The 288358-nt window shown below is 40.1% G+C and overlaps 4 protein-coding genes and 2 non-coding genes across 20 annotated transcripts; 3 read left to right on the top strand and 3 right to left on the bottom strand.

Moving 5' to 3' along the window:
• The first annotated feature begins 41425 nt into the window (after nucleotides 1-41425).
• On the top strand, nucleotides 41426-55717 carry XKRX (XK related X-linked). 6 transcript variants are annotated; one of them, XM_044936593.1, is made up of 5 exons: nucleotides 41426-43004; nucleotides 47511-47779; nucleotides 53883-54305; nucleotides 54437-54612; nucleotides 55437-55717. In XM_044936593.1, the coding sequence occupies exons 1-4, from the start codon at nucleotides 42670-42672 to the stop codon at nucleotides 54577-54579; spliced, it is 1170 nt and encodes a 389-aa protein (XP_044792528.1). In that variant the 5' UTR covers nucleotides 41426-42669; the 3' UTR covers nucleotides 54580-54612; nucleotides 55437-55717. The 6 variants fall into 6 exon arrangements, 5 of the variants coding, with proteins under 5 accessions (XP_044792528.1, XP_044792529.1, XP_044792526.1 ...); XM_044936594.1 differs by lacking the exon at nucleotides 54437-54612 and having other exon boundaries at nucleotides 41428-43004; XM_044936591.1 differs by having other exon boundaries at nucleotides 41429-43004; nucleotides 53883-54612.
• Nucleotides 55718-88621: 32904 nt separating this feature from the next.
• TRNAE-UUC lies at nucleotides 88622-88694 on the bottom strand. The gene has a single exon. It is a non-coding gene; the product is annotated as a tRNA-Glu (tRNA).
• Nucleotides 88695-105626: 16932 nt separating this feature from the next.
• Nucleotides 105627-105698, bottom strand: TRNAW-CCA. Its single transcript has one exon. It is a non-coding gene; the product is annotated as a tRNA-Trp (tRNA).
• Nucleotides 105699-110201: 4503 nt separating this feature from the next.
• Nucleotides 110202-146175, top strand: NOX1 (NADPH oxidase 1). Its single transcript, XM_006059222.4, has 14 exons — nucleotides 110202-110274; nucleotides 110493-110647; nucleotides 114059-114154; nucleotides 121902-122012; nucleotides 122479-122563; nucleotides 122897-123042; nucleotides 123140-123321; nucleotides 123410-123542; nucleotides 138816-138908; nucleotides 139947-140182; nucleotides 140400-140562; nucleotides 140991-141137; nucleotides 141326-141450; nucleotides 145397-146175. Exons 1-14 carry the CDS (start codon nucleotides 110232-110234, stop codon nucleotides 145521-145523), a joined length of 1842 nt encoding a protein of 613 aa, XP_006059284.3. The 5' UTR covers nucleotides 110202-110231; the 3' UTR covers nucleotides 145524-146175.
• Nucleotides 146176-148645: 2470 nt separating this feature from the next.
• CSTF2 (cleavage stimulation factor subunit 2) lies at nucleotides 148646-180411 on the bottom strand. Of its 7 annotated transcripts, XM_006059216.4 has the most exons (16): nucleotides 180210-180406; nucleotides 178985-179063; nucleotides 178269-178438; nucleotides 177450-177586; nucleotides 176565-176684; nucleotides 176334-176471; nucleotides 172141-172264; nucleotides 166214-166279; nucleotides 163745-163807; nucleotides 160868-160927; nucleotides 160095-160236; nucleotides 159140-159315; nucleotides 158577-158854; nucleotides 151824-151934; nucleotides 150978-151102; nucleotides 148646-148856 (listed from the first exon to the last, which is right to left on the bottom strand). In XM_006059216.4, the coding sequence occupies exons 1-15, from the start codon at nucleotides 180265-180267 to the stop codon at nucleotides 150980-150982; spliced, it is 1845 nt and encodes a 614-aa protein (XP_006059278.3). In that variant the 5' UTR covers nucleotides 180268-180406; the 3' UTR covers nucleotides 148646-148856; nucleotides 150978-150979. The 7 variants fall into 7 exon arrangements, with proteins under 7 accessions (XP_006059278.3, XP_044793311.2, XP_044793312.2 ...); XM_044937376.2 differs by lacking the exon at nucleotides 160868-160927 and having other exon boundaries at nucleotides 180210-180405; XM_044937377.2 differs by lacking the exon at nucleotides 166214-166279 and having other exon boundaries at nucleotides 180210-180403.
• Nucleotides 180412-180533: 122 nt separating this feature from the next.
• Nucleotides 180534-277046, top strand: SYTL4 (synaptotagmin like 4). 4 transcript variants are annotated; one of them, XM_044937373.2, is made up of 18 exons: nucleotides 180534-181009; nucleotides 182433-182539; nucleotides 242170-242341; nucleotides 242583-242798; nucleotides 242936-243045; nucleotides 243283-243385; nucleotides 253043-253144; nucleotides 253619-253694; nucleotides 254348-254438; nucleotides 254551-254654; nucleotides 258976-259068; nucleotides 260698-260876; nucleotides 261170-261272; nucleotides 261793-261954; nucleotides 269812-269920; nucleotides 271787-271886; nucleotides 272904-273112; nucleotides 275373-277046. In XM_044937373.2, the coding sequence occupies exons 3-18, from the start codon at nucleotides 242232-242234 to the stop codon at nucleotides 275519-275521; spliced, it is 2016 nt and encodes a 671-aa protein (XP_044793308.1). In that variant the 5' UTR covers nucleotides 180534-181009; nucleotides 182433-182539; nucleotides 242170-242231; the 3' UTR covers nucleotides 275522-277046. The 4 variants fall into 4 exon arrangements, with proteins under 4 accessions (XP_044793308.1, XP_006059274.1, XP_044793309.1 ...); XM_006059212.4 differs by lacking the exons at nucleotides 180534-181009; nucleotides 182433-182539 and adding an exon at nucleotides 211255-211408; XM_044937374.2 differs by lacking the exons at nucleotides 180534-181009; nucleotides 182433-182539 and adding an exon at nucleotides 211921-211942.
• Nucleotides 277047-288358: the final 11312 nt, after the last annotated feature.

Raw genomic sequence — 288358 nt, 5'->3', positions numbered from 1 at the left:
ATTTCTCAGGAGTCAGGTAAGGTGCTCTGGTATTCCCATCTCTTTAAGAATTGTCCACAGTTTGTTGTGATCCACACAGTCAAAGGCTTTGGCATAGTCAGTAAAACTGAAGTAGATGTTTTTCTGGAACTCTCTTGCTTTTTCAATGATCCAACAGATGTTGGAAATTTGATCTCTGGTTGCTCTCCCTTTTCTATAACGAGCTTGAACATCTGGAAGTTCACGGTTCACATATTGTTGAAGCCTGGCTTGGAGAATTTTGAGCATTACATTACTAGCATGTGAAATGAGTACAATTGTGCAATAGTTTGAGCATTCTTGGCATTGCCTTTTTTGGGGATTGGAATGTAAACTGACCTTTTCTAGTCCTGTGGCCACTGCTGCGTTTTCCAAATTTTCTGGTCTATTGAGTGCATCGCTTTCACAGCATCATCTTTTAGGATTTGAAATAGCCCAACTGGAATTCCATCACCTCCACTAGCTTTGTACGTCATGATGCTTCCTAAGGCCCACTTGACTTCTCATTCCAGGATGTCTGGCTCTAGGTGAGTGATCATACCATCATGATTATCTGGGTCATGAATATCTTTTTTGTACAGTTCTTCTGTGTATTCTTGCCATCTCTTCTTAATATCTTCTGCTTCTGTTAGGTCCATACCATTTCTGTCCCTTATTGTGCCCATCTTTGCATGAAATTTCCCCTTGGTATCTCTAATTTTCTTGAAGAGATCTCTAGTCTTTCCCATTCTGTTGTTTTCCTCTATTTCTTTGCATTGATCACTGAGGAAGGCTTTCTTATCTCTCCCTGCCATTCTTTGGAAATATGCATTCAAATTGATACATCTTTCCTTTTCTCCTTTGCCTTTCGCTTCTCTCCTTTTCACAGCTATTTGTAAGGCCTCCTCAGACAACCATTTTGCCTTTTTACATTTCTTTTTCTTGGGGATGGTCTTGATCCCTGCCTCCTGAACAATGTCATGAACCTCTGTCCATAGTTCTTCAGGCACTCTGTCAGATTCAATCCCTTGAATCTATTTCTCACTTCCACTGTATAATCATAAGGGATTTGATTTCGGTCATACCTGAATGGTCTAATGGTTTTCCCTGCTTTTTTCAATGTAAGTCTGAATTTGGCAATAAGGAGTTCATGATCTGAGCCACAGTCAGCTCCTGGTCTTGTTTTTGCTGATTGTATAAAACTTCTCCATCTTTGGCTACAAAGAATATAATCAACCTGATTTTGGTGTTGACCATCTGGTGATGTCCATGTGTAGAGTCTTCTCTTGTGTTGTTGTTTCTCACTTTAGGTCTGTTAAATATTTGCTTTATCTATTTAGATGCTCTTATGTTAGGTGCCTAAATATTTATAAATGTTATATCCCCTTCATGGGTTGACCCTTTTATCATGATGTAATGACTTTTTCTCTTTTTACAGTCTTTATCTTAAAGTCTATATTGTCTGATATAAGTATAGTTATTCTAGTTTTCTTTTGGTTTTCATTTGCATGGAATATATTTCCCCATCTTTCATTTTCAGTATGTTGCATGCAGCATATATATGGGTCTTTTATTTGTATATGTACATTCAAACCATTTTGTGTCTTTTGACTGGAGAATTTAGTGCATGTACATTTAAAGTAATTTTGGTAGGTGTGTACTTATTGCAAATTTGTTCATTGTTTTCCCTGGCTGATTGTAGTTCCTCTTCTCTTGCTCTCTTCCTTTGTGATTTGATGATTTTCTGTCACCCTTTCTCTATATGTTTTGTGTTTAAGTTTCTGCTTTGTGGTTACCATGAGGTCTACATATAATAACTTATAACTGTCTTTTTTAATTTATTTTTAATTGAAGGATAATTGCTTTACAGTATTGTGTTGGTTTCTTCCAAATATCAACATGAATCAGCTTTAGGTCTACATATGTCCCCTTTCTCTTAAATCTCCCTCCCCCTCCCCATTCCACCCCTCTGGGTTGTTACAGAGCCTTGGTTTGAGTTCCCTGAGTCCTATAGCAAACTGTCTATTTTAATATGATCACAACTTAAGTATGAATTTATTCCAGAACTCTATATTTTTACTTCCCTCCCCATGTTCTTGATGTCACAATTTCCATCTTTTTATCTTGTGTATCCATTGACAAATTATTATGGCTATAGTTACTTTTACTACTTTTGTCTTTTAACCTTCATACTAGCTTTATAAGTGATTAATCCAGCCCCTTTACAATATTAGATTTTATGAATTTTACTATATATTTACCCTTACCAATGAAATTTTTGTTTCATATGTTTTCCTGTTACTAATTGGTGCCCTTTTGTTTTGGCTTAAAGAAGTCTCTTAAACATTTTTTTATCAGGCTGATCTAGTGCTGATGAGCTCCTTTACCTTTTGCTTGTCTAGAAAATTTTGAATCTCTCCTTCAATTCTAATCTAAAGTTTGCTGTGTAGAGCATTCCTTGTTGGAATTCACTCATCTTTCCTTCCCACCCCTAGTCTTGGTGACCACTAATTTACTTTCTATTGATTGCCTATTCTGTACATTTAATGTAAATGGAATCATATAATATGTAATCTTTTGTGAAAGGCTTCTTACACTTAGCATAATATTTGGAAGACTCATCCATGTTGTAGCATGTATTAGTATTTCATTTCTTTTTATTGCTAAATAATATTCAATTGCATTGGATATGCGACATTTGTTTATCCATTTGTCAGCTGATGCAGATTTTGGGTTGTTTTTATTTTTTTGGCTCTTAGGAATACTGATGTGATGACATGATGTTCAAAATTTTGTATGGGCCTATCTTTTATTTCTCTTAATCATACACCTAGGCATGGAATTGCTGAGTCATATGGGAAACAAATTGTTAAGGAACTGCCAGATTATTTCTCAAAGCAGTTACACCATTTACAATTCCACCATCAGTGTATGAAAGTTCCAGCATTGCCACTCTTTGATAGTATTTTTATTATCTATCCTTCTGATTATAGCCATCCTGTGGTGTGTGATGAGGTATCTCATTGTGGTTTTGATTTACATTTCTCTGATGTCTGATGATGTTGGGCATCTTTTTATGTACTTATAGGCCATTTGTATATCTTCTTTGGAGAAGTATCTATTCAAATCTTCCATCAATTTTAAAAGTTTGTTTGCTTGTCTTTTTATTGTTCAGTGGTAAGAGTTATTTATACATTTTTGATTCAAGAACTTTATTGGTATGTGACTTGCAAAATTTTCTCCCATCATATGAGTCATGTTTTTACTTGCTTAATGGTGTCCTTTGCAGCAAAATTTTAAAAAGTAGATGAAGTCCATTTATCTGTTATTCCTTTTGTTATTTGTGCTTTGGGTATCTTATCTAAGAAACCACTGCTTAATCCAAGTTCATGAAGATTTATGCCTATTTTCTTAGAAGAGTTGTATAATTCCATCCCTTATACTTAGGTTAAAACATTTAAAATTAATTTTCATGAATGGTATGAGCAAGTGGTACAATTCATTCGTTTGCAGGTGGATATCCAGTTGTCCATAAAATTCTGGGCAATTTTAACACATGTATAGATTTTTAAAATTAATTAATTAATTTTAATTGGAGGCTAATTACTTTATAATATTGTAGTCGTTTTTGCCATACATTGACATGAATCAGCCATGGATGTACATGTGTTCCCCATCCTAAATCTCCCTCCCACCTCCCTCCCTAACCCATCCCTCAGGGTCATCCCAGTGCACCAGCCCTGAGCACCCTGTCTCATGCATCGAACCTGGACTGGTGATCTATTTCACATGTGGTAATATACATGTTTCAATGCTATTTTCTCAAATCATCCCACCCTTGCCTTCTCGCACAGAGTCCAAAAGTCTGTTTTTACATCTGTGTCTCTTTTGCTGTCTCGCATATAGGGTCATCATTACCACCTTTATAAATTCCATCAGATCAGATCAGATCAGATCAGTCGATCAGTCATGTCCGACTCTTTGTGACCCCATGAATCGCAGCACGCCAGGCCTCCCTGTCCACCACCAACTCCCGGAGTTCACTGAGACTCACGTCCATCGAGTCAGTGATGCCATCCAGCCATCTCATCCTCTGTCGTCCCCTTCTCCTCTTGCCCCAAGTATGCATTAATATACTGTATTGGTGTTTTTCTTTCTGACTTAATTCACTCTGTATAATAGGCTCCAGTTTCATCCACCTCATTAGAACTAATTCAAATGCATTCTTTTTAATAGCTGAGTAATATTCCATTGTGTATATGTACCACAGCTTTCTTATCCATTCATCCGCTGATGGGCATCTAGGTTGCTTCCATGTCCAAGCTATTGTAAACTGTGCTGCGATGAACATTAGGATACACGTGTCTCTTCAGTTCTGGTTTCCTCGGTGTGTATGCCCAGCAGTGGGATTGCTGGGTCATATGGCAGTTCTATTCCCAGTTTTTTAAGGAATCTCCATACTGTTCCCCATAGTGACTATACTAGTTTGCATTCCCACCAACAGTGTAAGACGGTTCCCTTTTCTCTACACCCTCTCCAGCATTTATTGTTTGTAGACTTTTTGATAGCAACCATTCTGACTGGCATGAGATGGTACCTCATTGTGGTTTCAATTTGCATTTTTCTGATAACAAGTGATGTTGAGTATCTTTTCATGTGTTTGTTAGTCATCTGTATGTCTTCTTTGGAGAAATGTCTGTTTAGTTCTTTGGCCCATTTTTTGATTGGGTCATTTATTTTTCTGGAATTGAGCTGCAGGAGCTGCTTGTATATTTTTGAGATTAATTCTTTGTCCATTGCTTCATTTGCTGTTATTTTCTCCCATTCTGAAGGCTGTCTTTTCACCTTGCTTATAGTGTCCTTCATTGTGCAAAAGCTTTTAATTTTAATTAGGTCCCATTTGTTTATTTTTGCTTTTATTTCCATTACTCTGGGAGGTGGGTCATAGAGGATCCTGCTATGATTTACATCAGAGAGTGTTTTGCCTATGTTTTCCTCTAGGAGTTTTATAGTTTCTGGTCTTACATTTAGATCTTTAATCCATTTCGAATTTATTTTTGTGTATGGTGTTAGAAAATGTTGTAGTGTCATTCTTTTACAAGTGGTTGACCAGTTTTCCCAGCACCACTTGTTAAAGAGATTGTCTTTTCTCCACTGTTTATTTTTGCCTCCTTTGTCAAAAATAAGGTGTCCATAGGTGCATGGATTTATCTCTGGGCTTTCTATTTTGTTCCATTGATCTTTTTTGTGCCAGTACCATACTGTCTTAATGACTGTATCTTTGTAGTATAGTCTGAAGTCAGGCAGGTTGAGTCCTCCAGTTCCATTCTTCTTTCTCAAGATTGCTTTGGCTATTCAAGGATTTTTTTTTTATTTCCATACAAATTGTCAAATTATTTGTTTTAGTTCTGTAAAATATACCATTGGTAGCTTGATAGGGATTGCATTTAATCTATAGATTACTTTGGGTAGTATATTAATATTATATTAACATTTCGCTATATTGATTCTTCCTATCCATGAACATGGTATATTTCTCCATCTATTTGTGTCATCTTTGTTGTTTTTTTTTTAAATCAGTGTTTTATAGTTTTCTATACATAGGTCTTTTATTTGTTTAGGTATATTTATTCCTAAGTATTTTATTCTTTTTGTTGCAATGGTGAATGGGATTGTTTCTTTAATTTCTCTTTCTGCTTTCTCATTGTTAGTATATAAAAATGCAAGGGATTTCTGTGTGTTAATTTTATATCCTGCAACTTTACTATATTCATTGATTAGCTCTAGTAATTTTCTGGTGGTGTCTTTAGGTTGTGTGTTTACTCTTTCATAGTGTGTGTCTTTCTCAGTGTGTGTGTGTGTTTGTTTGTCTCTCTCAGTGTGCATGGCTAACTCTCAGTGTGCGTGTGTCCCTTTCAGTGTGTGTGTCTCTGTGTGTGTGTTTCTCTCTGTGACTCTCACAGTGTCTCTGTTTGTGTGTCTCCCAGTGTGTCTCTCTCTCCATGTGTGTGCTTCTGTCTCATTGTGTGTCTGCCTCTGTGTAGTGGGTCTCTTTTGTAGTGTCTGTGTGTGTTGCTCAATGTGTGTGTCTCTCCCTCTAAGTTGTGTGTGTGTCTCTCAGTGTTTGTATGTCTCTCTCAGTGTGTGAATGTTTGTCTCGCTCTCTGTGTTTGTTTCCCTCCCTCAGTGTGTGTGTGTGTGTGTGTGTGTGTGTGTGTCTAGCTCTCAGGAGTGTGTGTCTCTTCCTGGAGGAGGGTGTCTCTCTCAGTTTGTGTGTCCCTCTCAGTTTGCATGTCTCTGTGTGTCTCTCTGTGTACTTTTGTCTCTCTGTCAGTTTGTGTCTCTCTCTCAGTGTTTGTGTGTCTCTCTCTGTGTGTGAGTGTGTGTCTCGCTCTCCTTGTTTACGTTTCTCTCCCTCAGTGTGTGTGTGTATATCTCACGCTTAGGTTTGTGTGTCTCTTCCTTGATGAGGGTGTCTCTCTCAGTGTGTGTGTCCCTCTCAGTTTGCATGTTTCTGTGTGTCTATGTCTGTGTCTCTCCATGTACTTTTGTCTGTCTCTCAGTGTCTGTCTCTCTCGCAGTTTTGTGTGTCTCTCTCAGTGTGTGAGTGTGTGTCTCACTCTCCTTGTTTAAATTTGTCTGCCTCAGTGTGTGTGTGTGTGTGTGTGTGTGTGTGTGTGTGTATATATATATATATATCTCCCGCTCTCAGGAGTGTGTGTCTCTTCCTGGATGAGGGTGAATCTCTCAGTGTGTGTGTGCCTCTAGTCTGCCTGTCTCTGTGTGTGTCTCTCATATGTGTGTCTCTCAGTGTGTTTCTGTGGCTCAGTATGTGTGTCTGTCTCAGTGTGTGTGTCTCTCATTGTGAGTGTGTCTGGTTCTTGGCATGTGTGTGTGTGTCTCTCTCTCTGTGTTTTTATGTCTCTCAGTGTGTGTCTCTCTCAGTGTGTGTGTCCCTCTCAGTTTGCATGTCTCTGTGTGTGTCTCTCAGTGTGTTTTTGTCTCTCTCTCAGTGTGTGTGTCTCTCAGTGTGTGTGTTTCTATGTATGTTGTGTGTTCACTCTTTCACAGTGTGTGTCTTTCTCATGTGTGTGTCTTTCTCAGTGTTTGTGTGTGTTCTTCTGTCTCAGTGTGCATGGCTAACTCTCAGTGTGTGTGTGTCCCTTTCAGTGTGTGTGTCTCTGTGTGTGTGTTTCTCTCTGTGACACTCACAGTGTCTCTGTTTGTGTGTCTCCCAGTGTGTCTCTCTCTCCATGTGTGTGCTTCTGTCTCATTGTGTTTCTGCCTCAGTCTTGTGGGTCTCTTCTTAGTGTCTGTGTGTTGCTAAATGTGTGTGTCTCTCCCTCTAAGTTGTGTGTGTGTCTCTCAGTGTTTGTGTGTCTCTCTCAGTGTGTGAGTGTGTTCTTGCTCTCCTTGTTTATGTTTCTCTCCCTCAGTGTGTGTGTATGTGTGTGTATGTGTGTGTGTGTGTGTGTCTAGCTGTCAGGAGTGTGTGTCTCTTCCTGGAGGAGGGTGTCTCCCTCAGTGTGTGTGTGCCTCTAGTCTGCCTGTCTCTGTGTATCTCTGTGTGTGTCTCTCAATATGTGTGTCTCTCAGTATGTTTTTTTTTCGTCTCTGAGTGTGTGAGTCTCTCTCAGTCTGTGTGTCTTTCTCATTGTGAGTGTGTCTGCTTCTTAGCATGTATGTGTGTGTCTCTCTGTATGTGTTTGTCTCTCAGTGTGTGTGTCTCTCAGTGTGTGTGTCTCTCAGTGTGTGTCCCTCTCAGTTTGCATATCTCTGTGTGTCTCTCTGTGTGTCTCTCAGTGTGTTTTGTCTCTCTCTCAGTGTGTGTGTCTCTCAGTGTGTGTGTTTCTCTGTATGTTGTGTGTTCACTCTTTCACAGTGTGTGTCTTTCTCATGTGTGTTTCTTTCACACACACAGTGTTTGTGTGTGTTTTTCTGTCTCAGTGTGCATGGCTAACTCTCAGTGTGTGTGTGTCCCTTGCGGTGTGTGTGTCTCTGTGTGTGTGTTTATCTCTGTGACTCTCACAGTGTCTCTGTTTGTGTGTCTCCCAGTGTGTCTCTCTCTCCATTTGTGTTTCTGTCTCATTGTGTGTCTCCCTAAGTGTTGTGCTTCTCTTCTTATTGTGTATGTGTAGCTCAATGTGTGTTTCTCTCCCTCTAAGTTGTGTGTGTGTGTCTCTCTCTCCATGTTTATGTGTCTCTCTCAGGGTGTGAATGTGTGTCTCACTCTCCTTGTTTAGGCTTCTCTCCTTCAGTGTGTGTGTGTGTGTGTGTGTGTGTCTGTCTGTCTGTCTGTCTAGCTCTCAGGAGTGTGTGTCTCTTCCTGGATGAGGGTGTCTGTCTCAGTGTGTGTGTCCATTTCAGTTTGAATGTGTCTGTGTTTCTCTGTGTGTGTCTCTCAATATGTGTGTCTCTCACTGTGTATTTCTCTCTCTGTGTGTGTGTGTCTCTTTCATTGTGTCACTGTCATTATGAGTGTATCTTGTTCTTAGTGTGTGTATGTGTCTGTCTCTGTATGTGTATGTCTCTCAGTATGTGTGTCTCTCAGTGTGAGTGTTCCTTTAATTTTGCATGTCTCTGTGTATCTCTGTGTGGGTCTCTCTGTGTTTCTGTCTCTCTCTCTCTGTGTCTCTCATTGTGTGTGTGAATCTCATTGTGTGTGTTTCTCTGTATGTTGTGTGTTCACCCTTTCACAGTATGAGTCTTTCTCTTGTGTGTGTCTTTCTCAGTGTGTGTGTGTGTGTGTTTCTCTCAGTGTGCGTGGCTCACTCAGTGTCTGTGTCCCTTTCAGTGTGTGTCTCTGTGTGTGTGTTTCTCTCTGTGACTCTCACAGTGTCTCTGTTTGTCTGTCTCCCAGTGTGTCTCTTTCTCCATGTGTGTGTGTGTCCATCTCATTGTGTTTCTGCCTCAGTGTTGTGTGTCTCTTCTTAGTGTCTGTGTGTCGATAAATGTGTGTGTCTGTCCCTCTAAGTTGTGTGTGGGTCTCTCTCAGTGTTTGTGTGTCTCTCTCAGTGTTTGAGTGTGTGTCTTGCTCTCCTTGTTTATGTTTCTCTCCCTCAGTGTGTGTGTGTGTGTGTGTGTGTGTGTGTGTCTAGCTCTCAGGAGTGTGTGTCTCTTCCAGGAGGAGGGTGTCTCTTTCAGTGTGTGTGTCTCTCTAAATTTGCATGTCTCTGTGTGTGTCTCTCCGTGTACTTTTGTCTCTCTCTCAGTGTGTGTCTCTGTCTCTGTGCTTCTGTGTCTCTCAGTTTGTGAGTGTGTGTCTCGCTCTCCTTTTTTACGTTTCTCTGCCTCAGTGTGTGTGTGTGTATATCTCACTCTGAGGACTGTGTGTCTCTTCCTGGATGAGGGTGTCTCTCTCAGTATGTGTGTCCCTCTCAGTTTGCATGTCTCTGTGTGTCTCTCCATGTACTTTTCTCCCTCAGTGTGTGTCTGTCTCTTTGTGCTTGTGTGTCTCTCTCAGTGTGTGAGTGTGTGCCTCGCTCACCTTGTTTACGTTTCTCTCCCCCAGTGTGTGTGTGTGTGTGTGTGTGTCTAGCTCTCAGGAGTGTGTGTCTCTTCCTGGAGGAGGGTGTCTCTCTCAGTGTGTGTGTCCCTCTCAGTTTGCATGTTTCTGTGTGTGTCTCTCCATGTACTTTTGCCTCTCTCTCAGTGTGTGTCTTTCTCTCTGTGCTTGTGTGTCTCTCTCAGTCTGTGAGTGTGTGTCTCACTCTCCTTGTTTAAGTTTCTCTCCCTCACTGTGTGTGTGCCTCCAGTCTGCCTGTCTCTGTATCTCTGTATGTGTCTCTCAATATGTGTGTCTCTCAATGCGTTATTCTCTCTCTCTCTCAGTGTGTGTCTCAGTGTGTCACTGTCATTGTGAGTGTATCTCATTCTTAGTGTGTGTATGTGTCTGTCTCTGTATGTGTGTGTCTCTCAGTATGTGTGTCCCTCTCAGTTTGCATGTCTCTGTGTGTCTCTGTGTGTGTCTCTTAGTGCTTCTGTCTCTCTCAGTGTGTGTGTTTCTCTGTATGTTGTGTGTTCACTCTTTCACAGTGTGTGTCTTTCTCATGTGTGTTTCTTTCTCAGTGTTTGTGTGTGTTTTTCTGTCTCTCTCAGTGTTCATGGCTACCTCTCAGTGTGTGTGTCCCTTGCAGTGTGTGTGTCTCTGTGTGTGTGTTTCTCTCTGTGACTCTCACAGTGTCTCTGTTTGTGTGTCTCCCAGTGTGTCTCTCTCTCCATTTGTGTTTCTGTCTCATTGTGTGTCTCCCTGAGTGTTGCGTCTCTCTTAGTGTGTGTGTGTAGCTCAGTGTGTGTTTCTCTCCTATAAGTTGTGAGTGTGTGTCTGCTCTCTCCGTGTTTGTTTGTCTCTCTCTGGGTGTGAGTGTGTGTCTCACTCTCCTTGTTTAAGTTTCTCTGCCTCAGTGTGTGTGTGTGTGTGTGTGTGTGTGTTTATCTCGCTCTCAGGAGTGTGTGTCTCTTCCTGGATGAGGGTGTCTCCCTCAATGTGTTTGTGCCTCTAGTCTGCCTGTCTCTGTGTATCTCTGTGTGTGTCTTTCAATATGTGTGTCTCTCAGTGTGTTTTTTTGTCTCTAAGTGTGTGTGTTTGTCTCAGTCTGTGTGTCTCTCTCATTGTGAGTGTGTCTGCTTCTTAGCATGTGTGTGTGTCTCTCTCTCTGTCTGCGTTTGTCTCCCAATGTGTGCGTCTCTCAGTGTGTGTGTCTCACTATGTGTGTCCCTCTCAGTTTGCATGTCTCTGTGTGTCTCTGTGTGTGTCTCTCAGTGTGTTTTTGTCTCTCTCTCAGTGTGTGTGTCTCTCATTCTATGTGGTTCTCTGTATGTTGTGTGTACAACCTTTCACAGTATGAGTCTTTCTCTTGTGTGTGTCTTTCTCAGTGTGTGTGTGTGTTTGTCTCTCTCAGTGTGCATGGCTAACTCAGTGTGTGTCCCTTTCAATGTGTGTGTCTCTGTGTGTGTGTTTCTCTCTGTGACTCTCACAGTGTCTCTGTTTGTGTGTCTCCCAGTGTGTCTCTCTCTCCAAGTGTGTGTCTGTCTCATTGTGTTTCTGACTCAGTGTTGTGTGTCTCTTTTTAGTGTCTGTGTGTTGCTAAATGTGTGTGCCTCTCCCTCTAAGTTGTGTGTATTTCTCTCTCTCAGTGTTTGTGTCTCTCTCTCAGTGTGTGAGTGTGTTATTGCTCTCCTTGTTTATGTTTCTCTCCCTCAGTGTGTGTGTGTGTGTGTGTGTGTGTGTGAGTGTGTCTAGCTCTCAGGAGTGTGTGTCTCTTCCTGGAGGAGGGTGTCTCTCTTAAGTATGTGTGTCCCTCTATGTTTGCATGCCTCTGGGTGTGTCTCTCCATGTACTTTTGTCTCTCAGTGTGTGTCTGTTTCTTTGTGCTTGTGTGTCTCTCTCAGTGTGTGAGTTTGTGCCTCGCTCACCTTGTTTACGTTTCTCTCCCTCAGTGTGTGTGTTTGTGTCTAGCTCTCAGGAGTGTGTGTCTCTTCCTGGATGAGGGTGTCTCTCTCAGTGTGTGTGTCCCTCTAGTCTGCCTGTCCCTGTGTGTGTCTCTCAGTGTGTTGTTGTGTCTCAGTATGTGTGTCTGTCTCAGTGTGTGTGTCTCTCTCATTGTGAGTGTGTCTGGTTCTTGGCGTGTGTGTGTGTGTGTCTCTCTCTCTTTGTATGTGTATGTCTCTCAGTGTGTGTGTCTCTCAGTTTGTGTGTCCCTGTCAGTTTCTCTGTGTGTCTCTGTGTGTGTCTCTCAATATGTGTGTCTCTCAGTGTGTTTTTTTCTCTCTCTCAGTGTGTTTGTCTCTGTCAGGTTGTATGTCTCTCTCATTGTGAGTGTGTCTGGTTCTTCGCGTGTGTGTGTGTGTGTCTCTCTCTGTATGTGTATGTCTCTCAGTGTGTGTATCTCTCAGTATATGTGTCCCTCTCAGTTTGCATGTCTCTGTGTGTCTCTGTGTGTGTCTCTCAGTGTGTTTTTGTCTCTCTCAGTGTGTGTGTCTCTCAGTGTGTGTGTTTCTCTGTATGTTTTCTATGTAGAGGATCATGTCATCTGCAAACAGTGAGAGTTTTACTTCTTCTTTTCCAATCTGGATTCCTTTTATTTCTTTTTCTCCTCTGCTGTGGCTAAAACGTCCAAAACTATGTTGAATAGTAGTGGTGAGAGTGGGCACCCTTGTCTTGTTCCTGACTTTAGGGGAAGTGCTTTCAATTTTTCACCATTGAGGATAATGTTTGCACCACATGTATAGATTTTTATAACCACCACCATAATAAAAATATAGAACTGTTTCTTAACCAGATATATTCATCATTGTACCCTTTTATAGTCACAGTCATCTTTCTTTCTCTAAGTCTTGGCAACCAGTTGTCTTTTCTTCATCTCTATAATTTTATCATTGAGAAAGGTATATAAATGGAATCATATACTACATAACCTTTTGCGATTGGATTTTTCACTCAACACAATTCCTTTTAGATCCATCCAACTTACTGTTTGTAGTATCAATAGTTTGTTTGTTTGTGTCTGTGTGCATGTGTGTTTGTCTTCCTTCAGAATTTCTACATAGACAATCATGTCATCTATAAATGGGTGGTTGTATTTCTTCCTTTCCAGTCTTTTTTCCATTTTTTTTTAATTTTTCTTGCTTTATTGTGTGATTAGAATGTCTAGTACTATGTTGAATAGCAGTGGTTAGAGGAAGACATTTTTTACCTTGTGTCTGAAAGCATTCAGTCTTTCAGTCTTAAGGAAGATGTTAGCTCTGATTTTTCATGGATGTTCTTCACTAGGTTAATGAAGTTATCTTGTATTCCTTAATTGCTGAGAGCTTTTATCATGAACAGATGTTTAATTTAGTCAAACACTTTTTATATATCATTTGAAATGACAATATGTTTTTTGTTTTAAAGTCTGTTGATAGTTGGATTACATTGATTTTCAAATATTGAGCCAGCCTTGTATCTGGGGAATATACCTCACTTAGTCGCAGTGCATAATTATTTTTATATATTGGGGCTTCCCTGGTGGCTCAGATGGTAAAGAATCTATCTGCAATGCAAGAGAACTGGGTTTGATCCCTGGGTTGGAAAGATCCTCTGGATGAGGAAATGGCAACACACTCCAGTATTCTTGCCTGGGAAATTCCATGGACAGAGGAACCTGGAGGGCTATAGTCCATGGGGTCGCAAAGAGTCGAACATGACTGAGTGACTAATCATGATGCATAATTATTTTCATATGTTGCTGAATTCTATTTGCTCATATTTTGTTGAGGATTTTTGAGTCTTTGTTCATCAGTGGTAATGCACTGTAGTTTTCTTCTTTTTCTGCTGGATTTACCTGATTTTTATCTCAAGATAATATTGCCCTCATTAGGTGACTTGGAATTTCTTCCTCTTTTCTGAAAGAGATTGTGTAGTATTAATGTTATTTCTTTAAGTGGTTTGATAGAGTTCTCTAGTAAAACCATTTGGGCTTGGAGATCTCGCTTTCAGCAGTTTTTGAACTATGAGTTTAATTTTCTTAATAGTTATAGAACTAGTGAAATTATTTCATGTTGAATGAGTTGTGATAATTTGTGCTTTTCAAGGAATTGGTCCATTTCATGTAAGTTGTCAGATATAGCTGTATAAAGTTGTTCATGGTATTCCCTTATCCTGTTGATGTATACAAGTTCTGTGGCAGTATTTCCTCTTTTTTTCCTTATGTTGATAAATTGCATCTTCTTTTCCTGGCTAATCTTTCTAAAGGTTTATCAAATTTGTTGATCCCCCCCCCCAAAGAACCAGCTTTTTTCCCATTGATTTTCTGTAGTTTTTCTGTTGTCAATTTTATTGATTTCTATTCTTATCATTATGATGTCCTTCCTTCTTTGCTTTGAGCTTATTTTACTGTTGTTTTTATAATTTCAAAGTAGAATAGGAACTTAGATTATTTTTTGAGAGTTTTCCTGTTTTCTAATGTAAGGATTTAGTGCTATAAATTTCTCTCTTGGCACTGCTTTTGCCTGCATTCTGCAAATTTTTATATATTGTATTTTCATTTTTATTCAGTTCAATGTATTTTTTAATTTTCCCTTGGGATTTTCTTTTGACTCATTATATGTTTATATGTGAGTTGCTTAATTTCCAAATGTTCGGAGATTTTCCTGTTGTTTTTCTGTTACTGATTTCTAGTTTGGTTTCACAGTGGTCAGAGAACATACTTTTATATTTTTGGTTCTTTTAAATTTGTTCAGATTTATTTTATGGTCTAAGAAATGGTCTGTCATGGTCAATATTCCATGGGCTTTTGAGAAGACTGTCTGTTCTGCTATTGGGTTAAATGTTTTACAAATGTTGATTGATATTGTTGTTCAATTCTTCTATATCCTTGCTGATTTTCTAATAGTTCTATCAGTTGTTGAGAGAAAGATATTGAAGTTTCTAAGTGGAATTGTGTATTTATTTGTCTTTTCATTTAAATTTGTTTTTGCTCTATAAAATACTTTGCATCTCCATTGTTTAATATATACACACTTAGATTTGCTATGTCTTCTTGCAGAATTAAACTTTTTATCATTATGTAATTTCCTTCTCTGTCTCTGATAATTTTCTTTGTTCCAGAGTCTATTTTATCTTTTCACACTATTTGCATGGTATATCTTTTTACATCCTTTTCTTTTCAACCTAGCTATGTCATTGTATTTGAAGTGGATTTCTTGTAGACAACATAGTTGGGTCATGTATTTTTTTTTAAACCACTGTGCTGAACTCATTTTTTTAGTGGGTTTACTTAGGTCATTTACATTCAGTGTAATTGTTGCTATGTTAAGGCTTATATTTGTTGCTGTTTTATATTTGTTTGTTTGTTCCCTTTGCCTTTTGTTCTTCTCAATTTTTTTTACCTTGCTTTGTGTTACTTGAACTTTTTTTAAAGAATTTCATTTTGATTTGTCTATATAGGTTTTGAGTATTTTAATAGATTTTTTTAGTAGTTATTCTCATTATTACATTTATATGTGAGTAACTTATCACAGTCTACTAATATCCATATTTTATCCTTTGGGAAGTTTTCAGCCATCATTTCTTCAAATATTGAATACTTTCTTAGTTCCATAGTCTTTTTTCCTTATTTTCTTAGACTTCACTGTTATAAATTCTGTCCTTTTTTCATTTACTCACAGCCCCCCTGAGGCTCTGTTCATTTCTTTCCAGTTATTGCTGGGAGGGGGTGGAAGTTTAGCTCCCTGCTAGATCCTCCCCAGCACCAGGGGTAAGAATGGAGAATGGGGATGTTGACTCTCACTACCTCACTGCTGCCAGGTGGGGATGGTTCCACTAACATTATTCCAGTGGGGAAATGGGGTGCCAGTTATCACTATCCTGCATTGCCTTGTTCCACTTCTTTGTTACCAGGAAGGTGGGGTGGAATTTCTGCCCTCTGTTTGATCCCACTGATATTACCCCTGTGGGGGAGACAGAGGGCCAAGTCTCCTTGTCTAATTGCTGCCATGTGGGGCCAGACATGGGTGGCTCTATTTGGTACTGCTCACACCACAGGGAAGGAACATTTTTTCCTTTCATGTTTGGTTAGAATAGGTTGGGTATTATCAAAAAGATTTTCTGTTCTACTAGGCCACCATTCCCTTGATTATTTAACTAAAGGGAACAATATTTTCTTGGGACTTTTCTTGGTCTGGGCCTTTTGACAATTTCAGGTTGTAGGCTTCTCCAGTGCCCTATCTGTAATATATGAGAAGCAAAAAGAAATCCCAGGCAACTTACCACTGTAGAGTTCCTCACATCCTATAGTCTCCAGGCAGTCTACTTTCTTCTTTCCACTTTTCAGAGTCTTCTTATGCTTAATTGTTATTTTTGTCCAGGGTTTGTTTTTGTTGTAAGAAGGAAGACTAATGAGAAATGGGCCATTAATTTTGAAAAAATATTTAATTCTTTCCTTTTTTTATTTATGTGTATTCTTGAGTTGACTTTAATTCATTTTTGTCAGTCAGAATAATTCATATATTATCATTTGAAATATATTTGAATATATCAGAACAAATAAATGAATTTAATGTTACAGCTTTCTTATGCATACCACTTTAGCTGCTTATCATGGGTTTTGGTGCATGTTGATCTCCTTGCTCATCATTTCTAAACAGTTTTTAATTTCTGTTTTGATTCTCTATTTAACCCAAGGGTTATTTGAAGAGTGTTTTAAAAATGCCAAGTGGATAGATGAGAGCAAAGCTGTCCTTTGTGCTTGCATATTTCTACGTAAGGTCAGCAGTTCCTCAGAGAGCCTTTTTCTGAGATGCTCTCATAGAAAAATGAAATTAAAAATTTGAACTCAGCTATTCTTTTCCTATTCTTCATTCTTTAAGTGTTTATCATGGACTTACATTCAGCAAGTCTCAAGATGCTTGGTCTTGACAGGGAGAAAAAAATAAAGTTAAGACATAGTTCCTGCCTTCAAGAAGTATACTATCTAGTTGGGGCAATAGTATGCCTACCCCAAGCTGGTTAAATAGCAATACCTGACATTAGGGACTAAATAACTGGCAATGAGGGTCCAAGAAAAGGGAAATCACTGTACACTAAAGTAGCTGGGGGAAGACCTTTTGGAGAAGGGAGAAGTGTTTGAGTTACAACTTAAAGGTAAGTAGGTAAGATTTAAATATACAAGAAGGACAGGGAAGAATGTTTTAAGGCTGAGAGATTGACATATCAAAGACCACCTTTGATAGAAATGGGAAGGTTGGTTGGCTATGTTGAGTTTTGGGTGATTATAGAACATCTGATGGAGAAATACCCTGGAAGTGATGGAGAAATATGCTGGAAGTTATTGATCTTTGCATGTGTGCATGCTCAGTTGCTTCAGTAGTGTCCAACTCTTTGCAGTTCTATGGACGGTAGCCCACCAGGCTCCTCTGTTCATGGGATTCTGGAGTGGGTTGCCATTCCCTCCTCCAGAGGATCTTCCTGACCCAGGGATCAAACTTGTGTCTCTTACATCTCCTGCATTGGCAGGCAGATTCTTTACTGCCAGCACTACCTGGGATTAGTTGGTGAGAAGCTAGTTGAGTTTAGCTTTGTCTAAAACAGGCAAGCCACTCCAAGATTCTTGCCTGGAGAATTCCATGGACAGAGGAACTTGGTGGGCTACGGTCCATGGGGTCACAGAGTCAGACATGGCTGAGTGACTAACACTAAAACAGTAGTCTGTTCTTTTTTGGCTTGGTCAGAAGAATAGAATTCTGTTCTGGATAGTAGTTTGGTTGAGTACATGTGTCATGAATTGTGCACCAAATATCTTTTGCCTATCCTTCCTGGTCCACCCTCTTCCCTCTTAGACCCTTCTCTGTGCCCCAGGAAGCTAATCTATATGGATTACATCAGTGTGTTCCCTTTCTTCCTTGGCCTCTGGTAGGGTTTGGGCAGTGGAGATCCCTGGTGGCACAGGAAAGGGAGAAAAGAAACTGCGGTCAGAGTGTTCCTGGCTTCTTCCAATAGGATTGCCTCTGGCTGGCTGCTATTCCTTAACTAAAAATAAAGGTCATAGTGCCTGCAAGGGGACCCTCTATACACCACAGTCTCTTTTTTCTGGTATGTGCCTCCTCCCATCATCCTTTTGGGTGTAGGGGTGGTAACAGCCCCAAGTTACTGCACTATCATATATCCTTTGTTTTCCTATACTCTGCTTACACTTTTGTGGATAGTACTTTTGTTAAACTTTCCACTAATTATGCTAATTTGAGTGTACCATCTGTTTCCTGCTGGCACCCTGACTGAAACAGATGAAGTCTCAATTTTCAAAGACTTAGAATATAATAAAGTAAGCCTAACATAAAGTATGACTAAATATGATTCAATCTGTCTCTCTCTGATTAATCTGGGCTCTTGCAGTGCTTCCACATAATCATTCTGAAGCACAGTCTTCAGAGTATCATAATGTGTAGGCGTGCCACTTCATAGAATATTAACAATAGCTGGCATTTATAAATTACTCTCTCCATACACAGCACTACACATGTTTTATATGCATTATTTTACTTAACCTTCACAAAAAGCCTATGAAGTCGGTAAGTGTTTTCATCTTTTTATAGGTGAGGAGACGTAAGGCTCGGAGAGACTAAATAGCTTACCAGAGATTTCACAGCTAAGAAAGCAGAGCTGGGATTTAAACGCAGATCTGTCTGATTCACAGCTCATGTTCTAAACACAAAGTGTGATCCTAGATCAGCAGCATGCAGGAGCTTGTTAGGAATGCAGAATCTCAGGCATCATCTCATACTTCCTGAGTCAGAATTTGTATTGTAACAGATATCCAAGGGATTCACATGCACATGAAGGTTTGAATACAGTACTTTAAACCATGTAACTTTACAATCTATTATTGAATACTGTTGAAAATTCTGTTTGGTGCTGAGGAAAAAGAATATTTGTTTTTTAAAAAAGTAACTTTGAGGTGATAGATATGTTAATTAGCTTGATTGTAGTAATCATTTCACAATGTTTCAGTTCAGTTGCTCAGTCATGTCCAACTCTTTGAGACCCCATTCACCGCAGCACGCCAGGCATCCCTGTCCATCATCAACTCCCGGAGTTTACACAAACTCATGTCCATTGAGTTGGTAATGCCATCCAACCATCTCATCCTCTATTGTCCCCTTCTCCTCCTGCCTTCGATCTTTCCCAGAATCAGGATCTTTTCAAATGAGTCAGTGCTTCACATCAGGTGGCCAAAGTATTGGAGTTTCATTTTCAGCATCAGTCCTTCCAATGAATATTCAGGACTGATTTCCTTTAGGATGGACTTGTTGGATCTCCTTGCAGTCCAAGGGACTCTCAAGAGTCTTCTCCAACACCACAGTTCAAAAGCATCAATTCTTCGGCCCTCAGCTTTCTTTATAGTCCAACTCTCACATCCATACATGACTACTGGAAAAACTATAGCCTTGACTAGATGGACCTTTGTTGGCAAAGTAATGTCTCTGCTTTTTAATATGCTGTCTAGGTTGCTCATAAATTTCTTCCAAGGAGCAAGCATCTTTTAATTTTATGGCTGTAGTCACCATCTGCAGTGATTTTGGAGCCCAAAAAAATAAAGTCTGTCACTGTTTCCACTGTTTCCCTATATGTTTGCTATGAAGTGATGGGACCGGATGCCATGATCTTCATTTTCTGAATGTTGAGCTTTAAGCCAACTTTTTCACTCTCCTCTTTCACTTTCATCAAGAGGCTTTTGAGTTCCTCTTCACTTTCTGCCATAAGGGTGGTGTCATCTGCATATCTGAGGTTATTGATATTTCTCCCAGCAATCTTGATTCCAGCTGTGCTTCCTCCAGCCCAGCATTTCTCATGATGTACTCTGCATATAAGTTAAATAAGCAGGGTGACAATATACGGCCTTGACGTACTCCTTTTCCTATTTGGAACCAGTCTGTTGTTCCATGTCCAGTTCTAACTGTTGCTTCCTGACCTGCATACAGGTTTCTCAAGAGGCAGGTCAGGTGGTCTGGTATTCCTATCTCTTTCAGAATTTTCCACAGTTTATGGTGATCCACACAGTCAAAGGCTTTGGCATAGTCAATAAAGCAGAAATACATGTTTTTCTGGAACTGTCTTGCTTGTTCAATGATCCAACAGATGTTGGCAATTTGATCTCTGGTTTCTCTGCCTTTTCTAAAACACCTGGAATTGCACAGTTCATGTATTGCTGAAGCCTGTCTTGGAGAATTTTGAGCATTACTTTACTAGTGTGTGAGATGAGGGCAATTGTGCAGTAGTTTGAACATTCTTTGGCACTGCCTTTTTTTGGGATTGGAATGAAAACTGACTTTTCCAGTCCTGTGGCCACTGCTGCGTTTTCCAAATTTGCTGGCCTATTGGATGCAGCACTTTCACAGCATCATCTTTTAGGGTTTGAAATAGCTCAACTGGAATTCCATCACCTCCACTAGCTTTGTTTGGAGTGATGCTTCCTAAGGCCCACTTGACTTCACATTCCATGATGTCTGGCTCTAGGTGAGTGATCACACCATCTTGATCATCTGGGTCATGAAAATCTTTTTTGTATAGTTCTTCTATGTATTCTTGCCACCTCTTCTTAATATCTTCTGCTTCTGTTAGGTCCATAATATTTCTGTCCTTTATTGTGCCCATCTTTGCCTGAAATGTTCCCTTGGTATCTCTAATTTTCTTGACGAGATTTCTAGTCTTTCCTATTCTATTGTTTTCCTCCATTTCTTTGCTCTGGTCACTGAGGAAGGCTTTCTTATCTCTCCTTGCTATTCTTTGGAACTCTGTATTCTAATGGGTATATCTTTCCTTTTCTCCTTTGCTTTTTGCTTCTCTTCTTTTCTCAGCTATTTGTAAGGCCTCCTCAAACAGCCATTTTGCTTTTTTGCATTTCTTTTTCTTGGGGATGGTCTTGATCCCTGTCTCCTGTACAATGTCACAAATCTCCGTCCATAGTTCTTCAGGCACTCTGTCTATCAGAGCTAATCCCTTGAATCTGTTTCTCACTTCTACTGTATAATCATAAGGGATTTGATTTAGATCATACCTGAATGGTCTAGTGGTTTTCTCTACTTTCTTCAATTTAAGTCTGAATTTGGCAATAAGGAGTTCATGGTCTGAGCCACAGTCAGCTCCCGGTCTTGTTTTTGCTGACTGTATAGAGCTTCTCCATCTTTGGCTGCAAATAATATAACCAATCTGATTTCGGTGTTGACCGTCTGGTGATGTCCACGTGTAGAGTCTTCTCTTGTGTTGTTGGAAGAGGGTGTTTGCTATGACCAGTGTGTTCTCTTGGCAAAACTCTATTAGCCTTTGCCCTGCTTCATTCTGTACTCCAAAGCCAAATTTGCCTGTTACTCCAGGTGTTTCTTGACTTCCTGCTTTTGCATTCCAGCCCCCTATAATGAAAAGGGCATCTTTTTTGGGTGTTAGTTCTAGACAGTCTAGTATAGAACCGTTCAATTTCAGCTTCTTTAGCATTACTGGTCGGGGCATAGACTTGGAGTATTGAATGATTTGCTTTGGAAACGAACATGAGAGATCAAACGAACAGCAGAGATCATTCTGTTATTTTTGAGATTGCATCTAGGTACTGCATTTTGGACTCTTTTGTTCACTATGATGGCTACTCCATTTCTTCTAAGGGATTCTTGCCCAGAGTAGTAGATATCATGGCCATCTGAGTTAAACTCACCCATTCCAGTCCATTTTAGTTCGCTGATTCCCAAAATATTGACGTTCACTCTTGCCATCTCCTGTTTGACCACTTCCAATTGGACCTAAGATTCCAGGTTCCTATGCAATATTGCTCTTTACAGCATCAGACCTTGCTTCTATCACCTGGCACATCCACAACTGGGTGTTGTTTTTGCTTTGGCTCCATCTCTTCATTCTTTGTGGAGTTATTTCTCCACTGATCTCCAGTGGACACCTACCGACCTGGGGAGTTCATCTTTCCTGTCCTATCTTTTTGCCTTTTCATACTGTTCATGGGGTTCTCAAGGCAAGAATACTGAAGTGGTTTTCCATTCCCTTCTCCAGTGGACCACATTTTGTCAGAACTCCCCACCATGACCCATCCATCTTGGGTGGCCCTACATGGCATGGCTCATAGTTTCATTGAGTGAGATGAATTTATACATGTATCAAATGTATACATGTATCAAAACATCATGTTGTACACCTTAAATCTTTACAATTTTATTTTGTCAATCATACTTCAATAAAGCAGGAAGGGAAGAATATTTACCATTCTTTACTCTTTAACATTGGCATCATGTGGTCTTGTAAATGGAATCTGCAAAGCCAGATCTGTCATGTTTTGAGATGAGTACCTTGAGAAACCATTGGGAGTTTGACCTGGTGAAAAGTGCCAGGAAGTATCCAGAGCTGCTGCTGTTGTGGAAAAGAGAACTTGATGTTTGATCCTTGCCAGACGTTTATGATTTACTTCAAACATGTTTAATATACACATTTGTATGCACCTTTATAACACCTTTAGCTGCGGAACTTAATCTGTATACACTTGCCTAGCCCTTTGAAAAAAACTGGTCTGCTCAGAAAGTGTAATTTACTGCCCTTAGACTCTCCTTTCTACAGTGTTCTTATCTCACCCTCATCCCTTAGTCTACCCCCATACACCCTTTCTCTCACCTCTTCCTTGTTCTTGTCCATATCTGCTTTAGGAAAGCATATCAGATGATAGACCTATGGAATGTGCTTCATCTCGGTAGTTGTCATGGGAATTAAAACTTAAAACCACAATGAGATCCTACCACACATCCACCAGAGAGGTTAAAATGAAAAACGATCTACAGTACCATGCACTGATAAAAACGTGGGTCAGTTAGAACTTTCTTCCACCATTGGTGGTAGTGTAAATTGGTGTAACTACTTTGGAAGAGTATTTGCCACTGTCTACTAAAGCTGAACTTATGCCTACCCTATGACCAAGTAATTCCACTCATGGATTTCTTTAATCATACATTTTATTATTAATTTATTGCTTGCTTACTTGATTGAAATATAGTTGATTTACAATGTTGTGTTAGTTTCAGGTGTGTACCACTCATGCACTTTCATTTTTTATTTTTTAAACTGTTATTTTATATTGGAGTATAGCCGGTTAACAATGTTGTGCTAATTTCAGGTGGACAGCAAAGGTACTTAGCCACCCATATACATGTATCCATTCTCCCCCAAACTCCCCTCCCATCCAGGTTGCCACATGAAATACTCATGGAGTTTTAATCAAGAGAAACTCTTCCACGTGTGAACAAGGAAACATGCATGTACAGATGTCCACTGAAGTATTTGGTTTGTGATAATAAAAAATGAAAAACAACCTAAATGACTATGAACAGAATGAATACATAAATTATAGTATGGTGTATTCATCTGACGAAATTCCATAAAACAGTTGAAATGAATTATAACTACATATAGCAACACATAACTGAGTAAAATGTATCAAAACCATACTATTGAGAAAAAAACTTGCATAAAATTCTGTATAATTACATTTATGTAAAATATATGGACACAAAACAATATCCTATAATGTTTAAGGTACATGAATGGATAGTGAAATGAAGAAAAGTCCTCAATAAATATTTACACACACACACACACGGAGCCAGTTAGTGGCAGAGCTAGGAAGAGAAACTGGTATTTCTTATTTTTATTTTTTTATTAAGACTTTATTTTGTCCTTAGTTTTATTGAAGTATAGTTGATTTACAAAGTTGTGCTAATTTCTGCTATATAGCAAAGTGACTCAGTTATAAACATTCGTTTTCATATTATTTTCCATTCTGGTTTATCACAGGATATTGAATATAGTTCTCTGTGCTATACAGTAGAACTTTGTTCTTTATCCACCCTCTAGTTTGCATCTACTAATCCCAAACTCCCAATCCATACCTCCCCAACACCCCCCAATCTTGGCAACCACAAGGATTTTATTTTTTTAGAGTAGTTTAATGTTCATAGCAAAACTGAGAGGAAGGTACAGAGATTTTTCCATACTCCTTATTCTTTTCTGACCTAAGTAATGAAGTCTTCAAACCCTGAAGGATCTTCACAATCATTAATGTAGCTCCCTGTCTCAAGTAACTATACCTTGTGTAGCTCTGAATACATTATGGGAGTCTGGTGAGTTTGGGGGATCCACAGGTTAATTGTCTGTTTTACATGAAGTCAGAGATCAAGGTTGCTATAAACGGTTTTTCCTGCATCCTCACCCTTTGTGTACTGGCCAGGAATGCTGAGTTTGACATGCTTAAGGGTATCAGTAAACAGGGTAACATGAAACACTAGCAAGCAGGTGACTGTTTCAACCTAAAGTCGAACTCCTCCAGCATTTCTCTGTCATGTTTGACTAGCTCTGGAATTAGCTGCTGGACACAAAGCCTAGGCCAGAGAACAGGAAAACTATAAGTGGTCTCCAGTGTAATTAAAATGGAATCAAAATTCTAAGTCCTAAATAACACAAGTTTTAATGTTAAGGGCCTACAGGGTATTTAGGAAGAGACAGAATTCCTGAAAATGAAAGGCAGTACATAGTCTCTTCTCTCCCTGACCTACTATGGTTTACTTTTTCTCAGTTACTTAGTAATGGTTTAAATTCCCCAGCTGCTAAGACCTTGAAAATCTACCAGAGAAGTATATGAGCCAGAATGAAAGAGAGTTGTAGAAAATCAGGGAGAAAAGAAAAGAAGAGATTCCCTTCAATGGGTTGTTTCCTTTCTTTGATTTTGGAATTGATGATCTGCCTTGCCTATTTGATCTAGCAATGACCTTAAGAGAGGTTTAGGGTTCTAGTCCCTGCATCAGCACTTACTAGCTCTGTGATCTTGAGCAAATCAATTAACTTCTTTGAACTTTACATGCCTCATCCATAAAATGGTGATAATAATAGTATTTACTTTATATGGTTGATGAGTCTATAAAATGCTTAACACAGTGCTAGACACATGGTAAAAGCTCAATATATTAATGATGATAGTTCTTGTTACAGCATCATGGAAGCAAAGGAAGAGAGCATTTTGAGTAGAAAAGGGAAATCTGCTCTACATAATGTCAAGTACAGCCAAGAGGTGAAGGAGGATGAGAATTGAGAAAAGGCAAGGGTTTTGAGACTTGATTAGAAATGCTGAGTGATACTTACATTTGAGACTTATCATCTGAGCTCCTTATTTTTACTGGAAATGGGAATCAGAGTTTAAAAATAAAACTCATTTCTTGTGGTCAGGATACATATTTATTTTAGCTTCAGAGCAAGCAATGTTTATAGGGAGTGTATGTAACAGGTAGCTGTGACTTGACAATCATAGCAGCCTCCTGCCATGCTGTCCATTAGAACTTTTTGTGATGTGGAAGCGTTCACCATCTATGCTGACTAAGACACGTGTGGCTGTTGAACACTTGAAATATGACCAGTGTGACTGAGAAACAGAATTTGTAATTTTATTTAATCTTAGTTCACTTCAGTTGCTCAGTCATGTCCGACTCTTTGCAACCCCATGGACTGCAGCATGCCAGGCTTCCCTGTCCATCACCAACTCACAGAGCTTGCTCAAACTGATGTCCATTGAGTCGGTGATGTCTTCCAACCGTCTCATCCTTTGTTGTCCCCTTCTCCTCCTGCCTTCAATCTTTCCCAGCATCAGGATCTTTTCTTTTTTTTAATATAAATTTATTTATTTTAATTGGAGGCTAATTACTTTACAATATTGTACTGGTTTTGCCATATATCAACATGAATCTGCCATGGGTGTACACGTGTTCCCCCATCCTGAACCCCCCTCCCACCTCCCTCCCCGTACCATCCCTCTGGGTCATCCCAGTGCAACAGCCCCAAGCATCCTGTACCCTGCATCGAAGCTGGACTGGCGATTTGTTTCATATATGATATTATACATGTTTCAATGCCATTCTCCCAAATCATCCCACCCTCTCTCTCTCCCACAGAGTCCAAAAGGATCTTTTCAAATGAGTCAGTTCTTCACATCAGGTGGCCAAAGTATTGGAGTTTCAGCTTCAGCATCAGTCCTTCCAATGAATATTCAAGACTGATTTCCTTTAGGATTGACTGGTTGGATCTCCTTGCAGTCCAAGGGACTCTCAAGAGTCTTCTCCAACACCACAGTTCAAATGCATCAATTCTTTGGAGTTCAGCTTTCTTTAGGGTCCAAGTCTCACGTCCATACATGACTACTGGAAAAACCATAGCTTTGACTAAATGGACCTTTGTTGGCAAGGTAACATCTCTGCTTTTTAATATGATGTCTAGTTTGGTCATAGATTTTCTTCCAAGGAGTAAGCATCTTTTAATTTCATGGCTGCTGTCACCATCTGCAGTGATGTTGGAGCCCCTAAAATAAAGTCAGCCACTGTTTCCACTGTTTCCCCATCTATTTGCCATGAAATGATGGGACTGGATGCCATGATTTTAGTTTTTTGGATCTTGAGTTTTAAGCCAGCATTTTCACTCTCCTCTTTCACTTTCATCAAAAGGCTCTTTAGTTCTTTTTCACTTTCTGCCATAAGGGTGGTGTCATCTGCATATCTGAGGTTATTGATATTTCTCCCAGCAATCTTGATTCCAGCTTGTGCTTCTTCCAGCCCAGTGTTTCTCATGATGTACTCTGCATATAAGTTAAATAAGCAGGGTGACAATATACAGCCTTGACATACTCCTTTTCCTATTTGGAACTAGTCTGTTGTTCCATGTCCAATTCTAACTGTTGCTTCTTGACCTGAATACAGATTTCTCAGGAGGCAGGTCAGGTGGTCTGGTATTCCCATATCTTTAAGAATTTTCCACAGTTTGTGGTAATCTACACAGTCAAAGGCTTTGGTGTAATCAATAAGGCAGAAATAGATGTTTTTCTGCCGTCTATGGGGTCACACAGAGTCGGACACGACTGAAGCGACTTAGCAGCAACAGCAGCAGCAGATGTTTTTCTGGAATTCTCTTGCTTTTTCTATGATCCAGCTGATGTTGGCAATTTGATCTCTGGTTTCTCTGCCTTTTCTAAATCCAGCTTGAAAATCTGGAAGTTCTTGGTTCATGTACTGTTGAAGCCTGGCTTGGAGAATTTTGAGGATTACTTTGCTAGAGTGTGAGATGAGTGCAATTGTGCTGTAGTTTGAACATTCTTTGCATTGCCTTTCTTTGGGATTGGAATAAAAATGGAACTTTTCCAGTCCTGTGCCCACTCCTGAGTTTTCCAAATTTGCTGGCACATTGAGTGCAGCACTTTAACAGCATCATCTTTTAGGATTTGAAATAGCTGTAAAGAGCAATATTGCATAGGAACCTGGAATGTCAGGTCCATGAATCAAGGCAAATTGGAAGTGGTCAAACAAGAGATGGCAAGAGTGAATGTCGACATTCTAGGAATCAGCGAACTGAAATGGACTGGAATGGGTGAATTTAACTCAGATGACCATTATATCTACTACTTCGGGCAGGAATCCCTCAGAAGAAATGGAGTAGCCATCATGGTCAACAAAAGAGTCCGAAATGCAGTACTTGGATGCACTCTCAAAAACGACAGAATGATCTCTGTTTGTTTCCAAGGCAAACCATTCAATATCACAGTAATCCAAGTCTATGCCCCAACCAGTAACACTGAAGAAGCTGAAGTTGAACAGTTCTATGAAGACCTACAAGACCTTTTAGAACTAACACCCAAAAAAGATGTCCTTTTCATTATAGGGGACTGGAATGCAAAAGTAGGAAGTCAAGAAACACCTGGAGTAACAGGCAAATTTGGCCTTGGAATACGGAATGAAGAAGGGCAAAGACTAATAGAGTTTTGCCAAGAAAATGCACTGGTCATAACAAACACCCTCTTCCAACAACACAAGAGAAGACGCTATACATGGGCATTACCAGATGGTCAACACCAAAATCAGATTGATTATATTCTTTGCAGCCAAAGATGGAGAACCTCTATACAGTCAGCAAAAACAAGACCAGGAGCTGACTGTGGCTCAGACCATGAACTCCTTATTGCCAGATTCAGACTTAAATTGAAGAAAGTAGGGAAAACCACTAGACCATTCAGGTATGACCTAAATCAAATCCCTTATGATTATACAGTGGAAGTGAGAAATAGATTTAAGGGCCTAGATCTGATAGATAGAGTGCCTGATAAACTATGGACGGAGGTTTGTGACATTGTAGAGGAGACAGGGATCAAGACCATCCCCATAGAAAAGAAATGCAAAAAACCAAAATGGCTGTCTGGGGAGGCCTTACAAATAGCTGTGAAAAGAAGAGAAGCAAAAAGCAAAGGAGAAAAGGAAGGATATAAACATCTGAATGCAGAGTTCCAAAGAATAGCAAGGAGAGATAAGAAAGCCTTCTTCAGCGATCAATGCAAAGAACAACAGAATGGGAAAGACTAGGGATCTCTTCAAGAAAATCAGGGATACCAAAGGAACATTTCATGCAAAGATGAGCTCAATAAAGGACAGAAATGGTATGGACCTAACAGAAGCAGAAGATATTAAGAAGAGATGGCAAGAATACACAGAAGAACTGTACAAAAAAGATCTTCACGACCTAGATAATCACGATGGTGTGATCACTCACCTAGAGCCAGACATCCTGGAATGTGAAGTCAAGTGGGCCTTAGAAAGGATCACTACGAACAAAGCTAGTGGAGGTGATGGAATTCCAGTTGAGCTGTTTCAAATCCTGAAAGATGATGCTGTGAAAGTGCTTCACTCAATATGCCAGCAAATTTGGAAAACTCAGCAGTGGCCACAGGACTGGAAAAGGTCAGTTTTCATTCCAATCCCTAAAAAGGCAATGCCAAAGAATGCTCAAACTACCGCACAATTGCACTCATCTCACATGCTAGTAAAGTAATCCTCAAAATTCTCCAAGCCAGGCTTCAGCAATATGTGAACCGTGAACTTCCTGATGTTCAAGCTGGTTTTAGAAAAGGCAGAGGAACCAGAGACCAAATTGCCAACATCCACTGGATCATGGAAAAAGCAAGAGAGTTCCAGAAAAACATCTATTTCTGCTTTATTGACTATGCCAAAGCCTTTGACTGTGGATCACAATAAACTGTGGAAAATTCTGAAAGAAATGGGAATACCAGACCACCTGATCTGCCTCTTGAGAAATTTGTATGCAGGTCAGGAAGCAACAGTTAGAACTGGACATGAAACAACAGACTGGTTCCAAATAGGAAAAGGAGTTTGTCAAGGCTGTATATTGTCACCCTGTTTATTTAACTTATATGCAGAGTACATCATGAGAAACGCTGGGCTGGAAGAAACACAAGCTGGAATCAAGATTGCCAGAAGAAATATCAATAACCTCAGATATGCAGATGACACCACCCTTATGGCAGAAAGTGAAGAGGAACTCAAAAGCCTCTTGGTGAAAGTGAAAGTGGAGAGTGAAAAAGTTGGCTTAAAACTCAACATTTAGAAAACGAAGATCATGGCATCCGGTCCCACCACTTCATGGGAAATAGATGGTGAAACAGTGGAAACAGTGTCAGACTTTATTTTTCTGGGCTCCAAAATCACTGCAGATGGTGACTGCAGCCATGAAATTAAAAGACGCTTACTCCTTGGAAGGAAAGTTATGACCAACCTAGATGGCATATTCAAAAGCAGAGACATTACTTTGTCAACAAAGGTCTGTCTAGTCAAGGCTATGGTTTTTCCTGTGGTCATGTATGGATGTGAGAGTTGGACTGTGAAGAAGGCTGAGCGCAGAAGAATTGATGCTTTTGAACTGTGGTGTTGGAGAAGACTCTTGAGAGTCCCTTGGACTGCAAGGAGATCCAACCAGTCCATTCTGAAGGAGATCAGCCCTGGGTGTACTTTGGAAGGAATGATGCTAAGGCTGAAACTCCAGTACTTTGGCCACCTCATGCGAAGAGTTGACTCATTGGAAAAGACTCTGATGCTGGGAGGGATTGGGGGCAGGAGGAGAAGGGGACGACAGAGGATGAGATGGCTGGATGGCATCACTGACTCGATGGACGTGAGTCTGAGTGAACTCCGGGAGTTGGTGAGGGACAGGGAGGCCTGGCGTGCTGCGATTCATGGGGTCACAAAGAGTCGGACACGACTGAGCGACTCATCTGATCTGATCTGATCTGAACTGGAATTCCATCACCTCTACTAGCTTTGTTCGTCGTGATGCTTCCTAAGGCCCACTTGACTTCATATTCCTTGATGTCTGGCTCTAGGTGAGTGATCACACAATCATGGTTATCTGGGTCATGAAGATCTTTTTTTGTATAGTTCTTCTGTGTATTCTTGCCACCTTTTCTTAATATCTTCTGCTTCTGTTGGGTCCATAATATTTCTGTCCTTTATTGTGCCCATCTTTGCATGGAATGTTCCCTTGGTATCTCTAATTTTCTTGAGGAGATCTCTAGTCTTTCCCATTCTATTATTTTCCTCTATTTCTTTGCATTAATCACTGAGGAAGTCTTTCTTGTCTCTCCTTGTAATTCTTTAGAACTCTGAACTCAAATGGGTGTATCTTTCCTTTTCTCCTTTGCTTTTAGCTTCTTTTCTTTTCTCAGCTATTTGTAAGGCCTCCTCAGATAACCATTTTGCCTTTTTGCATTTCCTTTTCTTGGGGATGGTTTTGATGTATGGCAAGATGGCAGAGTAGAAGGACATGCATTCATCTTCTGGAGGACTCTGAAGGACTCTGAAGGACTCTGAAGATATCCTTCTACCTCCTCAGAGTAGAAGGACATGCAAGAACTCCAAAATACAACTTGCTGCTGAACATCCATCGACAGGAAAATGTTGAATCTCACCAAAAAAAGATACCCCATATCCAAGGGCAAAGGAAAAGCCCCAGCAAAATGGTAGGAGGAGTGAAATCGCATTTAGAATCAAACCCATACCTGCCAGAGATGCTTGGAGGGCTCAGACAAAACCTTGTGCACACCAGGACCCAGAGGCCCCACAGAGACTGAGCCAGACCTGTATTTGAGTCTCCTGTGGAGGTATGGGTCAGCTAATCTTAATTAGCTTACATTTAAATAGCAACATGTGGGTAGTGGCACTCATCAGTCTAATTGGGGAAGCAAGGCAGATACTCTTGAAATCAGTTAAATACCAAAAGGATTGGGATCAGACAGTAGAGACTTGATGGTTCAGAAAAAGAGTGATAACATTCTGGGCTGGAGAGTTTAAGGATTTTAAGTCTTGTAGCAGAGGTGAAACTTGGGCTTCACCTTAAAGGATGTAGTGTTTGGATAGGAGGAAAGAAGGCAGGTGGTCATTCCAGATCGGTAGGAGGGTGTGGGCAAAGGTTTAGAGTTAGAAATGCCTCCCTCCATGAGAAGTTTGAGGATAGTGGCCTTTCTAGAATAGAGTGTTCCTATTAGGAGTTAGGTGGGTTGAGGCCAGGTCATGAACAGCCTTGAATGCTAGAACAAAGTGTTTAGGCTTTGTCTACCTAGGCCAATGTTTTGCAAAGCTTGCTAAAAGCACAGATTCCCAGGCCCCACCCAAACCTACTAAATCAAACTTTCTGGGTTGCAGCTTAGGAAATCAGTATTATAAGTAAGCTCCGCAGGTGTGTATGATCCACATTCAAGTTTGAGATCTATCAGGCAGAAAGACAGAGAAGGCAATGGCACCCCACTCCAGTACTCTTGCCTGGAAAATCCCATGGATGGAGGAGCCTGGTAGGCTGCAGTCCATGGGGTCGCTAGGAGTCAGACACGACTGAGCGACTTCACTTTCACTTTTCACTTTCATGCATTGGAGAAGGAAATGGCACCCCACTCCAGTGTTCTTGCCTGGAGAATCCCAGGGACGGGGGAGCCTGGTGGGCTGCCATCTCTGGGGTCGCACAGAGTCGGACACGACTGAAGCGACTTAGCAGTAGCAGCAGCAGTAGACAGAAAGAAGCCCTAGGAAGCTTTTGATCAAAAGCGTGACATGATAGAGGAATCATAGGAAGCTTGATAAGGAGAGAAAGTGTTGGATACAGAAACTAGCTAAGGTAACCAGATGTGAACTTCAGAAATCCTGATCTTCTTTCTGGCTGATATCCTTGGAATTTTCAATCAATTTCTAATATTTCCCTGCAGGTCATATTTGAATTTTCCACACAATTTGTTTTCTGTTTTTAAATGACTGGGGCCCAAACACCACAGCCTGATTGCCTAGGTTCAGATACCAGCCATACTATCTAAGCTGTTTTAGCCCAGACAAGCCACTTAACTTTTCTTTGCTTCAATGTCCTTATCTGTCAGCTGGAGATGATTATAGCCCCATCCGATAAGGGCATTGTGAGTGTTAAATGAGATCATAAGTAAGATGGCTTACAACAGTAGAGTCCCCTTCGTGCGAACATTCAAACTTTGAACTTACAAAAATGCAAACATGCATACATTGTCATGTATGTGCATCCTCTACACGCAGTTGTGCTTTTGTGTCCTTTAGTGTACAATACTGTTGCTGTGCAACACGAGGAGCTTACTAAAGACCTGATGGAACTCGAAGCCCAGAGAAAGGGCAAAGAGAGACAAGAGGAAGAAGTAACTGGAGAACTAAAGAGTTTCATGACACAGGGAATGGCAGGGGGATTTTCTTTCTTTTTGTTTTAACCATTTATCATTTATTTATTATTATTATTTTACTTTACAATATTGTATTGGTTTTGCCATGCATCAGCATGCATCCGCTATGGGTGTACACGTGTTCCCCATCCTGAACCCCCCTCCCACCTCCCTCCCCGTACCATCCCTCTGGGTCATCCCAGTGCACCAGCCCCAAACATCCTGTATCGTGCATCGAACCTGGACTGGTGATTCGTTTCTTATATGATATTATACATGTTTCAATGCCATTCTCCCTAATCATCCCACCCTCTCCCTTGACTGGATGTTCTTTATTTAAGGAGGCACTGTTAGTTTTGAGGCATGGGACCTGAACGGAGAATGGTACAGGAAGGTTGCAGCAGCTGTTCAGAATGCAGTCCAGTGCTACCATGTCATCTATGATGCGAAAAAACAGATCTACTATCCAGATATCACTGGACCATTTTGTCAAAGAGGGTAGATAGAAGTGAATCCAGCAAGGAATGAGAACCTGTGCCATCAACATCGGGCATGGATGAAACTTCATTTTGCCCTCCATCTCCTATTGCTGACCATCCTTCAGCTCTACCATCTCCTACCTGCCCTTCCCCCTTCAGTCAGTAATCCTTCTTGCCTGTTCACTTGATGTCAGCCCCTGAATGCCAGCTGTTGTACTGTACTACTGTACTTCTCAAGGTACTGTACTATTAGATTAAAAATGTTTATATTTTGTGTTTGTTTTTGTGTATTATTTGTGTGAAAATTATTATAAACCTGTTACATACAGTACACCACTATATAGCTAACTGTGTTGGACTTATGAACAAATTGGACTTAGGAATGTGCTCTTGGAACTCATTTGTATGTAGGGGACTTATTGTACCTAGCACATACTAAGCACTCAGTTGATGGTATTAAATATTATTGAAACTAAAGAGCTCTTTAATTTATTCCAATTTCCATAACAAAAGTAATCTTCACCACCAACAAAGTCTTAAATTTGCCCATTCAGAATATTAAACCCGAGCCTCAGACTTTTTGATTAATGAGTTGTATTTTAAAGTATCAGTTCAGTCGCTCAGTCATGTCTGACTCTTTGCGACCTCCCTGTCCGTCACCAACTCCCGGAGATTACACAAACTCATATCCATTGAGTCGGTAATGCCATCCAGCCATCTCATCCTCTGTCGTCCCCTTCTCCTCCTGCCCTCAATCTTTCCCACCATCAGGGTCTTTTCAAATGACTCGGCTCTTCGCATCAGGTAGCCAAAGTATTGGATTTTCGGCTTCAACATCAGTCCTTCCAATGAACACCCAAGACTGATCTCTATTAGGATGGACTGGTTGGATCTCCTTGCAGTCCAAGGGACTCTCAAGAGTCTTCTCCAACACCACAGTTCAAAAGCATCAGTTCATCTGTGCTCAGCTTTCTTTATAGTTCAACTCTCACATCCATACATGACCACAGGAAAAACCATAGCCTTGACTAGACAGACCTTTGTTGGCAAAGTAATGTCTCTATTTTTTAATATGTTGTCTAGGTTGCTCATAACTTTCCTTCCAAGGAGTAAGCGTCTTTTAATTTCATGGCTGCAGTCACCATCTGCAGTGATTTTGGAGCCCAGAAAAATAAAGTCAGCCACTGTTTCCACTGTTTCCCCATCTATTTGCCATGAAGTGATGGGACCGGATGCCATGATCTTAGTTTTCTGAATGTTGAGCTTTAAGCCAACTTTTTCACTCTCCTCTTTCACTTTCATCAAGAGGCCTTTTAGTTCCTCTTCACTTTCTGCCATAAGGGTGGTGTCATCTGCATATCTGAGGTTGTTGATATTTCTCGCAGCAATCTTGATTCCATCTTGTGCTTCTTCCAGCCCAGCATTTCTCATGATGTACTCTGCATATAAGTTAAATAAGCAGGGTGACAATATACAGCCTTGATATACTCCTTTTCCTATTTGGAACCATTCTGTTGTTCCATGTCCAGTTCTAACTGTTGCTTCCTGACCTGCATACAGGTTTCTCAAGAGGCAGGTCAGGTGGTCTGGTATTCCCATCTCTTTCAGAATTTTCCAGTTTAATGTGATCCACACAATCAAAGGCTTTGGCATAGTCAGTAAAGCATAAATAGATGTTTTTCCTGAACTCTCTTGCTTTTTTGATGATCAGCAGATGTTGGCAGTTTGATCTCTGGTTCCTCTGCCTTTTCTAAAACCAGCTTGAATATCTGGAAGTTCACAGTTCACATATTGCTGAAGCCTGGCTTGGAGAATTTTGAGGATTACTTTGCTAGAGTGTGAGATGAGTGCAATTGTGCTGTAGTTTGAGCATCCTTTGGCATTGCCTTTTTAGGGATTGGAATGAAAACTGACCTTTTCCAGTCCTGTGGCCACTGCTGAGTTTTCCAAATTTGCTGGCATATTGAGTGTAGCACTTTCACAGCATCATCTTTCAGGATTTGGAATAGCTCAACTGGAATTCCATCACCTCCACTAGCTTTGTTCGTCGTGATGCTTCTAAGGCCCACTTGACTTCACATTCCAGGATGTCTGGCTCTAGGTGAGTGATCACACCATCGTGATTATCTTGGTCGTGAAGATCTTTTTTGTACAGTTCTTCTGTGTATTCTTGCCACCTCTTTTCAATATCTCCTGCTTCTGTTAGGTCCATACCATTTCTGTCCTTTTTTGAGCCCATCTTTGCCTGAAATGTTCCCTTGGTGTCTCTAATTTTCTTGAAAAGATCTCTCGTCTTTCCCATTCTATTGTTTTCCTCTATTTCTTTGCATTGATCGCTGAGGAAAGCTTTCTTATCTCTCCTTGCTAATCTTTGGAACTCTGCATTCAAATGGGTATATCTTTCCTTTTCTCCTTTGCTTTTCGCTTCTCTTCTTTTCACAGCTATTTGTAAGGCCTCCTCAGACAGCCATTTTGCTTTTTTTTGCCTTTCTTTTTCTTGGGGATGGTCTTGATCCCTGTCTCCTATACAATGTCACAAACCTCCATCCATAGTTCATCAGGCACTCTTTTAAAGCATAACTCTTCACTTAATTTAACATGATTATCTTTCATAAAATAAGTCTAAATAGAGGGGAAATTGTTCTTCCCATTGAATGTGTTAATCTATGGTTATTTCTTGGCTATGAATTATGTATCTTTTAATACTTTGTACTTTTTATATTGCTACTACCTTTCAGTGAACACTGTTTGGGGACTGATAATACAAAGATAGTTTCTTGTCTGGTGTCAGTGAGCTCACAATGTACTGTGGGTACAGAGCCCACTTTTTCAAGGAATGAGAAAATCTCTTTAGATGCCTACTTGGTAGTTTGTGAACTTTTGTTTTCTGCTTCACTTTTCTTCCAGGCCTCACCTGAATAGACGCTTCTCCTAGTCTCTCCAGTTTCAGTTGATAGTCAGCTGCTTGAAGCAACTCTCAGGATGCGCCTTCAGATCTTGAAGGCAGAGAGGGAAGAAAATAGCTGGACACCCATCATAGCCACCTATACATTTCTGAGACAGGGTAAGCCAGGAAATTGCCTTAGACTCTTCTTTCAGAAGCAAAGTCACTCCTAATTTTGTTCACTTGTGCTATGTTTAGTTTCCTCAGTCATGTCTAACTCTTTGCAACTCCATGAACTATAGCCCGTCAGGCTCCTCTGTCCAGGGGGATTCTCCAGGCAAGAATACTGAAGTGGGTTGCCATGCTTTCCTCCAGGGGATCTTCCCAACCCAGGAGTCTAACCCAAGTTTCCCGCATTACAGGTGTATTCTTTACTGTCTGAGCCACCAGGAAGGCCCAAGAATACTGAAGTGAGTAGCCTATTCCTTCTCCACAGGATCTTCCTGACCCAGGAATTGAATGCAATGCAGGGTCTCCTGCATTGCAGGAGGATTCTTTAACAGCTGAGCTACTAGGGAAACCCTTTTGTTCACTTAGGTTCTGTTAGGTAGTTGAAAAAGATGGTTCTGTGACATGATTGGTTAAGGTTCTTTTTTGATTTTAACAGATGAATATCTATTTTCCCTACTGCATGGATGCGTGCATGCTCAGTTGTGTCTGACTCTTTGTGACTCTGTGGACTCTAGTCTGCCTGGATCCTCTGTCCATGGGATTTCCCAGCCAAGAATACTGGAGTGGGTAATGAATAGCTCCCAGAATCACAAGTTGGACTGGAGAACCTGACCCAGGACTACACAGTCAACATCACGGCTGTTATCATGACTACCATCATGCTATTACCATTAGTGGGTTAGCTCAGGTCCTCACAGATGCAAAACCCCAGCTGGGATTAGACAAGCGGAGCCTTATTGGGGAAAATATCTGTGAGAGAATGTAGGGAGGGAGCCAGAAGAAGCTGGGAGAGCTGTTAAACTACAATGTAAATCTGACCTTTATGGATGAGAGAAGGAAAGAAGAAGGTTAAATAGGAAGAGTCATAGACTGAAGTTTAGTGCTAATGAAGTTGGACCAGGCTGATGGGGAGTCCTGTTACCAAAGTCACAGGCCACATAGTCCTATGTCTCCCGGAAATGGGCCTGACTCCTTCTGTGCTTAGTCATTGGCTGGGAACAGTGGGGCTTCAGAGCAAAGCAGCAAATATTGGGGTGAATATAAAGCACATTAACTGGAGCAAAGGTCAATGACACTTCCCACATTGGAAGAACCAAGAGGCACACTGTCATGACTGTCTGAATTGGAGATTGTCCACTTCTTTGGGCCACTGGCTCCCAGTTCCTTGCATTAAGGAAGCCTAAGTTATAGGCCTGTGCCCCAACTATAAGGGGGCCCTACTTATTAGCAAGAGTCTTATGTCCTCACCCCCAAAATAAAGGGATTCTGCTGTACAGATATGCCTGCAAAAAAGGGTCTATTATACTGTGTGAATTCCTTGAGAGCTGAGATCTTTCTCTTACTGCTATTACAAATAAATGTTTATTGAAATAAGTGGCTGCAACCAACTGGTGTTCAAATGATCTTACACATATACACACACTCAATTTACCCATCAATCAGTCAGTTCAGTCGCTCAGTCGTGTCTGACTCTTTGCGACCCCATGAATCGCAGCACACCAGGCCTCCCTGTCTATCACCAACTCCCAGACTTTACTCAAACTCATGTCCATCGAGTCGGTGATACCATCCAGCCATTTCATCCTCTGTCGTCCCCTTCTCCTCCTGCCCCCAATCCCTCCCAGCATCAGAGTCTTTTCCAGTGAGTCAACTCTTCACATAAGGTGGCCAAAGTATTGGAGTTTCAGCTTTAGCATCAGTCCTTCCAATGAACACCCAGGACTGATCTCCTTTAGGATGGACTGGTTGGATCTCCTTGCAGTCCAAGGGACTCTCAAGAGTCTTCTCCAACACCACAGTTTAAAAGCATCGATTCTTTGGCGCTCAGCTTTCTTTATAGTCCAACTCTCACATCCATACATGACCACTGGAAACACCATAGCCTTGACTAGAGGGACCTTTGTTGGCAAAGTAATGTCTCTGCTTTTTAACATGCTATCTAGGTTGGTCATAACTTTCCTTCCAAGGAGTAAGCGTCTTTTAATTTCATGGCTGCAGTCACCATCTGCAGTGATTTTGGAGCCCCTCAAAATAGTCTGACACTGTTTCCACTGTTTCCCCATCTGTTTCCCATGAAGTGATGGGACCAGATGCCATGATCTTCGTTTTCTGAATGTTGAGCTTTAAGCCAACTTTTTCACTCTCCTCTCTCACTTTCATCAAGAGGCTTTTTAGTTCCTCTTCACTTTCTGCCATAAGGGTGGTGTCATCTACATGTCTGAGGTTATTGATATTTCTCCCAGCAATCTTGATTCCAGCTTGTGCTTCTTGCAGCCCAGCGTTTCTCATGATGTACTCTGTGTATAAGTTAAATAAGCAGGGTGACAATATATAGCCTTGACATACTCCTTTTCCTATTTGGAACCAGTCTTTTGTTCCATGTCCAGTTCAGGGAAATGCAAATCAAAATCCACTAGGGGACTTCCCTGGTGGTGCATGGGATAGAAATCTGCCAGACAATGCAGGGGACATAGGTTCGATCCCTGGTCTGGGAAGATTCCACATGCCGTGGAGCAACTAACCTGTCACCACAACCACTGAGCCCACACTCCAGTGCCTGTGAGCCATAACTATTGAGCCTGTATGCTGCAACTACTGAAGCCTGCACACTTACAGCCTACACGCCACAGCTACTGAGCATGTGTGCTGCCTAGAGTCTACGCTACACGGCAAGAGAAGCCGCCACAATGAGAAGCCCTCGCACCACAATGAAGAGTAGCCCCTACTTGCTGCAACTAGAGAAAATGCATACAAAAGCAGCGAAGACACAGCATGGCCAAATAAATAATTTTTTAAAAATAAAACCACTAGGATGTCTATAATGAAAAAAAGATAAGTGTGTTGAGGATGTAGAGAAACACAGTGCTGATGGAAATGTAAAATGGTGCAGCCACTTTGGAAAATGGATGATGAACAAGTAGCCTGGAATAGGATAATCAAAAGTCTTTGTCCTCAAGGAACTCAGGGCAAAAAGAGAAGGCCCAGAGGATACCTGACTGATTTTGCACTACATGTCTTTTAAGGATTCTGACAGTCCAAACTGAGCATTCTATAGACAGAAGCCATTCTTCCATCCTAACTACTACTTCTCCAGGCCTTGCCCATCACCTCCCACTAGGTAGTGTTGTGAGACTGGACTATCAGCCACTTCCTACCCATCTCTCTCTTTTCTCTCTTCCCTCATGAATGCCAGCTACCTCTTATGAGTCAGCTCTGGCTGCAGTGGCTTTGCAAGCTCAAACCTATCCTTGAACCTTATGTCATTCAGAGGGGTTTTGAAAACTAATAAATATGCCAAGAGCTTTTCAATGGCTTTTAGACCCATTCTCTGTTCCTTCTGAGTCAGAGGTAGGGGGAGTGAGGAGTCAAATCTTGAGTCCTCCTTTCCTGCCCTACCAAACCCCTGAACACAGCCTAGCTAGCTCTCAGGGGGAAGCCTAGAGGTATCACTTCAGATTGTCAGTCCTTAGGAGATCAATGCTGTTAATGGGGAAGGGGTTCCCAGGGCCACAGTAGTCTTACAAATATCAACATTTCCAGCGTCTCTAGTCTTAAGAAGATAAAGGGCTGGAGTCTAGAGATTGCCTAAAAGAGGAAAGAGGTAGACAGAAACAGGGAAAATTCTCAGTTTCTCCCAGCAGGGCTAAAGGAACAAGGAAATAAGAGACCAGAGGATTTAGTGACCTAAAGCACCAGAGAATCCTAGGGCTGAAAATAGAGACACTGGTGAGTGAGGGGGATCAGAGAGCAGGAGATTTACAGGTCTATACCAACCTTAGGGGAATCAAAGAAATGTAACAGTAGCATCTCTGCCTTTAAGGAACTTAGAGTAATTTAGTGGTGAAATAAAAAATTATATACTTGAAACAATTTGTAATTTTGTGCTAAACTGTGGGATTGACCCCAAAAAAATGGAACTCTGCGAAGTGCTGACATCCTTTGTGAACTGAATGGCTGATTGAGGCATTAGGTGTTCCCACAGGACTTTATGCTCTAGCTACAGTGGCTACAAATTTTAGGGATGAGTGTGCTTGCATCTTGCATGTTTTACTGGAGGAAGCATGGGGAGGAAGCTTCACCATCATCACCACTTGTTAATCACTATCATCAACAAGAACCACAATAAATATTAATTGAGCATCCCTCCCTGAGTCTACACTTCTGTTTAGGAGGCAGGGCAAACACAAAAAGAGTCCAAGGACTAGCACAAGAGAGTATATGCCAGTATCACCAAGACAGAGGGGAAAATGAGAGATGGGGAGGTGAGGAAAGGCTTCCTGGAGGAGGGAGTGCTTGAATTGCCCCTTGAAAGAAGGTTAGGGTTTGGACTGATGAAGAAAAGAGTGAAGGGGGTTGTAAATGGCCTCAACAAGGCACTGAGACATCAAGGCAAGTATGATTAAGTGAGAAAACCTGTTGGACTGGAGCAAAGGGTGTGGCAGGGTAACGTGGGTGATGAAGCTGGAGAGGAAAATTGTGTGATGATGATTATAGAGAGCCTTAAATGTCAGACAGAAAAAAGTAAGAAGGCAGTGAAGATTTGCATATTTGGGGAGTGACAAGGGCTCAGGGCTTCCCTGATGGCTCCTACAATGCAGGCGACCAGGATTCTGTCTCTGGGTTGGGAAGATCCCCTGGAGAAGGGAATGGACAGAGAAGGGAATACCCACTCCAGTATTCTTGCTGGGAGAATTCCATGGACAGAAGAGCCTGGTGGGCTACAGTCCATGGGGTCACAAAGAGTCAGACACAACTGAGTGACTAACACTTTGAAGGGCACAGGGAAGGAGGAAAGGATAAAAAGAAAAACATGGGGATTCTACGTTCTTCCTAGCTTCAGTCTCCCATGTTAGGGTGATCAACTCAGCAAACAGAAGAGTTTGTCACCCTACTTGTGATTCATCTTGGGAAAGGTTTCCAAAGAAGCCCCCAGGAAGCTTCATACCACATACTTACTGTTGGCAAAGAATTTGGTGCCTTTTGGAAAGCCCCAGCTCCTCAACCCTATGTGTGACGTGTTCTCTGATACCGTTGACCCACCTTGTGAAACAGAAAGGAGGCAGGATCAGTCTGCTAACCCAACTGCCACATGTGTCTCAAAAGGCAACAACCTTGTAGAAGCTCATCTGTGCCTGGATCAGCCCTGGAGGGAGGCAGCAATCACAGGAATGTTGAGAAAGCGCCACCACAGCCAGACCAGCCTTTCTCCAGGCCATCCTGTTGGTGGCTGTGACTTGGCCATTCCTCATCTAGATTCTTTTTACTGACTTCCTGCAGCAAAAGGAGATTGGCAAGGCTCTGCTACATTTGTATTATTACCAAGAGGCAGATGTTTTCTCTTTTTCTCTGGGGTTTAGAATTATGCAAATGAAGGCACAAAACCAAAATTCAGCTAGGTGGGGGAGGATTACTGTTAAGAATCTAGGCAATTCTCAGAGCTCTTTAAGACACCCCTCTCAGTTTTTCTTAACAGCTCACTTGGCTCCTCTCCAGTCAATTTAGAATTTGGCACCTCTTCAGAACCTTCCAACCAAAGACCTGAAAGTTCGTTCTAAAGTTCCTACCTTGGCCTCATTTTTCAAGTGGAGAAATCAAGGCATATAATATGGGTCGGTGGGCTGACCTTGAGTCTCGACACCCCCTCTATCTTTTTCTTTCTCCCTTCGGCTATATACAGTCTCTCTTGGAAAGGAAACTCTACGGCCGGATTGCCTCCCAGGTCTGTCCTCCACCCAACAGTAACAAAATCTGGAGGGCAATAGGACCTAGGAAGATTCAACCCTGAGGCCGAGAGAGACACACCTGCTTAACCGCGTGGGTTGAGCGAGTGTGGGAGCGAGCTAGTTAGGGAGGGAGGGGTAGAAGTGGGCGTCTGCTGCTCTGGGGCAAGAGGAAAGCTGTAGCCCCCTCCAGGGTTCGGGGGTCATGATAAGAAATCCTTCTAAAGGTTGGCCCAAGCCCCCTTTTGTTGCTCCTCTACGCACCGAGCATCTTTCATCTGCCCGCCCTGGAAGTCGCAGACTGGTTTTGTTTGGTCCCAGCTGTCTCTCGCATTCCGCTCACCCCCGCCCTCTGTGTGCCTTTTAAGTTCCTGAAGTCACCGATCTTTCACAGCTGGAACTGCGGGCCGGCAGGACCCCGGCAGCAGACGGCGCCCAAGAGTTTGGTGACGTTTGTCCGGCTGGGTTGGCACCCCGCACGTTGTGTTTTTCGCTAGCAAAGTTTCTCGGTGGAAAAGAAGCCCCTCCAGTTTTCTCTGGATCCTGTAGCGGACGCGCACGCCACTTTGCTCCCCGGTGACTGAGCTTGGGGACGGGGCTGTGGCTCTGCTCCTGCCTCTGGTCGGGCTGCCTTGGGCGCGGAGCTTGGGGAATCCGAGAAGCCGACGTGAGAACCTTTGACTAAGCGTGGGTCTGGAGAGAGCGCCCGCGAGCAGGCGAGCTAACAGCCGCAGCTTAGCAATAGCTAGGTACCTGGTCACTGAACTGAATCCCGAAGGGACATTCAGGCTGCAACCCCCACTTCTGACCTGGATCAGTTCTCGGCCGATTTGAGAGAGCACACTGGTTAGCGCTCCTCGAGAGCAGCTGCTGAGTGTGGGTGCCCCAGGAAATCGGCCTGCCCCGCTGCCTAGAGGGCTTCGAAAGGCGGAACCGCCACCGAAACAGCAGTTCCCATGGCTCCTTAGACGACTGGAATTGGACCCCTGACTGGGCGCTAAGATGTTTGCTTTTGCCTTGTCCAAATTCCACAGCACGTGTGTTGACGATTGGAATCCCGGCCTAATCAAGAGTCAAGTTCAAAGTGGTGCTCCTGGATCCTTCATCTCAAACTCCAACAAGTCTAATTTGAGACTAGAAGAGAGGGATCTCCTGCTCTAACTAGTAGATCTCCGTTCTGGAATTGGACTTGACAGCTTTCCTCACCAATACTTGGACTGCAGCTGTTGCACGTTCTTTGGGGGGTGGGGGAGGGGCGGTAGTTCTCTGAAAACCAGACCACAACAGTTGGAACCTCAACAATGGACCAAGTTTTTGAAATTCCCGAAGAGTCAAACGTGGACCCGATATCCTCTCTTGAGGAAGATGTCATCCGTGGGGCCAACCCCCGATTTACCTTTCCATTTGGCATCCTCTTCTCCACCTTTTTGTACTGTGGGGAGGCAGCATCTGCCTTGTATATGGTTAGAATGTACCGGAAGAATAGTGAAACCTACTGGATGACGTACACCTTTTCTTTCTTTATGTTTTCATCCATCATGGTCCAGTTGACCCTCATTTTTGTCCACAGAGACCTGGCCAAAGACAAGCCACTATCATTGTTTATGCATCTAATCCTCATGGGACCTGTTATCAGGTGAGCAACTTTTCCATCTTTTCCCTCCTCCTCTACCCCCACTCATTGTGCAGAGAAGGATGAATTTAATATTTTTTAAGACTGCTACTGTGCCTCTAATTGAATCGATTCTTCTATTCCCTCCCACTCTTGACTTCCCTGCCTGCCACCCACAAAGTCTTATCTGCAGTCTTAAGTGCCATCGCAATGAACATGTAGCATGTACCTGTGTTTCAAAACCATGTTTGGTACCATTAATAAGACTTCATCTGACAATGTTTGCTATCTGAATTTGAGACCAATTGATGTGATCACCTTGTGAACACCGGCCATAGCTTTGGAGTATGTTATTTTGACCCCGCCTTTTAGACGCTCTTTACATTGGGTGGAAGTTCCTTACCCTCTCCGTCCCATCTCACATTCAGTTTCTTTACCTTGAGCTGCTTGGGCTGCTGTGACTGCTATTTTCAAATTTTCTGGAGTTATTTGACATCTGGGAAATATTTTAAGCCATTTGTGCTCATCTGGTACCCCAACCCTTTGTAGTTTGTTTTCCCTGGCAGTTTATTGGTCCCCTGTTTATCCCTTTGTATCTTTCTGCAATAAAGGTACAGGGTTAGAAGGGGCAAAGGAAGAAAGTCTATCTGGATGCTGTAGCACAATATAATAATATTGAGTCTTTCCATTCTGATTGCTTTGAAAGGATAAGAATGTGCCTTATCCTAAGGGGGACAGGCATCTGCATCAGAAGTCTCATCTGGATGCTACGGGATTTTCAAGATAGAGAGATGTTGCAAAATTTATGAGGTCAGTAGGAAAGAATGGACCAAGTTTATCTTGATTGCAAGAGAGGCAGAAATCTGCAGTCAGCTGAGGAATATGGATCATAGTGTTGATGTTGTAATTGCGATTGGGGAGATGTTTCATCATCAGAGACATAAACAGTCTGAAACTGGCTAAGGATGGAACTCTTTAAAGAAAAAATTTTATCAACATATTTAAACGGGGAGGAATTGATTATGCTCCATCAGTGAAAATTTGAGACATCAGTAGAAACAGTGGCCTGAAATTCAGGAGACCTGGAATCTAGTGGGCCCCCTCACCCCCTCTGTCATTGACTAGTTATGTAGCCTTGGTGAAATCCCTGAGGATGCCTTGAGCCTCAGTTCCTTCATCTGTAAAATAAATGGCTTGGGCTAGATCATGGGTCTCAAACTCAAACACTTAACAGGGGTCAGGCAAGTATCATAAATGAGCAAGGGAAGACAAGAGAAAAACAGTAGCTTCATGTGTGATGATAAATAAAAATGAAGTTTCATTTTTAAAGAAATGATGGAGAGTAGTGAGTGCTATGGCAATCTGGAGTCCACAAGATAAGCCTAAAGGAGGCAACTGCTCCACAGCTCCAGTTCGTTGTTTCCTTGTGGGAATTCAGACCCAGTATCGCCAAGGCCCCAACTTTTCAGGAGAAGCACTCAAGACAGGATTTTGTGGGAAATAGAATGACTTAATATTTTGACAAGTGATTTTGGTAATTAAATAAAAACACTGTCTGAACCAAACAAGACACAGCTGTTCTTCAGATGTGACTCAGCTGGCCTATACAAGCTCTGGACTAGGTAATCTAAAGGTCCTTTCCAGGTCTAAATCTTTGAAGTTAAGCTGTGAAAGAAAGACCTCATCTTGAACTTTGAATCAAGATGTCATTTAGAGATGTCATTAGAGGAGCAAGGAAACCATTCTTCTCTCGCTTTTTAAATGCAATCTATTGAATTAAAAGTTCAAGTGCTCTTTTAAAAAAAATTATATCGATTGGAGGATAATTACTTTACAATATTTTGATGGTCTCTGCCATACATCAACATGAATCAGCCATAGGCATACATGTGTCCCCTCCCTCCTGAAGATGCAAATTTCAGTAAGTATTTCCCCAGCTCCCCATTTTGACTTCTCTCTTTGCTTTGCGGCCTCCCAAGCCATCTTTAATTTGGATCATCCATAGTTTTGAGTACTCTGTTTCATTTTTATCATTTAACTTTGACTAGATATGATTGGAAAGCATTTATAACCTCAGTCAGCTAACCCTACAGCCAGGAAAAATAATTAAAAGCTCATAGATCATATGCTTGATAATGCTTATTTTCAAGGCAAATTACATTTTTAGGTAGGTAGGAACTTGATTAGTGCTATTAGGCACATGAAGGTGTTTGGAGGGCCTGGCTTTCTTACATGTAATGCAAAGATACCTCTGGAAGTGAAAATGTATTCTCATGTTGTGCCATTTATAAGCAAGGCAAACATGCTTACATAAACCAGTAAATAGCCTTAAGAATAGAAGCAGGAACAGGATTCTTCATGCAACCGCCCCCCCCCCCAATATTTTATTCAGCAACAACATTGATGGGCTTGGATTAAAATCTAAAATCTTTTGTTGGAAGTGAACATATGCATTTTTCCTGAATCAGAGGAGAAAGTTGCTTTTTTTTTTTCTTCTCTGTTTTTTCCTTCTATCTTTTTCTCTCCTGGATTTCAGTTTTCCTTACAGTGCAGATGTTTCAAGCTACATGCTTCAAGCTGGCACACATGCACCAATGTCAAAGGCATCCTGTGGATAAATGATACAAATGAACTTATTTACAAAGCAGAAACAGAATCATAGGCTTAGAAAACAAATTTATGGTTACCAAAGGGGAAAGGTGAAGGGGAGAGATAAACTGGGAGTTTGGGATTGACATACACACTACTATTTTTTAAATAGGTAACTGGGATTTGGCTGATGGTCCAGTGGCTAAGACTCTGTGCTCCCAATGCAGGAGGCCTAGTTTGGATCCCCAGTTGGGGAACTAGCTCCTACATACCACAAATAAGACCTGGTGAAGCCTAATAACTAAATAAATATTTTTTAAAAAATAGATAACCAACAAAGACTTACTGTATAGCACAGGGAACTCTGTTCAATATTTCATAATAATCTAAATAAGAAAATTTGAAAAAGGATACATGTATATGTAGAACTGAATCACTTTGCTGTACACCTGAAACTAACATAACATTTTAAATCAACTATAGTCCAATATAAAATAAACATTTTTAAGAAAAGAGAGATCCTGTGGAGAATGGCAGCCGGCCAGTGCTCTTTCCCATTAGGTCTAGAGAGCATATAAATCTCTGAACTTGTCTTTGGTCTCTTTATCTGTTAAATTTCATTGCCATTATCATCTTCTCCTTCCATCACTTCTCACTCTGTATTCTTTGCTTCCTTCTTATTCTTTTACTTACTCAGCAAATATTTATCAAATGTCCAATATGTGATAAGGGCAGTGGGTGAGATAAATATAGCCCTTAGCCTGTCAGGAATGGAGAAGGCAATGGCACCCTACTCCTGTACTCTTGCCTGGAAAATCCCATGGATGGCGGAGCCTGGTAGGCTGCAGTCCATGGGGTCGCTAACAGTCAGACATGACTGAGCGACTTCACTTTCACTTTTCACTTTCATGTATTGGAGAAGGAAATGGCAACCCACTCCAGTGTTCTTGCCTGGAGAATCCCAGGGATGGGGGAGCCTGGTGGGCTGCCGTCTATGGGGTCGCACAGAGTCGGACACGACTGAAGCGACTTAGCAGCAGCAGAAGCAGCAGTCAGGAAAGACAGCTTAAATTTCGACACAGCTGTTCCAACTTATCATAAGAAATAGTCCACAGTTTCCATTCATTTCTCTGTGTGTAGTGGTGGCGGTGGGGGGAGGGGGTAGGGGATTCCAAATCAAAGAAAATTTTCCTCTTTTGTAGAGAAAGAATGAAGTTTAAAAGGCTGTTGTTCCCTAACAGGTCAAGAGACCCCCAGAACAAGCTTTAAAGAGGTCTTTTGAGGTTCCCTAGGTATATAGTACATTGGGTTCTGAGTTGCCAAGTCTTTTTAATTACCTTTGTTGCTAAATGGCTTTCCTGTGTATATTTTAAATTATTTAAATTTTTTATTGGAGTATAGTTGATTTATAAGCATCCCTGTGTATTTGAGAGGTTTTTCCCCAGATCTCCTCCAAGACTTTTTGGCTGAGACAGTTACACCTGTGGGCTTTGTCTTGAAAAAGCAGAGCTCAAAAGACCTGATTATGAAGCTGAAAGGTTTGAATAAGCAACATTTTTCCTCAGGAACTTAAGGTGTTATGCAAACCAGAGCCTTTTGGAACCTTCATCATTTTCTTTCAACACATTATTAATGTTTTTGTATTCAAGTCATTTTTCTGTCATAGGCTTATTATTAAGGAGACAAAGCAATATCTAAGTCCTCAAATACTTCTGAATTGGTATTCTTAGGTTGGTCGATGACCAAATGAACACAAAAGATTTAGATTCAAGTGATTTGTAGAAGGCATGACCAGCTGTTTGACTCATGAAAATTGAGAAGAACAGGAGTGAAAGAATGGCAAAAAGTAGCACAACCTTCCTGAGTTATTTATCCCCTCTCACCACCAATTTCTTTCTAGGACAGCTTTAGTTAAATTCCCATGATGCTTTACTTCTGCAGATGTTTGGAGGCCATGATTAAGTACCTCACACTGTGGAAGAAAGAGGGGCAGGAGGAGCCCTATGTCAGCCTCACCCGAAAGAAGATGCTAATAAATGGCGAGGAGGTGCTGATAGAATGGGAGGTGGGCCACTCCATCCGGACCCTGGCTATGCACCGCAATGCCTACAAACGTATGTCACAGATTCAAGCCTTCCTGGGCTCAGTGCCCCAGCTGACCTATCAGCTCTATGTGACTCTGATCTCTGCAGAGGTCACCCTGGGTAGAGGTGAGTGGGGTCAGGCGAGGGGTGGGTTCCACTGAAATCAGGGTCTTAGAAATCTAGACCTGAACTGTCCAATATACTGGCCACCAGCTTCCTGTGACTATTTAAAATTTAAAAAATGTATTTCCTCAGTCATACGAGCCACATTTCAAGTACTCAGCAGCTATGTATACCTCGTGATTACTGTATTGGTATTATAGAACTTTCTGTTGGACAGCACCGATAGTCAACTTGCAGAGCCAGATATCTCAGGCCTGCCAGATTTCTTAAACCTGGGTAAGGTATTTAGACTAAAAACATCATAGATAAACCGTCTCTGGGCCCAGAAGTGAGTAATACCAGCAGCCAGTAGGACATGTTTCCTACCCACAGTGTTTACATTGCATTGAGGGTGTTTGGTTGGTTGGTATAGGGATGGCTGCCTTTTAATAAGAGTTTCCCTAGTATTCTGATCATGAGAAAACATAATCACTGGGCGAAAGCTCCTTTTACAACTTACATTCCATACTCAGACCTAAGTCAGTTAATACAGGAATCTGCATTTTTTGAAAGTACCCTGATTGATTCTGATCAGCCACTTTTGGGAATCACTGATTGAATCACTCCTTCCTTCCATCTCCAGTGGGGAGAAAGAAAAAGGGTATGGATTGAATACTGGTGAGGGTCAGTCCTGGCCCCAGTTCTGACCTTCTCTGTGTTCTTTAGAAGAAGTTACCAAAGAGGTCACTGTCTTAATCTCCCATTTGTTAAAGAGGGATCCTGGGATGAGTAAGCCTCTAGCAGAGGATGAAGTGTGAGTCAGTGTTTCAAAAGTTGAGATAAAGTACTGTTAATGACTTTTAACAGCCTAAGATTAGCTTCATCTACTTGGGCCTGAGCTGGTACAGCTGTGGGTATAGCTTTGGACCATTTCCTTATTATCATGTATTGACCCTGCTTCACAAAGCCCCATGTTTCAAATAAATGTAGGGAGGAAATATGTCCTCTTTTTTCTCTGCTAAGAATTGTTCATGAAGTTCTGCTGGTCTTGAAGCTTTTTGCATACCTAGAATTGACAGTAGTTGGGGAGAAAAATCTCTGGAAATGATTCCTCCTGAGAATTTTGAGGGTAATTAAATCACTTAATTAAAATATTATGCATTATAAAAGTAATACATGCACAGAACGAAGGGCCTGCAGGTAATTGTATATGCACAGACTATTTCTACGAAGATATGCAAGAAACGATTTACCTCTAGGGAGTGAAAATGAGCAGTCAGCTGGCTTTTAGCTTTTACTTTATACCCTTTTATATGTTTTGAATTCCTTTTCACCATGATCATGTATTACTATTTTTTGTCGTTATTTTTTTTTAATTATAACAATCAGGCATGATTATGGTAAAGATTCAAAACTGTACATAATATATGTAAAATAGGAGAGGTAATCTCATTTCCCAAAGGTAATCTGTTTACCATTTAATGTATATCCTTCCAGACTTCTTTTCACTGTGTAAATATAAACATACATACAATATATGTACGTGTGTGTAGCTACCCTTGTGGCTCAGATGGTAAAGAATCTACCTGCAATGAAGGAAACGTGGGTTCAATCCCTGGGTCAGAAAGATCTCCTGGAGAAGGAAATGGCAACCCACTCCAGTATTCTTGCCTGGGAAATCTCATGAACAGGAGGAGCCTGGCAGGCTACAGTCCATGGGGTCAAAAAGAGTCAGACATGCCTGAGCACATGACCCATATGTTTGCCCAAAAAGGGCTGTATTAAACATTCTTTTCAGCAACATGTTTTTTCAAAAGTATACCATGTTTCTTCAATAGTTAATTATATATACATATATAATAATTATAGATACATATATGATAATATTGATAAATATACTATATATTTCTTTTATATGAATTGGACCATTCTTTCTTACTTCCCTAATCTTCTGTTGGTAGGATTAAAGTTAATTTATAATTTTTCCATGCGAAGTTTTTCTCTGATTACAGACTATACTCCTTTGAACATCTTTATTTAAAGTGTCTGTGTACTGGAATGAGACTCTGTAGAATAACTTCTTAGCAGTAGAATTGCTGGGAGAAAAGATATGTATGTATGTTTAGAATTTCATCAGTACTGTCAAAAGGTTGCATGAATTTGTATTCCCAAGTGTATGAATGTGCCTGTTTCTTCATATCTTAAGCTAAACACTTGTATAATTATAAGATAATTATTTTAATTGCTTTATGAGTGAAGCTGAACATCATTTCATGTTTGGACGTTCTGTTCTTATCTCTATATAGTACTCACTTTTTCTAGTGTGATGTTTGTGTTTTCCTTATTCATTTGGATGAACTATTCACTTATTCTGCCTATTAATCCTTTCCCAGCTGTGGATAAGTGTGTATGTATACATTTGTATAATGTTCTGTATGTGTGCACATACACACATTTTAAATGTGCATATATATATGTCATACATGTAAGAGATGTGCAGCACACTATATGTAAGGGGCAATATACTTGTAGTATTTTCTGGCATTTTGAAGTATTCAATTTTTATGTATTCAAATTCTGTATTGCTTTTAGGTCTTGTGCCTTTCTTACAAAGGCCTTTCACAGCTCATATCTGATAGAGCAGTTTAGCCTGATCTTCCAAACAGAATGAATTTTCAGTTTGTCAATTCCCCCACCAGAACACAAAGCAAAACAATAACAATGAAAAACAAAGCATTCTATTGAGAATGTGATTGAGATTGCACTCCATTATTTAGGTTATTTTGGAGGGAGTTTACATGTTTTGCAGGATCAGTTAATTTCATGTTAGAAGATAATTGAACTCTCCATTTCATTTAATATTTAGAAATGACTTTATTGAGGTATAAATGACAAAAACCTCTACCTATTTAATGTGTACAACTTGATGAGTTTGGAGATAAATATACCTCCATGAAACATCACTACACTCTATGCCATAAATATGTAAGAACTCTAGCAAGAAAATTACAGTCAATCCTGGGTATCTGCAGGGGCTTGTTTCAGGGACCCCCCCCCCCACGGATACCAAAATCTGCAAATGCTCAAATCTCTTATATAAAATGGTGTAATATTTGCATATGACCTGTGTACTTCCTCCCATATACTTTACAGCATCTCTAGGTTACTTATAATACCTAATACAATGTAAATGCTATGTAAATAGTTATGGATATGATGTAAATGCTATGTAAATAGTTGCCAGTACATGGCAAATTTAAGTTCTGCTTTTTGGAACTTACTGGAATTTTTTCCCGAGTATTTTCCATCCATGTTTGGTTGAATCTGTGGATGCAGAGAGCCAACTATATACAATTTGACTGAGGTACACTTCATTAAATATTTTTAAATATACTTCAGTAAAATTGTATCATTTTCTTGTTATAGGTCTTACACATTTTTGTGAGGCCTATGTCTAGGTGTTCTATCAGTTTTTAAATCACCTAATTTCCTAAGTGTCAGGGTAGTGCCTATGTAAATTAAATGCATCTCCTGCACTTTAGGAAATAGAGAATGGTGATGATGATGATAGGGGCTAGCAGATAGAGTTTACTATGTTCCAGGGATTTCTCTACTGTGATCATTTCATTTAAATCTTCACAACAATGCTATAAGATACTTGGTATTATCCACATCTTACAAAATGAGAAAACAGAGGCACTGAGAAGTTTAACAAATTCCCCAAGGTCCCATAACTAATGGATGGCAAAAAGGATTGGCATCTAGGACATCCACCTTTAGAACCTATATTTCTAAGTATGAAGTGACAGTATTAGTCACTCAGTCGTGTTTGACTGTTTGCAACCCCATGGACTGTAGCCCTCCAGGTTCCTCTGTGCATGTGATTCTCCAGGCAAGAATACTGGAGAGGGTTGACATGTCCTCCTCCAGGGGAAATTCCCAACCCAGGGATCAAACCTGGGTCTCCTGCATTGCAGGCAGATTCTTTACCACCTGAGCCACCAGGGAAGCCCAACTATATCACTATACAAAGGTTGTATGGGAAGCTTTCTGCAAGGCCTTATTTTCAATTCTTTGGTGATTTCTCCTATTAAAAACTTTCTGATGATACCCTCTCTCTTAAGGTTTTGTAAACTACTTTTTGGTTTCACTTTTCCTCATTTTCACCCACCCTCCTATCTTCTCCTTGCTACCCCTCTTTTTTTACCATTTGCTCTGGGAGGCCATCTGGATCAGCATAGATGAGCAAATTCACTAGCAGCATTATGACCTCTTACAGAATGTGTGTATTTGTAGGGAGACAGATGGAAGGTGTTTTTACATTAATTGGAAGCATCAAGCTTTCTGCCTTTTATTACACTACTATCAACAAACGAGTTCTAAGTTAAGGCAAAGCATCACCACACTTGGCCAGCATTACATCTGCCCTGAAGTTCCAAACTCCATAAGGAGCATCGACTCTTGAGGATGGCACTGAGTGTGGTTTATACAGCTAAGAGTTTAATGAATAATCATTTTGTACTCCTTAAACTAATACAATGTTATATGTCAATTATATCCCAATACAGCTAGAAAAATTATAAATAATAAAAATAAAGCTAAGAGTAGGCACTTTAGTCTCCCATTCCAGTACTTGAGACTGCAACCCTATACTTAGGGCTGGAAAAGATCTTGGAAACAAAGCTGTGCTTCTTTTTGGCTTTCCATGTGGAGGTCTTTACTTCTCTTGCAGATTAAATTGACATTTCAATGGCTGTAATTCCCTGAATCCAGTGTTTTTATGAGAACAGAAAGCTCCAGTGTTTCTTTTGAATGAGTACACTTGGGCCTCTCATTCTCCTTGACAGCTCTAGATCTTTCTTAGTGACTGGTATCCTCTGATATAAAGGAAGGAAGAAAAAGAAAGGGTCACTGGAGTTGAGACTCAGGAGAGCAAGTTAAGGAGCATACTGATCCTTCAGTGATATGGATGTTATGGGCTAGGAAATTTTTTTTTAAACCACTCTGCCAGAAATTTGGGGATTCCTAAAGTTTACCATACCACTGATGTGATAAACTGGCATTGCTGGTGATTAATACAAGCAACTCTAGAATATCTCAGTGACCTAGGAGACCGAGGCAAGTAGATATTCAGTGATTTGCACAAGCTTCTGCACTGCCGAACCAAGGACTTCTAATTGTAGGTATTTTACTCTGCCTCTCTAAATTCAGAATTCTTCGTTAATTCCACAAACATTTGTCGAGCACCTACTATACTCCAGGCAGTGTGCTAGGTTCTGGTGACACAGCAGTGAACAAAATAGACATGGCCCTTTCTGCCCTCTTGGAATTTCCGGGATGTATTTTATATTCTAGAAACACACACAAACAAGATTACTTCCTTGAAGAAGATATTCCTCAAAGCAGGGAATTCTATAACCAAAGGCATTCTCTCTGAGTCTTCTAAGACAGGATTTTTTTCAGATAGAGTTCTCTCTGCCTCCAGCATTGTTTTCTCAGGTTTCTTCAGGTAGATGCTGCTTATCCCTTTATATGTACTCTTTTTGTGTTAGTGACCTCTCAGTGCTAGTTCTGAAAGTGTTAGTTATGTCCAACTCTTCTATGACCCCATGGGCTGTAGCCCTCCAGGATCCTCTGTCCATGGAATTCTCCAGGCAAGAATACTGGAGTGGGTTGCCATTTCCTTCTCCAGGGGATCTTCCCAGCCCAGGGATCGAACCCACATCTCCTGTGTCTCCTGCATGGCAGGCAGATTCTTTATGATCTGAGTCACCGGGGAAGCCTTCAATGCTTGTCCTGAGACTCACTTTTTAAAAACATTAATTTTGTATGTTTATATGATTATTAAAGTATTACAGTACATGTTCATTTGTAATTTCATGGGAAATTTAGAAACTAGAGAAATGTAGAAAACCAAAAACTACTACAGTCCCTATCACACAAAAATAATTAGTTTATTTCCATTTTTTTCTGTGAATGCTCCTGGTTTACACAGCTGTGTTCATTCATAGGTTTTCTCTTAAGCCCTCAAGTCTTGCCTATCGTCTCTCTGGATCTCTGGGTCAGAGTACAAAGTTCATCAACATTGACTGCCTATTTTTTCTGTTTCTTTTCTTCTTTCTTACAGCGGTGCTCATAGTCTTTTCCCTGATATCTGTCACCTATGGGGCTACCCTCTGCAACATGTTGGCTATCCAGATCAAGTATGATGAATACAAGATTCGCCTTGGGCCACTAGAAGTCCTGTGCATCACCATTTGGCGGACATTGGAGATCACCTCCCGCCTCGTGATTCTCGTGCTCTTTTCAGCCACCTTGAAGTTGAAAGCTGTGCCCTTCTTACTGCTGAACTTCCTGATCATCCTCTTTGAGCCTTGGGTGAAGTTCTGGAGGAGTGGTGCCCAGATGCCCAATAACATTGAGAAAAATTTCAGCCGAGTGGGCACCCTGGTGGTGTTGATTTCCATTACTGTCCTCTACGCTGGCATCAACTTCTCTTGCTGGTCAGCTTTGCAGTTGAAGTTAGCAGATAGGGACCTTGTTGAGAAAGGTCAGAACTGGGGACACATGGGCCTGCACTATAGTGTGAGATTGATAGAGAATGTGATCATGGTCTTGGTTTTTAAGTTCTTTGGAGTGAAAGTGTTACTGAATTACTGTCATTCCTTGATTGCCTTGCAGCTCATTATTGCTTATCTGATTTCCATTGGCTTCATGCTCCTGTTCTTCCAGTACCTGCATCCGTTGCGCTCACTCTTCACCCACAATGTGGTGGACTACCTCCACTGTGTATGCTCCCATCGACACCCTCGGGGTACAGTTGAGAACTCAGAGCCATCTGCTGATGCTGAAGCAAGGCAACGCATTGTCTGATTCTATCTTTCAGATATTTGGGGATGGGTTGGGGGATGCCAAGACCAACTGTAGAATTGAAGGAGATGATGAGGCTCTTGAGTGAATATCCACCAGGATATTTTTTTGAGTTTTCTGGTAAGCCTATCAGAAGAAAGAGCAGCCCCCAAATAGATTTTATTTCCTTAAGAATGACTGCTATGTTTGTCTTTTATATTTTGTCCTACCTCCTTTCTGAGACAATGGGCTGCTTTTGTGGGTGCCTGATGTCCTCTGCCAGCATTCAGAAGTTGTTTTGTGGAATTTACCCGGCATTTAAATGTTCTTTTGATGAATTTGTGGGGGAGAAAGTGGTCTCCCCGTCCTATTCCTCCGCCATCTTAGCTCCTCCTCAGATTGACTGCTATGTTTGAACACCAAGGTAAACTACTACATATCTGGGAGGGTCAGAGATGTCATTCATATTCCATCCACCCTGGTCAGCTGTCTGGCTGCCCTGTGAGATAACTTACATCCATGCACCTAAGGCTTTCTGTGACCTTTAAGCTCTGCTCATTCCCTTGAGCATTACTGAGCTTTCTGTGGACTGAACTGAATGACTCAGAATCCCACCAGAATATATCCTGACTGAATGGAGGATGTGACTGCTTACCAGCTATGGGTACTGCCCAGGAAACAGTTTGACTAATGTGGAACCTGTAACTGTGAACGGGGCTGGAGTCTTTCAATTCCAATGAGAAACAGTGATTAAGAGGTAAACCCTCACTATTGAAAGAGCTGTTAGAACTTTACTAGTGATCATTCATCAGGGATCTTTTTTCTTTTCCAGAAGCCCTTCCAAGACACACTGTGAGGAGGGAGTTCAGAGTAGGATTCATTCAAGGCATAAAGCAGCATGACTCTTTATCTCAGGGACCTGCATGAGCCTCCAGTGTGCTGAGTGGAGTGGTTGAGTCAAAGCTCTTACTTCTTGCCTCTTTATCAACGATTCCCTCCAACCTGGCTTTGTTGTGCTCTTGACCAACACTGATGTAGATCTCAGAGAAGCTGAACTGTAATTGAAAATGTTTCTAATGTGTGGAAGAAATGAAAATTGCTTTGTGTCTCCTACTTTCCTCAGTATTTTGTTGATTCATTTTTTTCAGAGAACAAGAGAGGTAATAATACCTAGGACATCACCTTTATGTTGTTTGGGGTTGGGAAAGTGGCTAACACCCCTAGGTGGAGTGAAGGCAGAGGAGGAAAACCAGATCACGTTAAATCATCATCAGTACTGCTTTCTGCCCACAAAATTTTATTTTCTAATAAGGAGCATATGCTTATCAACCATCTGCTCATTCCTACACCCCCAGTGGAGGAATGCAGATCTCCCTTCCTTATGTATCTTAATGTTTATATCTCATATGAGTTGGATTGGGAAGATCCACTGGAGAAGGGATAGGCTACCCTCTCCAGTTTTCTTGGGTTTCACTGGTGGCTCAGCTGGTAAAGAATCCTCCTGCTATGCAAGAGACCTAGGTTCATTCCCTGGGTTAGTAAGATCCCCTGGAGAAGGGAACAGCTACCCACTCCAGTATTCTGGCCTGGAGAATTCCATGGACTGTATAATCCATGGGGTCACAAAGAGTTGGACATGACTGAGTAACTTTCATTCATATGAGTTGGGTATTTTGATGAGAAAGTCAGCTGGATGCCTCTAAAGTCACCAAGGATATGAAGCTTCCATGGCCACTGACAATTGGGACTGAGTATCCTAGCATTTACCTAACTAATGGTTGCCCCTCACAGACCAAGAAAGTAAGATTAACTCCTAATAGCATGAATCAGTTGTGCCCACCACAATGCTGTGAGGAATTGTGAACAATCTAATCTAAGACTCCTCATTCTCATCAAGTCTTACTCTTGGCATCTTGGTAAGAATTTATCTTTTGCCATTTCTCCTCCTCTTATCTAATGTTGGAAGAACTCCCTCTGCTAAGCAGCAGGGTGTGAGCCAAAATTGTCCTATTTCCTGACATGTCTTGTGTGGTTTTGCCATCTTCAACCACTGTTTGGGGCTGAAAGGATTGGATACTTATTTTGGGGAAGAGTAAAGTGACTTGCTTTTGAGAAGTGGAGATTTCCTCTTTCAACATAACTCTCTATTCCTCATCCTCATCTTTCATGATGGAAATGTAGGTGGTTGTCATAAAAAGCACACACCACTGTCCTCTGATTGTTATTCAAGGTAAATTTGAAAGAAATAACCTACCAAATCTCCAGAAGAACACACTGCCTCTTTGGAATTCAAGCAATAATTTCTCTCTAGTGGTTAATGTGCCTTCCATTATTTAAGAGCAAGAGGAGTGTGGAGCTATAATTTAGTCCAGAAAAGCCATGTGAATCAGCTACTTAAGGATCAAGTGCTATGAGAACATAGAAACACACAGTTGACCCAGGCAAACCAATTGGAGCTGAAGTGGAGATACAGAGGGCAGAAAAATGTGGCTCACGCCAGACTAGACTTATTTTCCTGCATGTATCCTTTCCATCCTCAGTGACTTAATATGCCAGGAATGCAGAGTTTAGGGTGAAGATTGTGGAGCAAGTTCCACTTGAAAAACCAGCTGCTATGTTTTCCACAGAGAAGAGACACCAGTGATACATTACGCAAATGAACCTTCAGAACCTCCTATAGGTGGTGGCCTTTCTGTCCCATAGCAATCTTATAGATGCACAGGAGATGCATTGTGGAATATAAGAATAGAGCAAAGGAGTGTGCTCCTTTCCATCTGCAAATACTTCTTTGATTACTCTCTTTTTACCTTCTGAAATCTTAAAGCAACACAGGGTACTTTTAAATTTTATTTTTAATTGAAGGATAATTGCTTTATAATATTGGGCTCTGTAACAACATAGAGGGGTAGGAAGGGGTGGGAGGTGGGAGGTGGGAGGGAGGTTCAACACAGGGTACTTTTGTAGGGGCAAGTCTGAGTGGGAGAGGAAGCAGAGATGGGGCCAGCAAATGGACCTTGGAAAAGGAGTACAGAATTACAAAGTGCAGGGGGGAATGCTAGGCCATTGTAGCAACAACTATTCTTATGTCATTGAAAATTCAGTAGGCTAAGTATGGACAAATGAACATATTAAGGAAATGTATTATTAATAAATAATAGTTGTCAATTTTAAAGACTATGGGCATAGAACCATGAGGCACTGTAGGAGAATTAAATGCTAGCTAATATTTATGAGCACTTACTATTATGTCTGGCATGGTGCTTTATATGCATTATTTCATTCAATCCTCAAAACAACTCTTTTGAGGGTAAGTACTGTGATTCTGCATTTTACAGATGAAGATTCTAAGGCATAGAAAAGTGAAGTGACCTGCCTGAGGTCACAGATAGTGTCAGAACCAGGATTCAGTCTTGGGCACTCAGGCCCCAGACCTTATACTCTTGATCATGATGTAAACTTGGCTAAGTCCTCTTAGGTCCTTTGTGAAATTATTTTAATGTGTTAGTGGTTTCAAGAATAGTTTGTGGGCTGTGGCTGGGTTTATATCAAGCATGCTTTTTCACAAATACTTATCAAGGGGTACCACTCAATTCACTCTAGAGAAGGGTCAAGTCCTGAAAAGCCTACGAGGAAAACCGAGGATGTGTTCACATGCACCTGTAGGCTGGAGACTGAGAGGGTTGGGAAGTGGGATTGGACGGGGAGGGGAAGGATGGTGAAGAGAATCATTTCCTTTCTAGTTTCAGGATTTTGACTCCTTATGTTCTTAGACACACACCTTCCAGATCCTGGTTGTGGAAGTAAAACTGGAGGGAGCAATTCCAGTCAGGATTGTATGACCACTTCCTCCAGAAATAACCAATCGGAGCAGGGGAGTGCTGAAGCCCATTCTCTTATACTTTTCTCTGGCCGACACTGCCCTTACTGCTATTGAGAAGCTGACCCACAGAACATGCTAGAGGATGGGGACACTACAGAATAACAGCCCTCCAGGAGCTGTCATAGCTCAGAGTCTATGTCAACCTTGAGTGCTCTTTCAGCTAGCCCTCCTCATGCCTGCACCTTACAAGGCCATAGTCTTTAGCTTTACAGAACTGATTACTAATTCCTGGGACAGGGTGAGCTGGATGGCTGTAGGATTGGGTACTCCCCCAAACAGTCCATATAAATCCATGAGGCTCTGTCTCTGACAAATCTTTTAGCACAAAATCAGTTGACTCTGGACCCTCCAAAATATTTCCCAAGAGTGGAGATCCTCCTTCTCTGAAGTTTTTGCTTTTGGGCTTTATTACTGTTGGGAGGCAGGGATATTGAGTTATATCCTTTGAACTGAGAAGGAACTTTAAGACCGAAAAATGAAGCAGGCAACTCCATAAAGTGCAATTATGAAGTTTATTGTGGGCATAGGCAGGATCTGGTGGACAATGACCCAGGGATATTCAGAGCTGCACTCTGTGCCCCCGAAAGGGGTATGGAGGAGTTGAAAAGGGATCAAAGCTAAAAACAGAATCTGGCTACCAAGGGAGACACACATTTGCACCTATGGGAACCAGGGTTCTTTCCTCTCCCATCCAAGGAGTCTCATTATCATTAATCATCCAGATCAGCAAAAAGTATTCTTCCAGTTTTCATATCAGATGAAGGCAAAGCTAAAAGTTAATAGGGAACTCAACTGGCTTGGGTGCATTCCTAGTGAGTAGGCTAAAGTTAAGTCATGCAGAGAAGGAAGGGAGTAGGACTCTGGCCCTAAGAGCTGACAAAATGGGGTCAGTTTGATTCAGACACACAATTACTGTCTTCAGAGGACGCATATGCCCACAATTTTATGCCTTTCCTCCTGAAAGACTGGCACCATCAGTCATACACTTCAGGCCTTAGAAACTCTGCAGTGCACAGTAAAAGTATGTTATGGGCCTTGGCAACAAAACACATGCCATGTGAATCTGGGAAATAGCAAGGCCAGTCTGTGTAAGATATGAAAGCTACCTGCAAAAACCCATTTCCATATATGGAAATAACATCTGAATAGCACTTTATAATATTCAAGACACACTTACACATATTAGCTCTCTTACCAATGTGTCATTGTTAGGACAAGCCCTCTGAGTTGTGCACGTGGGTTTGCATTGTTCTAATGGGAGGAATCAGTTACGAGGATGGGATTAAAGTATAGATATTACTATATATAAAATAGATGAGCAACAAGGTCCTACTGTATAGCACAGGAAACTTTACTCAATATCTTATAATAACCTATATTGGAAAAGAATTTGAAAAAGAATATATCTATATATGTGTGTCCATGTGTGTAACTGAATCACGCTGTAAATGTGACCCTAACACAACATTGTAAATCAACTATACTTCAATTAAAAAAAAGAAGCCTAGCAAGGAGAATGTAACAAAGATAAATTCAGCCATGAGTATATTAAGTAAATACAATAACTAATTTTCAGTTCTGTTCATCAACTTTTAAATTCTTATTTTGTGCCTGCAGAGTCTATGTAGATATCTCAAAGAGCTACATAGATGCTGAAAGACAAGTGAATCCGAAATATTGAGTATAAGTGATGTTGGAGATAAATAGGCACCTTCATATTACTGGTATGAGAGTGAAGTATTGGCACAAATTTTCAGAAGGTCACTTGTCAGTATTTGTCAAAATTACATGGCATACTTTTTGTCTCAGAATTTTAACCTCTAGAAAATTTTCCCCATGGAAACATAGCCACAATTGTGCAGAGAAAGATGTATAAGGATATTCATTGAGGCACTGTTTGTCTCCATGAAAAATTATTAACTTAAATTTCCATCTATAAGGAAAAGATTAACTTCTTGCAACTCCATAATTGAAATATTATCCCGTCATTAAGAAGAATCGTGTAGGTATATACAGCATGTGCTGAGTGAAAAGACAGGTAAAAAAAGCAAGTTGGAGAACAAAATGTATAGGATAAGGTTATGAAGAATTACTCAAACTTGGAAACAAGGGTGTGATAGGAAGAATGATGCCCACCCCTTCCTGCTCTGCCATAAAGATCTCCATGTCCTAATCCTCAGAACTTGTGAATATGCCATCTTATATGGCCAGGGAGAATTGCTAATCAGTTGGCCTTGAAATAGGACCTTATCCTGGATTATCTGGGTATGCTAGAGAACATGATGTGAAGATGGAGGCAGAGATAGTTGAAGATTTTATAATGTTGGGTTTAAGATGGAGAAAGAGAGGACTTCCTTAGTGGTCCAGTGGTTAAGACCCTATGCTTCCACTGCAAGGGTGCTAAGTCATGTCTGACTCTTTATGACCCCATGGACTGTAGCCCGCCAGGCTCCTCTGTCTATGGTATTCTCCAGGCAGGAATACTGGAGTGAGTTGCTATTTCTTCCTCTAGGAAATCTTCCTGGCCCAGGGATCAAACCCGAGTCTCTCCTGTCTTCTGCATTGGCAGGTGTGTTCTTTACTACTAGTGCCACCTGGCCAATGTGAGGGCCACGGATTCAATCCCTGGTTGGGGAACTAAGACCCCATGGTGGTGCAGCCAAGAAAATATTAATTAATTAAAAAAGAAAATATGTTGACAACAATTTACAAAAAGATGGAGGAAGGGGCTACAAACTGAGAAATGAAGCTCTAGGATGAAAACAAGGAAATAGATTGTCCCATAAGGCCTCCAGAAGGAGCCAGGCCCTGCTGACACTTTGATTTTGGTCCATGAAGCTGGTTTTGAATTTCTGACTGTCATAACTGTAGGAAAATATTTTTTTTAAAAACCTACTTAGTTTTTGGTAATTTATTAAAGCAGCATAGGAAATTAATACAAAGGGAAGAGATGATTACTTGATGCTTTAATGTCACATTGAAAGCATTTTCCAACACACCTATTTAGGTGTCATCTGACTCTCTAGATCTAGAGAAGTATAATTTAGCACAACTGATGAGGATTTAGTCATTCTACAATTCTGTAAAACTGATGCAATGATGTTTTCTGTCCACCTAAAGAAGACATCACGATTTTGGTTCTTATTGCCCTTTTGGGCATTAATCAACTTTGATTCTAGCTTAGCAATGTTATTTTAGCAATCCTTTGTTTTTTAACTGACTGTATATAAATACCAGTTCTCACATCCTCTTTTGAGTTAACTTTACCATCCTGCTGGTTTCCTCCTTCATGAGTTAAAATTAAACTTTGACACATGCTCACACTCTTTGTATAAAACTTTTCCTGAACATTTTGAGACTCATACTTCAACAATGATCCCATTTTTTGTAAAAAAAAAAAAACAAAAAAAAAAACAAAACAAAAAAACAAAAAACTAAAACAACAATATGGTGGTGGGAGGAGCTGGAAGAAAATGTTCCACACTCTTTACGGCAGTTCTCTGGATGGGAAAGTGGGGAAGATGATTGGGGATTTCTTTTGTGTTGTTTGCAATATTTGACTTTTGTATACTTTTATGTGGTGTTTGTAGTCTGAAAAATATATTACTTTAAAAAGTAAATATATGCTAAAAATGATTCACACAGTGTTTGTCCCCAACAAGTTTAATATCTGGTTGGAGAGGGAGAGATGTAATGCATACAACTCACTAGAAATATAAGGCCAAGTATGATAGATGCCTGTGAAGGAAGTGGGCTCCTATCTGTTTAGTGCTTGTTAGATACCAAGCTTCGTGTTGGATCATTTACATAATTTTATTTCATCACAACAGTCCTCTGAGGTAGATGCTATCTATCTCCATTTTTTCAGATGAAGAAACTGAAGTTGAGAGGGATTTGCCTAAGGTCACACAACTATTGTGCTGAGAGAAAGAGGCAGAATTTGAATCCTGGTCTTTTTTATTCCAAAGCTCACACCTCTCCCATTCTAATACACTGGCTCCCCATAGATGTTTGGTCCGATGGTCTAGACTGGGTAGGACTGAAGTCACTTGATACTTTATACTCAGCTTTGGCTCTTTAAAGGGGGCAGATGCATTTACAGAAGGGAATGAAGAAAGCTTATCTCTAATATTTACCCAAACTAGCCTATGGCTTAGCCTGCTCTATATAATTTCCTGTCCTCCATGTGCTCATATTCTTGGCTTTGGATATCAGTCCCTTCTTTTTCTCTGGACCCATTTGACTCTGCTTCTCTGGTTTACCCATCTCTGCCTGCCTCACTTGACCCTTCAATTTGCTCTTTCCCCATGGCTTGGCTCACTGCAATTAGGACAAAGAACAATTTCAATACCCAAAAGAATTTCCTGGGCTTCCCTGGTGGCACAGTGGATAGGAATCCACCTGCCAATGCAGGGGACACGGGTTTGATCCATGGTCCAGGAAGATTCCACACACTGCAGAGCAACTAAGCCCATGTGCCCCAACTACTGAGCCTATGCACCCTAGAGCCTGTGCTCCCCAACAAGAGAAGCCACTGCACTGAGTCTGTGCAGCACAATGAAGAACAGGCCCTGCTCGCCGCAACTAGAGAAGGCCTGCACACAGCAACAGACCCAGTGCAACCAAAAATCAATTAATAAAAGAACTTCCTTATACTACTCCTTTATAGTCACACCCTCCCCACACACCTAAACCCCGGCAACCACTGACCTGTGCTCTTTCCCTATACTTTTGTCTTTTTGAGAATGTCATACATATGGAATCACACAACCTCTTGCATTGAGAGTTTCTGAGCAGAGGAGTGATGTAGTTAGGGCTATTTCAGGAAGATCACTTTGGAGTTGTGTGAAGGATGAATTGCAAGAGAGTAAAACTGCATATCGAGAGACCAGCTTCAAGAATTTAAGTTGGAGATGACCATATGTGGTACATATTCATTAAAGGGCTTATTGTAATTAATCAAAGAGGTGTAAGGGAAAAAAGAAACTAGATCATGGTTACATATTTTTGTTTCCATATACTATAGTGTCCACTGATTACTCCAAGGGTATAATGGTACACATAGAGACAGAAAACAAAACAAACAAAAATAGGACACAAGAAGACACATACAGAATAGTTCAAATTTTATTTTTTAAAAAAGACAAGTGTATGTAGATAGTAAAATGTCTGGAAGGTGTATAAATATATACCAAGATCTTACTGTGTTTATTTCTGCATGATGGAATTACAAATGATAGTTTTCTTCTATATAATAAGAAGAAACTATTATATAAGAAACTTTTACATTATATAAGAAACTATTATATAAGAAACTTCTATATAAACTATTCTAACTATTCTATATAATAGTTTACATTTACAAAGCCATATTTCCTCTCCTCTAGCTCTCACACCCCAACCCTGATGCCTGGAGAATAGGATATATGCAGTTCTTTGTTCCTTTTTACCACTTGATATAATTCTAGGCACACATTAGACACAATAAAATTTATCATCATCATTTTATCAGTTATATTTCTTTTTTCTTTTTTTTAATTTTATTTTTTAACTTTACAATATTGTATTGGTTTTGCCATATATCAACATGAATCTGCCACAGGTATACACGTGTTCCCCATCCTGACCCCTCCTCCCTCCTCAGTTATATTTCTAAGTCATTAAGGAAACAGTTCAGGTACTGTAATGAAGTGACTTGACCAGAATTACACAACTAAGGGTAAATCAGAATGGGATGTAGGGCTCATACCCCTAATCTATATTTCTTTAAAAAATCCTTTTTATTATAAAAGTGTTCAAACATACATAAAAGAGGGAATATAATATACTCTTATGTACCACTACCCAGCTTCAACAGTTATCATTTTGCCATTCTTATTTCATCAGCTTCCAATCATTGTTTATCTTCATCTGACTGGAGGATTTTAAAGGAAATTTTACAATAATTACTTTGGTGTGCAATTTATAATTGTTAAAGGCATTAAGAGATACACATAAGCACTATGCCATCGTCACATCCAATGAAATTAACAATAATTCCTTAATTTCAGTCTGTATTCAAATTTTCTCAAATGCTTTCAAGATGTCATTGTACTGTTGGTTTGTTCAAATCCGGATCCAAACAAAATTTGTGCATTGCACTTGGGTAATGGGTCTCAAGTCTCTTTTATCCTGTAATAGTCCATACTGCCTTTTTTAAGTCACTAATTTGTTGAAGAAACTGGCTCATTTTTTTCTGTAGACTATCATGCACTCTGGATTTGGGCAATTGCTTTCTTACGATATTGTTTAACTTGCTGTCCTGTCACCTATATTTCCTATGAACCGTTAGGTCTAGAGATTATTGATTAAATTCAGCATCAATATTTTGGCAAGGACACCTGATAGATGGTGCCAGGTGCTTCCTACTGCAGCACCTTGAGGTTCATCATGTCTGCATATCTCCTTTTGATTGATGCTAAATCGATCAGTGAGTTTAGATGATGCCAGCTTATCTCCCCTATTGTAAAATTTCCATCAACCTTTTATCTAATAATCATCGCCTAGACTATTATGGAATTGTAAAATGGTGATTTTCTAATGCTAACATTTTTTTCTGCATTTATTAGCTGGAATTCCATAAATAACAATTGTCTCTCATCAGCTATGTACTTACTCTGAGACATCATTTATACAAGGAAAGGCAGGATAAATGATTCATTCGTTTTCTCTTTATTGGTTTTTTGAGTAATAAGTTGTTGCCTTAGCAATCTCCAATGGTGTTCAACAAAGTTTTTTTTTTTTGTTTTTAGCATCATTATGAATTTATGTATTTTTATATGTTTGATGTGCTTCAATCCAATGCAGTCGTTGTTCTTTGTGTAATAAACTTTTTATTTTAGAGTAGTATTAGATTTACAGAAAAGTTGAAAAGATAATACAGAGAGTTCTCATGTATCCCTCATATAATTTCCCCTATTCTTTTTTCCCTTTAAAAGAAAAATTTAGCTTTTATTTTGTTTTAACAGTATACCAGTTCCTACATTTGCATTCGTGAACCAGTTTCTTTTTTTTCTTAATTGAAGTATGATTGCTATACAATGTTGTGTTAGTTTCTGCTGTACAACAAAATGAATCATATGCTTATCACTTATAATAAGTGATTTCATACATATGAATCATATATATATATATATATATATATCCTTTCCTGTTCTTAATATCTTACATTACTATGGTACATCTGTCACAGCTATGAAACCATTATTGATACACTTATTAACTAAACTCCATCGTTTAATCAGATTTTCCTAGTTCTCCCCTAGAGCCCCTTTTCTCCCACGATCCCACCCAGGATACAATAGGACATTTAACTGTCATGTCTCTTTAAGCCTCCTTTGGTCTGTGACAGTTTCCCAGACTATCCTTATTTTTTGATGACCAAGGCAGTTCTGAGAAGTAGTGTTCATGTAATTTGTAGAATTTATATATATTTTTCTTATGATTAAACTGGAGTTACATGTTCTTGGGAGGAAGATCACAGAGATAAAGCTTGTCATCATCATATCAAGGATACATGCTAACAATATGACATAACTAATGATGTTAAACTTGATCACCTGGCTGAGGTAGTGTTTGCCAGGTTCCTCCGCTGTAATATTTCCCCCCATACTCTAGCTTTTGGAAGCAAGTAATAAGGAAGCAGCAGATTTGACAGGTCAAAATACACATTCACAATTCTTGGAGCGTAAGGTCTATATCATCGTTTCCTCTGGCACAGCAACTTGCACCAGGAGTACAGGCTGTTATCGCCACAGCTGCTGCCAATCTGGAGTGAGAAATGGCAAGCACACAATTTAAAATTCTGCTGTCCTGGGGCTTCCCTGGTGGCTCAGTGATATAGAAACCACCTGCCAATGCAGGAGACACAGGTTTGTTCCCTGATCTGGGAGGATCCCACATGCCGCAGAGCAACTAATCCTGTACACCACAACTGTTGAGCCGGTGCTCTAGAACCTGGGAACTGCAGCTACTGAAGCCCCCACGCCCTAGAGCCCATGCTCCGCAACAAGAGAAGCCACGTGCACTGCAACTAGAGAGCAGCCCCCGCTCTCTGCAACTAGAGAAAAGCCTGAGCAGCACCGAAGACCCAGCACTGCCAAAAATAAATAAATACAATTTTTAAAAAATTCCACTGTCCTCTCGTGATGTAGCATCATTTTCATTAAGCTTTCCCATGGTTGGTATGAGGTGTTTTTTTTTTTTTTTTTTTTTTTTTTTTTTTACTAGATTCCAGAGATTCCAGAAAGTTCGTTCTGAAAGTTTAATAGCTTATTAGTTGCTTTTGTGGATGGACCAAACCCTGGAATTACCTACTCCACCATTTTTGGTGCCCTCCATTGTTTAAAAAACTTTTGTAAGGATGGCAATTCCACTTCCAAGCTCTTAATATGCTTGAGCTAAATGGAAACTTATTATATAACACAGGGAGCTCAAACCTTGTGCTCTGTGACAACCTAGAGGGTTGGGATGGGATGGGGGGTGTGGGAGGGAGGTACAAGAGGGAGGGGACATACATATATCTATGGCTGATTCATGTTGATATATGGCAGAAATGAACACAATATTGTAAAGCAATTATCTTCCAATTAAAAATAAATTAAAAAGCAGATATCCATTCATTACTTTTAATGCACAAATTGTCTCATCATTGGCCAGTGGAATCTCCTTAAAAATGGCTTATTTTTCTTTTGACAGAATCCCAGTAATCTTTGATAGTTTCCTTGCTTTTTGCTACAAGATGTCTCAGGCTCATCTTATACATTTACTGACTCAGACCTGGACATTTGTTGCTACTGAGTTGTCATTCCTTCTAGGCTTGTCACTGGATAGAGTTAAGGAAAATATTTTGAAAACATAAAAAAATATGAGTTTATAATATTTCTAATTAAAATTTAATAGTATAGAGTTTTACCTAATTTCTTTATTTTGTACTTATATCTTTTTTTCTCTTACCCCAATAATCTTGGTTTCTAAATACATCATACTTACTTGCTTTCTTGTAAAAAAGCCGATAGTAATTTAAAAATAACATGCCAATATGAGATTAAAAATAAAACTACTGAAAGCAGTTTAAGATTTCTTTATGGGATTCTTTTTTGGGACATACTGCAAGGCTTGTGGGATCTTGGTTCCCAGACCAAGGATCAAACACATGTCCCCTGCACTGGGAGCCAAATTCCCATCTTTGTGGATCATTTTATTCTTAGACCATATATTTCTAGGGATACACAGCCAAAATACTGTTTTTTAAAGTCATTTGACATGATTCTTTCCTTTGTGTGATTATGCTATCAACTTAATATACAGTGAGGTTCAATTGTTTCAGTTTGTTTTCAGTTTTTAAGGTTTGCTTTTTTATTTTACTTCAGATTTAATTTTACTTTTAGTAAGACTTCCAACATCAAAACTAGATAACAAGGTACATTCAGAGAAGTTTAGCTTCCATTCCTATCACTGCACTCTTCTTTCCTTCTCCCAGTTTTTTAAAGAGCTTGGTTTATACTATTGATATTTCTTTTTGAAAAATATAAGCAAATATGATTTCTACCCTTTTTGTACAGAAAAATGGCAAACTATAGAAACTTCTCTTACTTTTTTACCACTTAGTATATCCTGGAGATCATTCTATGTCAATACATGAAAATTCTCTTTATCCCTTTTTGTAACTGTTGTTTAGTTGCTAAGTCATGGCTGACTCTTTGGAACCCCATGGACTGCAGCACGCCAGGCTTCTCTGTCCTTCACTATCTCCTGGAATTTGCTCAAAATCATGTCCATTGAGTCAGTGATGCCATCCAACCATCTCATCCTCTGTTACACCCTTTTCCTCTTGCCTTTAGTCTTTCCCAGAATCAGGGTCTTTTCAGATGAGCTGAATTTTTGTATCAGGTAGCCAAAGTAACTGTATATTATTCCATTTCATGGATGTACTGGGTTTCTTTCAGTCTTTTGCTATTACAGATAATATCACAATGAATACATTGGACATATGCCATTTTTGCTTTTTTTCCTCAGTATGTCTTTGGAATAGTTTCTGGAAAATGTGATTGATTTATGTATGCACATCTAATTTTACTAGATTGAGATAAATTTCTCTCCATAGGGGCTATGCCATTTTCTATTCCCATCACCAATGTGTGAAAGGTCAAACCTCTTTGTATCTCTCCATATAGCCAGTGCAGATCAAATTGGTAACTCTGCCCTTCATGGCACAGGAGAGACTTCACCTTCATCACCATTCATCCCACAGATACATACCAGAGCTTGCATCCCATTATTTTCTCTATTACGTAGCCTGTGCTAAAAACAAATGGGTTGCCTGACAGTAATGAGGACCAAAGTAATGAGGCAAGCTTTGTCTTGTTATGAGCCATGTCACAAGCTGCCTGAGGTTGAAGTACATTCCAAAACACATTAAACAGCCCTGACAGCCTGATTGCAAACGAGTCTACATTGTCTGCTGCCTATACCAACCATGTGATTTTGCCTATGGCCCTGTGACTGAAGAGCATAGACCAGTAAGCACAAGGCCAAATGGTACATTAGATGTGCATCTTTAAACTTCTCTAAAATACTTGTTTTCTGTTTGCTATTGTCAACTTTGAAATAACCCCACTGGAGGCATCCAAAAGACAAATGCATCATTGTTATTGTGGTTGATATTTCTTCCATCTGTGGCACTTGTCTTCACTTCCATTCACTGCTTCTCCACATGTCTCCCTGGACTCCTGCCATCTTATTGCAGGTCAGCAGGCATAAGAATTGAAATATTGACTTTTCATAAGTGTGAAGAAAGTGTTTTCTAAGCTGTAACAGGCTGAGGCTCCACCCCTGCCAACTTTGACAGCACTGTGAAGTAGAAAATGTTCACTTCCAATGTTCCAAGTTTCCTTTATCTAGACCTCCGCTTATTCTTGTGCTCCCAGCCCTTCCTCAAGGTGCCTTCTCTCTGACCTCAAATACTCAGAACCCTGGTGGTCTCTGCACCCATCAATAGCCTCTTGTGACCATATGTCATCACATTCCTCTCCTGGAGAATTTGATCTTTGATTGTGAAAAGAAAGACTGTGTCTTTTGGCTAAAAGGATTTCAGGCACCAAGGAGGGTGGCAATGGCAGAATGAAGGGAGTATACAAACTTGAGAGTGAGACCTTTTCCTGAAATCATGTCATGCAAACATTGTCTATTTAGCCTCTGCAGGGACTCTGACTTAGCAAGCTGAGAGAGGTACTGAAAGCACTTTCCAATATAATGGCAAATTTTCACAGTATTCTATCAGTTCTTTCTCTCCATGATACATGCTGGGTACTGCTGCTCATTAAAGTTCTCCACAGCAGAACCGATGTTTCAGTGGTAGTCAAAAAGGTGTGACCCAAAGGGTTCTGTAAAGACTCCGGGGCCAAACAGATGTTTTCCATTAGACTTTTACACTTCTGGAAATTTTCACTTGTATGTGAAAATATGTATTTTAAATTGTAAAAGCAAAGCATGGTTCTACTTGAGGCTGGCAGATTGAACATATGAATTTGGTTTTGCTCCTTCACCAAGATCCATTTAAATGACAGTGAAAGCAAACCTCCAAGACTTGCAAAATAGTAACAAAAGGATTAGTATCCAGAATATGTGTTTTTAATATGTAAAAATGATAGTGAAAGGATTTTTAAAAAAAGGCATAACCCACAAGAACAACAACAACAACAACAACAGGAAAGAAGACAGCATAGATAGTATTTAAAAGCTGGAAACCAAATGGTGAAGTGGGTAATTTACTTAGCAGATCTGACAAGGCTGAACATGATAACAATAGTGAGAAAAAAACAATTTTCACTGACCCCCAAAAGGACTCAGGAATTGACAGCTCCTTTGAAAGTGGGAATGAAGATAAGGCTAAAAATAGGGGCATTGGTTGAAAGTCTAAGAAGCAAATCCCCAGAATCCTTCCTTCATTTCATGCATATAGCAACTGTCCTTTTTCCTAGCAAAAGATTGCAGATTTCTTTTATGGAAAAGATAAAACAGAGAACCTCCAGCTGGGGGGAGGATACAATTGAGGACAAAGTCATCCAACCATAAGCATAGAGATTAAGTGAATGTTTGGGCTTCCCTGGTGGCTCAAACAGTAAAGAATCCACTTGCAATGCAGGAGACTTGAGTTCAATCTCTGGGTCATGAATATTCCCCTGGAGAAGGGAATGGCTACCCACTCTAGTCGTCTTGCCTGAAAAATTCCATGGACAGAGGAGCCTGGCGGGCTACAGTCCAAGGGGTCACAAAGAGTCGGACATGACTGAGTGACTAACTTCTTTCTTACGTGAGTATTTACATACTGAATACTGATACTTTAGTCCTCTTCTCCACTCAGTTTCCAGAAAGCTGGTGGCCAGGTATGTGTCCTCCAGATAGGAGACTGAAAGACTCTTCTCTGGAGAATCAGAAGAGCCCCAAAATAAAGACCTAAATATACTGAAGTCAAGTGTTCCCCAATGAAATGGCCTGACTACATTATCCTACAGTGAGTGTCACAATTAACACCAACTGCAGGCTTTGAATTTCAATTAGCTTTTGAGTTTCCTGTTGTTAATTATAATTAGATGTCCAAAGATCAGTACACACCTGATCTAATAGGTCTCTAATACGACAGATAATGGCCAACATAGCAAAAATGGTATGTAAAGTTTTTCTGTTTCCTATACCCTGAAGCAGAGCTTGAGGTAGACTTATCTGCAGGTGATCTATTTGGGGATGTAATCCCAGGAAACAAGAATGGAGACTTGGGATAATAAAACAGGGAAAGAAAAAAAGGATGTATTATCAAGTAGTGACTGCTGTTGGCAACTGGGGTTCTATCTTGCCAGTGCCTTCTGAGGGCTATGTTTAACCTACCTCAGAATTATCCTCCTGAGGCATGAAAAAGGACAGCATTAATCCACTGGCTCCAATTTCTCACTGGTCAAGGATGTCAACTACCCTGCACTTCTAGGTTGTATAGGCTGCAGTGGAGAGCTGATTTCCCCAAACATAACTGTAGGTCAGAAGAGCCCTAGGGTGTAAAGCAATGTTTGGTGCGGCTAAAGTGAGGCACTGTCAGATTACTCCTGTGAAAAAAACTAATTGCCATAGCGATGGCTGGGCTTAACTGTAGGCTGAGAGGATGTGAAGCAATGCATACCAGGTGTTTGCTACAAAGGAAAAGAAAAGACTTTTTATAAAAAAAAAAAAAAACAAACAAAACTATTGTTAGTATCCCTAGAGTTAAGAGAACCCATAAACAAGATGAGTGGCACTTTTTTAAAAGGAAAAATCAGAATAACAAAGAGCTCTCTGGAAACAAAAATATAACAGCAGGAAAAATTCAATAGCCATGTTGAAGGTAAAGTTGAAGGAAACTCCCAGAAAGGAGAGCAGAACAACAAAGATTGAAATAGGAGAAAGAATATTTGAAAATTATAGGACTTGTCCAGCAGATAAATAGCTGAATAGGAGGCATTCTAAATGGAAGAGAAAATGATGGAAATAAAATATTTAATATGGTCATGAAATTTCCCCCAAAGTGAAGGTCATGAGTTTTCAGGTTGAAATATCCTTGATGGATGAAAATGGACCCACACAGAGACACAGCTTCATAAAATTTCTCAGTTCAGTTAGTTCGGTTCAGTCGCTCAGTCGTGTCCGACTCTTTGCGACCCCATGAACTGCAGCACACCAGGCCTCCCTGTCCATCACCAATTCCCGGAGTCCACCCAAATCCATGTCCATCGAGTAGGTGATGCCATCCAACCATCTCATCCTCTGTTGTCCCCTTCTCCTGCCCTCAATCTTTCCCAACATCAGGGTCTTTTCAAATGAGTCAGCTCTTCACATTAGGTGGCCAAAGTATTGGAGTTTCAGCTTCAGCATCAGTCCTTCCAATGAACACCCAGGACTGATCTCCTTTAGGATGGACTAGTTGGATCTCCTTGCAGTCCAAGGGACTCTCAAGAGTCTTCTCCAACACCACACTTCAAAAGCATCAATTCTTCTGCGCTCAGCTTTCTTTATAGTCCAACTGTCACATCCATACATGACCACTGGAAAAACCATAGCCTTGACTAGATAGACCTTTGTTGGCAAAGTAATATCTCTGCTTTTTAATATGCTATCTAGGTTGGTCATAACTTTCCTTCCAAGGAGCAAGCATCTTTTAATTTCATGGCTGCAATAACCATCTGCAGTGATTTTGGAGCCCAGAAAAATAAAGTCAGCCACTGTTTCCCTGTTTCCCCATCTATTTGCCATGAAGTGATGGGACTGGATGCCATGATCTTCGTTTTCTGAATGTTGAGCTTTAAGCCAACATTTTCACTCTCCTCTTTTACCTTCATCAAGAGGCTTTTTAGTTCCTCTTCACTTTCTACCATAAGGGTGGTGTCATCTGCATATCTGAGGTTATTGATATTTCTCCCAGCAATCTTGATTCCAGCTTGTGCTTCCTCCAGCCCAGCGTTTCTCATGATGTACTCTGCATATAAGTTAAATAAGCAGGGTGACAGTTTACAGCCTTGACATACTCCTTTTCCTATTTGGAACCAGTCTCAACATTGAGTTAAAAAGAAGACTTTACAAGCTCTACAAGTTAAAACAGGTCACATATAATGGAACAGAAATCACATGGCTTTGAATTTTTCAATATCAACATTAGAAACTAGGAGATTAGCAAAAATGCCTTCTGAAGAACAATTATTTTCAACCTAGAGTTCTGTTCCCAGCCAAGGTGTTGATCAAGTGTGAGGATAGAACAAATACATTTTCAGACAAATAATGTCTCAGAAATTTACTCCTCATACTAACACAACATTGTAAAGCAACTATACTTAAAAATTAATTTAAAATATTTACCCCATGTATCTCTTGAAACCAAGAAAGAAATCTCTTTAAACCTCTTGAAGCTCTTTATTTAACACATTTTTTATTGAAATATAATTGACTGACAATGCTGTGCCAATCTCTGATGTGGAGCAAAGTGATTCAGTTATACACACACACATATGTGTGTGTGTGTGTGTGTGTGTGTGTGTGTGTATATATATTCTTTTTAATATTCTTTTCCATTATTGTTTATTACAGGATATAGTTCGATGTTTGAAATCTCTTTAAACCAAGAAGTGAGTGAAGTCGCTCAGTCGTGTCCGACTCTTTGCCACCCCATGGACTGTAGCCCACCAGGCTCCTCAGTCCATGAAATTTTCCAGGCAAGAGTACTGGAGTGGGTTGCCATTTCCTTCTCCAGAGGACCTTCCTGACCCAGGGTTGAACCTGGGTCTCCTGCGTTGCAGGCAGACATTTTACCATCTGAGCCACCAGAAAGAAGAAGAAGAAATCAAGAAAGAAGAAGGAAATGGGTTAGTGGGGAGAGGATCCAGCCTAAGAAAGAGGCAAAAGGGAAGCTCCAGAGGAGGGTAAAGGTAGGTTCCAGGATGACAACTGCACACTAAGAAGGGATGGAGGTCAACTAGCTCATACAGGTCAGAAGACTTCAGGAGAGATATCTTCAAGATACTTGATACAACTAACCACATGTTGAAGAGCTGCAGTTAACTGATCAAAAATGTGAAGTTGAATTTCCTGCTAAGTACATAGAAAATTATTTGAAGAAAAAGCAAAATAATTATGAGTACCAGTAAAAATAAGAAGTTATGCAAGTAAGGAAAAGTATTTGTAACACTTCAAGGCTGTGAATAATATTTTCTTGGTCACCATACTGTAAATATTGAATAGTGGTCTAACCAAAATTATCATATGCCTATATTAGAAGAATATAGGGATAATAAGGGCCTTTGAGTGACTTGAGGGAGCAGGGTGAGTATAGGCAACGCCAATAAACAATGTCAAAAACTTAAAATACAAGAAATGGGAATAAAATAATGTTATTTAGAGAACCAAGGTAAATATAAAAAGAATCAGCAAAAAGTGTTGAAAGCTCTTGCCTCTGGTGAGTGGGAAATTATAGGGAAGGGCAAAGGATACTGTTTTTAATAACAAAACTTGTAGAACTTTAAAACTCAGTAAACTATGAAAATGAATATAGCTTTGATAAAAAAATAAAAATAAATAAAAGTGATGCTTGCCCATTATAAAAATGTAGAAAACTTTTTAAAAAATCACCAAGAAGCTCACCACTTACCAATTGCCCCATTTAATATTTTGATATATTTCCTTTCAGGCTTTTCACCTGCCAAATTATACATTGTTTTGATTATTCTAATATCTTGTGCTTTTTTCCTCCATTAACTTCTAAGCATACACATTTTCCTGTTACATTATTTTAAATAACTGTGTAGATATACAACAATTGATTTGATTATTCTCTGTTATTGAGCATTTAGATTGTTTCTTTCTCTCTCTTTTTTTTAGACCACTATAGCTAATGCTGCAATGAACATCTTTTTTTTTTAATTGAAGGATAATTGCTTTACAGAATGTTATTGTTTTCATCAAACCTCAACATGAATCAGCCATTGGGATACATTATAACCCCTCCCTTTCGAACCTCCCTCCCATTTCCTCCCCATCCCACCTCTCTAGGTTGATACAGAGCCCCTGTTTGAGTTTCCTTAGACATACAGCAAATTCCTGTTGGTTATCTATTTTACATATGGTAATGTAAGCTTCCATGTTATTCTTTCCCTCTCCCCTCTCCCCATGTCCATAGGTCTATTCTCTATGTCGGTTTCTTCACTGTTGCCCTGTAAACAAATTCTTCAGTACCACTTTTTTAGATTCTGTATATGTGTGTTAGAATATATTTATCTTTGTCTTTCTGATCTACTTCACTCTGTATAATAGGTTCCAGGTTCATCCACCTCATCAGAACTGACTCAAATGTGTTCCTTTTTATGGCTGAGTAATATTCCATCATGTATATGTACCACTACTTCCTTATCCATTCATCTGTCGGTAGACATCTAGGTTGCTTCCATGTTCTAGCTATTGTAAATAGTGCTGAAATGAACAATGGGATACATATGTCTTTTTCAATTTTGGTTTCCTCAGGGTATATGCCTAGGAGTGGGATTGCTGTGTCATATGGTGGTTTTATTCCTAGTTTTTAAAGGAATCTCCATACTGTCTTCCATAGTGGCTGTATCAATTTATGTTCCCACAAACAGTACAAGAGCATTCCCTTTTCTCCACAAGACTTTTTAATGATGGCCATTCTGACCAGTGTGAGGTGATATCTCATTGTAGTTTTGATTTGCATTTCTCTAATAATGAGCCATGTTGAGTATCTTTTCCTGTGTTTGTTAGCATCTGTATGTCTTCTTTAGAGAAATGTCTGTTTAGGCCTTTTCCCCACTTTTTGATTGGGTTGTTTGTTTTTCTGGCATTGAGTTGTATGAGCTGCTTGTATATTTTGGAAATTAACCCTTTCTCAGTTGCTTCATTTGCTGTTATTTTCTCCCATTCTGAGGGTTGTCTTTTCACCTTGCTTATAGTTTCCTTTGCTGTGCAAAAGCTATTAAGATTAATCAGGTCCCACTTGTTTACTTTTGTTTTTATTCCCATTACTCTAGGAGGTGGATCATAGAGGATCTTGCTTTGATTTATGTCATCAAGTATTCTACCTATGTCTTCCTCCAAGAATTTTATAGTTTCTGGTCTTACATTTAGGTCTTTAATCCATTTTGAGTTTATCTTTGTGTGTGCTGTTAGGAAGTGTTATAATTTCATTCTTTTACACATAGCTGTCCAGTTTTCCCAGCACCATTTATTGAAGAGGCTGTCTTTGCCCCATTTTATATTCTTGCCTCCTTTGTCAAGAATAAAGTACTCATAGGTTCATGGGTTTAATTCTGGGCTTTCTATCTTGTTCCATTGGTCTATATTTCTGGTTTTTTGCCAGTACCATACTGTTTGATGACTGTAGCTTTGTAGTATAATATGAAGTCAGGAAGGTTGATTCCTCCAGCTCCATTCTTCTTTCTCAAGACCACTTTGGCTATTCGGGTTCTTTTGTGTTTCCATATGAATTATGAAATTTTTTGTTCTAGTTCTGTGAAAAATGGCATCTGGTCCCATTACTTCATGGCAAATAGATGGGGAAACAGTGGCTGACTTTATTTTTTGGGGCTCCAAAATCACTGAAGATGGTGACTGCAGCCATGAAATTAAAAGACACTTACTCCTTGGAAGGAAAGTTATGACCAACCTAGACAGCATATTAAAAAGCAGAGACATTACTTTGTCAGCAAAGGTCTGTCTAGTCAAGGCTATGGTTTTTCCAGTGGTCATGTATGGATGTAAGAGTTGGACTATAAAGAAAGCTGAGCATTGAAGAATTGATGCTTTTGAACTGTGGTGTTGGAGAAGACTCTTGAGAGTCCCTTGGACTGCAAAGAGATCCAAAAAGTCCATCCTAGGGGAAATCGGTCCTGGGTGTTCATTGGAAGGACTGATGCTAAAGCTGAACTCCAATAATTTGGCCACCTGATGTGAAGAGCTGACTCATTTGAAAAGACCCTGATGTTGGAAAAGATTGAAGGCAGGAGAAGGTGACAACAGAGGATGACATGATTAGATGGCATCACTGACTCAATGGACATGAGTTTGGGTAAACTCCGGGAGTTGGTGATGGACAGGGAGGCCTGGTGTGCTGCAGTTCATGAGGTTGCAAAGAGTCAGACACAACTGGGCAACTGCACTGAACTGAACTGTAAAAAATGCCATTGGTAATTTGATACAGATCACATTGAATCAGTAGATTGCATTTGGTAGCATAGTCATTTTCGCAGTATTGATTCTTCCTACCCAGAAACATGGAATAGCTCTTCATCTGTTTATGTCATCTTTGATTTCTTTCATCAGTGTCTTATAATTTTCTGTATACATTTCTTTTGTTTCCTCAGGTAAGTTTATTCCTAGATATTTAATTCTTTTTGTTGCAATGGTGAATGGGATTGATTCCTGAATTTCTCTTTCTGATTTTTCATTTTTAGTATATAGAAATGCAAGTGATTTCTGTATATTGATTTTATATCCTGCAACTTTGCTAAACTCACTGATTAGCTCTAGTAATTTTCTGATACTATCTTTAGGGTTTTCTATGTACAATATCATGTCATCTGCAAACAGTGAGAGATTTACTTCTACTTTTCTGATCTGAATTCACTTTATTTCGTTTTCTTCTCTGATTGCTGTAGATAGGACTTCCAGGACTATGTTGAATAATAGTGGTGAAAGTGGACACCCTTTTCTTGTTCCTGATCTTAGGGGGAATGCTTTCAGTTTTTCACCATTGAGAATAATGTGTGCTCTAGGCTTATTGTATATGGCCTTTACTATGTTGAGGTAGATTCCTTCTATGCCCATTTTTTGAAGAGTTTTAATCATAAATGGGTGCTGAATTTTGCTAAAGGCTTTTTCTGCATCTATTGAGATGATCATATGGTTTTTATCTTTCAGTTTGTTAATATGGTGTATCACATAGATTGATTTGGGTATATTGAAGAATCCTTGCATCCCTGGAATAAACCCAACTTGATAATGGTGTATGAGCTTTTTGATGTGTTGCTGCATTCCTTTTGCTAAAATTTTGTTGAGGATTTTTGCATCTATCTTCATCAGTGATATTGGCCTGTAGTTTTCTTTTTTTGTGTTGTCTTTGTCTGGTTTTGGTATCAGGGTGATGGTGGCCTTGTAGAATAGGTTTGGTAGTGTTCCTTCCTCTGCAATTTTTTGAAAGAGTTTTAGAAGGCTAGGCATTAGCTCTTCTCTAAATGTTTTATAGAATTCTCCTGTGAAGCCATCTGGTCCTGGGCTTTTGTTTTTGGGGAGATGTTTGATCACAGCTTCAATTTCAGTGCTTGTAATTGGGTTGTTCATGATTTCTATTTCTTCCTGGTTCAGCCTTAGAAGATTGAACTTTTCTAAGAATCTCTCCATTTCTTCCAGGTTATCTATTTTATTGCCATATAGTTGTTCATAATAGTCTCTTATAATCCTTTGTATTTTTTCATTGTCCGTTGTAACCACTCCTTTTTCATTTCTAATTTTGTTGATTTGATTCTTCTCTCTTTTTTTCTTGGTGAGTCTGGCTAAAGATTTGTCAATTTCGTTTATCTTCTCAAAGAAACAACTTTTAGTTTTATTAATCTTTAACATTGTTTCTTTCATTTCTTTTTCATTTATTTCTGCTCAGATCTTTATGATTTTTTTCCTTCTACTAATTTTGGGGTTTCTTTGTTCTTCTTTTTCCAGTTGCTTTAGGTGTAAAGTTAGGTTGTCTATTCAATGTTTTTCTTTTTTCTTGAGGTAGGATTGTATTGGTATAAACTTCCCTCTTAGAACTGCTTTTGCTGCATCCCATAGGTTTTCAGTTGTTGTGTTTTCATTGTCATTTGTTTCTACAAGTTTGTTGATTTCCCTTTTGATTTCTTCAGTAACCTGTTGATTATTTAGAAACATGTTGTTTAATCTCCACGTGTTTGTGTTTCTTACAGTTTTTTTCTTGTAATTGGTATCTAGTCTCATAGTGTTGTGGTCTGAGTAGATCCTTGACACAATTTCAATTTTCTTAAATTTACAGAGGTTTGATTTGTGACCCAAGATGTGGTCTATCCTGGAGAATATTCCATGTGCACTTGAGAAGGTGTATTCTTCTGCATTTCGATGGAATGTCCTGAAGATATCAATGAGGTCCATCTTATCTAATGTATCATTTAAGACTTGCGTTTCCTTATTAATTTTCTGTTTTGATGATCTGTCCATTGGTGTGAGTGGGGTGTTAAAGTCTCCTACTATTATTGTGTTACTGTCAATTTCTCCTTTTACATCTGTTAGTGTTTGTCTTATGTATTGAGGTGCTCCTATGTTGGGTGCATAGATATTTACAACTGGTATGTCTTCCTCTTGGATTGATCCCTTGATCGTTATGTTGTGTCCTTTCTGATCTCTTGTAATCTTCTTTATTTTAAGGTCTACTTTGTCTGATATGAGGATTGCTATTCCAGCTTTCAATTGCTTCCCATTTGCATGGAATATATTTTTCCATCTTCTCACTTTCAGTCTATATGTGTCTTGATGTCTGAAGTGGGTTTCTTGTAGACAGCATACATATGGGTCTTGTTTTTGTATCCATTCATCCAGTCTGTGTCTTTTGGTTAATCCATTTAGATTTAAAGTAATTATTGATATATATGTTCCTATTGCCATTTTCTTAATTGTTTGGGGTTGATTTTGTAGATCCTTTTTCTTCTCTTGTATTTTTTGAGTGTATAAGTCTCTTTAACATTTGTTGTAAAGCTGGTTTGGTGGTATTGAATTCTCTTAACTTTTGCTTGTCTGAAAAGCTTTTTATTTCTCCATCAATTTTGAATGAGATCCTTGATGGGTACAGTAATCTTGGTTGTAGATTTTTCCCTTTTAGTACTTTAGATATGTCCTGCCATCCCCTTCTGGCCTGCAGTTTCTGCTGAAAGATCAGCTGTTAAGCATATAGGGTTTCCCTTGTATGTTACTTGTTGCTTTCCCCTTGCTGCTTTTAATATTCTTTCTTTGTGTTTAGTGTTTGTTAATTTGATTAGTATGTGTCTTGGCGTGTTTCTCTTTGGGTTTATCCTGTATGGGACTCTTTGTGCCTCTTGGACTTGATTGACTATTTCCTTTTCCATGTTGGGGAAATTTTCAACTATAATCTCTTCACAAATTTTCTCATGCCCTTTCTTTTTCTCTTCGTCTTCTGGGACTCCTATAATTCAAATGCTGGTGCGTTTGGTATTGTCCCAGAGGTCCCTGAGAAAATCCTCAGTTCTTTTCATTCTTTTTACTACATTCTGCTCTTCAGAAGTTATTTACACCATTTTATCTTCCAGCTCACTGATTTGTTCTTCTGCTTCAGATACTCTGCTATTGATTCCTTCTTGAGTATTTTTAATTTCAGTAATTTTGTTGTTTTTCTCCATATGTTTATTCTTTAATTCTTCTAGGTCTTTGTTAATTGATTCTTGCTTTTTCTCCACTTTGTTTTCAAGGTTTTTGATCATCTTTATCATCATTATTCTGAATTCTTTTTCAAGGAGTTTGCCTATTTATTTCCTCTTCATTTATTTGGACTTCTGTGTTTCTAGTTTGTTCCTTCATTTGTTGTAGTACTTCTCTGGCTTTTCATTATTTTTTTTAAATCTTATTGTGTTTGAGATCTCCTTTTCCCAGGCTTCAAGGTTGCATTCTTTCTTCATTTTGGTTTCTGCCCCCCTGAAGTTGGTCCAGAGATTTGTGTAAGCTTTGTATAGGGTGAGGTTTGTATTGAGTTTTTATTTATTTGTTTGTTTTTCCTCTGATGGGCAAGGCTGAGTGAGGTGGTAATCCTATCTACTGATAATTGGGTTTGTATTTTTATTTTGCTTGTTGCTTAGATGAGGTGTCCTGGACAGGGTGCTACTGGTGGTTGGATGATGCCAGTTCTTGTATTGAGGTGGTTTCCTTTGTGTGAGTTCTCACTATTTGATACTCCCTAGGGTTAGTTCTCTCGGAGAAGGCAATGGCAACACACTCCAGTACTCTTGCCTGGAAATCCCATGGACAGAGGAGCCTGGTAGGCTGCAGTCAATGGGGTCGCTAGGAGTCGGACATGACTGAGTGACTTCACTTTCACTTTTCACTTTCATGCACTGGAGAAGGAAATGGCAACCCACTCCAGTGTTCTTGCCTGGGGAATCCCAGGGATGGGGGAGCCTGGTGGGCTGCCGTCTATGGGATTGCATAGAGTCAGACACGACTGAAGCGACTTAGCAGGAGCAGGAACAGCAGCAGGGTTAGTTCTCTGGTAGTCAAGGGTCTTAGAGTCAGCACTCCCACTCCAAAGCCTCAGGGCTTGATCTCTGGTCAGGTATGAAGTTTCCACAAGTCGTTTGTTATGGCATTAAGTGAGAGTAAAGCAAATATCCAAAAACGGGAAACCAAAGATGAACCCCAAATGGCAGTTACAAAATCAGTCAAATAATAATTAAAATAATGTACAATACACATATACATATACACCCATGAGCAAAGTCAAAACAGTGAAATAAAATAACAGTACAACCCAGGGAACAACAGAAATCAAAAATTATATTTACCAGTTAAGAACAAAACTAACTAAATCACAAACTGGAAAACAAAACTAAAGTAAGGTGCCAAGTGGGGAATAAAGCAATGAAAACAAAACTAACAAATATGTTGAGAGGAAAGGAAAGAAAGAAAGAATAGATATAAAAAGTTAAATAGAGGTAGATGAAGAAGATTTATATACATTATAGATTAACTGCAAGCGGAAAAGAACAGTAGGAAAGGCAAACAAAGGAATAAATGTAGAAAAATATAATAGCTTTTAAAAAATTAAAAATTAAAATTACAAAAAGAAAAAAGGAAAAAATGGAAAAAGAAAGAAAAAAAGAAAAAAACATAGAACTGCAAAAGCCCAATGTAGATGCAGAGGTTTATAGCAACAGTAAAAAGTGTAACTGAATATACACATATACATGCACACTGATAAGCAAAATCAAAACAGTCCAACAAAAGCAAAGTACAGTAGATTGACCTGGCAAACAAAGGAAACCAAAAATTATATCTACCAGAAAAAAACTAACTAAAGTACAAACTGGTAAACAAAACTAAAGCAAGGTGCCAAATGGGGAATAAAGCAATGAAAATAAAACTAGCAAATATTTGAGAGGAAAGGAAAGAAAGAATAGATATGCAAAGTTAAATAGAGGTAGATAAAGAAGATTTATATACATTAAAGATTAACTGCAAGGGGGAAAGAACAGTAGGAAAAGCAAACAAAGGAATAAATGTAGAAAAAATAATAATAGGTTTAAAAATTAAAAATTAAATTTTAAAAAAGAGAAAAGACTAACTGGTGATCAGAAGGCCTTTTTGGCCAGTCTTTTTCCATAGCTCTGCCCCTTCAGGCACTTAGATGGCTCCCTTGCCTCTAAGTGGGGTCCATCTCTGTTGTTCGGAATGTCAGGCACATAGAGGGACCCCCCTGGCTGGGGTCCTACTCTGTAGTTCAGTGCATCAGGTGTTTGATGGGCCAGCCTCTCTATTGTTCAGCTGCCGATGCTGGCATGTGTGTGGGTAGAGAGGCTCTGGTGATGGCTCCACCCACTACACGTGACTCAGCAGTATTGCCTTCCATGGCTGCCTGGCTTTCCTCCACAGGTGTTTCCCACCACAGTCTCCTCCCTCACATCTCCTCCATCAGTTTCTCCGCAGTCAACATCAGCCCTCACCCTGGGATTGTTGCACAATCCCTAAACTCCAGCTCCCAGCTGTTGCACCTTCCAGGGGATCTACGTCCCTGTTTGGGGTATGTATGGCTGCTGCAAGGACTATCTGATTCTCATTCCATTTAGGCTGCCACAGATCAGCTGTTTCATTCTCAGCCTTAAATGTTTCTCCTCTGACTCATACAATTGCCCCAATGTGGGTATCAGACCCCTGCTTCTGTTCCCCCACCCGCCAAGGGCAGGTCCAGTCCTACTAACACTCCCGTTTTCCCCCCTAGTTCCTTCATCCTACTGAGTTTTGCGTGGGTCTGTATGTTCTTTTCTGCTGGTCAGGTACTCTTGTCCGCTCTCAACTGGTGTTCTGCATGCACTTCTGTGTCTGAAGGTGTATTCCTGATGTATCCATGGAGAGAGATGTACTCCATGTCCACCTACTCCCCTGCTGTCTTGTTCTCTGCACGTCTTTATTCATAATTTTTTCTGTACTTCAAATTATGTCCCTAATATATTCTGAAAAATCAGTCTTATGGACTGAACTGTGTGTCTCCAAAATCCATATGTTGAAGCCCTAACCCCTAATGTGACTGTATTGGAGATAAGGCACATAAATAGGTAATAAAGGTTGAGTTTGTAAGGATGGGGCCTTAATCTGTTAGGGTTGGTGTCCCTGTCTCCCTCTCTCTTTCCCTCTCTCCATTAACACAAAGGAGAGGCCATGTGAGGACACACCGAGAAGGTAGCTGTCTACAAGCCAGGAAGAGAGGTTCCACCAGGAACCAACTTGGTGGTTGCCTTGGTCTTGGACTTCCAGTCTCCGGGACTGTGAGAAAATAAACTTCTGTGTTTAAACAATCTGTGCTGTGCTTAGTTGCTTCAGTAGTGTCTGACTCTTTGCGACCCTATGGACTGTAGCCTGCCAGGCTCCTCTGTCCATGAGATTCTCCAGGCAATACTGGAGTGGGTTGCCATGCCCTCCTCCAGGGATTCTTCCTGACCCAGGGATTGAACCCAGGTCTCCCACATTACAGGCAGATTCTTTACCTGCTGAGCCACCAGAGAAGCAGTCTGGTCTGTGCTATTTTGTTAAGGTGATGTGAACAAACTGATACACATATCTACTTCATATTTTAAAGCACCCATATGAAAATATATGAAAATATCAATGCCCCCGGGGAAGAGTTACACAAGGGGCTATTGTCAGTCATTCCTGCCCTTGTGCTAGTCATTCAGGCTGCTTTCTCCTTTACAATGAAGTGAAATACTGGCACCTGGAGGTGGAAATTAGCTGCAGATAGTACAAAAATTGGGCTTCCCTTCTGGCTCAGATGGTAAAGAATCTGCCTGCAATGCAGGAGACCCGTGTTCATCCCTGGGTTGGGAATATCCCCTGGAGAAGGGAACAGCAACCCACTCCAGTATTCTTGCCTGGAGAATCCCATGGACAGAGGAGCCTGATGGGTTACAGTCCTTGGGGTCACAAAGAGTCGGATACAACTGAGTGACTAAGCACAGCACAGCAAAAGATTGGTAGAGGTTCTGAAAGTCAGAAATTCTGTAGTACTGACTTAATAAATGCCAAAACAAGAGTTCAGAATTCTGGGAATTATTTAGATTTATAGCAATGTTTTGTTTTTGCTCAATGAGTTGTATACATTATCAATATGAATGAAATTACTAGTCCTCTTCCTCAAGTGAAAAGTGTGTTAGTTGCTCAGTCATGTCTGACTCTTTTCAACCCCATAGGCTGTAGCCCACCACTCTTCTCTGTTCATGGAATTATCCCGGCAAGAATACTGGAGTGGGTTGCCATTCTCTTCTCCAGGGGATATTCCTGACCCAGGTATCAAACCTGGGTCTCCTGCATTGCAGGCATATTTTTAGCCACTGATATCTCCTAAATCCACCCTTTCTTCCAACCTCCACTGATCCAAACTTAGACCAAGCCTCTCTGGTCATGTCCATCTCTCCCATAAGCTGTTCTTTGCACCACTACCAGGGTACATGTAGAAAAAAAGAAAACCAGATCACTTCTCTTCCCTGCTCAAAACTGCTTCCTATCACATTTAAGCTTCCCTTGTGGCTCAGCTGGTAAAGAATCCACCTGCAATATGGGAGACCTGGGTTCGATCCTTGGGTTGGAAAGATCCCCTGGAGAAGGGAATGGCTCCCCACTCCAGTATTCTGGCCTGGAGAATTCCATGGACTGAATAGTCCATGGGGTCACAAAGAGTCGGACATGACTGAGCAACATTTAAAATAAAATCCAGATTTTATTTAAATAAAATCACATTTAAAATAAAATCCAGTCTCTTTGACATGTTATATTATATGTGTGCAATGTTCTGTATTGCCTCTAATTGACTTAACACTTAAGTATCAGCTATGTAATATACCTTCTTTAATCTAAGATGCATACTTGTCCCACTTTTTATCACCTCTGAAATTGGGATTAATTTTACTGTTAATGGCACATCATATTTTAATTGCAAGCAATTTTTCTCCTTGGTGCATAAGAGAAATAAGGGTCTTACAATGTATGGACATCTTGAATTCATAGAATCAATGATTTAATGAAATGGTGTATTGGTCTAAAAAGTAATCTCCTGAAATATTGGGCTACAGTGGGGGCAGTGGAAGTAAGAAGAAGCAGTGGGTTTAGTATATATTTTGAAGTAGAGAAAAAACAGGCAATGTTTATTCATATTGATAAACAATTTATTCAAGTCATTGTAAATTAGTTTTAATCTACACTCTGGGGGTGGTTAGTTAACATTTGAGTTATCCTGATCAGGAATATATACTCAGGGGGACTTCACATGCAGGGCGGTGAGGGGAGGGAATGCCTAAGCCTTCGTGTGGCAGTTACTGAGCCTAAGTTCCTTAACAAAAGAAGCCTGACGGCCACAGCTAGAGAAGCCCATGCACCACAGTGAAGACCAAATGCGGTCAAAATTAAAAAAAAAAAAAAAAAAGATTTAAAAGGAATATAGACTCAGGAGTAGTTAGTTTGCATTTTAAAGATCCTACTCAGGTGACCTTACCCTAAAGATAGTCACACACACCCCCACTCCATGTACACAGTTTCCTATCTGAACCTGTGCTAAAGCAGTTCTTACACTTTCTTTGTGCCATGGGCCATTTTGGCCAACTGGTGAAGCCATTTCAGAGTCGTGTTTTTTATGCACAACAAGATGAAACACATACAATTACAATTAAAACCAACTAGTTGAAATGCAATTATAAAAAGTTTGACATATTATTATGTATACTTCTTTATTAACCTAGCAAATAACAAGATTTAGTGGCATGGTTAATAATCACCATAATTTTGAAATAGTGATGCGTTTAATCTTTTGAGATATCGGCAATAGCCATAATGTGATATGAAAATGTTTGGTACGTGTTGGTGACAAAATCACAGGTACTGCTAATAAGACTGTGGTTTTTGACTACATTCAATTAGAAATTGATAAAATAAAGACATTTTCCCCATCAAAGTCCCAGATCCCCCTGGATTCTATCCACAGGATCAAAGGTTAAGAAACCTTGCACCACAGCCTCCACTTAATCAGCATAAGATTTGTAAAAAATACATTTCATTGGTGAAATGAATTGTGTTCAAAATATGTGGAGTCGCTAGAAATATTGTCCAGGTGCTTCCATCCTTGCATAAATACAATATAAAAATCTTGCAAGCCATTCTAACAGCTCAGCACTCTTTGGAGTAGCATTCTATACCTCAGACTCTGTGTGGTCTTATATCCCACTGCATGATCACCAGCCTGCCAGACAGTTCCCAGTGATTCTTTCCTTGTATGGTTACTGCCTTCCCACACTGAATAGGGAATGATATAACTACTGTACTGTAACCAGCAGAACATTATGGAAATGTCCAAGTGTGACTTCCCAGGCTAGGTTAGAAAAGACATTGCAGCTTCTGTCTTACCTTATCTTGGATGACTGCTCTGAACTTACACATTATGAGAAACGGAGAGGGCCATGTGGTGAGGAACAGAGATCTGTCAACCACTAACATGAACTTGCTAGGCATACAAGTGAACCACCTTGAAAGCAGATCCCCAGGCCCAATCATGCCTTTAGATGACTGCAGCCCTAGCCAGCATCTTGAGTGCAACCTCATGAGAGACTCTCAGCCAGGACCAGCCAATGAAGCTGTTTCCAGATTCCTGACACACAGAAACTATGGGAGATAATAAATGTTTGAAATAAATACGAAAATGTGCAGTAATTTGTAGCACAGCAGTAGATAACTAATGTATACCACTGAATGAAAGATTTTCCTGTTCCATCCAGAAGATAGGCTGATCCTGTCACCATATAATTAGGCCACCTGTTTCAGGTAAATGTTTCATGCAAGCAACTTGCTGGAGTTTCTAAAGACAAGAAGAGCCTATGTGACTGTTTGAACCCCTGATTGCTACTAACTGTATGTGTCATAGAATTTAGTCTGATGCTTGCCTTCATTGTAATGTTCTACCTAGTAAGGGAGGTCAGAGAAGGCAATGGCACCCCACTCCAGTACTCTTGCCTGGAAAATCCCATGGACGGAGGAGCCTGGTAGGCTGCAGTCCATGTGGTCGCTAAGAGTTGGACACGACTGAGCGACTTCACTTTCACTTTTCACTTTCATGCATTGGAGAAGGAAATGGCAACCCACTCCAGTATTCTTGCCTGGAGAATCCCAGGGACGGGGGAGCCTGGTGGGCTGCCATCTATGGGGTCACACAGAGTCGGACATGACTGAAGCGACTTAGCAGCAGCAGCAGCAGTAAGGGAGGTTGTGGAAGAGGTAAATCTTATAACCCTCACTTACCTCTAATCTTCAGAGGCTCCCTAAGTCTACCAAAAACAATGGGTTTAAGTCCATTGCCATCACATTTGCAAAGGCCTGCATGTCCCTAGATAATCTGACTTTTACCTACCTTTCTAGGGGCTTACCTGGTGGCTCAGATGGTAAAGAATCTGCCTGCAATGTGGGAGACCCAAGTTTGATCCCTGGGTAGGGAAGATCCTCTGGAGAAGGGAATGGCTACCCACTCCAGTATTCTTGCCTGGAGAATCCCATGGACAGAGGAGCCTAGTGGACTACAGTCCATGGGGTCACAAAGAGTTGGACATGACTGAGCTACTAACACAAGGGGTTTCCCAGGTGACACTAGTGGTAAAGAATTTCTCTGGCAATGAAGGAGATGCAAGAGACATGGGTTCAGTCTTTGGGTCAGGAAGATCCCCTGGAGGAGGAAATGGCAACCCACTCCAGTATTCTTGCCTGGGAAATCCCATGGCCAGAGGAGCCTGGCAAGCTATAGTCCATGGGGTCACAAAGAGATGGACATGACTGAGCATAAAAACTGGACTCATTGCTTACCCTGTTCTCTCAGTCCTCTTCATGGCTGCATTCATTTGCTAGGACTGCCATAACGAAATACCACACACTGAGTGGCTTCACCAGAAGTTTGTCTCACACTTCTGGAGGATAGAAGTTCTAGTTCAAGATGTTGGCAGGGTTTTTTTCTTCTCAGAGCTGTGAAGAAGAATCTGTTCCATGCCTGTCCCCTAGCTTCTGGTGGTTCACTGGCAATCTTGGGTGTTCCTTGGCTTATAGAACCATCACTCTAATCTCTGTTTTCATTTTCACATGTGTTCTCCCTGTGTACATGTCTGCATTCAAATTCCCTTTTATAATGACATTAGTCATATTGGACTGGAAGTTCACCCTACTCCAGTATGATGTCCTCTTAACAAATTACGTCCAAATAAATTTGCTTTCTGAGGTACTGGGGCATCTGCATATATATATACCAATCCTCGAGGCTTGTGGGATCTTGGTTCCCTGACCAGGGATTGAACCTGGGCCTTCAGCAGTGAAAGTGTTGAGTCCTAACCACTGGACCATCAGGGAATTCCCCTGCATATGAATTTTTGAGGAGACCCAATTCAACCCATAACACTGGCCTTCTTTTTGTTCCTCTAGCACACCAAGCTCATTTCTACTTCAGGTCCTTTATATGTACTAGTTCTCCCTCTAGAACCCCAAAGAAGCACAACTGTTCCCTTCTCAGCACACAAGTGTCATCTCATATGTCACCTCCTCAAAGAGGTCTTCCTTGATCATCCTAGCTAAAAAAACCCCTCTACCACACACATCATTGTCTACTCCCTTCCCTGCTTCAACTTTCTTCATAGCACTCATCTTTACCTGGTATATTTATTTTTACTTTCAAAAAATTTTTTGACTGCACTAGTTTGGTCACCTGATGTGAAGAACTGACTCATTGGAAAAGACCCTGATGCTGGGAAAGATTGAAGGCAGGAGGAGAAGGGGACGACAGAGGATGAGATGGTTGAATGGCATCACTGACTTGATGGCATCACCAAGTTTGAGCAAGCTCTGGGAGTTGGTGATGGACAGGGAAGTCTGGCGTGCAGCAATTCATGGGGTCGCAAAGAGTCGGACCTGACTGAGTGAGTGAACTGAGGTCTTCCTTGCTGCACATGGGCTTTCTCTAGTTGCAGTGAGTGGGGGCTACTCTTTAGATTTGATGTGCAGGCTTCTCACTGCAGTGGCTTCTCTTATTGCAGAACATGGACTCTAGGCATGAGGGCTTCTGTAGTTGCGGCACACAGGCTTAGTTGCCCCATGGCATGTGAAATCTTCCTGGACCAGGGATAAAACCCATGCCCCCTCCATTGGCAGGCAGATTCTTAACCAATGGACCACCAGGGAAGTCCTCTTTTTATTTTTAATTTGTCTTTCCCATCAGAATATAAGTTCTATAAGGACAGGGAACTTGTCCATCTTATTTACTGTTGTATCATCAGCTCTTAACACAATGGCTATTAGAAAGTAAATATTTAATAAATGTTTGTTGAGTGAACATTTGAATGAGCAAATGCTCACTTTGTTGATTCTCTGATTTAGTCTCTGGAAAGCTCAGTAGAATCAAGTTTTCCCTGAGAAAATGGAACTTACACCAAGATATTAATTTCCTCCTTGAAATGAACTAACTTATTATCCAATTATAAAACAGCAAAATGATATTCCTCCTCTCCTCCAAAGTTACCTTTTTTCCTTCCATTTGTACTACCAGAAAGCCACCTGAGGGCAGCAAAAATTCAGAGTGGAGAGAGGGCAGTTCCAAGGCAGAGGCACACTTTCAGTTTTTCCTCAAAGATTGTCTACCACATGCTCTGTCTCCAGCCTGGCTAGTTCTTTTCACCTCTAGTGCATGCTGCTGTATAGCATGTGGCGTGCATGCATACCAAGTCACTTCAGTCGTGTCCTACAATTTTTGACCCCATGGACTGTAGCCCTCCAGGTTCCTCTGTCCATGGGATTCTCCAGGCAAGAATACTGGAATGGGTTGCCATGCCCTTCTCCACAGGATCTTCCCAGCCCAGGGATCAAATCTGCGTCTCTCAAGTCTCCTGCATTGGCAGAAAGATTCTTTACCACTAGCGCCACCTGGGAAGCCTTCACTTCTAGTAGGTGCACATTAACAGGCCTAGCTGGACTTGATTCTGTGTGCTAAGTCACCCAGTCCTGTCTGACTCTTTGTGATCCCATGGATTGTAGCCCACCAGGCTCCTCTATCCATGGGATTCTCCAGGCAAGAATACTGGAGTGGGTTGCCATTCCCTCCTCCAGGGGATCTTTCCAACCCAGGGATAGAACCAGTGTCTCTTAAGTCTCCTGCATTGGCAGGTGGGTTCTTCACCACTAGTGCCACCTTAGGAAAAGTAGGGGATCCCTTTTCATTGAATCAGTTTGCTCAGAAAAGGCTAAGGAACTAAGTTACCTTCCAACTGAGATTTCTAGATTTAACAGCCTTAAGTCAGAGAAATGGCTATATTTTGTTCTTTATTTTATTTGTTTGTCTTTTAAAAAGAACAGTCCACTTTGAGATCTGACCTGTCAGGTATCTCCCAGCTCTCAGCTGTATGACTTCTGACAGGCACTGAGATAAAATGATATCTAAACAAAGTCTCTTGGATTTTTTTTTAATTGTTTGTTTTCCTATTTCCTTAATGATCAAAAGATGACTCCAAGCCAGAATTTTTGATGTTTATTCACTTAAACTCAGGCTTTTCCTGTCATAAAAAAAGGGAGTGTGTGTGGTTTATGATCTGGCAAGAGTCAAGCAAGAGCAGAGGGAGGTTCAGTTTCTAAAGTGAAAGTGAAGTTGCTCAGTCGTGTCTGACTCTTTGCAACCCCATGGACTGTAGCCTAATAGGCTCCTCCGTCCATGGGATTTTCCAGGCAAGAATACTAGAGTGGGTTGCCATTTCCTTCTCCAGGAGATCTTCCCAACCCAGGGACTGAACCCGGGTTTCCCATGTTGTAGGCAGACGCTTTACCACCTGAGCCACTAGGGAAGTCTTTCAGTTTCTAAACCATTTCTTAAAGGACAAGAAAGGAATCTAATTAAACCATCTTGCGAGATCAGTGCCCCAATTTTTTTCCCCATTTAATCTGTTCCCAAACCTGCTTAAATATTTGAGCCCTTGTGGGTTGCAGACTCTGTAGAGCAATGCTTCTCAAATTTAATGTGCACATGAATCACCTGGTGATCCTGTCAAAATGAAAATTCTGATTCAGTAGGCGTGGAGAGGATATTATAGGTGGATTAAGTGGGACTTCACGCATTCACTTTGGCTTCAGCCCACCTCTGAATAGCCAATGCACCCTTGTTTTCCAGAGTCCTCTGCTGCAGTGCTCCATTCTAACTACTCCTTACTGCCAGATGCCCCAGGGACCTGTAATAGGTCCCTTTCTCAGTGGACCCTACCTTCTGTGAAAATACAAGTTACAGGTGATAGTGGGCTGATTAGAAACTTTCCCCTCTCTCCCTAGAGCAGAGGGCCCATCCCCCACCCCTTCTTCAACACAAGATAACAGTGGAATTTAGTCACAGCCTCCGAGAACATAGTTTTCCCCAAAGGAATAATTCCAATCGTAAGAATTCTTGTCCTATGACAGACTAATAAAAAAGCTATTTTAGTAGGAGAGGGAAGAGAAATATCATTTTGAATTTCTGAAAAAAAAATTATACAACATAGGAGACTGTCAACCTGATTTACTTTCTCCTCTACCTGTCGTCTGCTTTGGTCTCATTAAAGGCAGCATTTTCTTATTTTAGAAGTAGAACCATGAAACTGTCATATTAGTGTCTATTTCACATTTATGTACAAAGGAGTTGCAATTCCATAGCAAGAGAAGCAACAGAAATCTGAATGAAGTTTCCCACTGGATGACAATACATTATTTGGTGTTTACTGAAGCTTAAAGGATCCTGATAATATTTGACCAATATTTCACCCAATAATTTTTATATAATTTCTTTATTTTGGTAGAATTGAAATTAGTTATCTAAAATTATTTAAACCTTCAAACCACAGCACAAAATATTTTATAGGGTAGCTTATTCTCATGCTCATTTATAAAAACAAAAATGGGCTCCTCAAGAGATAAATATGCCCTACTAGAGATGTAAATGATTGCCTGCTCTACCTACACCATGTTGTTGTATTTTATTCTCTCAGTCATGTCTGACTCTTTGTGACCCCATGAACTGTAGCCCACCAGGCCTTTCTGTCCATGGAATTCCCCAGGCAAGAATACTGGAGCAGATTGTCATGCCCTCCTCCAGGGGATCTTCCCAACCCAGGGCTTGAACCCTCGTCTCCTGTGTCTCCTGCATTGGCAGGCGGATTCTTTACCACTGTGCCACTTGTCCTTCTCCTGCCTCCGTGACCATTATCCTGCACTAATAATCACATTAATTGATCAGATGATCATATAACCCAAGGATAAGTAATCTCATCTAATAGAATGGCCAGCTATCACACCTGGCCTGTAGCATAAGAAAGGCTGGGCCAATCAAATTCTGTTCTCAGAAATATTGCTGAGGGAACAGAATAGATATAGAGATGAGAGGAAAAGTAATCCACAAAAAGAACAGAGAAGATAACACCTGAAAATAGGGCCTCTTTTTTTCTTGCCATGCATTGAATTGGTTTCTGTTCTTTGCATCAGAGTGAGAAAAGAAGCAATAACAAAGGAAAAAAAAAACACTGTAGCCTGGAGGGATAATGATGGTAGATTGTGAAGTTGGTGGCTTCTGCATAAATAAAACATTAAAGACATTCCTTCCATCCTTCTTGCTACACTGTGAGCTCCTTGAAGAAAGGGACTATGTCTTATTCATCTTTGATTTCCTTACACCTTGTGTAGAACAGATATCCAATAAAAATCAAATTCCATTTTTTTGATGCATGCAAGTCATCAAGATCTGATAGCATAGTTTGGTTGATCACAACCTTTTCATCACCTTCTTTCTTTACATTTCCCTCGGTAGACCTTATATTTTGAAAAATATTGTTCAACTTGCATTAAGTAATAATGATTTTTCTTACAAGATGCCTGAACTTCATTAATTTTTAAATTGTAAAGTCTGAAAGAAAGTCCAGTTTAGTTATTAGAATTAAAAAGAATTGAGCTAGGCTCTTGGGTAATAATAAATATACCAATTGAATCCTATATAGATGACAAACAGATTAAAGATGAAATTTAAAATATTCAAAATATCAGGCAATAATAAATATGAACAATTAGTAATCAATATACAGAAAAATATGCAAGACTTCTATGGTTAAATAATAATAGTTCATGAAAGACATTTTAAAATACCAAAGTGCTCTGTCCCAGCCCTGGAGCTTAAGCTTGATCAGCTTGTATTTTCTCCCAGAGCAGATGCAGAAACTTACTTCCACTACCTAAATAGATGTCCAAGGCTTATAGGTTTTAAGAACTGAAAGGGCAGGGATTTTACCTTACAAACTAACAAGTGAGACTGTTTCGGATGGGTGAAGACAAGAGACTTCTGGTCAGAGACAGAGGATTTTATTATTCATGACACAGCAAGCAGCATGAACTTCATGCTGGTTTTGGTGAGCTCCCCACGCCTCTCAGGACCCATAGGGGAGACATAAGCAGAGTAAGGCGGGGCCAGGCTGATGCTGTACATGACATGGGTTTGCTTTGTGGCCAAGGAACACTTAGCTTGGGGGATTTATTGATTTATAGCAGGCAGAATCAAGGCCACTCTTTGTCTGTGGGGAGATATTAACTCATCTCTCAAGGCTGCTCACTGCCATAAGACTCAGAAATGGCCTCGGTAAAGAGCAGGTCAGGACCTTGCATTTTTGGCATAGCGATATTTGTAGGAACATGAGAGACTTGTGGAAGAGTAGTTCCCGAACAAGGGGTGTTTGTGGGTATTGTGAGGAGATATCTGCATAGGATAGGTGGTTAACGACAGAGCAAAATCTTTTTTTTTAAATTGAGGTATAATTGACATATAACATATTATTTTCAGATGCATAACACAATGATTTAACATTTGTATATATTGTCAAATGATCACCGCAATAAGTCTTGTTAACATTGGTTACCATATATAGTTAGAATTTTTGTTTTCTTATGGTGAGGACTTTTAAGATATACTCTTTTAACAACTTTCAAATATGCAATCCAGTATTATTAATTATAATTACCATACTGTACATTACATTCCCTAGCAAAGTTTTATTGTAAGTGAGATGGTCCAGCCACTGTGGAAAGCTGTTTAGCAGTTCCTCAATATGTTCAATATAGAATTACCACATGACCCAGCAATTTTACTACTAAGTACATACCCAAAAGAATTGAAAACAGGTGTTCAGACAAAAATTTGTACATAAATGTTCATAGCAGCACTATTCACAATAGCTAAAAGGTGGAAGTAACCCAAATGTCCATCAATGGATGAATGGATGAACAAAATGTGGTATATTCATACAACAGAATATTATTCATTAAGGAAAGGGAATGAAGTCCTGATGTATGCTACAATATGGACGATCTTTGGAACCTTATGCTAAGTGAAAGAAGCCAGTCACAAAAGTCACATACGTTACGTATGTTCAAGCCAGCTCCGCTCACCATACAACAGGCCAATTAGCCAAGGAGATGAGGTATTTAGGAAAGACATGCACGCTCGGTTGTGGTAGGGGAAGCACACTGACTGAAACCACCAACCCTGGGCAGGCACCATAGTAACCATTTTCATGAGTTGTTTTATGACAGGAGGTCCTGGTAAGGAACTAATAAGCCACCACCAATGAGAAGACTTTGGGAAAGGTCAAAAGGAGACACCACGTGTCCAACCACCTCCCAGAATCTTTCTCGCTGGTGTCCATTTTACCTAAGCAATGCATGCACCACCAGGAAGGACTCTGAGTCAGAGTGATTGGTCAGGGACAACCTGGAAACTAATCCCATCATCATAAAACCCAAGACTGCACATGGCAGAGCAGTTCTGCTGGGTTCCCTTACCCTACTGCTCTCTGCCTGGGCACCCCTTCCCAATAAAATCTCTTGCTTTGTCAGCACATGTGTCTGACACACAATTCATTTCCGAGTGTTAGACAAGAGCCCACTTTTGGACCCTGGAAGGGGTTCCCCTTCCTGAAACAGTTGTGTCTGACTCTTTGCAACCCCATGCTCACCTGGGGTCTTCTGTCCATGGGCTTTTCCAAGCAAGAATACTGGAATGGCTTGCTGTTTTCTTCTCCAGGGGATCTTCCCCACCCAGGGATTGAACCCATGTCTCTTGCATCTCCTGCATTGGCAGGCAGATTCTTTACCACTGTGCTACTCAGGAAGCCTGTCGAGGTAAAGAATAACAACTTTATTTGGAAAGCTGGCTGACGAACAAGATGGTAGACTAAAGTCTCAAAATAACCATTTTGTCAGGGTCTGGATGCCAGGTTCTTTTATAGAACAGAGATGAGAGGAGGTGAGGAAATAAAGTTAAAAGGCCATTAATCCTGCAAATAACTTCTAGAACGGCAAGCCTTGGGAAGGGATGTGTTAATGTCTTCTTTCTTGCAGTCATTCACAGGTGGGCAGGGTCAGATTATCTCTGTGTGCACTGAACAAAGGCACTTTAACAGGCAGAGGGGCAGGATTCTCTGAGGCAAGCTATTATGTACGAGCTTCCCAGGTTGTGCTAGTGGTAAAGAACCTGCCTGCCAATGCAGGAAACGTAAGAGATGCAGGTTTAATCCCTGGATCTGGAAGATCCCCTGGAGGAGGGCATGGCAACCCATTCCAGTACTCTTGCCTGGAGAATCCCAGGGACAGAGGAGCCTGGTGGACAGTCCATAGGGTTGCAAAGAGTCAGACATGACCGAAGCAACTTAGCATGCATGTGCATAATAACAAAAGCAATGAAAAGCAAGTCAAAGAAACAGTTCCAATATAGAGTCAGAATTGGCTCTTCCCTGAAACACATACTGTAATGTTTCATTTATATGAAATGTCCAGAACAGACAACTCCATAGAGTCAGAAAGAAGATACCAGAGAGCAGAAAGCAATCACTAAGGACTAAGGGAAGGCAAGAATGGAGACTGACTGCTTACTTGGCACAAGGTTTCCTTTCATGGTGACAAAAATTCTCCAGAACTAGATACTGGTGATGATTTGCACAACATTGTGAATGTACTAAATGCCACTGAGTTGTGCACTTTAAACTGGTTAAGATGGTGAATTTTAATGTCATGTTTATTTTATCAATGAAGTGAAAGTGTTAGAGGCTCAGTCGTTTCCGACTCTTTGCAACGCCCTGGAATGTAGCCCTCCAGGCTCCTCTCTTCATGGGATTTTCCAGGCAGGCATACTGGAGTGGGTAGTCATTCCCTTCTCCAGGGGATCTTCTTGATCCAGGGGTTTAACCTGTATCTCCTGTATTGCAGGCAGATTCTTTACCATCTGAGCCCCTAGGGACACAGACACAAATCTTTTTGAAGTTCAAGTATTGCTCCCTCCAATAGGTTGATCAGATGACAGTAAAGCACTTGGCAGGACAGAGTCATGTTCTTGCCCATGCGCAGACTGGAGGACCGATGCCCTTTAGCAAGGCACGTCTCTCAGTTTACTCGAGCAGTTATAGACTTGGGGACACCACTCTAGGATTGAACTTCTGAGCACCTGTGCCGCCCTTCCCTGTGCCACCCTTTTCTCCTGCTTTTTCTTCCCTAACCTATCCAGCAATTCTTTTCCTTGTCTTTCCCACTCCAGATCTTCCCTAGGTTTCCAGATACTTCCTTTCCATCCAAAGCCCAGTTCTGTTTTCTTTACCAAGAGACTTTGATGACCCATGGTAAAGAACCTCAAACCAGAGTCTATGTCCTTAACAATGAAAAACCATTTTCTTGACAGCAAGAAAGTCTCAGTCTTCAAATTTTAGATAATCTTATCTTGTACACTTTGGAAGGGAGAGCCAAAATTTGCATCCTGTTCTGTGAGCATGTCCTTATACCTAGAAAGGTTTTTTAAAAAGCAGTTGCATTTCCTTGTTAAAAAGACCAAATCACTGGGCTTCCATGGTGGCTTAGTGGTTAAGAATCCACTTGCCAATGCAGTAGATGAGGGTTCGTTCCCTAATCCAGGAAGATCCCACATGCCTTGGAGCAGCTAAACCTGTGCACCACAAGCACAGTTGAGCTGTGCTCTGCAGCCTGGGAACCGCAACTACTGAGACTAGTGCCACAACTACTGAAGTCTGAGAGCCCTAGAGCCTGTGTTCCACAATAGAAGCCACCACAAAGAGAAGCCTGAACACCACAACTAGAGAGTAGCCCCTGATCACTGAAACTAGAGAAAAGCCCACACGGAAGCAAAAACTCAGCACAGCCACAAATAAATAAAATCATATATATTTTGACTACTGGGCTGCAGTTCTCATTTTGGCCCAAATAAAGCAATTCACAACTCTCAAGCTGTGCATCTATTTTTAGTTGACATATATTAAAAAGACCAATCATTAACATCTTGCTTTACTTGCAAACGAAACAGTTCTAGCTCATCTGCCCCACAGTACATGTTATTTCTTGAGACTATAGACTATCAACCTTTAGCTCTGAAAACTTAGGCCTTATTTTCTGCCTCAGGCAGAGTAGGAAGTTCAGAACCAGTGAATACAGTCACAGGAATAGCATTTCTTGCCATCTGTGTTAGCTTCCTGTTGTTACTGTAACATAGTACTACAAACTTGGTGGCTAAAAACAACACAAATTTATTATCTTACAGTTTCAGATGTTAGAAATCTGCAATAGGTCCCATAGGCTAAAATCAAGGTTTTGGCAGGACTGCATTCCTTTCTGTAGGTTCTAGTGTGCCTGGTGAATTTAAGGTTCCTTGTTCATCATGAAAGAATTCAGAGACAAGCAGTAGAGGTTAAGAGAATAAAGTGAAAGTTTATTTAAGGAAGGATAGGCCCTTAAGAGGGAGAGCAGTCAGACAGGTGAGGACCTGCTGCCTTGGGTTTCTTTGACAAGCGGGGAAATGAGAGGATTACAACTGAAGGGGTGGAATATTCACTGGGGAAGGAGGAATTTGGGGGTCTTTGTCCTGGCTTTTCATCCCAGCTCCATTTCCCTGAGGGGAGGAGGGATTTTTGTCCTCGTTTAGCTTAGATCAGAAATACATCTTATCTGCAAGGCTAATCTTACTGTAATGAGAGCATAAGGAGTAAAAGGTTCCATTCAGACTCAGGAGACTCCTGCTTTTCTCCACTTTTCGCTGTCTGCTACTGGAACTCTAATCACCCAAAACGTGTGGCTTCCTGTCAGTCTGAAAATTCCTTCTTTCCTCTGTCTGCCTGTTGATCCTCACTATTTACAAGATGTGTGATTTCCTGCCACCTGCCCCTGCCCCCATTTCTCTGATCATACCTAACTAGCTGCCTGCTGTAACACTAGGAGAGAACCCATTTCCTTGCCTTTTACTAGCTTCTAGAGGCTGCCGATATTTCTTGGCTCCTGGCCTTTTTCCTTCACCTACAAAGCCAGGAGTAGAGAGCTGTGTTCTCATATCACATCACTCTGACCTCTTCTTCTGCCTCTCTCTTCCACTTTTAAGGATCCTTGTGGTTACATTATGACCATCTGCATAATCCAGACTCAGTTCAGTTCAGTCGCTCAGTTGTGTCTGACTCTTTGCGACCACATGAACTGCAGCACCCCAGGCCTCCCTGTCCATCACCAACTCCCGGAGCTTACTCAAACTCATGTCCATTGAGTCGGTGATGCCATCCAACCATCTCATCCTCTGTCCTCCCCTTCTCCTCCTGCCTTCAATCTTTCCCAGCATCAGGGTCTTTTCAATTAAGGCCTTTAAACTAATCAGACTAGATCTGATAGAGTTCCTGATGAACTATGGATGGAGGTTCATGACATTATACAGGAGACAGGGAGCAAGACCATCCCCAAGAAAAAGAAATGCAAAAAAGCAAAATGACTGTCTGGGGAGGCCTTACAAATAGCTGTGAAAAGAGGAGAAGCAAAAAGCAAAGGAGAAAAGGAAAGATATACCCATTTGAATGCAGAGTTCCAAAAAATAGCAAGAAGAGATAAGAAAGCCTTCCTCAGCGATCAATGCAAAGAAATAGAAGAAAACAATAGAATAGGAAAGACTACAGATCTCTTCAAGAAAATTAGAGATACCAAGGGAACATTTCATGCAAAGATGGGTTCAATAAAGGACAGAAATCATATGGACCTAACAGAAGCAGAAGATATTAAGAAGAGGTGGCAAGAATACACAGAAGAACTGTACAAAAAAGATCTTCATGACCCAAATAATCACAATGCTGTGATCACTCACCTATAGCCAAACATCCTGGAATGTGAAGTCAAGTGGGCATTAGGAAGTATCACTATGAACAAAGCTAATGGAGGTGACGGAATTCCAGTTGAGTTATTTCAAATCCTAAAAGATGATGCTGTGAAAGTGCTGCACTCAATATGTCAGCAAATTTGGAAAACTCAGCAGTGGCCACAGGACCGGAAAAGGTCAGTTTTCATTCCGATCCCTAAGAAAGGCAATGCCAAAGAATGCTCAGACTACCACACAATTACACTTATCTCACACGCTAGTAAAGTAATGCTCAAAATTCTCCAAGCAAGCCTTCATCAGTACATGAACCATGAACTTCCAGATGTTCAAGCTGGTTTTAGAAAAGGCAGAGGAACCAGAGATCAAATTGCCAACATCTGCTGGATCATGGAAAAAGCAAGAGAGTTCCAGAAAAACATCTATTTCTGCTTTATTGACTATGCCAAAGCCTTTGACTGTGTGGATCACAATACACTGTGGAAAATTCTGAAAGAGATGGGAATACCAGACCACCTGACCTGCCTCTTCAGAAACCTGTATGCAGGTCAGGAAGCAACAGTTAGAACTGGACATGGAACAACAGACTGGTTCCAAATAAGAAAAGGAGTACATCAAGGCTGTATGTTGTCACCCTGCTTATTTAACTTCTAAGCAGAGTACATCATGAGAAATGCTGGGCTGGAAGAAGCACAAGCTGGACTCAAGATTGTCGGGAGAAATATCAATAACCTCAGATATGCAGATGACACCACCCTTATGGCAGAAAGTGAGGAAGAACTAAAGAGCCTCTTGATGCAAGTGAAAGAGGAGAGTGAAAAAGTTGGCATAAAGCTCAACATTCAGAAAACGAAGATCATGGCATCTGGTCCCATCACTTCATGGGAAATAGATGGGGAAACGGTGGAAACAATGGCTGACTTTATTTTTTTGGGCTCCAAAATCACTGCAGATGGTGATTGCAGCCATGAAATTGAAAGACGCTTACTCCTTGGAAGGAAAGTTATGAGCAACCTAGACAGCATATTAAAAAGCAGAGACATTACTTTGTCTACAAAGGTCTGTCTGGTCAAAGCTATGGTTTTTCCAGTGGTCATGTATGGATGTGAGAGTTGGACTATAAAGAGGGCTGAGCACAGAAGAATTGATGCTTTTAAACTGTGGTGTTGGAGAAGACTCTTGAGAGTTCCTTGGACTGCAAGGAGATCCAACCTAGGGGAAATTGGTCCTGGGTATTCATTGGAAGGATTGATGTTAAAGCTGAAACTCCAGTATTTTGGCCACCTGATGTGAAGAGCTAACTCATTTGAAAAGACCCTGATGGTAAAGATTGAAGGCAGGAGAAGGGGGCGACAGAGGATGAGATGGTTGGATGGCATCACTGACTCAATGGACATGGGTTTAGGTAAACTCTGGAAGTTGGTAATGGACAGGGAAGCCTGGCATGCTGCAGTTCATGGGGTCACAAAGAATCGGACAGGATTGAGTGACTGAACTGAACTGAACTGAAGCTAATCCAGACTAATCTTCCTATTTTAAGATCAACTGATTAGCAACCTTAATTCCATCTGCAAACTTAACTCCTCTTTTCCATGTAAAATGGCATATTAACAGGTTCCAGTGATTAGAATGTGAATGTCTTGGGGGGAACATGATACCTCCTACCATACCATCACTTGACAATGTTTATTGAACACTTACTGTGCATAGAGAGTTTCATACTCTGCCTTAGGGAGTCATTTGGGTGTGGCAGGATTAACTGAGAAAAGATTAAATAAGGAAGGTTTCACAGGCCACAGGAGAGGTAAGAAGATAAAAGGAACTTCTGCTATGAAAATTAGAACACAGTGTGATGTGATTGTTAAGGTATTCAGAGAAGACTTCCTGGAAGAAGCAGAACTTGTGTAATCGGTTTTAAAGAAAAGGCAAGACTGAAATATTGTTTCAATGACATTTAACCATTGAACTGAGTTCAATGAGTTGAACGTGTTACATACTGTTAAATTAATTAAACAAGCAGGCCATTAGACCGAGGTGGCTCTAATGCTTTCATGACTTAGGTGAGCAAATCCAAACCTATACCTGTACATGCTTCAGTGTTAAGAAATAGAAACTTAAGGATAACCAATCACAAATAGACAATGAGGCTTTAGGCTGTGGCCGAATAATATCCTTTCTTTGCTTCCATACCTTTTCTATATACGTCATTCCCTTAGTTCCTGTTGGTGGAGTGCTCCTAACCACTTCTGACTTGGTGCTGCTCTATCCAAATCATTTTTTCCTCAAATAAACTCTTAATATTTTTTTTTTTTTACTTTTTTTTAAAAATTTTATTTTATTTTTAAACTTTACATAATTGTATTAGTTTTGCCAAATATCAAAATGAATCCGCCACAGGTATACATGTGTTCCCCATCCTGAACCCTCCTCCCTCCTCCCTCCCCATACCATCCCTCTGGGTCATCCCAGTGCACCAGCCCCAAGCATCCAGTATCGTGCATCGAACCTGGACTGGCAACTCGTTTCATACATGATATTTTACATGTTTCAATGCCATTCTCCCAAATCTTCCCACCCTCTCCCTCTCCCACAGAGTCCATAAGACTGTTCTATACATCAATGTCTCTTTTGCTGTCTCGTACACAGGGTTATTGTTACCATCTTTCTAAATTCCATATATATGCGTTAGTATACTGTATTGGTGTTTTTCCTTCTGGCTTACTTCACTCTGTATAATAGGCTCCAGTTTCATCCATCTCATTAGAACTGATTCAAATGTATTCTTTTTAATGGCTGAGTAATACTCCATTGTGTATATGTACCACCGCTTTCTTATCCATTCATCTGCTGATGGACATCTAGGTTGCTTCCATGTCCTGGCTATTATAAACTCTACTACAAAGCCACAGTTTTCAAGACAGTATGGTACTGGCACAAAGACAGAAATATAGATCAATGGAACAAAATAGAAAGCCCAGAGATAAATCCACGCACATATGGACACCTTATCTTTGACAAAGGAGGCAAGAATATACAATGGATTAAAGACAATCTCTTTAACAAGTGGTGCTGGGAAATCTGGTCAACCACTTGTAAAAGAATGAAACTAGAACACTTTCTAACACCATACACAAAAATAAACTCAAAATGGATTAAAGATCTAAACGTAAGACCAGAAACTATAAAACTCCTAGAGGAGAACATAGGCAAAACACTCTCTGACATACATCACAGCAGGATCCTCTATGACCCACCTCCCAGAATATTGGAAATAAAAGCAAAAATAAACAAATGGGACCTAATTAACCTTAAAGGCTTCTGCACATCAAAGGAAACTATTAGCAAGGTGAAAAGACAGCCTTCAGAATGGGAGAAAATAATAGCAAATGAAGCAACTGACAAACAACTAATCTCAAAAATATACAAGCAACTCCTACAGCTCAACTCCAGAAAAATAAATGACCCAATCAAAAATGGGCCAAAGAACTAAATAGACATTTCTCCAAAGAAGACATACAGATGGCTAACAAACACATGAAAAGATGCTCAACATCACTCATTATCAGAGAAATGCAAATCAATATTTTTAATATGCCTGTTTGTCTGTAAATAATTCACACTTTTGAGTTCAGCTTTCCAATGCAACAGTTGTAAAAATGAAAGTACACACTGCTATTAAAGAGATGTCTCTGTAACACTTACCAGCTTAAAAAGCAATGTTATAAGGTCACTTGGCCACAGTCCTCTGAGGGAAATAGAGAGGACAAGAAAACACAAGAGCCTTGCCATAATCAAGTCGTCAGACCCCTTCCCAGGCCTAGGTCAGCTCGCCATGTTCCTTCTTCCTTGTAGCCGCAAGAACACACCTGTTTTCTCTTCTTTTGTTGTGGTCTTCCTAAACCTAGCTGCAGAATGATACATGGTCTCTTCACCTCCCCTACTTGTTTGCTGACATTGAAATCAAGCATAATGTCATTTAATTTTAAGGTTTCTCTGCTAACTACCCTGGAGAAACAGAGAATAAAGTTAACAGACATAAGAGAGTGGCAAACGTTCTATAATCTTACAAGGTTCATATAATTATGGCCTTTAAACTATAATTTCTGTTCCCCTTTTCAAAAGTAAAAGGAAGTACCATTGGGTTCAGGGCATCTGCTTATATTTTCTTATGGATCATCATCATCAGAGTAGTAAGCAACTATGGAGTACATTGTTCTAAATGCTTTATATATTTTAACTCATAATCTTACAACAAGCCATTTTATGGAAAAGTAAAATAAGGCAGTCTTCAAACCCAGGTAGACTGGCTGTGGAATCTGTGTTTCCAACCATTATACCATACTGCTTCACTGTCTCTTTCTACCACCACCCCACCTTCTGCCTGTCAATGTAGGTTACTGCTTGGACAGTTGCTTCCTGAGGAACCAGAGCACTAAGTTATAGATGAATAAACTGAGTCCTAGAAAAGTTAGACTTTCCAGGGCAGCATTGGTTGTGACTGCGGAGTGGGGAGTTAAATCCAGTTCCATCACAACATGCTATCTTTTTAAAAATAATATTTATGTATTTATGTATTTTTGGTTGCTCTGCATCTTTGTTGCTGTATGTGGGCTTTTTCTAGTTGTGGTATATGGGCTTCTCATTTCAGTGGTTTCTCTTGTTGCAGAGCACAGGCTCTAGTTTGTGTGGACCCAACAGTTGTGGCTCTAGGGCTTAGTTGCCCCAAGGCATATGGGATCTTCCTGGGCCAGGAATGGAACCTGTGTTCCCTGCTTTGGAAGGCAGATTCTTAACCACAGCAGGGAAGTCCTATACCATGCTATCTTTATGTTCACTTTGCGAAGTCTGGTTCTGATCCAACATAGTGAAAATAATTGATTTCAAATGATTCCACATGCATCAACCCCTTTTATCATTATGGGATGTTTCATTTTTGCACACTTCAGTCAAGGCCAGATTAATACTGTTAGACTCTAAACTATAAAAGAGAAGGATTCCAACACCATTCTCTATGGATTCGAATTAAAAACCTTTATAAACACTAAAATAAATATAACAAAGTACCAATTTTCCCCATCGTGACTACTTAATCTTTTTTCTTTTTGAAACACCAACAATCAAATTCTTAGAAGAATTCTTAAAAACATTTTTCTGGATGTCCAAAGTACATGTTTAAACTGTTAAGTAATTCAACACTGACCATTACATATTAATTCCTGGGAATTGTATACAAGAGTTATAACTGTGAAAGTAAGTTTAGGACAAACAATGACAGAGACAAGTGATCAGAAAAGAGAGCAAGCAAGTCAGAGAAGGGCTCTGTGTTTGCAGTTTACAAAATCCACCTACGATGGGTGGAATCAACTGTCTACAGGAAATCCTTCAAAAAGACTGAAGCCTATTTATATCAATACCATAACTATGGATAAGTTACTGATGACATTTGAATACTCCCTAGAGGTCTCCAGGAAGCAGCCAATGTCACACTTAAGTAATGTCAGTCTATAAGCCTGGGAAATGCAAACATTAAGATACTCTAGTGAAACAAAGAGGGAGGGAAAGCATTGTAATATGTAGAACCAAAAGAAGGAAAAATATTCTTAGAGAATTTACAAGAAAGGGAATTTGATGCTAAAAAAGTTTTTAGTATGTTCAGCATTGCCTAAGGAAGAGAGACTTCAGTTTTGGGTCATGAATGTTTTAGTTGGATTAGCTGATATAATCTTGTTTTCAGAGGGCCCAACTGATCCTGCTGCTGTAGCTTAATAATATTCCATTAAGATTTGTTCAGATTCTGCGCTCACCAACTTATCAATTGACTTCCTAGCACATTGGGAATGGGGGTCCTCCTTGGGTTGTACATAAATTATCATCTAAATTATGTCATTCTCCAATGAATCACAAGATCTCAAGATTGGAGGGTACTTCAAAGACATTTAATTAACTATCCATCTGTTGCTGAAATTCCTCTTATAATGGCAAAGTGAAAATGAAGTCGCTCAGTCATGTCCGAGTCTTTGCGACCCCGTGGACCATAGCCTACCAGGTTTCTCCGTCCATGGGATTCTCCAGGCAGCTATACTGGAGTGGGTTACCATTTCCTTCTCCAGGGGATCTTCCCAACCCAGGGATCGAACCTGGGTCTCCTGCATTGGAGGCAGACGCTTTAACCTCTGAGCCACCAGGGAAGCCCTATAATGGCAAGAGGGTCATTAATTTTTCCTTGAGCATCTCAAGAAACAGGAAATTTACTATCTCTTTACTTCTTTGAACACCTGTGATAGGAAATTCTGTTTTATATTGAACAAAAGTATATCATTTTAGAGGCTCCAGTCCTAGCTTGCCTCCTTGTACCCAGCTACAAAACAAACTAAGCCTCCAAAAACAAGAAACCATAGATAAGCTCATGTCCCTGACAAACCTCTCTTTCAGGCCAAACTCTCCAAATTTTAAAAAAGTTCCTAATATAGGGTAGTTTCAAATCATTACAGCATCCTGGTCACCCTCTCATGGACAGGCTTTAATTATTCTTTTAAGCTGTGGTCTTAGACAGGGTCAAGTGTATTTGTAACATTTGCGAAAGTTAAAATATCTTCATCACAAATCGCTAAAATGAGTGTCTCTTTCCATTCCTCCTTCTCCTCTGTCACAATTCCCCTCCTGTCAGGCAATGCTGGAGTGGCCATGTGAATTCTGGAATACAGCAAAGGGGAAGTTGCATTGGTAATGTATTTAGTTTGAACTTAAAAGAATTTCGGAGAAGGCAATGGCACCCCACTCCAGTACTCTTGCCTGGAAAATCCCATGGACGGAGGAGCCTGGTAGGCTGCAGTCCATGGGGTCGCTAGGAGTCAGACACGACTGAGTGACTTCACTTTCACTTTTCATTTACTTTATGTGGTTCACTGATACTTTTGTGTACATCAACTGATTGTCCTAGTGTAGGAATGGTTTCCAGGAATACTCCTAGCACTAACTGTGCTAATTTCACGCAGCATTGCGACACTAGGTTGCAGGTGTGTTAGACAGTTAAGAAAGTGTTATATTATTTTATGAGCTTTGTGGTATTGAAGAAATTTTACAGCTTTTTAAAATATAAGATGTGCTATATGTATTGAGCTGTACCCTTACAATGGGGAAATTTTATGGTATGTAAATTATATCTCAAAAAAGTTGCTAAAATGTGCTGTAACTTCCTTTTTTAATTTTAAATAAATATTCACTTTTGTGCCTAAAGTGAAGTAAAGTAAGAATATATAGCCAGGTATCTATAAAAAGCTACACCAAACATCATACTTAAGGGTTAAATGTTGAAAGAATCCCATTTGAGACTGGGGATTAGACAAAGGAATTGATATTACTACTTTTGTTCAACATTGTGTTAGAAGTTCTAGTAAGTAAGATAAGCCAGGAAAAGAAAATACAGTGGACTTTTGAACAACATGGGAGTTAGGAATACCGACCCTCTGCCCAGTTGAAAATCTGCATATAGTCAGCCCTCTGTTTAGGGTCTGTGGTACTTCCATATCTGTGGTTCTGCATCTGCAGATTCAACCAACTGGGGATCAAGTAATACTGTAATATTTACTATTTAAGAAAGCCACGTTTAAGTGGACTCATACAGTTCAAACCCATGTTGTTCAAGGGTCAACTGTAAAAGATTTAAAAATCAGAAAGGAAGAAGTAAAATTGTTATTATACCAAAAAATATGACTGTTTATAGAAAAAGTGAAAGACTAAATGCAGGGATATTATTAGAATTAACAAGTGCATTTAGCAACATTGTTGGACACAAAAGTCAATATGTTGCACTTTTATATAATAACCACAATTTCAAGTAAAATATATAATTTACATTCTTAGAAAAATGTAAAGTAGCAATAAATGTAGCAAAAAGGTGCAAGACAGAAGAAGTTGAATCTAAAATTGACATGAAAGTGTAAAAGACCAAGAATAGCCAAATCACTCTTGAAAAACAAGATGGGGAATCTTGCCCTATCAAATGTCAAGACTTATTATAAAGTCATAAAAATTAAGGCTATGGTGTGGGGAAAACTAAATAGAGAGTTCAAGAACAAATCCACCTGTATATAGACATTTAATGTATAATAGAACTGATATTTTAGATCAGTGAAGAAAGTGTACTTTTCAAAAATGGTGCTGGAACAATTAGTTTTTCATATAAAAAAATAATTAATTGGACCCCTACTTCACACCATACACACACACACACACAAAACCAACTCCAGATGGATTCAAAGCATAAATGTGAAAAGCAAAAATATAAAATTTTAGAAGAAAATATAAAAGAATACCTTAAAGATCTCTGAGTAAGTGAAGGATTTCTAAAAGGATACATAAAATGTATATATCATAAAGGAAAAGATGGTGAATCAGACTATATCAAAATTAAGAATTTCTACTTATCAGAAAACGCTATTAGGAGAGTGAGAACACATGCTATAAGCATGACCAATTAAGGATTGATATCCAACTATAAACAGAACTCTAAGAATCTTTAAGCCATTGAAAAACAAACCAACAGAAATACAGGCCAGAGGGCAAAGTGGCCAAGATGGCAGAGTAGAAATACTGTGAGCTCACCTCCTCCTGTGGGCACATGAAAATTACAATTATTTACAGGGAAACTATTGATGAGAAAAACAAAAGACTAGCAGAAAAGATCTTCTATTAATACAACTAAAGATATAAAGATAGACTCTTAATGAGGTGGAACAAAAGATGAAACATCAAGAAAAAAGAAAGAGAAGAAAAAGGGAAGAAACAAGTTCATATATCACCTTTCCAAGAGGGGCCCAAGACAGGTTGAACCTTTTGATTTCCGCAACAGTCACATGGTGTAAGGGGGCCAAACAAGGATGCAGAACCAAGCATGGTGAATCCTACAGAAACACTGAAGAGCTAGGGGAATACAATGTCTTTCCCATCACATCAAAACTCCTGAAATCAGTGACCACATCCTCTGTAACCACATGATAAAGACTTGGGAATTTACACAGAGAAAAAAGGAAGGAAGGAAGGAAAGTAAGTAAATAAAAGAAAAGAAAGGTCAAAAAGTAGAATAGGCAATTTCTTAAAGAAGAAAACTCAAATGGCCAACAGTTGAATTAAAAGATGTTCAACTGGGAGTTCCCTGGTGACCTAGTGGTTAGGATTCCAGGCTTTCAATGATGTGGCCTGGGTTCAATCCCTGTTCAGGGAACTGAGATACTACATACCATGGGAACTACATGTGCCAACATGTATGAATCTCAGAAATAATGTTGAGTGAAATAAGCAAATCACAGGAGCATATATACATACATACAAACAGCTAGATTCCATTTATTTAAAAGTTCAAAAACAGAGAAAATCTAAACAATATGTTGTTTAGGAATGCATTTAGTTAGTAAAACTATAAAGAAAAACAGGGCAATGATTACTCCAAATTTCAGGATAGTAGTTACATCTGGGGAAGAAGGGAGATTGTGATCACGGAGGGATGCACAGAGGACTTTAAGATACTGGAAATGAATATTCAATTTTTTAAACCTGGGTACTGAATACATAGATATTCACTCCTTAAAATTATTTTAAAATTACATATATATGTTTTACACATTCTTCTGCATATATTTCATCATTTTAGAAAAGGATAAATAGCAATGCCCAGAACTGAACACACAACTCTAGCTAATCCATCATACTAGAAGACAATCATCTCCCTCGTTTTAAATACTTTGCTGTTTTTGTTTAGTAACTCAATTGTGTCCAACTCTTTCTGACACCATGGACTGTAGCCCAACAGCCTCCTCTGTCCATGGGATTTTCCAGGCAAGAATATTGGAGTGAGTTGCCATTTCCTTCTCCAAGGGATTTTCCTGACCCAAGTGTCAAACCTGGTCTCCACATCTCCTGCATTGGATGTGCATTCTTTATCCCTCAGCCACCAGGGAAGCTCATAAACCCCAGCATTTACTTATGAAAATTAGTTGCATTCATGGAGAAAAATTCAAACTTTATAAACTAGATGTTAAATGTTACTACTGCTGCTGCTGCTGCTAAGTCGCTTCAGTCGTGTCCGACTCCGTGCGACCCCATAGACGGCAGCCCACCAGGCTCCCCCGTCCCTGGGATTCTCCAGGCAAGAACACTGGAGTGGGTTGCCATTTCCTTCATTTTCATAATACCCCCTTATATAACAAATTGTCAGACACATTTGTACATATGGGTGTACTATCTTCTTAGAATATTTTTATAAGTAACCTAAAATCTGATTTGACAAATCATTCAACTGAAAAGTGTTGTACTGATTTTATTATACAGTCTTAACTCAACAGTGGCTTTCAGCTTTATCTATCTATGTAACATAAAAATTCCCAAATATTTTGAGACAAATACTTTGCCTCTATTTTCCTCTGAGCTGAGGTGTACATTTATACCTGCTAAATTTTCTTTTATTCTATGTGGCCATTCTTTTCACTTGTCCTTCCAACCAGTCAAGAGCTCTCCAGAACCAGGTCATCTTCCAGGAGAATTGGTAAACTAAGTTTCTGAGCTAGCCAAGCTGAGGTCCAAATTGCAGCCAGCAGAGGCAACAACTCTTCTGAAAACCCAGCTCAAGGCAGCTTCCTTAACATGCTTGTGTTCTGCCCTGTTTTTCCAGAGGTCATCTGTTTATAGCTTCAGCCTAAATTCTTCCTTCTGAGAAACCTTAGCGAATGTCTTATCAAGGAAGACAATGCCTCACGTTAAGTCATGTTGGTAAGTTAATGGGAGAGAATATCCTCACCTAAGAAGATTGTTATTTCCTGAAGGGATAAAACCCCACGAGGGAAAACCCCTGTGGTACTTATAGGTAGGGCTGGTTTACCAAGGCTGATAACATAGTTCTGACCAGAGGAGGAAGATAGAGTGCATTTATTCATTTCTGAAAGCTTTGAGGGTAGATGTGCATCTTTCTGTAATCTGCAATATTAAAGTTTCACAGACTCTGAGCTGGACAGAGGTGCTAACCCTGAAGAACCTCTCCAGAATCCAAGTTGCTGAATCTTCCTTGCTGCCTGCAGAGGCTCCAAACCACCTTTTGACAATGGGAAACTGGGTGGTTAATCACTGGTTTTCAGTTTTGTTTCTGGTAAGTGATTTTTCACTTTCTGTTAATTACTCTTAGAGTAAGAAGATGTTACATTTGTTAATATGTGTAGTTACTGGAAAGGGAAAAATTCCATGACAATATTGAGCTTTTCAAGGTCAGTTATCACTGAAAGGTCCAATCCTAGGATTGCATATATATGTTTAATATACTTTTCTGTGTATGATGTATTTCAGTATTTTAGAAACCAGTCCAACTCCAGAAATTGATTGATAAAGAGACAAGAACATAAACAACAAGTATTTGGAATTTCAATCTGTTTTCTTTTTTTTCTCTTTTTCTTTTCCATTTTACTTCTAACTACTGCTATGGAGCACTCATTTCTCTCCATTCTTTCTATCCTGCTCACACCAAGAAATCATAAAATCATTGAATGTTTGAGGTAGAAGTGATCTTAGAGATTATGGCGTAGCACTGTCCACTAGAAATATAATGTGAAGTCACATATGTAATTTTAAAATTGTCTAATACCTATGTTTGGATGTGAGAGTTGGACTATAAAGAGGGCTGAGCGCAGAAGAATTGATGCTTTTGAACTGTGGTGTTGGAGAAGACTCTTGAGAGTCCCTTAGACTGCAAGGAGATCCAACCAGTCCATCCTAGGGGAAATCCATCCTGGGTGTTCATTAGAAGGACTGATGTTGAAGCTGAAACTCCAGTATTTTGGCCACCTGATGTGAAGAGCTGACTCATTTGGAAAGGCCCTGATGCTGGGAAAGATTGAAGGCAGGAGGAGAAGGGGATGACAGGGGATGAGATGGTTGGATGGCATCACCAACTCAATGGACATGGGTTTGTATAAACTCCGGGAGTTGGTGATGGACAGGGAGGCCTGGCATGCTGTGGTTCATGGGGTCACAAAGAGTCGGACACGACTGAGCAACTGAACTGAACTGAATACCTATGTTGAAAAAGTTAAGAAGAAAATGGTGACATGAATGTCCAGTAAAATATCTTGTTTAACCCAGTGTATTTAAAATGTTATCCTTTAAACATGTAATCAATATGAAAATATTAATGAGATAATTTATATTATTTTATTTTTACTGTTTTTGAAATCCAATGTGTATTTTATACTTACAGCACATCTCAATTAAAACTAGACATATTTCGTGTTCTTAGTTGCCACATGTGGTTAGTGGCTATGGCTTTAGGTAGTGCAGAAAGAAACCAACTCTTTGATTTTACAAGGGAAAATAAGACCCAGATGTCACACAGTTGGTTGCAGAGCCATCACTCAGTTCCAGCTCCCCAGCGTTCAAGCCACAACTCCTTTACCACACTACATGTACACAATCCCCTTCTCCTAACACACTCTCTAACTGAACTCTAGCTTCATTTCTGCTATTAACTGAATGACCAAGATCAAATTACATATCTTCTCTATACTTCAGGTCACCTGTGTTGTAGCTGGGGGAGGATTAATGAAAACTAGATTACATATAAATATGAGTGTTTCTAGCTCTAAAATCCTCTTTTTATAATTCCTTTCTTAGATGATGATGATTTAAATATCTTTCCACCTTGCACCAATCTCTCCAGAGGGCTCAGACTTCTTCTTATCTCTGACATGTACTCCTTTGCTATTTTTTTTAATGAAAAATAAATTACCCCCAAAATACTTTTGCTCCTCCTTCCTGCCAGGTCTTCTACTTGACTTTCTTTTCCATTTATAGTGGAGGAAATTATAGTCTATGTGGGGAAGGGAATGGAATTCCTTACAGATATCACTGTATTTCATAATTCATCTTTCTTGCAGTTGATTATTTAGCTGACACAGTGTTCTTTGCCTCTGTGTCCCTGTCAGATTCTGAAATATTTTTGCTCTCTCTAAATAAGGTTCTCTACCTTGTCTTCTAAACTCTTGAATTATCTGTGGCTTTCACCTCTCTTTTTCCATTAAGGTCAAAGATCTCTGGAAGACACACAACTCTGGAAAGGGTGTGTGGGCAAAGAATGCAGAAATAAATTGAGTGGAAAAGCCAGTCTGGTGATGACACAGCCAGAATTTATTGAGCTTATACAATGCACCGAGCATTGTATTAATCACTTCACATGTATTATTTCATGTAACATTCACAGCATTGCTGTGGTGTAGATATTGTTATTATCCTCATTTTATAAGTGAAGAAATTGAAGTTCAGAAAAGTTAAATCACAGATCTAAGATTACAGAACTAGAAAGTGGTGGAACTAGAATTTGAGCCCAGGGAGTTTGACTCCAACATCATGCTTCAAATCACTATGTTATGATGCTACAGGTATGTGACTGGTCCAGATCTAGGGAATCTGAATGGGCCATATTCTAGACTAAAGGCCCTCTACCCATAGGGCTGAGATGATTCTGGACCATCCTAGGGCCATAGATATAGATTAGAGGTATATATTCCAGTGCCCCTAGAGTCCTGATCAATTACAGACTTTGTTCTCCAAAGCAATGGGGAGTAGGTTCCAAATTTCTCTCTTTGCCAATGGAGACAGATCTTGGGACAGACAAAGTCTTAAGTGCTCAAATGAGTCCACAGCAATGATAGGTTAATTTGAAGAAAAGAATAACAATCTAAAAACAGGGAGGTGTACGTCAGGGTATAATTAAAGAGGCAGGCCCATCTGGAATGGTTTATTCCCTTCAGATGGGTATTGTTACAGATGTTGAATTTATTCTTTCTTTAGAAATCCATTTATTCACTTTTTGCCATCTTTTAGGTGCAATAGTTTGAATGATCTGGTCCAGGAGTTGGCGAATGTTTTCTGTAAAAGGCTAGATTGTACAATTTTAGGCTTTGTGGGCCATATGTTCTCTGTCACAATTTCTCAACACTTACTTTGAATCACAAAAGCAGTTATAAACAATACAGAAATAAGTGGGTGTGGCTAAGTTCCAATACCATTGTATTTATAGATACTGGAATTTGATTTTCATATAATTTTCGCATGTCATGAAATATATTCTTCTTTTGATTTTTCCAACCATTTAAAAATGGGAAAAAATATAAAACCCATTCTTTAGCCTGTAGGCTGTACAAAACAGGTGGTGAGCTAGATTTGGCCTATGAGCCTTGATTGGCTGACCTTGGTGATTAGCATCATTAGTGCATGTCTTGAAGTCCTGACTCACTCTGAGATTAAGTTTACTCATTTAAAATGAAAACAGATATAGGATTTCCCTGATGGTCCAGTGGCTAGGAATCTGCACTTTCATTGCAGGGGGTACAGGTTAGATCCCTGGTCAGGAAACTAAGATTCCACATGCCTTGCAGTGCACGCCCTCTGCCAAAAAAAGAAAACATACAAACACAAAATAGCCAAATGGTGAAACTATTCTTTACCCCTTATCTACTCCTTCCCATACCTAAATTTCACTTTATTCCTTGCTTCATTTTTCTTCCTCTAGGTTGCTTGGTTGGGGCTGAATGTTTTCCTGTTCGTGCATGCCTTCCTGTCATTTGAGAAGGCCACCAAGTACTACTACACAAGACAAATACTTGGGGTGAGTATCACAGTTGTGATGTGGGGAATCTCTCTTTTTTCTATAACTCTGGCTCCTTTGTGACCCAATGCCCTCATTTACCCTAGAGTTAGGGTCACCAGAAAAAATCTTCAGGCTACCCAGGTAAATTTGAATTCCAGAAAAATAACAAATCTTTTTTATTTATTTTACTTATGTATTTTTGGCTGTGCTGTGTTTTCACTGCTATGCGGGCCTTTTCTCTAGTTGTATTGAGCCAGGGCTACTCTTCTTTGCAGTGCCCAGGCTTCTCACTATGGTGGCTTCTCTTGTTGTGGAGTACAGGCTCTAGGGCATCTGGGTTTCAGTAGTTGTAGCTCCCAGGCTCTAGAGCACATGCTAAATAGTTGTGGCCACTTAGTTGCTCCACCACACATGGGATCTTCCCGGACCAGGGATTGAACAGGTGCCCCTTGCATTGCAAGGCGAAATCTTAACCACTAGACCACCAGGGAAGCACCAAATCTTTTTTTTTTTAGTTAGTATTTATTTATTTGGCTGTGTCAGGCGTTAGTTGCGGCATGAGAGAGCTCTCCTTGTGGCTCTGCAGTGCACGGACTCTAGTTGTAGCACCTGGGCTCAGTAGCTGTGGTGGGTGGGTTTAGTTGCTGCATGGCAGGTGGGATCCCAGTTCCCTCATCAGGGATTGAACCGGTGCACCCCACTCATTGCAAAGTGGACTCTCAACCACTGGATCACCAGGCAAGTCCCAACAAGTATTTTTGGGGGGTATCATTTATTCCAAATATTGCATGAGACAGGGGCATATCAGAAAATGATTCATTTTTTAAAGTTCAAATTTAGCTGAGCATCCTATATTTTTGTTTGCTAATCTGACAGCCTTATCCAGGGCACACTCCATGGCTCCAATAATGAAAACACACAATAAAGAAATATTGAGTAATTTTTGAACCGGTTTCCATAGAAATCCAGGTGTCCCTGCAGAGTGTGAGGGGAAAGCTAACAGGACAGTGTCCCTACATCAACCAAAGCAGCATTTATCTGTCTTGTGAATTCCTGCTTATGATTTTAAGAAAGAGTTTGACTGAAAACAAATGAATGAACAACTTGAAAACCATTGCTGTGGACTGATCTCACAGAAAAATACCTATCAAACAAGAGGGATACTTGGTGTGGTGAGTTTTGTGGAGTGGGTGGTGTTTCCAAATTCAAGGCCTGTAGAATGATGGGGTCAAGTCAGAGTAACAGGATGGAGAAGCCTGGGGAAGGAGCAGATTATAAGGACAGGAGAGGAAGGGTGAGGTGGGTATGGCACGTTGGCATGGAAGTGAACAAGAAGAAGCTTGGAGATGAGAATGGTTTTCTCACAGGCTCGTCAATCTGGCCACTGCCTGGTTAAAGAAACAAATTTGACTGCTAACTTTTGTCAGTTATTCAGTAACATGTAAGGATTTGAAGAAGTCACTTTCATCTTGATGAAGAAGTCACTTTCATTAGCTCTCCAGGAAGACTCACCCGGTGTACATGTTTAAAGACAGCTTGTCCTTTTTAAAAATCCTTCTTGGCTCTTCATAATCAAACGATTTGTGTTGAGATCACAACTCATTTGAATGTTCTGTTCAGACTTATTTCACCCTGCTGTTTTCCATTTTAAATGTTGGTTCTTGATCCTTCTTTGGAAACTATAACTCCAAAGGAAGTGTTAATTTGTTTAAAAAATAGTTTTTTACTAAGAGAATGATGTGATAAATGTGACTAACTATTAACAGAATTGCTTTATGATCAAAAAGTCAGCAGCAGAAAAATGAATCATGCTGATATCCTGTGGACATTTCATTTTGTAAAATCCTTTCTATAAAAAATTAACTATAAATGATACTGCTTTCAAGGAGATCAAATGATATAGAAATGTTAGAATAAAATGTGAAAATCACTCTCCCATCACATTCCGTGGAGATAACCTTTGTTAATGGTTCGACTTGTGTGTCTCTAAAGACACACTGACGTATACTCACAAGTGCATCAGACGTATAGGTTTTGTTTTTGAGATAGGTAATATTTTTATTCACTTATTCCATATAAACAGTAAAACTTGATCTTTTTGGTGTATGCTTCTATGAGTTTTGATAAACACATTCAATAGAACACTTTTTAAAAAAATTAACCAAAGGAAAAAAAAAGGATCACATTGTAGATATTGACTGGAAATTTCTTCTTACACTTAGAGTATCTCAGATATCTCTCCATGTAAGTACATAACCAGTGATGTGCTGGAACTAGCTCATGCCAGTATGCAGTTGCCAGTTGTGTATCGCTTCCCAACCCTATAGCCAGTGTTGTTTAATGACATAAGCTTGGTATCTTGGAGTCTGCCATGGTGGGAGTATTTACAACAGGTAAATTGACAAACACTGGAAATCAAGAATCTCCCTTCCCCTGAAAACTGGTTGTGAAGCATTTACCAGCCTTCCACCATTGCATGTAGATAACGCTCATTCTTTTAAGAGAATAACAGTTCATGGCATTGAGGCACCATAATTTATTTAATCACTCCAAAGGGTATGTCTTAAATTTATGCTTCCTTTAGGAAAATACAGAGTTATTTTATTCAGAGGAATGAGTTTAAATCCATAGTCAATGAGGCATTAATGACAGCTGCAATTGAATTAAAACATCAGTTATTGTTAGTGTTGAAAAGTGAACATAAATTGGTGTATTTCAATGTGCTGCTATGGGGGAAAAAAAGATTTGCTCTGAAAAAAATTCATCCCATACAGATATCCTCAACAGAATATGAAGCTGTGAAATTGTAGTCCTATATTTTTTAATTTACTTGTCAATTTCAGCTTTAAGGAACCTCTGTGATTCAAATAAGCAAGCAGTGGGAACTAAGGTGGAAATGCAGGATCTTTGAGATGAGCAGAGGAAATTTACTCAGAAACAGAACAGGCTATCTCTACCAAAAACAGTTGGGATGTGACTCAGCAGAAGGAGAAAACACAGGTCATGTGGAAGAGTCAGAAACGGAAAACAGTAGGGCAGCTCGTGTTTACTGTACTGCCAGACATTGTAAGCCATTATGGATGTAGGCAGATCTTGATCTGGCTTATTAAGCCAGTGTCATGTTGTCTGGGTTTAGGTTGTGTGGAAAAATAGTCTTTGTGCCAAAAAGATTATTACAAAAAGGTGGGTGGTGGTGATGATTTAGTTGCTCAGTCATGTCTGACTCTTGTGACCCCATGGACTGTAGCCCACCAGGCCCCTCTGTCCATGGAATTTTCCAGGCAAAAATACTGGAGTGTGTTGCCATTACCTACTCCAGGGGATCTTCCTGATCCAAAGTCAGTGACAAATTGTTTATTGTAAAAACCAATTGCATAACTAGAGGGGTTCTTTTTCAATACCATGGATTACTCTGTCTAGTGAAGCCTACCTACCAACTCCCTTTCAGAATAATATTTTTAAACATAGTCAATAAAATACATGGGATTATAATAGAAACCAATTATATTGAAATATAATCAAAATATACAATAAAACAAATTTGTGATAGAGTAATATATCTATCTGCTTCTTTACTTGTTATTGCTTAGTCTCTAAGTCATGTCTAACTCTTTGACACTCCATGGACTGTAGCCTGCCAGGCTTCTCTGTCCTTGGGATTCTCCAGGCAAGAATACTGGACTGGGTTGCCATTTCCTTCTCCAAGAAAAAGGCAAAGAAATTGTTAACTCTGCCTCATCTTCTTCCTTTTAGCAAGTCATTGACAGGCACAAATGTAAGGCTGGCCAGTCAGATGAAGTGCAACAAAAATTGCCTGGCTGCTGCCACCACCTTTGTTGCTGCTGTGAAATTGTCATACTACATTGTATGCAGTCCCAAGTACATGCAGCTGACTCAGAGACCAGTTGTACAGTTGAGGAGAGAAATCGAAATTAGCTACCACAGAGTTGGACATATTCTGTCCAGTCTATACCTAATCAAGCCTGTTTCTTGGCTCAATACTTTGAAGCACTGATTCCTTGTCTCCTTTTCTGGCAGCTTCTACTATTAGATCGGATGTGGTCCACTGGAGAAAGGAATGGCAAACCACTTCAGTATTCTTGCCTTGAGAACCCCATGTACAGTATGAAAAGGCAAAAAGATAGGACACTGAAAGATGAACTCCCCAGGTCGGTAGGTGCCCAATATGCTACTGGAGATCAATGGAGAAATAACTCCAGAAAGAATGAAGGGATGGAGCCAAAGCAAAAACAACACCCAGTTGTGGATATGACTGGTGATAAAAGCAAGGTCTGATGCTGTAAAGAGCAATATTGCATAGGAACCTGGAATGTTAGGTCCATGAATCAAGGCAAATTGGAAGTGGTGAAACAAGAGATGGCAAGAATCAACATCGACATTCTAGGAATCAGCGAACTAAAATGGACTGGAGTGGGTGAATTTAACTCAGATGACCATTATATCTACTACTGTGGGCAGGAATCCCTTATAAGAAATGGAGTAGCCATCACAGTCAACAAGAGTCCAAAATGCAGTACTTGGAGGCAATCTCAAAAACGACAGAATGATCTCTGTTCGTTTCCAAGGCAAACCATTCAATATCATGGTAATCCAAGTCTATATCCCAACCAGTAACGCTGAAGAAGCTGAAGTTGAATGGTTCTATGAAGACCTACAAGACCTTTTAGAACTAACACACAAAAGGATGTCCTTTTTCTTATAGGGGACTGGAATGCAAAAGTAGGAAGTCAAGAAACACTTGGAGGAACAGGCAAATTTGGGCTTGGAGTACAGAATGAAGCAGGGCAAAGGCTAGTAGAGTTTTACCAAGAAAATGCACTGGTCATAGCAAACACCCTCTTCCAACAACACAAGAGAAGACTCTACACATGGACATCACCAGATGGTCAACACCGAAATCAGATTGATTATATTCTTTGCAGCCAAAGATGGAGAAGCTTTATACAGTCAGCAAAAACAAGACCAGGAGCTGACTGTGGCTCAGATCATGAACTCCTTATTGCCAAATTCTGACTTAAATTGAAGAAAGTGGGGAAAACCACTATACCATTCAGGTATGACCTAAATCAAATCCCTTATGATTATACAGTGGAAGTGAGAAATACATTTAAGGGCCTAGATCTGATAGATAGAGTGCCTGATGAACTATGGACGGAGGTTCATGACATTGTACAGGAGACATGGAGCAAGACCATCCCCAAGAAAAAGAAATGCAAAAAAGCAAAATGGCTGTCTGAGGAGGCCTTACAAATAGATGTGAAAAGAAGAGAAGCGAAAAGCAAAGGAGAAAAGGAAAGATATACCCATCTGAATGCAGAGTTCCAAAGAATAGCAAGAAGAGATAAGAAAGACTTCCTCAGTGATCAGTGCAAAGAAATAGAGGAAAACAATAGAATGGGAAAGACTAGAGATCTCTTCAAGAAAATTAGAGATACCAAGGGAACATTTCATGCAAAGATGGGCTCAATAAAGGACAGAAATGGTATGGACCTAACCAAAGCAGAAGATCTTAAGAAGAGATGGCAAGAATACATGGAAGAACTGTACAGAAAGATTCTTCATGACGCAGATAATCACAATGGTGTGATCACTCACCTAGAGCCAGACGTCCTGGAATGTGAAGTCAAGTGGGCCTTAGAAAGCATCACTCCAAACAAAGCTAGTGGAGGTGATGGAATTCCAGTAGAGCTATTTCAAATCCTGAAAGATGATGCTGTGACAGTGCTGCACTCAATATACCAGTAAATTTGGAAAACTCAGCAGTGGCCACAGCACTGGAAAAGGTCAGTTTTCATTCCAATCCCTAAGAAAGGCAATGCCAAAGAATGCTCAAGCTACCACACAATTGCACTCATCTCACATGCTAGCAAAGTAATGCTCAAAATTCTCCAAGCCAGGCTTCAGCAATATGCGAATGATGAATATCCAGGTGTTCAAGCTGGTTTTAGGAAAGGCAGAGGAGCCAGAGATCAAATTGCCGACATCCGCTGGATCATCTAAAAAGCAAGAGAGTTCAGGAAAAACATCTATTTCTGCTTTGTTGACTATGCCAAAGCCTTTGACTATGTGGATCACAATAAACTGTGGAAAATTCTGAAAGAGATGGGAATACCAGACCACCTGACCTGCCTCTTGAGAAACCTATATGCAGGTCAGGAAGCAACAGTTAGAACTGGACATGGAACAACAGACTGGTTCCAAATAGGGGAGTACGTCAAAGTTGCATATTGTCACCCTGCTTATTTAACTTCTATGCAGAGTACATCATGAGAAATGCTGGGCTGGAAGAAGCACAACCTGGAATCAAGATTGCCGGGAGAAATATCAATAACCTCAGATATGCAGATGACACCACCCTTTTGGCAGAAAGTGAAGAAGAACTAAAGAGCCTCTTGATGCAAGTGAAAGAGGAGAGTGAAAAAGTTGGCTTAAAGCTCAACATTCAGAAAACTAAGATCATGGTATCTAGTCCCATCACTTCATGGCAAATAGATGGGGAAACAGTGGAAACAGTGGCTGACTTTATTTTTTTGGGCTCCAAAATCACTGCAGATGGTGACTGCAGCCATGAAATTAAAAGATGCTTACTCCTTGGAAGGAAAGTTATGAGCAACCTAGACAGCATATTGAAAAGCAGAGACATTACTTTGCCAACAAAGGTCCGTCTAGTCAAGGCTATGGTTTTTCCAGTGGTCATGTATGGATGTGAGGGTTGGACTATAAAGAGGGCTGAATGCAGAAGAATTGATGCTTTTGAACTGTGGTGTTGGAGAAGATTCTTGAGAGTCCCATGGACTGCAAGGAGATCCAACCAGTCCATCCTAGGGGAAATCGGTCTTGGGTGTTCATTGGAAGGACTGGTGTTAAAGCTGAAACTCCAATACTTTGGCCACCTGATGCAAAGAACTGACTCATTTGAAAAGACCCTCATGCTGGGAAAGATTGAGGGCAGGAGGAGAAGGGGACGACAGAGGATGAGATGGTTAGATGGCATCACGGACTCAATGGACATGAGTTTGTGTAAACTCCAGGAGTTGGTGATGGACAGGGAGGCCCGGCATGCTGCAGTTCATGGGGTCACAAAGAGTTGGACATGACTGAGTGACTGAACTGAACTGAACTGAACTGGTGTATGCTACCTGACCACCCAAGGAAATCATTTTGAAATTCTGTTCTTAGAAGTTCTCCCTTCTCAAATGTCTACCTAAGTTTAAATTTTTACTGTGAGGAGTTTCTTTGTTTTGTTTTTTTCAATTATTAAAGGGATTTTAAATATAAACAGTTAATTTTTTATTGTTTTTATTACATTATTATTACATACTTATAACTGCAACATTTGAAAGCATAGAAAAGAGAAAAATAGTCACTATAATTACAAGTCAAAATATCTAAGCTATATTTAAAATGCAATATATATATTCAAGATTGTTTTACAAATGATGAACTAAATTCATAATTGACTGTATTAAGCAAAAATCCTGAATGCAAAGTGTTACATTCATAGAATTTATTTGTCAAATCATTAAATCCTGTTCTCTTTCATATTGATAAATGTGTAGTCAAACATTTCCAAACCACTGTCAAGAGGATTTCTCAATTCAATATTAAGTTCAGCAAATTTTCTGTCATTTGTAAACAGAGTTTGGACTCATTGTCCGGGTCTCAGACAAGTGGACCAGGCCCGTGCTCACCTGCTAGATGAGGAGATGAAGCAGCTGATGGTTTCTTCTCTCCTCTGTTCTAGTCAGCGCTGGCCTGGGCCCGAGCCTCTGCTCGCTGCTTGAATTTTAACAGCATGCTGATTCTTCTTCCCGTGTGTCGAAATTTGCTGTCTTTCCTGAGAGGCACCTGCTCAGTGAGTCCTAACCACTTGTAGGTCATTTTTCATATTGAAGACAAAAGACTCTGTACATCTCAGTAGGACAGCTCAATACCAGGCCCCTAGGAATGGAAGCCAGAGATCTCCTTTGGGGGGTGAGGCTAGGGGGTGAGCAAGAGTGGGTGGGTATTGGCATTCTCTATGTAAGACATGTTGGTTATATATTGAAAGTGAAAGCGTTAGTTGCTCAGTTGTGTCCAACTCTTTGTGATACCACGGACTGTAGGCTGCCAGGCTCTGCTGTCCTTGGAATTCTCCAGGCAAGAATACTGGAGTAGGTAGCCATTTCTTTCTCCAGGGTATCTTCCCAACCCAGGGATTGAACCTATGTCTCCTGCATTGCAGGCAGATTCTTTACCATCTGAGCCACCAGGGAAGCCCATATAGTGAATTTCATAAAGCTTCCTGGAGACACCTGACCATGATTGTTTCACATTTGTAGTTTTATAGGAGTACCCTGAGAAAGCAACTGGATCACAACCTTGCCTTCCACAAACTGGTGGGATATATGATCTGCCTACACACAGGTAACTGGGGGAATGGATGAACCTGCAGGCTTCCAGACATTCAGAATCTTGTTTCATTCATTCATGTGTATAAACATTCAAAATATATTTATTGAACACCTGGCACTATTTTCCAGGCACCGTTTTAGACCTGCTTTCATGGAATTTACATTCTATTCCTTTGGGAGTGAATATAAAAAAAATCTTAATTCTCTCTGTAATCATTATTGGGCACTTTATGTGGACTCACCATTCTGCTTGGTACCACATGTTGGATTTTCCCTTTCTAGTGAGGCATGCCTGCCATGATGTTTCTGAGACAACTTTCACATTCCTTTCCATCTTTCCATTTAGCTATTCACATCATTGCACACCTGTTTAACCTTGAACGATATAGCAGAAGCAGACAGGCCACAGATGGATCCCTTGCTTCCATTCTCTCCAACCTACCTCATCAGGAGCATTATTCATGGCTAAATCCCATCCAGTCCCCAAACACAGTGAGTTGATTCAAGGGAAAAGCATCTGGGATCTGAGTGGGAAGGTCATGGTGTCCTTGGTGGACATTGTGTCTGGCTGAAATTTCTCCTTTCATAGACAGTGGTGTATGTGACATTCACCAGTATTGCTGGTCTCACTGGAGTGATCATCACAGTGGCTCTGGTTCTCATGGTGACTTCAGCTATGGAATTTATCCGGAGGAGTTATTTTGAGGTCTTCTGGTATACACACCACATTTTTATCATCTACTTCATTGGCTTAGGAATTCATGGTCTTGGGTAAGGTCCTCAAACTCCCATTTTTCATGCCCCAGTTCCTGATCTTGTACAATTCTTTGCCACATATTGTCCATTTTTTCTGCCTCAGTGGAATTGTCCGGGTCCAAACAGAAGAGAGCATGGCTGAGAATCATCCTCACAAGTGTGCAGAGTTTTTTGAGAAGTGGGATGATCCTGCCTCCTACTGCAAGCCTCCCCAATTTGAAGGGCTCCCTGCTGAGGTACAACCAGGACAAGGATAGTAGACTCTTGCTAGGAGATGTTATTGTCATTGTTGTTATTATCACTCTTCTTATAATCATTATTAGTTCAGCCTGGTGCTGACTCCTGTGGAGGACATATGCTGTAGGTTATTCATCTTATGGCTGAATGCTTATACTTTTTGACCAGCATCTCCCAATTTCCCTTACCTTCCAGCTCTCCCTTACTACTTTGTTTTTGAGTTCAACTTCTTTTTTTTTTAAATTGAAGTATAATTGACTTACAGTATATATTAGTTTCAAGTGTACAACAGAGTGATTTGGTATTTTAATATATTACAAAATGATCACTGTAATCAGATGCCATCTGTCACCATAGAGAGTTATTAAAATATTATTGACTATATTCCACATGCTGTACATTACATCTCTGTGACTTATTTTATAACAGAAAGTTTGTACCTTTTAATCTCCTCACCTGTGTTATGCATTCCACCCCTATACCCCTTCTGGCATCACCAATCTCTTCTCTGTATCAATGATTCTGTTTCTGTTTTGTTTGTTCATTTGTTTTGCTTTTTAGATCCCACATGTAAGTGAAATCATGTGGTATTTGTTGTCTTTCTCTGACTTATTTAACTTTGCATAATACCCTCAGGGTCCATCCATGTTGTTGCAAATGGCAAGATTTCACTCTTTTTTATGGTCGAGTAATAATATGTATAATATATATATATGACATCCATTATATATGCACATATAACATCACATCTTCTTTATTCATCTATCAATGGACACTTAGGTTGCTTCCATATCTTGGTTATTTTAAATAATGATGCAGTGGATCTTTTCCAGTTAGTGTTTTTTGGTTACTTTGGAAAGATACAATTGACCCTTGAACAACAGAGGAGTTAGAAGTGACAATCCTTGGGAAGTAAAAAATCTGTGTATAACTTTACATTTGGCCTTTTGCATCCACAGTTTGGCTTTAGTAGACTCAACCAACCACAGATCTTGTAGTACTGTAGTATGTATTTATTGAAAAACCTGCATATAAATGGACATGTGCAGTTCAAACTCATGTTGTTCAAGGGTCAACTGTACCCAGAAGTGGAGTTGCTAGCTCCTATGATAGTTCTGTTTTTAATTTTTTGAGGAACTGCCATACTGTTTTACTAATGGCTGCACCAATTTGTACTCCCTCCAACAGTGTGTAAGGATTCTCTTTCTTACACATTCTTACCAACACCTGTTATTTGTTGTCTTTTAAATAATGGACATTGTGACAAGTGTGAGGTAATATCTCATTGTGGTTTTGATTTGCATTTCCCTGATAATTTAGTGACATTTTGTATCCTTTCATGTGTCTGTTAGCCATCTGTATATCTTTTTAAAAAAATGTCTATTCAGGTTCTCTGCCCATTTTTAAATTGGGTTGTTTGTTTGATGTTGAATTATATGAATTCTTTGCATAGATTGGATATTAACCCTTTGTTGGATATATCATTTGCAAGTATCTTCTCCTATTCTATAGGCTATCTTTTCATTTTGTTGATAGTTTCTTTCACTGTGTGAGTTTTTTATGTGATATAGTCCTATTTGTTTATTTTTGCCTTTGTTTCTCTTGACTGTGGAGACATATTAAAAAAATATTGAATGACTAAGACTGATGTCAAAGACCATGCTGCCTACTTTCTTCTAGGAATTTTATGGTTTCAAGTTTTACATTAAAGTCTTTAATTCATCATCATTTGAGTTTATTTTTGTTTATAATGTAAGAGACTAGTCCAATTTGATTCTTTTGCATGTAGCTGTTCAGTTTTCCCAACACCATTTATTGGAGAGAGTATGTTTTCCCCATAATATTTCCCCATAATCTTGCTGCCTCTGTCATAGATTAATTGATCATTTAACTGTGGATTTATTTCTGGGCTCTCTATTCTGCTCCATTGACCTATACGTGTTTTTGTGCCAGTATCATACTGTTTTGATTACTGTACCTTTGTAGTATAGTTTGAAACACAGGAGCTCAAGCTTTGCTCTTCTTTCTCAAGACTGTTTTGGTTATCTAGGATCTTTTGTGTTTCCACACATATTTTAGAATTATTTGTTCTAGTTCTGCAAAAAATGCCATTAGTACTTTGGTAGGGATTGCACTGAATCTGTAGATTGCCTTGGGCAGTATGATCATTTTAGCAATAATAATTCTTCCAATCCATGAGCACAGTATATCACCCCATGTATTGTATCCTCTTCAATTTCTTTCATCAATATCTTATAGTTTTCCGAGTATAGATTTTTTTTTTTTTTTACCTCTTTGGTTAGGTTTATTCCTAGTGTTTTATTCTTTTTGATACCATTGTAAGTAGGATTGCTTTCTTCATTTCTCTCTCTGATAGTTCATTTTTAATGTATGGAAACACAGCATTTCTGTTGTGTTAACAGAATACATAATTAACATATTAGTTAACATGTTGTTTATTCACTAAATTGTGTCCGACTCTTTGCAACCTCATGGACTGTAGACCACCAGGCTCCTCTGTCCATGGGATTTCCCAGGCAAGAATTCTGGAGGGGGTTACCATTTCCTTCTTCAAGGGATTTTCCCAACCCAGGGATCAAACTCGTCTCTTGCATTGGCAGGCAAATTCTTTACTACTGACCCACCAGGGAAGCCTACATTTGTTAGTACTTTTAGAATAAGATCTATTTAGGTTGAACTGGATGAAACTGCAATTTTTGTGGGATAATTGCTCAACATCAGCAGTTTCATCCACTTTGACCTAATAAGACAGGAAAGTAAGGCTGCAGTGGATTTGCCCTAACTAACTCATTCTGCTGAGTGGTCCAGACCCAAAGTTTCCCAGGTCCCCAGTTACATTGCCTGTGACCTTTCTAAGAGCCACAGTGCTTTCTTTGGCTATTACAGTGCATCCTAAGGAGTGTCACTAGGATAGGAAAAAAGAACTTCAAAAGTAAGAACAAAACTGAAAATGCCAGCCTGGCTGCAGCACCAGGACATGTGTCCCAGACATGCCAGCCACAGGCTGGGCCCATAGGAGGTAGCTCTTAACTTGTTAATATATATTATTGATATATTAATTTTGTATCCTGAAACTATACTCAATTCACTTATTAGTTCTAATAGTTTCCTGGTGGTGGCCTTAGAGTTTTCTATATATATTATTTTGTTACCTACACACAGTGACAGTTTTACTTCTTTCTTTCTAATTTGGATTTCATTTATGTATTTTTCTTGTCTGCTGTGGTTAATACTTCCAATACTATGTTGAATAACAGTGGCAAGAGTGGGTATCCTCATCTTGTTCCCGATCTTAGAGAAAATACTTTCATGTTTTCACTAGTGTATATAATGTTGGCTGTGGCTTTGTCATATATGGCATTTATTTTGTTGAGGTATGTTTCTTGTATGCCCAGTTTTTTAATTAAGAGTTTTTTTTAATCATAAATGGATGTTGAATTTTATCAAAAGTTTTTAGGCATCTATTGATATTATCATATAATTTTTATTTTTCAACTTGTTAATGTGATGTATCACATTGATTGATTTGCAATATTAAACCATTCTTGCATCCCTGGGATGAGTCCAACTTGATCATGATGTATAATCCTTTTAATGTATTATTGAATTATGTTTGCTAATATTTTATTGAGAGTTTTCACATGTATGTTCACCAGTGATATTGACCTGTAATTTTCTTTTGTAGTGTCTGGTTTTGGTATTAAGGTGGTACAGGTCTTACAGAATGCATTCAGAATTGTTCCTTCTTCTGTGATTTTTTGGAATAATTTGAGAAGGGTAGGTGCTACCTCTTCAGGTGTTTAGTAGAATTCACCTATGAATCCATCTGGTCCTAGACTTTTGTTTGTTTGGAGTATTTTTTTTTTTTTTAACTACTGATTTAATTTCATTGCTCGTAATCAATCTGCTCATATTTTCTATTTCTTCATGATTCATTCCTGGGAGATTATATGTTTCTAGGAATTTATCCATTTCTTCTACTTTGTCCATTTTATTAACCTATAATAATTTTTTGTAGTAATCTCTTATGATCCTTTATATTTGTATGGTGTCAGTTGTAACTTTTCTTCTTTCATTTCTGATTTCATTTACTTGGGACCATTCTTTTTCTTGATGAGTATGGTTAAAAATGTATCTATTTTGTTTATCTGTTTAAAGAACCAGCCTTTAGTTTCATTGATTTTTTTCCTTTAGTCTCTATTACATTTGTTTCCACTCTGATCTTTACTGATGCTGAGCTCTTTAAGCTTTTGCATGACTGTAAAACTCTATCTCTTTTTCAAATCTGAATGATAGCTTTGTCAGGTATTCTTGGTTGTAGATTTTTTTCCTTTCATCCCTTTGAATATATAGTGCCTCTTTCTTCTGGCCTGTAAAGTTTCTGCTGAAAAGTTAGCTGGTAGTCTTATGGAAGCTCCCTTGTACATAATTAGTTCCTTTTCTCTTGCTCCTTTTCAGATTCTCTCCTTATCTTTAATTTTGCCATGTTAATTATAATGTGCTTTGCTGTGGACATCTTTGAGTTCATCTTGTTTGGGACTCTCTGTGCCTCCTGGACCTGGATGTCTGCTTCCTTCCCCAGGTTAAGAAAGTTTTCATCTATTATTTCTTCAAATAAGCTATCTGCCCCCTTTTCTCTGTCTTCTTCTCTGAGACCCCTATAATACAAATGTTAGCCTTTTTGACAAGGTCCCAGAAGTCTCTCAAGCTTTCCTCATTTTTAAAAATTGTTTTTTCTGTTTAGCTCCAGTGATTTCTATTACTCTGTCTTCCAGTGTGCTGATCTGCTCTTCTGCATCATCTAATTTACTGTTAATTCCTTCTGGTGTATTTTTTATTTCAGTTACTTTATTTCAGTTCTGTTTGGTTCCTCTTTCTCTTTTCTAACTCTTTGCTAAAACTTCTCAGTGTTCGGTTTTTATTTTCCTGAGTTTATTGAGCATCTTTATGATCATTACCTTTAACTCTTCATCAGGTAGATTACTTATCTCTATTTTGCCTAGTTTTTCTGAGGTTTTGTCTTGTTCATTTGTCTGGGACATATTCCTCTGTCTCCTCATTTTGGCTAATTCTCTTTATTTATTTCTGTGTATTAGGTAGGTCAATTACATTTCCTGACCTTGAAGAAGTAGCCTTATATAGGAGACATCCTTTGAGGTCCAGTAGCACACGCCTCTCTGATCATCAGAACTATATGCCGTATGGGCACCCCCTTTGTGAGTTGCATGGTTTCTTCTGTTGTGATGAGGCTGACTACTGTGGGCCTGTGGGCATACTGGTAAACATGATTGGCCTCTGGCCCAGTTGACTGCCAGACCCTGCCTCTTGGGGTGGCTGCCAACCTACTGGGGGTCTGAATCTCCTATGTGGCTGCCTTCACAGTCTGGGGGGTCCCAGAGTTGGTGCCAGCCTGCTGTTGGGTGGGTCCATGTCCAAGTGTGACTACCTGTGCTGCTGGGGGGACATCAATGCCAGCCCACTGGTGGGTGGGTAAGCTCCCAGCACTAATAGCCTAGCGGTAGGACTCCAAAATGTCCCTTGCCAGCATCAGTGTCCTTGTGGAAGAACAACCTTCCTCAAATGGCTGCCACCAGTGTCTATATCCCAGAGGTTGGGCTCCAATGACCTCTTGCCTCTCTGAGAGGCTCTACAAGAACAGTAGCCTTCCAAAAGTAAGCCCCATTGGCCTTCAAAGCTAAAAAAAAAATCTAGGGGTTCATCTTCCCAGTACAAGACCCTAGGCCAGAGAGCCCAATGTGGGGCTCAGATTTCTTTCTCCTTGAGGAGAGCCTCTGCGGTTGTAATCATTCTCCTGTTTGTGGGTTATTCACCTGGGTAAGTGACTATAACATGACCCTACCCCTCCTACTCATTTCGTTTTGGTTATTTCTTTATATTTTTAGTTGTGGAAAATCTTTTCTGCTGGTCTTTAGATAATTCTCAAAGAGAGTTGCTCTGTAAATATTTATAATGTTGTTGTGTCTGTAGGAGGAGGTGAGCTAAGGGTCTTCCTAGTCCACCATCTTGGTCACAGTCTGCTGCCTCATGATTTCATAAAATGCCAAAAAGGACCCTCTGAAGGAAGATCTTCTCCTCAGTCCTTGGATGGGGAACCTGAAGCTCAGGGAGCTTAGTGTCCTATTTTGCCAAAGGTACCTTGCAGAGGACACACTGGAAGCCTCCTCAATTTAATTTTTAAAACATTCTTGAAGTTGGCTTTCTTTGCTGTTGTAAGAACATGCTTGGAAATTATTATTAAATCATGCATGATCAATAAACTGGGTTCCAGGAATCTTAAGGTGTGCCTCAAGTTAATTACCATAGATATTATTATGTTTTACCTTTGCTTGTTCATAATATGTTAGATTGAGGAAGGAATGGAAAGGAAAGTTTGACTTGTGGTGTCTTAAAGTGCTCTGAGGATAATTAAAATCTTTAAATCACATACAGAATTAAGAGCAATAGCTCAGTCCTCATATAGAAAGGGAAAAATGTTTTTTTAAGAATCCCCTAAAGTTGACATTTCAAATCAGTTGGAAGAAAAGATGCATTATTCAATAATTTTCTTTAGGATAGGATGGAAATCTAAAAAAAAAGCTGTCTCTGTATTCCACTTTACAGTAAAATATGGTCCAAGATACATTGATCAAGGATTTAAATTCTGAAAAAAGAAAGACATCATAGAAGTACCCTAAGTCCTCATGGGAATTTTTTCTAATACTAGAGTGTTAGTAAAAATACTCTAAATAACATTTTTAAAAGGTCAAGGCCAGAAAAGGAAAGATATTATATATTTTCTTAAAATTTATTTATTGTTTCCCTCTCTCTTTGCAAAACCCCCATCATAAATAAAGACAGGTAACAAATTACCAAGTAGGAAAAGTATTTACAATTCACAGACCATGAATTAATTTCCTAATATACAAATATAGAAATCAATAATAGCCCAACCTGATTAAAAGAAAGATGTAGAGGAGATGAACAAAGTGATCACAGAAATAAACCTAACAGATTAGCAAAGATCAAAGATTTTGCTCACATGCTGTGTTGGTAATGCTCTCAAGCATTGCTGGTGAGCATGTAAATCTATAAAGCTGCTTTCAAGTGTAATTTTACAGTATTTACCAAGCTTTAAAATTCTACTTCCAGGAATTTATTCTAAAATATGCTTGCATATGTGTTAAATTACATGCATTAGATTATTCATTGTAGCATTGCTTGATAGAGCAAAAGATTGAAAATAAGTGCCCATCAGTAGACTCTTTAAATTATAGGACTTTCCTACAATGGCATACTCTGTAGACATTGAAAAGAAAAAGGTAGCTTTATAGATATGAATATGGAGCAGTCTCTAAGATGTTGTTGTTGTTCAGTTGCTCAGTCATGTCTGACTGTTTGTGACCCCATGGACTGCAGCACGCCAGGCTTCACTGTCCATCACCATCTCCCAGAGCTTGCTCAAACTCATGTCCATTGAGTCAGTGATGCCATCCAACCATCTCATCCTCTGCCATCCCCTTCCCCTCCTGCCTTCAATCTTTCCTAGCATCAGGGTCTTTTCCAATGAGTTGGCTCTTTGCATCAGGTGGCCAAAGTATTGGAGTTTCAGCTTCAGCATCAGTCCTTCCAATAAATATTCAGGATTGATTTTAGGATTGACTGGTTTGATCTCCTTGCAGTCCAAGGGACTCTCAAGAGTCTTCGCCAACACCTCAGTTCAAAAGCATCAGTTCTTCAGTGCTGAGCCTTCTTTATAGTCCAACTCTCACATGCATACATGACTACTGGAAGATGTTAAATAAAAAAGGCAGTGCAGTGTGTATGGTCTGCTACCACTTGTACTTAATGAAATACTTTCACTTAAATATATATTCTCCAAAAGGATTCACAAAATAATAATATTGATTGCCTTGGGGAGCTGAGGACAGGGCTGGAAGGGAGATTTACTTTTTATTGTATACTCTTTCATAATTTTGAGTTGTATGACATGTCTGTGTATTACCTACTTTAAAAATAATTTTAAAAGGACATACCTCGCATATCTTAATAGCACATTTCATTTCTAAAGTCAGTGGAACTTGTAGGCTATGACCAGACACCTTTCATATTATTTGACCAGTAGACAAGAGGTCCTTAATGACAGAAAGCTATAAAGCTTGACTAGTCCCTTACTAGCTAAGGTAGTTAGTTACCTGTCTTATCTTGAGCATCAGCTTCTATCCTTTTCCCATTACCTGAGATAAAGGTATATTTGGCCTATTTGGTTGTATACTTAGAACTTGGGAGTTGCTTTGATTAGGCATGTAACACTGAAAGGGAGAGAATATCAGTTTTACCATCTGTTTGAATGTATTGGTTTATTTCTTTCATGAACGCACACAAAAATACTCTCTCATAGTCTCCCCATTTAAAAATTATAACAATAATATTAACACATGCTTATTGTAGAAAATTTGGAAAATACAGAAAAATATTTAGAAGAAAATAAAAATTTCTTTACCACCTAGAAGTAATAATTTTTTTCTTTAATCTATATCATGGATCCTTTCCTATATTGTCAAATATTCTTCTGAAACTTTTTTGTTGTTGCAATGCACTGCATGCAGAAGCTTAGTTCTCCAACCAGGGGTTGAACCTATGCTGGCTGCAGCAGAAGCTTGGAGTCCTTACCACAGGACCAACAGGGAATTCCCCACAGCATTTGTTTTTATTTTTATTTTTTATTTATTTATTTTAATTGGAGGCTAATTACTTTACAATATTGTATTGGTTTTGCCATACATCGACATGAATCCACCACGGGTGTACACATGTTTCCCATCCTGAAGCCCCTCCCACCTCCCTCCGCATACCATCCCTCTGGGTCATCCCAGTGCATCAGTCCCGAGCATCCTGTATCATGCATTTGTTTTTAAAATGCCGTATGGTATACCATTTTGTCATTTTCCCCCCACCTAGTCAATTTTAATGACCTTGAGGGTATTACTTATTTTTAATTGTGCTAAGTAAAAATAAGTCAGACACAAAAAGACAAATGCTGTATGATCTCATATGTGGACTCTATTTTTTTTTTAAGTTTATTGTGAAGTGAACACAGGTACAGAAAACCACACAAAATAAACGTATGGCTTAATGAGTCATCTTATGGCAAATAACTTTGTAACTACATCCCAAGTTACTAAAGAGAACTTTGCAAGCACTCCTCTCCCCACAACGTTCTCCAGGTTTTCCTCTCCAATCTAAGCCCTCTCATTCCCCTGAAATGAATACATAGCCTGACTTTTATAGTTACCATTTTCTTTCTTTTTAAATAAATTTATTTATTTATTTTTGACTGTTCTGGATCTTCACTGTGGCTCAGGCTTTTCTCTAGTCCCAGTGAGCGAGGGCTACCCTCTAGTTGTGGTGTGCACACTTCCCATTGTGGTTCCTTCTCTTGTGGAACACAGGCTCTAGGGCACATGAGTTTCAGTAGCTGTGGTCCCCAGGCTCTAGAGCATAGGCTCGGTAGTAGCCACTGGCTCACAGGGAAGTCCCAAGAGCTCTTTCTTGATGTGATTGATACCCTCCCTGCTTTTATTTTAAAGAAAAAGGGAGATATTCCCTCCTCCAACTTTTTTTTTTTTGTAACTTTATTTATTTTTGGCTGTGCTGGGTCTTTGTCACTGCTTGGGCTTGTCTCTAGTTGCGGCAAGTGGGGAATCCTATCTCTAGTCGCAGTGCATGGGCTTTATTTCGGTGGTCTCTCTTGGTTCAGACCACGGGCTCTAGAGCACAGACTCAGTGGTTGTGAGACATGGACTTCATTGCTCTTCACCACGTGGGATCCTCCCGGATCAGGGATTGAACCCCATCTTCGGCATTGGCAGGCAAATGCTTTGCCACTGAGCCATCAGGGAAACCCCAGTAATCATCTTCTTCTTTTTTTTATTAGCTATAATATCTTATTTAAAAATTTTTTTAATATAAATTTATTTTAATTGGAGGCTAATTACTTTACAATATTGTATTCATTTTGCCATACATTGACATGAATCCACCACAGGTGTACATGTGTTCCCCATCCTGAATCCCCCTCCCACCTCCCTCCCCGTACCATCTGAGTCATCCCAGTGCACCAGCCCCGAGCACCCTGTATCATGCATCGAACTTGGACTGGTGATTCATTTCACATATGATAATATACATGTTTCAGTGTCATTCTCCCAAATCATCCCACCCTTGCCCTCTCCCACAGAGTCCAAAAGACCATTCTATACATCTGTGTCTCTTTTTTTGTCTCGCATACAGGGTTGTCATTACCATCTTTCTAAATTCCATATATATGTGTCAGTATACTGTATTGGTGTTTTTCTTTCTGGCTTACTTCACTCTGTATAATACGCTCCAGTTTCATCCACCTCATTAGAACTGATTCAAATGTATTCTTTTTAATGGCTGAGTAATACTCCATTGTGTATATGTACCACTGCTTTCTTATCCATTCGTCTGCTGATGGACATCTAGGTTGCTTCCATGTCCTGGCTATCATAAACAGTGCTGCAATGAACATTGGGGTACACGTGTCTCTTTCAATTCTGGTTTCCTCGGTGTGTATGCCCAGCAGTGGGATTGCTGTGTCATATGGCAGTTCTATTTCCAGTTTTTTAAGGAATCTCCACACTGTTCTCCATAGTGGCTGTCTAGTTTGCATTCCCACCAGCAGTGTAAGAGGATTCCATTTTCTCCACACCCTCTCTAGCATTTATTGTTTGTAGACTTTTGGATAGCAGCCATTCTAACTGGCATGAAATGGTACCTCATTGTGGTTTTGATTTGCATTTCTCTGATAATGAGAGATGTTGAGCATCTTTTCATGTGTTTGTTAGCCATCTGTATGTCTTCTTTGGAGAAATGTCTGTTTAGTTCTTTGGCCCATTTTTTGATTGGGTCATTTATTTTTCTGGAATTGAGCTGTAGGAGTTGCTTGTATATTTTTGAGATTAATTCTTTGTCACTTGCTTCATTTGCTATTATTTTCTCCCATTCTGAAGGCTGTCTTTTAACCTTGCTTATAGTTTCCTTTGTTGTGCAAAAGCTTTTAATTTTAATTAGGTTCCATTTGTTTATTTTTGCTTTTATTTCCATTACTCTGGGAGGTGGGTCATAGAGGATCCTGCTGTGATTTATGTTGGAGAGTGTTTTGCCTATGTTTTCCTCTAGGAGTTTTATAGTTTCTGGTCTTACATTTACATCTTTAATCCATTTTGAGTTTATTTTTGTGCATGGTGTTAGAAAGTGTTCTAGTTTCATTCTTTTACAAGTGGTTGACCAGTTTTCCCAGCACCACTTGTTAAAGAGATTGCCTTTTCTCCATTGTATATTCTTGCCTCCTTTGCCAAATATAAGGTGTCCATAGGTGCATGGATTTATCTCTGGGCTTTCTACTTTGTTCCATTGATCTATATTTCTGTCTTTCTGCCAGTACCATACTGTCTTGATGACTGGCTTTGTAGTAGAGCCTGAAGTCAGGCAGGTTGATTCCTCCAGTTCCATTCTTCTTTCTCAAGATTGCTTTGGCTATTCGAGGTTTTTTGTATTTCCATACAAACTGAAATTATTTGTTCTAGTTCTGTGAAAAATACCATTGGTAGCTTGATAGGGATTGCATTGAATCTATAGATTGCTTTGGGTAGTATACTCATTTTCATTGTATTGAGTCTTCTCATCCATGAACACGGTATATTTCTTCATCTATTTGTGTCCTCTTTGATTTCTTTCACCAGTGTTTTATAGTTTTCTATATATAGGCCTTTGTTTCTTTAGGTAGATATATTCCTAAGTATTTTATTCTTTTCGTTGCAATGGTGAATGTGATTGTTTCCTTAATTTCTCTTTCTGTTTTCTCATTGTTAGTGTATAGGAATGCAAGGGATTTCCGTGTGTTGATTTTATATCCTGCAACTTTACTATATTCATTGATTAGCTCTAGTAATTTTCTGGTGGAGTTTTTAGGGTTTTCTGTGTAGAGGATCATGTCATCTGCAAACAGTGAGAGTTTTACTTCTTCTTTTCCAATATGGATTCCTTTTATTTCTTTTTCTGCTTTGATTGCTGTGGCCAAAACTTCCAAAACTATGCTGAATAGTAGTGGTGAGAGTGGGCACCCTTGCCTTGTTCCTGACTTTAGGGGAAATGCTTTCGATTTTTCATCATTGAGGATAATGTTAGCTGTGGGTTTGTCATATATAGCTTTTATTATGTTGAGGTATGTTCCTTCTATTCCTGCTTTCTGGAGGGTTTTTTTTTTTTGTCATAAATGGATGTTGAATTTTGTCAAAGACTTTCTCTGCATCTATTGAGATAATCATATGGTTTTTATCTTTCAATTTGTTAATGTGTTGTATTATGTTGATTGATTTGTGGATATTGAAGAATCCTTGCTTCCCTGGGATAAAGCCCACTTGGTCATGATGTATGATCTTTTAATATGTTGTTGGATTCTGTTTGCTAGGAGTTTGTTAAGGATTTTTGCATCTATGTTCATCAGTGATATTGGCCTGTAGTTTTCTTTTTTTGTGGCATCTTTATCTGGTTTTGATATTAGGGTGATGGTTGCCTCATAGAATGAGTTTGGCAGTTTACCTTCCTCTGCAATTTTCTGGAAGATTTTGAGTAGGATAGGTGTTAGCTTTTCTCTCAATTTTTGGTAGAATTCAGCTGTGAAGCTATCTGGTCCTGGGCTTTTGTTTGCTTGAAGATTTCTGATTGCAGTTTCAATTTCCGTGCTTGTGATGGGTCTGTTAAGATTTTCTATTTCTTCCTGGTTCAGTTTTGGAAAGTTCTATTTTTCTAAGAATTTGTCCGTTTCTTCCAAGTTGTCCATTTTATTTGCATATAGTTTCTGATAGTAGTCTCTTATGATCCTTTGTATTTCTATGTTGTCTGTTTTGATCTCTCTATTTTCATTTCTAATTTTGATTTGATTTTTCTCCGTTTGTTTCTTGGTGAGTCTGGCTAATGGTTTGTCAATTTTATTTATCTTCTGAAAGAACAAGCTTTTGGCTTTGTTGATTTTTGCTATGGTCTCTTTGTTTCTTTTGCATTTATTTCTGCCCTAATTTTTTAAGATTTCTTTCCTTCTACTAACCCTGGGGTTCTTAATTTCTTCCGTTTCTAGTTGCTTTAGGTGTAGAGTTGGGTTATTTATTTGATTTTTTTCTTGTTACTTGAGGTATGCCTGTATTGCTATGAACCTTCCCCTTAGCACTGCTTTTACAGTGTCCCATAAGTTTTGGGTTGTTGTGTTTTCATTTGTTTCTATACATATTTTGATTTCTTTTTGATTTCTTCTGTGATTTGTTGGTTATTCAGCAGCGTGTTGTTCAGCCTCCATATATTGGAATTTTTAATAGTTTTTCTCGGGACTCTACTTTTAAAAAAAAGGAAAAAAGAAGCTTATAGATACAGAGAACAGACTGGTGGTTATCAGAGGCAGGGGTTGGGGAGTAGGCTAAATGGGTGAAAGTAGTGAAAAGGTACAAACTTCCAGTTATGAAGTAAGTTCTGAGGACTTAATGTACATGGTGACTATAATTAATAATACTGTACAGGATATTTGAAAGGTACCAAGAAAGTGAATCTTAGGCTTTCTCATCACAGGAAAAAAATTTTTGTAACCATGCATGGTGCAGAAGGTTAACTAGAGGTACTGTGGTGATCATTTTGCAATATTTACAAATATTAAATCATTATGTTGTACACATAAAGCTAATATGTTATATGTCAATTATATCTCAATACAAAAATAAATAAAATTAAGAAAAGACAGTTTAGTCTCCAAAAAAAAAAATCTATATAGTATGCCATTTTTATCATTTTTTCCCTTAATAAATAGTCATGACTATACTCATGTACTTTGTGCATGCCTTAATTATTCCTTTATGCTCCATTTCCTAGGAGTAAAATTCCTGTGTCAAAGAGAATGAATGCTTTCAAGGCTGTTAGATGTGTTGCCAAATTTCTCTTTGGGAAGATGCTACTTATTTGTACTTCCCAGGTACACATGTGAATGGTGCACATCTATTTCTGTGCATCCCAGTTAATGGTGGGCATCATTGTTTAAAGCTGTTTTCCAATTTGAGAGGCTAATATGCTATTTTGTTTTAATATTTATTTTCTCTGATTACTTTCAAAGCTAACATTCCCCTCCCCATTGGTGACTAGCCACTTCTTAAATATATTTTTTCATGTCTTCTGAATCATCTGGGGATTTTTTTTCCAAATAAGAGGTAGCATCAAATTTTAATATGCCCCTTCTCAGGTTTACTGGCCCTGTCTCTGCCCCTTTTTTCCCCAGAGATACCCAAGGAAGTATCTTGCCTGAGACAGCATAAGAAATCTCTTTCCACAGAGTACCAATGTATTGTGATTGAGCAATTGTGCAAAAAATAACATGACTTAGCATTGCTGGGAAACACATTTTTAGAAGCCCCTGTGGGTATGGAAGCAACCTTCTGCCTTTGAGAAGATCTAAGGAATAGAAAGGCTTTTTTTTTTTTTTTTTTAAGTAGACAAGATAAAAAGTGTATTACTATGTTAGATGTTTTGAGCACCTGAGAAAAGAGGTGATGAATAAATACCAAGCTTTATATATTGCTGTTATCAATAGTGTGAGCCACACACTTTTTTGTTTGCCTTGTTTTTAATCATCTGCTTCTATTTCACATCAACCTTCTTTGTTGGCTTTTCAGATTGGACAAGTTGTCCTGGAAGAGAGTCTTCAGTTCTTTTTTTTTTAAAGTCTTTACAGCATTTCTTCTGTTTCATGTTTTGATTTTTTGACTGAGAGGCATGCAGGATCTTAGCTCCTTGACCAGGGATTGAAACCATGCCTCCTGGATTGGAAGGTGAAGTCCCAACCACTGGGCTGCCAAGGAAGTCCCAGCCTTAGATTCTAAAAATTAAACTTTAAATATAATTTTAAAATATATATTATTACCAAGTAGTTTATTTCTCTGCTTTTCTCATTTCCTGGTGAGACCTGTAAAATTTCAGGAAATGATCTGCTTTATGAGTAATAGATTAATAAAACTGTTGTAGATTACTCCTTTCCATTTCCGTCTTCAAGTTTGGGTGAAATTAGTGGCTTAAAAATGATACACATCACTCAAAAATATTTATTTGTTGAATGAAAGAATGAACTGCTACACAAATAAATCCTAGATAAGAGATTAGTGTGTAACCTCACTTTTTATTGTCTCTGTGTGCAGTCTTGGAAATGGATCCTTGCACCAGGCATTCTTTACATCTTTGAAAGGATCCTCAGATTTTACCGCTCTCAGCAGAAGGTTGTGATTACCAAGGTAAAGAATATGCACTTTCTTCTTGCTGTGCTAAGAGTTCTGTTCTTCCTGATTATAGAAATAAATTGCCATGTTGTCACCTTCACAGGAATAAAAAAGAACTTGAGGGCAATATATTTGAGTTCCTCTGGTGCTGGACAGAACTGGAGAGGTTTGGCAGAAATCATCAGCATGGGTCTATGTCAGAAGTTGCTAACAGGCAGTCTACACCATATCTCTGTAGCCTGTCAGACTCCTCTGTCCATGGGATTCACCAGGCAAGAATACTGGAGTGGGTAGCCATTCCCTTCTCCAACACTTTGGCCACCTGATACGGAGAGCCAACTCATTGGAAAAGACCCTGATGCTGGGAAAAGATTGAGGGCAGGAGGAGAAGGGGATGACAAAGGATGAGATGGTTGGATAGCATCACCGACTCAATGGACATGAGTTTGGGCAAACTCCAGGAGATGGTGAAGGACAGGGAATCCTGGCATGTCCATGGGGTTGCAAAATGTCAGACATGATTGAGCAAATGAACTAGAACAACAACAACAACAATCTAGCCCACAGACGTATTTTGTTTGACCCTTACACCGATTGTTTAGAAAGTCGAATTGGTCGCTAACATTTAGAAACCTGGATGGAGGCTTTCACATCAAAAAAACGTCATTTCTTGTTGGTTTTCCAGCTTATCCAGTTATAGCACAGGGAACTGTATTCAATATTTTGTAACAAGATAGAATGGAATTTAATCTGAAAAATAACTGAATCACTTTGCTGTATACCTGAAACTAACACAATATTGTAAATCAACTATGCTTCAATTTAAAACTGGCATTTTTAGCCTCTCTTGAAGAATCAAGCAACTTGATAATGCTGAATCTCTGCTCCATAGTGCAACCATTGCCTGGACTTGGTAATTGCTGCCCCATTCAGAAAGGAGTTCTGTTTGCAATTTACTGTCATCACCAGCCCTCCAGCTTTACTCATTTACTTTATCTGCTTGCCCCTGTCACCATTTGAATTTGCCTCTTGGCCTCTGTGCTTCGTTCATAGGTTGTCATGCACCCATCCAAAGTTTTGGAATTGCAGATGCACAAGCATGGCTTCAGTATGGAAGTGGGACAGTATATTTTTGTTAATTGCCCCTCAATCTCTAGCCTGGAGTGGCATCCCTTTACCCTGACCTCTGCTCCAGAGGAAGACTTCTTCTCCATTCATATCCGAGCAGTGGGGGACTGGACAGAAAATCTCATAAGGACTTTTGAACAACAGTATTCACCAGTTCCCAGGTAGGTCCTTAAGAGCAATAGAGACCCAGACCAGAACGCAGCAGGCAGAAAAGAGAAAGTAATTCCTCACTGAACCTTAAGTCTGGTAAAAATGGAATATGATTAAAATAAACAAGCAACAATGAGCCGTGGAGCAGTTATGCCTCTGGGAGGACGTTTGAGGTTGCAGGTAGAGGTGAGACTTCACTTTTGCCCATTGTCTTTTGCCTTCTGCCAGGATCCAGGTGGATGGACCTTTTGGCACTGTCAGTGAGGATGTTTTCCAGTATGAAGTGGCTGTGTTGGTTGGAGCAGGAATTGGGGTTACCCCCTTTGCTTCTATCTTGAAATCCATCTGGTACAAATTTAAGCATGCAGATCACAACCTCAAAACACAAAAGGTACACTCCTGAGTACCATTTTTCATCTGATCTGAGCCTGACAGGTCCACGGTTTTCATGGGCTAAGCATTTTACAATTAGAGAGTAACCTCTCCCTGGAGTTACGAGAGTAAGTGATCACTTCTCCCAGCCAAGGCATCTGCTTCTGCAGACTTGCCATAAGAACTGGGTCTTCATCTTCAACTGGAGTTTAAAAGCACCTTGAACTGAAGCTGATGTTTCCATAAGGGAAGCTCTTTCCATAAGGGAAGTTGTCAGGACTCTGGACATTAATGCCACTTGAGGTCAGCAGCTCTGTAGAAGTGATTTTTTCCAGGTCACTCTTAGACTTGATCAACAAATATAGTATATATGTGCATAATCATGTCACCATAGTGCACATTGTAAGAGGCACTTAATAAGGCTATATTCTCTTTTGCTGATTTCAGATCTATTTCTACTGGATCTGCAGGGAGATGGGTGCTTTTGCTTGGTTCAATGACCTATTGGCTTCCCTGGAACAGGACATGGAGGAATTAGGCAAAGTGGGTTTTCTAAACTACCGTCTCTTCCTCACCGGATGGGACAGCAACTTTGTGAGTTCAAACAACACACTAATTCCCTAAGATGAAGGACAGATAAAACATAATGCATGCTGAGCAGAAATAATCATATCTTATGATTTCCTACCTGCTCTCACCTTCACACCCAAGTTTAAAAGTGGCTGAAGGAAGGGCAGCTATCAGGACCTGCTTTTTCTAACTTCCTATTTCTCCAACTCCAGGCTGGTCATGCAGCACTAAACTTTGATAAGGCCAATGACATCCTGACAGGTCTGAAACAGAAAACTTTCTTTGGGAGACCTATGTGGGACAATGAGTTCTCTACAATAGCTACCGCTCACCCCAAGTAAGTGTATTCTCCTCTAGTTGGTTGATTTTGCAGAATTAGGTTTAGGAAAAGTATTACAGCATGTTGAACACTCTTGGGAAAAGATTTCTGGGGCCAAAACTATTTGTACCAATCTTAGATTCTTGCTTAAAAGTGAGAAAATTTCATCTGAGATTTCAGCCAAATAGGGGTCTTGATCTTGTAATTGATGAGAAGACGTTTGTTGTCCCCACCTGCATTCGAACAGTGAGGCAAAGAAACTCAGTTCTGGCTGTATTACCAAATAAAAGAGAGAACTAGAACCATTCAAATGCATTGTTTTGGGCCAAAGCAATTCTGAAGAAAAATAACAAAGCTGGAGGAATAACTCTCCCAGACTTTAGATAATACTACAAAGCTACAGTAATCAAAACATCTTGGTATTGGCACAAACATATAGATCAATGGGACAGAACAGAGAGCCCAGAAATAAACCCACACACTTAGGGCCAGTTAATTTTTGACAAAGGAAGCAAGAATATACAATGGAAAAAAGACATTCTTTTCAGCAAATAGTGTTGGGAAAGCTGGACAGCTTCAGGTAAATGAATGAAGTTAGAATGCTCCCTCATACTATACACAAAAATAAATTCAAAATGGCTTAAAGACTAAAATGTAAAACACGACACCATAAAACTCCTAGAAGAGAATCTAGGTAAAACATTCTTGGACATAAATCATGGTAATATTTTCTTAGATCAGGCTCCCAAGGCAAAAGAAATAAAAGCAAAAAAAAAAAAATAGGATCATATCAAGCTTCAAAGCTTTTGCACAGCAAAGGAAACCATAAACAAAATGAAAAGATAAATATCCGGGAGAAAATATTTCCAAGCAGTGCAACTGACAAGGGCTTACTTTTCAAAATATACAGACAGCTTATACAACTCAATATCAAAAAAACAACTCTATTAAAAAATGGGCAGAAGACCTAAATAGCCATTTTTGCAGAGAAGGCATACAGGTGACCAACAGGCACATGAAAAGATTCTCAGCATTGCTAATTGTTAGAGAAATGCAAATCAAAACTAAAAATGAAGTATCACTTCACACCAGTCAGAATGCTGCTGCTGCTGCTGCTAAGTTGCTTCAGTCATGTCCGACTCTGTGTGACCCCATAGATGGCAGCCCACCAGGCTCCGCCATCCCTGGGATTCTCCAGGCAAGAACACGAGTGGGTTGCCATTTCCTTCTCTAATGCATGAAAGTGAAGTTGCTCAGTCGTGTCTTACTCTTCGCGACCCCATGGACTGCAGCCTACCAGGCTCCTCCGTCCATGGGATCTTCCAGGCAAGAGTACTGGAGTGGGGTGCCATCACCTTCTCTGACCAGTCAGAATGGCCATCATCAAAATGTCTACAAGTAGCAAATGCTGGAGAGGGTATGAAGAAAAGGAAATCCTCTGACAGTATTAGTGGGAATATAAATTAAAGCCACTATGGAAAGCAGTATGGAGGTCTCTTTAAAACTAGAGTTACCATATGATTCAGCAATCCCACTCTGCGGCATATATCCAGAGAAAAGTCTAATTTGCAAATATACATGCAATCCCAATGTTCATAACAGCACTGTTTACAATAGTCAAGACATGAAAGCAACCTAAATATTGAAAGATGAATGGATAAAGAGGGTGTGATACACATACTCACACACAATGGAATACTACTCAGATAATGCCATTTGCAGCAACATGGAGGGACCTAGAGATTACCATACTAAGCAAAATAAGTCAGACAAAGATATAATATCACTTATATGTGGAATCTAAAAACTATGGTACAAATGAACTTATTTATAAAACAGAAATAGACTCAAAGATAGAAAACAAACTTATGGTTACCAAAGGGGAAAGGGGAGGGGGAGGAATAAATTGGGAGTATGGGATTAACAGATATACACCACTACATATGGGCTTCTCCAGTGGCTCAGTAGTAAAGAAACCACCTGCAAGGCAGGAGCTGCAGGAGACGTGGGTTTAATCCCTGGTCAGGAAGATCTCCTAGAGGAGGGCATGGCAACCCACTCCAGTATTCTTGCCTGGAGAATCCCATGGACAGAGAAGTTTGGCGGGCTACAGTCCATGAGGTGGCAGAGTCTAACATGACTGAGCACAAAACTAAAAAACTGATGACCTGACCTCAGTTTTCTGAGGGGTTTTGAGACATGCTGGAACATGAAAATCAGTCATAAAATCAGCCATTCAGATGGGAAGGAGATTAAGCTGATTGTATTAGATTCCAGTTCTGGAAACCTGAGCTAGAAAGAAAATTCTGAACTTCAGATTCCTCATCTGTAAATGGGGTTTATATTAGTAAGTGCCTGCTCTACTCACTTGCAGGATTGTCATGAATAATAGGCAAGACAATATATAAAAAATGCCCTGTAAACTGGAAAGCAGCATATAAACAAGAGATTATGTTAATTATTATTTCAGGTTGACCATAGTTGAAGCTGCATTAAGGAATGCTTACATTATGTGGGAAAAGAGAAAGATGAACCAGGGAAGAATTAGGAGAGTGGAGAAGCAGTGTCACAGAAAGAGAGGACGTTATTAGAGGAGTGTTGTCAGCACTGTTGGAGGAATGGCAGGGTCCAGCGAATGCTCAGTTTAAGGATGATCTAACCATATTTATAGACAGATCAGGAGCCAGTAGATAGGAATAAAATAAACATGCAAAATAAACATGCAAAAGGGGTTTCTCCCACATTGTTTATGGGAATGTGAAACAGTGCACCACTTTGGGGAAACTCTGGCATTTCCTCAAAATGTTAAATTCCATCACTACATGACTCAGCATTTTGACTCCTAAGTATATACCCAAAAGAAATGAAAACATATGTCCACACACAAACTTGTGTATGAATGTATGTAAAATAGCCAAAAAGTGTGGAAACAAAAGTGTCCATCAACAGATGAATGGATAAACAAAATGTGATATATTCACACAAGGGAATATTATTCAGTTGTAAAAAGGAATGCAGTACTGTTATATGCTACAACATGGGTGAACCTTGAAAACAGTACAGTAAGTGCAAGAAATCCAACACAAAAGACCACATATCATTTGATTCCAGATTAGGCAAATCTAGAGACAGGAAGTAGATTTGATTATCTAGGGCAGGGGTGGGGGCAGTTGGCAGAAAATGGCAAATGACTGCTAATGTGTATGGGTTTTTTGAGATGAAAATGTTCTCAGATTTTGCACAACTTGGTTTTGCTTGTGATTTTGCACAACTAAAAAGCACCAGCTGCACACTCTAAAAGGATGAATGTTATGTCATGGGAATTACATTTCAAATAAAAGAGAGGAGAGGAAGATATGAGGGAAGGAAGGAGAGAGTGAGGCCCAGAGCCTAGTTAGAAAGAGTATCTTTGGCAAGAAGAATCACCACCTCTTCAATGTGAGAAAACACTGGATGGCTTTAACAGCAGCTAACATAAGCACTTGCTATGTGCCAGGCATTTTTCTAATTGCTTTACACATGTTGTTTTTGTTTAAACCTCCAAACAAGACTATGAGCTGGATACTATTTTTATCCCCATTTTACAGGGTCGGGGGGAATGGTGAAAGAGAGATTAAGAAACTTGCCTAAAGTCATACAGCTGGGACAAATGTCAGTACAGGGATTAGAACCTAGACAGCCTGGCTTTAGAGTCCAATAGTTCATAGGGCACTGCTCTCCATATCCTATGGGTGTGCTCAGTAGAATAGGCAAGGCTAAGTACTGAGAGGGTTAAGGGCTGGGAGCATATTGGGGATTGTAAACAGAAAAGGTGAGATGAACATGAAGAACGTCAGACCATCAATGACTGAGTTTTTATGTAAGGTTGGTGGGAGGAGAGGCATAGCAGAGGTGGAAAACATTCCCACAAACCATCAGCAGCCTTTGCTGCCTTCTAGCTCTGGCTACCATTCTCTTCTTGCAGGTCGGCGGTGGGAGTCTTCCTATGTGGTCCCCAGACTTTGGCAAAGAGCCTGAGCAAATGCTGTCACCAGTACTCCAGCCTGGATCCTAGGAAGGTTCAATTCTACTTCAACAAAGAAAATTTCTGAGTTATAGGAATAAGGATAGTAATCTGCATTTAAGTCTCTTCATCGTCAACAATTTACTTGGTTTGGTCAGGTTGAGGCAACCACTTAAAGACAGTAACATGTTTCTTTCAAGGCTCAAGTCCCTGGCACTCATTTTTGATTGGATTCAACTTAGTCATCACTGAGCTTCATGGACCTAAGAACTTTAGTAGTTATCATAATTGCAAAGCCCATGGATTCTTTCTTTGGAAATTCACTGTAAATCCTTCTGGAATGTCCTGATTGCAGCAAGGCCTGATAGCAGATGCAGTTGACAGTTACATAATTTAACCTCGGGTGATTTTGTTGATTCCAAGTGTTAACCATATCCTGGACTCTGGGTCATTCTCCTAGTCCTCCTACCCACCAAGAAAATTTCTAAGTAAGGTGATTTTTTTTCAAATAAAAATTTATTAAAGAATTAATGACAAAATATAATAAACATAAATAGTAAAACAACAAACATAAAATTACCAAGAACTCAATCCCTATATAACAGTATGTACATTCTGTTAAACATGATCTTATCCAGTGTGAACGGCAACTTATGCTTTACTCATTTTTGCTTATCAAAAAATGAAGGATTTTTCTGTTTAATGAATAAATCATTTGTTACTTTATCTAGGCTCTCCATTTAGGAAAGATAATCTTGAAAGTATGCTAATCATAACTGAAATTGTATCATAATTGAAAGACAGCTATGTTGTCATTAGCTTGCCTTGTTCTGTTGGAAATAATTGTGAAAACTTGAACTCCATCTTAGGATGATTATTTAGTCAACAAGGACTCTTTATTACCATTTTAATCAAGGGGAGTTATTAATGTCTTGTCTTACAAAGATAATTTAAAATTTTGACAACATTTCCTTGGCTCCTACGTACCTATTAAGGAATTGTTCAGTAACATAAGCAAAATGCTTTTCTTTCTCCTATCAAAATACTCTTTTATTTCTTCCATCCACCTGGCTCTGGGGTGTCAGTAGTCACAGTGAATCAGTAGAAGGAAAGAAGACTGGGGCCCTTAAAAGAGGAAAAATAATACACATTTTGTTGTGCTCAAAGACAATTCAAATCATAAGATTTACAAGAATGTTTCTACTGAATTAACATTAGTGCACCTCTCTCTCTACCGTTGTGACCAAAAATGAATGATTGCTTCTAATTCTCCAGAAATCTACATGACTTGAAGGATTAGAAAAACTGATTTTTTCAGTCACTAGTCTGAACAAAATAAAGGAAGGTCATGAACTCATGGTAGCTAATTGTGTTTCATGTATTAACTGGACATCAAGAAAAAATACTAATGGATGTTTCCAAGAGAATAGATTGGGATACCCCTGCTGTTACCAATTTCCTGGATTTCAGCTAATTTAAATTTAATAAGGCTTCAGGAACATGCACACTGCAGCCTTGATGATTTGGTTCCTGTTAGACAACTGCTGACCAAATTATAATTTGATCTCCAATGAGTCTGATTTGGAATCTTAGTGTTCCTTAAAACTTATTATAATGTGTTCCTAAGGAGAAAGACTGTATTCTTGGTCTTGATGTCTCAATATCTTGACACTTCAAGACATGGCTGCTGCTAAAATCAACATATCAAGGCCTAGAATGTTCATGGAAGCTAGCAGAAAAGGTAATGATAATAATAAATCCTACATACAATCAACATCTAAGCCCAAATTAGGGATGAGCAGGCTACCTAGAAAGCTTCTCAGCTGTTTTGATCAAGTTTTTCTTCCTAGGTTGCAATTATCGAGTATCTTTCTCAGTAAACTTTTGTTGTAGTCAATGCTTATATATGAGTAGAAAATCTCTCAATTTTAATGTCCCTCATAATTTTGATTATCTTTGCATTCTTTTGCTTGACATGTAAGCAATATGCTATTACATTCTCTACACCTATGGCAGGTTTTTAATTCACTTGACCATAATCCTAACGCAGAGGCTAGGACTTTGAGAATATAAACAGACTCAGGAGTAGTTCCAGTGGAACTTTACTAATTATTAAGGCACCTCTTAACCTCTTGAGGTTGGCCTGATGCAGATAAATCATGTTTCTCCTTAATGCCACTATGAGAGAGAATACTAGGCCGGAAGAGCTGTAGGTTATAGCCAGTGGCACTGACTGTGTTCACACCCATCTGAAAGGAAGAAGGCAGGGTCAGGCCTAATGGGCAATCTGACTGCTTATACATTTGGTCCTTTTGAAATAAATGAGAAAAATATAAATGTAAAAATTTTAGAATTTCTATGTTTTAATTTCCCAGAATAAATCTGGTTACTGGATAGGGCTGCAGATTAGTAATTATTTAGAAGGCAAGATGAAATGTATTGTTTGTCTGTTCAGTGTTTATTTCATCTTGAACATAGGAAAAATTAGTAGCTTTCTAAACTTTTAAAGTTAACTACCCAGACTGAAAAGTTTTAGAACAAGAAAATGTCAACAGTCTCTTGTGTTGCTGACACATTAAAACCAGTGATCATACATCGTCCTTGTCTTAACTCTGAACTATGTATGTGAATAGACTTTAGTTCATTTCAGTTCAGTCATTCAGTCTTGTCCAATTTTGTGATCCTATGAACTGCAGCATGCCAGGCCTTCCTGTCCATTGCCAACTCCCAGAGTTTACTCAAACTCATGTCCACTGAGTTGGTGATGCCATCCAACCATCTCATCCTCTGTCGTCCCCTTCCTGGTACTGACCAAAAAATACATTTTTATATTTGGATTTTTCTAGACTAAATACACTGCTCTGCTATGTAGGCTCTTTGCTTTGCTGGCCTTCTGACCATTTTACAGCTGTAAGCACATGCTATTTTCTGAGTAGACTCAGAAGCTCTAGCAAGTTCTCAAAGGGCAAATATTATTATTCCTGTTGGAAGCAAACTAAGCAAAAACTAAGTTCCAGAAAACCCTGTTTCTGAGAAATTCTCAAATATCATTAAGAAGAATAAATGGTTAACTTAAAAGGAAAAACAGCTATGCAACATTAAAGTACAATATTGCAGTAAGGGTAGAAAACACGTGTGAGGTTTCACCCTTGGAGTTCAGCCTTTTAAAAGCAAAAAAGGTTATGCATATCAGTTTGCAGTATACTAAAATTGTGTTCAAAGTTTATTTCAAGTCACAGAAAATATACAAACTAAGACAACAGAATGATCTGATTTTGTTCTGAGAGAAGGTGATAGGAGTCCTCCACCTGGCACCAATTTAAGTCGTTCAAGGGTTAGGATGCAGAAATCATCTTTTTTCAACATTTCAACAAAGTTATAGAATTAATTTCCGTATCTGTTGCCAGGTATTTTTGAAAACCTGTAAGGAAAAGTTGGGAGAAAGCCATTACAAGTGGAGACAAAGTTCTCTTCCCCAAACATCAGGAAGAAAAGAATTTAAAGGTAGGGGAAGGAGGCTATTCATAAGAACAAATCACCAGGAACAGATTCCTAAGGTGTCTGCCTCCTGCTTCCCCAAAATAATCATCTCTTACAGTGGAGTTTCTCAGCCTCAGCACTACTGACATCTGGGGCCAGATAACTCTTTGTTATCAGGGGGTGTCCTGAGCATTACAGGAGGTGTAGCAGTATCTCTGGTCCCTACCCACTGAAAGCCAGTAGCATACCATACCCGCTAAAGCTATGATAACCAAAAATGTCTCCAGACATTTCCCAGTATCGTGTAGGGGGCAAAACCACCTCTGGCTGAGAACCACTGACCTAATGGTAATGGTACATAAGCCTGTCAGTGATAGCAGAGCTGGATCACAACCAGTAAGGTATAGGATGGAGGGAGAGCCAGCCTCTTGGCTACAGTATGCACCAATACCAGCAAATACACATTCAAACCTTCCCAGTGGAAAACTGCAAAGAACTACATGCACCACATGTACATATTAGTGGAGGTTTAAAAGAGATAAAAGGTGAATAAGGTCTGTAGTCTAGTTAAGAGTAATGTACCAATGTACATTTCTTCCTTTTGCACTATAAACCAAAAAGGTATTGTGTACAATAGATTCCCAGAATTTTATCATTGTGGGAAGCTAAAGGAAGGGTGCATGAGGCTCTCTGTACTATTTTCCCAACTTCCTGTGAATTTCTAATTATTTCAAAATAAAAGATAAAACAAACAAAAAACCCTGCTCTGTGGTATATGTGCAAGGCTTTGAAATGAGGTACCTTATAAACAAGAATACACAAGGAGAGAAATTTCAGAAACGTTTTTTACCTCTACTATCCCAAAACATAATTTTCTCACATTCTAGGGGAAACCTTTTCTGGCATAAATAGATTATAAAAAGTAGTTTTTTTAAAAAAATAGTTTTTAAAAAATCTATTCCTCTAACTATAATAGGCAGTCTACACTTTCACTAAAGAAAATAGAATGCCTTGGGTATCTGGACTAAAAGTTCTAGTTGCACTGTTAAGTCTGGTGCCATCCATCTATGACAGCTTCCCATTAAAGTTCAGTCAATTTAATGTCTAGATACAGATATAATACATATTTACAGTTTAAAAGTTTTAACAATATTACAAATATGGATTAAAATACAATATATTTAGTAAAGACTGCTAGTTAGTACAAATGAGACCACTGTTAAATAATATATGGACAGAAATTATTACAAAGAGGGAATAAAAAGCAGAAATTCAAAATGTGAAATTCCAATTGATATTGGGACAATGTAAAAAAGTAATTAGCCTCTAATTAAAATAAATAAATTTAAATTAAAAAAAGCAAAATAGTTTATGAAATACAAGATGTTGGGGAAAAACTTTTTTAAAAACCCTATACATGTAATCAGGTTAGGTCACATGATTATGTTCGTTTCTAGCTGACTGAAGAGCAAGAAAACTAAGGGCAGTAGTTTACAGCAACCTCTAAAATGTACAGGGACTGATGGTGATGGTGGACATTCACTACCCTAAATTATGTGCTCTAACAGTTTAACCTCAAAATATTCTATGTAAAATAAATATTTGAAACTAAAATGTTTACATATTTTATTGAAATGGTTTGTATTTTCATTTTGATGGGATAATTGGGAATAAAATAATAACTGATTCTGGAAGAATACATACCAAACTATATTTAGCAGTTATGTCTTTGGAATGAGACTGAGAAACCAGAGCTTTTACCCTGAACTTTCTACATTTCTGTATTTGATTAATTTGGTTAAATTGATCATATGTCACTGTTGCCCATTTTAGGAAAAAAAGGTTAAATGAGATTATAATCAATTCAACAACTGAACAAATGCCTATCACCTTCCCCTACCATGACAGGGACTGAGTTACTGAAGAGTGAAGGGTCTAGTCAAGAGGGGTACAGGCCTCGGGTAGTCTTGAGATCAAGAGACTCTTGTTGGTTAAGCTTGAAAAGTACATACCCCAAATGCACAAGGAGCTTGTCTGACTCAGGCACAGTAAGTCTGCTCACCTTTAAGGAGCTCCAGTAGATTTCTGTATTTGTTCTTTTAAGATCAGGATACTCTGCCTCTGCTCAGGAGGCAGCATGGCGATCTGGTCTGCAGTTAGTTGAAGAACCTGCATAATCAAAGCAGCCTGTGCAGAGGAAAAAAAACATAATGAGTTCTAACGATGGTGGCTAAAAAACTACCACCAGCTTCTGTCCAAGGCAGAAGGATAGTTCACATACATTAAACCAAAAAAAAAATTTAAAAAATGAAACCAAACCAGAGAAAAAACCAAAACTAGGTGGTGAGAAGAGGCAAAATGAAAAGCACAGGTACAATGGCTAAGATTAGAAGATTCAAAGCAGACACCTTCATGAACCCTAAATTCTTACAGATGAAGATGGTATTGGTAACCCCTGGGAAATCTACAGTTTTTAATCCTTTGAAAGAATTAAATCCTTTGAAAGGAGCTTTGAAAGTTGCTCCTTTTCACAAGTTTTGAGCTCCCTACAATGGTCAAATATAGAAACAGAAAGATATGCTTGTGGGGAATCTGCTATCATCTTTAGGGATAAGGTATAAAAGGGAGGAACAAAGAGATTTGGATTTCCAAGTCAATCAGGCCTGCACACAAAATATCTATTGGCAGATGAGTCTGAAAAGTAAGACAAGCTACCACTGACATATAGCCATTTAAGAATTTTAGGACCTGGCCCACAGATTTTCAGGTAACAAGATCATAAAGAATTCTGAGTATAAGCATCATTTCCAAAGGGACTCTGAAGACCCGGGACCTCCACATGGTGACTATGAAAAGAGGACTCCAAAAAGATTTGTGCAAATGGAGGCAGCTGGACAACATTACTTACCTTCTCATGGTCCTGTGGAGTGACTTGGTTCTGGCCAGGACTAAAGCCACCAGGCTGGCCTCCACCCTGAATGCTTGCTCCCTGCATGCCTGCTCCCTGCATGACTGGGACCTATGTGCACAGAGACAAGGAGAGATTTTCGGTACTTCTCATTTAGGTTACCAGAATCCAGTAATATTAGCAACGTGAAAAAATAGGATCAGATTGTGGAGACGAGTAAAAAAAGCAAATAAATGACTCTGAAGAACAGTTCCTACTGCTAGCAACCACAGAAGGCAGAGATCAACTAGTAAGTTGATACATTTGCTTATGACAGCACCAGCAGCATCAACAAATACCACAAAGCATAACTGCTGTTGCTGCTGCTAAGTCGCTTCAGTTGTATCTGACTCTGTGCGACCCCATAGACAGCAGCCCACCAGGCTCCTCTGTCCCTGGGATTCTCCAGGCAAGAATACTGGAGTGGGTTGCCATTTCCTTCTCCACAAAGCACAACTGGATACTATTAAATCAAGCAAAATTCAGCCACATAAGCACAGGGAAAACTGACAGCATCCGAGAAACTATTGCTCAGTGGAAACAGAAATGAAAGCTGACATATTGTAGAATAATGTATGCTGGCCCACTGGGGAGCTACATTCACAGGGATACTGCCTACCTCTAATTCAATCAAACACAGTTCGTCCCAAAGGGCCCTATCCCATAAGTAAGGCAGAAACAATCATCATGGCAGAGGCAGAAAGGAGACGGGAAGGTCTCTGGGGAAAAGACTACATTAGCCCAACATTTGTTTTTTTATAACTTCCCTCAGAGAATATGCAGCAGATGCTTTCTGCTAAATACAGACTAAAAAACATGACTGACCTGAGTTAACCAAGTGCAGTTATATCATTCTTACTGGTATTTAAGATCTTCAATGGGTTCAATCTTTTGGAAAACAACCATAACCCAAGGAAAAGGCCTCAGAGCGCCTAGAATACTTGTTAAAAGGTCCCTACGCTGGAATTATGTTCACACTCAAAGCATTCACCCAGAGCTTAGGTAGTGGTTGTTGATCAGTTGCTAAGTCATCTCTTTGTGACTCTGTGAACCCATGACCTTCGGCATACCAGGCTTCCCTGTCCTTCACTATCTCCTGGAGTTTGCTCAAACTCAAGTTCATTGAGTCAGTGATTCTACCTAACCATCTCATCCTCTGCTGCCCCTTCTCCTCTTGTCCTCAATCTTTCCTGTCATCAGGGTTTTTTCCAATGAATTGGCTGTTTGCAATCAGGTGGCCAAAGAATTGGAACTTCAGCTTCAGCATAAGTCCTTTTAATGAATATTCAGGGTTGATTTCCTTGAGGACTAACTGGTTTGATCTCTGCTGTCCAAGGGACTCTCAACAGTCTTCTTGAGCACAACTCGAAAGCATCAATTCTTCAGTGCCCAGCATTTTTTATGGCCCAACTCTCATGTCCATACATGACTACCAGAAAAAATCATAGATTTGACTATACGGACCTTTGCTGGCAAAGTGATGTCTCTGCTTTTTAATATGCTGTCTAGGTCTGTCATAGCTTTTCTTCCAAGGAGCAAGCGTCTTTTAATTTCATGGCTGCAGTCACCATCTGCAGTGATTTTGGAGACAAGAAAATAAAGTCTGACACTGTTTCCACTGTTTCCCCATTTATTTGCCATGAAGTGATGGCAGTGGATGCCATGATCTTAGTTTTTTTAATGTTGAGTTTTAAGCCAGCTTTTTCACTTTCCTCTTTCAACCTCATCAAGAGGCTCTTTAGTTCCTTTTCACTTTCTGCCATTAGAGTGGTATCAGCTACATATCTGAGGTTACTGATATTTCTCCTGGCAATCTTGATTCCAGCTTGTGCTTCATCAAGCCTGGCATTTTGCATGATATACCCTGCATAAATGGTTGTCTGAGGAGGTCATACAAATAGCTGTGAAAAGAAGAGGAGCGAAAAGCAAAGAAGAAAAGGATAGATATAAGCATCTGAATGGAGAAGGCAATGGATGCAGAGTTCCAAAGAATAGCAAGGAGAGATAAGAAAGCCTTCCTCAGCAATCAATGCAAAGAAACAGAGGAAAACAACAGAATGGGAAAGACTAGAGATCTCTTCAAGAAAATTAGAGATACCAAGGGAACATTTCATGCAAAGATGGGCTCAATAAAGGACAGAAATGGTATGGACCTAACAGAAACAGAAGATATTAAGAAGAGGTGGCAAGAATACACAGAAGAACTGTACAAAAAAGAGCTTCATGACCCAGATAATCACAATGGTGTGATCACTCACCTAGAGTCAGACATCCTGGAATGTGAAGTCAAGTGGGCCTTAGAAAGCATCACTACGAACAAAGCTAGTGGAGGTGATGGAATTCCAGTTGAGCTATTTCAAATCCTGAAAGATGATGCTGTGAAAGTGCTGCACTCAATATGACAGCAAATTTGGAAAACTCAGCAGTGGCCACAGGACTGGAAAAGGTCAGTTTTCATTCCAATCCCAAAGAAAGGCAATGCCAAAGAATGCTCAAACTACCACACAATTGCACTCATCTCACACACTAGTAAGGTAATGCTCAAAATTCTCCAAGCCAGGCTTCAGCAATATGTGAACCGTGAACTTCCAGATGTTCAAGCTGGTTTTAGGAAAGGCAGAGGAACCAGAGATCAAATTGCCAACATCCGCTGGATCATGGAAAAAGCAAGAGAGTTCCAGAAAAGCATCTATTTCTGCTTTATTGACTATGTCAAAGCCTTTGACTGTGTGGATCACTATAAACTGTGGAAAATTCTGAAAGAGATGGGAATACCAGACCACTTGACCTGCCTCTTGAGAAATTTGTATGCAGGTCAGGAAGCAACGGTTAGAACTGGACATGAAACAACAGACTGGTTCCAAATAGGAAAAGGAGTATGTCAAGGCTGTATATTGTCACCCTGCTTATTTAACTTATATGAGAAACGCTGGGCTGGAAGAAGCACAGGCTGGAATCAAGATTGCCGGGAGAAATATCAATAACCTCAGATATGCAGATGACACCACCCTTATTGCAGAAAGTGAAGAGGAACTAAAAAGCCTCTTGATGAAAGTGAAAGAGGAGAGCGAAAAAGTTGGCTTAAAGCTTAACATTCAGAAAACGAAGATCATGGCATCTGATCCCATCACTTTATGGCAGATAGATGGGGAAACAGTGTCAGACTTTATTTTGGGGGGCTCCAAAATCACTACAGATGGTGACTGCAGCCATGAAATTAAAAGACGCTTACTCCTTGGAAGGAAAGTTATGACCAACCTAGATAGCATATTGAAAAGCAGAGACATTACTTTGTCAACAAAGTCTGTCTAGTCAAGGCTATGGTTTTTCTTGTGGTCATGTATGGATGTGAGAGTTGGACTGTGAAGAAAGCTGAGCACCAAAGAATTGATGCTTTTGAACTGCAGTGTTGTAGAAGACTCTTGAGAGTCCCTTGGACTACAAGGAGATCTAACCAGTCCATCCTAAAGAGATCAGTCCTGGGTGTTCATTGGAAGGACTGATGCTGAAGCTGAAGCTCCAATACTTTGGCCACCTCATGTGAAGAGTTGACTCATTGGAAAAGACTCTGATGTTGGGAGGGATTGGGGGCAGGAGGAGAAGGGGTTGACAGAGGATGAGATGGCTGGATGGCATCACCGACTCGATGGATGTGAGTCTGAGTGAACTCTGGGAGTTGGTGATGGACAGGGAGGCCTGGCGTGCTGTGATTCATGGGGTCGCAAAGAGTCGGACATGACTGAGTGACTGAACTGAACTGAACCCTGCATATAAGTTAGATAAGCAGGGTGACAATAAACAGCTTTGACATACTCCTTTCCCAATTTGGAATGAGTTTGTTGTTCCATGTCTGGTTCCAACTATTGTTTCTTGTTCTGCATACAGGTTTCTCAGGGGACAGGTAAGGTGGTCTGGTATTCCCACCTCTAAGAATTTTCCAGTTTGTTGTCATCCACAGAGTCAAAGGCTTTAGCATAGTCAATGTAGCAAAAGTACATTTTTTTTTCAATTCCCTTGCTTTTTCTATAATCCAATGGATGTTGGCAATTTGATCTCTGCTCTTATTAAACACAAATTGTTAATAAACATGTTACCTGCTTCCCCAGCAGATGAAAAGCAGCAAAAAAATAAAAGCACAAAAGAAATATGGATAAACCATTAGGAGCAGATATAATAGCACTGTGAAGAACCAGGTGACAGTCTGACAGTGAAGGACACCAGAAAGCAAAGCAGGAAATAACTATGATTTCTATTATAGCATATATAAAAATGAGTGGGTACATTTAATGATGACCTTGAGTAATCAAAAATGATCAAAATCATTTTTTGCATCCTGTTTAAGAAAAGAAGAAAGCATAGTATATTTTATAAATGATTTTTCATTAAAATAGTTTAAAAACTTGGTTGAATAATTCTATTATCTGGAATATTCATTTGCATGCATTAACTCAGTTCCCAAAGACACTAGAGACATGAAGCATTATAACAGCTTTGTACAGATTGCTAACATACTATCACTTTCAGTTCTTTATCAATACTGAATCCAGAGACCAGTCTGAACCTTAATGATCTGTTATGGACCTGAAATATCTATGAGAATAACATTTTTGAGGCTTCAGTCAATACTAATTTGAGGTACTGCAATGTGATCTAACCATTTAATAATGGCCATTTAAAGTTTCTAGAAGAACCTGTTCTAGGCAGACAAGTAATAATACAGGTGAGCATGAATCTAGGTTTACTAAGACAGTCCCAGTTTATGCTTTTACCTCACAGTAATTACTGACAGCACCCTCAAATGTATCTCTGTATAGACAATAAGTTATATAATTACCCTAGTAATAAGAAGCCTTTATCAACAAGTTTCCAACTAGGTGGACAGAAGTTAATTTCAAAATTTGATTTAAAATTATGAATTAAGGATATACTATTAGGTTAAAAAAAACAAGGTGCAGAACAGTGAAAGGAGGAAAAAACAAGAATACATGTATATTCATATTTGCAAAAATAGTATGTATTCTGATTTGCTAGAAAGATACACTATAATAAAATGTGGTTATCTACAAGAGATGGGAGTCACAGGGAGACAGGTATAAGGAGGAAGGGAGGTTCTTACTGTCTATTTTTTATACATGAGTGAATGTATTTTATATTATTTGTTTATAAAACACATTTTTAAAAGTTTGAAGATAAAATTTTTTCTCTACCTCAAATCTAATTGGCTTTACAAAATCTACTAATGAAAACTATGACAAATTTAACATTGCAGAGTAACAAGTCCAAGTACTAGAAGATAAAGGACCAAGGAATTATTGACAAACGGTCTTCCAACCATTATTTTTGACATCCTTCTCAAAAGACTTCTCAATAGAATTATATAAGGACATCATGCAATTATTTGTTATTTATCTCTCCACTAGAATGCAAGCTCTACAGGAGCAGGACTTTATTTTGCTCACCTTGCTCTATCCCCACTACCTATAGCTCTGTCTGATATACCGTAAGTGCTCAACAAATATTTGTTGAACAACTGAATGAAAGCATTAAAAACCCATTTTAAGTATGAAGCTTACTGACCACAGAGGGCACAATAAAAATCAAGCCCCAGAACACATTTTTAAAAAAAGTACAATTAGAAAAACAGTAACCAAGTTTTTTCCTACACATACCAGAAAACAACATATTCACATTTCATATTAAAGAGGAGGGACAGATACACATATACACAATATACAATGTGCAGGTAACAGAGACATAGTAGTACAGTAGGAAACAACATAGGTTCTATTCCTTGCTCTACCACTTTTTAGTTTTGTGAATTTGGATAAGTCACCTGAATTCTTGGGTCTCGGTTTCTAAACCTATAAAATGAGAGAACTGAATGTCTGACATGTCCCATTCCACTCGGACCATACAATTCTCTCATACACACGTACACATGCATGCCTGAGAGGGAATAAGGCACAGAAACATATGGGAGAGAAAAGAGAAACACAAGTACATAGAGGAAGGAGGAAGTCACACTGAAGAAATATGAAGGTGGAAGAGCTAGAGGCAAACAAAAGTATTAGCAGAAAAAAACCAAAACAAAATAAGCAAACAAACTCACGGAGAAGATACATGCATACTACCTGCAGGGTAAAAAGGATGGAGATGACAACATATAGATAATCATAGCCCATCATAACACATAGCTGGAGAAAGCCAAATAAAGAGAAAGAAGAGAAAATTCAGTTGCACAGCTTTTAAGGTGAGCATTAGTAAACTGCCGTTCATACTCCACTGTTCACTTTAGGCTATGTGATGAAAGTAAAGTAAAACAGATTTCTGCAAACCTAAGATTAGCTAAATGACCACTAACTAATAGCTCTTCATATGCTTGAATGCAGTAGTTCTTAGGGCTATACATTAGAATCATTTGGGGGAGGCTTTTCAAATTATCCATGCCTAGATTCTACTAATGTACATGCTGTCCCTTAAAATCAGGGGCTCTGTTCTGAATGGAATTTGAAATTGTGGGACAAGGTTACACTTAGGGACTATACTCCTGGCAGTGAGAAAACCACCACAACCTAAGGAACAGAGAAACAAAAGGAAGGGAGATCCTAATCTTCCCCAAGAAGCTCAGAAACCAGAAAGCAGTAATAATCAGCCTCAATAACCAATTCCTGAATAGATCAAGACTTCACATGGAAGTGAGAGTACTACACATACCTGTCTGGATCCCTGGGGTCCAACGGCCCCCATGTTAATTGGACTGGGACCTTGGATTCCACTAGGCATAGGGCCTCTTGGGCCTGGCACTGGGCCCCTTGTATCCATGCTTCTGGCCTCCATTCCTCTGACTTCCATTGCACGAGCCTCCATAGCACGGGCCTCCATAGCGCGGGCCTCCATTGCACGGGCCTCCATTGCACGGGCTTCTAATCCTCTAGCATCTAATCCTCTAGCCTCCATGGCTCGTGCATCTATGCCTCGGGGATCTCTTCCACCTATAAAAAAAAAGTTGAAAGAAAACTATTCGGTAGCTACCCACATTTACTGCAAGAAGAACCAATAATCAAAGAAAGACAGAAATCTATTTTCTCCAGTCACATGTCCCCCAGCTACATGAGATTGCTTTCTCCTTCTCAATTTCTCAAATTTGCAGATAAACTTGAAAAATGTTTGCCAACTCTACTGCCCCAGCATTCTGTATCCCAGATTGGAGCCTAAGACAGAGCATTCATCATGAGTCCACAACTACCAGTCAGCTTTGTGATATGGTTTCCCCTCACCTCTGCCATCCAAGGGTGGACCCCTCTGATCTATCATGGGTCCTCTTGGCTCTGCCATTAGAGGTCTGGGCTCAGTTAATGGCCCTCCCCTCATCTCATGTGGGGGTGGACCACGGCTGTCATGGCCAGGGACATGGTGCATGGGCGGACCCTGATGAGGTGGTCCCAGGTAACCTCTAGAGATGGAGAAAAAAATGTTATATTTTAAAAGAGAACAAAACAACATGAAAAGTGTCAACCAGAAGATCAGTATGTAAAAATTAGATAAAGAACTGATACAAACATCAGTTTTCAAATTCTAAGAGAATAACACAAAACAGGTCAAAGACAAACTATAGAGATGTAAACCCATGTATTTCAGAATTTCATATTTGGTCAGGGAACACATATTAAGGAGGAATTAATGGATATCCATTATATATAATGAATACACAGTATGGTGCTTAAGAACATGGGTTACTGTATAGATTCAAATATGGGCTTTATCACGTATTAGTTGTGTGATCTTCAGCACATTTGCTTAACTTCTTGATGCCTTGGTTTCTTCATCTGTAACATGGGACTGATATTAGTATCAACCTCAGGGTTAGTATCAACAACAGGGTTGTTGTGAAGATTTAATGAAATAATCTCAATAAAGTATTCAAAGCAGATTCAGAGGCATAAACCCCATTAATATCCATTATTATTATTATTGCAATTATTAGTAGTTTTTCCCCAGTCCGATATGTCTGCTAGAATTTCTAATTCCTGAGGATGAAGTAGCAACAGTTAGTTCAAAATGACATACTTCAACTACAGATTCTGCCCAGCAAGTGCTTCATTTTGGACAGTGGTCATGAATATTTATCTTTTGAAATAGGCAAACAGGCACAAATGGTAAAAGAAGACTTTGGTCTCAAAGCAAGGGAAAATTCTAATTCCTCCAATCTTTTTCTTCTGTGTCAGGGCTTACCTAGGTTCTACCTCTCCAGTTACAGAAAGTAAAGTGCCTCCGCGTGGGTCATTTGGAGCATCTCCCAATAGACCTCGAGGCGTTGGGACGTTGGCAGGCAAGGGCCCACGCTGCATAGCTGCTCTGGGGTCTTGCATTGGCACTGACAGGGAAACAAACGGGGAGTTACTGCTGTGAAGCACACATACAGCAACAAGGAATGACTCTACCACTGACAATGTAGTTCAGACACTGTAGAGTGGATGAAATCTCACCACAGCAGAGTCCTCTTGCAGCTCAAGAACAGAAGCAGGGTATAGGCAGAATCTGTGCCAGGTCAGAGGTATGGATGGAATTATATAAAGAACAAACTGGGGAGCAACCTGCCAAGGCCTAGCACTACAATCTGAAGAAGAAACTTGGGCCCTTGGTTTTGCTTAGACTCAATCTTAGTTCAAGGACCAGAGCCACAAAAGAGTTAGGGTCTTGGCATATGTGAACACTGCCATGGCTCTGTGAGAACCGGCTATCTCCTTACAGACTGCTATTCCATCCAAGCCTCCTGACACCAGTAGGGAGGGAGTACAGCCTCAGACAGATGCCCATATCCTCCATGTTCTCTGCCCTGTGTGAAGACATCAATCTTAGGCCTGTGGCCCCAAGAGGAGAAAACAACCCCAAACGCTACCCTTTAGGGTTCCGAACGTGAGGATGACCGTCGAGCAGTCCTTATCCTCTCAATGTCCCACCCTGAACATCACAAGCAAAAGGAAACCCGCAGATACAATGGGTACCTTGAACTCGCTCAATTGATGCAGGCCCGGTGGGTCCCACGGGCGAGTGCTGTACAGTTCCTAAGTGAGCAGTAAGTTCAAAAGGAGAAAGAGCAGACACTTAAAATAGCTTGCATACACACATGCAGAAGCATACAGACACTGGAGATTTATACATAGTATCAGTTAAAAAGCTAAGAGGTCATTAGCTTGCCTTGGGCTACAAAATCTTCCTAAATTATATGATCTGAAACTGTCCTGCTTTGATGAGATTGCTTCCTAAGGTAAAACCTGTGGGCCACTGATTTTATCTGGGCAGGAATAACCAGCCACTTGTAATTTTCACCTCTGCTACTAGGATTCCCCTTAAATCTTATGCTACTATGACAAAAAGAAACAAAATATAAAACCGATGCTACTGAATCTCTAGTTAGGCAAAGAAGGCAAACATATTTTCATAAACAAAAAATGGAAGAAATTGCAGTGAATCTGGAAAGCAAGATTTATTCTGGAAAAGTCCATAACAAAAGTGGGACAGTATTACTTCTGTCATACTTTAAGGCACAAAAATTTCTGCTATCAAATGGGGAAATACAGTGAATGAACTTTAGATCAAGAAAGAGAATATCACTCCTCAAGAAGTACTCAGCCACTGTAAGTTTTCGATAAACAAACACCACAACATAATTAAAGACTAATAAGATGACAAGGGCACCAATGTAAGGCAGCAGAAGGCAAGAAGTCTCAAACATCTCACTGTCTCTTTTCACCTTTACAAATGTTCAAAAGAAGTAGGGATTGCAGGAAAAGAATGACAAACTGGGTACAAATGAAAGATTCTTGCTGCTTCTGCTGGGTACTAAAGGAAAACTAGGAAGGAAAGTCTCATTTTATCTCTTCATGAATACATCCTTGATATACCTTCAAAACTCAACTCATTTCCCTGTGTTAACTTTTGACCAGAAAGGTGAAGATAACTACATCAAGAGGGAAGATGTCTTATGGAAGTATGTATTAAACAAAGTTTGGTTTATTCATGGCTGGGGGAGAGGCCAAGGTATGACTGAAACTCTAATTCCTTCTTTCTAAATATTCAAAGCAGAAATACTTTGTGACACATACTAGTGATAGTGGCCGAGCTGGGTAGGGCACAACAGCACAAAAGCATGGGCTGCTCAGATGAGGTATTTGGACGAAAGCTTGTTCCACTGTCAACAGCCTGACAAGGTTATGCGTTGTCACTTCAGCCACCCATATCAGTATATAAACCACAGACAAGGAGTACAGTGCATAGACTTTTATCTTAGTATTTTGCTTAAAAAAAAAAAAAAAAAAAAAAGGTTTGGGGAAATTCCCTGGCAGTCCAGTGGTTAGGACTCAGTGCTTTTACTGAAGTGGCCTTGGTTCAATCCCTGGTTGGGGAATTAAGGTCCCCCAAACCATGGGGCATAGCTTAAAAAAAAAATTAAAAAATAATTCAAAAATGGGTCTTACTTATAGACCACAGGCTAATAATTAATTTAAGCTTCCCTATACTTATCCAAAGCAGTTCTTTCTAATCACAAGGACACAATGAACAGGAGTATGTGCTTAGTCACTCAGTTGTGTCCAACTCTTTGCGACCCCATGGACTGCAGCCCGCCAGGCTCTTCAGTCCATGGAATTTCCCAGGCAAAGAATACTGGAGTGGGTTGTCATTTCCTCCTCCAGGGGATCTTTCTGACCCAGGAATTGAACTCAGCTCTCTCTCTCGCATTGTAGGCAGATTCTTTACCATCTGAGCCACCAGGGAAGCCCATGAATTAGAACAGAATACATTAAAAAGCATTTTTGGAAGTTAATAGAAGCAGTGTGGACTGACAGAGGAGAGATTTTAGAGTCAGAGACTTTGGAATCTTAGTTCTGCAACTTATTAGCTGGAAGAGAAGACGAGTGCACCAAGCCTAGTCTACATTATTCAGATACCAGTATTTACTTACCTTGTCCCCTTGAAACGGTAACTTAGAACTCTGAGCTTCCGGCTCTTCACCTGAAAACTGAAGTGCTGCCACCCCCACCTAACTCGCAAGGCCGTTTATGAAAACTAAAGTGTGTGGCCTATAGGATGCACTCAGTTTTACTGTTAGTTCCTTCTGTATTTTTTTTTTCTCTTCCCGATATTGGTTTCAAACACATCACTGCATTCTCTTTCTTCAAACTTCAGTAACAGAGAGAAAATACGTGGTGATTTTGGAGTGGCTGTCGCTGTGGTGGTATCCAGTGTTACTACCACAGTATAACATACACTTACCAAGCAGGCATCACAGACCTTTGATTCCCACTCCCCCCCACCCACTTTTCTCTGGGGTTTAAATTTAGTCTTCCACATATCTAGCCACATGTTACATGCTCATTACTAAAATTCCTTACTCAGATCTCCACAGAGGGAGAGAGAATATGTGAATAGAAGCATTAAACTTCCCAGAAGCTAACACAATATTGTAAATTAACTATACTTCAATAAAAAATAAAAACATAAAAAAAAGCATTAAACTACCAGGAAAATGTGATATAAGTTAAATAGAAACAAAGGATTCATTTGCTTCATCATTAATTCTTGTAGAGTTGGGCTCTAAATCACTGGACAGTGCTGTCCAACAGAATTTTCTGCAATGATAGGAACGTTTTATATCTGCAATATCCAGTATGGTATCCTAGCCATATGCAGCTCCTGAGCACTTAGAATGCAGCTAGTGTACATGAGGAACTGAGTTTTAGATTTTACCTAATTTCCATTTAATTCAGTTTAATTAATTTCATATTTGAATAGCCACGTGTGGTTTCTGGCTGCCATATCAGTGCAGATATAGAACATTTCCAAGTCTAGTCCACATTAATTGGATATTAGTATTTATTTACCTTGTCCCCGCTCCATGGACACTGGTCCACTTCCTGGCATTCCAACCTGGGCTTGCATTCCTCCTAGAAGATAAAGGGCACGAAAGAAAAACATAAAGACAGTAGGGTAAAAATTTGGACAGTGGCTGAGTTAACAAATTTCCTCTTTCTGCCCCACAAGCAGAAACCTACAAAGGAGGATCATTAACTACCACTAAACAATGGATTTATACAAAAGATGGAGTTTGTTAGTGTACTTAAGCTTCAGTGACAGAAAAGTGAGTTATGTGAGATTAAGTAAGATTAAGTGAGTTAAGATTAAGATTCTTAATCTCACTCATTACCAAAACCTTGGCAGGGGGTTCTGTAATACAACATAATGGCACATACTTCCTCCCACAAGACGTAGTACTGTTCCCAGGGTACTTTGTATTATAAATCTGTGAGTATACTGTTTCAGTGGTGACAAAGATTTGCGGGGGCACAGCGGGCATTTTATGAGAAGCCAATAGGTATACTATTAATAGATGTCCTGTAAGTGTGAGACAGTTCTATCAAATCGAGAATTACTCTATCTTGCAAAACTTTCACGTCTTGCTGAATATTCACATAAATGAAAATCTTTTTACAACCATCTGAACTTAGAACTTGTCTGATTTATTTGTAAGCAAAGAGCTTCTTTGCCCTGTTTCTACATCAACACATACACATACTGAATTATCCAAAAACGCAATTACTGAAGTATTATGGGTATTGTCTCTTGTTAATAACTTTACCAAGAGTTTTCATTTTCACCATTCAGAAAATCACATCATCAGTGTCAATGGTCCTTGTGCTATCTGAATTGCCAAAACATACCTGGATCTGTCTTTTACAGTATAGGTGCAAGCATCTGTTAATTTTTGTTTTCCAGTGAACTTGTCCTTAAATACTTGCATATTTATAATATTTTTTTATTATAAGTTAATTTCCTTTTACTTCCCCCTTATATTATAGTTAGGGTAACTATACTGAATTTTCTTGGAAACCATGTTAAGTATGTTATGTCATCTGCACATTTCATTTTAGGATATTAAAGCATCAGATAAGAAAAAGATAAGAGCTAGTAAAGTAATGCTCAAAATTCTCCAAGCCAGGCTTCAGCAATACGTGAACCGTGAACTTTCAGATGTTCAAGCTGGTTTTAGAAAAGGCAGAGGAACCAGAGATCAAATTGCCAACATCTGCTGGATGATACAAAAAGCAAACGAGTTCCAGAAAACCATCTATTTTTGCTTTATTGACTATGTCAAAGCCTTTGACTGTGTGGATCACAATAAACTGTGGAAAATTCTGAAAGAGATGGGAATACCAGACCACTTGACCTGCCTCTTGAGAAATTTGTATGCAGGTCAGGAAGCAACGGTTAGAACTGGACATGGAACAACAGACTGGTTCCAAATAGGAAAAGGAGTACGTCAAGGCTGTATATTGTTACCCTGCTTATTTAACTTATATGCAGAGTACATCATGAGAAACGCTGGGCTGGAAGAAGCACAGGCTGGAATCAAGATTGCCAGGAAAAATATCAATAACCTCAGATATGCAGATGACACCACCCTTATGGCAGAAAGTGAAGAGGAACTAAAAAGCCTCTTGATGAAAGTGAAAGTGGAGAGTGAAAAACTTGGCTTAAAGCTCAACATTCAGAAAACGAAGATCATGGCATCTGGTCCCATTACTTCATGGGAAATAGATGGGGAAACAGTAGAAACAGTGTCAGACTTTATTTCTTTGGTCTCCAAAATCACTGCAGATGGTGACTGCAGCCATGAAATTAAAAGATGCTTACTCCTTGGAAGGAAAGTTATGAACAACCTAGACAGCATATTGAAAAGCAGAGACATTACTTTGCCAACAAAGGTCCGTCTAGTCAAGGCTATGGTTTTTCCTGTGGTCATGTATGGATGTGAGAGTTGGACTGTGAAGAAGGCTGAGCGCTGAAGCATTGATGCTTTTGAACTGTGGTGTTGGAGAAGACTCTTGAGAGTCCCTTGGACTGCAAGGAGATCCAACCAGTCCATTCTGAAGGAGATCAGCCCTGGGATTTCTTTGGAAGGAATGATGCTAAAGCTGAAACTCCAGTACTTTGGCCACCTCATGCGAAGAATTGACTCATTGGAAAACACTCTGATGCTGGGAGGGATTGGGGGCAGGAGCAGAAGGGGACGACAGAGGATGAGATGGCTGGATGGTATCACCGACTTGATAGACGTGAGTCTGAGTGAACTCCGGGAGTTGGTGATGGACAGGGAGGCCTGGCGTGCTGTTATTCATGGGGTCACAAAGAGTCAGACACGACTGAGCGACTGAACTGAACTGAACTGAACTGAAAGCATCAGTGTAAGATATCTGTTACAAAAAGGAGTCACTGGGTCTAATAGTGTTGAGAATGACAGGTCTACTCTAACCAGCAGGGGTATGATTGCTATACAAAGACTAAACATATACCATAAATACTTGTCTGGTTCTTCCCACACAGCAGTAATTTTCTTTTCCTCAAAACAGTAATATTTGCTGCAAAAGGGGAGAAAAGACAGGCTGAACTATTTGCAGTTCTTTAATACTTATCTAAAATACCCAAGTACATGTCACATTCTCTTATCCCATTTAACATGTCAGGCACCAAAGAGCCATAAATTGAGAACCTGAATCTGTGCTAGCCCTAAAAATGTTACTAAGTAATTGTCATTTTAGACAACTGATTTGATAAAATTAATATAGCCTCCAGGCTTGCTCATCTGTACAGGGAATGAGTATCTTCTCAGAACATGGTCCCCAGATGAGCAGCATCAGCATCACCAGGAATGTGTCAGAACTGCAAAGCCCAGAGCCCTACCTCAGACCTGCTGAATTAGAAAGTCTGGGTGTGGAGACCAGTAATCTGTGTTTTAATAAGCCCTTCTGGTGAAGCTAATGCACATTAACATCTGAGGTCTAAATGATTTCAAAGTTCTCTTTTAGCTATAACATGCTATGATTTATTCAGACCACTCACCAAAACAATACAAAGATGTAGGATCTGAGGTAAGCAGTAGCAGAAGGCATCATGGGCCTAATTTCTCATTACACTATTACATAACGGCACCTTTATTTGTACGGGCTAGCTTCCCTGAAGTGGAATTGGTGGGTTAAAGTGTACATGAATTTTTAATGTGAGACTATTAAAAGGATGAAAAACTTCACATTTCCACTAGCAATGTATAGTATCACTCCCTCCACCAAGTGTCATCTCTGAAAACTTCTGCTTGTCTGCTAGGCTCAAGTATAGTGAAATCTTGTTATTTAATTTGCAATCCCCTGAAAAGAAACGAATGTTTTTGTTGCCATCTGGCTTTGCTCTTCTATGAAGTGCCTACTCATTTTCTTTGCTTACTTTTCTACTAGTTTGTTTTCCCTTCTCAGCAATTGCCAAAGAGCTTCGTACAGGGTATCCCAAAACTTGTAGTGAAGTTTTAATAACTTTAGAACTATAAATGCTACAAACTCATTAAAAAAAAAAAACTTGAAAATTCAATTACTTAAATTCCTTTTACACTTACTTTCTGTTTCTAATACTCTGCTGCTGCTGCTGCTGCTAAGTCGCTCCAATCATGTCCGACTCTGTGCAACCGCATAGATGGCAGCCCACCAGGCTCCCCCGTCCCTGGGATTCTCCAGGCAAGAACACTGGAGTGGGTTGCCATTTCCTTCTCCAATGCATGAAAGTAAAAAGTGAAAGTGAAGTCACTCAGTCATGTCCGACCCTTAGTGACCCCATGGACTGCAGCCTACCAGGCTCCTCTGTCCATGGGAGTTTCCAGGCAAGAGTACTGGAGTGGGTTGCCATTGCCTTCTCTGTCTAATACTCTAGAACTAGCAAAGTTCCTTTATTCTTTAATAAGGTGTTAAGGATATTCACTTTCCTTTAAATACTGCTTTCACTATTTCCCCACACACTTTTTAATGGAGTGTGTTACTTTTTGTTGTATTTTTGATAATTTATAAATTTCTTTTTATTTCCTCTTTAATTCAAGGACTACCAAGAATATGCTCCTTAACTCTAAAAGGTTTTTTACAGTTGCTTTTTAATTATTTATTCCTATCTTTATTGGCTTATATGGAGAAGGCAATGGCACCCCACTCCAGTACTCTTGCCTGGAAAATCCCATGGATGGAGGAGCCTGGTAGGCTGCAGTCCATGGGGTCGCTGAGGGTCAGACACGACTGAGCGACTTCACTTTCACTTTTCACTTTCATGCAATGGAGAAGGAAATGGCAACCCACTCCAGTGTTCTTGCCTGGAGAATCCCAGGGACGGGGGAGCCTGCTGGGCTGCCGTCTATGGGGTCACACAGAGTTGGACACGACTGAAGTGACTTAGCAGTAGCAGTATTGGCTTATAAGCAAGGAATGCAGCATGTAAAATCTCTACATATTAAAACTTGTTTTTATTTTTTATGGCTAAGTAGTCACTTTTTAATGGGATGAGTATATTTTCTAGTTAAAATATGTAAGGCTGTCTATGTTAAATCAAGCTTACTGGTTCCATTATTTTATTTTTCAACATCCTTACTTATGTTTTGTCTACAGATGACAATGATTTATACACTGTATGTTAACAGTTCATAACAATGTTAAGTACAGAAATGGATAGCAGACATTTTTATAGAAACTTGACACTGCTGTGACATACAAATGCATGATGTGCACTAGGCTCACTGAACAGGGTATAGACCAGCTTAGGTGTTTCTCAACTCATGTAATGAGTTGCATGTCACAAGTTGCACACTTGCCATGTGTAGTAGGACCACGTTACATACAACTTGTGATATTTTAAGGTAAGCTAGGAACCTATAACACAAGAAAATATATAAAACATGGAATCTCTTTCTTTCAGTGAAAGGTAATTTAAGTTCAACGGTAACTCTATAGGATAAGGGAAAACTGTTTGCTGAAATTTATTTAAAAATCCCTTCTTCCAGGAACATACCTAAACATAATAAAAGCCATATATGATAAACCAACAGCAAACACTATCCTGTTGATGAAAAATGATGAAAAATTGAAAGCTTTTCCCCTAAAGTCAGGAACAAGACAAGGGTGCCCACTCTCACCACTACTATTTAACATAGTTTTGGAAGTTCTGGCTTTTCTTCATCAGAGAAGAAAAAGAAATAAAAAGAATCCAGATTGGACAAGAAGAAGTAAAACTCTCACTGTTTGCAGATGACATGATCCTCTACACAGAAAACCCTAAAGACTCCACCAGAAAATTACTAGAGCTAATCAATGAATATAGTAAAGTTGCAGGATATAAAATTAATACACAGAAATCCCTTGCATTCCTATACACTAACAATGAGAAAACAGAAAGAGAAATTAAGGAAACAATCACATTCACCATTGCAATGAAAAGAATAAAATACTTAGGAATAAATCTACCTAAAGAAACAAAGGCCTATATATAGAAAACTATAAAACGCTGATGAAAGAAATCAAAGACGACACAAATAGATGGAGAAATATACCATGTTCATGGACTGGAAGAATCAATACAGTGAAAGTGAGTATACTACCCAAAGCAATCTATAGATTCAATGCAATCCCTATCGAGCTACCAACGGTATTTTTCACAGAACTAGAACAAATAATTTCAGAAGCCAAAGCAATCTTGAGAAAGAAGAATGCAACTGGAGGAATCAACCTGCCTGACTTCAGACTACACTACAAAGCTACAGTCATCAAGACAGTATGGTACTGGCACAAAGACAGAAATACAGATCAATGGAACAAACTAGAAAGCCCAGAGATAAATCCACACACCTATGGACACCTTATCTTTGACAAAGGAGGAAAAAATATACAATGGAGAAAAGACAATCTCTTTAACAAGTGATGCTGGGAAAACTGGTCAAGCACTTGTAAAAGAATGAAACTAGAACACTTTCTAACACCATACACAAAAATAATCTCAAAATGGATTAAAGATCTAAATGTAAGACCAGAAACTATAAACTCCTAGAGGAAAACATAGGCAAAACACTCTCCAACATAAATCACAGCAGGATCCTCTATGACCCATCTCCCAGAGTAATGGAAATAAAAGCAAAAATAAAACAAATGGGACCTAATTGAACTTAAAAGCTTTTGCACAACGAAGGAAACTATAAGCAAGGTGAAAAAACAGCTTTCAGAATGGTAGAAAATAATAGCAAATAATCTCAAAATTATACAAGCAGCTCCTGCTGCTCAATTCCAGAAAAATAAACGACCCAATCAAAAAATGGGTCAAAGAACTAAACAGATATTTCTCCAAAGAAGACATACAGATGGCTAACAAACACATGAAAAGATGCTCAGCATCACTCATTACCAGAGAACTGCAAATCAAAACCACAGTGAGGTACCATTTCATGCCAGTCAGAATGGCTGCTATCCAAAAGTCTACAAATAATAAATGCTGGAGAGGGTGTGGAGAAAAGGAAACCCTCTTATACTGTTGGTGGGAATGCAAACTAGTATAGCCACTATGGAGAACAGTATGGAGATTCTTGAAAAAACTGGAAATAAAACTGCCAAATGACCCAGCAATCCCACTGCTGGACATACACACCGAGGAAAGCAGAATTCAAAGAGACACGTGTACCCCAATGTTCATCACAGCACTGTTTATAATAGCCAGGACATGGAAGCAACCTAGATGTCCATTGGCAGATGAATGGATAAGAAAGCTGTGGTACATATACACAATGGAATATTACTTGGCCATCAAAAAGAATGCATTTGAATCAGTCCTAATGAGGTGGATGAAACTGGAGCCTATTATACAGAGTGAAGTAGGTCAGAAAGAAAAACACCAATACAGTATACTAATGCATATATATGGAATTTAGAAAGATGGTAACGATGACCCTATATGCGAGACAGCAAAAGAGACACAGATGTAAAGAACAGTCTTTTGGACTCTGGGAGAAGGCGAGGGTGGGATGATTTGAGAGGGTAGCATTGAAACGTGTATATTAGCATATGTGAAGTGGACTGCCAGTCCAGGTTTGATGCATGAGATGGGGTGCTCAGGGCTGGTGCACTGGGATCACCCTGGGGGATGGGATGGGGAAGGAGGTGGGAGGGGGGTTCTGGATGGGGAAGACATGTGCGCCTGTGGCTGATTCATGTCAATGTATGGCAAAAACCACTATAATACTGTAAAGTATTTAGTCTCCAATTAAAATAAATAAATAAATTAATAAAAATCCCTTTTCCCATTCCCTGTCAACTTAGATCTTTAGACTGGTTTCTTTATAAAGCAGAAAAATTTAAGTCCAAATTATCACCTATCAGTTGTGTTAGTTAATCTAACCCAGATTAGATAAAATAACAAACAAGTTTGTTGCATGCTGCTGCTGCTGCTGCTAAGTCGTTTCAGTCGTGTTCGACTCTGTGCGACCCTATAGATGGCAGCCCACCAGGCTCCCCCGTCCCTGGGATTCTCCAGGCAAGAACACTGGAGTGGGTTGCCATTTCCTTCTCCAATGCATGAAAATGAAGAGTGAAAGTGAAGTCACTCAGTCGTGTCCGACTCTTAATGACCCCATGGACTGCAGCCAGGCAAGAGTACTGGAGTGGGGTGCCATTGCCTTCTCTGAAATACAGGTCATATGTTCACACAGGTGTTTCATATGAGGAATCACTATTCCACCCATAACATTCTAAGTTACGGTTGCTGAATGATGAAAAGCTGTAAGTGTAATATTAATTCCTACATACACAATTTTAGTGAACATATTAATTTTTAAAATTCTTTTCTTCCTTTTGTTGTTGTCTCACTATGGGGTCACACAGAGTTGGACACGACTGAAGCAACTTAGCAGCACTATAGTTCATGAAATACAGTGTTATGTTTGTTAAACATAATGGTAACAACGAACATGACGAGGCATTTTGTTTTTGTTTCCCACCCCCAACCCACCCCATGTACTTTTTAACCTAACCTAACAGTCTCTGGCTCTTAGTGGGAGAATTCAGTCCATTCACATTTAGCAGAATGACTACATGAGACTTTATTCCTTCCACCTTAACTCTGTGTTTATTATTATAACTTCACAATGTCGTTTCCTTTTCTCTGTATTTGTTGATTTGGTCTAGTTCCCATTCATTCTATTTTTCTCCTCATTAACTTGGAATTTTATCATTCTTTGCCTTGCTCTCATAATCAGACATGTAAATTTGTATACAATAAATCAACTATTTCTTCCACCTAGGATATATACTGCCTAGCTATACATTAGTATCAAGATCTCATTGCCACATCATAATTTTGCTATATACTATGCCATTTGCTATAACGAAACTCTAGCAAAACACCAAAATGGCAAAGACTCTAAATGAAAACATACCTCCAGGAGCTAAGGAACCAGGGCCAGGTCCTGTTACAGTGGCTGGTATCTGACCTGGTGCTGCAACTCCAGCCTGCAGGGAAGCTTGCATCAGAGGAGGCGCACCATTGACATGCATTCCACTCTGACCAAGAGAAAAACCAGAGTATGTATATGCCTCTGTGGAGACTCAACATGCAAAGTCTTCAGATGGATACCACCAAATATTCTACCAAATACCCTTTTCCTACAGCATGTCTAATGCAACATTAGATTTATAACACTTTGAACAGAAGTTGCAATACATACAATGAGCCTGGTTACACAGAACACGACTAAGAGAGACCATATTCTAAAAGTAGAGATACACAAGTCTTGTTTGTGCAGTGAGGCCATTTTGTTCAGTGGCTCAGTTGTATCCAACTCTTTGTGACCCCATGGACTACAGCACACAAGGCTTCCCTGTCCCTCATCATTTCCCAGAGTGTGCTCAAACTCATGTCCATTGAGTCGGTGATGCCATCCAACCATCTCATCCTCTGTCATCCCTTTCTCCCGCCTCCAATCTTTCCCAGCATCAGGGTCTTTTCTAATGAGTCAGCTCTTCGCCATCAGGTGGCTAAAGTATTGGAGCTTTAGTATCAGTCCTTCCAATGAATATTCAGGATTGATTTCCTTTAGGATTGACTGGCTTGATCTTGCAGTCCAAAGGACTCTCAAGGGTCTTTTCCAGCACCACAGTTCAAAAGCATCAATTCTTTGGCACTCAGCTTTCTTTAGGGTCCAACTCTAACATCCAAACATGATTACTGGAAAACCATAACTTTGACTAGACGGACCTTTGTTGGCAAAATAATGTCTCTGCTTTTTAATATGCTGTCTAGGTTTGTCATAACTTTTCTTCCAAGGCCATATATAACACCTATTGCTGACTTCAAGACCAGGGCCTGGCAGTAAGAGGTTTTTTTTTTTTTTTTTTTAAGTGCCTTGAAACCAAGAGGAAAGAATTTAGGACTTTTTCCTTTTAAAAATGGAACTGTTGGCAGTCTATATTTTTAAGGTGAAAAAAAAATTTTTGACCATTCTTTTCTCATCACTTTTCTTAGATACAATTCTTGTTTGAGGGGAATGTAAACAACAAAACAATTTAATGCTACATTAAAGCTCCTGGAGGGAAAGGGAATGTTATGTTTTCATCTGTGTATTTCCAAGAGAACTGAGGAGTCCCTTGGAATAGAAAGAGCTCAATAAATACAGAATAAAACTAAGGTATACAAGTATTTTAAAAATCACATGGTCTCAGAGAACACACACGAAACTCTAGAACAGAAAAAAGAAAACTGTATAGTGAGGTGGTTAAGAGAAAACAGGCTATGAGGACAGATAGAACCAGGTTCAGATCCTGGATTTGCCACTTAGATTGTTATTTTTGGAGCAGTTAACCTCTCTGGATCTTAATTTATTTCCACATTTACTGAATCAGAGCATGGGTTGGTAAACTATGACCCATGGAGCCAAATTTGGCTCACTGCTTGGTTTCATAAATAAAGTTTTACCAGAACACAATCATGCACATTTGTTTGCATATTGCCTATGGTTCATTTCATACTCTAATGGCAGAGTTGGGTAATCAAGACAGATCCCATGGCCTGCAAAGCTGCCCCCAAATTTACTATCTGGCCATTTAGAAGATGTTTGCTGACCCTTACCATAAACCTTTGTATGAGTCATCCAAGTTGTTTACCTCTGCCAATCTAATAGGTGAAAAATGGTAGCTTATTGTACTTCATTCACATTTATCTTGTTGTGAAGTTGAACAGTTTTCACACATTTAATATATATCTGCATTTCTATGCTTATGAACAGTTCATGTCCATTGCATAGTTTTCTACTGGGTTACTGGCAAGTTTCTTATTAATTTATTTGAGGTCTTTTTTGTTGTTGTTGTTTATTGTGAAAAATTCCAGATATATGTTATAGAGAGAATAAAATAACCATACATCTTAGGAAACATACTCAGTTGGTTCAGTTCAGTTGCTCAGTCATGTCTGACTCTTTGCGACCCCATGGACTGCAGCATGCCAGGCTTCCCTGCCCATCACTAGCTCCTGGAGCTTGCTCAAACTCATGTCCATTGAATCGGTGATGCCATTGCACCATCTCATCCTCTGTCGTCCTCTTTTCCTCCCGCCTTCAATCTTTCCCAGCATCAGGGTCTTTTCCAATGAGTCAGTTCTTCACATCAGGTGGTCAAAATATTGGAGCCTTAGCTTCAGCATCAGTCCTTCCAATGGACATTCAGGAGTGACTTCCTTTAGGATTGACTGGTTTGATGTCCTTGCTGTCCAAGGGACTCTCAAGAGTTTTCTCTAACACCACAGTTCAAAAGCATCATTTCTTTGGCCCTCTGCTTTCTTTAGTGTCCAACTCTCACATCCATACGTGACTACTGGAAAAACCATAGCTTTGGCTAGAAGGACCTTTGTTAGGAAACTAACATCTCTGCTTTTCAAAATGCTGCCTAGGTTTGTCACAGTTTTCCTTCCAAGGTGCAAGTGTCTTTTAATTTCATGGCTGCAGTCACCATCTGCAGTGATTCTGCAGCCCAAGAAAATAAAATCCATCACTGTTTCCATTTCTTCCCCCATCTATTTGCCGTGAAGTGATGGGACCTGGATGCCATGATCTTAGTTTTTTGAACAATGAGTTTTAAGCCAGCTTTTACACTCTTCTCTTTCACTTTCATCAAGAGGTTCTTTAGTTCCTCTTTGCTTTCTACCTTAAGGATGGTGTCATCTGCGTATCTGAGGTTATTGATATTTCTCCTTGCAATCTTAATTCTAGCTTCTGCTTCATCCAGCCCAAAGAAACATATTTTATATATATATACACACACACACACACACATATACATACATATACACATACACATATACATATATGTGTATACATTTATATACACACATATATATATACAATTGAAATCTCCCATAGGTCTTTCCCAGTTGCACCCTGCATCTCCCTCTTAAGACAACCACTGAACAATTCTGATGGATGTTTTGAAGTTTTAGGTAATCAATTACATACTGAACATATTCTTTGCAACTCATTCAACATGCTTTTGGGATATGTACAGACACATACATCCCATATTTTGGAAATGCTGCTGCTGCTAAGTTGCTTCAGTCGTGTCCGACTCTGTGCAACCCCACAGACGGCAGCCCACTAGGCTCCTCTGTCCCTGGGATTCTCCAGGCAAGAACACTGGAGTGGGTTGCCATTTCCTTCTCCAGTGCATGAAAGTAAAAAGTGAAAGTGAAGTCGCTCAGTCGTGCCCAACTCTTAGCGACCCCATGGACTGCAGCCTACCAGGCTCCTCTGTCCATGGGAGTTTCCAGGCAAGAGTACTGGAGTGGGGTGCCATTGCCCATTTACTTATTTTCACTTCTGTACGGCATTATATTTTTGAGTTATCTGTGTTGATAGCATGTATCCTAGTTCACCTTAACTGCTACATGAAACTACATTCTGAAAGTTATTCATAGTGACACAATGTATTTTATTGAACTGTTACAGAGTATTTCATTAAATAAATACACTTTTCTCCATTCTTCCATTGTTATACATTTAGGATGTTTCCAATTTTTCACTATTATAAAGTGGTGAGAAATATTCTAGAACATGACTAACTTAAGTAGTCAGCCTGCAGTGCATTATGTGTATGGCAAATACTTTTTTCCAATTTGTCGTTTGTCTCCGGTATTTATTTCTTTTTCTCCATACAGGATTTTTCAGTTTTCAAATATATTGATTTTCATGGCTCCAAGGTTTTGTGTCACACTTGGAAAATTAGCTTCACTTTTTTCATCAGTAAGAATGGAGATAAGATTGCCAACATCATACAATGCTCTAAGTATTAAATGAGATAGTATCTATGGAAGAACAAAGTGCCAACCACAGTGCCATGCATGCATATACACAAAATTAGCTTATAAAAAAGGGCATAAAGCAAGGATCTTTGTTTTACAAACTTGGCACCAAATATGTCTTCATTTAGATGTCATGTACTATGCAACCTTGTTAACTGTTTTTATGCCTGGAAATTGAAATTATCATCTCTGGCTGCTGAACATTCTTCTTTCAATATACCCTTCTAAAATGAAAATGACATTCTCAAGGCAGATTTAAAAAAATGTTAAGGGATAAAGTCTTACCAAAGTCTGGGCCTGAGGTGTCTGAGGATTCTGCTGGTTCATTGACACACTGGATCCTGAGCCAGGTCCGGCACTGTGGACTGTCTGAGGGTTGCCTGCAATCAGCGTAGGGATATTTGTCTGGCGATGCAAAATTTTCTAAAAAGTGAGAAGACAAATCTATGTGCTGTCTGTTTCTTTCCTACTCATGGTTTACCTTAGCATTTCCATAAAAGAACCAGAAGCACTTACCAAGGCAATTTCTGGATCCACAATTCTCATGACTACCTGTGCTTGTAGCAAAGCATAAGCCAGTTGAGGGTTCTGAAGCAGCATGTTCCGTGCTTCTTGAGGACTATTCTGGACACAGAGCTGTGAAGATAAACAGATTCATCATAGGTTCAATACTTATTACTCAGAAATTGACAGTGATTTAGAGCTATTCTCATCTGAGAAATGTAATATGCAAGAGGCTTTTAAAGCTATTACTGGGACTTTCCTGGGGGTCTCCTGATTAAGAATCCACCTGCCAATGCAGGAAACATTGGTTCCATCCCTGGTCCAGGAAGATTCTACATGCTGCAGGGCAACTAAGCCTATGTGCCACAAGTCCTGAGCCCGCATGCTCTAAAGCCCATGCTCTGCAACATCAGAAGTTGGCACACTGCAACTAGATTAGCCCCACTTGTTGCAACTAGAAAAAGCCCGTGCAGCAATGAAGACCCAGCACAGCCATAGATAATTAATTACTTTTAAAAAAAGAAGCAATTATCAATTTTTACACAGCACAGAAAATCTTGGGCATGGCAGGCCAGAATAGGAGGAGGTATTTCAAATACCATAATACCACCATTTAGGGAAAAAAGCCACATTTTAACATCTACATATGATATCTATGGGCTACAAAAACCCAGCCAGATTGTGTAGGTGTGTCTGTGCACAAAAAATAGAAAACTCTTTGTATGAAATATATAATACACTGTGTACATGTGGAATATTGAAGGTGTAAGAAATGTTGGTTAACAGGCACATCTACTATTTGAGCTCAGGATATCATTTCCATTAACTTATCAATGACTCCTTGAAGAGTTGATATGATAAAATATGATTTAATCATAACCTAATCCCTCCTCCCACCTTCATCTGTTTCATCAGCTCAAACATCTGCTCTGGTGGAAGGCTGGCAACTGCTTTGCTAATGGACTCAGGGGCATCCTCAGGACTGATGGTCTCTCCATAAGGTGATTCAATGACAGGGGCACCAGTTCCAAGGCCTGATTGGGAAGAAGATACAAAAATGTTAAGGAGGTAAAATAAAGAGCTAAATCACTTCAGGTATCTACTTTCCAAGGCTGCTGTAAGAACTTGTTGATAACTTTAAATTTTCTGGAGCCTAGAAATCAGTGATTTGCAAATATTTTATTTCTGTGAAGTAAAGTCACAGAGTGTATTTTCTGTTCTCTGATGAAAGTTGAGACCAAGATCATACAGGTGAACAGTGTTAACCTAAATTAGGGACTAGGCATATCCATTTCCTTTCACAAGTCGTTTCAGAAGCAAAGGGTTCAAACAGAAAAAATTCTAATTTCAAAATGGAATTTCTGGATCTATTACCTTGTGAAAAAAGCCATGAGAATGCCTTGGTATCCCCACCAGTTACAGATCTGGCAACATAATTACAGGAGTGGCAAACACTAATGACAGTTAACATGACTTATGGCTTGGTAAGCCTGAAATTCATCTTCAATTGGAAATCAACTCCTTGGAGATGGAAGGGCTTAAGCCAATTTTACCTTATTTCTCAAAGACACACACACACTTCCCTAAGCACTAGGTGGGTCAAGTAAAAAGGCTGATAACCATTTCAACAGATACTAAAACATATCAGTGAGTGAGAAATCTTCATTGTTACATCTTTACTAACTCATGTTATATACAGCTTGGAAGTATACTCACTCTTCAGCTCTTCTTTGTTCTTTTCGCTGGCAGCATTGTCCACTCGAAGTGCTCTCCCACTAAATTCACGCCCATTTAGGTTTCGCATGGCACTAAGTGCTGTCTCCTGGTCTTGGTATTCACAGAAGCCATAACCTTTTGGCTTTCCTGTCTCCCTATCATAAACCAGCCTGGAGAGCAGAAGCAAGCATCAGGTGCAAATGTTACATACACACAGGGTTCCTACTACCATTACTGTTGTTTTAGTCGCTAAGTTGTGTCCAACTCTTTTGTGATCCCATGGACTGTAACCCACCATGCGATTTTTCAGACAAGAATACTGGAGTAAGTTGCTATTCTCTTCTCCAGGGGATCTTCCCAACCCAGGGATTGAACCCAAGTCTGCTGCATTGGCAGGCGGATTCTTAAGCACTGAGCCACCTGGGAAGCCCCTCCCACTACCACTGCCTTGTAATTTGGTGTACCTAAGACAGATAACCCCATTGCTGTGTCCCATTGAAACATTTTTTACACGTCTTTTTAAGTGAAAACAATATATCTTAGTAAAAATGAATGTGAATCCTATGGTATGTGAATCTCAATGAAGCTGTTACAAACTAACAAAGAAGAAGAATGCATGTGAAAACTCACCAGTAAAAATCTTACCATTATTACTAAGGGCCAAACCTGTGGTGATTCTTAAGAAACTTCCACCAAGTAGTAAAAGGGGATCTCACCTGAAACTAACAACAGGTCCAACCTCAGAAAAGATGTCCTTTAACTGCTCTTCAGTAGCCTCATAAGGAATGTTCCCCACTAAGGAAGAAAATAGATAACATATCAAAATTCTGATTTTTGTAACCTAGATCTTTAGTGACAAAGTATCTGAATATATCACTGACAATGTAATAACTGGTTCAAATACAATGTTCCTTCAATCCCAGTTTCCTGGTAGTCCCTTAGATAAGATTTTAATTTTGGCTGCTGACTTTAATTACAAGAGAAATAAAACCACTGAGACTGGACACAAAAAAGTAGGCATTCTTTAAGTATCAGTTTTCAGACTAGACTGACAAGTGTTAGATTTCCCTTAACTACGGTGAAAATAAATACTTAGGCATTGGTATTTATCTGAAGTTGTTTAAGTTTTATCATTAACTACTAAAAATGTCAATATTATAATTTTTAAAGCTGGCGCATATGTCTTTATTTTTACATATACATGCACTCAAAGGAGAATGACCATGAGTGTACTAGAGGATGTTTAAAAATTATTCTGTTGTAAAACAACTATAACAAAAAATATTGGGAACTGTTTCCTCACGTTTCTTCCAAAAGATGCTTTAAAATCACCACGCGTACTTAAAAAACAAACAAACAAACAAACAAAACCCCAACTTATTTCGGCTGGAGATTACTCAGAATAGACTTGACCCTCTTAAAAATTTCTTCAACTAGGTTTTAATCGTTCGTTCGTTCATTCATTCATTCATTCATTTACAATCTACCTTAAGACGCCAGGTAGCCACTACTAATAAACACGAACTAAAATGTAACCGGTAAAAAGCAGAGGATGAAAGCCCTTATGAGAGGGCGGGAAGTGAACACAAGGCTCTATACCCTCAGCACACAACCTGTATTCTAGGCTAGAGGGTGAGAAGTACCACAGGACATTGCCATGATCCCTCGCTTCTGGCTAATAATTGAAGCTCATGAAAAGAGAAACGCATAGAAGCTGAACGGTAGTTTTTTGCAACACGGTAGTTTTTGCTGAGAGACCTTGGGGGAAGGGGTGCATCACTCTGATCACGAGTCTATCAGGCTGGGGGCCCCACAGGATCGAGCTGTAAGCCCGACCTATGGCTCCCAGGGCGATTCCTGAGGCGCAGGGAGGGGATTCGCCGTCGCTCCCTGTCTTTTTCTGTCCCTCCCCGATGGACAGTTCCACATAATTTCTCTCACCGAACACGGAACGTAGAGAACGATCCACCGCAGGGTCTCTCACAGTCAAACCCGCCATCGCTCTTTTCCTGCGGCTTCCGGCGTGCCGAAGATCACTTCTGTACAGTGCTTCAGCCCAGCGCGGACCACACTTCCCTACGGCCGGTGAGCCGGAAGCGCCTGAGACAGAGACGCTTGGGCCGGATGGACGCAAGGTCCCTCCCTCGGCGTCATTCCGTCACAGTCGGTACGTATTACTTTCACTAGAGCACTTGCCGTCGCCCCTGCCCCTCTCTCCCCGTACCCCGCTTGAGAATAACGGTTCTGAGCTAAAGCTCGGCTAATTTGAAGGCTTTTAGTATATAGAATTTCTTATTATTCATTTTTTCCTTAGGCTAACGCAAGTGAATGTCGACCACAAAAATGATTGCGGCGGCGGCTTTACCATAGTAACAGGGAAGTCATTTGATAAACAACCCTGGCACTTTAACTTTAGTTCCTCCCTGTTAGGGAAGGGAAACGCATGGCCCCGCTCCAGCGGCGTGAGTTTTATTCTTTTGCAAAAGCTGTGAACGTTCGGACTGAGAGAAAGAGAGTCGAGGCATCCTAGAGAATGAGGGTTGCTCAGTGTCAAGGCGTCAACATAGCTGAGGATATGGGGAAGTAAAAGCAGAACAAATTCGCCTGCTTTCATGTAGCCTGTGGGCTCCGTTTGCTTGGTGGTGAGGGGGCGGGGCGACGGAGGATATTGGCAGGCAGGGTATCAGAAAACATCGAAACTGGAAGTATCTTTGATCCCTGGTACACAGCAAGCAGCTAAGGTATGATTTTAACTCGGGTTGCTTTGGCTCCAGAGGATGAATGTTTATGTGTTGTATCTACTACTTTCAAATATAACTCAGAATTTTAATGGCGTAACTTGAAATCATTTTGGGGAAAGAACTTAGAGCATAGGGCCCAGTGATGGTGGATCAATGGCTCATAATAATGAACCACTAAAGAACAGGTTGAGGCACCAAGGCTTGTTCTGCCTTCAGCCATTTGTGGAGAATGGACTGTTGGTTCTGTCAATTCATCAACCACTCCTGTTGGTTAAAAAAGAAGAGATGCACTGGGACGACCCAGAGGGATGGAATGGGGAGGGAGGAGGGAGGAGGGTTCAGGATGGGGAACACATGTATACCTGTGGCGGATTCATTTTGATATTTGGCAAATCTAATACAGTTATGTTAAGTTTAAAAATAAAATAAAATTTAAAAAAAAAAAAAAGAAGAGATGTGTACAAGGGATATTTCCTAAGCTTTTTTTTTGGGGGGGGGGAGGTTTCAGATACAGGCTAGATACCTATGACCCTACGTTTCATTGCTATTGTCCATGATTGTCTTTTCCCTTGTATTGCTTCACTCCCAGAGAGGCACATTTGTTTTGCCTCCAGTTTGTAGCCAAATGAAGACAGAAGGTGTTGTCTGATGCTGTTATAGGTATAACATCTCAGAGAGTCATGGAATTACATCCCCCTCTGAAAGGTAGCAACTTCTGGATAGACGTCTTTTCATGGAAAAAGATTCAAAATAGCCCTTGTAGCGTTACCTAAGTTAAGAAAATCCTCTAGGAGGCCTGCAGACATAAGGTAACTTGGGACCCTCAGAGAGCACCTGAATGTTGACACAGATCCTGATCAGTATCTGGCTATGGGTACCAATTGCCTTGCTTTCCAGAAAGAAACATCATTCCTAGGTTTTGCACTACTGCATTATCACACTGATTCTGCACCAGTGTTTATACTTTCTGAGAATGCTTGAGGGTTCAGCTCTGAGGCTACTCTACAGATAATTGTCTAATCCATCAAAGCTGGCTATTCAGTCTTTTGGTTTTAACATTTTCATTTTTTATTTCTTATCTAGCTACTTTTCTTAATTCATGCTTAATGAATATATTTTCTATATTCCTTTCCCAGAATCCTGTTCCTTCAAAGGAGGTTTGGGATTCTTCACCTGTCCAAAGGCTGCCTTATGAGATCTTTTGCTTGGTAGCAGACCAGGGAGTTGGGCAGTCAGCTGAATTGGAAGATTTCATTTGTTCTTGGCAGTGGCATGCTGACCTCTTGTTGCTGATTGAGGACTGCTTCCAAACTAAGCATTGGGGAAAACTGATTAAAAGGAGGAAGTCTTTTAGGTTTTTGTATATAGAAACCACCAGGCTTGTCTAAAACTTTTGTCAATTTGGGGTCTTGTTCTGTTTCAGAACCAGAAATCTGGGAGACCATTGCCTTGGCACATGGAATCCAGGGCCTAGTGAAATGAAGGTGGACATCGCTGGATAGCACTTAAACTCCAACAGTGTGCTGCTAGGTGAGCAGGGCTTGATTGAGCATGTGGATAATGGTATTAGGTTGGGATAAACAGGGTGATGATTAAAAAGAGTTACTATTTGTGAAGGGCCATATTTTGGGTTGGCCCAAAAGTTTGAGTTTTTCCACAAGCTGTTACAGAAAAACCCAAACTTTGGGGCCAATCCAATAGATTACAGAGCTTCTTTACATAGATCTCACTTGATTCTCACAAAACATGGGAGACAGTTTTAGTGTGCTGTCTTTTTTCTTATTGTGATAAAATATGCATAACAAAATTTATAATTTTAACCATTTTAAGTGTATAATTCAGTGGCATTAAGAATAGTCACTTTGTGCAACCATCATCACTGTCCATCTCCAGAACTTTCATATTTTCAAAAACCAAAACTCTGTACCCAGCAAACACTAATTCCCCCTCTCCCCAGCCCCTGTTAACCACCATTCTGTCTCTATGAATTTGAAGACATACCTCACATAAGTGAAATTATAACACTGTTTTTATTTGGTTATGGTTTGTTTAACAGCATAATGTCTTCAAGGTTCATTTATGTTGTAGCATGTATCAGAATTTCCTTCCTTTTTAAGGCTAAATAATAGTCCATTGTGTGTATATACCACGTTTTGTTTATTCCTTCTTGCGTTGTTGAACACCTGAGTTGCTTCTACCTTTTGACTATTGTGAGTAATGCTGCTATCAACATGGGTGTGCAAATATCTGTCTGAGTCCCTGCTCTCAGTTCTTTTGGGTATATACGCAGAAGGTGAATTGCTGGATTGTGTGGTAGTTCTATGTTTAATTTTTAAAAATAATTTTATTTATTTATTTTTGGCTGTGCTGGGCCTTCGTTGCAGTGTGGCCCTTTCTCTAGTTGTGGGGAGCAGGGGCTACTCTCTAGTTGTGGTGTGTGGGCTTCTCATTGCAGTGGCCTCTCTTGCGGAGTATGGGCTCTAGGGCGGGGCTTTCCATGTGGCACTAGTGGTAAAGAACCTGCCTGCCAATGCAACAAGCATAAGAGTCATGGGTTCGATCCATGGATCAGGAAGATCCCCTGGGGAAGGGCATGGCAACCCACTCCAGTATTCTTGCCTGGAGAATCCCATGGACAGAGGAGCTTGGTGGGCTACAGTCCATGTGGCTTGGACAGTAAAGAATCTGCTTGCAATGCAGGAGACTGGGTTCGATCCCTAGGTCAGGAAGATCCCCTGGAGAAGGGAATGGCAAACCACTCCAGTATCCTTGCCTGGAAAATTCCATGGACAGAGGAGCTTGGCGGGCTACAGTCCATGGGATCGCAAAGAGTCAGATATGACTGAACAAGTAACACTCACAGGCTCTAGGGCAGAGGCTCAATAGTTTTGGCACACAGGCTTAGCTGCTCCAATGCATATGGGATCTTCCTGTGTCAGGGATCGAACCCGTATCTACTGCATTGGAGGGCAGATTCTTTACCACTGAGCCACCAGGGAAACCCCTATGTTTAACTTTTTGAGGAACCATCCTATTTTTACATTCTGTCATTTTACATCCTATCATTTTACATTCCTGCCAGGAGTACACAAGGGTTCCTATTTCATCCTCAGCAACATTGTTTGTTTTTTTTTTTTTTAAATACAGTCCACCCTAATGAGTATGAAGTGATATTCCATTGTGGTTTTGATTTGCATTTCCCTATTATATTGGAAAAACCTACCATTCTCCTCTCCTGTGTGTCTCTTTTACTTTAACATAGAACACTTCACTTTTAATACTTCTGTGTTTTTCCCCACATGAAGCAATTCTCTGTGATACCAGGTGGGTGTCCTACAATTTAACTCAATTCTGACACTATCTGCTTGGAGATAGCATCAAATTCATAGGTTAAAGGCTCAGTCCCACAAGACTGCCTTCCACCTCCACTTAAGGTGCCAGTTGTAAGTTCAGGTTATCACCTGTACTTCTGACTAACTGGCTATATAAATGAGAGGTTCCAGTGACTCCCTCCTTGGTTTCAACTTATTAACTAGAGTGGCTCATAGAACTCCAGAGAACAGTTACTTACATTTACTGGTTTATTAAAGGATATGACAAAGGATACAGTTGAACATCCATATAAAAAGATACATAGGATGAGCTCTGTGAGGGTCCTGAGTACGAGAGCTTCTGTCTCTGAAGAGCTGGGGTACATCACCCTTCTGGTAGTTGGATGTGTTCTCCCACTGGGAAACTCTTTGAACTCCTACTTTGGGGATTTTTATGGAGGCTTCATCACATAGGTATGATCAATTATTGCTCTATTTCCAGTCTCTCTCCCCTCTCTGCAGGATAGGGAGAAAGTGGAGCCAAAAAGTCCAAGCTTCTGATCCTAGCTTGGTCATTCTGATAACCAGCCCGCATCTAGGAGCTCACCCGGAGTTGCCTCATTAGAACAAAGATACTCCTAGTGCTCTTACCACTGGGGTGAAAGACCAAATATTAGAATAAGAGGTGCTCCTAGTGCCCTTAGGAAAGGGTTTTAGGAGTTCTGTGCTAGAAACCAAGAATGTAACCAAATATATATGTTTTCTGTTATCTCACACCTAAGGAGTAATGAGCTTTTTGGCTGTTTGTATATGTTTGGAGAAATGTCTATTTAATTCCTTTCCCCATTTTTTAATCTGGTTGTTTGGTTTTTTGTTGTTGTTGAGTGGTAGTGGTTTAAAAAAATATATTTTGGATCCTAATCCCTTATCAGTTATATGGCTTGCAAATATTTCCCCCATGCTGTGGGGTGCCTTTTTACTGTGTTGATAGTGTCCTTTGATGCACATCAGTTTTACATTTTGATAGAGATCAACTTATCTTTTTTTTATTTGTTGCCTGTGCATTTGGTATCATTTCCAAGAAAACTTTGCCAAATCAAGTGTCATGAACCCTTTCTTCTATGTTTTTTCTAAGAGTTTTATAGATTTATCTCTTACATTTAAGTCTTTGGTCCAGTTCGAATTAATTTTTGTATCTGGTTTAAGGTAAAGATCCAACTTCATCTTTTAGCCTGTGGATATCCAGTATTCCCAGTGCCATTTGTTCAAGACTGCCCTTACCCCACTGAATGGCCCTGACACCCTTGTTGAAAATCGTGTGACCATTGACCATATGTGTGAAGATTTATTTCTGGACTCCCAATTCTATTCCATTGATCTATATGTCTGTATTTGCTAGTAACACACTGTTTTGTTTATTGTAACTTTGTACTAAGTTTCAAAATCGGGAAGTATGAGGTCTCCAACTTTTTTTTCTTCAAGATTTTTGTAACTATTCAAAATCCCTTGAGATACTATAGGAGTTTTAGGATGGATATTTTAAAAAATTTCTGCCAAAATGTCACTGGGATTTTAATAAGGATTGATTTTGGTGGCATCATAACAATATTGAATTTTCCAATTCCTAGACATGGATGGCTTTCTATTTATTTGTGTATTCCTTAATTTCTTTCAGTAACCTTTTATAATTTTCAGCATAAAAGACTTTCACCTTTTGGTTAAGTTTATTCCTGAGTATTTTATTTTTTATACATATGCATGTGTATATATATTTGATATATAGCATTGTATTTTTACATGTACATCACAATGATTCCCTATTTGTATATATTGCAAAATGATCACCACAATAAGTCTAGTTAACATCCATCACCCCACATAATCACACTTCTGATGAGAACTTTTTTTTAATTTATTTATTTTAATTGGAAGCTAATTACTTTACAATATTGTAGTGGTTTTTGCCATACATTGACATGAATCACCCATGGGTGTACATCTGTTCCTCTCTTCCACCTCCCTCCCCATCCCATCCCTCAGGGTCATCCCAGTGCACCAGTACTGAGCACCCTGTCTTATTCATTGAACCTGTTCTGGCAATCTATTTCACATATGATAATATACATGTTACAATGCTATTCTCTCAAATCATCCCACCCTCACCTTCTCCCACAGAGTCCAAAAGACTGTTCTTTACATCTGTGTCTCTTTTCCTGTCTTGCATATAGGGTCATCATTACCATCTTTCTAAATTCCATATATTGCATTAGTATACTGTACTGGTGTTTTTCATTTCCAACTTACTTCACTCTGTATAATAGGCTCCAGTTTCATCCACCTCATTAGAACTGATTCAAAAGTATTCTTTTTAATGTCTGAGTAATATTCCATTGTGTATATGTACCACAGCTTTCTTATCCATTCATCTGCTGATGGACATCTAGGATGCTTCCATTCCTAGCTATTGTATACAGTGCTGTGATGAACATTGGGGTACACATGTCTCTTTCAATTCTGGTTTCCTCAGTGTGTATGCCCAGCAGTGGGATTGCTGGGTTGTATGGCAGTTCTATTTCTAGTTTTTTAAGGAATCTATACACTGTTCTCCATAGTGGCTGTACTAGTTTGCATTCCCACCAACAGTATAAGAGGGTTCCCTTTTCTCCACACCCTCTCCAGCGTTTATTATTTGTAGACTTTTGAATAGCAGCCATTCTGACCGGCGTGAGATGGTACCTCACTGTGGTTTTGATTTGATTTCTCTGATAATGAGTGATGTTGAGCATCTTTTCATGTGTTTGTTAGCCATCTGTAGGTCTTCTTTGGAGAAATATCTGTTTAGTTCTTTGGCCCATTTTTTGATTGGGTCATTTATTTTTCTGGAATTGAGCTGCAGGAGCTGCTTGTATATTTTTGAGATTAAATTCTTTGTCAGTTGCTTCATTTGCTATTATTTTCTCCCATTCTGAAGGCTGCCTTTTCACCTTGCTTATAGTTTCCTTCGTGTGCAAAAGCTTTTAAGTTTAATTAGGTCCCATTTGTTTTATTTTTGCTTTTATTTCCATTACTCTGGGAGGTGGGTCATAGAGGATCCTGCTGTGATTTATGTTGGAGAGTATTTTGCCTATGTTTTCCTCTAGGACTTTTATAGTTTCTGGTCTTACGTTTAGATATTTAATCCATTTGAGTTTATTTTTGTGTGTGGTGTTAGAAAGTGTTCGAGTTTCATTCTTTTACAAGTGCTTGACCAGTTTTCCCAGCATCACTCATTAAAGAGATTGTCTTTTCTCCATTGTATATTTTTTACTCCTTTGTCAAAGATAAGGTGTCCATAGGTGTGTGGATTTATCTCTGGGCTTTCTATTTTGTTCCATTGATCTATATTTCTGTCTTTGTGCCAGTACCGTAATGTCTTGATGACTGTAGCTTTGTAGTGTCGTCTGAAGTCAAGCAGGTTGATTCCTCCAGTTGCATTCTTCTTTCTCAAGATTGCTTTGGCTATTTGAGGTTTTTTGTATTTCCATACAAATTGTGAAATTATTTGTTCTAGTTCTGTGAAAAATACCATTGGTAGCTCGATAGGGATTGCATTGAATCTATAGATTGCTTTGGGTAGTATACTCATTTTTCACCACATTGATTCTTCTGATCCATGAACATGGTATATTTGTCCATCTATTTGTGTCATCTTTGATTTCTTTCATCAGTGTTTCATAGTTTTATATATATAGGTCTTTTGTTTCTTTAGGTAGATTTATTCTAGTATTTTATTATTTCATCGCGATGGTGATTGGAATAGTTTCCTTAATTTCTCTTTCTGTTTTCTCATTGTTAGTGTACAAGAATGCAAGGGATTTCTGTGTGTTAATTTTATATCCTGAAACTTTATATATTCACTGATTAGCTCTAGTAATTTTCTGGTGGAGTCTTTAGGGTTTTCTATTTGGAGGATCATGTCATCTGCAAACAGTGAGAGTTTTACTTCTTCTTTTCCAACCTTGATTCCTTTTATTTCTTTTTCTTCTCTGACTGCTGTGGCTAAAACTTCCAAAACTATGTTAAATAGTAGTGGTGAAACTGGGCGCCCTTGTCTTGTTCCTGACTTTAGGGGAAATGCTTTCAATTTTTCATCATTGAGGATAATGTTTGCTGTGGGTTTAACATATATAACTTTTATTATGTTGAGGCATGTTCCTTCTATTCCTGCCTTCTGGAGGGTTTTTATCATAAATGGATGTTGAATTTTGTCAAGGGCTTTCTCTGGGTCTATTGAGATAATCATATGGTTTTTATCTTTCAATTTGTTAATGTAGTGTATTACATTGATTTGTGGATATTAAAGAGTCCTTGCATCCCTGGGATAAAGCCCACTTGGTCATGATGTATGATCTTTTTAATATGTTGTTGGATTCTGTTTGCTAGGATTTTGTTAAGGATTTTTGCATCTATGTTCACCAGTGATATTGGCCTGTAGTTTTATTTTTTTGTGGCATCTTTATCTGGTTTTGGTATTAGGGTGATGGTTGCCTCATAAAATGAGTTTGGCAGTTTACCTTCCTCTGCAATTTTCTGGAAGAGTTTGAGTAGGATAGGTGTTAGCTCTTCTCTCAGTTTTTGGTAGAATTCAGCTGTGAAGCTATCTGGTCCTTGGCTTTTGTTTGCTGGAGGATTTCTGTTTACAGTTTCTATTTCCTTGCTTGTGATGGGTTTGTTAAGATTTTCTATTTCTTCCTAGTTCAATTTTGTAAGAATTTGTCCATTTCTTCCAAGTTGTCCATTTTATTGGCATACAGTTGCTAAAGTAGTCTCTTACGATCCTTTGTATTTCTGTGTTGTCCATTGTGATTTCTCCATTTTCACTTCTAATTTTGTTGATTTGATTCATCTCCCTTTGTTTTGTGATGAATCTGGCTAATGGTTTGTCTATTTATCTTCTCAAAGAATCAGCTTTTGGCTTTGTTGATTTTGGCTTTGTTGATTTTTGCTATGGTCTCTTTTGTTTCTCTTGCATTTATTTCTGCCCTAATTTTTATGATTTCTTTCTTCTACGAACCCTGGGGTTCTTCATTTCTTCCTTTTCTAGTTGCTTTAGATGTAGAGTTAGATTATTTATTTGACTTTTTTTTTTTATTTCTTGAGGTAAGCTTGTATTGCTATGAACCTTCCCCTTAGCACTGCTTTTACTGAGTCCCACAGGTTTTGGGTTGTTGTGTTTCCATTTTCATTCGTTTCTATGCATATTTTGATTTCTTTTTTTATTTCTTCTGTGATTTGTTGGTTATTCAGAAGCATGTTGTTTAGCCTCCATATGTTGGAGTTTTTAATAGTTTTTTTTTCCTGTAGCTGACATCTAATCTTACTGCATTGTGATCAGAAAAGATGCTTGGAATGATTTCAATTTTTTTAACTTACCAAGTCTAGATATATGGCCCAGGATGTGATCTATCCTGGAGAATGTTCTGTGTGCACTTGAGAAAAAGGTGAAATTCCTTGTTTTGGGGTGAAATGTCCTATAGATATCAATTAGGTCTAACTGGTCCATTGTATCATTTAAAGTTTGTGTTTCCTTGCTAATTTTCTGTTTAGTTGATCTATCCATAGGTGTGAGTGGAGTATTAAAGTCTCTGTGCTGCTGTTAATTTCCCCCTTCATACTTGTCAGCATTTGCTTTACATATTGCAGTGCTCCTATGTTGGGTACATATATATTTATAATTGTTATATCTTCTTCTTGGATTGATCCTCTGATCATTATGTAGTGTCCTTCTTTGTCTCTTTTCACAGCCTTTATTTCAAAGTCTATTTTATCTGATATGAGTATTGCTACTCCTGCTTTCTTTTGGTCTCCATTTGCATGAAATATCTTTTTCCATCTCTTCATTTTCAGTCTGTATATGTCCCTTGTTTTTAGGTGGGTCTCTTATAGACAGCACATATACGGGTCTTGTTTTTGTATCCATTCAGCCAGTCTTTGTCTTTTGGTTGGGGCATTCAACCCATTTACATTTAAGGTAATTATTGATAAGTATGATCCCATTGCCATTTACTTTGTTGTTTTGGGTTCGAGTTTATACACCTTTTCTGTGTTTCCTGCCTAGAGAAGATCCTTTACATTTGTTGAAGAGCTGGTTTGGTGGTGCTGAATTCTCTCAGCTTTTGCTTGACTGTAAAGCTTTTGATTTCTCCTTCATATCTGAATGAGATCCTTGCTGGGTACAGTAATCTGGGTTGTAGGTTTTTCTCTTTCATCACTTTAAGTATGTCCTGCCATTCCCTTCTGGCCTGAAGAGTTTCTATTGAAAGATCAGCTGTTATCCTTATGGGAATCCCCTTGTGTGTTATTTGTTGTTTTTCCCTTGCTGCTTTTAATATTTGTTCTTTGTGTTTTATCTTTTTAATTTTATTAATATGTGTCTTGGGGTGTTTTGCCTTGGATTTAATCTGTTTGGGACTCTCTGGGTTTCTTGGACTTGGGTGGCTATTTCCTTCTCCCTTTAAGGGAAATTTTCAGCTATTATCTCCTCAAGTATTTTCTCATGGCCTTTCTTTTTGTCTTCTTCTTCTGGAACTTTTAAGATCTACTCTCTTAGCAACTTTCAAGTACACAATGAAGTATTGCTAAGTATATTCACCATGCTGTACATTACATCCCAGGTCTTATTTATTTTATACCTGGAAGTTTGTATCTTTTGACCACCTTCACCCTTTTCACCCACTCACCAATCCTGGCCCCTGGCAACCACCAGTCTAGTATAACTGTGAGGATTTTTTTTTAAATAAGACTTCACATATAAGAGACCTCACATGGTATTTCTCTGACTTAATTCACTTAACATAGTGCCCTCAAGGTCAATCCATGTAGTCACAAATGGTAATATTTCCTTCTTTTTGTGACTGAATGGTGGCTCAAAGGTAAAAGAATTCACCTGCCATTGCAGGAGATATGGGTTTGATCCCTGGGTTGGGAAGATGCCCTGGAGAAGGAAATGGCAACCCACTCCAGTATTCTTGCCTGGAAAATCCCATGGACAGAGGAGCCTGGCAGGCTATAGTCCATGGGGTCACAAAGAGTTGGGTACAACTTAGTGACTAAACAACAGAAATATTCCATTGTATATGTGTATTACATTTTCTTTCTAGTCATCCGTACATGGGCACTTAGGCTGTTTCCATATCCTGGGTATTGTAAATAATGCTGCAGTCCACATTGGGTTCACATAATTACTTTCAACTTAGTGTTTCTGTTTCCTTCAGATAAATACCCAGAATTGGAATTGCTAGATCATGTAGTAGTTCTATGTTTAATTTTTTGAAGACCCTGTATACTGTTTTCCATAGTGGCCATACCAATTTACATTTCCACCAACAGTGCACAACAATTCCCTTTTCTTCACTCCCTCACCAATACTTGTTATCTCTTGCCTTTTTGAAAACAGCAATTCTGACAGATCTGAGGTGACATTTCATTGTGGTTTTATTTGCATTTCCCAGAAGACTAGTGGTGTTGAGCACCTTTTCATGTATCTGTTGACCATGTGTTTGTCTTCTTTGGAAAAAAGTCTATTCAGATCCTCTGCCCATTTTTAAATCAGATTGTTTGCTTTTTCCCCTTTGAGTGTTATGAGCTCTTTATATATTTTGGATACTAACCCCTTATCAGACATATTATCTGCAAATATTAAATTAAATATTACTTAATTAAATATTAAAATATTATCAGACATATTTCCCATGTGGTAGGTTGCCTTTTTCTTTTGTTGATGCTTTCCTTTGCTGTACAGAAGCCTTTTGGTTACATGTAGTCCCACTTGTTTATTTTTGGTTTTGTTGCCTATACTTACTCTTTTTGATACTATTATAAATGGAACTATTTTCTTAATTTCCTTTACAGATTGTTCATTATGGGTATATATAAATGCAACTGGTTTTTGTATGTTATTTTGTACCCTGCAAATTTACTGAATTAGTTTATTAGTTCTAATGAGATTTTTTTGGGGGAGGAATATTTAGAAAGTTCTACATACAAGATCACATGATCTGCAAACAGATAATTTTACTTCTTCCTTTCCAATTTGGATCCCTTTTATTTTAATTTTCTTGTCTACTTTCTGTGGCTAAAATTTCCTTTTTGATATTGAACATTGTTTATCTGAGAATGTTTTAATTCCTTCCTCATTTCTGAAGGACAGTTTAGTCAGATATAATATAGAAGTCTCAGTTAACATTTATTCTTTCAGCCCTATAAATATGTTATGCCACTTCTGGACTCTGAGGTTTTCACTTAGAAATTTGCTGATCATCTTATTGAGGATCACTTGCACATGAATCACTTTTTCTTGCTCCTTTCAGGATTCTCAGTTTAGCTGTTGGCAGTTTGATTATAATGTATCCTGGTGTAAGCTTCTTCAGTTAATCTTACGTAGAGTTCATTGAGATTCTTGGACTTGTGAATCCATATTTTCCCTCAAATTTGGGAAGGTTTCAGCCATTATTTCTTCAAATAACCTCTCTACTCCTTTTTTCTTTCAGTCTCTGGGACTGTCATAATGCATATGTTACTTGGTGTCCCATAAGTCTTTTAATCTCTGTTGACTTTTCTTCATTTGTTTTTGCCCCTCAGACTTGATCATTTCACATGATATCTTCAGTGTCACTGATTCTTTCTTCTTGTTTCAGTCTACTGTTGAGACCCTTTAGTGGATATTTTTGTTGAGCTCCTGTATTTTCAACTCTAGAATTTCTTTTTTTATTCCTTTTTATAATTTTTAACCTCTTTGTGATATTCTCATTTAAAAAAATATATCCCTTTCCTGATTCCTTTGGTTCTTTGTATTTTCTCTTAGTTCTTTGAGCATACTTAGGATAGTTGTTTTAGTCTTTGGTACTTCTGTGCCTGTGCTTTTTCAGGGACAGTTTCTGCCACTTTATTTTTTTCCTTTGAATGTGGCATTTTCCCCTATTTCTTTGTATGCTTTGTAATTTTTTAAATGGAAAATTAGTTTTGTTTTGTTTTTAAAAACAGCCTTGCAGATAGGCTCTCTTCTGGGAAAGACATTTGCTAACTAACAAGGCTCTGAGCTTTGGCTGTGGTTCCTTTACACCCTGTGGTGCCTAATCCTTATATTTTATTGTCCAAAATCCCTGAACCAGCCAATTATTTTTCAGTCATTGATTTGAAGGATGCTTTCTAGAATTAAGCCTATGCTAAATCATCCTCTAACTATGACTTTAAGACTATTGAGAGGATTCTTAGGCATTACAGGCTACTGCACGTTTGGATTCTGAGTTATGGGAAACTTGCCAGGCCTTTATATAAACTTATAACTGAGATAGTTATATAAAGTTTATAACTTTATATATACTTATAACAAGATCATGGCATCCGGTCCCATCACTTCATGGGAAATGGATGGGGAAACAGTGGAAACAGTGACAGACTTTATTTTCTTGGGCTCCAAAATCACTGCAGATGGTGACTGCAGCCATGAAATTAAAAGACACTTGCTCCTTGTAAGAAAAGCTATGACAAAGCTAGACAGAATACTAAGAAGCAGAAACATTACTTTGCCAACAAAGGTCTGTCTAGTCAAAGCTATGGTTTTTCTAGTAGTCATGTATGGATGTGAGAGTTGGATTCATAAAGAAAGCCAAATGATGAAGAATTGATGCGTTTGAACTGTGGGGTTGGAAAAGACTCTTGAGAGTCCCTTGGACTTCAAGGAGATCCAACCAGTCCATCCTAAAGGAAATCAGTCCTGAATATTCATTGGATATGAAGAAAATATTCATTGGATATAAAAGAAAAGAGGGGGAATGAGAGATACTTCTTAGGCAGGTTGATAAGAAGTCCAGGGTCCCTGAGGAGCAGAAAGGGGTCTGGGGCTGTCAAGAAGGAGAAAAGGACAAACATTTTTTTCTAGATTGCTTTGTCTTAGTATAGCAATGTATTTTGCTCAAGGACATGTTTCTCCTTAACAAGAACCTTCCGACTAATCTTGTTATCTTAAGAGGTATGTTGTAAGGTCTAGTAAGACCTTTCTATTGTTAGTTCTAATCCAGAAAGATGATGCTGTGAAAGTGCTGTACTCAATATGCCAGCAAATTTGGAAAACTCAGCAGTGGCCACAGGGCTGGAAAAGGTCAGTTTTCATTCCAATCCCAAAGAAAGGCAATGCCAAAGAATGCTCAAACTACCACACAATTGCACTCATCTCAAACACTAGTAAAGTAATGCTCAAAATTCTCCAAGCCAGGCTTCAGCAGTACGTGAACTGTGAAATTCCAGATGTTCAAGCTGGTTTGAGAAAATACAGAGGAACCAGAGATCAAATTGCCAACATCAGCTGGATCATCAAAAAAGCAAGAGAGTTCCAGAAAAATATCTATTTCTGCTTTACTGACTATGCTAAAGCCTTTGACTGAGTGGATCACAATAAACTCTGGAAAATTCTGAAAGAGATGGGCATACCAGACCACCTGACCTGCCTCTTGAGAAATCTGTATGCAGGTCAGGAAGCAACAGTTAGAACTGGACATGGAACAACAGACTGGTTCCAAATAGGAAAAGGAATATGTCAAGGCTGTATATTGTCACCCTGCTTATTTAACTTATGTGAAGAATACATCATGAGAAACACTGGGCTGGAAGAAGCACAGACTGGAATCAGGATTGCCCGGAGAAATATCAATAACCTCAGATATGCAGATGACACCACCCTTATGGCAGAAAGTGAAGAGGAACTAAAAAGCCTGTTGATGAAAGTGAAAGAGGAGAGTGAAAAAGTTGGCCTAAAGCTCAACATTCAGAAAACTAAGATCATGGCATCCGGTCCCTTCACTTCATGGGAAATAGATGGGGAAACAGTGGAAACAGTATCAGCCTTTATTTTTTTGGGGTCCAAAATCACTGCAGATGGTGACTGCAGCCATGAAATTAAAAGACGCTTACTCCTTGGAAGGAAAGTTATGACCAACCTAGATAGCATATTCAAAAGCAGAGACATTACTTTGCCAACAAAGGTCTGTCTAGTCAAGGCTATGGTTTTTCCAATAGTCAAGTATGGATGTGAGAGTTGGACTGTGAAGAAAGCTGAGTGCTGAAGAAATGATGCTTTTGAACTGTGGTGTTGAAGAAGACTCTTGAGAGTCCCTTGGACTACAAGGAGATCCAACCAATCCATTCTAAAGGAGATCAGTCCTGGGTGTTCTTTGGAAGGAATGATGCTAAAGCTGAAACTCCAGTACTTTGGCCACCTCATGCTAAGAGTTGTCTCATTGGAAAAGACTCTGATGCTGGGAGGGATTGGGGGCAGGAGGAAAAGGGGACGACAGAGGATGAAATGGCTGGATGGCATCACCGACTCGATGGATGTGAGTTTGAGTGAACTTCGGGAGTTGGTGATGGACAGGGAAGCCTGGCGTGCTGCGATTCATGGGGTCACAAAGAGTTGGACACGACTGAGTGACTGAACTGAACTGAACTGAACTGAATCTTGTTAATTTAAGATGTATGTTGGGGGAGTGGGTCTGATAAAAGTATATAAGGCCTTGATAAGACTAGTGAGTAGGGCACTCTCCATCCCCTTTCTGATGTCTCTTGTTGGAAGCTTTCTCTGTCCCTTTTTGTACTTTAATAAAACTCTGCTACACCAAAGCTCTGGAGTGATCAAGCCTGGTCCCTGGTCCTGAAGCTATATCTTCTTCGGAGATCATGAATCTAACGTCGTTCACCATAAGCTATCAGGTGTATATAGAGTGGAGGCTACTCTGACCTAGCTGATGCCAATGTGCAGTTGTTTTTTTTTTTTCCCCCTCTGGGGGGTGTCCTATCTGATTGTCTATTCGTCACTGCTTCAGAGAAACAGAAGTATCAACTTTCTACCAATTTCTTCCTCAGAAGCAATGGAAGGATGGAGTTTTGACATCATCCTTGTTCTTTCTTTCCTGTTCTGTTTTTCTTCAAGGCCCTAGTTTTACTCTAAAAAAACCTCCTGTTGTGATTATTTTGAAGACCTACAGAAAGAGATACCATCTGAAAACTTTGACACAGGCCAGTCATAGGATTTAGAGCTCAGAGGGAACTAATCTTCTTCTTTAAGAAAGACCACTTTAAGTCCTCTAGCTAAATATCTTTCTTTTCTAAATCCTGTTGCAACTTTTCAGTTCATCCAGAGATGAGATAGTTATCAGTTTGGATGTGTGCTCTCTGTGACCCCATGGACTGTGGCTCACCAGGCTCCTCTGTGCATGGGATTTCCCAGGCAAGAATACTGGAGTGGCTTGCCGTTCCCTTCTCCAGGGGATATTCCTGACCCAGGGATCAAACCCAAGTCTCTTGTGTCTCCTGCATTGGCAGGCAGATTCTTTACCACTGTACCACCTGGGAAGCCCCTAACTGTCAGTTTACTGAACTTCAAATAGAAAGATAGGAAAGGGTAGACACTCAGTGCACTTGTTTGTTTACTCAAAATTGGTGCTAGGACACAGAAAATTTGGTGAAGCTTCCCAGTTACTAGTTGCACATATAATTTTAATCTATTTTTGTCAGGTTTCATCCTCACATACCTTTGGCTACACACTGGAAATAGCCTCAAGATTGTCAATCAGGAGTGCAAGAAGAACCACAAAGAGAATTCAAAGAGAAAAAGCAGGGATTAAACCTAAGTGAAGAGATGTGCAGACAGCCCTTCCCTGTAAGTCTAAAGAGAGAAATTTTGAATTGCCTTATCAAAAAGGAATGGCAGCAGCAAGACAGATGGAGATGTGACCTCCAGATCCTTGAAGATTAAGCCTGTGGTATGAGAATTGATATAAGCAGAATGGGAGAGAGATCAGTAATGCAGGTTGTGGTATGAAATGATTAGACTATAGGCTACTGCATCAGCAAAAACTGTCCTTTGCTTGGAGGCATGTGGATGCTTAATTAACTGAGGCATTATAAGGCTAGCACAATCTTATTACAGTGACTACCATTCTTATGAAGCATTATATATGATGCTAGAACAGTCTTCTATAGTGTTCTTATTAACAACAGAAAAGCTGTACAATCCATGCTTTCCTCTGATTCTTGCCCGTGTAATAGTCACTTCCTGTAAGGGAAGGGTTAGTTTTGTGATGATATAACAAATTACATAAAATGAACTCCTGTGGTTGTCATCTAGAGTATTGAGATGGTTTCCCACTCTACAGAATGGTAGAATGGGAATACTGATGGGAACCTCAAGGGAATAGAAATGGCGGCAGCACTTTTGCAAAGAAGGAAAAGCAGATGGAATCCTAGGGACCTTTGGCTAGGGACTGGACCTGAGCCTGAGAAATGACACTAAAGTTGCATATTAGAAAAGCCTTTATGTGGGATATATCACATCTCTCATATCCTATTGTTATCATAATCAAACTTTATCATTTTGAAGGTGAGAAAACAAGGAACAGTGATGTACATGAGAATCACTTTTTTAAGCACACATGATTAATCGAATTGAGTTTATATCTTTTTGATTCTCAGCCCAGGCCTGATCCTTTTGGACTACAGTGCCCCTAATGGAAATGTACCAAAGGAAGATAGGTCCTACTCAAGTGTGAAGAATCAAGCAAAGGGTTAACTGGACTGAAGAGTGGATACCAAACTACTTTTTCTTTTTTAAGTTTGATAGAAGCAAACAAACTGTTGGAAGAATTAGAAGATATTTTCTGTGTTGAGAACTTGATTTTTCTATGCTTTCAGTACTGAATCATCCTAGCATGGTGTAATAGAAAGGTGTTGGATTTAAGTACTTATTCCTTCCTTTATCATTAATGTGTTACTTAACTTCTCTGTGGAGACGGCAATGGCACCCCACTCCAGTACTCTTGCCTGGAAAATCCCATGGACAGAGGAGCCTGGTGGGCTGCAGTCCATGGTATCGCGAAGAGTCAGACATGACTGAGTGACGTCACTTTCACTTTTCACTTTCATGCATTGGAGAAGGAAATGGCAACCCACTCCAGTGTTCTTGCCTGGAGAGTCCCAGGGACGGGGTAGCCTGGTGGGCTGCCGTCTATGGGGTCGCACAGAGTTGGACACAACTGAAGCGACTTAGCAGTAACTTCTCTGAGCCACAGTTTCTTCATCTGTAGAGCAGAGATAGTAACATTGCCTAATTTATAGGGCTATTGTGAGGATTAAAAGAGATATGCATGTAAAGCCAAAAATAGTAGCTCTAAAGAGTTCTCTGAATCTAGTTAAAGCACTTTGGGCCATGTGTAGAATGGTACATCTCCCTGTAGAGAAAGTATTTTCCCAAATATGAGTTTTAACACACACTGAAATGTGGTTTTGCTCATCCAGGAAAACCCAGGACCACAAGGACTTCATCTTTATGACTCCTTTTTCCTCCTCATTGTTATCTTAGACCCCAGAAGACAGGACTGGATTTCATAGGCAGCTCTGTATTTCAGCATAAGAAAAACAAGGCTAGAAATTCCACCAGAGATGAGGGCTTTGCTTGTCCTTGGGTGGGGTTTCTTAGCTTCCATACTATTGATGTTTTCACCTGGATACTACTTTGTTGTTGCAGGGGTGGGGGTGGGGGTGGTGGGCTGTGCTGTATACTGGGGGCTTTCCTGCTGGCTCAGACAGTAAAGAACCTGCCTGCAATGCAGAAGACCTGGGTTTGATCCCTGAGTTAGAAAGATCCCTTGGAGAAGGGAATGGCAACCTACTCCAGTGTATACTACAGGTTCTTTAGAAGCATCCCTGGCCTCTACCTATTAGATGCCAGTGGCACCTCATTCCTTCCCCTAGTTGTGCTGGCCAAAAGTACCCCCAGATATTGCCAAATGTCCTGTGGGACAAGAGGCAACTTTGAGAACCTAGGAGAAATGAATCTGCTAGCTGTTTAGCACACAAACATCCTGTAGGATAAGCTAATGAAATCTTTAGGAAGGATTGGTAATTTAAAGGGCAAGGAAGAATGAAGAAAAGAAGAATTCAGGCGAGGAACACTCTGAACTTTGAAAGAGAACCTGTGTTATATTTCAGGTCTTACTGATACAGAGATTAATAAGACATAGGTTCTGCTCTCAAGGGGCTCATGTTTTAATGGGAAGGTCCACCACTTGAACAACGAGAATGCCATGGAGTGAGTGCTGCGTCCGAGATATATAGAAGGTGCTGTGGGGCAGTGGGGGCCCAGAGGTCAGGCACCCATATTAGTGGGGTACAGGAAAGGCTTTCCAGAAGAGATCATATGTGAGCTGAAGAATGAGAAAGGATTAGCCTGGCAAAGATAAAGGGAGGATGGAAGAGACGTAAGAGAATTTGGGGTTTGGTTGGAAGTGCAGATCATTTAGGTTGATTGGGAGAGGAGCATTCAAGAACAAAGAGTGTGGAAGAGATGGCATGTAAGAACTAGGAGGCAGGAGGGAAGGGATATATACATGGCTCGGTGGTAAAAGAATCCACCTGTGAAGGCAGGAGTTGCAAGAGATCCCAGTTCAATCCCTGGGTACTGAAGATCCCGTAGAGAAGGAAATGGCAACCCACTCCAGTATTCTTGCCTAGAGACTCTGATGGAGAGAGGAGCCTGGCAGGCTACAGTCCATAGGGTTGCAAAGAGTCGGACATGATTGAGCACGCACACACCATATATATATATATATATATATATATATATATATGGTGTGTGTGTATATATTTATATATATATATATATATATAATTTTGATTGGTTCATGTTGTTTTTCAGCAGAAACCAACACAAAACTGTAAAACTATTTTCCACCAACTAAAAATATTAATAACATTTAAAAAATAGCTAAGAGAGCCTACCCTTTAACAAAAACTTTGAGAATATAAAAATAAAGCTGATTGAAAATTAAAAAAAAAAAAGATAGGAAGCAGATCATGAAAGTCCCTCTAAGCCACATGAAAGACAACTCTGAGAACTATCAAGAGCCATTGAGTTTCTCCATTATCTTGTTTGACTTTAAGGAAGATTATTTTAGCTGCAGGGTAGAAGACAGATTGGAAGTAGGGTGACCAGTCAGGAGGTTATTATTGTAGTCCAAGTGAGAGATGATTATGACTTGACTTAGGGTAGTGGCAGTGAGAAGGATTTCAAGATTTGTGTATATGATGAGAACAATAGGATCTGGGGATGAGTTAGGTATGGGGACAATTTCTGGTTTGTCCTGTTTGTATGCTATTCACTACGATGGACAACATTGGGGATAGAAGAGGTTTGGTAGGCAGATGAAGTTTAATTTGGGAGAAGTTGAATTTGAAATAGTTGTGATCACTGAGGTGGGGATATCTAGTAGACATTAAATATATGAGCCTGAAGATCAGGAGAGAATTTAGGGTAAAGATTCAAGATTGAGAGTCATCAGGAGAAACAAGCCATGGAAATGGATGAAATAGTCCAAGGAGAATGTGTATACTGAAAAGGGATGAGGGCTAAGGATATTCCTAGGGCCTGGTTCTTCACTTCATTTGTATCACATCCTCTGAGAAACGTTCCTTCACTAACTTATGTAAAATATCACCTCATCACTCTATTCCTTTACCCTGCTTTCATTTGGTAACACATTACAATTGCACATTATGCTACATATATGACCCGTTAGCTTTTAGGCTACTCTCAGATATTTACAATAGTATAATCAATAGGCATTACAGAGTTCAACCACTAAAATTAAAATTTTTTCTCACATTCAATTTAAAGCTTCTTCATCCCCCTACCTCCAGTGCAGTTGACTGGAGATCCCACAGATCTTCAATGAAGAAAAGTGACTTAGTCTGTTCTTTCACTCTCCTGGCTCCTTCCTGCCCTACTTGCTCTGCTGCTTCACGTTCCTCTAGTGTTGACAGTCCCAGTAGGTAGGAAGAGAGAGTCTTAAAGGGACTGCTGCTGCTGCTGCTAAGTTGCTTCAGTCGTGTCCGACTCTGTGCGACCTCATAGACGGCAGCCCACCAGGCTCCCCCGTCCCTAGGATTATCCAGGCAAGAACACTGGAGTGCGTTGCCATTTCTTTCTCCAATGCATGAAAGCGAAAAGTGAAAGTGAAATCGCTCGGTCGTGTCCAACTCTTAGTGACCCTATGGACTGCAGCCCACCAGGCTCCTCCGTCCATGGGATTTTCCAGGCAAGAGTGCTGGAGTGGGGTGCCATTGCCTTCTCCGCTTAAAGGGACAGTGAGGCTTAACTGAGTGGATCTTTGAGTGGATCTGGTGTAATCTGGCTATCAGTGCCCCAGCACTGCCTTTTCTTGCAATGTATTTTTGTGGTTTCTTCAGAGACGCCTTCACTTCCCATTCCCCTAGTGGACCTCCTCCCTGTGCCATTCCTGATGGGAACAATATACACTGACTTGACTGTCTTCCCCTATGGCTCTTGCTCACACAACTTTCTCCTCATGGGATCCTCATTTTTCTGCTGGAGTTGCCAGATACACTCTAAGGAAACTACCTGGCCCATAGAAAACATGGTCCCTTGGAAGTCTAGACCTCTCTCTTTGTCCTGCTGTTGTGAACAACTTCAACCAGTTTTCTGCCTTCAGTTTTCTTCAGGTGAAAGTCAAGCACAAGCTTGCCTTATTCAAACACCACAGGACATATGTTAAGTTCTCCCACGAACCCTTCCTGCTTTAGTGGCTACATAGGCAGGCCTAAACATTTCTGTAGTGCAGCAAGCCTTCAACCTGAGATTAAGATACCAGTCTCACCTCTTGAAAGGTTTAACTGAGACCTTTTTGCTTGCTTTGAACAGAGCTTCCCTGGCCCAGGTAGTAAAGAATCTGCCTGCAATGTGGGAGATGTGGGTTCCATCCCTGGGTCGGGAAGATCCCCTGGGAAGAGAATGGCAACCCAGTCCAGTATTCTTGCCTGGAGAATCCCATGGATAGAGGAATTTGGTGGGCTACAGTCTATGGAGTTGCAAAGAGTCGGACATGACTGAGTGACTAACATACTTAACAGGGGAACCATAGTGCCTTCTACTCCCATGAATCCTCTTAAACATTCTCTTTCTCTTCCTCGAATTAATTTCTAGAGTTCTCCTGGATGTAAGGGAGGTGACTGGTGAGTAATGATAATTGAAATACCAGTTTAGCTACCTCTTAGTACTTATTTGATGTGATTATTTATAACTGAGAAGCAATATAAAATACTAGTTAAGAACATAGACTCTGGAGCCATTTTTCAAATCCCAACTTAAACCATTTGACCTCTCTGTGCCTCAGTTTTTTTATTTGTAAAATGGGAGTAGTAATGGTATCTATATCACAGGATTTTTTTGTGAGGACTAAATGTGTATGTGTGTGTCTTAGATTAATATCTTAGAATAGTAATTGGAATAATAGTAAGTGTGATGTGTGTTTGCTACTGTGCTACTATTTATTGTTCTTTGACTTAGAATGTAAGCTCCGTGTGTGCAAGATCTTTGTTTGTTTGTTTACTGCTGCATTTCCAGCTCCAAAACCAATGCATTTAATAAGTACTAGTAAATGTTAGCAGAGAAGGTAATGGCAACCCACTCCAGTACTCTTGCCTGGAAAATCCCATGGATGGAGGAGCCTGGTAGGCTGCAGTCCAGGGAGTTGCTCAGTCGTGTCCGACTGAGCGACTTCACTTTCATGCATTGGAGAAGGAAATGGCAACCCACTCCAGTGTTCTTGCCTGGGGAATCCCAGGGATGGTGGAGCCTGGCGGGCTGCCGTCTGTGGGGTCGCACAGAGTTGGACACGACTGAAGTGACTTAGCAGCAGCAGCAGTAAATGTTAGTGCCCACAGATTTCTCCTGAGTAAATGTGATGGTTAAGCCTTGAATGTTAAAGTGTGGGCAAAGTGTGGTCTGAGAAGAGTAAGAAAAACAGAGAGAGGAGAACCAGGAAGCTATGATATTCCAGAAATGATAGGAGAGGAGGAGAACTTCCCTGGCTCAGGCAGTAAAGAATCAGCCTACAATGCAGGAGACCTGGGATTGATCCCCGAGTTGGGAAGATCCCCTGGAGGACGGCATGGCATCCTATTCCAGTATTCTTGCTTGGAGGATCCCATGGACATAGGAGCCTGATGGGCTACAGTCCATGGGGTTGCAAAGAGTTGGACATGACTGAGTGACTAACACTTTGTCACTTTCATAGGAGAAGAGACTTAAGTAAGTAAGAAGCGGGCAATAGCATCAAACATTGCTAGAGTGGCAAAGGAAAATAAAACACATAGGTCATTACATTTTGTAACAAGGCGCCCCTATCTTTTGCTTTCATAGCCTGGTAAATAATGGATTTCCTTCCTTCAGAAATGCTTTTATTAGAATGAATGACCACTCAGAATAAATCTTTGAATAGTTCTTAAAAGTTACCAACCCTCAAAGAATAAACCAGTCCTGCATTTATTTATTTTGGCCATAATCACAAAGGACCCATTCTCAATAAAATTCAGAACATTTAACCCTGATGTCAACCCTCCTCTTGAATCAAACAGCAAAACCTGCTGTTAACATCTGCATTCAACTCCATGCCACTTCTCCTAAGAATGTCCTTCTCCCTTTTCCCTTCCCTCAACCCATCCTCTCTTTTCAAGAGTATAAGTAGTATATATAGAGAGCCCTAACAACTAATAATAAAAGACAAATAATCTAATTTAGAAATGGACAAAGGATTTAAATAGGCATTTCTTCAAAGAAGATATACCAATGGCTAGTAAATACATGAAAAGGTGCTCAACTCTTTAGTTATTGCTGCTGCTGCTGCTAAGTCACTTCAGTCGTGTCCGACTCTGTGCGACCCCATAGACGGCAGCCCACCAGGCCCCGCCGTCCCTGGGATTCTCCAGGCAAGATCACTGGAGTGGGTTGCCATTTCCTTCTCCAATGCATGAAAGTGAAAAGTGAAAGTGAAGTCGCTCAGTCATGTCCAACTCTTAGCGACCCCATGGATTGCAGCCTACCAGGCTCCTCCGTCCATGGGATTTTCCAGGCAAGAGTACTGGAGTGGGGTGCCATTGCCTTCTCCCTTTTAGTTATTAGGGAAATGCAAATCAAAACTACAATAATAAACCCACTTCACATCCACTGGAATGTCTAATCAAAAAAAAACAACAACACAATAATAACCACTGTTACCAAGGATGTGGACAAATTAGGACTGTCATACATTGCTGGTGGGAATGTAAAATGCTGTAGCCACTTGGGAAACCAGTCTGGCTATTTTTGAACTGTGGTTCTGGAGAAGTCTTTTGAGAGTCCCTTGGACAGCAAGGAGATCCAACCAGTCCATTCTAAAGGAAATCAGTCCTGAATATTCAATGGAAGGACCGATGCTGAAGCTGAAACTCCAATACTTTGGCCACCTGATGTGAAGAACTGACTCCTTAGAAAAGACCCTGACACTGGGAAAGATTGAAGGCAGGAGCAGAAGGGGATGACAGAGGATGAGATGGCTGGAAGGCATTGCTGACTCAATGGACATGAGTTTGAATAAACTCCGGGAGTTGGTGATGGACAAGGAGGCCTGGTATGCTGTAGTCCATGGAGTTGCAAAGAGTCAGACACGACTGAATGACTGAACTGAACTGAACTGTGAGTGTCTGGGTTTGCTTGCATTGGACCCCTCACAATATTTGGTATAAGATTTAAGCACAATATCCTTGGGGCAAACAAGGAGGCTCAAACAGAAATAGACAGCAGTTTGTAAGGCATGGAATCTGTGTAAATAGGCCGCTGACTAACTGTTTTGGTTCATCGTTTATGTTTGTCCCTGTGTATTTGTAGCTGGTTCGTGAGACTGTCTTAGAGTAAAGGAGTCAGATCCTAACATTCTCCTTAATAAGGTAGACCTTGGAGAATAAGAAAGTGCATATACAGAAAGAAGTAAGAACACAAAATACTATTACTGAGGAATAAGGGGTTTGGACTAAATATTTTCTGAATTCTCTACTGGATGAAGGTATTACCAGCTCTGCCAAAGACCACCTGCAAAGAAGAAGCAGAGAAGTGCTTGGTCTGAGTTCCCCACAGGCCAGGATAGGGAGTTGAACACATTCATAGCCCAGGGCTGAGCAGCAGGCTTTGTGAGCTGAGTTGGCAAAGCCAGACAGAACAAAAGGATTTCCTTTTTGAAGTGGCTTCTTCACACTTCAGGCTGTAGGCAGGGTACTGAAGGACTAAAGTATGGAAGAAAAATAAGGGTAGAGCCTGGAAAAGCTGAATTTTGCCGTTTTGTCTGTTAGAATTAAAATAATTTTTTTTCCCTTTTAAGGTTTTTCCAAAAATTTTATATCATCAATGCCATATTTGCTCATTATAAGAAAGTTGAAAATTAAAATTTAAAAAATATAGTTCAGTTCAGTCAAACAGTCGAGTCCTACTCTTTATGATCCCATGGACTGCAGCCTTCCAGGCCTCCCTGGCCATCACCAGGTCCCGGAGTTTACTCAAACTCATGTCCATTGAGTCAGTGATGCCATCCAACCATCTCATCCTCTGTTGTCCCCTTCTGCTCCTGCATTCAATCTTTCCCAGCATCAGGGTCTTTTCCAAGGAGTCAGTTCTTCACATCAGGTGGCCAAAGTATTGGAGTTTCAGCTTCAGCATCAGTCCTTCCATTGAATGTTCATGATTGGTTTCCTTTAGAATGGACTAGTTGGATCTCCTTGCAGTCCAAGGGACTCTCAAGAGTCTTCTCCAACACCACAGTTCAAACGCATCAATTCTTCAGGGCTCAGCTTTTTTTATGGCCCAACTCTCCCATCCATACATGACCACTGGAAAAACCATAGTTTTGACTAGACAGACCTTTGTTGGCAAAGTGATGGCTCTGCTTTTTAATATGCTGTCTAGGTTGCCCATAACTTTTCTTCCAAGGAGCAAGTGTCTTTTAATTTCATGGCTGCAGTCAACATCTGCAATGATTTTGGAGCCCCCAAAAATAAAGTCTGTCACAGTTTGTACTGTTTCCCCATCTATTTGCCATCAAGTGATGGGACCAGATGCCATGATCTTAGTTTTCTGAATGTTGAGTTTTAAGCCAACTTTTTCACTCTCCTCTTTCATGTTCATCAAGAGACTCTTTAGTTCTTCTTCCTTTGTGCCATGATGTGCTCTGCATATAAGTTAAATAAGCATGGTGACTATATACAGCCTTGACGTACTCCTTTCCCAATTTGGAACCAGTCTGTTATTCCATGTCCAATTCTAACTGTTGCTTCTTGACCTGAATACAGATTTCTCAGGAGGCAGGTCAGGTGGTCTGGTATTCCCATCTCTTTTAAGAATTTTCCGCAGTTTGTTGTGATCCACACAGTCAAAGGCTTTGGCGTAGTCAATAAAGCAGAAGTAGATGTTTTTCTGGAACTCTCTTGCTATTTTGATGATCCAGCGGATGTTGGTAATTTGATCTCTGGTTCCTCTGCCTTTTCTAAAACCAGCTTGAACATCTGGAAATTAATGGTTCATATACTGTTGAAGCCTAGCTTGGAGAATTTTGAACATTACTTTGCTAGTGTGTGAGATGAGTACAATTATGTGGTAGTTTGAGCATTCTTTGGTATTGCCTTTCTTTGGGATTGGAATGAAAACTGACTTTTTCCACTCCTTTGGCCACTGCTGAGTTTTCCCAATTTGCTGGCATATTGAGTGCAGCACTTTCACAGCCTCATCTTTTAGGATTTGAATTAGCTCAACTGGAATTCCATCACCTCCACTAGCTTTGTTCGTAGTGCTTCTTCCTAAGGCCCACTTGACTTCACATTCCAGGATGTCTGGCTCTAGGTGAATGGTCACACCATCATGATTATTTGGGTTGTAAATATCTTTTTTGTATAGTTCTTCTGTGTATTCTTGCCACCTCTTCTTAATATCTTCTGCTTCTGTTAGGTCCATACCATTTCTGTCCTTTATTGTACCCACCCATCTTTGTATGAAAAGTTCCCTTGGTATCTCTAATTTTCTTGAAGAGATCTCTGGTCTTTCCCATTCTATTGTTTTCCTCTATTTCTTTGCATTGATCACTGATGAAGGCTTTCTTTTCTTTCCTTGCTATTCTTTGGAACTCTGCATTCAAATGGGTATATCTTTCCTTTTCTCCTTTGCCTTTCACATATCTATTTGTAAGGCCTCCTCAGACAACCATTGCGCCTTTTTGCATTTCTTTTTTTGGGGGGGATGGTCTTGATACCTGTTTACTGTACAATGTCGTGAACCTACATCCATAGTTCTTCAGGCACTCTGTCTATCAGATTTAATCCCTTGAATCTATTTGTCACTTCCACTGTATAATCATAAAGGGATTTTATTCAGGTCTCACTTGAATGGTCTAGTGGTTTTCCCTACTTTCTTCAATTTAAGTCTAAATTTGGCAATTAAGAGTTCATGATCTGAGCCACAGTCAGTTCCGGTCTTGTTTTTGCTGACTGTATAGAGCTTCTCCATCTTTGGCTGCAAAGAATATAATCAATCTGATTTTGGAATTGACCATCTGGTGATGTCCATGTGTAGAGTTTTCTCTTGTGTTGCTGGAAGAGGGTGTGTGCTATGACCAGTGTGTTCTCTTGGAAACACTCTATTAGCCTTTGCTCTGCTTCATTTTGTACTCCAAGGCCAAATTTGCCTCTTACTCCAGGTATTTCTTGACTTCCTACTTTTGTGTTCTAGTCCCCTGTAATGAAAAGGACATCTTTTGGGGGTGTTAGTTCTAGAAGGCCTTGTAGGTCTTCATCGAACTGTTCAATCTAAGCTTCTTCAGCATTACTGGTAGGGGCATAGACTTGGATTACTGTGATATTGAGTGGTTTGCCTTGGAAACTAACAGAGATCATCCTGTCATTTTTGAGATTACATCCAAGTACTGCATTTCAGACTCATTTGTTGACTGTGATGGCTACTCCATTTTTTCTAAGGGATTCTTGCCCACAGTAGTAGATATAATGGCCATCTGAGTTAAATTCACCCGTTTTGGTCCATTTTAGTTTGTTGATTGCTAAAATGTGGATGTTCACTCTTACCATCTTCTATTTGACCACTTCTAATTTGCCTTGATTCATGGGCCTAACATTCCAGGTTCCTATGCAATATTGCTTTTTGTGGCATTGGACTTTACTTGCATCACCAGTTACATCCACAACTGGGTTTTGTTTTTGCTTTGGCTCTGTCTCTTCATTCTTTCTGGAGTTATTTCTTCACTGATCTCTAGTAGCATATTGGGCAACTACAGACCTGGGGAATTCATCTTTCAGTGTCCTAACTTTTTGCCTTTTCATGCTGTTCATGAGGTTCTCAAGGCAAGAATACGGAAGTGGTTTGCCATTCCCTTCTCCAGTGGACCACCTTTTGTCAGAACTCTCCACCATGACCCATCCATCTTGGGTGGCCCTACATGGCATGGCTCATAGTTTCATTGAGTTAGACAAGGCTGTGGATTAAAGATTTTTAATCTTATTGGATTAAAGATTTACTGAGCATGGCCCCACCCATCAGAACAAGACCCAGTTTCCCCCTCAGTCATTTCCTCCCATCAGGAAGGTTCCATAAGCCTCTTATTCTTCTCCATCAGAGGGCAGAGAGACTGAAAACCACAGTCACAGAAAAAAATATAGTGTAAAAGAATATTTAAAAAAGAATGTGTATATATATATATGTATAATTGAATTACTTTGCTGTATAACAGGAATTAACAACAATGTAAATCAGCTATACTTCAATAGAAATAAGAAAAAAAGTTGAAAATACAAAAAAAGGAGGAAAGCAAAACTTCATTTTGTTATACCACCTAGAGACAGCCACTGTTACTATTTTCCGCATTTCTTTTTAGCCTTTTCCACTCATTTCCACTAATTCTTGTGATCATATCTTATATTAAAGTTGTATTATACTTTCAGGGCTTCCTTGGTGGCTCAGACGGTAAAGAATCTGCTTGCAATGCAGGAGACCTGGGTTCGATTCCTGGGCTGGGAAGATCCCCCAGAGGAGGGCATGGCAACCCACTCCAGTATTCTTACCTGGAGAATCCCGCAGACAGAGGAGCCTAGCAGGCTACAGTCCATAGGGTTGCAAAGAGTCGGACAGCACTGAGCAAGTAAGTACAGCACATACTTTCAGTTAATCCTAGAGTATAAACATTTTCCTGTCATTAGGAATTATGTGTAAATATCATTTTTATTGTTTATATAATATTCTGTGACTATACTATAAGTTACTTAACCTTTGAACCATAAGAACTTTTTTCAACATAATTAAGTTTTAAACAATTTTCACATAACATTAGAAAACAAATTCTATTCGAGTTCTCACAGACTATATAAGCCAGGAGACACTGGAATATATCCAGGGACATAGAACAAGATGCAAAGATTCATGGTCTAAAGGTATTGAAATCATAGAGGGTCTGTTCTCTTATCACTGTGAACCATAAGGATTTTTTCTAGTATTTTATTATTCTAAGTAATACTGGGATTTACATCATTCTGCAAAAAATTTGTGTACGTTTCTGTTTCCTTAGGAAATATTCATTCATTCATTATATGCAAATATTAGTGAGGACTTACTGTTTGCCAGGTACTATGCTTGGTGCAAAGTTTCTGCCTCGGGTGACATGTTGTCAGCTACTGAGATAAGGAGGAGGAGCAAATTTAAGAGAAAAGGTGGTGGGTTCAGCTTCAGATGTGCTGAGTTTGAGACATCCAAGTGGAAATGTCAAGAAAGCAGAGCTCAGTGAAGAAGTCTGGATAGAGGTATAAAATTACAGATGTGGTCATATAGATGGTAATTCATGCCAAATGAGTGAAAGATCATACAGGGAAAGAGTATAGGTAGCCTAGTCCTGAGAATGTCCAGCTTTCAGAGGCTAGATAGCAGAAGTGGAATCTGCAAAAGAGACCAAAGAGAGGGCAAAGGGTTTGGAGGCAAAGCAAGAGTGTGGCATGCCACAGGAAGACTTTCAAGAAGGAGGAAATGGTTAACAGTGTTAAATGTAGGGGGGAGGTCAAGCAAGATAAGCAGGGAAAACACCGCATTTATTTATTTAATATAGCTTTTCTGACACAGAGTTCATTGGTTGAGTATCTTGTTGAGCAGTTTCAGTGGAGTGTTGGGGGGAAGGAAGCCAAATTGCTGAGTAAGAAGGGGATAGAAATTGCCCATAAAGAGGAGCTAGAGAGGTACCTAGTGTGTAGGGAGGATTTTTTTTTCAAGGTGACAGAGACTTGAGCATGTTTAATTGCTGATGACAGATGGAAGGGACTTGAGCCTGGTTAATAGCTGATGAGAAGAATGAGGGGGAGTAGGGAGACTGGGGAGAGGAATCTATAATTATTGGGTAAATATAAACATTTTAATGTCTCTTGATATATACTGCTCACATGCTTTCTAAAAGAGTTTTAAGCCAAAACACACTCCTCCTAGCAATTATGAAAGAGCTTGTTTTGTGGCCACTTTGTCTTCATTAAGTGTTATACAAACAAACAAACAAAAACCCTTGCTAAAGAGTTTCATTATGGTTCTAATTTACTCCATTTAGATTACTAGTGAGCTGAATATTTTAACCAGTTGTGTCTGTGTGTGAATTTATTCTATGTCCTTTCCCCAAAACGTTTCTGTTTTGGACAGACACTTTTATTTGCCATAAAAAACTTAAAGTCAAAGGATCAGAATAGCATTGTATTTTTTCTTCCCAAATTATATGGTCGAGAGTCTTCGCTTCTTAGAAGTACACAACAATTTGTGGCTCAGCTGAACTGAAGAGAGACATGATGTATCATCTGAGAGAGGGACCACCTATGAAACCCAGGTCTAGTCAGACTCCTATGTCAGTCGTCAAGCTCCCTTTGCTAACCTGGGACCGCATCCCTCCAGTGCCTTAAGGATTTGGTCCTCAGAGCTCCCCTTCGGGTGGCCGGTGGCGCGGCCCCCTGTTATGGAGCCCGGAGTGCTGTGCGGCCCCTTTAAGAGTCCAGCTCCTCCCCGCTCCAGGGAAAGTTGCAGCTTTTTCCGCCTCCAGGGAGGGTGAGAAGGGCTGGCTGCCGGAGCGGGGCTGCGGTTTTCCCGGAGCAGGAGACCCTTCCCTGAATCCGGCACTGGGACGTCTCACCCTCTCGTGGCACCTGTTGCAGGTGACAGGTAGGTCCATGGCCCACAGCCGTCCCTCCGCACTCGGTCCGGGACGCCTCCTGGGCCCCCAGCCCCTTTTCACTGCCTAAGCGCCCCCACCCCCATCTAGGGGACCTGCGCTCTTCCCTCCCCGCTCCCGGTCTCCCAGTCTCGCTTTGTCCGGAGCTTACCCTCTGTCCCTTGGCCCCGTCCGCCTGGGCGGACCGCACCCCCACGCTTTGACTCCCGTCAGCTTGGGCGGTCCCTCCCCACCACTTTGTTTTACCTTAGTCTCCAGGCCCTTTCCCCGGCCCATCCGTCGCCGTCGAGGGCTGTGCCCGTCGGGGCTCTGCTTCCTCCAGTGTGGACGGCTTTTCCCGCCCTCGGGAGCCGGGGCACCTCCCGGGAGCTGGCCCTAGTGGCGGGGGTGGGGCCGATCTCCTAGTGGGAACTACGCCCTCCGAGGCGTCGAGTCACCTTTTCTGCGGTGTCTGGGCTCCTCATTGCTTCCGGACCTCGGCCCTCACGGCGTCCACTTCCCTGGTCTCCGCGGATCCACCGCAGGTAAAGGCTGGAGGCCGGTTGGCCCCTAGTCCTGCTTCAGTGGGCACCCTCTGCGCTTGGGCTGAGGACCTGGCTGTGTGCTCTGGAGCTGAACCTCTTTATCTTGCCACCCTTAGGCTTCCCTGGTGGCTCAGCAGTAAAGAATCTGCCTGCCAATGCAGGATCCCTGGGTCGGGAAGATCCCCCGGAGAAGGGAATGGCAACCCACTCCAGTATTCTTGTCTGAGAAATCCCATGGAGAGAGGAGCCTGATGGGCTACAATCCATGGGGTCACACAAGAGTCTGACACGACTTAGCCACTAAAGGACAACTTACAGAGGTCAGCGAGGTACGCTTCTGAAAGAGGGTCCTCAGAGCCTTCAGAAGGGACATAGAACATTTCCATCTGTGATGGTTTGTAAAGGGGTAGAAAAGATGTCCCTCCAACTCTTAACGTTGAATAAGATGGGTTAGAATTTTGGCGACTGGAACAGGTGATGTTTCTAATTAACCAAACTTTTCTTCCTGAAGTATCCTGCCTGCTTCTCCAAGACCAGAGGACCTAGCATTCCAGAATACTGCTTTGGGCAGGGTTGATCCTAGACCTTGTACATTTGTTGCAGAAATTAGTCTTCAGTACATATTGAGGCATGGGTTCGATCCCTGGGTCGGGAAGATCCCGGGGAGAAGGAAATGACAACCCACTCCAGTATTCTTGCCTGGGAAATCCCATGGACAGAGGAGCCTGGCAGCCTAATATTCCGTGGAATGGCAAAAGAGTCAGATATGACTTAGTGACTCAACAACAACATAATGAAAGGGGGACTCTGAGAGTTTAAGTACCTTGTCTCAAATCACCCAACTGATGAGGGCCAGAGCTGGGTCATCTGACTGCAGCTGAGCTGTATTCTTCTCCCCTATCACACCGACTCTGCTGTCTTAGATAGTTCAGTCCAGTTCAGTTCAGTTCAGTCATTCAGTCGTGTCCGACTCTTTGCGACCCCACGAATCGCAGCACGCCAGGCCTCCCTGCCCATCACCAACTCCTGGAGTTCACTCAGACTCACATCCATCGGGTCAGTGGTGCATCCAGCCATCTCATCCTCCATCGTCCCCTTCTCCTCCTACACCCAATCCCTCCCAGCATCAGAGTCTTTTCCAATGAGTCAACTCTTCGCATGAGGTTAGGAACACTAAATAGCTCACAGATGAGGGCTAAGTGATGAAAAATTTCCCTTCCAAGCTAAAGCCTAAGTTTTGGTCCTTGATTCCACCTGAGAGGGACTGCAGAGACTTTGGAGCACTTACCTCACTGATGGCTCACCCACTTCACTTCCACTGTGGGAATGCTTGCCACATTGCCACTATAAGCACATCCCCCCCACCTGGCCCCGTGTACCCAGGTGAGTGAACCTCCAGGGCTATCAGCTCAGAGGGAATTGTCCTGAAGTTAGAGAAGGTGACCCTTGATTCTAGGGATGTGTGCCTGGCTCAATTTTTTCCTTTTCCACGAGGTAGGGTGTGGAAAGTGGTAAGGATTTCCCAACAGCCAGGCCAGAATGTCTGAGGCTTAGCGTGGGCTTGTTTTATCATGGAATGGATGGACTACCTTAGGGAAGAACAGTCCATGAGAAAATTTCCCTCCTGATCCCATCTCTGGGTCTTTGCTTAAATTACTCTTTTTTTCCTCTCTCTCTTTTCTCTCTCTTTTTTTTCCCTGAAGCGATAACTTTGTCACCTGTACCCACTTCCCTGCCATTAATTCCTATTCATCAAGATTTAGCTCTAAAGTCACCTCCTGTGGGACAACCTTACTGAGCACACAGTTCCTTCCCCTAAGCAGAATTTCCAGTTATTCTGTGTCCTAAAACTCTTTGTTTACACCTCAGGAAAATCTCTTAAAACCTCTCTCAGTTGATTTTCCTGGAAAAGGAAATAACAACCCATGACAGTTTTCTTGCCTGGAAAATCCCATGGACAGAGGAGCCTGGCGGGCTACAGTCCATAGGGTCAAAACATGACTAAGTGACTGAGTATGTGCTGACCACAGTTGGTTTTCCATCTCGAAGGTTGTAATCTAAGACAAGGTCTAGATCTTGGAGCTCCCTTTGTCTTGAGCACAAGAGATTAACAAATATTTGTACAAGGACCTGGGGATACCATCCCTTCAAGGGCCCTTCAAGGGCCTTAGGTCAGGTGATGATGGGACTGAAGTACAGAAGATGCTATTTTGAGGCACTTGAATCTACAGCTAGGACTTTGTACTTAAATGTCACCTTAGTGAGGTCATCCCTAACCACCCTAATTAAACTTATTTAAATAAGTTTTAAAGTTTTAAGTCCTTCCTTGAACATTCTGTTGATATATGCCCCTTCCCTACCTTATTACTCTAATGTAATATTTTGTGTATTTTATTCATTTTTCTTTCTTGTTATTCTTTTTATTTTCTTGTTTTCTTTCTTATTCATTTTAATTTTCTTCTCCCTCCATAGTGTAAGTTCTATGTGGGCAGAGATTGCTGTCTGTTTCATTCACCAGTGGACCCCAGCATCCATAACAGAGCCTGGCACATTGTAGGTGCTTGCTAATATTTGTTAAATAAATTAATATATGACATCACCATTGTAGGAATTGGCATGCTTTTATGTTTTCCTGGACCAGAAACTTAAGTGTCCTCAGTCTGCCCCAGGCCCAGTTCTCATACAATTCTGCTTTGAGATTGCATGCCTGATGACAACTTTGACCTCCTTGGAAGTACTTCCTCTCTCTTTTTTTTTTTAAGGCATGAGTCTCTGGATGGAAACTTCTAAAATTTAAGGTGGAAATGTTAAGATGCTGTGTTTCTTGTGGTCTGCACTAGGAAGAGGGGTATGGCTTGTCAGATGTCTTAAGGCCTTTATCCAGTGAGCTCAGTAAGAAGCTGGAGAAAGTTGCTGTGTGATAGGGAAGTGAACAGCTCAAAAGAATAAAAGATGCCTAACAAATTAAGCTTCTGGCCTCAAGTCACTCTTAGCCTTTTAGGCATGATGTGTTTATTGGATTATTAACTTTATGAAAAACCCATTGCTGATTACTGCTTGTGTGGTACTTGACAAGTTTTATACTAGGAGAATTATACCATGTGAGGGAACCACTATGTAACAGGAAAGAAAAAAAGTACTGTTCTATTTAAATGTTTTGAAACATTCAGAAAAAAAAAAAATAAGGCTAGAATCTTTCCAAAGACAGGTTGGAAGGAGTTGGACTCTTGATACACTGGTAAATATGTGATTCTCCACCATTTAATGAATGATAACTTCTCTGAAACTGGTTTGTACAAAAAACTTCTGCCCAACCTCTTCTGCTCAACTTTTCTCCTCAACTTCTCCATATAGTGTAGTGACCCAGGGCTCAGTCCATGGACTTTTCTCTATCCAGAATCTTTCTAGAAGCATTCATCCAGCCCAGTGGTTTTAAATACCCTGTCACTCCAAAATTTATGTCTCTGTCCCAAGTCTTTCTTCTAAGCTGCAGCCTCATAGATCTAATGAGCTATTAAGCATTCCTACTTGGCTATCAAATAGGCATCTCAAACTTAACATGGCCAAAACAATACTCTTAAAAAATTTTTTTTATTGACATATAGCTGTTTTACAATGTTGTGTTAATTTCTGCTGTACAACAAAGTGATTCAGGTATACATATATATAGTTATGTATACATACATATATATATATATATATATTTATACAGTTATATATATAGGCGCACACACATACATTATTTTTGGCCCTGCCACACAGCTTACGGGATCTTAGTTCCCAGACCACAGATTGAACCCATGCCCTTGGTATTGAAAGTGTGCAGTCCTAACCACTGGACCACCAGGGAATTCCCTATGCATTATTTTTTTAAACATTCTTTCCACTATGGTTTATCATAGGATAATTGAATATAGTTCTCTGCTATATAGTAGGTCCTTGTTGTTTATCTATCCTCTATATACTAGCTTTGGAGAAGGCAATGGCAACCCACTCCAGTACTCTTGCCTGGAAAATCCCATGGACGGAGGGGCCTGGTGGGCTGCAGTCCATGGGGTCACTAGGAGTCGGACATGACTGAGCAACTTCACTTTATTTTTTTACTTGCATGCATTGGAGAAGGAAATGGCAACCACTCCAGTGTTCTTGCCTGGAGAATCCCAGGGACAGGGGAGCCTGGTGGGCTGCCGTTTATGGAGTCGCACAGGGTCACACACGACTGAAGCGGCTTAGCAGCAGCAGCAGCAGCAGCAGCAGCATATACTAGTTTGCATCACTACTTCCAAACTCCCAATCCATCCCTTCCCCAACCTCCTCCTGCTTGGCAGCCACCAGTCTGTTCTCTATGTCTCTGAGTCTGTTTCCAAAACAGGGCTCGAGTCTTCTCAAATCCCTAGTTCCTTCCCTCAACCCTCCCCTGTCTCAGTAAAATGACACCATCATCCATTCACACCAAAGACCTACAGTCACCCTTGATTCTTCTCATTCTCTCTCCCCCTCCCTACACTCAATTCATCAGCAAATCCTATCCATCATGTTATTATATTCTGCCACGTCTCCATCTCCTCTGCCTATCCCCCTAGTCCAAGCCACCACATGCTGCAATAAGCATCTTTGCACAGTGCTCAATGATGTATGTAGAGCTAGGTAAACACACAGGTATTTCTGCTGGACAGCTTTCTAGTAGGATAGTTGTTGGGTCAAAGGACATGCACATTTTAAAAATGTGAATAGGCATCAGAAAAGTGGCATCCAAGAAATTTACACTGTCTCCATTGAGAGTGTTTTTCCTCATTTCCTTGCTGAGGATGGACAGTCTTTTTAATTTTTGCCAATCTGACAATGAGACATAGTATCTAACTGATTTAACTTTCATTTATCTGGTCACTAGTAAGGCTGAGTATCTTCATGTGTGTTAGCTACTTGTATTTTTCCTGAGACTTCCTCTCAACATCCTTCCCACATTTCTCTTTTGGATTATATATTTCATTTATTTATAAGAACACTATTTTTTAGGGATATTTACCCATTGTCTATTACACAATGCAAGTTTTTTTTTCTCTTTAGTCTGCCATAGTCGTAACTTTGTTCATGATGTGTACCCCTCTTGTAATTAGATAAAGCATACTATAAAACATTTGAAAAACATGTTCATTAGATTTGGCAATTAGGATGTCAGTGATGATATCAATGCAGCAGGAGGAGAGAGGCAGATTGTAGAGGGTTGGGAGTAGCATTTAGAGGGACTGATAGGGAATATGATATACGTTTTGAAGAGGCTTGGCTCTGATGGGAAGGAGAGTGTTTCCCATAGACAGTGGAGCACAGGGGAGAAGAAAATGTTAATTTTGTTTCTTTTTAAATATAGGAGAGAGATGAACCCGTTTCAGAGCTTGATTGATGCCAGGTTGATTGATTTGGAGGATGAAGGAGGGTGGGGGCTTCAGCATGAAAGAGGTGAAAAGATGGGTCTTCGAGAAAGAGAGCTAGCTCTTCCATTGAGGCAGGAGGGAATGAGAGCAGGATTGTTGGAGCTGTGAAGAAGGAAGGAGCTGTGGAAGGACAGGATTTTGGAGGTGATCCCAACTGATGAGAGTGGTGATGGGTTGGAACAGCATTTGAGAAGGATGAATAGAGGAGCCCCTTAGCAGCAAATCATCCAGATTGCCACATCATAGTGAGCCCAGAGAGGCTTGGATAACTTGAATTTGTCTCCTTCCAAGTCACAGAACTCTGTATCCATTCTCTCCAGAAGCCCTCATCAGCCCAGGTATAGGAACAAAGTGGAGACTATCTAGTTTGGGGGACATTTCTGGGTGGCTGTTTCAGAAATATAAGAGGGTAGGAAATTGGACAGTACTGCCAGAATAGTTGAAGTGATGGACCACTGTGGCTTTCATATCTGTGTCTATCTAAACCTAACTTGATGTTTAACAATTCATAAGAGATGGAAAATTTCCTTGACTTCTGCATTGTTTCTTGTTTGTATCTCTGTCAACTCAGGCATAAGAATAGCTTTAGTGGGACTTCCCTGGTGGTCCAGTGGCTAAGACTCCTCATTCCCAATGCAAGGGGGTCCAAGTTCGATCCCTGATCAAGAAACTGGATCCCACATGCCACAACTAAGACCCAGAACAGCCAAATAAATAAATAAATATTTATTATAATAACTTTAGTATCAGTGTCTTTAAACTATTGCTTGTCACTTTTCAGAAAATATAGGTTTATTTGGGCTTCCCTGGTGGTTCAGTGGTAAAGAATCTGCCTGCAGTGCAGGAGATGCAGGATACTCGGGTTTGAACCCTGGGTCAGAAAGACCCTCTGGAGGAGGGCACAGCAACCCACTCCAGTATTCTTGCCTGGAGAATCCCATGGACAGAGGAGCCTGGTGGGCTATAGTCCATAGGGTCGCAAAGAGTCAGACACGACTGAAGCAACTGAGCATGCATGCATGCATGGGTTTATTTACTGAGAGTCAACAGGGTGCCAGTTTCTAGACTAGGTGCTTGAGATGGAGTGTATAAAAAGGTAGATGATGCCCTTTTTTGGGAGTAGAACTTATTTCAACCAGGGAGTATATGTTTTAAAAAGGAACATATTTTATAATCAATGATTTAATTGCAATTGTGATAAGTTGTATGAAGTTTGGTTTTTTATAAATCAAATTTAAATTTATTTATTTTAATTTTTATTGGAGTAGAGTTAAATTACTGTGTTAGTTTCTATTGTACAGCAAAGTGACTCAGTTATACACATATCTACTTCTTTTAAGGTTCTTTTCCCATTGAGGTCATTAGAGTATTGAGTAGAGTTCCCTATGCTATACTATACAGTAGGTCCTTATTAGATCAAAACTGTTTTGCATTTGCTAATGAAGTGTGAGAGTACTTCTTACATCTTCCCTTTTAAAATTGAATATTGTCTTTAAAATTTTGCTTAATTGATAGGCAAACATTAAAAAAATCTTTATTACCAGTAAGTAAGAGTGAAACTTTTTTCTCTTTTACATCTATTGGTCATTTGACCTTCTTCAAGAAATCATGCTCTTTATTTATTGTACACCTCCCTCTTCTTAGTTTTAGTAGATCTTTCTTTCCATGTTTAAAACCTTTAGCTACCTTTCTCTCTCTCCTACCTTATCTCTGGTACACTAAAATATACTTTACCCAGTTTCTCTGGCCATTCCCTTTTGATCTGCTTTGAACTTCTTTCTTACCTGCTTTGGAAATGTTGGTGTGCTTAGGGATCTGACTACATTTTTATTACTTGACCCAATAAAAGATAACATATAAGTAATCCATTCTCCTCTCCATATCCTATTTCCCCCAGGTAACAATATTAAATTTGTATCCCCTTTCAGACATTTTCCCTGCCCATATGAAATATTTCCCTCCTTCCTTCCATTAGTCTATTCATCCATCCTGTCTGTAGTTACATGTTACAAAATACAAATGGAATTATCATACATATGTTCTGGAATGTATTTTTTACTTAACATTTGTGGCATGCTTTCAGTGTTAGCATATGTAAAACTCTCTCTCTCTCTTTTCTTGGCTGCACTGTGTGTCATGTGGGTTCTTAGTTCCTTGACCAGGGATGGAACCCTTGTCCCCTGCAGTAGAAGCATGGAATCTTAACCACTGGGCCATCAGGGAAGTCCCTTACCTCTTTCTTTTTAACAGTGACATTGCATTCCATAATATGTATGTGCCATAGTTTATTTAATCAGTTTTGTATTGATGTTTAAATTGTATAATTTTTTTGCTGGTTTAAACACTGAACATTCTTAGAATATATATTTGTGTATCTACTCGAATATCAGGAGGATAAGTTTTTCAAGATGGAATGGCTCCATTAAAAAATAGTCAATGTTGCTAAAGATTCAGAGATGTCTACGATAATAAAAACTGACTACTATCCATTGGATTTAGGAGGTTGTTGGTGACCTTCCAGCAATTTCAGGGAAGTGGGGTGTGGAATGCTAGACTTTGATGGGTTGGGAAATATTTGGGGATATGAGGAAGTGGAGGCAGTGGATATGGACAATTCCTTAGACAAATTTGCCTCTGAAGAGCAAAGAAAGGGTGGTAGTAGGGGAAAAATTGAAATCCAGAGAAGTTTTTTCTTTTCTTTTTTTTTTAAATTTAGGAAGACTTAGATGTCTTTAAAGGCTTATGGAAAGAGATAATTGATAGAGCAAAGTCCTTACCAAATCAAGTCCTTATGCCAGATGGGAGAGGATCCCAGAATGGAGTGGAGAGATTACCCTTAAACAAGAGGAAGGACATTACAGTTTTGAAGGAAAAAAAAAGTGAATAGATATAGATAACAATAAGTTTATAGATTCGGTGGCAGGAGCTTGTCTGAGGGTGTTATATTTCTCTATGATGGAAGAGGAAAGGTAATCCTCTTAGAGCAAGGGGTTGAAGTGGAGCAGGGTTTGGGATGGAGTATTGAGGTGCTTGTGGAAAGTTTGAAATACTGTGATGAACAGGAGAGCAAGCTAGGACCACAGAAGCATAGCTGGAGTGTCAGGCAGTGTTGAAGTGAGCTTGGCAGCCAAGAATTCATATTGATCATAATCCACCATATTGTGATTTTTTTTTCTCCAGCAGATCTCAGTAGTCCCAGTGCGGCATAAAGCACAACAGTTGGGCTCCTCCAGGGTTACGTTTTTATTAGATACTTGCAATGAAATGGGTTATTGAGGATGATGACAAGAGTGCAGTTGAAACAATAGAATCCAAACTGTCTAGGAAAAGAAGTGAAGACAGGAAGGAGCTGACAGAGCGGAAGTGAAAGGTCTATGAGGACTACCTCCCCGCCATGAGGTCTGAGAACTGAGAACTGAGAACTAGGGCTGGGAGAGGTCATTGAATGAACAGGCCAGAAGGACAGGCGACTGTAGCTACAGTGGGGTATTTGACTTAATGATGTCAAATGTAGAGAAGTCCTGGGTGATAAACTTTTGGGTGTGGCTAAATGTGATCTATGGTATTTTTAATGCCAGCTCAGTCATTCAACAAGCATTTATTGTGGGCATATTATGTACCAGACAGCACTCTTGGCACTGAATGGCACAGAGATGAACAAAACAAAGCCCCCTCTCTCATATAGTTAATTATCTAGTGAGGGAGATTATTCATTTTTATAAAGTGAAAGGGCACCTCATTGATATGCTGATTACTGATTGTGTAGTTCTGTTTAGAAATAATAGTAATACCAAGGTCAAATGTTTATGTATATGGGGCTAGGAAAGTCCATCTAGACTTAGTGCCTTGCTTTATTGTAAATTACATTAACTGAATAATGAAAATTAATTTATCTTCCCCCCTTGGAACTTTTAAAGGTACTTTATATGCTGTGTCACAATTGAAGATAAAACAAATATATGCACATGAAATTTGAATATTTAGCAGTTTTAATTTTTTTATACTTTTTTTTTAGTAGTTTTTATAGTATTTTTTACTATAACCATATGCTTTAGAAAATATATGAGCAAATTGCAGTTTTGACATCTTACTATGAAATTTGAGAAATCAAATCAGCATTCTTGCCCAGATAGAAAGTCACCATACGTCTCTGCAGGGAGGTAGCTGATAAGCATAAATATTAAACAAATGTTAGTAATTAGAAGTGATCAGTTTAAAAGATATTTATACACTGTCCCAGACTGCATTTAAAGTGACTCATAAAGATACATAGTGAACTATACATAAAAACTATTTTTAGGAGTTTTTATAGTATTTTTTAAATATTAGGATATTGCTTCTAGCTATTGACCAGATGTTGATAATACATGTACTAATCTTGTTCTAGGGATTTGATGTAATGTGTAATTATGATTAAGCAGTTTGGGAGGCAAAGAGAGCCTGTACGTTAATATTGTATGTTTATTTTATATTCTCCAATTTATACCTACTCTTCCACTTACATATACTCATATATACATTTATTAATGTTATATTTGAAGGAAATTAGCATTTATTTTATGTCTTGTAGGCCTTAAATAACACCGTAAAATTATCTGCCACATATATAGTTCAATTCAAGTTCAACTACAGGTTATTTCATTGTGTTTAAAGTTTCTGTGGCCATAGCTAGATCACAGCATCCCTAAAATTAAAAAAGAAACCAAATGCAGGAAATCACAGCTACGTGTGAACATGGGTTGGATTAGTCATGAACCATCATGATTTCTCATTTAAGGGGACTGCGTGGGTGATTTTTAGGTGATGTGTCCTGCAAGAAAAAATTAGATGCTAGCTAGAGTTCAGTTTAGAAATCCCCACCATCTGTGACCCAGGCATGAGAAGAAGATCTTCCCTGAGGGGCATGCTGGTTTATCAAAGCTGGTTGACTAAGGAAAGATAATGGAGTTTCACACGGTGATGGTGATAAGGCTTATTGAAAAAATGACACATCGACTCTCACTAGACTTAAAAGTGTTTTATGCATATAAATGACCTGGGTTTTAAAGCATTCTATTCTTTTTCGTGTGTGCTCAGTCATGTCTGACTCTTTGTGACCCTTTGGACTATAGCCCGCCAGACTCCTCTGTCCATGGAATTTTTCAGGCAAGATTACTGTAGATTTGTGTAGATTTGCTCCATTGGTGGGCTTGTGGGGGTCTGGAGACCCTCCTGACCACTGAGAAGCCTCAGTTGCCCTTTTGTTTTGAAGCCTTGATTTTTACTCTGTTTTGTCTCCGCTCTTGCTTTTCTTCTTTTTGATACTGGTTTTTAAATTTCTGCTATCTTGTTCTATATATCTTTATATTCTCCGGTGGCTCAGATGGTAAAGCATCTGCCTGCAATGCGGGAGACCCAGGTTCAATCTCTGGGTCGGGAAGATCTTCTGGAGAAGGAAATGGCAACCCACTCCAGAACTCTTGCCTGGAAAATTCCATGGACGAAGGAGCCTGGTAGGCTACAGTCCATGGTGTCGCAAAGAGTCGGACACGACTGAGCGACTTCACTCACTTCACTATGTATCTTTATGAGTCACTTTAAATGTAGTCTGGGACGGTGTATAAATATCTTTTAAACTGATCATTTCTAATTACTAGCATTTGCTTAATATTTATGCTTGTCAGCCTCTTCCCTGCATAGACGTATGGTGACTTTCTATCTGGGCAAGAGTGCTGATTTGATTTCTTAAATTTTGTAGTAAGATGTCAAAACTGCAATTTGCTCATATATTTTCTAAAGCATATGGTTAATAATAATAAAATTAAACAGCTACCAAAATTGAATGCTTATTCTAGACCAGGCACTATGCTGTGCCCTTTACTAGTGATTATACTTGAATCCTCACAGCTTTAAGTGGCTCTTATTATTAATCACTTTTTGCAGATGGGGAAACAGATTCAGGGAGGTTGAATAACTGGCCCAAGGTCACACAGCTAAAAAGTAGTGAAGCTATGATTTGAACGCTCTAGATCCAGTCCTTGTAGGCACTTTTCTGTGCCATACTGCTCTTAATTAGAAACCTAGCAAATCAGAACTCCAAGTCCTAGTAGAAGAGGCTGTTCTGTGTTATAGAACATTCACAGGTCTGGCAGATTTTATCTCAGTGTTAAATCTTCAGTATGGCCCCTTTGCATCTCTTCTATCACTGCCCTCTACTTTGGGCTCTTATCATCTTCCCCCTGGATTTATACTAGATCCTCCTCAAATCTATATTCTGCAAAACTGTCAGAGTGATCTAATGAGTCCTTGCCTTCCTGAAAAGTCTTCAGTCATTCCCATTGTCCAAGGCTAATTATCCATGTCTCTGAGCATAGCATATCAAGCTCCTCCTTTGATCCCCATTTGCCTCTTCCACATCCTTCCTTACAATTTGCTATACAATATCAGTGCACTTCTTGCCTGTACCACATTGCTTTGTGCCTCTATGCTTATGCTTTTGCTTTTGTAAATGCTGTGCCCTCTACCTGGTTAACCATCTAGTAGATATTTACAACCATTTCATGTGCTACTGCTGTTTCATTCTAGTTCCCTTTCTGCAAGCTGGAATAGATGCCCCAACTTGGCATTCTCATAATACCCTGTGTGTATATTTCTTTGATTACCATGTTCTTTTATGACTGTCTCTCTAAGTATTTCCTTCGATAGACTGTGTGTTCTTTGTGGGCAGATACTCTGCATTGTTTTGTGAGCACGGCACTTAGCACATAGTTGGCCTTCCTAAATAGTCAGCAGTTCTGTAAACAGTGCAGAATACAGAGCTCCACGTCAGGGAAAGAAGTAGAATTTCAAAGGCCTGAAACCACACAGACATTCAGAGATAACTACCAGTACAGGAGAGGGAGATCTCACAGAATAATCTTTGGGGCCAGATACATTTACGTCATTTAATCTAGGAGCCAGCAGGGACTTCAGGGGATAAGAGTGGGAGTCTGTATCCAATAAAAATTGGAAAGATCTGAGAAACCAGACTTAGCACCTTTGCAGTTTGAATCTACCTTAAATTTGTCTGAGCAACCTTGACTAGATATAGAAGACAGAGACATTTTAATAAACATTTAGATTTCTTTTCTTGGACAGACATCACCTTAAAATTGAAAGGGACGATTGATAAAATAACCAACATAGTATCCTAATGTAAAACTTTTGACTATAAGCAATGTTGCATGTCACTCAGCTGTTACCAACTAAGAGGATGTTCTCAGTTGGTGCTTTTGTATATAGATGGCTGGATCCAAACAAGGGGATTTAGGGAAGCCCTGCATCCCTGGGAACTTTCTTTTCTACATGGAGACATTTTTGGGGGGCAAGGGTGAGTTTGGCAGACTCACCACATAACATGTTTTGGGTTTCATTTCTCCGTGCTCTAAAATCCTCTCTCTTTTGCCTTTAGATTTTAAAATAATTAGTTCTTTTCCTCCAAAGTGGGCTGGATTTTGCTAGGTATGCTTCACTCATGTTTTGGAAACCCGCACACATAATAAGGATTAATTCTGACTGTGATAGATTGGTCTGCTTCAGATACGGTAATTGCCTTCATCACAATTAGCTAATAGAGTCCACTGTGGAATGTACCTTGTGGCAGCATGATCTTCATTCATTAAGCTGCCCTGCTTGCATCTGGGCAACTGCATTACAGTCATCAGAATGATTTATTCTTTCCTAATTAACATATAACTATATGTAAGCAGAATCATGATAATACATGGCAATTAGTAAGAATTGTTTCTCTTCACCCTCCTTTAAGCAAATTGTTTCCCAACTTTTTGATCACTCGCCCTTACCAGCAAAATTTTTGATCACCTCTAATATACTCAAGGGCTTCCCCGGTGTCTCAGTGGTCAAGAATCTGCCTGCCAAGGAGGAGACCTGAGTTCAATCCCTGGGTGGAGAAGATTCCCTGAAAAAAGAAATGGCAACCCATTCCAGTATTCCTGCCTGGGAAATCCAAAGGACAAAGGAGCCTGGTGGGCTACAGTCCATGGGGTCACAAGAGTTGGACATGACTTAGCAACTACACAACAACAAAAAATACACATAAATTTATTTACAAACTATATATTTCTCACTGTCCCAATATTTTATAAGGCATTTACAAAAATAAAGAAGGGTATGAGATGAAACAAACCCTCTTTAAGATTAATTTTAATATTTATTAATAGTGTAACAACCGTTGCTGTCTCACTTTGAGAGCAGTGACACTGTGGTGCTTCATTTGAACAAAATCTTGGTTTATGGTATACGGCTACCTGAGGGTCTGATTCTAAGTTGTTTATCTTAATACTTGATTTTTTTTAAAAAATTATTTTTTGTTGTGCTGGGTGTTTGTTGCCACACAGGCTTTTTCTCTGGTTGCATCAAATGGGGCTACTGTTTGTTGCAATCCATGGCTTCTCATTGAGGTAGCTTCTCTTGTTGCAGAGCACAGGCTCTAGGTCACCCAATCTTCAGTAGCTGCAGCATGTGGGGTTAGGTGCTGCACAGCATGGGATCAGGTGTCAAACCCGTGTCTCCTGCATTGGCAAGCAGATTCTTTACCACTGAGCCACCAGGGAAGCCCTTATACTTGAGTTTAATGACTGTTGTAGCTGAAAAAGGATACCTCACAAAACTAGAGGGAGAGGGTGGGATGATTTGGGAGAATGGCATTGAAACATGAATAATATCATATATGAAACGAGTCGCCAGTCCAGGTTTGATGAACGATACTGGTTGCTTGGGGCTGGTGCACTGGGACGACTCAGAGGGATGGTACGGGGAGGGAGGAGGGAGGAGGGTTCAGGATGGGGAACACGTGTATATCTGTGACGGATTCATGTTGATATATGGCAAAACCAATACAATATTGTAAAGTTAAAAAATAAAATAAAAAATACAAAAAAAAGTGCATTGTTGGATGCACTTACTAAATAACAGTATAAATATTAATTTCAGGAAACAGTTATACAGACGTTTTGTTGTTCCATCTTCTTAGCTCTCAGCATGCTGTCTTTTCGTCTTTTTAACATATGGTTCAATACTCATGGAATATCTTCATTTGGAAGGATTAGAAAATGAAATACATCTCTTAGGTAATAAATAATAATAGAAAAAATTTCAAATCTACTCTGTATTCTTTATAAAAGCCCCTTTGATAAAAAAATATTTTACTGTTTGAATGCATTTAAAGTCTCCTACTGCCTTAGAGGTATTTTGGGGGTATAAAGCTGCTGGTTACAAAATGTTTAGTTACATTTAACCTTAAAACTTTAAAAAGTACGTTTTTAAGTCATCATTTACATACAATAAGCTGTGCATATTTAAAGTATACAATTTAACAAAATTTGACATCTCTGTATATCCATGAAACAATTACCAAAATCAAGAAAGTAATCATATCTATTACCTTCAGAAGTTTTGCTTTTGCTATTTTATAATCCTTCCTTGGAGGAACCTGGTGGGCTACAGTTCATGGGGTCATAAGACTTGGATACCGCTTAGTGACTAAACAAACCACACCAATCCTTTCTTCCTGTTCATCTCTGTATTATATCCCTGTTTTCTCACAACCACTGATCTGTTTTCTGTCACTATACATTATTTTTCATTTTCTACCAGTTTTATGTAAATGAAATAATGTACTACTGTGTGTTCTTTTTTGTCTGATTTTTTTCAGTCAACATAATTAGTTTGATATTCGTCCATATTGCTGTCAGTAGTTCAGTCTGTTCTGTTGTTGAGCAATGTTCTATTATATAGATATACCTCAAGTAAGACAAATCCATTCACCTTTTCATGGGCATTTGGGTTGTTTCCAGTTTTTGGCTATTATGAATAATGCTGTTATTATCATTCACATGCAAGTCTTTGCATGGACATATGCTCTTGCTTTTCTTGGGTTAATACCTAGAAGTGGAAAGTCTGGGCCATATGGGAGATATATGTTTAACTTTTTGAGAAACTACTAAAATGTTTTCCAGCATGGTTGTATCATTTTATTAATACATTCCCACTGCAGTGTGTGAGAGTTCCAGTTGCTTCAAATCTTGGCCAACATTTGTTACATTTTTAGTTTTAGTCATTCTAATAAGTGAGTAGTGGCATTTTGTTGTGATTTTAGTTTGCATCTCACTAAGAATTAATGATGTTGAACATCTTTTCGGATGCTTATTTGCTATTTATATGTCTTTGGTGATACATTTGCCTAAATTTTTGGTTCGTTTAAAAAGTTTAGAATTTTTTTGTCTCAAAAATCTTTAAGTAAAGATAAACATTAACACACACAAAGCATTGATTTTTCTTGGCTCTTGTGTCCCAATCCTGTGTTTCTTTTTTTTTTTTTGGTGGGGGTGAATAGCAAGAACTACTTTTTTTTTTTTTAATTGGAGCATAATTGCTTTACAATGTTGTGTTAGTTTCTGCTGTACAACAGCATGAATCAGCTCTAAGTATACATATATAGCCTCCCACTGGAGCCTCCCATCCCTCTAGGTCCTCACAGAGCACTGAGCTGAGCTCCTTGTGCTATACAGAAGCCTCACACTAGCTATCTATTTTACACAGGGTAGGCAATGGCACCCCACACCAGTACTCTTGACTGGAAAATCCCATGGACAGAGGAGCCTGGTAGGCTGCAGTCCATGGGGTAGCTAGGAGTCGGACACGACTGAGCAACTTCACTTTCACTTTTCACTTTCATGCATTGGAGAAGGAAATGGCAACCCACTCCAGTGTTCTTGCCTAGAGAATCCCAGGGATGAGGGAGTCTGTTGGGCTGCCATCTATGGGGTCACACAGAGTCGGACACAACTGAAGTGACTTAGTAGCAGCAGCAGCAATATATATATATATATATATATATCAGTGCTACTCTCTCAATTTGTCCCACCCTCTACTTACCCCACACCATGTCTGTTCTCTACATCTGCATCTCTATTCCTGCCCTGCAAATAGGTTCATCAGTACTATTTTCTAGATTCCATATATATGTATTAATATATGATATTTGCTTTACCCTTTCTGACTAACTTCACTCTATATGGCAGATGATAAGTTCATCCATATCACTACAAATGACAAATTTCATTCCTTTTCATAGCTGAGTAATATTCTATTGTATATACATACCACTTCTCTTTATCCATTCATCTGTTGTTGGACATCTAGGCTGCTTTCATGTCCTGGCTACTGTAAATAGTGCTTCCATGAACACTGGGGTACATGTTTCTTTTTGAATTATGGTTTTCTCAGGGTGTATTCCCAGTAGTGGAATTGCTGGGTCCTATGGTGATTTTAATTTTAGTTTTTTAAGGAACCTCCATACTGTTCTCCATAGTGGTTATATCAATTTACATGTCTACCAACAGTGCAAGAGGGTACCTTTTTCTCCACAGCCTCTCCAGCATTTATTGTTTGTAAGTTTTTTAATGATGATGGCTGTTCTGACTGGTATGAGGTGATACCACATTGTAGAGTGTAGTTTTAAGAGTACCTTACATGTTCTGGATACAAGTCATTATCAGATATACTGTTTACAAATATTTTCTTCCCATATATATAGTTTTTAAAAATTTTTCTTATTAGCATTTTTCAAAGAGCAGAGTTTTTAGTTTATGTTTTTGCAAGTTCTGGATCACGCTTTTGCTATTATATCTAAGAAATCTCTGCATTTTTTGCATATGTCTACCCAGTTTTCTCAGCACCATTTGTTGGAAAGACTGTCACTTCTCCACTGAATTCCCATGCATCTTTAAAAAAAATTAATTTTTGACTGTGCTGGGTCTTCATCGTTGCATGCAGGCTTTCTTTAGTTGCGGTGAGTGAGGCTATTCTTCTTTGCTGTGTGCAGGCTTCTCATGTGGTAGCTGCTCTTGTTGTGGCGCGCAAGCTCTCGGCGGGTGGGCTTTAGTAGTTGTGGTGCTTTGGCTCAGTAGTTGTAGCACATGGGCCTAGTTGCTCCACGGCATGTGGGATCTTCCTGGACTAGGGATTGAACCCATGTCCCCTGCATTGGTAGGCAAATTCTTAACCACTGGATTACCAAGGAAGCTCCTCCCTTACATCTTTATCAGAAATTAAGGGACTATAAACATAAGGATTTATTTCTAGGCTCTGTTCTCTTCCAGTGTCTACCTGTATTCTACTAAAACACTCCCTTGATTACTGTAGATTTATAAGTCTTGAAAACAGATTGTGTAACTCTTTTAATTTGGTTCTGTATATGTCTTGAACTTCACAATATGTTTTATAAATTGTTTTGCTTTAAGGAGTCAATTATATTTTAAAGGAAACTTAAATAAGAAAATAATATTTTTTACCTGCATATTTTGGAGTAGGAAATGGCAACCCACTCCAGTATTCTTGCCTGGAAAATTCCATGGGCAGAGAAGCCTGGTGGGCTACAGTCCATGGGATCGCAAAGAGTCAGACACGACTGAGTGACTAAGACACACACATACCCACATATTTACTATAGCATGTGTTCTTCATTACTTTTTATAGATCCATATTTCTATTATTTCTATCTGGTGTTATTTTTCTTCTGCCTGAAGGACTTCCTTTAACATTTTTTATAGTTGCAGATCTGATTGTGATTAATTCTTTCAATTTTTACATTTAAAAAAAAGTCTTTATTTCACCTCTGTTTCTGAATGACATTTCACTGGGTTTAGAATTCTAGGTTGGCAGATATTTTCCTTTCAGTATTTTAGAGATGCTCTACTGTCTTCTCGTTTGCATTGTTTCCAGTGGTAAATTTACTTTCATCATTATCTTTATTCTTCTGAGTATGGTATGTTGTTTCTCTCCTGCATCCCACCTGCTGGCTGCTTTTAAGAATTTCTTATTATCTCTAGTTTTAAAAAATTTGACTATGCTGTCCCATATGGTGCAGTTTTCTTTCTGCTGCTTGTGAAATTCATTGAGCTTCTTCGATCTGTGAATTTATACTGTTCATCAAATTTAGAAAAAACTTAGACCAGTATTTTCTCAAATATTTTTTCAGTGCCCCCATTTCCTTTGATGACCCCAATGACATGCATATTAGGCAGCTGAAAGTTGTTCAACTGCTCAATGCTCTGTTTTTTTCTGTGTTTTTTTCTGTTTCATTTGAATAGTTGCTATTGCTGTCAACTTCAATAATCTTTTCTATTACAATGTGTAATCTGCTATTAATCCAATTCTGTGGACAGACATTGTTTTTTTAAATTAATTTATTTTAATTGGAGGCTAATTACTTTACAATATTGAGGTGGGTTTTGCCATACATCAACATGAAGACATTATTTTTTATCTCTAGGTTTGATTTGAGTCTTTTTAAAAACACCTTTCATGTCTTTATTTAGCTTTTTAAAATATGGAATACAGTTACAATAACTCTTTTAATGACTTTGCTAATTCTAACATTTGTGTCCATTCTTGGTCAGCTTTTGATTAATTTTTCCTCTCATCATGAACTGTATTTTCTTGCTTTTTTGCATGCCTATTTATTTTTATTGGATACTAGATATAAATTTTACCTTGTTGGGTGCTGATATTTTTATATTAGTACAGATATGCTCGAGGTCTGTTCTTGGATGCACTTGAGTTACTTGAAATAGATTAATCCTTTCAGGCTCTTCTGTTTAGATTTGTTAGGCAGTGCACAATCTAGGACTAATTATTTCCCATTATATAGGCAAGATCCTTCTGAGTACTCTGCCCAGTACCCTGTGAATCATGCGGTTTTCCAGTTTGACTGGTGGAACAGGCACTATTTCTGGTCATGTTTGAGTGACAGGCACTGTTCTTTTGAATCCTTTCAGCTAGGGTTCTTTCTCTGGCCTAGTGTAATTTCCTCACAGGCATGCCACATTGTTGACCCGTCCTTTGCTGAATATGTGAGGGAGACCCTCTGTAGACCCTCTGCACTTCTCTCTCTGTGACTCTCTCAGGTACTCTGTCCTATGAACTCCAGCCAGACTCTCATCTCTGTCACCACAACTCAGGGAGTTCACCGGGCCCTGCCTGTATTTGTCCTCCCTGCACTATGGCCTGGAAACTCTCTCAAGACAATGAGCCTGAAAAGTCAGAGGGCTCACCCTGTTTGCTTCCTGTCTCCCAGGGATCACAGTCCTCCATTGCCTGATACTCCGTGTCTTCAAAATTACCATTGTTTTATATATTTTATTCATTTGGGGAGGTGGAGGGGGTTCAGGCAGGGTAAAAATCCATTCTTGGCCAGAAATAGAAGGCCACTGACATTTTATAATCCCCAATTTTCATGAGCAATTATAATTTGTAGCTCCATTTCAGTTCTAATTTTTCAAAAAATGTATACATCATCATGTTTCTTGACATAGCTAGATCAGTTTTAAATATCTGTTCAAAAGTATTCAGAATGACATGCAGCAATGCAAGTCTCTCCATATCACTTATCAGTTTCTGTGTAAAGCATACCATCATTTGCTTAATGATAGCAGTTTCATTCAGGGTTTCTTGGTTAAACTAATGTCCTTTGAAAGACACTGGTTCACTTTTTCATTTTCAGTGAGCTATAAACTTTACCAAAATTGTCCATTGCCCTTGGCCCAAACAGCAAAATGCTTTTGTTCTATCACTTAAATGGGACACGACTGATGATGGAATAGGATTTATATGCAAAACCATCACATAATTATTACCCATAGGTTTAGAGGAATAATTTAATACTGGTTCAGTCTTTTTGCCCTTAAGCATAGTTCAGTTTTTCTGGAATTCTCTGACATCTCTAAAGTTGTCAGCATAGTTTCTCACTGAAAAAAAGGCCTGAAACTTTAAACTTAAATGCAGTTTAACTCACAATTCATCTGTATTCTTTAATAGAAAATCAATGTCACTTTGTAAGACCCAGTTACATCTTAAAGAACAAATGCACATATAAAAACTGACAAAAATAAAAATAGCTAAAACTTAGAGTTTAGCACTCTCTCTGTTCACATTACTTTGCTGCTGCTGCTGCTAAGTTGCTTCAGTCGTGTCCGACTCTGTGTGACCCCACAGACGGCAGCCCACCAGGCTCCCCTGTCCCTGGGATTCTCCAGGCAAGAACACTGCTGCATATTTTAAAAACTCATGAATCTTTATAATAAACCCAAGACAGTAGGTACCGTTTTCTTCCTTTTACCAGTGAAGAATTTGGGAGCTTCCCATGTGGTGCTAGTGGTAAAGAACCCCCCTGCCAGTGCAGGAGATATAAGAGACATGAATTCGATCCCTGGGTTGGGAAGACCCCCTGGAGGAGGGCATGGCAACCCACTCCAGTATTCTTGCCTAGAGAAGCCCATGGACAGAGGAGTCTGGAGGGCTACAGTCCATAGGTTCACACAGAGTTGGACATGACTGAAGCAACTTAGCACACATGCACAGTTTTCTTCCTTTGACCAATGAAGAAATTGAAGCACTGAGAGGTTTAGTAGCTTGCCCAAGGTCACACAGATAGTCATTAATGAAGTTGGGATTCATACTCAGGCAGTTGGGGTCCAAAGGCCATGTTTTTGGCCTGATACCAGACTGCCACAAGAATATAAAAACACTTTGCTCTCAGCTCTAGTGCCACTCTTCAGTTTCTGTGAGTTTAAATTTAAGCATATAAATACAAATAGATTTCTGGGTGAAGACATTCAGCAAAGTTTATTGATTTCATATTGTGTATCAGACACTGTGCCAAGTAAGCTCTTGGGGGTACTAAGTCCCGATACAGTGCCTACCTTCAAGAAGGCCACATCTGGTAGAAGTTTCTAGTTTGAGCATAAGTATTACCATCTTCCCATTTACATGTGCCATGTGCATTGCATGTTTGAGAGAGGGAGGGGTACCGATGTGCCCACAAATTAAACACAAAAAAATCTGTTTTATTTGCTGGCCACTACACGGACATTATTTGATATTTTTCTAATTCACATTAGTTTCTGTTTTGGGAATACCACAAAGATTTTAAATCAAGCACTGTTCTTACAAGGCATTCTATGTCTTTGATGGTCTTTTTTTTATATTTTGGCCATTGCCCAAGATCATATAACTAATAAAAATCTTTGCTCTATTTAGCTGGTCTTCAGAATTTAAGGGGAGAAGACAATGGCACCCCACTCCAGTACTCTTGCCTGGAAAATCCCATGGATGGAGGAACCTGGTAGGCTGCAGTCCATGGGATCACGAAGAGTCAGACACGACTGCGTGACTTCACTTTCACTTTTCACTTTCATGCATTGGAGAAGGAAATGGCAATCCACTCCAGTGTTCTTGCCTGGAGAATCCCAGGGACGGGGGAGCCTGGTGGGCTGCCGTCTGTGGGGTCGCACAGAGTCGGACATGACTGAAGTGACTTAGCAGCAGCAGCAGCAGCAGAATTTAAGACAATTCAAGAGAGCTCCCCCACCCCTTCTTGAAAACTAGCTCTGTTAGTGTTGGTGTTAATGTTCTCTTAATCTACAGGAATAGGATATAAAATAGATATATCTCTTTAGATAAATAATTCTACATATGTTCATTATACCAAGATTATTGTGTTGTTTAAGTTTACACACATACACAAAGTTTTTATCTGCTGTGCTATCAGTAATTGAGAGATGTATATTAACCTCCCATTTTAAAAAACTAATTTATTTATTTTAATTGGAGGCTAATTACTTTACAATATTGTGGTTAACTTCCCATTTTGATGGTAGATTTTTCAATTCCCTCTTGCTTCCTGGTAGCTCAGTGGTAAAGAATCTGCCTGCCAGTGAAGAAGACATGGGTTCAATCCCTGAATTCCGAAGATCCCCCAGAGAAAGAAATGGCAATCCATTCCAGTATTCTTGCCTGGAAAATCCCATGGACAGAGGAGCCTGGCAGGCTACAGTCCATGGGGTTGCAAAAAAGTCAGACATGAGTTAATGACTAAACAATAGCAGCAACTTGATTTGTAGGTATTTGCATTACAATATTTTCCTGAATTTTGAGTAATAAGTATTTGTAACTTTATAACTCAATGCACCATCTTTCCTAAAATATCTTCTTGTGGGCAGGAAGCCCATAAGATGTTTCAGCTGAGTCTTGACACCCCACAACTAACGTGGAACAAACTGTCCATCAGAGCTTGGGTTTGGACACTCATGTTATCTGAGCTGGGGTTCTTTTCAGTGGATAATCCTTACACTTTTGACTGGATAGTGATAGCTGCTCAGTTGTGTTTGACACTTTTTGGCTCTGTGGACTGTAGCCGCCAGTATACCTGTAATTGAATTTCAGTGAAGGACTAAAGTTTTCTTGGGCTTTGGTCTCTCCATTAAATCTTAGTACTGTGTTTGTCAGTTGGGAGAAAATGAAAGGTCACAGGTTTTCTGTAATGCAAATCTGTCTGGCTTTCTTATTTGTGCCTCAGTATTTTTTTGATTTCTGTTTTTCAAAATGTGATATGCCATTTGCCATAAAAATATATCACTTAAGTCATTGCAAATACCTTGTTTTCATTTATGAATTTCTAGGAAACATTCTACCCTATGGTATGGGCATGGTGGTGGTGGTGAGGCAGGGAGCAGGTTTCTTCTTTAAGATGTTAATGATAGGTTTAGTACAGTTATGAAATTATGATTTCTTCTTTGGCATATGAATTATTAAGAAATATCTTTAAATTTCCAAAAAGTATCAGGATTAAAGATTATTTTTTGTTGTTGACTTCATATTTAATTTTCTTGAGGTCAGAGACCATGGTCTGTATGAGAATGGGTTTCTTTGAAATCTACTGAGACTTGCATTATAACTTAGTACATGATCATTTGGTGGGGTGGGCAGTAAATGTTCCAACTGGATATAGAATTCTACATATGTTCATTAAATTAGACCTATTTTGTTCAACTTGTCTTATATTTAGTAATTTTTTATCTGCTTATACTATTAATAATTGAAAGAAGTATGTTATTTCCCCTCTTTTTTTTTTTAAATTCTATTTTATATCTTGACTACACCTATCAGTGTAGTGCTAATTTACATAGATTGCATCATATTTTCTTTTTAAATTGAAGTATAGTTAATATTAAAGGAAATGAACCCTAAATATTCATTGGAAGGACTGATGCTGAAGCTGAAGCTTCAGTACTTTGGCTACCTGATGCAAAGAGCCAACTCATTGGAAAAGACCCTGATGCTGGGAAAGACTGAAGACAAAAGGAAAAGGGGACGATAGAGGGTTAGATGGTTAGATAGCATCATCGACTCAATGGACATGAATTTGAACAAACTCCGGGAGATAGCGGAGGAGAGAGAAGCCTGGCATGTTGCAGTCTAGGGGGTTGCACAGAGTTGGACACATCTCAGTGACTAAACAACAATAATAATAGCTAATATACTTTATTATATGTTACTGCTAAGTCGCTTCAGTCGTGTCTGACTCTGTGCGACCCCATAGACGGCAGCCCACCAGGCTTCCCCGTCCCTGGGATTCTCCAGGCAAGAACACTGGAGTGGGTTGCCATTTCCTTCTCCAATGCAGGAAAGTGAAAAGTGAAAGTGAAGTTGCTCAGTCGTGTCCGACTCTAGTGACCCCATGGACTGCAGCCCACCAGGCTCCTCCATCCACGGGATTTTCCAGGCAAAAGTACTGGAGTGGGGTGCCATTGCCTTCTCCGTTATTATATGTTACATATAGTTATATGTAAGGTATACAATATAGTGATTTACAGTTATTAAAGGTTAGACTCCATTTAGAAGTGACAGTGATAGAGTTAGTCACTTAGTCATGTCCGACTCTTTGCAATCCCACAGACTGTAGCCCACCAGGCTCCCCTGTCCATGGAATTCTCCAGGCAAGAATACTGGAGTGGGTAGCCATTTCCTTCTCAAGGGGATCTTCCTGACCAAAGGATTGAACTCAGGTCTCCTGTATTGCAGGCAGAATCTTTATCATCTGAGCCACCAGGGAAGCCCAGACTTCTTTTATAGTTATTATAAAATATTGGCTATATTCCCTGTGTTGTATCCTTTTGGCTTATTTTATATGATCTCTCATTTTGATGGTAATTTTTCAGTTTCTCTCTCTAGTTGTACATAATCTTCTGTTATATATTTGGAGGGACTTCCTGAGTGCATGTTAATAAAACATACTTGATTTTTTTTAACTCTATGTAGTAGTCTTTTATAATGATTTTATTATTTTTAAATTTTATTTTTTAGCTATTAATATAACTGTCTCAACTTTATTTTGGTTTTCATTTACCTGGTATATCTTTTTTCCATCTTTTTACTTTCAGTCTTTCGTGATCTTTATGTTTTAGATGTGTCCCTTGTGAAATGGCACATACCTGGATTTTTAAATTTTATGTAGGATGGGGAACACATGTATATCTGTGGCGGATTCATTTTGATATTTGGCAAAACTAATACAATTATGTAAAGTTTAAAAATAAAATAAAATTAAAAAAAAATAAAAAAAATAAATTTCATGTAGTCTGTTGCTGCTGCTGCTGCTGCTAAGTCGCTTCAGTTGTGTCCAACTCTGCGACCCCATAGACAGCAGCCCACCAGGCTCCCTGTCGCTGGGATTCTCCAGGCAAGAACACTGGAGTGGGTTGCCATTTCCTTCTCCAATGCATGAAAGTGAAAAGTGAAAGTGAAGTCATTCGGTTGTGTCTGGCTCTTAGTGACCCCATGGACTGCAGCCCACCAGGCTCCTCCGTCCATGGGATTTTCCAGGCAAGAGTACTGGAGTGGGGTGCCATTGCCTTCTCTGATGTAGTCTGTTAACCTCTGTATTTTAAAGTATGAATTTTACTTATACATTTAAAAATGTTAGTTGATATATTGGAGCTTTTTTTTTTTTTACCATCTTATGTTTAGTTTTCTATTTATTTCATTTTTCTATGGTTTTTCTCCTTGCCTTTAACTTTTTTTTCCTTATTCTATTTCCCCATTACTGACTCTACAAGATCACATCTCAAGTGAGCTGGCTAGTAACAGGGTTAACACTGAAAATAGCAACCTATCATCTAAGGTGAGGTTGAGGATGGAATGTAGCTTTACTGAAAGTAGTCAGATTGGCAAGTGATAGGGCAGAGGAGGCAAGAAGCTGATGGAGGTCATGGCTTATATATTCTCCTTGGGAATGAGAATTAAGAGTATTTCCTCAAGACTACCTAAGAAAGGGCCTGTGAAAGAGGCTTAGCATCTTATAATTCAGTAAAGACCAAGAAATAGTGAAGTCAAGAAAATATTGATACTTCCAGAACCTGTGTAGCTTTGCTGTGATGTTTATATGCTCTATTATCTTGTTAATAATTAGTTTAATTACTTTTTATTACCTTTGTCATGCTGATGGATTCTAAAAGTCCACCAGGCTCCTCTGTCCATAATATTTCCCAGTCAAGAATACTGGAGTGGGGGGTTTCCTAGGTGGCTCAGTGGTAAAGAACCTACCTGTCAATGCAGGAATACTGGATTGGTTGCCATTTCCTTCTCCAGGGGATCTTCCTGACCTAGAGATCGAACCTGGGTCTCCCGCATTGCAGACAGATTCTTTGCCATCTGAGCCACCAAGGAGGCCACCAACTGAACTAAAGGCAAGTAATAAGACTTATAGATGACAGTGAGGGTACAGCTGAGGTTGTAGACCAGGAATTATTTAGGACCTGGGTATAGTAGCAGACAAGGCAGACTATATAGCCTTGGTACAGGTTTGGGATTTTGATGGACAGTTGCTGCAGTGGGATGAAGGTGCATGGATATGGAAGATATTGGTGAGAGTGGTTCAAATGTTGCACTATCTGGAGTCCAGGATGGATAGGGAAGGAAGATAGATCAATGGGAGGCAAGTAGACCAAGAGAAAGTGGAGGGAAGGCTCAAGAGACTGTGGTCTTGGTAAGGTTGTAGATAGGTATAGTGGAAGTAAGCTGTAATTGAAAAATAGGGATTCTTGAATTTAAGATTTCAGAGAGTCAGTCCTGGTTGGTCAATTCCATGAGTGAAAAATAAAAGGAAGATGTACAGTATTAGCAGTTCCATTTTGTTGTCATGCTATCTTTGATTCCCCAATGACACTCTTACTTCCTTGGCTTTTACTACTAGTTGGTCTCATTATTGTGCCAGTGTGCTTGTCTCATCACAGAACTCTGCTGCCTCTCCATAAATATCAGTTGTCTAATAAATTTGGTTTTGCTTTCATTTCCAGTGTGTCTCTGCCATCCTTGGTCTTTAATTACCAGTCAATTGGTGATACCTAGTTTATCCAGGAGCCGCTGATTTTTTGGGCCAGTTCTTCAACCATAATTACACGTATGGGAATTCATTTCCACAGTGCTTTTGATTGCTGTGTTCAATATTTTATAATTGTTTTGGCCATGATCCTGCCTGGATAGAGCCAGTGGAGCCCTAGCTCTTGAATGCAATTGCCTGGGCTTGAATCCTAGCAACCTTCAATTACCCTCTGTTTGTTCTTGGGCCAGCTAACCTAACCTCTCCTGAGTCCTCATCTATAAAATGTGGATAATAATAGTACCTCATTCTTGGGGTTGTTGTGAGCATTAAGTTAATGTATGTCAAGTACTTGTTGCCTGGCATGTAATAAATTCTCAATGAATGGAACTGTTGGCGTTGATGATGACAGTGATGGTGATCAACAGTAGTGGTGACATATGCAACAGCACAATGTGCCAAATACAGTGTTAGGTGCTGGGCCAGATACATAGAATGATGTTGAAAAAGTCCTTGTTCTCATGGAGAGTATATTCTCCTTGAGGGTGGAAATTAAGAATATTTCCTCAAGACTTCCTAAGAAAGAGCCTATAAAAGAGGCTTAGCATTTTATAGTTCAATAAAGACCAAGAAATAATGAAATCAAGAAAGTGTTGATATTTCCAGAACCTGTGTAGCTTTGGTATGTTGTTTGTGCTCAGTGTGCTCAGTCATGTCTGACTCTTTGCGACCCCATGGAGTGTAGCCCACCAGGCTCCTCTGTCTGTGGGATTCTCCAGGAAAGAATACTGGAGTGGGTTGCCATTGCTTTGTTTGTACTCTCTATTATTGTCTTGTTGGTAATTAGTTTTAAAAAGTGAAGCACTTATGTAATTTCAAGGGAGAACAGAGAAGGTAAGTATGATCCTCATTTTTGACTCTCAATATGACTACAACATGGAGAAGGCAATGGCAACTCACTCCAGTACTCTTGCCTGGAGAATCCCATAGACGGAGGAGCCTGGTGGGCTGCAGTCCATGGGGTCGCTAAGAGTCGGACACGACTGAGCGACTTCACTCTCACTTTTCACTTTCCTGCATTGGAGAAGGAAATGGCAACCCACTCCAGTGTTCTTGCCTGGAGAATCCCAGGGATGGGGGAGCCTGGTGGGCTGCCGTCTGTGGGGTCGCACAGAGTCGGACACGACTAAAGTGAATTAGCAGCAGCAGCAGCATGACTACAACAAAGCTTCTTGCCTTACTTCTATACCTGTTTCTTCTCTTACAGCCCCTGTCACTGTTACAACTCTTACTAGCCAGGTGCTTAACTTTGACATGCACACTAGGCATCTTTGCCTTCACCTTCATTCTTTCCATTCAGTCAGTCACTCCATTTTGTCAGTTCTACTTCTCAAACCTATTTGTGTTCTCTTGTCTTCCTGTTCTGGTTTAGGTCTGCCCTGCAGCAGATTCAGTGAGTACATGTATTCCAAATGTGTGTTCCAAACACTGATGGGATTTTTAGCACACATTATTCAATTTTCTTGACACCTTTGAGAAGTAGTTCATTTTGTAGTTGAAAAACCAGAGGATGACAGAGACACAGTGACTTTGCCCAGTTGGTTAAAAGCATAGTTAAATAAACTTAGGTTGTCTTTTTGTCCAGTAATCTGTCTTCTTTGAATGTTTTCTTTCTTGAAATTTAAAAGTAAGACTTATCTGTAAAAAAAATCAGAGCTGTATAAAATAAAAAGTAAAAGTTGCCCCCCTCAGTTCTGCTTCTCAAGAGGAACCAATGATAATGGGTTTTGTTCTAGACTTTTTTCTTTGCATATACAAATGTATAGATAGATGCTTTAGCAAACAGATCATTCAAGTATAGTCCTAAAATGACTCTTATTTTTCACTCAAGATCTATTTTCATACAGATCTACCACATTTTAAAAATGGATGCGTAGTATGCCATCATATGGAAATATTATTTTGTTTAAAGATTTCTTTGTTAAAGAACTTGTTTTTGCTCTTACAAATAATATTGCAGTAACCTTCTTGTACATATACCTTGCATACACATTTATGTGAATATTTCTATTAGCTAGATTCTTAGATGTGGTATTGCTTGCTTTTGGAGTATGCACATTTTACAATGTGTTATTGAACCTGAAGCTCGAATAATTTGGCCACCTGATGCAAAGAACTGACTCATTGTAAAAGACCCTGATGCTGGGAAAGATTGAAGGCAGGAGAAGGGGATGACAGAGGAAGAGATGTTTGGATGGAATCACTGACTCGATGGACATGAGTTAGAGCAAACTCCTGAAGTTGGTGAAGGATAGGGAAGTCTGGCATGCTGCAGTCCATGGGGTCGCAAAGAGTCAGACTTGCTTGAGCAACTGAACAACGATGTGTTACTGTACTTCAATTTGTCTTTTGAAACAGCCTTTCATACTATAGCTAGAGTGATCTTTGTAAAACAAATTTGAGTATGTGACTTCCCAATATCAAAAACAAAGCAGCAACAAAGGTGTTTGATGGATTTTTATTCGCTGTGTCATCAATTTACAAATTCTTAGTTTTTAAGAGTATTTGAGAATTACATAATCAGGTTTCCAGCTATATTTCCTACCATTCTCCCCAACAAACAAACATATACTCTGTTCTATAAGGCAAAATCCACCTGTTCTATAAAACCTTCCACATGTATGTAGTTCTGTCTCGTCCCTCTCTAGGCAAGATAGAACAAATTACTCCCTTCTCTAAGTTCCCACAACAATTTATTATCCCTCTAAGAGTCGGACACGACTGAGTGACTTCACTTTGACTTTTCACTTTCATGCATTGGAGAAGGAAATGGCAACCCACTCCAGTATTCTTGCCTGGAGGATCACAGGGGTGGGGAGCCTGGTGGGCTGCCGTCTATGGGGTTGCACAGAGTCGGACACGACTGAAGCGACTTAGCAAGAGTGCTTAGTACACTGTACTGTGTTTGTGTGTACCTTTCTCCTCTGTGATCTTCTTCAGCACAGGAACTGTACCTCACTCATCTTTGTATCTATAGCACTTTGCACAACGCCTGTCAGAGTGGGTTCTCAACAAATGTGGGTGAAATAGGTGAAGATACTCTTGAGGTAGTGTTAGCAATAAGAACTTTGGGAGATAGAGTAGGTGATGGTCATTTTGAAGTGTAGCAGAAAGCTGACTGAATCCAGAACTCTGGTCAGGAAAGGTTTGGAAGGAAATAGGCTTCAACTGGCAGAGGTCCCTGTGTGGTTTTCTCCACTACAGAGATGAGCTATCTGATTATTTGGCTTAATAGATTTGTGACTTGAGAACATTAAAAGTATTGAAAATTAGATAATTGAGGATCCACTTGGTAGAAGGAGAATTTGACTCAGCTGTTGTGTCCTCTTTCCAGACTAAGAAGCTTATGTTGAAAGACCCAACTGTTTGCCAGAGTCATGAATAAATTTTTCTTCTTGAAAACTTAGTCTCTTCATTTTCAGGGTAGGAGTTGCCTGGAAGTGGGAATGGCGCGTTGGTCACATGGGCTGTGCTGTCTGTTGAGCCTGCTCAAGGGGGAAATAGTTATCTGTGCAAAATTAGTTTTTATCTTATTTCAGGCAAATCTGGTGGCCTGGTAGATTTGAAGAAAGAAGAGTAGAAGGAAAAACTAGGACAAGTCATGTCGGAGATACTTGATCTCTCTTTTCTGTCTGAGATGGAAAGGGATTTGATCCTCAGTGTTCTACAACGAGATGAGGAACTCCGAAAAGCAGATGAGAAAAGGATTAGGTAAGAGTCCCAGAAAAATCATGTTCCCAGGCCTTTAACCAATGATAACTGGACTTTTCCTTATACTTCTCATCTAACTTTCAGAGGAACTTGTGTATGAGGTTTACAACTCCTCACTGAGTCAGGTTGGGCTCTGTTGCTTTCACAGAACTAAATAGTCACTGTCTCCACCTCTCAACCCATCTCTATCCAGCCCATGCAGCCTCCAAATCACTTGTGCTTCTCTTTTGGGTATTGGCAGGCGACTGAAGAACGACTTACTGGAGATAAAAAGGAAAGGGGCCAAAAGGGGCAGCCAGCGCTATAGCAATCGGACCTGCGCCCGGTGCCAGGAGAGCCTGGGCCGTTTGACTCCCAAGACCAACACTTGTTGGAGTTGTAATCATCTGGTGTGTCGGGACTGCCGCGTTCAGGAAAGCAATGGTAGCTGGAGGTGCAAGGTGTGCGCCAAGGAAATGTGAGTGTTACTTAGAGTTGAGAGAAGAAAGAGGGCCCCAGTTGTGGTTAGCATTTCTCCCTTTGTCCTTTATTAGTTGAATGTCAAGGGCCATTTTTTAAAAAATCCATTTCTCGTTTTCTTTTATTCCTTCCCAGAGAGCTGAAGAAAGCAACTGGAGACTGGTTTTATGACCAGAAAGTGAATCGCTTTGCTTACCACACCGGCAGTGAGATAATCAGGATGTCCCTGCGCCGCAAACCTGCAGGTACCAGACCTGTTGGGATATGGTTCCTTGAGGTGCTTGACTTCAGTCATAGACCCTCTGGTGTGGAATCTAAGTGTATTCTTACAGGTGGTGTGTCTTCCTTCATTCCGTGGGCTCAACCCATTTGTGGGCAACATAAAGACTATGTTGCCATCCTTTCTGTAAGCATGCTGTTTTCCCCTTCCCCCACATCCCCCCCATCATCACCCATATGCCATGCTTTTGTTTGTCTTGAAGTGAATAAAAGAGAGACAGTGGAACAGTCTCTCCTTCATCAGTCACAATTGGGTGATATCTGGCCAGGAAGAAAGATCATTCAGGAGCAACAGAAGGAGCCCAGGTAAGAACCAAGCAATCATTTAAAGAAAAGACTATACATGCTTCTAATTGTTTTATTTTTTAACTTCTATTTATAAAATAATAGATATTCATTGTAGGAAAATTTGGAAAGTACAGAAAAGAGTAAACAAGGAAGAAAAAAAATTCCTAATCCTGTAACCTACATATAAACATTAACATTTTGGTATATTTACTTTTTTCTTTATAAGAACAATTTGAAGACAAAATACAAATAACACAAACTCATTATTAAACATTTAACCAGTATAGAAAACAATAAAGAAAACAACAAATCACCCAAAACCTTACTACCCCAGTATTCATATTATATGAAGTTATTTCAGATATGTTTTTTGCATATGTATAGATAAAGGGATGGGTGGATGGATAAATCAAAAATACTTTTATAATATTGGATCATAATATATTAAATTAAAAGCTGTGGTTCATTATACTTGAATTTAACAGAATAAACACTGAAATAAAATACAGGAATCACTAATCTTCAGATGAATGTTTCTTTACTGTAAAGGATATTAATCATTAATATCCCTCTAAACTTAAGAAAAAATATTATGAAAACCACCGAGCAGTTAGTCATTTTTGTGTAGTATCTTTCTGGTAACAGCCTTATCAAGCTATAATTCAGACCATGTAATTCACCCATTACTAGTGTACAATGATGTAGATTTTACAGAATTGTGCAACCACCACCTCGATTGATTTTATAACTTTTTATTACCTTAAAAACAAACCCTTGTAACCTTTAGCTATCACTGCCCCCCACCCACCTCCATATCATTCCCCATCCCTAAATAGTCTCTGATCTACTTTTAATTTCTGTGTTGGACATTTTATTTAAATAGAATCATAAAATATGTGGTCATTTGTGACTGTTTTGTCTCACTTAACATAATGTTTTCAAGGTTCATCCATGTTGAAGCATGTATCAGTACTTCATTTCTTTTTATTGCCAAATAATATTCTATTATATGTAAATACCCCCATTTGTTTATCCATTCATCTGTTGATAGATGTTTGGGTTCTTTCCACTTTTTGGACCAATGCTATTATGAACATTTGTAATGAGTTTTTACGTGGACATGTTAGTCCCTCAGTTGTGTCTGACTCTGTGACCCCATAGACTGTAGCCTGCCAGGGTCCTCTGTCCATAGAATTCTCCAGGCAAGAATACTGGAGCGGGTAGCTATTTCCTTCTCTAGGGGATCTTCCTGACCCAGGGATTGAATCTGGGTCTTCTGCATTGCAGGCAGATTCTTTACTGTCTGAGCCACTATACTTTAATTTAAAAATAAATTAAAAATAATGAAATAAAATACTTAGTGAAAAAAGGAATTGCTTTTTATATACTTCTTTTCTATAACCCAAGGGAGGGATTACAAAGGGATAGAGATACCAAGGGAACATTTCATGCAAAGATGGACACAATAAATGACAGAAATGGTATGGACCTAACAGAAGCAGAAGATACTAGGAAGAGGTGGCAAGAATACACAGAAGAACTATACAAAAAAGTTCTTCATGACCCAGATAACCACAATGGTGTGATCACTCACCTAGAGCCAGACATCCTGGAATGCAAAGTCAAGTGGGCCTTAGGAAGCATCACTACGAACAAAGCTAGTGGAGGTGATGGAATTCCAGTTGAGCTATTTCAAATCCTAAAAGATGATGCCAGCAAATTTGGAAAGCTCAGCAGTGGCCATAGGACTGGAAAAGGTCAGTTTTCATTCCAATCCCAAAGAAAGGCAATGCCAAAGAATGTTCAAAGTACTGCACAATTGTACTAGCAAAATAATGCTCAAAATTCTCCAAGCTAGGCTTCAAAAGTACGTGAACCAAGAACTTCCAGATGTTCAAGCTGGATTTAGAAAAGGCAGAGGAACCAGATTTGAAATTGCCAACATCCATTGGATCATGGAAAAAGCAAGAGAGTTCCAGAAAATTATCTACTTCGGCTTTATTGGCTACTCCAAAGCCTTTGACTGTGTGGATCACAACAAACTGTGGAAAATTCTTAAAGAGGTGGGAATACCAGAGCACCTTACTTGCCTCCTGACAAATCTGTATGCAGGTTAAGAAGCAACATTTAGAATTGGACATGGAACAACAGACTGATTCCAAATCAGTAAAGGATTATGTCAAGGCTGTATATTGTCACCCTGCTTATTTAACTTATATGCAGAGTGCATCATGTAAAATGCCAGGCTGGATGAAGCACAAGCTGCCATCAAGATTGCCAAGAGAAATATCAGTAACCTCAGATATGCAGATGACACCACCCTTATGGCAGAAATAGAAGAACTAAAGAGCCTCTTAATAAAAGTGAAAGAGGAGAATTTAAAAGCTGGATTACAACTCAACATTCAGAAAACTAAGATCAGGGCATCTGGTCCCATTACTTCATGGCAAATAGATAGGGAAACAATGTAAGCTGTGAGAGACTATTTTGGGGGGCTCCAAAATCACTGCAGATGGTGACTGTAGCCATGAAATTAAAATATGCTTGCTCCTTGGAAGAAAAGCTATGACCAAGATAGACAGCATATTAAAAAGCAGAGACATAACTTTGCCAACAAAGGTCCATCTAGTCAAAGCTATGGTTTTTCCAGTAGTCATGTGTGGATGTGAGAGTTGGACTATAAAGAAAGCTGAGCAGCAAAGAATTGATGCTTTTAAACTATGGTGTTGGAGAAGAATCTTGAGAGTCTCTTGGACTGCAAGGAGATCCAAACAGTCCATCCTAAAGGAGATCAGTCCTGAATATTCATTGGGAGGACTGATGCTGAAGCTGAAACTCCAATACATTGGTCACCTGATGCGAAGAACTGACTCATTTGAAAAGCCCCTGATGCTGGGAAAGATTGAAGGCAGGAGGAAGAAGGGGACAACAGAGGATGAGATGGTTGGATGGCATCACTGACTCAATGGACATGAATTTGCACAAGCTCTAGGAGTTGGTGTTAGGGAATCCTGGAATGTTGCAGTCCATTGGGTCGCAAAGAGTTGGACACGACTGATCAACTGAACTAAACTGAAGGGAGGGGCAAAAGATAACTTGGGGATACTAGGTTTCAGTCTCCTGAAATTCTCATAAGTGTCTTGTTGTTTTTCAGTCTCTCAGTCATGTCCTACTCTTTGCAACCCCATGGACTGCAGCATACCAGGCTTCCCTGTCTGGCTCACTCAGTCTTAAGTGTCTGGTCTCACTCAATCTAGCTCTATATGCATCCTCTAGTTCATACCAGTGCCCTGAGAGATGACATCCCACAGAAGGCTTGTCTGCCTTGGTTGGGGTGCCCATTGATATCTGGGGTATAAATCTTGAGGATTTTTGTTTTCTTTATCTTACCCCAGGATTCCCTACTCATTCACTTAATCTGTACACATTGGAAGAAGTTTAGCCAAGCTAGATCTTTCTTCTGTTTTATTAGCCTTCACTTTTCAAACTTCATATCTTGAGGCTTTATTCCTTTCCTCGTTTGGTTGCTGCTGGCGAAGTTTTGATTTTTTATTTGTGTTTTTCCCCCCCAACTTTCCCTCATCCAAAGAGAAACGAGATTTTATCATGTTTTATATGATTGATGAAAAGCAATATAGAAATATATCAAATGAGTCCCCAGTAAGTTTACTTTTTCTGCCCCAGACAGTTCTTATTGTCATTAATAATTCTGGTGTAATTCTGGTGTATAGACTACCACACTGTCTCAATGTACAAATATGAGTTGGATTCTTAAAATTTTAATTTCTTTTTACAAAAAGATCATACTGTATACATTGTTGTTGTTCAGTCGCTAAGTTGTGTCTGACTCTTTGTGACCCCATGGACTGCAGCATGCCAGGCTCCTCTGTCCTTCATTATCTCCTGGAGTTTGCTCAAATTCATGTCCATTGAGTTAGTGATGCTGTCTAACCATCTCATCCTTTGCCATCCCTTCCTCTTCCTGCCTTCAATCTTTCCCAGCATTAGGGTCTTTTCCAGTGAGTCAGCTCTCTGCATCAGGTGGACAAAGTGTTGGAACTTCATCATCAGTTCTTCCAATGAATAGTCAGGGTTGATTTCCTTTAGGATTGACTGGTTTGATCTCCTTGCTGTCCAAGGGACTCTCAGGGGTCTTCTCCAGAAATATAACATTGACATCTTTCTATGTCAATGATTCGACATAGAAATGATTCGAAAGCATCAATTCTTTGATACTCATCTTTCTTAATTCCTTTCTTTGGGCTTCCCTGGTAGCTCAGATGGTAAAGAATCTGCCTGCAGTGCAGGAGACCCGGGTTTGATCCCTGGGTCAGGAAGATCCCCTGTAGATGGGCATGGCAACCCAGTCCAGTATGCTCGCCTGGAGAATTCTATGAACAGAGGAGTCGAGTGCCTACAGTCCATGGGGTTGCAAAGAGTCGGACACGACTAAGTGACTAACACTATGCTTACTATGCTTTCTTAATTCCTTCAGTATTTTCATCACCCCACTTTTGAACTTGGTGTCTATTAGACTGAAGAGATCTATTTCATTGTTTGTTCCTTCAGGGGAATTCTCTTGGTCTTTTAACTAAGAGTGATTCCTCTGCTTCTTTATTTGGTTCATGATTCTCTTCGCCTGAGGTTAGGAGAAACAAATATCTACTTTATTCTAGAAGGGCTGTTTATCTGCAGGAGTGTTCCTGCATAGCGTAGTGTGTTTAATATTTTTTTGGCATGAGGGCTGTTTTTGGTTTGGATGCTTGCTGTCTCTTTCCTCAGTGTGTTGGCTGTTATCCCCTTAACAGGGAGAGTGCAAGTGCGCTCCCAGGAAGGCAGGTACAGCAGTTGGCACCCGGTTGTGGGGCCCTCACTGTTAGCAGCAGACTGTGCCCTCTTCTGGGGTTTGAGATGGCAGTGGTGGCTCGCACCCATGCCTGGAGCTTTTGTAGGCAGTGCCTTGCCAATATGAGAGTACATGGTTGGGGAAAGAAGCTTCTATGGCGAGCCCACCCCTCTCCTAGCTCACCCCCCTCTAATGGCACCTTGGCTCTCTGGTGGGCCCAGGCTTCTTCTTGTACTACTGTTATGTGGCGCACCACACACTAGCCCCCTCAGACTGTCTTTATGCAGGCAACCCCAGTCTTCTCCCCAGCTCTGGCCTCTATAGAGACTCAGCACCTAGCCCCGACCCGCCCTAAAAGACCAGTGTCTTAGGCTGGGGAATGCCATTGGCACTGTCTGTGCAGGTCCCTGTCTGTTTTGCCCTCTGCAGACCTGTTACTACACTCTGCTCTGAGGCTCTAAAGCTGCCCCTCTGTCTTGGCTGATCTCTCGCCAGTGAAGGAACTTTCCTGTGGGTGGAACCCTTTTCTCTTTCACAGTTCCCTCCCAGATCCCTCTCAGGGGCACAGGTCCCAGTCCTGATTCCTTTCTCTCTTCCTTTTTCCCTTTGTCCTGTCCAGTTATATGGAGATTTTTTTGCCCTTTTGGAAATCTGAGGTCTTCTTCCAGTAGATATTCAGTGAGGATATTCAGTGAAAATATTCAGTAGATATTCTGTGAGAATTGTTTCACATGTATTTTTTATATATTTGTGGGAAAAGGTGAATTCTATGTCCTACTCCTCTGCCATCTTGACCCGATCCCCAACCATACCAATTTTTGATGAGGATGTAGAGCAACTGGCATTCTCATACAGTGCTGGTAGGAACATCCAATGGTGAAGCCACTTTGAAAAAGAGTTTAGTAGTGTCTTAACCAGTTAAACGTACACCTACCTTGTGAATCAGCCTTTAAATTTCTAGATATTTACTCAAGAGAAACACAAGAATACGTCCATACAAAGACTTGTGCATGAATATTCATAGCGGCTTTGTGATTGCCAAAACCTAGAGATAACTCCAGTGTCTATCAGCAGGTGAAAGGATAAACTTTGCTTTGTTTATACAGTGGAATACTACTCAGCAATGGAAAGGAATGGATTACCGATACATGCAACAACATGGATGAATCTTGAAATAATCATGCTGAGTGAAAGAAGTCAAACAAAAAAAGAGGACCTACTGTATGACTCTGTTTATATAAAATTCTAGAAAAATCAAGCTAAATGTTAATGACAGCAGATCAGCACTTACTTGAAGACAGGTCTGAGGAGGGAGAAATGGACTATGAAGGGGCATGAGGAAACTTTGGGGAGTGATAGACATGTTCAGTAGCTTAATTGTGGTGATGGTTTCACAAATGTATACATATAGCTGATTCATGTCGATGTATGGCAAAAAACATAGTATTGTAAAGTAATTAGCCTCCAATTAAAATAAATAAAAAAACTCATCAAATCAAACACTTAAACACGTGCACTTTATTAATGTTAGTTATAGCCTAAGGTGCAAATGGAAAAAAAATGACAGAAAAATATAACACTGGCATCTTTCTATGTCAGCCCCAGGGGTCTGCCTCATTCTTTTTGTTCTCATATGGTATGTCATTGTATGTATGTACTATGATTTTATCCACACAGACTTGGTTGGGTGACTCATCTGTTTTAGGTGATGAGCCCCTCCCCTTCTTTTGTGGATAAAAATGGCTTTTATTTCCTGAACTTGATTGAACACATCTGACATCACTGGTCATAATGTAATTTCTGAAGCCCACTGCTTCTGGCTGTCTATGACTTCTTGTCTCATTGAACCCAGAAGACTTTCATTTATCCTAAACATGAAAACGGATTAAGTGGCCATAAATGATATTTTTCATAAAATTATGGAGCCTCACAAATAATCTAATTCAACTCCCTTATTTTTGCAGAAAAGAAAGCCGGGTAAGTGATTTACCTCAGATCATCAGATAGTTAGAGCCCAGGACTCCCATCTCTAAGTTTATTTTTCTACTGCACAGATGTCAAATAATTGCTTTTTTGCCCTAGAGTGGTTTGTATCAGCTTTGGATCAGTACGTATTAATCTTTAGGAAAAAATACAAGCAGAAAACACTCTCCATGGACCACTATTAAACTATCTCTCTAGAGGAATGGTTCTGCTTTGGGTTCTTTGTTCTTTGGAGCAAAGAGGGGAAAAAGAATGATTCTAAAGTGAAAATGAAATCAAGCTCCCTGCGTGTTTTTGACTATAAAGCTAATATATCTCTCAAAAAATGACACTGTTTCACCTCTGGCATGCCCTAGGATTTCAACCCCTGCTGTTTGTTTTCATAGAGATATCTCAAATATCATGTTATGATAACTTGGAAAGTTTATTCTCTCCTGCCTAAGACGTTATACATTTTGGCTATTTCATTCTGTGTTCTTTTCTTATTAATTCCTTCATTTGTTTGTCTATGAATGCCTACTATTTTCCAGGCACTATTTTAGGCAATAGTATATACTGGTGACGACAACAAAGTTCCTTGCTTGAGGAGTGTAGATTTGGTAGTGGGGGACACAGACAGTAAGTGAATAATCAAGTAAATATATGTCAGATGTTGACAAGCGCTGTGGAGAAAACTGAAGGAGTCTAAAAGGGAGTACCAGGAAAGCATGTATGTATGCAGGCAGTTTTATCTAGGCCAGTGCAGGGAAAGGCTTAATAATAATTAATAATTATTATACATAATTGATAATAATAATAAATAATAATAAGATGACATTTGAGAGGAGACAAGCAAAGAGGACACAAACCCTGAGAGCATCTGGGGGAAAGAGATACTTTCTAGGCAGAGAAAGCAGCAGGTATAACAACCTTAAAGTGAGTTTGTGTTTGGCAGTATGAGTCATCTGGAACTGGCAAGCAAGGGGAGAGGGTAGGGGATAAAGACAGAGGCTGGATGAGAAGCAGATCATGTAAGATTTTGACACTTGTAAGGACTCTGTCTTTATTCCAAGTTAGAAGGAGGGCTCTGAATTATGTGATATTATTTTTTTTAATTGGGGTAAAATTCACATAAGGTTAATCATTTTAACAGTTTTAAAGTATGCAATTCAGTATCTTTTAGTACTTTCAGAATATTGTGCAACCATCACCACTGCCTGATTTCAGAACATTTTCATCACTCCAAAAAGAAACACTGTGCCCATTGAGCAGTCACTCCTCATTTCTGCAGCAACTATTCTGCTTTTTGTTTCTATGGATTTGCCTATTCTGGACATTTCCTATAAATGGTATCATACAGAATGTGGCCATTTGTGTCTGGCATTTCACTTTAGCATAATATTTTCAAGGTTCATCTATGTTGTAGCATGTGTAAAACTTCATTCCTTTTTGTTGTCAATAAGATTTCATTTTATGGCTGTACCACATTTCCTTTATCTGTTCATCTGTTGATAGACATTTGGACTGTTTCCACCTGTTGGCTATTGTGAATAATGCTTCTGTGAACATTTATATACAATTTTTTTGTGTGGACACGTGCTCCCAGTTCTCTTGGGTAGATACCTATGAGTGGAATTGCTGGGTTTGTGTGGTAATTCTGTATTGGAGATATATATATATATATATATATATATATATATAGTTGTATATATATATGTGTGTGTGTGTGTGTGTGTGTGTGTGTGTATTTAGTCCACATTGCCAGGCTTGCAGGATCTTTGTTCCGCAACCAGGGATTGAACTTGGGCCCCTGGCAGTGGAAGTGTGGAGTCCTAACCACAGGACCACCAGAGAATTCCCTGGGTTTATATTTTTAAAGCTCATTTTAGCTGCTGTGTTGAGGATAGATTGTATGGGGACAAGGGCAGAAGTAGGGAGTTCAGTTAGGAGATTATTATTACAAGCATTCCTTGAGGTAAGGGGTCCAGGAATTGTGTCCTTCCCTTTAGAGATGAGGACTGTTGTTTTGAATGCCCAGGGTCATCCTTCATTAAACTGAAAAGAAATTCTGGTCTTCTTAATAATATCTTCAAAGCATACTGCTTATTTATGAACATACTTTAAGCCCCACTGAAGGCATTTAGTCAAGAATTCAGTCAACAAATAATTGAGTGCCCAGTCTATGCTGGTTTCTCTGCTAGGCATTGGGAACATAGCAGTGAACAAAATATGTGATCACTGATCTCCTGGAACTTAGTCTAATGGAGGAGAAAGACACTAAACAAGTTGTTTGTTTATCAAGCAAATTATCAAGCAAATTAAATAATTTGTATAAAGGACATAATTATGCATATGATTACTACAAAGACATCAGGTTGCTTTAGGAGCACATAGGAAGGCTACTAATCCATACTTGGGGTTGGGGCATGGTCAGAGATGTGGAGGAATTGACATGTAAGGAGAGACTGGAAGAATGAGTAGATTTAGCCAGGAGTTTCAAGTAAACAAGAAAAATGGCCACTGTGACCATCCCAGGCAGAGAGAAGAGGGAGGAAAAGCAGTTTTGTCATATTCAGGGAACCAAGAGAGCTTCATCATTCCATAAATGTAAAGTATAAGGAGAGGTAGAGGGTGAAAAATGAGTCTGTAGAAATGAGCAGGGGGTCAACTCGTAAGGATTTTCTTGCCATGCTAAGGAGTTTGAACTCAATCCCAAGGGCAATAGAGAACCTCTGAGCAGTTTTAAAAGTGTACTCAGCTCTTAGAAAGATCACTTAGGCTATCACTGTGAAGGAGTTGGAAGGAAGCCCAACACCCAGCAGGAGAGCCCACTTTCTTTATGTGTTGGCTCTTGGTTTTTATTGTAGCATGTCATTTGAAGTGCCCAAGCTGAAAAGTGGAAGGAGTGCACTGGAAGCCGAGAGTGAGAGCCTGGATAGCTATACAGCTGACTCGGATACCATGTCCAGGTGAGATGTCCCCAGTCCCAGCCGTTCTGCTCAACCGAGCTCCTGTTTTGTTCTCTAGAGCCAGGGTGTGGGGTTCTCCTGCCTTCAGTGTTCCTGACTTCTGTACTTGGTAAGGCTAATGAAGTATTTTCTCTGTTGCTGCAAGTCTCCCACTAGCACTTCTCTGAGCACAGCCTTCTGAAACACACTAACTTCCACAGGCTGCTGCATCTTGGAGAGTGTTCTTGGACCCCTGGACCAGCAGCAATGGATGCTGCTATCCCTTAGGCATGGGGGTGTGAGTGTTTGTATTTGTACAAAGCTACTTATCTGATTGTCTACATTCCTTCAAGGTAAATCAGATGTGAAGTTTACCTTCTGTATTTAGTTACTGACCTTAAGCCAGTGGCTTTCCTTCCACAGAGCTTGGGTCCCTAGATAGACAGGGAAGGGAGGAGGAGGTGATTTTATTACAGTTTCTGTATCTGCCCCCAGGAGAGACTCTCTGGATAAATCTGGCCTTTTTCCAGAATGGAAGAAGATGTCTGCCCCCAAACCTCAAGTAGAAAAGGTAAGCTTTAGTTACTGGTTGGTTGTTCTCTGTCTTTCTGTCTTTGTCTCTCTCTCCTTCCTTTCTCAGGAAGAATTTAAATTAAGAATTGAAGCAAACAAATTTTAGTTCAGATATCTCTGGTAGCATTTTCTAAGGTTTTGGTTGAAATGTGAGAAAATAGGTTTTAGAAAGACACTTAAAGAATGAACTTATGATTGCCAGGAGGAAAGATGAGGAGAAGGGATAATTGGGGAGTTTGGGATGGACATATATACACTGCTGTATTTAAAATGGATAACCAACAAGGGCCTACTGTATTACACGTGGAACTCTCCTCAGTGTTATGTGGCAGCCCGGATGGGACGGGAATTTGGGGTAGAATGGAGACATGTATATATATAGCCAAGTCCCTTTATTGTTCACCTGAAACTATCACAACATTGTTAATCAGCTATATCCAAATACAAAATAAAAGTTTAAGAAGTTAGTGTAAACCACAAACAAAAAAAAAATAGATTTTGTGCAACTTCTTAGGATTAAGTTAAAGCCCTAAGATTAAATTAATCTTTAAGTTTGTCATAATTTAGTGAATATCTGAGTCTTCTCCCCTAATCAACTCTTCCACCTACCCAACTGTCTTTTTCCATTATTTCGCCCTTATCTGTTCCTAGGAAGCTCAGCCTAGGGGTCAAAATGTGGTATCTGTGGACGAGGGTGAAATGATATTCAAGAAGAACACCAGAAAAATCCTCAGGCCTTCAGGTAGCTGGTTTCCCTTCATGGCCTTTTGAGATTGATGTTCGGAATACTTGGTGGGTTATTGGTATGGAGAAGAGTATGTTTCTTTTGCTTTGGTTTTTGATTTTCCACTCAGAATATACTAAGTCTGTGATCGATCTTCGCCCGGAAGATGTGGGGCATGAAAGTGGCGCCTTGGGAGACAGGAGCAAATCTGTCCCAGGCCTCAGTGTGGATATGGTAAATACCCTTGTATTTCATTTGGTAACCATATGAAAAATTATATATATAAAGTTGACTTTGGGCCTCCCAGGTGGCACTAGTGGTAAAGAACCTGCCTGCTAATGCAGGAGATGTAAGAGACATGGGTTCAATCCCTAGGTTGGGAAGATCCCCTGGAGGAGGGCATGGCAACCCACTGCAGTATTCTTGCCTGGAGAATCCCATGGAGGATTCTGGGAGGAGCCTGGTGGGCTACTGACCAGAGGGTTACAAAGAGTCAGACACTACTAAAGCAACTTAGCATGCACGCAAGCAAAGTTGACTTTACTACCTGATACTCTCAATTTACCTGTTTAGTTCCTTAGGAAAAGGCAACATGAATTTTGATTTCTGTCTCAATTCTAGAGTAAATCTGATTGCTAAATTGCTTAAAGAAAGAGATTATATTTCACTATCTCTTTTGTTTTCTAAACATTGCTTGATATATGGTTGGAGGCTCAAGTAAATACTTCAGTCAGTCAGTTCAGTTGTTCAGTCATGTACAACTCTTTGCATGCCAGGCTTCCATGTCCATCACCAACTCCTGGAGCTTGCTCAAACTCATGTCCATCGAGTCAATTTCTCCTCTTGCCTTCAATCTTTCCCAAGCATCAGGGTCTTCTCAAATGCGTCAGTTCTTCACATCAGGTGACCAACGTATTGGAGTTTCAGCTTCAGCATCAGTCCTTCAAATGAATATTCAGGACTGATTTCCTTTAGGATGGACTGGTTTGATCTCCTTGCAGTCAAAGAGACTCTCAATCGTCTTCTCTAACACTCCAGTTCAAAAGCATAAATTCTTTGGAACTCAGCTTTTTTTATGGTCCAACTTTCACATCCACACATGACTACTGGAAAAATGATAGCTTTGACTAGACGGACCTTTCTCAGCAAAGTTATGTCTCTGCTTTTTATTATGCTGTCTAGGTTGGTCATAGCTTTTCTTCCAAGGAGCAAGCGTCTTTTACTTTCATGGCTGTAGTCACTATCTGCAGTGATTTTGGATCCCAAGAAAATAAATCTGTCACTGTTTCCATTGTTTCCCCATCTATTTGCCATGAAGTAATGGGACCAGATGCCACAATCTTAGTTTTTTGAATGTTGAATTTTAAGCTAGCTGTTTCACTCTATTTCACTTTCATCAAGAGGCTCTTTAGTTCTTCTTCACTTTCTGCCATAAGGGTGGTGTCATCTGCATATCTGAGGTTATTGATACTTCCTCTAGGAATCTTGATTCCAGCTGGCGCTTCATCCAGCCTGACATTTTGCATGATGTTAAATAAGCAGGGTGACAGTAACTATCTGCATGTAAGTTAAATAAGCAGGGTGACAATATACAGCCTTGATGTACTCCTTTCCCAATTTGGAACCAGTCTATTGTTCCATGTCTTGTTCTGTTGCTTCTTGACATGCATACAGGTTTCTCAGGAGGCAGGTCAGGTGATCTGGTATTCCCATCTCTTTCAGAATGTTCCACAGTTTGTTGTGATCCACACAGTCAAAGGCTTTAGCGTAGTAAATGAAGCAGACGTAGATGTTTTTCTGTAATTCCATTACGTTTTAAGTGATCCAGCAGATGTTGGCAATTTGATCTCTGGTTCCTCTGCCTTTTCTAAATCCAGCTTGAACATCTGAAAGTTCTTGGTTCACGTACTGTTGAAGCCTGGCTTGGAGAATTTTGAGCATTACTTTGCTAGTGTGTGACATGTGTGCAAGTGTGCAGTAGTTGGGACATTCTTTGGCATTGCCTTTCTTTGGTATTGGAATGAAAACTGACCTTTTCCAGTCCTGTGGCCACTGATGAGTTTTCCAAATTTGCTGGCATATTGAGTGCAGCACTTTCACAGCATCATCTTTTAGGATTTAAAATAGCTCACCTGGAATTCCATCACTTCCACTAGCTTTGTTCATAGTGATGCTTCCTAAAGGTCACTTGACTTCGAATTTCAGGATGTCTGGCTCTAGGTGGGTGATCACACCATCATGGTTATGTGGATCATTAGGTCTTTTTTGTATAGTTCTGTGTATTCTTGCCACCTCTTCTTAATATCTTCTTATTTTGCTAGGTCCATACCATTTCTGTCCTTAATTTTGCCCATCTTTGCAGGAAATGTTCCCTTGATATCTCTGATTTTCTTGAAGAGATCTCTAGTCTTGCTTATTCTTTTGTTTTCCTCTATTTCTTTGCATTGATCATGGAGGAAGACTTTCTTATCTCTCCTTGTTATTCTTTGGAACTCTACATTCAGTTGGGTATCTTTCCTTAACTCCTTTACATTTCACTTCTTGTCTTTTCTCAGCTATTTGTAAGGCCTCCTGAGACAACCATTTTCCCTTTTTGCATTTCTTTTTCTTGGGGATGATTTTGATCGCAGTCTCCTATACAGTGTCACGAACCTCTGTCCATAGTTTTTCAGGCAGTGTGTCTATCAGGTCTAATTCCTTGAATCTATTTGTCACTTCCACTGTATAATCATAAGGGATTTGTATTAGGTCAAACCTGAATGGTCTAGTGGTTTTCCCTACTTTCTTAAATTTAAATTTGAATTTTGCAATAAGGAGTTCATGATCTGAGCCACAGTCAGTTCCCAGTCTTGATTTTGCTGACTCTATAGAGCTTCATCTTTGGCTGCAAAGAATATAGTGAATCTGATTTTAGTATCGACCATCCGGTGATGTCCATGAGTAGCGTCATCTCTTGTGTTGTTGGAAGAAGGTGTTGACTATGACCACTGCATTCTCTTGAAAAAACTCTGTTAGCCTTGCCCTGCTTCATTCTGTACTCCAAGGCCAAAGTTGCCTGTTACTCTAGGTATCTCTTGACTTCCTACTTTTGCATTTCAGTCCACTATGAAGAAAAGGACATCTTCTTTTGGTCTTAGTACTGGAAGGTCTTGTAGGTCTTCATAGAACCATTCAACTTCAGCTTCTTTGGCATTAGTGGTTGGGGCATAGACTTGGATTACTGTGATACTGAATGGTTTGCCTTTGTAACACGGATCATTTTGTTGTCTTGAGATTGCTTCCAAGTACTGCATTTCAGACTCTTTTGTTGACTGTGAGGGCTACTCCATTTCTTCTAAGGGATCCTTGCCCACGGTAGTAGATATGATGGTCAACTGAATTAAATTCACCCATTCCAGTCCCTTTAGTTCCCTGATTCCTAAAATCTCGATGTTCACTCCCATCTCCTATTAGACTACTTCCAATTTACCTTGATGCATGGATCTAACATTCCAGGTTCCTATGCAATATTGTTCTTTACAACATCGAACTTTACTTCCATCACCAGTCACATCCACAACTGGGTGTTGTTTTCTCTTTGGCTCAGCCTCTTCATTCTTTCTGGAGCTATTTCTCTACTCTTCTCTAGTAGTATATTGGGCACCTACCAACCTGGGGAGTTAATCTTTCAGTGTCCTATCTTTTTGCCTTTTCATACTGTTCATGAATACTGAAGCCATTCCCTTCTCCAGTGGACAACATTTTGTCAGAACTCTCCACCCTGACCTGTTTATCTTGGGTGGCCCTACACTGCATGGCTCATAGTTTCATTGAGTTACACAAGGCTGTGATCCATGTGATCAGTTTGGTTAGTTTTATGTGATTGTGGTTTTCATTCTGTCTGCCCTCTGATGGATAAGGATAAGAGGCTTGTGGTAACTTCCTAATTGGAGGGACTAGCTGTGGGGGAATCTGGGTCTTGCTCTGATGGGGGCAGGGCATGCTCAGTAAATCTTTAATCCAGTTTTCTGCTGATGAGTGGGGCTATATTCCCTCCCTGTATTTTGGCCTGAACTATGATAGGGGTAATGGCAGTAATGGCGACCTCCTTCAAAAGGACTTATGCCAGCGTGCTCTGCAGCTCCCAGGTCTGTTGTATTTAGTGCCCTGACCCCGCAGCAGGCCACTGTTGACCCATGCGTCCACTGGAGACTCCTGGACACTCTTTGATATAATTGTTCTCCAGTTTGTGGGTCATCTGTTCCGTGGCTCAATGGTGGGGCTAATGGCAATCTCCAAGGGATTTATGCCACACTTAATAAAATGTAAAGAGATGGCTGGGTTGGGGCAGTCAAATTAGAAAGAGATATTCTTACTATTTTGTGATTTGAGAAGGATGGTTGGGATGTAGTTTGGGAGCCTGAAATAGGGAAACCCAAAGATAGAGATAAGCATGTATGTGTGCACATGACACCTCAGAGCTTAGCAACAATTATGGCCCCTACTAAAGGAAAGATATTCATTTTTGAACTTTTTCTTTTTTCTATTAACTCTGAATGTATATTTATCATTCCAGGAAGAGGAAGAAGAAGAAGAAGACATTGACCACCTGGTGAAGTTGCATCGTCAGAAGCTAGCCAGAAGCAGCATGAGAAGTGGTTCCTCCATGGTAAGTTCTGTTAGTTCTGTGGCTGTGGACATGTTGGGGTACCAGGTAAAATGGAACTACTTCCCTAGAGCAGAGTCAGGATGTGGGGAAGTTCTGGTTATTCTTTCTAGGTAAGTGAGATGCATTTGTTTGTTCCTTTTCTCAAGTTAGACCATAATTGCTTAGTGCAGTTAGGTGACTTTCTCAGTCTCTGCCCTGGAAATTCTTATTTCAGGTAGTTAGGGCTAGAGATGTTCATCACAGCTTTGTGAACAGTAACCTATAACTTCTACCCTAAAAAGGTACCCAGGCCACAAAGTGAGAAAGATCAGGTGTTCTCATCAGAGCACACCCCAAGTCTCACATTCAAGGGTGGTGAATGCCATGAGAAGGGTCTTGGCAGGGTTACCTAGCATCAGGATATGGCTAAGGGAAAACTATACCAATCGGAATCATAAAGTTAAAGGGACATTTAAGAATCGGGGCCTAGTTCTGTCATTAAGTATGAAGATTGATGTTTAGGGGAAACAGAGTCAGAAAGCAGGGTGAATAGATGATCACACTCACACACAGGAAGAGAACAGTAGGCTTGCAGAGTTGATTATTAGCTGAGAGGAACGTAGCTTTTCACCTCAGGTGGGGTTTTCCCTCCAAATCTGACACAGTCACTTTTCTCTGTAGGCCTTGAGAGGGATAAGGTGGATAAAAGAGACCCACAGATAATTAACGCTCCTTGTTTTAATTGATAACTGATCCCTTCTAACCAACATCGTAACATACATAGTATACACCAAAATCAGACTCAGCTGCACGCTGCCTCTACTCCTTGCCCACCTTCTGGGGCAGTTGAAAATTAACAATAAAAATGTATAAAAAGAGAATAAGAAGAGCAGCTCAGAGCCTAGGTGAGCTGATTGATAAACCTGAGCACTTGTAAGCAGTTGTGAGTGTGCTGTTAGCTGTCTCTTATATTCTGGGTACAAGACCATTGGCAGTACTGGTTAGTTGCAGGGGCTTTTGTTTTGTTTAGTGACTATGACTTTCTCATGAGTGAAAATGTGAACAATGTGGCAGGGAGAGTGTGCCTTCACCAGATGTTTATGGGTGCTTTATCTTGTTTGTTTATTTCTTCCAGTTTTATTGAGATATAACTGACATACAGCATTGTGTAAGGTGTACTGCATAATGATTTGACTAACATACATTTTGAAATGGTTACCACAATAAGTTTGGGAACATCCATCATCTTATATAGATACAAAATTAAAGAAATAAAGTTTTTTCCTTGTGATGAGAACTCTTAGTATTTGTCTCTTAACCACTTTAATATATATATAACACACAGCAGTGTTAATTATACTGTGTGTGTGTGTGTATCATGTTGTGTATTATATCCCTAGCACTTATTTATCATATAACTGGGAGTTTGCACCTTTTGACCACTTTCATATAATTCCCCCTCCCCTGACCCCTTGCCTCTTATAACAACAAATCTGCTATCTTTTTCTATGAGTTTTGTTTGTGTTTGAAGTATAATTGACCTATAACACTATGTTAGTTCCTGTTATACAACATAGATTTCTGTAAATTTAAAAATGCTCACCATGATAAGTCTAGTTACCACCTGTTATGTGGGTGCTTTATCTTCAGAGTACGATTGGCAGCATGATGAGCATCTATAGTGAAGCCGGTGATTTCGGGAACATCTTTGTGACTGGAAAGATTGCCTTTTCTCTGAAGTACGAGCAGCAAACACAGGCTCTGGTCATTCACGTGAAAGAGTGCCAACAGTTGGCCTATGCTGATGAAGCCAAGAAGCGCTCAAATCCGTGAGTGCTTCTGGACCCTGCACAGTGCTTGGAGATGATCAGACCCCAACATCTCTCTGGGCACCCTTGAACCAAAGCTCTCACTTCCTGGGCAGACAGGGAGGTGTGATTGAGAGTGGTTAGGGGAGATGTGGGAAAGGGGCCAGGATTAGGAAAATCCAAGAATGGTGTGTAGAAGAGGGCTTGATGTGATATTTTCATTTCATCATGGCATATGTGTATGGAGGGCAGGAAAGTGAGAAGCAGGTTTCCAAAAAGACAGCAAATGACTCAGTATTCTCTTTGGCTTTTAGATATGTGAAGGCTTATCTTCTGCCAGACAAATCCCGCCAAGGAAAAAGAAAAACCAGCATCAAGCAGGACACTATTAATCCGTTATATGATGAGATCCTCAGAGTAAGTAGCTAGAGTCTAAGAGGATAGGAGAACTTGTTCTGTCTTGTGTGCTGAGCTGTAGCAATTCCTCTACTGTATGGCTGGTCAACATGGTTTTCAGCGGCCATGTCTGTGTTTGAGGATACACTGTGGGCATCTGTTCACATCCTGACTTCTCAGCAAACAAAGCTGGTTTGATTTTCTTGGATTCTGGTGAAGTTGGAGGGCCTCATGGTCACAAATCTCATTTTAAGGGGTCATTTGTGATCAGGAGTCTCCCTGGCAGTTCTTTTGCATATTCCAGTGTTCTCTCACCCACTGAAGGAAAAATTTATATCCCAGGTCCTCCCCTGGAGTATGGTAGGTTTTTGTGAAATGGGATAAGTAAAGGCTTTGAGGGATGAAGCTCAAAGTACTTAGGGACTAAAATGATTTGATCAGGACTATGGACTTTGAGTATGCTTGCTCAGATTTTGGAATAATATTTTTCTGAGAAATTACTGTGAACTAATCATCTTGGGTATCTCCTTTCCTTTCACAGTATGAAATCCCAGAATCTCTCTTAGCCCAGAGGACTTTGCAATTCTCGGTGTGGCATCATGGTCGTTTTGGCAGAAACACTTTTCTTGGAGAGGCAGAGGTCCAGATGGATTCCTGGAAGCTTGATAAGAAACTGGATCATTGTCTCCCTTTACATGGAAAGGTAGTCTGCTTTAACAACTCCTTGTAGAGTTTGCATCTGAGGTAGAATTATTTGCAGTGACTTCTGCAGGAACAGTTTTGATTGTAGTTTGTGGCGTTCTCGCGCCCCCTGCTGGGGTTTCCTAGTTTAACAGTAATTTCAGATGCTCTTGGATGGCAAGTGTCAGTCATCTCTTCTGTTACAAGCCAGGTGAACGATGAAGCCGTGGTTCCCCTTTGAAGTCTTTCATATATATGTGTGTCAAACTTTGCTTTCTAATCTTCTAGAGTCTGGGTGTATCCTAACATTCTGACTTGTGCCTTTTCTCCAAGCTAACCTTTTGGATGTATCCTAATCTGTGCTGTTTTTCCAAACTACCCTTTTCACTACAGAAATGGGAAGTAAACCAATTCATGGAGCTCCACTTCCCATGCTCTTTGTCATACAAGCCAGGGGAAGTATTACTTTGGAGATGGAATCCCAGGGGAGAGTGTAGCACAGTGTGTAATATTACCTGGGATCTGAGTGTGGACCTGGATTTGAGTCCAGACACTGTGATTTGACAGCTAAGTAAATTACCTAACTTAAAAACTAACTTAGGTAAGTCACCTAAATTCTGTGGGCCTTAGTTTCTTCATCTATAAAGTGGAAATGATGATAATATTCTCTTCTGCAGGATCGTATACAGAGTACCAATCAGTGCCTGGCACATTAAAGATGTTCAGTAGGTTACAGTCATTCAGGTTAAGATGAAATTGCTAAAACAGAGTTAGGACTTCTTGATTATCAGAACTTTTCAGCGGCAAGATTCTTCTGTAAAACTTTTTTTTTTTTAGTTTCTTTTTTTAATTTTATTTTGCTTTTTAACTTTACAATATTGTATTGGTTTTGCCATATATCAACATGAATCTGCCACAGGTATACACATGTTCCCCATCCTGAACCTTCCTCCTTCCTCCCTCCCCATACCATCCCTCTGGGTCGTCCCAGTGCACCAGCCCCAAGCATTAGCATTTTCAATGCTAAAAATAGTTCATGGTAGATAGAATAACTTGGGAAAGATAGACATAGAAGTAGTAGTAGTGACTGCTTCTAAAAAGAGAAACTGAAGTGGGAGGGTGATTTAGTTTTCTCTATATGCCTTTTTATAACATTTGAAATTTTTACCATGTCTACATATATTGCTTATCAAGAACATTAAGAATAAAAGGATTTATGTATACATGGTTCAAAATTAAAACAATATCAGTTCAGTTAAGTTCAGTTGCTCAGCCGTGTCCGACTCTTTGCGACCCCATGAACCGCAGCACGCCAGGCCTCCCTGTCCATCACCAACTCCCGGAGTTCACCCAAACCCATGTCCATTGAGTCAGTGATGCCATCCAACCATCTCATCCTCTGTCGTCCCCTTCTCCTCCTGCCCTCAATCTTTGCCAGCATCAGGGTCTTTTCCAATGAGTCAGCTCTTTGCATCAGGCGTCCTAAGTACTGGAGTTTCAGCTTCAACATCAGTCCTTACAATGAACACCCAGGACTGATCTCCTTTAGGATGGACTGGTTGGATCTCCTTGCAGTCCAAGGGACTCTCAAAAGTCTTCTCCAACACCACAGTTCAAAAGCATCAATTCTTTGGTGCTCAGCTTTCTTTATAGTCCAACTCTCACATCCATACATGACCACTGGAAAAACCATAGCCTTGACTAGACGGACCTTTGTTGGCAAAGTAATGTCTCTGCTTTTGAATATGCTATCTAGGTTGGTCATAACTTTCCTTCCAAGGAGTAAGCGTCTTTTAATTTCATGGCTGCAATCACCATCTGCAGTGATTTTGGAGCCCAGAAAAATAAAGTCAGCCACTGTTTCCACTGTTTCCCCATCTATTTCCCATGAAGTGATGGGACCGGATGCCATGATCTTTGTTTTCTGAATGTTGAGCTTTTAGGCCAATTTTTTTCACTCTCCTCTTTCACTTTCATCAAGAGGCTCTTTAGTTCTTCACTTTCTGCCATAAGGGTGGTATCATCTGCATATCTGAGGTTATTGATATTTCTCCCGGCAATCTTGATTCCAGGTTGTGCTTCCTCCAGCCCAGCGTTTCTTATGATGTTCTCTGCATATAAGTTAAATAAGTAGGGTGACAATATGCAGCCTTGATGTACTCCTTTTCCTATTTGGAACCAGTCTGTTCCATGTCCAGTTCTAACTGTTGCTTCCTGACCTGCATACAGATTTCTCAAGAGGCAGGTCAGGTGGTCTGGTATGCCCATCTCTTTCAGAATTTTCCAGAGTTATTGTGATCCACACAGTCAAAGGCTTTGGCATAGTCAATAAAGCAGAAATAGATGTTTTTCTGGAACTTTCTTGCTTTTTTGATGATCCAGCGGATGTTGGCAATTTGATCTCTGGTTCCTCTGCCTTTTCTAAAACCAGCTTGAACATCAGGAAGTTCACAGTTCAGTTATTGCTGAAGCCTGGCTTGGAGAATTTTAAGCATCACTTTACTAGCGTGTGAGATGAGTGCAACTGTGCGGTAGTTTGAGCATTCTTTGGCATTGCCTTTCTTTGGGATAGGAATGAAAACTGACCTTTTCCAGTCCTGTGGCCACTGCTGAGTTTTCCAAATTTGTTGGCATATTGAGTGCAGCACTTTCACAGCATCATCTTTCAGGATTTGAAAGAGCTCAACTGGAATTCCATCACCTCCACTAGCTTTCTTCGTAGTGGTGCTTCCTAAGGCCCACTTGACTTCACATTCCAGGATGTCTGGCTCTAGGTGAGTGATCACACCATCGTGATTATCTGGGTCGTGAAGATCTTTTTTGTATAGTTCTTCTGTGTATTCTTGCCACCTCTTCTTAATATCTTCTGCTTCTGTTAGGTCCATACCATTTCTGTCCTTTATTGAGCCCATCTTTGCGTGAAATGTTCTCTTGGTATCTCTAATTTTCTTGAAGAGATCTCTAGTCTTTCCCATTCTGTTGTTTTCCTCTATTTCTTTGCATTGATAGCTGAGGAAGTCTTTCTTATCTCGCCTTGCAATTTGGAACTCTGCATTCAAATGGGTATATCTTTCCTTTTCTCCTTTGCTTTTCACTTCTCTTCTTTTCACAGCTATTTGTATGGCCTCCTCAGACAACCATTTTGCTTTTTTGCATTTCTTTTTCTTGGGGATGGTCTTGATTCCTGTCTCCTCTGCAGTGTCATGAACCTCCGTCCATAGTTCATCAGGCACTCTGTCTATCAGATCTAATCCCTTAAATCTTTTTCTCACTTCTACTGTGTAGTCATAAGGGATTTGATTTAGGTCATACCTGAATGGTCTAGTGGTTTTCTCCACTTTCTTCAATTTCAGTCTGAATTTGGCAATAAGGAGTTCATGATCTGAGCCACAGTCAGCTCCCTGTCATGTTTTTGCTGACTGTATAGAGCTTCTGCATCTTTGGCTGCAAAGAATATAATCAGTCTGATTTCGGTGTTGACCATCTGGTGATGTCCATGTGTAGAGTCTTCTCTTGTGTTGTTGGAAGAGGGTGTTTGCTATGACCAGTGCGTTCTCTTGGCCAAACTCTTATTAGCCTTTGCCCTGCTTCATTCCATATTCCAAGGCCAAATTTGCCTGTTACTCCAGGTGTTTCTTGACTTCCTGCTTTTGCATTCCAGTCCCCTATAATGAAAAGGGGCATCTCTTTTGGGTGTTAGTTCTAGAAGGTCTTGTAGGTCTTCATAGAACTGTTCAACTTCAGCTTCTTCAGTGTTACTGGTTGGGGCATAGACTTGGATTCCTGTGATATTGAATGGTTTGCCTTAGAAACAAACAGAGATCATTCTGTTGTTTCTGAGATTGCATAAAACAATATAGAAGTATATAAAAAGAAAAGTAGGTTAGAACTGTTATCAACTACTTGAATATCTTTATAGAAATTTTGTATTAAGCAGCACAGATATATAAATATGGATTTAAAATTTTCCTTTTTACGCAAATGAGCTCTTCTCATTGTGTGTATATATATCTTGATTTTTTTCATTTGACACTTTGTCATTTATAATGGACATTTTTCTATGCCATCACTACAGGTTTATCTCATTTTAATTGCTGGATAGTATTCTTCGTGTGGGCTTCCCTGGTGACTCAGATGGTAAAGAATGTGCCTGCCGTGCAGGATACCTGGTTTCAATCCCTGGGTCCAGAAGATCCCACGGAGAAGGGGATGGCTACCTATTCCAGTATTCTTGCCTGGAGAATCCCAGGAACAGATGAGCCTGGTGGGCTACAGTCCATGGGGTTGTAAAGAATAGGACACATCTGAGTGACTAAGGACACATAACACATTCTTCGTGTACCTGTATTATATTTACAGTTCCCTCACTGATGGGCATTTAATTTTTTTGCCTCTTTTTTTCTCTGTTAAAACTATGGTATACTATATCTAGTCCTTCTTTTGTGAGTGTAACTGTAGGAGAAATTTCTGGTGGTGGAATTGCTGAGTCAAAGGAAATGAACATTCGATATTTTGAAGCTACTGCCCTCCAAAAATATAGTAACAATATTAAAAATCTCCCTTTAAGTACTAATAAAAATTGGAAAGCCATTATAATAAAACTATAGCATATTATTAGAAATTTAGAATTTCTTTTTTTTTTTTTAACAAATTTCATACTTTACTTTTTGTATCTATGGATCTACCACCATGAAAGATGAAGATAATTAGCACTTATACCTTCTTCTTTCTTCCCACCCAATTCCCATTTTTGTTAGTAATGAATATTTCTATGTTGTCAGGATTTACATTTCCATTCCATCTACAAACGTAATTCAGAGTTTTAAATCTTCTACATTTAAATGGATTCAATCAAACCTTTTAATAGAAGGTGGTTCCTTCATTTCTAAAGACTGCTTTATCTTCATGTTCACCAGAATTTTTCATTCAGTGAATATAAAGCAGTAGTATATTCCTGTAAGTACATAGGAATTATGTTCTCTGATTTCTTAAAAGTTTGAGGACGCCACTTTGTTGCATTTGGATTTGCAGGACAACTTCATTAAACTAGCATTCTTAGCTGAAAACATTACTTTCCCTTTCGGGGGGAACTGGGTGTGATGTTTTCATTTGAAAGATGCCTGAGCCATTTCACATCTTCACCCTCTACTTTGTACATCTTTTGCTTTTTCTGCCTTAGCATCTGCTTATGGTTCTTCAATTTATATTCAGTAATTTCACTGGAAAATATTTTCTGATAATCATTCTGTACCATATATTCCACCCTGAAATATGTGCTCTTTTTGCTAAACATTCAAATCTTTATTTTCAGGAAGTTTTCTTCTATTAGGTTTCAAGTAGTTTTTTTCACTTTGAGTTATTTTTTTTTCTGTAGGAACACAAATTAAGCACATGTCAGATCATTGTCTATGTTTTCATTTTATCTTTTTCATTTATTTTATATTATTATTTGCTTATTCTTTTTATTGTTTGTGTGACTCCTTAATCCCATCCATCTTGCTCCCTAGTAGCGTTTACAGTCTTATTTATTTTTAAGTCCTTCAGTGTGATGTTTAGCTCTGTAACATTTTCATTTTTCCCTTATATTTTTCTCCTTTGGGTTGAGCATGGCTACTTTTCAACTCCTTTTGTTGATTTATGCCTTTCCTGCACTTTTCTTTGGGCTCTTATTTTTTTTTTTTTATTTTGTCTTTCTTTTTTTGTTGTTTTAAATTTTATTTTATTTTTAAACTTAACATAACTGTATTAGATTTGCCAAATATCAAAATGAATCCGCCACAGGTATACATGTGTTCCCCATCCTGAACCCTCCTCCCTCCTCCCTCCCCATTCCATCCCTCTGGGTCGTCCCAGTAGAATTTCTTAAGCATTTGGCATATAAGTCATTCTCTCAAGGGCCTACAGTTGATACAATTATAATGGAAATGTCATTGTAAACCTTCATGAACTACTGCCAGCAAAGAATGCCTTCCATCAAAAGAAAAACCTGCACTGAAATGGAACTGTTTGCTCTTTGAAATTATTTTGAGCCAGAATGAAAATATGCTCTTGAAACAAATACGCCAATTATGCCAATTTCCAGCTAAGGTTAAACCCTAATTTTTTAGAGTCCACTGAAGCTCACAATCTAGAGACTAACAAATTGTATAGATACTTTATAAACAACAAAAAGACCACTCCAATATTGCATATTTATTTTAACTGAAAACATTCTCCATTTTTTGTCTCTGATTTTTCTTTTTTTTCTTGCCCTAGTGATCCGTTTGCTCCCATTCAGTTTTCTCTTCCTGGCATCCACCTCCCTATCCTTCTATGTCTCTTTCATCCATTACACTGCTGTGTATTCTTGGTATATGGTACATTTTTCCAGACTGATGGGGATTATGCCTTCCTTGTATTGCTATACTCAGAGCTGAGGCCCTATGTTAGAGGAGCCGCTGTGAACACAGGCAGTGAATGAGCACCTCTGATCTGCACCAGCTCATGCTCTGGATTCCAAGGCATAAGGAGCACAGCCATGCCAAGAGAGCCAGCAGAATGAAACCATCCTGCTCCTCATGGCCACTTACTGCTCATACTACCTGACACCCACTCATTCCCTCTTGCATTCATTCAGGAAATATTTGTAGAGCACCTATATATGCCAGGTACATTGCTAAGTGTCAGGCATGCTAGGATGAACAATGATAAAAACACTTGATTCCTGTCTCCTGGCATTTAGATTCTAGTGGTAGAGAGAGTCATTAACCAAAACTAACATAAAGTTAAAATTGTGGCATATTCAAATCTTAGTAACAAAGTTTCACTGAGCCCTCAAATATCTGCAAGCTCTCTTTTTAAAAAAGACTTCTGATCTTTGAAAATCATACAAGTGATACTTGCCTTTCTCATTAAAAAAACACTATAGATGCATAGAGAGTAAAAAGTGAAAGCCGATTTTCCTTTGCCCATTCTACTCCCCTCTTTAGAAGATACAAGTGTTAAGTTTGTCTGTATCTTTCTGGGTTTTTCTATGCAGTGTAACATAGTGCTTAAAAGCATGGATTCCAGAGCCAGTCTGTCTGAATTTGAATCCTGGCTCTGCCAATTACTATGTGACCCTGGGCAAGTTACTTAACATCTCTGTTCCTCTGTTCCATAATCTGTAAAGTGGGGGTGATTATACTCATGTCATAGGGAGTATCTTGAGGATTAAACAAAATGATATACTTAAAATACTATAACAATACCTGGCAGATATAGTAAGTACTGTATGAGTGATAATGATAATAATCATTATTGACATATATATATATTCACATATACAAATAAGAATATGTTTAAATATAAGTGCGATACTTTTTCTGCATCTTGCTTTGTTGACTTAACAGTACATCTTGGATATTTTTCCCTGTTAGCGTGTAGAGATTCACGGCATCCTTTTTGAGGATCACATGCCATATGCCATACAAGGGCATTAAAATCACTCATTTAACCTTTCCTATATTGATTGACATTTAGATTGTTTCCACTTTGGGGCTATCACTAACAATGTTGGTAACAAGATTCTTCATCATGGTGTTGGTCCCACGTCATTTTGTATGGCAGCCTTGCTTGAAGACCTTCAAGGGTATTTGGAATCTAGTAACAGTATCCCCATAGTAACAAAACAGTCAGCATCACAGAAGACTCTTTGTTAGTTCTTCTGCAGCTCCTTCTGAAGAAACTGCCTAGAATCCTGTGGCTTCCATGGCCTAGGGATCCAGGATGGTATTCATAAGGAGGAGGATAATTTTATGTTGTGAAGCTCTTCTTGAGGATAATTTTAGAATTGCCTCCGTGAGAGGTCTCAACAGTCTGAATAGCCCAGCCTGACCTGTTGGGTTTCCCTGTGTTTCAGATCAGTGCTGAGTCTTCGACTAGCTTGCCAGCACACAAAGGCGAGTTGGTGGTTTCATTGAAATATATCCCAGCCTCCAAATTCCCCGTTGGAAGTGACCGGAAAAAGAGTAAGTTTTCTTTGGGGCCTTGGATTTAACTCTTAGTTTTCTGCACTTGATCTGTGCAAGGTTGGTGCTGGCTAGTGGCTAGCACTATTGGAGAGACCAGATTATGATTCACACTGGATTGTCTTCTAAGGAAGATTTCTGTAGTAAGTAAGCCATTTCTGTTTTTCAACCAGAAGGGAATGCCTTCAAGTTGAAATTATTTTTTTGTTATGTCTTTTTTTGATGCCATTAAACTAACTTGGCCTTGGTCCAGCTCTAGAAGGGTACTAAGAGGTCAGAACAGAACAGAAACTTCAGGACTGAGAGAAGGTGGTTAGAAAGGGTGGTGTATAAGTATAAGGGACAGGAAGTTGAAGGCTGAGGAAGAGTAAGTCAACACACCAAGCACTGTACTAGTGACTGTGGATATGTAGGTGAATAAGACATGATTTTTGCCCTCCCTTGCACAGCTTATTTTAGAAAGAATGACAGTCATCTGCTCAAAGAACAGATACAGGAGTGATGAATTCTGTCTGGTTGTATTTGGGAGAGTTTTAAAGAGGAAGTAATGATGATATTTGACTTAAGACTTTACCAGGCAGAAAAGGAAGAGAATGGAGTGAGAAGAGCACTTTCTAAGAAGAGGAGATAGCAGGAGCAAAGGTTTGAAAAAAGCATGGTAAATGTGAGGTGATGTGTGACTGTGAGGCAGTTAACTTCTTAGTTAAGTGGGGCTGGAGTTCTGGTATATAGATGTGGGAGTGGAGATGGAATTGTTGATGGGGTTGGAGCCTGGCTATAAAGGGCCATGGACGTAATGGTAAGAAGTTGAACTTGATGCTTTGGCAATGCAAGAAAATCAAGAAATTTAAAGAAAAATTTCTTAAAAAGTTACTTGCAGCAAGGTTTAATCTATAGGATTTGGGGAAGTCAATGAGATTTCCAAGGAGGGTGTGCAGGATGACTAGAGAAGAAAGGCAAGGAGAGAACCATGAGGAACAATTTAAAGTACGAAGAGGGGGAAGAGAAGCCAGCGAGGTAGAGGCTTATCAGAAGAGAGCCATGCTGGAAGAGAGCTTGAAGAAGGGAGCAAGGGTTGTCAACAGTATTGAAATACCTACTGGCCTGTCAGGCCCAATGAGAAGACACAACTCCTCGGCATTAGATTACATTTTCAGTGGATCTCAGTGGAAGCAGAAGCCAGATTTTACTAGAAACTAGGCTGAGTGAATGAGGCAAAGAAGTAGAAGTGATGCATGTGGACTCTATTTTCTAGGAAAATTGATAGTGAAAGAAAAGAGAACAATGGAGGAGAGCTTGAAAAGGAGATAGGGTGAAGGGAAATATTCTTTCAAAAGAATTTTTTTAAAGCATAAGTGAGATTAGCATCTATTTAGACTGAAAGGAATGGAACTAGTAGAGAATGAGATATTAAAATGCGAGCTGGGGGTTGAAATTGATGATGCCTGATGAGTCTTGATGCCATGGGGATGGGATCCAGAACAGAAGTGGAGGAGTTTCCTTTTTTCAATCATTCAACAAATATCAGGCAACTTTATTTCTCTATGCCTCAATCTTCTCATGTGTAAAATGAGGACAATGATAGTCTATATCTCATATAATTGTTTTGAGGAATAAATGCTTAATGTAGAATATGGCACATAGCCAGTTTTCAGTAAGCCTTTATTGCTATTTTTATTATGACTTGAGTGCCTGTTGCTCATTGTCAGGCACTGTGCTGGGTACTGCAAATACAAGGCAGGTGTGGTCCGCTTATCGTGGAGCTGGCTGTCTTCAGGAACCAGGAAAGAAAGTGCTATGTAGATAAAGCTCGAGAGAAATGTGAAGGTATAAGAACTCATTTGCTTTGGCTGATATCCCTTCCAGGTAAAGGTGGGGAAGGGGGAGAGCTCCAGGTGTGGATCAAAGAAGCCAAGAACCTGACAGCTGCCAAATTAGGAGGGACTTCAGACAGCTTTGTAAAGGGGTGAGTCCATGGACCAGCACCAAATTAACCGGTTTCAGGACATGAGAGCTCAGAGAGGAATCTAGCTAAACCTTTCTCTGTGGATATTATCCCTGTGTGTCCTGCCACCTCCAGCAGCCAACTTTGTTCTTGAAATTAGGTAATGGCCCAACCTCCACTACTGTGTTGGCACTGGTTGGAGCTCAGTTTGGACTGGGCTGCAGTGCTGATTTCCAAAAAGGAGAGTGGTGGACAGTTAGATCCAACTTTTCCTTTGTTATAGATTTGTGCTCTTAATCCTGAATAAAAATCTGCATTCCTTGACTGTCAAGATGGGGACTCAGGACTTTGTTCCCCACAGTATTTAAGCAATGCCAGCTTTTCCCAAGTTACAGTTCACCCCCATTGACTTCAGTTCTCTAGCAAATATGAAATCATGTTTGGCAATGCCTATGCTTATTACAATGCCAATACTTTGGCCACCTGATGTGAACAGCCAGCTCATTGGAAAAGACTTTGATGCTGGGAAAGATTGAAGGCAGGAGAAGAAGAGGGCGATAGAGGATGAGATGGTTAGATAGCATCACCAATTCAGTGCAGATGAATTTGAGCGAACTCTGGGAGATGGGGAAGGACAGGGAAGCCTGGTGTGCTGCAGTCCATGGGGTCGCAGAGTCAGACATGACTTGGCAACTGAACAACAAGAATTGCTTATTACTGTTGCTTTTTACTAAAGAGGACTTTGCCCAATAGAGGTGGAACCAGATATTCAAAACGCATTTTTGGTGGAGTATAGACAACAGCTCCCTAATAACATTGTGTTAATTTTCTCTCCAGGTTAAAGGCATTGAATCAGGTGAATGATCTAGTGGAGGTGGTAGGAACTGTGCTTCCTCAGATTCAAAGGAGGGAATATGTGTTCTTGGATCCCAGTTTTGACTCACTTTCCTGGGCTAGGCCTGTGGGAGAGGAAAGGGGAATTTAGAAAGATGTTGCTAGCTTTGAGTAGGTTGTTGACTCCTCCACACTGTCTGCCAGATACCTCCTTCCCCTGAGGAACAAGGCCAGTAAGCGTAAAACTCCTGTGGTGAAGAAGACCCTGAATCCCCACTATAACCATACATTTGTCTACAATGGTGTGAGGCTGGAAGATCTCCAACACATGTGCCTGGAACTGACTGTGTGGGACCGGGAGCCCCTGGCCAGCAATGACTTCCTGGGTGGGGTCAGGCTGAGTGTCGGCACAGGTGAGAGCTTCTCCCCTCACCCTCACTGTCTTCAGGGCCTCTTAGATATTTCACTCTGAATAGACCCATCCCTCTCCCTGCATGGGCTTCCCTGGTGGCTCAGATAGTAAAGAATCTGCCCATAATGCAGGAGACACAAGTTCAGTTCCTGGGTTGGGAAGATCCCCTGGAGGAGAGCATGGCAACCCGCTCCAGTATTCATGCCTGGAGAATCCCCATGGACAGAGGAGCCTGGTGGGCTACAGTCCATGGGGTCACAAAGAGTCGGACACGACTGAGCCACCTTCACTGCATAGCTCCTCCCTGCATAGCTCCTCTATGTCAAGAGTTGTCTTCTTTCCTTTCAGTGAACATTCAGACAGGATGTACTGAGTGCCTACTATGTGCAGGGCTGGAGGGAGGCCAAGCTCATACACTGTCAGGTGTACAGATAAACGGTACCCTGAATGCCCAGAAATGCCATCAGCTTCCCACCAAAAACATCCCCAAATGTCCCTATATCTGTACCTCTGATTTCCACCTTCCATCCTGTTATATAAAAGAAGGGGTCCTTCCTAGCAAAGGCCAAGCTCTGTCCAAGTGTTCTAGATCACAACACCCTCACCTTCTCAGTGACCTTTCTTCTGGAATCTCCTGTGTCTCCTGTCTGATCAGTTTTATTCTCTCTACCTCCCTATTGGAGGTGAAAGTCAATATGCTCTGGTATTTCTAGTCTTAATAAACAGAAACAAACCTTTTCCTGAGCCTACGTCCCCCCTCTAATCCCTGAAAAAGAGTCATCCCCATGTCCTCGTGTCTTCTTTAGCCTTCAGTCCACTGTGATCCCACTTCTGTCCCACCACTCCACTGAGCAACTGCTTGTGTCAAAATTTTGTTTTCATCATTCTAGAATTTTCATGCTATTTAACATAGCTGATCACTCCCTTTTTCTTGAAATAACTTAGCTTCTGTTGACACCACACTTTTCTTTGGGGCATCCTCATTCTCTAGCCAAACTTGGAATATTGGTGGTTCTCAAGGCTTAGTCTTGAATACTTTTTTCTGTTGCTACAGTCTGCATTCCTGTGACTGTGACTATTACTTGTATATTGTTAATTCATACAAAGTATTTAACACAAAGCATGTAGAATGATGTTCTCACAAATGTAAGCCGGTTCATGTCAGTCCCCTGCTTAAAACCCTTCAGGAGCTCCTACTGTACTTAGAAAACAACCCAAAGTTCTCACCATGCCAAGAGGCCCCTGTGTGATCTGGACCCTCTGTTCATTTCTTATCTGTCCTGTAACACTGCTTGCTCGCTGTGCTCTAAACATGGTGACTAGCTTTCTGTTCTCCAAATATACCAAGTTTCTCCCTACTTTATAACCTCTGCAATTAGTGTTCCCTCTGTCTGGAAGGGCTGCTTCCTTTCTATCCTTCAGCTCCTAACTCAAATATCTCCTTCTCAGAGGGGCCCGAAGACCACTTCATCTAAGGGAGACCCTGATCTAGGCACTACAAATCACTCTGTTTATTCGCTTTATGATGCTTATCTCACTCTTGTTGGTTTACTTCTGTATTTTCTTTTTTTGTTTGTTTATTTTTTAATTATCATTTTTAATATAAATTTATTTATTTTAATTGCAGGTTATCTATTCAAACATAAGCTGCCTGTAGGCAGAACTTTTTCTGTATTATTCACACTGTACCTCCAGAGCCTGGAAGAGTACTTAGTACACAGTAGCCACTTGATAAATGTTTCCTGAATGAATGAATGTACAAGAGAATAGAAATGAAGCCCCATATGATCCAAACTTCAAGCCTGGAGTCTACAGCTAGAAAATAAAAGTGTTTAACTCTCTTTCTTCCTTCCTCCCTCACCCTCTCTGTCTCCTTTCCTCCCTCCTTCCTTCCTCTCTCCCTCTTTCTTCCTTTCTTCCTCCCTTCCCTGCATTCCCCTCCTCTCCCTTTCCATCATAAGTCAACTTGGCAGTAACAGAATGGCCCTAGCTGTAATAGCCTTAGAATAAGACGTCTCGAGCTACCGTGTGCCATTTGGAGCCCTCTTTTATCAACTTTAAGTCTCTTGATGGAATCTCAGGAGCAGAGAAATATGGCAGTGCAGAGTCAACAGGGAGCTGTTCCCAGAACACTGTCCCCATTAGCCCATCTTCATATCACACTGTCTTTTATGGGATGCTGCCTTTAATGCATAACCCATCTTCCTTGGTGGGCTGAGGAGTGGGATCTCTGTTCAGCCTCCTCTGGTGTTTTTCCTCAGGGATCAGTAACGGGGAAGTGGTGGACTGGATGGACTCGACTGGGGAAGAAGTGAGCCTGTGGCAGAAGATGCGACAGTACCCAGGGTCTTGGGCCGAAGGGACTCTGCAACTCCGTTCCTCAATGGCCAAGCAGAAGCTGGGCTTGTGAGCCCTGTCCTGCTCTGCAGGTCCATCCCTGTCCAGGGCAAGTCAGAGGAAGCGAAGAAACCAAGGGTGAAGATTTATAATTTGTGTGTGTGTGTGTGTGTGTGTGTGTGATGTATGTGTGTGTATATAAATGTGTATTTCTACAGATCTCATTATGCTAGAGTGATGTAGACTTCCCCTTTTTAAAGCAGGCTTAAGAATAAGGGTCTCTTCAAAATATTTTTATTTGTGCATTAACTACTATATATTTTCAGAATCCATGATTCTTACATCTTTATGAGATTTAATTAATTTATCTTTTGAAACAACTTTTTAATCGCCTGTCTTGCTATCCTGGTTCCTCCTTGCACAGGAAGCCCTGGCTGCCTTTGGCACTTGTACTGGTCTGTGTTTCAGGGTGTGCCTGGTCTGAGGCCAAGGCTCTGGGAGGCAAGGGTGGTTTACTAAAGACAGAAGAAGATTGGAGAGAGGTGACTGGGTCCCTTCTTTCTTCTCCACTTTATGCTTTTCACTCCATTTCTACCTTGACACATTTCTGAAACTTGGCTTTTAACTCTTGTTTGGAGCAGTTTCTGCCTTGCTTGGGTCTAATAGTTTTCCTGGAAATGCTAAGAAGATGTCTAAGTTGCTTCCAGTTCTGAACACCTTCCCTAGACCTCTGCAGGACCCTTATAATAGAGTTGCTTTAGAAGAGCACTTTAATTAGATAATGGCCTTTGGACTAGGTCACAGGCATGCACAGTACAGGCTTCTCAGTGGTCCCAGAGGACCAGCAATGGAGCATCTCTCAGCCCGTGCTGATTCTTTGCATTTTAAACTGATATAGCAGTCGTTAGAAAGCTCCTATGGAGAAGGCAATGGCACCCCACTCCAGTACTCTTGCCTGGAAAATCCCATGGACGGAGGAGCCTGGTGGGCTGCAGTTCATGAAGTCGCTAAGAGTCGGACACGACTGAGCAACTGAACTGAACTGTTATATCAGCCTGAATAGCCAGCTATGGTCTAAACCAGTCCAGTGTTTTCTCTGGGCTGGGCGCTGTTAGTGTCCAAGAGAGTGTGTTCAGAGAACACAGCTTTTCTGACCTCCTTCTTGAAGTGGCTTCAGTTCCTATTTTTTTCTCTTGTTTCCCAAAGTTGACCTAGATGTAACCTGGGTGTGGTGGGCTGAAACCTTCCTAAGAAGGGTCTATTGACCTAAGGTTCATTTTCTGAAACCCACTGTCCCAAACTGACCTTTTAATTCTCACAATTGTACCTTCCCAAAGTCATCTGTAAAGGGAGTCTATACCGGAGAAGAAGTTCCTTTCAGTAGAGTCAGCTGCCAGCTGCCTGTCCTATGAGGCTGCAGGATTGAGGGTGGATACTGTGGTTTCTGTTGTATGTGTGAAGTGAACAAAATAGTATTTGGTGTGGATTAATATTGTACTGGAAAGCATAATTTGGGATCCTGGACTGTCACTTGCTCCTTTGTTCTCCATCCCCCCTGAAATGTCTGTGTGCTTCAATAAAACTTTCTTCCTTGTCAAGTGTTTGCATTCCCTAGTTCTCTAGACACTTTTGTCTCTGATGTCCTGACTTTGTTGTTGCTTTTCACATGGTTTGAAGGATAAGAACCAAAGTGACAAATGCCCTTCCCTAAGCATCATTTGCTGACTCAAAGAAAATTTCCCTCTCCCCACATTACTGCCCGATACCTCCTCTGAGGTCTGATGCATTGATCTGTGTTTGGTATATAGGGAGAGAATGAGAACCCACCTTAGGAGTGCCAATGCTTGTCTTTCTGTAAAGTATCAAAGGAACCCCTCCTTTAGTTTTGTAGCCACCCCCACCCCATCTCTGCAGCTTCAGGAAGGAGAGAAAAGTACACAGGGGAGGAAAGACATCCTCTGCTGTTTCTTTCTGGATCTTTTACTTTCTCTAGAAGGGGGGCCTTTTCTATCACTCCTACTTCCACTATGTAGTTTTGAGAGATAAATAACCCAGATGCCTAGTGACCCATCTCAAAAATAAAGCTCTGGGTTTCTGGGTAAAGCCCAAGTGATTCTTGATCTCTTGTACAAAAGGGAATGAAAATATATTGAATGCCTCTTGGGTACAAAGCTTTCTGCTAGGCACATGTTATTTCCCTAATTACTCCAAGTCCTTATTGAAAGGTTGCTGCTATGAGCTGTGAACCACGCTACGATTTTTGGCCTCTGGAGGAGAGGAATTTGATCTGGGGCCAGTGATGAGGCTTGATTGCTCAGAGATTTTTGTGTAATAAAGTTTTACTAAAGTATAAAAGAGATAGAGAAAGCTGCTGACATAGACATCAGAAGGGGACAGAAAGAGTGCCCCCTTGCTAGGTTTTAGCAAGGAGTTATATACCTATTAGCAAGCTGCAAAACTGAGAGAGTTGCACCAGGCCCCTCACCCACAACGTGCATTTTGAGATAGCATTGACACGAGGTGAGTCATCCATGACCATAAAACAGTTGACAGGAATCTTGAAGAAAGGCAGTTCAGTTCAGTCACTCAGTAGTGTCTGACTCTTTGCAACCCCATGGATTGCAGCACGCCAGGCTTCCCTGTCCATCACCAACTCCCAGAGCTTGCTCAAACTCCTGTCTATTGAGTTGGTGATGCCATCTAGCCATCTCATCCTCTGTTGTTCCCTTCTCCTCCTGCCCCCAATCCCTCCCAGCATCAGAGTCTTTTCCAGTGAGTCAACTCTTCGCATGAGGTGGCCAAAGTACTGGAGTTTCAGCTTTAGCATCAGTCCTTCCAAAGAACACCCAGGACTGATCTCCTTTAGAATGGACTGGTTGGATCTCCTTGTAGTCCAAGGGAGTCTCAAGAGTCTTCTCCAACACCACAGTTCAAAAGCATCAATTCATTGGTGCTCAGCCTTCTTTATGGTTCAACTCTCACATCCATACATGATTACTAGAAGAACCATAGCTTGACTAAATTTCCAAGCAAATACATAGTTCATTAACACAGCTTAAGGAAGACATTTCCATGAGAAAATGCATTGGTTAGCTCAAGGTTTGAGATAACGTTAAGTTCAAGCAGAACCAGGTGTCACCATGAAAACACATTAATAAATAAATAAAAAAAAAAAAGAGAAAAGAAAAAAAGTTCTGCCACTTCTAGTTTTGTTTCCTCCTGCCACTTGGGGACCTCTGGCCTCCCTACTGAGGCTGTGCAACGGAAAGGAAAACTTTCTTTGCACAGGTGAGGAAAATCAACCAACTCTCAGGCAGTAGAGTGGGGATGTGAATCAAGGTCTGACTCTGCTGGAACATGCTGCCTCCTGTGAAGATGATATGCATGTCAGGGGCCAAGATTTGAAGGAAGGGATGGCTCTTCTGAAATATCTCAAAGGAGTTTTGCTCACAGGGCAGAACAATTAGAATGCTTTGATGTTACCTAGTCAGCAGACTGACGGAATAGCGTGTGTGTTTTTGTTTGTGTGTAGGCCCTAGAGGGTTGGGTCTAGTAACCCCTTTGGGTCTGGCTGGCAATCTGACTCCACTGTGTCTCCTTCCCCTATTTTAAGGAGTTAGAATTTCCTGACTAATAATCCAAAGGAAGTAACAGTAAAATTTGACTGAAATAAAGCAAAATTAATTTGTTTTGACTATGCAATAAAGTGAAACAAAACAAAAGCTCCTGAATTTTTTTAAGCTAGAGGAGCATTTATATAGAGAATCAGGCCCAGGTGGGAACTCTGCTTGAGAGGCCATAGGCCTCCTTGGGTTTTCACTCAGGCCTTTGACCCCCTGGCGTGCCCTGGCTTGCCACATGGAGCATGAGTGATAAAGACAAAGAAGGCATTAATTTTACCTGATGTGCAATCTTTGCCTTTGGAGCCACAGACCCTGTCTGACTGGAGATTTCTCACATTGACTCACTATATTTTGCCTTCTGCCCATAACTTGCTTCCTGCCTTTCAGAGCTCCTGTATTTCCCGGGAGGGAAAAGGGACCTTTGTGCTCCAAGTTGGATCATTTGCTATTTTTCCAATTCTACCCAGAAACTGCCTTTTAATTTTTCATTTTTAAAATGATTTTCACTAACCAGCTCAGTGGAATAGATTCTCTATGACTCACCACTGCATCCATAGGTCATGGACATTCGATTTCCATTCCATCATTCTGCTTGAGACAGTGAGTTTTATTGGGTTGAGAGCTTTTCTTTTCCCTCTTTCCTCCTGGGCAAACTCTGAGTTTTCCATCTGAGTGGAATTACAAAAGATGAAAACTTCTCCTTGCTTAGAGTTTTCAGCTGTCTTTAAATGAAAAGTAGAAAGAGAAACAGAAACAGTATAGCACCCTGTTTAGGAACAATGGCTCTGGAGCTAGGCCATTTTGGTTTAAATCCTGACTCTGCCACTTGTGAGCTCAGTAATGTTTGGCAAGTTTCCTGACCTCTCTGTGCTTCCACATCTGAGCTGTGTGATCTTAGGCAAGTTGCCTAACCTCTCTGTGCTTCCACATCTGAGCTATGTGATCTTTGGCAAGTTGCATAACCTACCTGGGCTTCCACTTAAAAGCTGTGTGATCTTAGGCAAGTTGACTAACCTCTCTGTGCTTCCATATCTAAGCTGTGTGACCTTAGGCAAGTTGCCTAAATCTCTGCTTCCATATCTCAGCTGTGTGGTTTTATGCAAGCTGCTTAACCCATCTGTGTTTCCACTTAAGAGCTGTGTGATCTTAGGCATGTTGCCTGACCTCTCTGGGCTTCTACATCTGAGCTGTGTCATCTTAGGCAAGTTCCCTGACTTCTCTGTGCTTAAATTCTGAGCTGTGTGATTTTAGGGGAGTTGCCTAACCTCTTTGTGCTTCCACTTCTGAGCTGTGTTATCTTAGACAATTTGCTTGACCACTCTGTGCTTCCATATCTCAGCAGTATGATCTTAGGTAAATTGTGTAACCTCTCTGTGATGCCATAGGTGAGCTGTGTGATCTTAGGCAAGTTGCCTGACCTCTCTGTGCTTCCACTTTTGAGCTGTTTGGTCTTAGCAAGTAGCCTTACATCTCTGTGCTTGCACTTCTGAGCTGTGTCATCTTAGGCAAGTTGCCTGACTTGTCTGTGCTTCCACTTATGAGCTGGGTGATGTTAGGCAAGATGCCTAACTTCTCTGTGCTTCCACTTCAAATCTCTGTACTTAGGTAAGTTGCCTGACCTCTCTGTGCTTCCACCTCTGAGCTGTGTGATGTTCGGAAAGTTGCCTGACCTCTCTGCTTCCATTTCTGAGCTGTGTGTTCCAAGGCAAGTTGCCTGACCTCTCTGTGCTTCTACTTGTAAGCTGTGTAATCATAGGCAAGTTGAGGGACCTCTTGTGCTCCATATCTGAGCTATGTTCAGTTCAGTTCAGTCGCTCAGTCCTGTTCCACTCTTTGAGACCCCATAGGCTGCAGCACACCAGGCTTCCCTATCCATCATCAACTCCTGGAGCTTGCTCAAACTCATGTCCATCGAGTCAGTGATGCCATCCAGCCATCTCATCCTCTGTCATCCCTTTCTCCTCCTGCCTTCAAACTTTCCCAGCATCAGGGTCTTTTCCAATGAGTCAGTTCTTTGCATCAGGTAGCCTAAGTATTGGACCTTCAGCTTCAACATCAGTCCTTCCAATGCATATTCAGAACTGATTTCCTTTAGGATGGACTGGTTGGATCTCCTTGCAGTCCAAGGGAGTCTCAAGAGTATTCTCCAACACCTCAGTTCAAAAGCATCAATTCTTCAGTGCTCATGATCCAACTCTCACGTCCAAACATGACTACTGGAAAAGCCATAGCTTTGACTAGATGGAACTTTGTCAGCAATGTCTCTCCTTTTTAATAAGCTGTCTAGCTTTGTCATAGTTTTTCTTCCAGAGAGCAAGCGTGTTTTAATTTCATGGATGCATGCACCATCTGCAGTGATTTTGGAGCCCAAGAAAATGAAGTCTGTCATGGTTTCCATTGGTTCCCCATCTATTTGCCATGAAGTGATGGGACCCAGATGCCATGATCTTAGTTTTGTGAATGTTGAGTTGTAAGCTAGCTTTTTCACTCTCCTCTCTCACATTCATCAAGAGGCTCTTTAGTTCTTCTTCACTTTCTGCCATAAGGGTCATGTCATCTGCATATCTGAGGTTATTGATATTTCTCCCAGTAATCCTGATTCCAGCTTGTGCTTCATCCAGCCTTGCATTTCACATGATGTACTCTGCATAGATGTTAAATAAGCAGGGTGACAATATACAGCCTTGTCGTACTCTCCCAATTTCGTTTCAGTCTGTTGTTCCATGTCCAGTTCTAACTGTTGCTTCTTGACCTGCATACATATTTCTCAGGTGGGAGGTAAGGTGCTCTTGTATCCCCATCTCTTTAAGAATGTTCCACAGTTTGTTGTGATCCACACAGTCAAAGTCTTTGGTATACTCATTAACACAGAAATAGGTGTTTTTCTGGAACTTTCTTGCTTTTTCTATGATCCAGAGGATGTTGCCAATTTGATCTCTGGTTCCTCTGCCTTTTATAAATCCAGCTTGAACATCGGGAAGTTCTCAGTTCATGTATTGCTGAAGCCTAGCTTGGAGAATTTTGAGCATTACTTTGCTAGCGTGTGAGATGAGTGCAATTGTGTGGTAGTTTGAGCATTCTTTGGCATTGCTTTCTTTGGGATTGGAATGAAAACTGACCTTTTCCAGTCCTGTGGCCACTGCTGAGTTTTCCAAATTTGCTGCTGTATTGAGTACAACACTTCAACAGCATCAATTTCAGGATTTGAAGTAGCTCAGCTTGAATTCCATCACCTCCACTGGCGTTGCTCATAGTGATGCTTCCTAAGGCCCACTTGACTTCACATTCCAGGATGTCTGGCTCTAGGTGAGTGATCACACCATCATGGTTATTTGGGTCATTAAGATCTTTTTGTATAGTTCTTCTGTGTATTCTTGTCTCCTCTTCTTAATATCTTCTGCTTCTGTTAGGTCTGTTCTTTATTGTGCCCATCTTTGCATGAAAAGTTCCCTCAGTATCTCTAATTTTCTTGAAGAAATCTCTAGTCATTCCCATTCTGTTGTCTTTCTCTATTTCTTTGCATTGATCGTTGAGGAAGGCTTTCTTATCTCTCCTTGCTATTCTTTGGAACTCTGCATTCAATTGGGTATATCTTTCCTTTTCTCCTTTGCCTTTCACTTCTCTTCTCTTCTCAGCCATTTGTAAGACCTCCTCAGATGACCATTTTGCCTTTTGGATTTCTTTTTCTTGGGGATGGTTTTGATCACCACCTCCTGTACAATGTCACAAACCTCTGTCCTTTGTTCTTCAGGCACTCTGTCTATCAGATCTAATGCCTTGAATCTCTTTGTCACTTCCACTGTATAATCATAAGGGATTTGATTTAGGTCATACCTGAATGGTCTAGTCGCTTCCCCTACTTTCTTCAATTTAAGTCTGAATTTTGCAATAAGGAATTTATGATCTGAGCCACAGTCCGTTCCTGATCTTGTTTTTGCTGACTGTATAGTGCTTCTCCATCTTCGACTGCAAAGAATATAATCAATCTGATTTAAGTGTTGACCACCTGGTGATGTCCATGTGTAGTCTTTCCTTGTGTGTTGGAAGAGGGTGTTTGTGATGACAGGTGTGTTCTCTTGGCAAAACTGTTAGCCTTTGCCCTGTTGCATTTTGTACTCCAAGGCCAAACTTGCCTGTTACTCCAGATATCTCTTGACTTCCTCCTTTTGCATTTCAATCATCTTAGATGAAAACAACTTCTTTTTTTTTGATGTTAGTTCTAGAAGGTCTTGTAGGCATCATAGAACCATTCACTCCAGCTTCTTCAGTATTAGTGGTTGGGGCATAGACTTGGATTACTGTGATACTAAATGGTTTCCCTTGGAAATGAACAGAGTTCATTCTGTCATTTTGAGATTGCACCCATCTTAGGCCAGTTACCTAAGTTCTCTGTGCTTCCATATGTGAGTGGTGTGATCTTAGTCAAGTTGCCTAACCTTTTTGTGCTTCCATATCTTAGCTGTGTGATCTTAGACAATTTGTGTGACCTTTTCTGTGCTTCCACTTATGAGCTGTGTGATCTTGGGCAAGTTGCCTGACCTCCCTTTGCTTCCATTTCTGAGCTATGTGATCTTAGGCAAGTATCCTGCCCTCTCTGTGTTTCCATTTCTGAGCCCTGTGATCTTAGGCAAGTTGCCTACCTCTCTATGCTTCAGTATCTTACCTGTGTTATCATATGTAATTTGCCTGACCACTCTGTTCTTCTAATTTTGAACGGTCTCATCTTAAGCAAGTTGCCTAACCCCTTTGTGCTTCCACTTCTGAGTTGTGCAATTGTAGGCAAGTTGCCTGTCCTTACTGTGCTTCCTCTTCTGAACTGTCTTATCTTAGTCAAGTTGCCTGAACTCTCTGTGCTTCCTCTTAAGAGCTGTGTGATCTTAGGCAATTTGCATGATCTCTCTGTGTTTCCACCTATGAGCTGTATGAACTTAGTCAAGGTGCCTGACCTTTCTGTGCTTCCTTTTGACCTGTGTGATTTTAGGCAAGTTACTTAACATCTCTGTGCTTCCATATGTGAGTTGTGTGCACTTAGGCAAGATGCCTAACCTCTCTGTGTTTCCACATGAGCTGTGTGTTCTTAGGCATGTTGCCTAACTTCTCTGTGCTTCCATATGGGAGCTGTGTGATCTTAGGCAAGTTGCATAAACTCTCTGTGTTTCCAAATTTGAGCTGTGTGGTCTTAGGCAAGTTGCCTAACCTGTTTGCCCTTCCATATCTGAGATATCCAATCTTACACAAGTTACCTAACATCTCTGTCCTACCATATATAAGCTGTGTCCTTTTAGGAAAGGTGACAGAAATCTCCATGCTTCCATTTGTGCTGTGTGTTCTTAGGCAACTTGCCTAATCTCTCTGTACTTCGATATCTGAGTTGTGTGATCTTAGGCATGTTGCCTAACTTCTCTGTCCTTCCACTGAGCTGTGTGATCATAGGCAAGTTCCTTGACCTCTCTGTGCTTCCACTTATGAGCTTTGTGATGTTAGGTAAGTTGCTTGACAGGTCTGTGCTTCCATGTCTGAGCTGTGTGATTTTAGGCAAGTTGCTTAACCTCTCTGTGCTTCCATTAACGAGCTGTGAGCTCTTAGGCAAGCTGCCTAATCTCTCTGTTTGCTGGTGAGTTTTATGTTCTTAGGCAAGTTGCCTAACCTCTCTGTGTATCCACTTTTGAGCTGTGTGATCTTAGGCAAGCTTCTTGACCTCTCTGTGCTTACACTTCTGACTTGTGTCATCTTAGGCAAGTTGCCTGTCCTCTCGGTTCTTCCACCTCTGAGCTGAGTGATCTTAGGCAAGTTACCTGAACTCTCTGTGCTACCACTTTGGAGCTGTGTGATCCTAAGCAAGTAGTCTGACCTCTAGTGCTTTCTTTATGAGCTGTGTGATATTTGGGAAGTTTTCTGGCATCTGTGTGCTATGTGATCCACATCTGAGCTGTGTGATCTTAGGCAATTTGTCTAACCTCTGTGCTTCCATATCTAAGCTGTGTGACCTTAGGCAAGTTGTGTAAAATCTCTGTGCTTCCACTTCTGAGTTGTGTGATCTTAGGCAAGGTGCCTGATCTTTCTGTGCTTCCACTTCTGAGTCTCTTATCTTAGGCACGTTGCCTGACCTCTCTGTGCTTTCAACTTGGAGATGTGTGATCTTAGATTAGTTGCTACCTCTCTGTATTTCCACTTTTGAGCGCTGTGATCTTAGTGAAGTTCCTGATCTCTCTGTGCTTCTACTTCTGAGTTGTGTAATCTTAGTCAAGTTGCCTGACCTCTGTGTGCTTCCACATATAAGCTGTGTGTTCTTAAGCAAGTTCCTGAACATCTCTGTGCTTCCACATCTGAGCTGTGTGATCTTGTGCAGGTTCCCTGACCTCTCTGTGCTTCTAATTCTGAGCTGTGTGATGTCAGGGAGGTTGCCTGACATCTCTGTGCTTCCAAGTCTGAGCTCTGTGATCTTAGGCAAGTTGCCTTGCCTCACTACACTTCCACTTCTTAGCTTTGTGATCTTAAGCAAGTTCCCTGACCTCTCTGTGCTTCCACTTTTCAGCTGTGTGATATTAGGCAAATTGCCTGACCTCTCTGTGTTTCCACTTCTGAGCCCTGTGATCTTAGGCAAGTTGCCTAAACTCTGTATGCTTCAATCTTATCTGTGTGATCATAGGTAAGTAGCCTTACCACTCTGTGCCTCCACTTCTGAGCAATGTAATCTTAAGCAAGTTGCCTATCCCCTTTGTGCTTCTACTTCTGAGCTGTTTCATCTTAGGCAAGTTGCCTGACCTCTCTCTGTTTCCAACATTGAGCTGTATTCTTTTAGTCATGATGCCTGACCTCGCTGTGTTTCCATTTAAGAGCTGTGTGATCTTAGGCAAGTTTCCTGACCTCTCTGTGCTTCCACATCTGAGCTGTGTGCTGGTAGGCAAGGTGACTAACCTCTCTGTGCTTCTATTTCTGAGCTGTGTGATCTTAGGCAAGTTGCCTGACCTCTGTGTATTTTGACTTATGAGCTGTGTGACCTTAGATAAATTGTCTGACCTCTCTGTGCTTCCATATATGAGCTGTGTACTCTTAGGCAAGGTTTTAACCTCTCTGTACATTCACTTTTGAGCTGTGTGATCTTAGCCAAATTGCCTATCCTCTCTGTGCTTCTACTTCTTCTCTGGGTGATCATAGCCAAGTTGCCTGACCTGTCTGTTCTTCCACCTCTGAACTTTGTGATCTTAGCAAAGTTGCCTGATTCTCTGTGCTTCCATGTGAGCCATGTGTTCTTAGGCAGGTTTCCTAACCACGCTGTGCTTCTACTTATGAGCTTTGTGATCTTAACCAAGTTTCCTGACCTCTCTCTGCTTTCTCTTCTGAGCTGTATGATGTTAGGCAAGTTGCCTGACCTCTCGGTGCTTCCACTTGTGAGCTGTGTGATCTTAGGCAAGTTGCCTAACTTCTCTGTGCTTCAATATATGAGCTGTGTCTCTTAGGTAAGGTCCCTAACCTCTCTGTGCTTCCACCTGTGAAATGTGTGATTTCAGTCAAATTGCCTGCCCTCACTGTGCTTCCACTTGAGCTGGATCATCTTAGGAAAGTTGTCTAACCTCTGTGTTGTTCCATATATGAGCTCTGTGCTCTTAGGCAAGGTGCCTAACCTTTCTGTGATTCCATTTCTGAGCAGAGTGATCTTAGGTTGCTTGACCTCTCTGTTCTTCCACTTCTGAGCTGTGTTATGTTAGGCAAGTTGCCTAACTTCACTGTGCTTCCATTTCTGAGCTGTGTGTTCTTGGGCAAGTTGCCTCAACTCTCTGTGCTTCCACTTCAGAGCTGTGTGATCCTGTACACGGGTTGCCTGACTTCTATGTGCTTCCACTTCTGAGCTCTGTGATCTTAGGCAAGATGTATAAACACTCTGTACTTTCACTCCTGAGCTCTGTGATCTTAAGCATGTTGTCTAACTGACTGTGCTTCCACTTCTGAGCTGTGTGATCTTTGGCAAATTGCCACAACCCGCTGTGCTTCCATATCTGAGATGTGTGTGCTCTTAGGCATGTTGCCTAACCTCTCTGTGCTTCCATGTCTGAGCTTTGTTAAATTCAGATCAGTCGCTCTTTGTGACCCTGGCAGCACACCAGGCTCCCCTGTCCATCTCCAACTCCCGGAGCTTGCTTGAATTCATGTCCATCAAGTTGGTGATGCCATCCAACAATCTCATCCTCTGTCGTCCCCTTCTCCTCCTGCCTTCAATCTTTCCCAGCATCAGGGTCTTTTCCAATGAGTCAGTTCTTCATCAGGGGGCCAAAGAATTGGAGCTTCAGCTTCAGCATTAGTCCTTCCAAAGTATATTCAGGACTGATTTCCTTTAGGATGGACTGGTTGGATCTGCTTGCAGTCCAAGGGACTCTCAAGAGTCTTCTCCAACACCACAGTTCAAAAGCATGAATTCTTTGGCACTCAGCTGTCTTTATGGTCCAATTCTCACATCCATACATGACTATGGGAAAAACCATAGCTTTGACTAAATGGACCTTTGTTAGCAAAGTAATGTCTCTGCTTTTTAATATGCTATCTAGGTTGGTCATAGCTTTTCTTCCCAGGAGCTAGCATCTTTTAATTTCGTGGATGCAGTCACCATCTGCAGTGATTTTGAGTCCAAGAAAATAAAGTCTGTCACTGTTTCTATTGTTTCCCCATCTATTTGCCATGAAGTGATGGAATTGGATGCCATGATCATAGTTTTTTGAATGTTGAGTTTTAAGCCAGCTTTTTCACTCTTCTCTTTCACTTTCATCGAGAGGCTCTTTAGTTCCACTTCATTTTCTGCCATAAGAGTGGTATTATCTGCATATCTGAGGTTATTGATATTCCTCCCATCAATCTTGATTGCAACTCATGCTTCATCCAGGCTGGCATTTCACATTATGTACTCTGCAGGAGTTAAGTAAGCAGGTTGACAATGTAGAGCCTTGATGTACTCCTCTCCCAGTTTGGAACCAGTCCTTTGTTTTTTTCTGGTTCTGACTTTTGCTTCTTGACCTGCATACATATTTGTCAGGAGGCAGGTAATGTGCTCTGGTATTGCCATCTCTTTAAGAATGTTCCATAGTTTGTTGTGATCCACACAGTCAAAGGCTTTGGTGTAGTCAATAACGCAGAAGTAGGTGTTTTTCTGGAACGCTCTTGCTTTTTCTGTGATCCACCAGATGTTGCAATTTGATCTCTGGTTCCTCTGCCTTTGCTAAATCCAGCTTGAACATCTGGAAGTTCTCAGTTAACATGCTGTTGAAGCCTGGCTTGGAGAATTTTGAGTATTTCTT

Source organism: Bubalus bubalis, chromosome X (assembly GCF_019923935.1).
Source record: "Bubalus bubalis isolate 160015118507 breed Murrah chromosome X, NDDB_SH_1, whole genome shotgun sequence".
NCBI lineage: Eukaryota > Metazoa > Chordata > Mammalia > Artiodactyla > Bovidae > Bubalus > Bubalus bubalis.
This window is presented reverse-complemented; position numbering and strand designations above follow the sequence as displayed.

What these genes read in the sequence shown, in the direction of transcription:
- XKRX (XM_044936591.1), top strand. Translation starts at nt 42,670, where the DNA reads ATGGACCAAGTTTTTGAAATTCCCGAAGAGTCAAACGTGGACCCGATA. An exon ending in CTCATGGGACCTGTTATCAG is followed by an intron (nt 43,005 to 47,510) that starts GTGAGCAACTTT and finishes TTACTTCTGCAG; the next exon opens with ATGTTTGGAGGCCATGATTA. An exon ending in AGAGGTCACCCTGGGTAGAG is followed by an intron (nt 47,780 to 53,882) that starts GTGAGTGGGGTC and finishes TCTTTCTTACAG; the next exon opens with CGGTGCTCATAGTCTTTTCC.
- NOX1 (XM_006059222.4), top strand. Translation starts at nt 110,232, where the DNA reads ATGTCTTATCAAGGAAGACAATGCCTCACGTTAAGTCATGTTG. An exon ending in AGAAGGTTGTGATTACCAAG is followed by an intron (nt 138,909 to 139,946) that starts GTAAAGAATATG and finishes CTTCGTTCATAG; the next exon opens with GTTGTCATGCACCCATCCAA. An exon ending in ATAGCTACCGCTCACCCCAA is followed by an intron (nt 141,451 to 145,396) that starts GTAAGTGTATTC and finishes CTCTTCTTGCAG; the next exon opens with GTCGGCGGTGGGAGTCTTCC.
- CSTF2 (XM_006059216.4), bottom strand. Translation starts at nt 180,267, where the DNA reads ATGGCGGGTTTGACTGTGAGAGACCCTGCGGTGGATCGTTCTCTACGT. An exon ending in TCCACCCTTGGATGGCAGAG is followed by an intron (nt 158,855 to 159,139) that starts GTGAGGGGAAAC and finishes TTTTTTTTATAG; the next exon opens with GTGGAAGAGATCCCCGAGGC. An exon ending in GACCCCAGGGATCCAGACAG is followed by an intron (nt 151,935 to 158,576) that starts GTATGTGTAGTA and finishes CTGTGCACATAG; the next exon opens with GTCCCAGTCATGCAGGGAGC.
- SYTL4 (XM_044937373.2), top strand. Translation starts at nt 242,232, where the DNA reads ATGTCGGAGATACTTGATCTCTCTTTTCTGTCTGAGATGGAAAGGGAT. An exon ending in CCAAACCTCAAGTAGAAAAG is followed by an intron (nt 253,695 to 254,347) that starts GTAAGCTTTAGT and finishes ATCTGTTCCTAG; the next exon opens with GAAGCTCAGCCTAGGGGTCA. An exon ending in GCCAAGAAGCGCTCAAATCC is followed by an intron (nt 260,877 to 261,169) that starts GTGAGTGCTTCT and finishes TTTGGCTTTTAG; the next exon opens with ATATGTGAAGGCTTATCTTC.